Source organism: Arvicanthis niloticus, chromosome 5 (assembly GCF_011762505.2).
Source record: "Arvicanthis niloticus isolate mArvNil1 chromosome 5, mArvNil1.pat.X, whole genome shotgun sequence".
Lineage (NCBI taxonomy): Eukaryota > Metazoa > Chordata > Mammalia > Rodentia > Muridae > Arvicanthis > Arvicanthis niloticus.
In genome coordinates, this window is record NC_047662.1 from 40,996,037 (window position 1) to 41,282,722 (window position 286,686).

Consider the following 286,686-nt stretch of genomic DNA (forward strand, 5'->3'; position numbering starts at 1 on the left):
GGGGAGGGAAAGCTGTGTCTTTGCTGCATCTGCATGTGGCTGAAGACTCAAACAGAGCTTTCTAAGGCCTCTTCTCCCTCAGGCCTAGGAATCAAACGTAGAGCTTTGGCCACATGAAGTTAATTCTACATCCCAAGTCCTAGAGAACAGTGGTCCTCAACCTGCCCAGTGCTGTGACGCTGTAATACAGTTCCTTGTGTTGTCATGGCCCCCAACCATAAAGTTAATTTTGTTGCTACTCTGTAACTGTAATTTTACTACTGTTATGAATTGTAAATATTTGTACTTTCTAGTGGTCTTGGGAGACTCCTGTGAAAGGGCTGTTTGACCCCTAAAAGGTTTGAGACCCACAGGTTTCAGAACTGCTGCTTCAGAGCCTCTATGTTCTGAATGCCATGGTTCTAGGGGAATCCTATCATACCTGGCTATGGGATCTTTTCGATCATCCTATCAATGAGGACAGAGCCATCAAGACCAAATCACATACTAATCATTGGCAGTTAAGATTTTAACATAGAAATTTGGAAATAACCCACATCATTCCTCCTCTAGCTCCCTAAAACCTATGTCCTTCTCGAATGCAAAATGTATTCAGTATACCCCAATATTCCCTAAAGTCTCAAGTCATTCCATTGTCAACCCTAAACCCCAGAACCAGAGATGTGGATCAGGTCCAGAACACATCCACAGTACTGAGATCTAGTCCAAATCCAAAGTTCACATAATGCCATCAAAATCAGATATGGCACATCCCTGTAAACCCCAACACAGGAAAGCTGAAGAATTGCTCCAAGCACAAAGCCAAGCTGAACTATTTAAGGAGTACTAGGCCCAGTCAGATGCAGTGAGATCCAAGGTATTGTCCATACAGAGGTGAAGTTCTTTCCAACTATGAACTCATAAAACAAAACACCAAAATACAAAGGAATAATGGATGTAGGATATATATTGTCATTCTAAAGGGATAATAGGAGAGAAGAGAGCCTGTCATGCATATGAATATATATATGGGGGGGGAGGTGCATGTGTGCTGAGACACACATACAAAGAAAGTGGAAATGGGTCACGTTAAGTCCAAAACTACAAGACAGAGCTCTTAAGGGTTGGTTGGATCCCTTTGGCTTCTGTACTGCCTCTTAGACTCACTGGAATGCTACCCCACAGCTTGGCAGAAGGTTGCTACTGGAATGCTTTGCTTGGGACCTACGTGGCAGAGGCTGTCTGACAGGTTTCTCTGCTACTAAGCTTCTACTTCAAGCCTTGAGATTGTTAAGTTAGAGCCCATCAGTATTCGTGGTGGCTCTTGTCTGTCGATTTATAAATGGAGGCAGTCACATTCCCCCAACCCCATGCATCCTGTATGCTTTCAGAAACCAGGATGCTAACACTATCAAAGTTTCTGGTCTTTGCCCTCTGGGGAAAACAAGCCACAATGGCTTGCACTACAACTGGGCTCAGTACCAGGGTGAATGCTTAGCATGTAGCACCAATGAGGCTTTGGACTGAATCTGAGCACCAAAACCAACAAGACAGATTCCTCACCTTCATTACCCAGCACTGAGAACAGACTGGGGGATCTCCATCTCGGCGGCTTCCACAGGGGAGTCTCACCTACATTAAAGCCTTGGGAACCAGTGACCCATATTGGTTGTGCTCAAACGTTAGCATCATCAGAGCATTCAGCCCAGGTTTTCATGCAAACATAGAACACAACTACAGTTGGAGTTGCAAGAGGGACGCAAAAGAGACAGCTCTATTTTGAGTAACATAGGTCTGTCACCAGAATGTCCTAGTTATTTTATTTGATTGTCTGATCAGACCATATCTAGAGCAAGGAAGGGATAGGAGGCAGAGAAGGGAAGGAGGAGATCCCTGTGCCAACATGTAGGACTTTTTATTACTCGGTTGTTTGTAAGGGTTTTACAAAAGTATAAATAGCATATTAATATTTGTGTATATAGCAGTATTCACACATACATATAGACATATGAATATAAATTGTATAAGTTCTATATATATATACATATATATATATATATATATATATATGCATGCATACACTATTTTAAAATACCTGTAACTTAACATCATCCCTTTGTAACTAACATCATTCAAGAAATAGATCCCAAGGCTGAAGAGATGGCTCAGCGGCTAAGAATGCTGAATGTTCTTCCTGAGGACCTAGATTCAATTCCCAGCACCTGGTTCAGTTCCCAGCACCTAGTATTCCACAGTTGTCTATAACTCCAGTACCAGGGGCATCTCAAATCCACTTCTGGCCTCTGAGGACACCAGGCACACATTTGGTGCATGAACGTACATACACACAAAACTCTCATACACATAAACAAAAAATAAAAACACCTACATGGAAAAGAATAAAGTGAGAAGAAAAAGAAATGATTCTTGATTCTCAACACAATGTAAACCCAACCTACCTAACATGTAAGCCTTTCTATTCCGTTTCTCAGCTCCTCCTGCTGGCGGGTTCAATGTTCAAGTCTGTAGGGACAATCAGGTTTGTAGCAAGGGCTCCCTCTGTAGGAGACACAGCAGAAAAACAGCAGTCATTTGACAGCTTGCAGAAGCATTTCTTCCGATCTTTGCAACTTTTCGGATCTTGGTTTGTTTTTGGTTTTGCTTTTTTTGGTTTGTTTTTTTAAAAAAGCAAACCAAAAAACATAGCTAGGTGCGCAGCAGGTGCACATCTGTAATTCAGAAGCTGAGGCAGGAGCATCACCATGGGTCTGAGGCCAATCTGGGCTACATGATGAGTTGCAAGTCAGCCCAGACTACAAAGGATGAATTTCTCTATTAAAAATAAGTAACTATGAATTTTGGATTTGCTTTTGTTTTGAGATAGGTCTCACTGTGTTGCCCTGGCTGGCCTGAAACTTGATATATAGACCAGCCTGTTCGTAAACTTACAGAGCTGTGCCTGCCTTAAACTACAGAGTAGTGCCTCTGCCTGTAAGCCACTACTTCCAGCTTTTTTTTTTTAAAATATATTTTTAAAGAGAAAATTATAAATAAACTTTTTTGTCATTTTTTGGTCATAATTATTCATTAAGAACGTAATTTTATTATCAATGTGTTGTGTTACGTGCATGTGGTGTGTGTGCATGTGTGTGCAGCTGCACACTCTCACAGCATGTGTGTAGACTCAGAGAACACCCTCAGTGATGGTCCCCCCTTTACTTTGGTTGTCCCCTGTTGTTTGTCCCTACTGTGTGCTACAGGGTAGCTAGCGCACAAGTTTTTAGGGGTCTCTCCTGTCTCAGCCTCTTATCTTGCTATAGTAGCACTATGATAAGAGATAAACTCGGCCCACCGTGTCCAGCTTTTAGGACACCAGGCTCGAAAAGCAAAGTACACTTACCCACTTAGCCATTTCCCCAGCCCAAGACTATAATTATTGTAAAGTTCCAAGTCTCCTAGCCTGTAACAGTTTAGCTCTCAAGTGCTGAAAAACAAACAAACAAACAAACAAACAAAAATCAGGCAGAGACTTCCAGAAAAGCTCTGTCTGTGGGCTGTCAGCTGTCATCCAACAAAGACCCCCTGGACTTCTCTAACCAGCTCTGCCTGGAGGGAGATGAACAACACAGATTCTAAGCCCAATAGCACCTTAGTTTAGCAAAGGAGATATTGACCTCTGAGATGTCTAAATTGCTGAAGACAAAAGAGGTAAATACAGTGCTACAGCATGCCACAAAAGCAAAAGAAAATTGTAAATGTGATTGGGGCGTTTCAGGCAGACATCGTGGGGGGAGTACTATTTGCCTCTAACTAGCAAATTGAGCAGAGTCCAAAAATGGAATTCCATGAGGAGAATTATGAATGCTTGTGAGAAGCCTCCAAGAAAACAAGACAACAGTCTTATGGCCTCGGTTTCTTAAAAAACACAGAATTGTTCTTGAAATGAGTTTTCATGCTTCTCCCTGGTGTATCAGATAGGGGTACATTTACTTCAGCTGCTATTTATAAACCTCTTTGGGAAAACGTGATTTTTGCCATGTGTGTCTGTCTTGTTCGTGTGCTTGACACTTTACACAGGTGACACTCCTTAACCCTCAGTAGAAAATTGATGCTCTGAATAAAGTTGCCTATTGCATGAGACTTCGGTCTCCCTCATTTGTAGGCCCTGTTCTCCCAGGTTCATGCTGCCAACTAGAGCAATGAGCAGTAAGTGAATTAGATTTTTTTTCAAAGCAATGCAGTTTTTTTTATTGATGAAGAGTCAAGTCATATTTATCCTCAAGACTGGGGATGGATCTGAAGAGCATGTGCTTAGCACGCAGGAAGCCATGAGCTCAGTTCCCAGCACCATAAATAAAGAATACTTGTTCTCAAAGCCGAAGCAAGTCCTCTGTTTGTTCAACCTCCTTACACTCTCCCCTGAGCTATGAAATACTTTAGGATCAAGCACTGTCCCCATTTACTACTCTAGACTCAAGGCATGTGTCTCCCACATAGCCACAGGAGCTGACAAATGTCTGCTGTGAAACAGGACGTGCTGTATTTCCTCTTAACTTCCCCCAAAATAAATACAAAATATATACTACAAGGCTAGTGCGATGTCTCAGTGGGTAAGGCAGCTAAGCCCGATGATCTGAGGTTGATCCCCTGGGTCCACACAGTAAAGAGAGGTGAGTCCTATAGAAGTTGTGCTCTGAACACCATACACACCCTGTGGCACTCACACTCCCCCTCCCACACACACACAAATAAATAAATGTAACAAAGTCACTTCACAGTATAAGATGCTCACATATCAACTAATTAAAAACAGAAGTTTAAAAATGAACCTGGCATCTGGGCTTGTTGGTACACACTTTTTAAATCTCAGCTCTTTGGAAGCAGAGGCACATGAATCTCTGTGAGTTCAAGGATAACCTGCTCTACATAGTGAGTTCCAAGCCAACCAGGACTACACAGTAAAAGACAGTCTCAAAAATGAAAAATTAAAAAAAAAAAAAAAAAAGGGTTCTGGTGGGACGGGAGAGACTCTCAGTGGTTAGGAACACTCACTGATCCTCCACGGACCCAAGTCCAGCTCCCAGCACCATGTCAGGGGGCTCATAGTCACCTGTAACTCCAACTCCAGTGGAATCCAATGCCTCTGACCTCTGAAGGCACCTGCAGACACACACACACACACAGTGCCCACTTTAAAATAAGTACCTTTAAAATAGGCGTGGTAAGGGTCTGGAGATATGACTCAGTAGTTAAGAGCACTGACTGCTCTTCCAGAGGACCTGAGTTCAATTCCCAGCCATCACATGGTGGCTCACAACATCTTCTGGTGTGTCTGAAGAGAGTGACAATATCCTCATATAAATAAAATAAATATTTTTTTTAAATAGACCTGCAGAACAAGCTACTAAGAAGGCTGAGGCAGGAGCATTACAAGTTCAAAGTCTGCCTGACTAGGTTACAGGGTGAATTCAGGGACAGCATTGTCAACTTAGTGAGATCACCCCATCATGAAAAATATATTATACAAAACAAACAAACCAGGCATCGTGGTGCTTGCTTGTAACCTCAGCAATCAGGGGGCTAAAGAGGTAAGGTATTAACACAAGTTTGAGGCCAGCCTGGGCTACTGAGAAATCCTCAAAACGCAACAAATCAATCTTAAAAACTTAAAAATTGTTGTCCAAATGGCTCAATAGAAAAAGTCACTTGCCACCAATCTGCCAATCTGAATCAATCTCCAAAATTCATGGTGGAAGGAGAGAACCGACTCCCACAAGTTGGCCTGCGACCCACGCATGCGCACTGCAGCACATCCATCCCCGGTTGCACACTAATAAATAAGTGCAGTTTTAATTTTTTTTAAACAGTTGAGGATAAAGCCCAATGGTATAATGCTTGCGTAGCATGCTGAAAAAAAATTCCTTGGTCTAAATCTAAGCACCATAGCAAGGAGGGAAATGAAGAAGAGACGGGAGGAGGAGAAGGAATTGAGAAAGGGAGGTAAAGAGGGGGAAAAACCGAGTGATGGAAAATGGACACCGAAGCGTTCTCATCAAGTACACCTGTATATCGGATTAGGATCCGTTCTGCTGAAGTCATAGACAATGAATTCAGATTGGGCTAATCACTGAAAGAACCTGTTGGCAAATATAACTGAAAGTCACACAATGACATGAACCCCAGGGCTGTTCAGTCAGGATCCTCTAACACTCATCAGCTGTGCATCTCTGACCTCCTATATAAACCATGACTATGTGTTGAGACCCACACTGCCCAACTTGGGGGCCACTGTGTCCCCGCCTGAGCTGCTGCTCCTGCTCCAGTCCGCAGGTCAGGGTCTAGCAAGAGAGAGAGTGGGGATGGAAGAGACAGAAGAATGGAGACAAGACAGAGGTTCTGATCAAGTCTCAAGTCTCCTTTACTGAAAGGAAGCCCTGGGTATTTATACGCTTTGCCACGTGCCTTGTAGGGGTGGATACCAAGTGCCTTGCAGCTGGGGGCACTAAACAGCAAAACAAGATATGTGGGATAAACAAGATGTTTATCAGAGTGTGCTCAGCTGTTGTAGGCTGTTGAAAACAAGTCTCTTGTCAGGGTATATGGCCTGAGATGGCTACAAAGATGATAGCCGTTTTCTGCTAGGAGTCGGCTCCCAACAACTATGTCCTTGGACAGCCTTGCCAGTGGACATATTAGCTGCTAGCAGAAAAGAGATCTATATACTTTCTTGTTTGCAGGCCAGAGGATAAAGCAGTTTATTTCTCAAAACCAGTGGACAGAAGTCCCCAGTCTTAGGGCTGGAAAAATGACTCAGCAGTTAAGAGTGAAGACTACTCTGGCAGAGGATTGGAATTCAGTCCCTAACATCCATGTCAAGTGGCTCACAACCACCTGCAACTCCAGCTCAAGGGGGTCCTCTTCTGGCCTTCAGGCACGCACGCGCACACACACACACACCACTACCACCACCAATAATAATTTTTTAAAACCCACAAATATCAGAGCCAGGTATGGTGGTACATGCCTCCAATTCCAGGATTTGGGAAACAGAGGTAAGATGATCTCTATAAGTTTGAGGCCAGCGTGGCCAACAAAGCAAGTTCTAAGACAACTGGAACTACATAGAGAAACCCTGTGTAAAAAAAAGCCAACAACCAAAAACAGTTCCAAACCTTATCATATTAATCCTGAAACTATTTTTGTTGTTTTGTTTTGTTTTGTTTTGTTTGCTTTGCTTTGCTTTGCTTTGCTTTGCTTTGCTTTGCTTTGCTTTTCGACAAGGTATCATATAACTCAGAGTGTCCTGGAACTTGCTATGTAACCAAAGATGGCCTTGAACTCCTGGTCCTCCTGCTTCTACCTCCCAAATTCAGATCATCACCATGGCTAGCTGGATAATTTTTCTCCCAGTTAATGTAAACAAGTATTTATTTAAAGTAACTATTAATATCAGAAAAACAAGCTGGACTATAGCTCAGTGGTAGAGTGCTTGCCTAGCTTATACAAGACCCTGGGTGTAGTGTAGTACTTCACACTTGTAATCCCTGCCCTAGAGAGGCAGAGGCAGAAGGACTAAAAGTTCATGGATCTATTCAGCTACTCAGTAACTTCAAGGCCTGTAGAGAGAACCTCTTATACATGACACCTGTCAATAAAAAAGCTGAAGGCCAATAATAAGCTAAGGCAGGAATTGATGGTGGGACACTGTCGGGAAGAGAGAGGATTCTGGAAATAGCAAGAGACTAAAAAGAGACACAGGGAGAAAAGAGTAGAGAGATTCAAGTGAGACAAGGAGAGAGATGTGAGGAGAGGTAACTAACAGATTTTTCACAAAGGCCAGCCTGGCCTTGTCAGAGAGAGAGAGAGAGAGAGAGAGAGAGAGAGAGAGAGAGAGAGAGAGAGAGAGAGAGAGAGAGAGAGAGAGAGAGAAAGAGAGAGAGATCTCATAACAAGAGTACAATAAAATCCAGCATATATAATACTATACTGATTGATACTATATCATTCTAGTTTGTGTAGTTTTTTGTAGCATATTTATTTTATATATGCAGGTGTTTTGCCTACATGTATGTATGTGCATGTATGTATGTGCATACCATGAAGGTATCTGGTACCCAAGAAGTTCAGAAAAGGGTGTTGGATCTTCCTAGAGCTGAAGTTACAGAGAGTGGTGAGCCACCATGTGGGTCCTAAGAACTGAACTTTGATCCTCAGAAAGAGCATCCAGTGCTCTTAACCACTGAGCCATGGCTCCCGTAACCAGTTTGTGTGTTTTAAAGTTGATTATTATTAGTGGCACTCACATGATCAGAAACAATGTGTGAGGAGTCCATCTTCTCCTTCCCCAACATGGGTCCCAGGATCAAATTCAGGCTGTCAGGTTCCAAGGCAGGAGCCCTTGCTTGCTATATGACTAGCCCTGTGTTTGTGTTTTTTAGAAATACTACACAAAACTCACGTACATTGATTCCTTGTTTCTTACTTGCAGGGCATGATGCAACAAAATACAAAATACTGGTTAAGTGAACACTAGTTCACATCTGTAAGACAGCAACAAGAGGTTAAGTTTCAATACAAGCATTTAACTGTCCTCTAAGTAATTAGTATTACTTCTTTTTTATAAAGAGAGAGTTGCAAGATGTAGCCCTGACCAACCTGAAACTCATTCTGTACTCCAGCTGGTCTCAAACTCAGAGTTCTGCCTGCTCCTTCATTTGAGTGCTGGGATTAAAGGTGTATCCAAAAGGTCTGCCAGCTTTACATCTTTTTGTTTGTTTAAGACAGGGTTTCTCTGTGTAACCCTAGCTGTCCTGGACCTCACTTTGTAGATCTAGCTGGCTTGAACTCAACAAATGTTGAAAGGGCTATCCCCTAAAGAACAGAAACAGCATTAATACGGATGGAACCATGGTGTCTTACAGTGAGGGAATGTGTCTATAGCATCTACAGTGCGACGACTTTGTGAGAGAGAAAGGCAATGAGAGTCAGTAGGAGCCACAGTATAAAGGATTAAGTTTAACCTTTAGGTACTAGATCAGGGGTTCTCAACCTATGGGTCTTGACCCCTTTGGGGGTTTGAATGACTCTTATACAAGGCTCACCTTAAACCATAGGAAAACATATTTACATTATGACTCATAACTAGCAAAATTACAGTTATGAAGTAATAATGAAAATAATTTTATGGTCGGGGGTCACCACAGCGTGAGGAGCTGTATTACAGGACTGCAGCACTTCTAAGGTTGAGAACCACTGGCCTAGATCATGAAGAAAAAGATCAAAGAATTAGGTACAATTAAGGTTAAGAGCAAATTAAAGATGGCCATTGTGAGCGCCATGAAAAAGGCCAGGACAGCTGTGCAGGGCCATGCCGGCAGCTCACTGAACCTTCTGGAAACTGACTTGGGTTACACACTCAGGCCATAGCTACATACTGTCAGCCTCTCGGATGGAAATGGAAAACTTCAGTGGGACATCTGGTTGTTTAGTCTACTCAACATCAAAGCTGTTCTGGGGCTTTCAGATGTTTGGCTCAACAGTTTAATTCTCCTCTTCAGCTGAGGGGTCTGGGAGACACGACCACTATGATTTTTGTCAGATTTAAGCTTGAGGGGTTCTTTTTTTTTTTTCCCTCTCTTAATTATAAAAACATTTCTTGTGACAAAATAAAAGAATTCTAAAAAAAAGAAACAAAAATACTTTATCTCTCTGACACAACTGGTTTTCCTTTTACATACTTACAAGCAAACAAAGCTAACATTTGCTCACCCATGTGTTAGTGTGCTAGTCTCCTTTCCACGGCACTGATTGTTGTATTTTAATTTTAAAGCAATGCACATTCTAAAATAATTAGTGTATAATAGCACCAACTGGATGTGCTAGAGTCTAAGTTTAATATTCTGAAATGGCTGGACGGCTTTGTATCTATTTTAATTCCAGTAAAATGAATAATGGGTTTTGTTTCTTGATATTTTCCTCTAAATAATTTCTTTGAACAGCCATTTAAGAATGAAAGTATCTTTATGACTCAATAAAGATTTCTACATTCCAAAGGGATTATACTAGTGTCTATTGATATCAACAATGTATGACTTCCCACAAGAGATTTTACTACAACCTTTAGTTTTTTCAGCTCTGGAGACTGAACTGAGGGTCTTCCATGCTAGGCAAGCACCCTACTAGTGAGCTATGCTAGCCCCTTTTGTGCATTTGTTTGTCATTTGTTTGTTCAGATAGGATCATTTTCTGCAGCCCAGACTGTTCTAACCAAAGCTGGCCTCAAGCTCACAGTGTACTCCTGCCTCAGCCAAAGTACTCAGATTGCAGTTCACCACCATGTCTCATGTTTTGTTTTGGTTTTGGGTTTTTGAGACAGGGTTTCTCTGTGTAGTCCTGGCTGTCCTGGAACTCACCCTGTAGACCAGGCTGGCCTCGAACTCAGAAATCCACCTGCCTCTGCCTCCCAAGTGCTGTGAATAAAGGCATGCGCCACCACTGCCCGGCACCTCATGTTTTATATTTCATTTTGAGACAGTGTCATGCTAGACTGGCTGGCCTGGAACTCATCTTCTAGTCCAGGTAAGCCTTCAACTTTGAAACTCTTGCCACAACAACAAAATAGTGAGGTAGGGTCTGTGTGTGTGTGTGTGTGTGTGTGTGTGTGTGTGTGTGCGTGCAGATCAAGTTCCAGGACAGCCAGGGGTACACAAAGAAACCCTGTCTCAAACAAACAAATAATATTTTTTAAGGAGGAAGAAAGAAAAAGAGAGAGGGAGGGAGGAAAGAGAATCTGGAATCCCAGTATCTTGAGAGCTGGGATTACAGTCACAGGGCAGGCTACCACGACCTTATCAGCATGATTTCCATGTGTTTGTTTGTGTGTTTAAGTTGTCCCGGTAGGCTTATGCTAATGAATGCAGTGCCGGTGGAGGTCAGAAGACACCGAACCCCCTGGAACTGGAAGCTACAGGCCATTGGCAACACCAGCCATGAGTGCTGAGGTCAAAACTCCAGTCCTCTTCAAGAACATTCTGAGCTCTTAACTGCTGAGCCATCTCTTCAGTCTCAGCCCCAGGGTTTATCTTAAGTCTTATTACATATGAAAATGTTACTGTCTTAGTTAGGGTTTCTAGTGCTGAAATGGAACACTATGACCAAAAAAGCAAGTTGAGGAGGAAAGGTTTATTCGGTTTACACTTCCTTCCATACTGCTTCCATTGTCAAAGGAAGTCAGGAAAGGGACTCAAACAAGGTAGGAACCTGGAGGCAGGAGCTGATACAGAGGCCCTGGAGGGTGCTGCCTACTGGCTTGCTTTCCCTGGCTTGCTCAATCTGCTCTCTTATTGAACCCAAGACCACCAGCCCAGAAATGGTACCACCCACAATAGACTGGGCCTTCCCCATCAATCACTAATTAGGAAAATACCCTACAGCCAGATCTTATAGAGACATTTTCTCAATTGAGTTTCCTCCTTTTGAAAAACTCTAGTGTGTGTGTCAAGTTAACATAAGACAAGCCAGCAGAGTTACTTTGATATTTAAAAAAAAGATTTAATTGCTTTATGTGTATGAATGTTTTGTCTACATGTATGTCTGTGCACTACATGTATTCATGGTGCCAGCAGAAGCCAGGAGATGGCATCAGATCCCTTGGGACTGGATTACAGATGTTTGTGAGTTTCCATGTGGATGCTGGGGATTGAACTCCGGTCTTCTGGAAGAGCAGCCATGACTGAGCCATTTCTCCAGTCACTACTTGGTTTTTTTTTTTTTTTTTTTTTTTTTTTTTTGAAACAAGTTGCCAGGTTGGCCTCAAATTCTCTATGTAGCCCATGTTGGCTTTAATCCTTCTCCAGCCTAGCAAGTGCTAGGATTATAGCCAGTTCCACCATATCTAGCTAAGAAAAAGTATGTCTTCACCCTTAAAATAATTAACATTGCCTGCAGGCCCAATCAAGTATTTACTAAGCAGGTGCCAACTACTCTACAAGAGAAATATTATGGGAATATGGTATCATAAGAGGGCATGTCTGGCTTTTATTGAAAGAGATTGATCTGAGGTAAATCTTTCTCCAAGAGGGAGAGAGGCTTAACTCAGTCTCCTAAACAACTCTTCTGTAAAGTTTTCTAGGTAAATCGACTTGATGTAAGGTGTGAAGATATCAGTAAGCTTCCTTTTTTCAGGTTTGGTTTGGTTTTGAAGCTATGAAGCAAGACAAGACATATGAGATATGGGATTATAACCAGGTGCAGTGGGTTGGTTCACAGCTTGATGGGTACAAACCCAAAGTAGACATGGCCAAGACATGCAGACTGGCTTGTGTCAGCAGAGGAGAAGGAGCCTCAGTTAGAAAAATGTCTCCATGAGATCCAGCTGTAAGGCATTTTCTCACTTAGTGACCAATGGGAGAGGGCCCAGCCCATTGTGGGTGGTGCCATCCCTGGGTTGGTGGTCTTGGGTTCTATAAGAAAGCAAGCAGAGCAAGCCACAGGAAGCATAAGCCAAATAAGTGGTCCCCTTCCCCTCCCCAGCTTTTTGGTCATGGTGTTTTGTTGCAGCTTAGAAACCCTAAGACAACTCAAGAGTGGAGTGCGGGGAGACTTATTACCCATAGCCGGCAAGAGGAGCTGGCGGTTCCAAAGCAATGCTCTCCCTAACAAAGGAGGCATGGGTGCAGGCACAATGTTTTGGTGCGTTGTGTAAAGGTTATCTTTTGTGTTATCCAAATGCTGATTTCTCTGCCCTCATGTCTTGTTTCCATATGTCATTGTGATGCTTAGGTTAAGAATCTCCTGTCTCAAATTTATGTAAACAATTCTTACTATTTATTCTCTGACTTGTCAATAAATGCTGATCACCCAATGGCTGGACCAAAGAGCAAAGAGCTGTAGGGCACAGGGCAGGGCTTCCTTTGACGGGGTGGGGGGAGAGAAGAGGGGGAGAGAGAGAGGGAGAAGGAGAGGTGGAAGGAGAGGGAGAGAGAGACGAATAGAGAAACAGGGAGAAGGGAGAGGGGAAGGGAGAGGAAAAGAGAGGGAGAAGGAGGGAGAGAGAGAGAGGTGAAGGGAAAGAGGGAGAGGGAGAGAGGAGAGGGGAAGAGGAGAGGGGGAGGGGGAAGAGAGGAGAGGAGGAGGGGGAGAGAGATTGATTCAGATTGGCATGAGCAAGAGTCTGAGAAGATATCATGAACCAAAAACAAAAACAAAACAAAAAAATCTAAAGTCCAAAAAGCCAGATTAATAATAATATGCAAGTATCATAAAATGGGGCAGGGAGGGAGCCAGATTAGCATAGGGGTTATTATTATAAATCATTTAACTGCCCAGTATTGAGGTACATCTTGAAATAAATCTTGGTTTCTCTGTTGTGGCTCTTGAGAACTAGCAGAAGGTAAAGAAACACAGGTGCTGGATTAATAAACTGGTTACATTTATATTTAAACATTTTAACACATGGAGCTTTTATTCAGGAAGCCTATAGATTCATATAGGGGTTAGCCCATTTGTAAGCTTGCTTTGTTCACAGTCATGGAAGAAAATCAAGGGACAGGAGTGCCTCTGGGCATACTGTGCCTGCAGTTATAAAGTTATAGCTGTAAATAAGGGAAGACTCTGAAGACACAGCAACATTGGGTCTGACAAACCTTGTCTTGTCCTTTGTTCTATGTGGGTCAGACCCAGTTTTCTGCTCTTCCATGGACTTCTTTTAAAAATCTATTTTCTGAGACAAGGTCTTGTCATGTGGCCCTAGCTAGCTTGGAAGTCCTAGACTCCAGTGCCTCAGTCTCCAGAGTAGGTGGAACTACAAGTTGGTACCAACACCCTGATCTTCGAACACTTTAAAAAGCATCCATCTTTCAACTGCAGCTGGGAGGGGTCAGGAAAGTTAGACAGCTTCTGTGGTTAAGAGCATTTGTTGCCGGGCGGTGGTGGCACACGCCTTTAATCCCAGCACGTGGGAGGCAGAGGCAGGCGGATTTCTGAGTTCGAGGCCAGCCTGGTCTACAGAGTGAGTTCCAGGACAGCCAGGGCTACATAGAGAAACCCTGTCTCGAAAAACAAAAAAAAAAAAAAAAAAAAAAAAAAAAAAAAAAAAAAGAGCATTTGTTGCTCTTGCAGAGGATCTAGTTCCAGTTGCCAACACTGATATGGTGGTTCACAACCACTCATGACTCCAGTTTCAGAGGATCTGGTCTCTTCTGACCTCTGTGGGCACCGTGCATGCATATGGTATATGCAAGCAAAGGATTCATATACATAAATAAATCTAAAGGAATATTTAAACACAGCTGGAGTCTAGCTTTGATGTGGAAATAATGGAATTAACTATAGATGTCCCCATGTGACAAATATAAAGGCTATGAAAATGCAAAAGCATTAAAATTCTTGATGTGCATTTCTTCTACTGACCTTAGTGTATCTGATTTTTCTCTGTATCCTGGTTAGTTTTTATGTCAATTTGACACAAGCTAGCGTTATCTAGGGAGAAGACTTCCAGCTGAGGAAATATTGCCATCATATTGCCTTAGGCAAGTCTGTAAGGCATTTTCTTGGTTAATGGTTGATGTGGGAGAACCAGGCCAGTGAGGGCAAGACTACTCCTGAGCAGGTGATCCTGGGTTAAGGTATAAACAAGCAAGCTGAACAAGCCAGTAAATAGCATTCCGCTGTGGTCTCCACTGCTGTTTTAGTGCCAGGTTTCTGCCCTGCTTGAGTTCCTACCTTGCTAACCTGTAGGCCAAAGAAAACTTTTCTTCCCCAAGTTGCTTTTGGTCATGGTGTTTTATAACAGCAGTAGAAAAGCAAGCCAGGACACTCTGTGAGAACATGTAGTTGTCGACAGGATGTCTGACTTCCCAGCTGATAAAAATAAGCCTTTTGAGCCAGGCCTATGATCACAGAACTCAGGAGGCTGAGAGTTTAGACTATAGATAGTTCAAGGCCATCCTGGACTAACATAGTTCCAGATTAGCTTGGACTACAGTTTAAATTCTTGTCCCAAAGGGAGAGAGTTAATAAAGAGCCTTTATTCTAACCTCTTGAAGCAAAACAGGCAATGTTTTATCTTTCAAATTCTTATGTCCTGTAGGTTTGGGTGATGCATTCCTGTGATGATTTAAAAAGAAAAAAAAAAAAAACAGCAGCAACAACAAAACAACACAGCTCTCATCTCAGAGAGGATAAGAGGGAGTTTGTATTGTTACTGGTGTTTTTCTGGAGACAAATATGAGTGACTATGACCTGGTCATAGAAACACAAATTTAGATTATATCAAATTCCATGTTTCAATGTGGTAATATTCTCATGAAGTTTTCGTAGTAATAGAACAAAGACATAAATCAAAATATTTCAAATACATTAATGGAAGGATCGGGGAGGTATGTTAAAGCCAAACCAGAAAACCTCTGCTGTAGAACCCAGATGCTAGCCAATGATACTCTTTGCTTGTGGGTTGGTAGAAGATGGTGGTCTATGAATATAAAGTTTTTCATCCCTAAAGGGTGTTAGCTCAGACACAGAGGTGGGCAATGAATTGTTATTAAAGAAGCCAAATAGATTGTAATTGGCCTCTAGACCTGTAACATTCCAACCTGTCCATAATCACTGAGCTTTAATCAGTTACTCGGCCTTTAGAGGCTGTTTCAGTGTACAGTGCTGCTTCTTTACAAAGACTTTCATTGACACCTGTAAGCCCAACATTAAGGAGACCAAGGCAAGAACATCAAAAGTTCAAGGCCAGCCTGGGATACATATAGCAATGCTCTCTGAAAAAATGCACAATAGAAAATAGATGTTGGCTAAGAAAATAAGCATGAGCCCTGGAGTCCTTTGTAACTTGTCCTTTGCTGATCAGTGGGTTCTTCTTTCTTCCACCCTCTCAACCCCATTACCCTAATACGAGAGAAGAAAGGAAGAGAGAAAAGGAAAAAGATCCCTGAATAAAGTCAGGGGTCAGAAAGGGGGCAACATAACTACTTCCTGCTGATTAGGGTTGTCAAGTTCCTTGGGACAAGGGGCAAGTTTGATCTTTCTCATCAGGATATCTAATTTCTTCTTGTCTCTTCTTTGACCAACAACCCACCCTGCCTTTGGGTCCCTAGCATATGTATGTATGTATGTATGTATGTATGTATGTATGTATGTGTATATGTGTATATATGTGTGTGTGCATGTGTGTGTGTGTACACACACACACACACACACACACATATATATATAGTCTGAAAATTCCCAAGAATTTCAGAAACTATCTGCAGCTGGCAAAATCACAACCCTGCTAGAGCACTGTAGGGGTGATATTTAGAAAACAGCACCTGGTCTGGCTTGCTCCTGAGCGGCCGCCATGTTCCCACTGCTTCTCAGCTCTGACCAGGGCTCTGGCTACCTAGATGTGCAGGTCCTGGCACCCACAAGATGCCAACGTAGGGGATGGCTCTGCCAATTCCCCCACGCTGCATCCACAAAGATCAGCTGAACCCCAGACAATATCTGCCATCCTCTCAGTACCTGGTAGAAATGAGACTCTTAAAGCTTAATAATTATCTAAAGGATTTATATATTTAGAAACGCTCAATTAACAAGATGCCCACACAATTAGAGTTGTTACCCAATATCTAACCTTGTGATAGAAGTTGCTACCCAGGACAACTTTTGACCCATCCGTGGTTCTCCATGGTCCATAGCCTCCTCCTTCTCCTCCCCTTCCTCTCTTTCTCCCCTCTCCTTCCTCTCTTCTTCTCCCAGCTCCACCTCCTCTTCTGCCTAATCACAAAGCTCCGATGAGAATACAATGTAGCAGAGCACAAGGCAAATCGTAGCTGCTGTGGACAATCTGAAGCACCCTTGTAACCCACCCCTGGGATTAAAATGAAAACATATTCTTATAATATTTCTATGGTGTTTTTTTTGTTTGTTTGTTTGTTTTTTTTTTTTAAGAAACTAAATCTCCAGAATTTTCACTCTAGTCATTGTGTTACTTTCCTGCATGGCTGTCACCATCCTAGTTCAGGCCTCCCTGTCAAACCACTGGGTCCGGTTCTAACTGCCTTGCCTGCCTTGGGCCTCTTCCATCCCTCAGTTTCTTCTCTTCTGCATATGCACCTAACCACGTTACTTCAAGGGCTCCCTACTGCCATCTGGATCAAGTCCAGACTGCTGTCTGGCATGCAAGGTTCTCCATGACTGGGTGCCTGGTCTCCTCAGAGGTCAGAAGAGGCTATTAGAGTTCCTGAAACTGGAGTCATAAACAGTTGCTGGGAACTGAACCTATAAAGCAGACCCTCAACTGATGAACTATCTCTCCAGCCCCCAGCTTTCTCTTCTCTCTCTCTCTCCCTCTTCCCCTCCCTCTCTCTTTCTCTCTGGTTTTCAAGATAAGGTTTCTCTGTGTAACCCTGTCATCGAACTCACTTTGTAGACCAAGCTGGCCTCAAACTCAGGTATCAAATAAATCTGCCTCTGCCTCTGCCTCCTGAGCTTCTGAGAGCTGGAATTAACGGTATGTACCACCATAGCTGGAGATCTCTCTCTCTCTCTCTCTCTCTCTCTCTCTCTCTCTCTCTCTCTCCACTTTTATTCTTAACTTTTTATTGATTCTGTAAATTTCACATCATGCACCCCAATCTCACTCATCTCTCATCCCTCCATATTCACCCCTCTGCCCTTGTAACCTTCCTCCCAAAAGAAAATTTTAAAAATAGAAAAAAACCCATCTTGCCATGGAAGCTGATGTATTATGTATGATGTATTATGTATTATGGTGTGTCCCACAGTATACCCAAACAGTTTGATCCATCTGCCTATGTCTGGTTCAAGGTCTCTGGCTTCAACTACACTGTCAATACTGGATCATTACTGAGAGTCTTCTCAGATATCTTGTTGTTGTCCTGTGCCACGGAGATCCTACAGCTTTGGTTCTGGAGGACCTGTCTCTTCATGTAGCTCCAGCAGTTCATAGATGGGGAAGATGTTGGGGTAGGCCAACTCGAAGCCCTAGATCTAGGCCTGGGTGGTTACTGAGTTGGTCAGCTCACCAGCTCTCCCATGTTCATGCCCTTAGGTCTAGCACCACCAGTGAGGGGTGGCCCAGCTCTCCCAGCCTGCCCAGGCTGGAACAGAGCCAGCTTTCCTTAGCCCATGCCCTCAGTGCTAAGCCCATACCACCAGGGCCAGATCTACTATGCTGCCTAGGCAAGGTGTGGAAAGTACCATGTTGAGGCCCACACTGCCCGGCTTGGGGCCAGTGTGTCCCACCCAAGCTGCTGCTCTGGTCCACGGGTCAGGGTCCAGCAAGAGAGAGAGTGGGGATGAAGGGGAAGAGACTCAAAGAATGGAGACAAGACAGAGGTTCTGATCAAGTCTCAAGTCTCATTTATTGAAGGGAAGTTCAGGGTATTTATACGCTTTGCCACGTGCCTTGTAGGCATGGATACCATGTGCGCCTTGCAGCTGGGGGCACTAAACAGCAAAACAAGATATGTGGGATAAACAAGATATTTATCAGAGTGTGCTCAGCTGTTGTAGGCTGTTGAAAAACAAGTCTCTTGTCAGGGTATATGGCTCAAGATGGCTGCAAAGCTGATAGCCACTTTCTGCTACAAGTCGGCTCCCAACAGTACCACATACCCTACTGATATCAACATGGCCCAAGGAGGCAGATCAGACCAGGGATATCTGCATGGCCTTTGGTGATAGCATGGGTCACAGACATTGATACAGACCCCAGCTGCTGCAGGGCCAACAGGGACCTAGATATGGTCCTTGGCAGCTAGCATGGGCCAGGACCTTCCCATGGCCTCAGATGGCAGCACAAGCTATTCATAACCGGCCATTCTCACTACCCTCAAGTCTCCAGTTCTGCCTCTCTCTTTTTGTTTGTTTTGTTTTTCTAGATAGGGTTTCTCTGTATAACCCTGGCTGTCCTGGAACTCTGTAGACCAGGCTGGCCTCAAATTCAGAAATCCGCCTGCCTCTGCCTCCCAAGTGCTGGGATTAAAGGTGTGCACCACCACCGCCCGACAGTTCTGCCTCTCTTGATTGTGCACACATGGTTCTGGTTTTCTCTTCCATCTCAGGCCAGTCTGGGTGTCTTCCACTTGCCAGCTCATAAGAAGGGGCATCTGGGTATGTTCCACCCCTCTTTTCTCTTTTTAAAATTACATATATATGTTTGTTATTTTGGAGACAGGGTTTTACTCTGTAGCCCTGGCTGTCCTGGAACTAGCTATGTAGACCAGGCTGACCTTAAACTCAAGAGATCCACCTGCCTCTGCCTGGCAGGTGCTTGGACTAGTGATCTGCACCACCACACCCAGCTTTTAGTTACATTTTAATTTGTTTCTCGTGTTAGTGTGTGTGGGAACCCACAGGCCAATGCACATGTGTGAAGGTCTGAGGACAATTTGTAGGTCAACCCCTCAGTCATATGGGTCTTGAGGATCAAGCTCGGGTCGTCAGGCTAGACAGCAAGGACCTTTTAACTGATGAGCCATCTCACAAGCTCAAACATTGCGTTTTAAAAGAAGAAGAAAAGCCTGGGCACAGTGGTGGCACACGCCTTTAATCCTAGCACTTGGGAGGCAGAGACAGATGGATGTCTGAGTTCAAGGCCAGCCTGGTCTACAGGATGAGTTCTAGGACCTCCATGACTACATAGAGAAACCCTCTCTTGAAAAAACAAAAACAAGAGCTGGAGAGATGGGTCAGAGGTTAAGAGCACTCGCTGCTCTTCCATAGGTTCTGAGTTCAATTCCCAGCAACCACATAGTAGCTAACAACCATCTGTAATGAGATAAGTATGACAGATAAGTATAATGAGATAAGTATAAATAACATTGATAATAATCTTCTGGCCTGCAGGCATACATGCAGCCAGAGTGTTGTATAAATAATAAATTAATCCTTTTTAAAAAACAAAGAAAAAGAAAGAAAAAACAAAAACAAACAGAAAGAGAGACAACCCCCTAGTTTAGAAGAACTTTCCAAGCATAATTAAAGAGCCTGGTGTGCTTTAGACATATTGAATTCAGGTTCTCTTGAAGCCTGGGCTAACCTTGAACACCTTACGTAAGGAATGGTGTGAATCTTTTATCTTCCTGCTTCTATTTCACAAGTGCTCAGGTCACAACCCAAGACCAAACAGTCGTTAGTTCTAAGAGTTATGGCCCCAAAGCTTCCTCTCTATGATCACTGTTCTGAAGAAAAATTATTACCTTTATCTGGTGTGTGGGTGTGTGTGTATTGGTTGTGTGTCACAATCCATTTATGGAGATCAGAGGAAAACATGTCTTCCCTTCATTCAATCATGATGGTAGGATTAAAGGAAGACAGCTCATGGATTGTCCTGTGTGTGTCCTAATACCAAAAGTATTGTCTTTCAACAATATAGGAAAGACTGGAAAATGGGCTGTGTATGGTAAATATTAGCCATATCTTCTCATATGGTTCTGTGAGTGCAACATGTTGAATCTGACTCTAGCATTGCTGGAGTAAAGACTTCTGCAGCAACTAAGGGGTTATTTCCTTTGCATTGGACCCCAGCACACTAATGAGTGGCTTGCCCCATTACCCACAGTAAGACCCCTGCCATATTCTGCAATACCTTTGTGGAAACTAGGCCAGTGTGCACCACATGGGAAGATTTTGCCCTCAGGGCAATTTTGGGAGCTTGGAGAGTAACTTCTGAATTGCAGTTGCCTTGTTGCCCAGCTGGGCACCTTTATAACACATATAAACTGTGCATCTCAATGTGCTGGCTGGGCCTCGTCGTTACTGCTCCATTAATAAATGCAGAACAGAGCCTGTGGACAGGCACAGAGGCAATTTTCCATTTCTTCTCCCCACATCCTGCCTTTCTAATGTGTTTTGTTACTTACTGTTCAAACACTAAGCAATTCATTCTGCATCTTAAGCTTATTTCTTTGAAAGCTTCGAGGACTGTTGTTTCCTATCTTGGAATACAGAGCCCCACTTGTCAGGGACAAGTTTGACAAACAATTATAACATTCTTTCGTACCTTTATTATGCTTTTTAATTGTTTCATCACTGCACAACTCTTTTGATACCATAATCCTCGGGGAGGAGTCACACCCCTAATGATTCTGCTCTCTATCAGATAAACCGTTTTCTTTTCTCTCCATTATTTTGGTGACTATACTATCTGTAAGTTCTTAAATCCCAGTCTCTGTGGCATATGTGTTTCCTTTTCTTAATGTTTCAATGAGAGAAAGAACACATATTTCCTTTTTTTCTTCTTCTTTTTTTTTGTTTTTTGTTTGTTTGTTTGTTTGTTTGTTTGAGACAGGGTTTCTCTGTGTAGCCCTGGCTGTCCTGGAACTCACTCTGTAGACCAGGCTGGCCTCAAACTCAGAAATCCCCCTGCCTCTGCCTCCCAAGTGCTGGGATTAAAGGCGTGCGCCACCACTGCCCGGCCATATTTCCTTTTCTTAATTCTTCGAATTAATACATCCTACAGCTGAAGAGATGGCGTAGAGGTTAACCAGTTTTTCTTTCAGAGGACCCAGGTTCAATTCCCTGTACCCACTTGGCAGCTCACAATAGTTACTCCAGTTCCAGAGAATCCAGTGCCCTATTCTGGCCTCTATGGGCACCAGGCACAGATGTGGTGCACAGATATACATGCAGGCAAAATACCCATACATGTAAAATATAATAAAGTTTAAAATAAACACATCCTAAGATACTCTCATGTTCCATTCATATGTATATTAAAACAATGTCTATAGTTCATACAATTGTAGATGCTATTATCGAAGCAGAAGACACAATAGTGAAGACACAGTAGTGAACAAGTCAAAGCCTTGCCTAATTAAGTTGTAGAGTTGTGGAGCCCAGTGCCATTGGATACACTCTTACACCTAAGACCCAGGAAGATTGTAGAAGAGTGGTTGGAGAGAGCCAGATATCAGAGAATGTGCTTTGAATCTGGTTCTCCTAGGAATGTCCAAAGCTACATCAATAAAATCTCAACATGACTGCCTAAGCAAGAGTTGAACCAGGACAATAGTAGACATGCCAGAGTGGGGTGGGGTGGGACATGAGGCCTCAACCTACACAAAGAACAACAGGCACCTAAGGATTGCTGAGACTTAGAGAAATAGATTTCCCCAGGGAAGAGTACACCAACTGGTTATTCCCTAGTGAGTACGTATCCTGAAAATACACACAGGAGTAACATACAGACCGAGCAGGTTATATTTAGAAATATACGTGTATAAACATAAATACTTGTAAGAATAACTAGTGAAAATTGCCAGGTGGTGGTGGCGCACACCTTTAATCCCAGCACTTGGAAGGCAGAGGCAGGCAGATTTCTGAGTTCGAGGCCAGCCTGGTCTACAGAGGGAGTTCCAGGACAGCCAGGGCTACACAGAGAAACCCTGTCTTGAAAAAAAAAAAAAAAGAAAGAAAGAAAAAAAAGAAAATAGAGACCATGAATTAGGAAGAAAGGAAGGAGGGAATATAAGGAGGGTTTGGAGGGAGGAAAGAGAAGAGAAAAATGTAATTACAATCCCCAAAATAAGAGAAAATCTTTCGATATGGGGTTCACATTTCTTTGTTGGTGGTGATGTACTGGATATAGAAGCTTAAGCACACCAAGCAAGTGTGCTAACAGGCTACATCCTAAGTGATTCTGAAGAGATCATTAAAGTCTGCAAGGCTTCCTCTCAACAATTCTCTGAATTTTCTTGGAATTCGTTTGTCTTCTTCTGCTGTTTACTTTTCTCTTTCCTGTCTGCAGCTGTGTTCCGCTCAACCCTTGGGCCAGTTGCTAAGAACCCTCTCCTGGGAGCTCAGCATCGTCCTCATCCACACCCAGGTGAAACTGTTGGCACAGTGTTACTGATATTGCTACCTTCTCACCCGTAGTGAGTCCTCTGTAGTCCCAGATGAACCTCTTGAGTGTCTTCTTTCAGATGCCATGCATTCATACCTCAATGACATCATCCTAACCACAAACAAGTTCCTGATACAGTCATAGATGTCACAATGTTTTCAGAATTGCATCAGTGCCTTCTCAGCATCCTCCTCCATTGCAGCAATAGCCTGGGCAAAGGTCATTTTGAGCCACGAGCCTTTTTTAAAGCTACCATAACTCCTTAGATCAGAGAGAGAGGTAAGTTGGATGGAGAAAAGAAAGTTTGGTACTGGTACGAACATCATCCATAAGAGAATTTATTAGAACATTCTCAACAATAAGCAAAAAGTGTATGTGTGTGTGTGTGACTTGAACCCAGGGTCTCATACATGCTAACCGAACACGAGCTATATTTCTAACTCCCTTGTTTAGGCAGGATCTTGTGTAGCCCACGCTGGGTAGCTGAGAATGATTCCTTGTGGTTCTTTTTTCACTATCCCAAGGTGTATAACACTATAATAGGTTTGTCTTTTTGTTGTTGTTATTGTTGTTTGTTTTTGTTTTGTTTTAAGGCAGGGAAGTAGAGTTTACTGAGGTAGAAAAGCCAGAGAATGCCATAGGGAGGTGATTTGGAAGTGGATTATCCCAAATTGACTCTTATTTTGAGACAGGTTTTCAATTCTTTGGCCAGGCTAACCTCGCACTCACTCTCTCAGTACAAGCAGGGCTTTAACTTGTGATCCCTGCCTCAGCTGCTGCATAGCTAAGATCACAGGGCTGCATAGCTAAGATCAACAGGCCCGACTAATAAGCAGGCTCTTGAAAGGTGTATTACTAACAACGATACTCTCCTCCTCCTCTTCTTCCTCCTCTTCCTCCTCTTCCTCCTCCTTCTCACTGGCATAGCAATTCAGGAGAGCATCTCAGAACTGGGTCAAGATTTCTTGTGGCCCCTGATGCATATGAGCATCTTGTACTTATTGATATGCTTGGAGAGCCTGGGGTTTTCTTTAATCAGATCACAAAGACTTTCAAATTGTAGCTGCAACATGGCTCCTGAGCAAGGCTGCCATCCCATGCCTAAAAGTCCTAAAACTCAGCGCTGACTACTGTCTGTTTCCAGAATGGGAACACTTCTCCACACTGAACATTTTGATTTTCTTCCTCAATCATCTACCCCAAAACGTCCCTACTGTGTGGAGCTACCCCAAAATGTCCCTACTGTCTTCACCAACCAGCCTGAGACCCACTATTTGTTCTCTTTTTTGCTAGTTTGTTTTTGTCCTTGTTTGGCTTTTGAGGGAACAAGATCTCACACTGTATTCAGGGTTTGCCTAGAACTTACTGTATGTAACCCAGACTAACCCGTAATGTGTCTTTTGCCTCAGCCTCATGAGTACTAAGATTGTACGTGTGAATCATTAGCATCTCACTTGGCTGATTTTGTTTTAAGATAGGGTCTCATGTAGCCCAGGAAAGCCTCAAATTCACTCTGTAGCTGGGAATAACCTTGACTCCCCCCACGTCCCATGCCTGTTTTTCAAGGCAAGTTTCCAACTTCTAAGCTCGAGTGATCCCCTCTCCTCAGCTTCCTGAGGTGGGGGAATTATAGGTGCTGTGGCCTTGTCCAATTTGAATGATTCTGCCATTCTCTGTTGTCTCCCATCTCCCTCCTCTTTCTTGGCAGTACTAGGGATAGAACTTGGGTCCTAGTGCATGCTGGACAAGTGATTTGTCACTGACCTACTTTCCTAGAAAAATAATGATTGATGAATCTTCTCAACTACTCAGAGATAGCAGTGAGTTCAATATTGTAGGGGGTCAGGCTAGGTTTTTCTTTCCAATGGCAGGCTTCTTGCTTTGATGTGTTAGGCAGCAGAGAAATCCCTGAGTCAGCATGTGTAGTGTTGACATGGCACCGCAATGCCCAGGACACCAAGGTCTTCAGCCCATGGGAAATTGGCAAAGCAGCTTCCCCACGTGGGCCAGGCTCAAGAAGGGAGGCAAAGCTTTCCTCCCAGGTTCCAGTGGAAGGAAGTGACCCCTGAGCACAAAACTAGAAACTGCGGTTTCCTGATCTCTGATATTTCCAGCCTGAAACTGCTCATGTACAGAGACCTCCAACCAAGATCTCCTTCCCCCTCCCCCTGTGCTGTACCTGCGTAGCACGCTGAGGTTGGGGGGGGGGGGAGGGCTGAGGTATTAGGTACCCTCCATCAGAGGTAGCAGACTCCCACTTAAATCCAGCTTTCCTGTATATATTTGTGTCTGTTTTTCCTTTTCTCCCTCACCACCCCTAGAGTCAGGGTTCCAGAACCCAAACACAGCCACAGCTGTTGAGTTTTTGGTGTTTGAAAGGAATTCATTTCTGTGTCTGGACATCAATACCGGTCATCAGGAGTATTTCCAAGTTGTGTATAGTGGCAAACGAATGCAATTCCAGCTATTCCAGAGGCTGTACTTTGTTTATATTCAAGACAGGGTTTCACTGTGTAGCCCTGGCTATCCTGGAACTCACTCTGTAGATGGCCTTGAACAAGAGTTCTGTCTGCCCGTGCCTCATGAATGCTGAGATTAAAGGTGTTTGCCACCATCACCTGGACAAAGTAAACATAATTTTAAAAGTCTGGGGGAAAAAAAAGTCTAGGGATTTGATGGGTGTGGCAGTGGTGCACAACTTTAATCCTAGCACTTGGTAGGCAGAGGCAGATAGATGTCTAAGCTTGAAGCCAGCCTGCTCTACAGAGTGAGATCCAGAATAACCAGGGCAACATAGAGAAACCCTGTTTGGAAAAACCAGATAAGTAAATAAATAAGCAAGCAAATAGTTCAGGGATGTAGCCCAATGGTAGAGTGCTCTCCCAGTATGCATAGGACCCTATGTTTAACCCCTCGTTCTGCAAAGAAACAAGATTTTCTATAGCTAATATACAACCTTTAATTTTTTTTTCTTTTTTAACTTTGTTAATGTGTGTTAAGTCTCACTGTCTTCAGTGGTTGCCACTACCTCTTTGTTCTCCCAGGATCACAGCTGCCCTGGCAGCTGTGCTGGAACAGGACAGACTTGATTGGTGAGCAGTAGCTGTCCTTGGCTCTTCCACCCTTATAGTCCTTAGTCATTTTTAAGTGGAAGCCTTACTGTGTGAGTCTCAGCTGGCCAGGATTTCCTGAGTCTGAGCAATTCTCTGACTCAGCTTTCCCAATAGCTAGGAGTAAAGGTGTGTAGGTCGCTTGTGCATGCCCAGCTTCTTAATCAGTTTCTAGCTCAGTCACATGTTGGTTGGCAACATTTGGGATGGGTTTTGTGTGCTTAGGGGTCATTATGGACCCAAACAACAGATTAAGTCAAGCATAAGAGGTAATTATGAAATTGAGAGATGGGGTGAGCATGCATTGTATGGGGCTGTAGCTGGTGTGGCACAGGAGAGACGCCTGGTGTGTGTGTGTGTGTGTGTGTGTGTGTGTGTGTGTGTGTGTGTACTGTGGTTGATGTGGAGGTCAGAAGACAACTTGTGGGAATTGGTTTTCTTCCACCACTTGGGCTCTGGGGATCCATTTTGGTGGCAGTGGCTTACCAGCTGAAACATCTTGCCAGCCCACCTGTTTTGAATAATAAAGACTTCAGATGTGGTAGAGACTTGCTCTAAAATGGATTGAGGCCAGTCCTTTAAGCTAACTGCTGGAAGTGGAAGCCGCTGGCGCTGGCATAGGAGATCCAACCATAACCCACGTGTAGAACAAAGGAAATCTTTTGTATTTACCAACTTTAGAGGGTAGTGTTCTCTGAGTTTAGTGGAGTTATGATCTCTTGAGTTTCACAGATCAGTGAAGGACGCACAGATGGGATATAAGCCACTAGTTTAGAGAGCTAACCTATTGTCCCACCCTACCTGGAGGCTACTATACACTGGGAGTTTAGCATTTTAAGGCAGGTACTAGATAGGCTATAGGCAGCTTCTGTGATCTCACACTGAACAAGCCAAACTTCCTTTCTTAAGTACAAGTATTTTCTTCTTTTTTTCTTCCTTCCTTCCTTCCTTCCTTTCTTTCTTCCTTCCTTCTTTCTTTTTTGTTTTATTTTGTTTATTTTATTTATTGGTTTTTTCGAGACATGGTTTTTCTGTGTAGCCCTGGCTGCCCTGGAACTCAGCCTGGCTGTAGACCAAGCTGGCCTTGAACTCAGAAATCCGCCTGCCTCTGCCTCCCAAGTGCTGGGATTAAAGGCGTGCACCACCACCGCCTGGCCTATTTATTTGTTTTTTGAGACAGTATTTCTCTGTGTAGCCCTGGAACTCACTCTGTAGACCCGGCTGGCCTCAGACATCTGCCTGCCTCTGTCTCCTAAGAGGTGACCAAAGGCATGGACCAACACTGCCAGCAGTATTTTATAAAATAAGGATTTTAAAAAAAGAGAATAAATGCATAGATCCACCTATAACAGCTGTTTTGAAGTACCATGCACTGTACGTAGCCCTGCACTATACTAGAGGGACAGCAGCAAGGTAGCTGTGTTTGCACCAGCATTATCACAAATGCAGCCTTTATGTGTTCTGCTATGACCATACAATGGCTGTGACATCATGGAGGTGATAGGAATTTTTCAACCCATTATGTTCTTATGGGATTATTGTGGATCACCAAGACCAATAACCACTTACTTAAAAAAAAAAAAGTTTATTTTTAATTGTGTTTGGGTATATAAATGTGTGTGCGTGCCCATAGAGGCCAGAAGAAGGTGTTGGATCCTCTGGAGCTGGAGTTACAGGCAGTTGTGAGCTGCCTGACTTGGGGATATGGGAACTGACCTCCAGTCCTCTGCAAGGGCAGAACACGCACTTACCAAGCTATTACTCACTGACCCATCTCCCCAGCCCCAACCTACCTTTTTCTATAAAATAAGTCTTCTGCCTCAGTGGTGGTAGTGGTTCTAATACAGGGTCAATCTGTGTAGCTGACTTCTCAACATGTTAAATTTATAGCAGTTCTGTCTTCTGAGGGCTGGGATTGCAGACATGACTACTAGGCTAGCCTTCCAACTTTGTTTTTATTTTTCCATTTTTGTGTTTCCTGTTGTTTCTTCCCTTTCCCTTCCCTTCCCATCCATCCTCTTCCTTTTCTGGTGTGTGTGTGTGTGTGTGTGTGTGATGTGAGGGCTGTCTGTGAATGCCACAGTGCATTTGCTGAAGTCAGAGGATAAGTTTCAGGAGTCCATTCTTGCTTTCCATTTCACTGAGGCAGGTTCTTCCATGTCCTCTTGCTGTGCCCGTACCCCAGCTAGCTAGCCTGCCAGCTTCCTTGAGGCTATCCTGTCTCTGCCTCTCATCTCATGGTAGGACTACTGGGATTATAAATTTCAAACACTACATCTGCCTTTTACTCGGATTCTAGAACCAGAACCCGTGTTGTCAGGCTTGTGCAGTTAGCACTTTTACTCAAGCAGCCATTTCCTAGCTTCCCTCCCTCTTTTTCTGAGCTTGGTTAGCTTTACATAGCCCAGGCTTGCCTTGAATTCATGCCAGACCTGAATATCAGGATTTAGGTATGCACCACTATCCCTGGCTTCTGTTGTTTCTTTCTCACTTTTCTGTAGGTGCTTTCCCAACATCATTCTCTCTGCGGTGGTCTACAAAGTAACTAATGCCTGTCTAGAATTTCTGCCAAAGGAGAGAGTGACTAATATTTTAGTATTCTCTAATTGAAGTGGCAGTAGGCTCAAAGAAACACATCACAGTTCTCTCACCAGGCACATGGGTCTAAAAGTGTACCCTTATGAAGAAGTGAGTATATCTTTATATATCACTTATGATATATATGAAATGTATATGAACTTGTAGGAACAAGTAAGAAAAATATAGAAAAAAAAAGCCAGGTTGTGGTGGTGCACCTTAATCCCAGCACTCAGGAGGCAGAGGCAGGTGGATCTCTGTGAGTTCAAGGCCAGCCTGGTCTACAGAAAGAGTTCCAGGACAGCCAGGGCTACACAAAGAACCCTGTTTCAAAAAACAAACAAACAAAGAATAAAGACAAAGTGCTTGATGTAGGAGTTTACCTCTGCCATCCCAGCATTCGGGAGGCTAAAAGGCAAAATAATGTGGAATTCCAGGCTCTCCTGGGCTTCTCTTAATGGGACTGTCTTTGTTCTGGGAGGAGATATTGAGAAAGGGTTCTCATGTAGTCTAGACTGGCCTGGAATTCATTCTGTATCAGAAGATGATTTTGAACTCCTGGTCATCCTATGTCCACCTCCCAAGTGCTGCAATAACAGGCATGTATCACCCTGCCCAGCTAATGGTTCTGTTTTGAAACACATTGATTAGAGACAGGGTATGGTGGCACATGCCTTTAGTCCCAGCACTTTAGAAACAGACAGGCAGATCTCTGAGTTTGAGGCTAGCCTGGTCTACATAGGGAGTTCCAGAACAGCCAGAGCTACATAGTGAGATCCTGTCTCAAAAAAAAAAATTTTTTTTGTTTGATTGAATATAGCTTTTTTTGAGGCAAGATTTGTTGTTGTTATTGTTGTTGTTGTTGTTGTTGTTGGTGGTGGTGGTGGTGGTGATGGTGGTAGTGTTGGTCAGTGGTGTTAAGTAGCTCAGGGTAGCCTTGAACTGGATATCTTCCTGTGTTGGTCCTAAGTACTTGAATTACAGGCATTCAACAATACCCTTCTCTCTCTTTCTTTCACTCTTTCTTTCTTTTTGTTTGTTTTTTTTTTTTTTTTTTTTTTTTTTTTTTTTGGTTTTCAGGAGAGGGTTTCTTTGTGTAGCTTTGGCTGTTCTGGAACTTGTATTGCAGACTATACTGGCCTTGAATTCACAGAGATCTGCCTGTTTCTGCTTCCAGAGTGCTGGGATTAAAGGCGTGCCTAGTTAAGACCCCCTGCTTTTAACATAGAGTTTGCGCTCACTTTGATAGTGATTTTGTAGAATTGGGATTTAAAGGGGAAAAAAAATGTTTGGGATTTACTTATTAAACACAGTAACTCTCAAAATCCCTTCTGACCCTCACCCAAATGAGATAATCAGAGTTTCCTGATTATCAGGGGAGGGGAGATTCTAAGACTCGTTTATTTGTTGTTCCAGGTGAACCCAAGCTCTTTCAGGAAAGAGGCAGGTTTTATACCTCAGTTGCTCTGGCATAGGGCCTGACAATAATAATAAATCAGTAAATGGTGAATAAAAACAGGGATCAAAGTCAACTTCTGGCCTTCTTGATTTAAAAAATGGCTATGGAAAATACTCTCTTCTTGTTCTTTTTGCATATGCTGTTTGAGCGTTTGTTCATTCAGGCAAGGAAAGACTCTATCTACCTTAGGCAACATGCCAGGCCTTACACAGGGAAGGGACAGATAATTCAGCTTGATCAACCTGTCAGGAAAGCACGGGGACTGGGAGCTCTGAGCAGGTGACTAACCCAGACTGGAGGGGCAGAAAACGTTTCCCAAGGGAAATGAAATGGAATCCACGAAGGACTTGTAGGAATGATGGTTAGCCCGATGAGAGGTAAGATGTCAGGATAGGGTCTATCTGTGGAGATCTCAGACAGAGAGAACAGTCTTTAAGACGACTAAAAGCACTTTGGCCACCTTGAAATTTAGAATTAATGAAAGAGGGACAGTATTTTGAATAAGATTAGAGAGTTCCTTTTTCTGTTTTGTTTTGTTTTGTTTTGTTTGAGATAGGGTTTCTCTGTATAGCCTTGGCTGTCCTGGAACTCACTCTGTAGACCAGGCTGGCCTCGAACTCAGAAATCTGCCTGCCTCTGCCTCCCAAGTGCTGTTTGTTTTTTGAGACAGGATTTCTCTGTGTAGCCCTGGCTGTCCTAGAAATCAAAAAGATCCACCTCTCTCTGCCTGAGATTAAAGATTGAAGGTGTGCTGGGATTAAAGACAAACGCCACCACCCAGAGAGATAAGAGATTTCTTAAGATTATTTTGTGGGTAATATTGGGAAGCCATTGGAGGGTTCAAGGGCAGCCATATGGTTATATATGCATGCCTCAACCATTCAAAGGGTAAGGCAGGGGGACAATGATGAATACAGGGAAACTGAGAATCAACTGCAAATGTTAGTTTGAGAGGTGGGATTGGGAAGAAATAGACAATTCGATAATCTCATGTCTGTGATATTGGATGGGTAGGGCGTGCTCATTGTGAGTTTGGACTTTATTCTGAAAGGATAAAGGAGAAGGAAGCTATTTAAACTCCTCAGCTATCTGCCTGATCCATTCAGATTCGTGTTTACAGACATCACCCAGCAGACAGCGTAAACAGTCTCTGAGGACACCGCGAAGGTAAGGGCTTCAAGTCACGAGCGGGCTGCAGCCAGATTCGGTAGGGTTCGCTAGAGGTAGGTGGTTAGGAGACTGACAGCCACACAGTCGGGACCTTAAACTCAGAGCCCAGCCACGCAGCCCAACCTGGCTGGGGGCGGGGCGCGCGGCGCCCGGGGCGGGGCCGGAGCACGCACGGCGGCATGACGTAGGACTGGCCAGCCTCGTTCTGGCCACCGCCGCCGCGCTGAGGCGGAGTAGGATGAGGCCCCAGGCCGCGGCTCCGGCGTCGGCAGGGGCAACAGCAGCTGAGGCAGCAGCTGAGGCAGCCGCGACGGCCGCGCCCCCCCCTCCTGACCTGGATTAGGCCCAGCAGCCCGTGGCCGCCGCCGCCCCGCGGGGGGCGGGGTGGGGAAGCGTTCAGTCTCCCCGCCCCCGCCCCCCTCAGGTTCCAGACGCGACCCCGGCGCAGCCCGCGGCCTAGCCTCGCGCCCCCTGCCCCGGGGGCTGGCATGAGCGGCCCCTCGGTGGCGCCGGGGCGCGGGGGAGCCGCCGCCTGAGCCCCGGGCCTGCCGCCTCGGACCCCGCGGCGCCGAGCGAGCTGACCGCCGAGTGTGCGGGAGACCGGGTCACAGCTTTCTTCCTCCCCCAGATCTCAAGCATACACCCCAGCCCCGGAAGATGGGGAACTGCCTCAAATCCCCGACTTCGGATGACATCTCCCTGCTTCACGAGTCTCAGTCGGACCGGGCTAGCTTTGGCGAGGGGACGGAGCCAGATCAGGAGCCGCCGCCGCCATATCAGGTAGGGAGGGTGTGTGTCGGGCGTGCGAGAGGAGGCGGCTCAGGCCCTCTGCCCTTGGCCTCCATGGCCTAGACTAGGGGCGGGGGGCGTTGACCCCTTCAGGGCTGGCCTTGAGGGTGTCTGCTGACGGGTTCCCAAATGGAAAAGGGTCCTTCTTGGCGTCCCCTTGGGCACGGGTTGAGGACGGTCTTCTGTCCTTGAGTTCAGGAATTAAGAGTATATGATCTTATCCCCTTCGATGTCTGGTAGTTTAGCTTGTGGAGTAGAGAATGACATGATTTTCCTGCCTTTATGTCTGAGTTGTGTGATTTCCTCATCAGACTGCCAACAGGATTATGGGTTTGGGGTAGCTTGTCACCCCCTCCCCCCTTATATTTGTGTTTTCGTATATGATCCTCCCCACTCTTTTGTTAATTGGCTCTGGTAGGATGTCTTTTTACCATCTACTTGGGAGGTAGAATTCCAAGTGGCGATTTGGTCTTAGTTTCATAAAGAGTTACGTGTTTATATATACATATGTGGTAATATAAAGCTCCACCCCTGTGACACACCTTTTAAGTAAGTTGACTTAATAAAAATTTGATTATCTTGAACTTGAGAGACCTTTCAACCTGACTTGGGAAATGCCATCTGTTAAAGTCCTCTTTATCAAAGACCCCTGAATGGGTCTTTCTAAACGATACATTGAGTAAACTTCTCAGGTGGGCTTGAATACAATTCTTTAATATTTTCCTGAAGAGAGTTTAGTGTTCTAACTGCAGTCTCCCGTGATTTTATGTGGTGACATCATTATCTGGTGTAGTGTTTTCTCAATCCTGTGTAAACCAGTTTCTCATCACGTGGCAAAAAAAAGTGATCATATGAGCTGATTTTCTGACCCCCATCAGGGTCTTTTTTGCATGTTAGTCAAGTCCAATCTTTACTGTAGCCTTACAAGACGTCTCTATATTTCAAGCTTGCCAAACCAGGCTGTCTTTGCTCCAGGTGATCTTTGTGCTAAGAGCCCTTCCCCCAGGTTGCCCAGGTGAACATCTAATCCTCTTCAAGGACTCAGCTCAAGTATCTAAAGTCCTGACATTTCCCTCCCTCCCTCCCTCCCTGAATTCCTAGATATGTCCCCCATGAACCTTCTACACTTACAAGCAGTACCATACCTATAACAATTTAGTGCTGTATCTTTGTTTAGGTAGTTGTGTGTCTCACCCTTGACATATGTGTTCTCTTCCCCTTGTACAAGCTGAATTTGGGACAGTTTCCAGGTGCTTTTATACTCTAGCATCTGACTCATAGTAGATACTCAATAACCAAGATAAATGAAGAATAGAAACTCTGTCTTCAATATTTCATAAAATTTCTGTCCCATAAAAATTAAGTATTGGCTATATTTATGTGGCCCATTTCTCCCAACATATTTAAATTGCTTCAGGAGCAATCTCTAATTCTAAATGGAATATGGATATTTTATCAGTAGCAGGACTTAAACTGAGAACCCTATACATTCTAGCAAAACACTACTACAGAGCTATCACTCTGTTCTCTTTTTTTTTTTTTTTTTTTTTAAACTTACTGTTAGTGTCTCAGGAAGTCGACCCGACAGACATTCTGTCCTCCTGCCTCAGCCTCCAGAGTTCCTGGAATTAGAGGTGGTATAGACCACTGGGCCCATCTTTCAGGCTATCTTACTGTTTTCCCATCCACTGAATCGCTCCTCTAAAATGTATTTATGCAGATGGCATGAGCAAACTTTCTTTCCCAAGTCTGTGTTCCTTAGCCTCTTTCTAGGAAAGTTGGATATCTGACTTGCTGCTTTCTGTTATTCTTACCGTAATTTTAGAGTTATAGAGACTATATTTTTATCCTTTCCAAAAGGACTAGATCATAGTGATGGCTTTTGGTATTACCAGTACTTTTTTGGAATGTTATTTTTGACAATGGAAATTGTATTGCGGTTGCCTTTTCCTGAAATGAATGACCCAAATCCTGATATGCAAAATTACTATGAATTGCAAAAAAATAGTTACTTTAAAATATGAGAACATAAAAAGAAATATTTAGCCTGTCTTGGTGGCTCATCTGTCTTCTCAGTGCTTGGAAGGCTAAGTTGGGAGGCATGCTGACAGTTAGAGGTCAGTGCTACATACTGAGTTCAGTGCTGCTCTGGGCTATAGAATGAGACCCTATCTCAAGAGTTTCCGAGAAACCTGTAGAAATGATAACATCCTCCTGAAGTCTCTAATATATTACTAATATTTGTTTTCTAATAATTTCTAATTACTAATATTTGTTTTCTAATTACTAATATTTGTCCCTGAAATTACTAATATTTGTTTTGCATGATTTGAGAAACACCAGTCCGAAGTAAATGATTTATAATATTTGGGCTTTTAAAAAGAAATAGTATATAATTAACATAAAAGCTACAGTGGTATTGATTTGTTTCCTTAAAGAATAGGTGGTAGCACACACCTTTAGTTCCAGCACTCAGGAGGCAGAGGCAGGCAGATTTCTGAGTTCCGAGGCCAGCCTGACCTATAGATCAGTTCCAGGACATCAAGACTACACAGAAACAAAAAATAAAACAAAACCCATGCTGGGCATGGTACATCACCTTTCGTTGCAGCACTAGGGAGGTGGAGGAAGGGCAGAAGTGGTGGATCTTGAGTTCCAGACCAGCCAAGTTGACATATCAGGTTCCAGGCCAGCCAGGGATAAACAGTGAGACCTTGTCTCAAAAAAGAAACAAAACAAAACAAAGAATATATTCAGTTACAATATGGCTTTAAATTAAAGCCATATGGCTTAAAATTAAAGCCATATGGCTTAAAATTAAAGGAGCATATTTTTTTTTCCTTTTCTCCTGTGACAAATACTTAAAACATACTTCTTGTATTTATGTTATACAGTATACAGGTATACAAGAGCTCTGTAAAAGGAAGGTCCAGTTATTTTTACTAACAATAACCAACAGACTTTATTTGGGCTTGAAAGTAAGTCCTGGGTTGAAAGTGTCATTTAGTGGTAGAGTACATGCTTAAGATATGAGGCCCTGGATCTTACATGAGCACTAAACAAAACACCATCATTACCAGCATTTGCATGGAGCTCTTACTGTTTCTCATTTTGTTGTTGATTTCTTCTTGTATTTTTTTCTTTAAAGATCTTTGAGACAGGGTCTTACTCTGAGACTTAAGCTTCTGACTTAGCCTCAGCCTCCTGAGTGTTGAGATTACAGGTGTGAGCACCAAACCAGGTTCTGGTTGCTTTATTAATCTGATTTCACCCTTCCCTAAACCAGGTTCTCAGCATAGCAGCTAGTCATAGTGGGACCACAGTACTCCACTAAGCTCATGGGTCTATAATAGAATTTCTTACAGTATTCTCTAAATTCTACACCAGCTCTCCTCTTGGTCTCCTGACTGTTCTAAGATAGTCTAGGTCAAAAAAACCTTTGCCCTGTTTGTTCCTTTGACTGGATTACTACCTAGGTTTCACCATGAATGGATGATTGATTCCTGTACCTCCTTCAAGACTTTTTTTTGCTTCTGTCCTGGAGGTTATTTTGGATGGAGGATTATACTAGAGATCAAACACAAGGTCTCCAACATGCTAGGCAAACACTGTTACATGCCTGAAGTTGGTTTTTTTTTTTTTCATGTAGCCCACGCTGGCTTTCAACTGTCTCTATAGCTGAAGATGGCCCTAAATTCCTGATAATCAAGTACAAGCCAGGCATAGCCTAACACACCTGTAATCTTAGACTCAGGGGCTGAGGCACAAAGATTAGGGGTTCAGGGACAGCTTAGGCTGCCTGAGACTCTTGTCTCAAGGGAAAAAAAATGAGCAAACAAAAAACCACCTAAAAAGCCAATATAAGAACTGGTTTGAATTATTATTGATTAATATAATTTTATATTTTTTGTCCTACATCTTTATTGCCTGCCAAAAACAATGCATTTCAGGAAACAATGCTTGGAATCTGTATACATAAGATATTAGTGTGTTAATTTGAGGATGACACTCTGTTAAAAGAGTTTATTATTGACTAAATATACATAGATTGGTGCATCTCGATTTTATATTTATAGATTGTCCTGACTTGTATTGGTTCATCTTGCAGTTTTGATGGTATATAAGTAATGCACAATAGACTATACTCTGAATTTTGATTCCTCCCCCCCACCCCCACTAGTGAGATATCTCAGCAGATTTTTGGTTTTCCTTTGTTCTAAGACAAGGTCTTTATGTATTCAAAGCTTGCTTAGAATAAACTGTAAAGCCTTGGCTGACCTTGACCTCTTTCAGCAGCTTCCCAAGAGCTGGAATTTAGGTTTGTACCACCACAACCTGCTTTATTACTTCTGTGATGCTAGAGGTACTACCAGTCTTCAGCTCTCTTGCAGCCAGGCTATTACAATGATAATTTAAAAACTGATACCTTTGAGCTGTACTGTATTGCTTAGCTATGCTGTTGGTTGGGAAGGTAACACTAAATATTTCATCCTAAGGGTATTTTTAACTTACAGTGGGTTTATTGGGGTTAACTCCACTGTAAAGCAAGGAACATCTTTAGTTTGAAATGGTTGTTTTGGAGACAGGGTCTCATAGTGTGTAGTTCAGGCTGGCCTTGAACTAACAGATACTCCTTCCTTTGCCTTCTAGTACTAGGATTAAAGACTCATGTGCCACCTTATTTTTGAGAATAGGGTCTCTCACTGACCCTGGACCTTGCCTGACCTGGCTGCCCAAAGAGCTCCAAAGATGGACCTGTCTCTGTCTTCCCAGCACTGAGATTACAAATGTGCATTCCTGTAATGTTCGTTCCTGTGCCTGCTTTATTTAGGTTGGTACTGGTGATCCTAATTCAGGCTCTCATGATATGAATTGCTACTACAGCCCTGAATAAAGCTTTCTTTAAAGTACATTTTTGTTAAAAGGCTATTGGGATTTGTAGAGAGTGTTAAAAGTCTTTACAGCTCTTGTAGATGGACCAGCTTTGGTTTCTAGCACCTATGGGTCACAATTGCCTATAACAGTTCCAGGGTATCCAATGCCCTCTTCTGGTCTCCATAGGCTCCTGCATGTGTTTGGCACATATAAACAATTTTTGAAAAAAAAAAATCAAGTTTGCGCTATACACTTACTAAAAGTAACTTCCCTTTAAAAATCTAGACTATCAGGACTGGAGAGAATGACTCAGCAGTTAAGAGCACTTGCAGCTCCTGCAGGAGACCCAGATTCCCTTCTTACCACCCACACTGTGGCTCACAAGGGTCTCTTCTAGTCTGTTTTTTTGCACGTGTGTGGTATGCATGCATAAAATAGGTTTTGCTAAGTTGTCCTTGTTTGGTTATGTAGAACAGATAGCAGTCTAGAAGGTATGTATTACTATGCTCAGTTTCCAGATCAACTTCCTCAAGTGAGAAATATATAGTGAACATTTCAACTGTTCTCATTGTTGTGATAATACTCACTGTAATACAGCAGACCCACCATAAATATTGTAGACATTCGGGAGATGGGAAACAAGTTTAAGGCCAGAATGTATGACATCAGACCTTGTTTTAAAAAAAATCCAAATATTGACACCCAGTGAATATTTGAGTAGCATAAAAGTATGCCGTGTTTTCCAGTATTGTGATCAACTTGAGATCATCATTAATTCCTGTAACACTTAATTGATGTCTTCTTTGCCCTCTTCCTTCCACCTTGCCCCAGATCAGATTCTTTGTGGATTAATCCTTGATGGTTCTTTATGACTAATCACTGATCTCTAAGCACTCAAAGTTGTGGTTTTACTCTATGCCTTTCTAGCCTTTTGTAGCCCTGTATTTTCTTTTATATAACTTCCCATATTCCAATTAGACTGAACAATTAATGTCAGTTCTCTGGCTCTGGGGTCTCTCTCTCTCTCTCTCTCTCTCTCTCTGTGTGTGTGTGTGTGTGTGTATGTATGTATGTATGTATGTATGTATGTATAGAGGGGATCTCAATATGTAGACCAAGTACTGCTAAGAGGTACAGAAGTCCACCTGCCTCTGCTAGGATTAAAGACTTGGACTATCACTCTGTTCTGTTTTGTCTTGTTTAATAAAATTTTTGTGCCTGTGCAACTTTGGGTGCATGGCATAGGTGTGATAATCAGAGGATAGCATTGCAGGGGTCTCCTTCTACTTTCATGGATTCAAGGATAAAAACTCAGGTCCTCAGGCTTGCATGTTTGGCCCCAAGTACCATTATCTGCAAGCTGTCCCAGGCTCCTGGCTTTTATTTGTGACAGTTGTTGAAATTTCTGTGTCTGACTTTGAACTGAGTCATTAAGTGGCATTAAGGATGCATGCTCCTTTAAGAGTAGCACGGTCAATGTGACAGTTTAATTCTAGAGCTAATTATAGAGTAATATGAGGAGATGAGGCAATGAGATGAGTTACTTGATACGAAAAATCTGAACTTGATTTTCCTCAATTTTAAATAAGACTTGGTTTTTAGATCTCAAAGTTTTCATAAAATAAAAAACTTGATATAGGACAGTTTTGGTTTTTTTGGTTTTCGAGGGAGGGCAGAGTTCTCTGTAGCCCTATTGGAACTCATTTTATAGACCAAGGCTGGCCTCAAAGAGGTTCACCTACTTCTGCCTCCAGGTTGTGCTGGGATCAGAGGTATTTGAGAACATGTCCAGTAGACTTTTTGTGAGTGTATATCTGCTTGTGACAAAGTCTTAAGTAGCTCAGGCTGGCTTTGAGCTTGAAATATAGCTGGGGATAACCTCCAACTCCTGTTCATCCTGACTCCACAGCAAACACCATCATGCTCAACTTGATTCTGATTCTGGTTTTTTGTTTTTTGGGTTTTTTGGGTTTTTCTAAGACAGGGTTTCTCTGTGTAGCCCTGGCTGTCCTGGAACTCACTCTGTAGACCAGGCTGGCCTCGAACTCAGAAATCCGCCTGCCTCTGCCTCCCAAGTGCTGGGATTAAAGGCGTGCACCACCACTGCCCAGCTTGATTCTGGTTTTTATGTTTGTTTGTTTGTTTGTTTTTTAAATAAAACAAGATTTGACTGGTCCTGGCTGACCTGGAACTTGCTATATAGAACAGTCTGGCCTTAAAGAGCTGTCAACCTTTCTCTTTCCTACTGCTGGGATTAAAGGTGTGCAAACACTATACACACACAGCAGAGGGTGGGAGTGGGAGGAAGAAATGATACATTACTTGTTTCCTGAGTATGTCTCTACCAAGTAATGCCTTCAAATACAGAGTTCGAGATGATAAGTTTCTATTCTGTATTCAAAGAAATTATCAAGTAAATGAAAAGTTGCTATGCAGGTATATCTAGCTTTCTGATGTGTTGACACCTACAAATGTGTTGGACCACATACAGCTGTCCTATGGAATGTGGCCATAAGATGCTGGTTGGATATACCTGGTTTTTGGAGGTAGACACTGGTAATGATTAAATATAATATTACTAAATTATGAATTTAAATGATACTAAGGAGGCCATCTGATATATTTTAAAACAGAAAATGGGAAGCCGGGCGGTGGTGGCGCACGCCTTTAATCCCAGCACTTGGGAGGCAGAGGCAGGCAGATTTCTGAGTTCGAGGCCAGCCTGGTCTACAGAGTAAGTTCCAGGACAGCCAGGGCTACACAGAGAAACCCTGTCTCGAAAAACAAAACAAACAAACAAACAAAAAAACAAAAAAAATGGGAAAATTCTGATCTAAAAAGTCTAGAAGTTAGTTATCATGCTACTTAATTAGTAAGTATAGTATTTTCAGATTCTTTTCTTTTTTTAAAGTCATGTGGCTGTGTTGGTGCCTATGGAATCTAGAAAAGTTCAGATCCCTTATAGCTAGAATTGGTTGTGAGCAGTCTGGTGTAGGTTCTGGGAACTTAATTCTTTGTCTTTTTTTTTTTTTTTTTTAAGAGTTACTTATTTATATGAGTACACTGTAGCTGTCTTCAGATACACACCAGAAGACTGCATTTGATCCCACTATAGATGGTTGTGAGCCACTATGTGGTTGCTGGGAATTGAACTCAGGGCCTCTGGAAGAGCAGTCGATGCTCTTAGCCACTGAGCCATCTCTCTAGCCCCCAATTCTTTGTCTTCTGAAAGAGAATTATGTGTGTGCTCTTAAATGCAGAGCCATATCTTCAGTCTTACAAACATATCTTTTGATTAAATAACTAGCCTGATGTGCACTCTCAGGAGCCAGATAAGTAATTATTACTCAATTTAGAAAGTATACAGTAAAGTGTGGGAATCAAGAGAACATCCCTTCAAATATATATTTTAGAATTTTTTAAATTTCTGAATATTAAAAAGTCATATTCTTCACATATATTTGGTGTTGGTTGAGAGTCAGGTCAAAAAACTTGGAAGGAGTTGGTTCTCTCATGTAGGTCTTGAACATCAAACTCAGGTTATCATACTAGCTTCTCTCGGTGGGTTATGTGTTAGGCACCAAGAAGAAAGGAGAAGTGATACATCCCTTACTTTCAAGGAACTACCTGACATTTTAGTTAAGGTTTAGGAGGTAAGGCTAGTATGAAATTATTAGTACTAGATTGTTTAATATATAAGCTTTTTAGTAAATTTTTAAAGAATATTTTATTCTCTGTGTATAAGTGTATTGCCTGCATTCGTATGTGTGTATCACATGCATACCTGTTGGTTTCCCTGAAACTGGGGTTACAGATGTTTGTGAGCCATCTTGTGGGTACTGGGAATGGAACCAAGATCATTTACAAGAGCACAATGTGTTTTTGCTAAGCCATCTCTAGGTCTGTTTATCTTGAAGTCTGTTTAGTTGTATGATAGTGTAGAGAATCATGAATGTGCCTTTTCACTGATAAAGGCTTCCAATGAAATCTTACTTGGAACCTTACTATAAAAGTAAATAAAAAGTTGAGGTGCTGGACAGTAGTGGCGCACACCTTTAATCCCAGCACTTGGGAGGCAGAGGCAGGTGGATTTCTGAGTTCGAGGCCAGCCTGGTCTACAAAGTGAGTTCCAGGACAGCTAGGGCTATACAGAGAAACCTTGTCTTGGAAAAACACAAACAAACAAACAAACAAAAAAGTTGAGGTGCCCTGATTAGATGGGAGAGTTTACAGTTGAATTATCAGTAGAATTATCAGTAGAGACATGAATTAGAGTTCAGGGAGGTGCTGAATCATGTACAGTTAAAAAGCATACACATAAATGGAGATACAGCTCAGTTGGACTCCCATCCAGTTCTACATGTGCTAAACATGCTGCTACTATTTGGACCACTTAACTACTCTTGGTTTTGATGCATGGCATGTTTGAGGTCAGCCTAGACTAGATCAACCTGGACTACATGAGAGCCTGCCTCCAAATAAATTAAACAAACACACAAACAAGTAGGCATTTTAAAATGTTATTAATTGTTCTCCATGTAATGCTAAGAAAAAGGAAAAGCTGAGAGATTTTATTAGCTGCTCGAACATAAAGATAATTCTTTCCCTACTCTTAGCATATTTATAAATATGACCAACACTTTTATTGTTTGCTATTTTAAATAATGTGTTAAATGCATCAAATACTTATTGGCTGTTTGGTTTGTTACCTAGGATTGAATCCTTAGGCAAACACTAAGCTGGTATTGTACATTAAACATTTGAAGTATTTATTACTATAAATTTTCTTGGAAATGACTGGATTATTATTTTTTACATTTATATACTTATTTGGGAGGAGGTAGCACATGCCACAGTGCACAAGTGGAGGTCAAGATAACTTGTAGAAGTTCTCTTAACTACCATGTATGATCCAGAACTCAAAATCAAGTAGTTTAAGAATGGCTAGGCATGGTGACACATAGCTTTAATCCCAGCATTCGGTAGACCCCCGGCACTCGGTAGATGGAGCTAGGCAGATCTTAGTGAATTTCAGGGCAGTCAGGGCTATGTAGAAAGACTCTGTCTAAAATGTTTTTTTTTTTTTTTTATTAAAAATTAAAAAGTTTTAAGATACACAGAATAAAATGCCTACCTATTTTAATATATATATACACACATATATATATGTGTGTGTGTGTGTGTGTGTGTATAAAATTTCACTGTATAGCCCAAGGTGGGCTAGAAGTAAGGGAGTGTTGAGAGCCACTCTACCCCACGCTTGGGGGCCAAAATGTTGTGAACCACTCTGCCCCATGTTTGGGGGCCAAAATGTCGGGGACTGCTCTATCAGTGTTGGAACCCACACTGCCAAAAGCCTTGGGGGCTAAATTCTTAGAGCCCACACTGTCCGAAGCTGCTCCAGTCCACGGGTCAGGGTTCAGCAAGAGAGAGAGAGAGTAAGGACAGACTAGAAGAATGGAGACCAGAGTGTGATTCAGTCCCGTTTATTCTTCAGTCTCTCTTCCTAGTCCAAGTCCCAAGTCTTGAGTTCCTAATCCCTAGTTCCTAGTGCCAAGTCTCAGGTCCTAATCCCAGTTCTGAGTTGCTAGTCTCTTTCCCAGTTACTAGTCCTCTTCCAGGTTCTCTTCCAAGTCTCAAGTCTCAAGTACTCTTCCAAGTACAAGTATCTAATCCTAGTTGCCTGTCTCGAGTCTCAAGTGCCTACTCTAAGTGTCTGTCTTCTGTCTGCCTTTTATATGTCTCACTTCTAAGTCTTTAAATCACACCTTTAAGTCTCACACACCCAAGGGAAGATCCTGGGTACCTAAACCAAGATGTTATCAGAGTGTGCTCAGCTGTTGTAGGCTGTTGTAAACAAGTCTCTTGTCAGGGTATATGGCTCAAGATGGCTGCAAAGATGATAGCTGCCTTCTGTTGGCTCCCCACAGGGGAGCTTGTCTTGCCCCAGTCTTGAAAGTACTGGGATTACAGGGGTGCAGAACCATGCCTGGAAAGCCTAACTTCTTAAAAAATTACATTTCTAAAACTTGCTTCATTTAATCCTTTTGTGTTCATACATTGATAGTTCTGTTGATTAGGTTATAGCTTTCTTAAGTCATGGAATGAATCAAGTGTTGACTAGAGTTACTAGATATCTCTTGCCAGCTCACTAAATTGTTTCCTTTTTCAAGTGAATATTAAATCATTTTGTTGACTCTAATTCTTTCATTAGATCCTCTTTTTAAGTAAAATGTTTCCATAGAATAATTTTCTTGGGTGAATGGGGAGTACTTTCAGTGATACAATATACTTAATACTTAATCCTAGTGCTTTAGAAGAGGGTAGAAGGCCATCCTAAGCTTGGGCATGGCAGTGCACACCTTTAATCTGGGAGGTAGAGGCAGACTAATCTTGAGTTTTAGGCTCCCCTGGTCCACATAGCCAAGGTTATATACAGTAAGTCCCTGTATCAAAATGGGGAGGTGGTAGCTGGAGAAATGACTCAATGGTTAAGAGCATTTGCTGTTCTTTGAGAGGATCAGAATACACTTCCTAGAGTCCATGTTGGGCAGTTTTCATTATCTGCAACTCCAGCTCCAGTGGATCCACTGAGTAGTCTCAAATCACCTGTACCCACATGTATAAACCCACACATAGACATATGATAGACATATGTTGTGGTAAATATTTAATCTCTATTGGGGTTTCCCAGATAAAAGAGATACAACTTTTATATTTCTCTATAAGCCTTTAATACACTACAGCTGGGCAGATATCTACCCTCTGAGCTATTAGAATCTACTTCCCCGTTAATAACCCCGAGTTAAAACTTGCCATGTTCCACCTGGACAGCTCTTAACTCCAGCCCTCATGGCCATGTTTTCATTTTCATATTCATATAATATTCATATTATTTCAATATTCATATTCATATTCATGGTGTCTTCTCTCTCCCTCTTCTCTTCCTACCCGTGGTTGTCCTCCAGCCCCAAGCCTAGGAATCGAAACTCTACCTTCCTCTCTTCTGCCCAGCTATAGGCTATCTTTGTTCAACCAATAGTTTGAAATTAAGGAGCAAGGTCACATAGCTTCCATCACTTGATGACTTGATGTATGTGAGAATTCTCTTGGCTCTGAGGTAACCAGTACCAGTATTTAGCATTAGAGTATGCTGCAAACAGACCAAACCTCAACAGACATATATACACATAATTTGAAAAATATCTTCTTATTATAACTGAGGCTTATAGAGCAACTTGTACTTTGCATATTTGTTGCCACATTTAATGTTTACAGTTATTATTTAGGTGGTGCATTAGTGCTAGGGTGGCAAACTTCCAAGGCTTGGTGGCAAGCAGCTTTTCCTGACTGAACCATCTAACTACATCTACTACCACATTTAAGTGTTAAAAGCTTTATGAAGGTATACCACATATTTCACCTGTTTTGTTTATAATTAACTTTGTTTAGAATTGTGCAGCCATTACTACTCAATGTTAGAATAGTTTTATCACCTGAAAAAAAAACAAAACTTGCCCTACTGTCAATATGAATTTCCCTCTCTGTAAGCCCCTACCTCAACAGATTTGCTCTGTGGGGACAATTTATACAAATTTACTCAGATTAATAATGTGGTCTTTTGTGGATTGTTCTTTGTTTGGGTTTTTGTTGTGTTTTGTTTTGTTTTGTTTTGTTTTTGAGACAGGGTCTCTTGTGTTTCCCTGGCTGTCCTAGAAATTCAGAGATCCTACCTTTCCCTCTTGAGTACTAGGATTAAAGGTGTTTGCCACCACATTGGGCTCTGCTCGTATTTGTAATTGAACAGTCTCTCTCTGTGTTGTCAAGGATAGCCCAGACCTTACTCTGTAACCCAAGATAATGAAGTGGTTGCACTCCTACTGCCTTTGCTGATACATTTGCCTTTGCATTCACTATTGAGTTTTAGCTTTCCCTCCAGTTGATTGGTTGGGGTGTGTGTATGCACTGGACAGACAGAGTCTCACTGTGTAGCTCTGGCTAGCTATCCTGGAATTCATTATATAGACCAGGCTAGCTTTGTACTCAGAACTGTCTGCCTCTGCTCCCCAAGTGCTGAGATTAAAGGCATGTACCACTTACCCCAGCTTCCCTGAAATTTATAACTGTAAGACTTATCCACACTGAACCTCTAGCACTAAAATCAGTAGCAGCCCCTACCCTGGTACTTGGTCTTTGCTCTAGTAAATTCTGATTTCTTTGTATTCCAGCATCTATTTCTCTAATGGTGAAGGCCATTTTGCCTTTATGGACATCATTTTTAATGTGTTGGTTTGTTTAGCTTTTTACTTGGTGGGACTAGAGCAACAACATACAAATTCCTTATGTCAAACAGAAGCTAGACACTTTAATTTTCATAATTTGAGGGCTAGAGAGATAGATCTGCAGTTAACATTGGCTGCTCCTCCAGAGGCACTGGATTCATTTCTTCACATGGCAACTCATTGTCTGTAACTCAAGTTCTAACAGCTGCAGATCCTCATTAACATTTAAGAGGGTTTTTTTTTCATAATTTTATTAAAATCTTTGTGGTTTTTAATTTTTATTTTTCTTATTTATTTATTTATTTATTTATTTATTCTGAAATAGGGTCTCTGTTCATAGCCCTGTCTGTCCTGGAACTCTCCTTCTTCAAGTGCTGGGATTAAAGAAGAGTGTGTGCCACCATGCCCAGCTTCTGTTTTACTGTAATTTATGTGTTTTTGTTTTAAGATAGGCTCTTGCTCTGCAGTCCTGGTTTCAATACTCCAGGTGCTAGGAGATTATAACTTATGCACCACTACACTTTTTATCTTTTTTGGTTTCTCTGTAGCCCTAGCTCTACTGGAACTTTCTCTGTAGCCTCAAGAAAGTCAAGTGCTGGGATTAAAGGTGTGCATCACCACACCCTGTTTTGTCCTTTTATTTTAAAATAATTTATATGTGTGTGTGGTGGTGAGTAGTGGAAGTAAGGGTGGGCAAGTTGGCTGTGTTTCTCATCTTGTGCCATGGAACATTTTCAGTTTCCATTTGAAAATTACCACCAAGTTGTGGTGATATCCATCTGGAATCCAGGACTGAATAGGTGAAGGTAGTAGGATCAGGAGTTCTAGGCCAACTTCAGCCAGCCTGTGACTACTCTGGACTACATGCTAGTAGTCAAATCCAACCAAAAAAGGAAAAAAAACTCTTAATGTAAATGGCTAATGGACAAATGTCCTGATGTAGACAGCTTTACATTTGAGTTTCAAAGTTAGATTCTCTAGTGAACCTTTTTTCACTAGAGAATCTAACTTTGAAACTCATGTAAAAATGTAAAAAAAAAAAAAAAAAAAAAAATGTAGTTTTTACAAAGCTACATTTGTTCTGAGATTAGGATGAGAAGAGGAGAGGGGCTGGATCCAAAACCCGACTCAGCATGTTAAGCAAGAGCCCTAGCACTGGCTGAGCTACATATGTGCCTTTGAAAATGCAGGTTTGTAATTTTGATCATGATCAACTTACTTCTTCATCATTTGAGCTTTTGGAATCATTTGAGTTTTGACTAACCTAAGGTCATGTGATAATGCATTTGTATTTTCTAAAAGAGTTTTATATTGTTTGCCATAGTCTCAATAACCCAGGCTATTCTGGAACTTACTATTTGGAGCTTTACCACTGAGCTGTACCCTCAGACCCCTAAAGAGAAATCTGAAAACAAGACAAAACCCAGTTTTTCACTTTAGGACTTAAAGATGCTGACACATGGTAAACTTTGAATGGTGTAGCAGAAAAATATCAGCAGTGTAACATGTCAGCATTGAAATCTAATGCATTATTGATGTTTTTGAATTGTGTATTAGAAAACAGGAACACTGTGTAGAAGATCAGCTGATCTGAGAGAGTGTAAAAAAAATCTAACTAGTTGGGCCAGTTTAAATGACCTTGAGAAATTTAGGTTTCTGTTGAGTCGTAGGTCCCTATTTCTTTCAACTTTAATGTAAAATATTTCACTGAGATTCTAGGATATACTATTATCATTTAGTAAATTTAAAAATTTTTAATTAAAATAATTATATTCCCCCCCCCCTTAGCCCTTTCCATGTTGCCCTCCTTCTCCACCTCAAATTCTTGGCCTCTTTATTATTGTTAAACATATATACATATATAGTTGTATATATGTGTATATGTATGTGTGTATATTATATAATATATATACATGCACATACATATATATCTATATAGATATAGCTATATATCTATATATATATATGTCATGTGTAAATACAACCCTCTGAGTCTGAGTTTTGCATATATATATATATATATATATATATATATATATGTATGCACACACATACATGCCTGCACATATCACACATATTATATACAAATGTGTGTGTGTATATATATATATATATATATATATATATATATGCGCGATCTCAGGGCTGATCATTTGGAGTTGGATAACCAATTAGGGGGCCCATCCATGGAAGACATTTTTATCATCTGTCATAAGTTGCCTATGTTGAGGACGGTGAGAATTCCCCTTTCATGTTAGCATGTCTATTTAATAATTTTCAACTGATAGCAGTAATATATCCACATGTCCACATAAAAAGTGAAACTGAGCCAGGCAGTGGTGGCTCACATCTTTAATCCCAGCACTCAGTAGGCCAAGGCAGGAGGATCTTTTGAGTTGAAGACCAGCCAGAACTACATAGAGAAATACTGCCTCAACAAACAAATAACAAAACCAAATGCTCCACATACCTAAATGTAAGAGCTACATTTAGGGGGCTCGTAGGGGTGCTGTTTCATGAGAGTTTGAATATAGACTAGGCTACAGAAAACAAAACCAAACTAAAAAACAAACAGTACAACTAGAAAATGCAGTCTCCATATGACCTTGGGTAGACAGAACTTCCTTAGATCTGATGCCAGAAGTTCAAGTGACCAAAAAATAAGTTTGTCTCATCAAAATTAAAAACCTGTGCTGAGGACTGGAGGTGGGAGACTGCTTGACTGGCATGCACCAAACCCTAGGTAAGATCCCTGGGACCTTCAGCAAAAGCAAAAGAAGCAGGTACTTCAAAGAATAGGTGAAAAGATCCATAAAAGGCAAGAAAATGTTTGCAAGTCATTTCTCTAGACAATGGTATTTGGTCTACTTAAAAGGGGGTGGGGGGAGAACAAGCCTAATTTTTAAAAAAAGGACAGTTGGGAAATTAAAAGATAATCACCATTATTCACAATCAGCCAACATTTCATACCTATCAGAGTGGTTAAAATAAAATGACAGAAGTTTTGGTGATGGGGAGAACACTGGGTCTGTCACCCATTCATTCCTGGTATAAATTCAAAGAGGTGCCAGTGCTTTGGAAATTGGCAATTCTTCAAAAGCTTGTGGAGAGTTTCACTCTGAGTTTGTACCAGAGAAATGTCTAAAGCCTTGAAAATGAACTTTCAGAATTGTGTGATTTCATAATAGGCTCTAAATGGAAACAACCCAAATGTCTACCAATGACTATGCAGATTGTGGTACATCCAGAAGATGGAATAGCAAAAAACAAACAAGCAAATGCAGAAAGTTCTAATACATGCTGGAGAGTAAGTGAACTTTGAAAGCATTCTGAGTGAAAGGCCTGCCACAAAAACAGTTGGTTTTTTTGTTTGATTTTGGTTCCTCCCCCACCCCCCACTTTGAAACAGTATCTTACCCTATAGCCCCAGTTAGCCTAGAATTCACTATGCTTGAACCTTGGGCTTCTGGGTACTAGAGTGGAAGGCATGAGCCACTATGCCAGGCAAAAGATTATATAGTACAGTTCTGTCTACAGAAAATGTTCAAAATAGGCAAATCTATAAATACAGGTAATGAATGCAGGATTCTTTTTTTTTTTTTTTTTTTTTTTTTTTTTTGGTTTTGGTTTTTCAAGACAGGGTTTCTCTGTGTAGCCCTGGCTGTCCTGGAACTCACTCTACTGTAGACCAGGCTGGCCTCGAACTCAGAAATCTGCCTGCCTCTGCCTCCCAAGTGCTGGGATTAAAGCGTGTGCCACCACTGCCCGGCGCAGGATTTCTTTTAAGGGGGTCAAAATTCTCTAAAATTGACTGATTATATAATTCTATGAATATGAAAACCTACAAAATAGTATTTAATTGTGTGTGCATGGAGGGGAGATGCCTAAGTGCATTTACTTTATTTTTTGTGGAAGGGGAACTGGGGATAGGGTTGGGAGTAGGTTTCCTAAGGCCTATGTGTAGAAATTGGAGGACAGACAACATGCCGAAGTAAATTCTCTCCTTTACCATGTGTTCCCTAGATAGTCATACTGGGTTTAACAGACTTAGTGACAAGTTTCTTTACCTGTTGGGCTGTCTCTCTAACTCTGAAAAATGAATTTTAGATAAGATCTCACTGTGTATCTCTGTTCTGGAACACTCTGTAAAGATCAGGCTGGTCTTAAACTCACAGAGATTTGTCTGCTTCTGTCCCCCAGGTGCTGGGATTAAAGGTATACACACCACCATACCTGGCTACAATTAAAAAAAAAAAAAATGTCTGGGTGTGGGTATTTCACAAGAGTGCAGAGACCTACAGAGGTCAGCATCGTATTCTCCAGTGTTTCAGGCAGTTGAGATGCACCTCCCCCTCTCCACCATCCAAAATGGATACTGGGAACTATCCTTTGCATGTACTCAGAATCTTAATTGATGAGCCATTTCTATAGCTCCCTGAATTTAATAAAATGGGGCTGAGGATATGGTTCAGTTTAGAGTTCTTGTTTGCTTAACCTAACTGAAGCTTGGGGTGTGAGGATGTATTGGACCCTAATTATGTTTTTACAGAATGTGGTAGCAATGACTAATCCCAGCAACTCAAGATGTAGAAGCAGAAGGATCAGGAATCCTTGGTTACAAAACAAGCCTTAAAAAAAAATACCAGCCCACCTCTTTAGGTGTGGTGCTCTTTATCAGACATGCAGGCCACTCTGGGTTATACCATCATTAAATATAAAGTAATACATTTCAGTATCATTGATATCTAGGCTTTTATTTAGTTCTCCATGTGTCATTTGGGAACTACATATAAATGTAATCTTGTTTTGTTGGGGTTCTTCCCCCATCCTTTTATGGTCAAAATTAATGAATCATCTGAACTAGAACATACACTAAGACTAAGCTATTTCAAATCTTCCTTTTTATGGCCCTAACTGTAAGTCTGGCAAAATTTAGAGAAAATATTCCCAGTAAGAGATTGCAGCTGGAGAGGGGTTGGGGCCAACAGTGCATGTTAAGACTGTAAGGAGAAAAATCAAGAGTGAGCTCTTATTTCCTACTGGCTGAAAATATACAGCTGTTGGTGACAGGCTGCATTCTTTAGTAGTGACTTTATTTTTCCTTCACCACAAGCCAGACTTGTACTGTTTCCAGCCTTGGATATTATTTAGGCATGTCCCCCACTGCATTGTTTTAGTTTCGGAAATTGTATCATACTCCCTAACTTGAATAAACAGCTTTTGAGAGCAGGGTCTCCTTGTAACTCAGTTGTCTTATACTTGCTGGTACGCCAAGGATGATTTTGAACCTGTGATTCTCCTGCCTTTGCCTGAATTGCTGGGGTTACAGGTGTATCCTACCATGCTGGTATTGAATCCAGCTTTAATAATGAAAACACATTTACTTTTGGGATGTGGGTGGGGGCAGGAGTTGAGACAGGGTTTCTCTATGTAGGCTTGGCTGCCCTGGAATTAGAGACAGACTGGCCTCAAACTCTTGCCTCTGCTTCCCAAATGCTAGGATTAAAGGCACATTTTACATTTTCATTTGTTTCTTTCCTGGCTTATGTTAAGATTAGGGCCCAAAGTATTATTGACATTTGTCATTTTACATAGATGCTTTTTTTTTTTTTAACTATGTAACAAGGAACTAGGAATATAGTTTGACCTAGCATGTATGAGGCTATGTGTTTGGTCTCCAACACAATACATGTTATATAGTAAAAATCCATAAAATTTTAGAATTTTCCTAGTGGGTCAGAACTAAGGGGTGAATATCTAACTCATCACCATACTGTTTTCTGTTCATTGTATATTGTGTTTTCTATAATGTTGCATCTTCCTCAAGGAAGATTTTAATTTAAAATTATTTCTTTAGGGCAAATACTTTTCAATACCCTTCTATCCAAGCAGATGGGAAACTAAACAAAGTATTAAGGAAAATATTTTGAAATATATTTGCTTCTCAGGTTATGAGTTCCACATTACCTCAGAATTTGGATTTGTAGAACAAAATCTGTTTCCTATTAATGATAAATGATGATTTGATAAAACTTTTTAATCCAGTGCTTAGGAAGTGTAGACTCACATATTTTCACAATGTATCCCTGGCTAGCCTAGAACATGGTATGTAAATCAAGCTGGTCTCAAGCTAGAAGCAGTCTTCTTGTCATTACTTCCCCTGTGTTAGGATTATAGGTATGAACCATACCACCCAGCAGTATAACATGCTTTAAAAACAAACAGAAAACATATATGTCTTCTGGTCTGCTGGTGTGGAACTTTAAGGCTCAGGTATTAAGTAATATGCTAAAATTATATTTAAGTGCCAGGTCTGAAATTCTATGAAATGCATTTTTTCCATTATTCTTCTCTGTCATTAACCTAGAGAGACAAAATGGAAATTCTCAGTTGAGAAGGTTGTAGAAGAAACAGGAGTATAGTTTGATTTTGGACCCAAGTTAAATCTAAAGCAGTAAGCCAAGTATTGTCATTTAGAGAAGAAATAACTGGTTGTAATTTGTATCAGGTTTTCCCTTTTGCTTGTATTATGCCTTAGTCCAAATCATCCTTTTCATAACATGTTACAAAATTCTGGTACATGACCGATAGTTTTCAGTAATTTTCAGTAATGTGTTTTGTAATATTTGAGTTGGAATTATGTGCCTGGGGCACAGGTAATTGCTGTATTAGTCCAAATGCAATGAACTATCTTTGTATTCATAGATAGAGATGATTACAGCCAGTGGACTCAAGTAGCCAATCTCCAAGTATGTTTTGGCCTCTATCCCTACTGGTATTTTATGTGTATAAAGTCTCTTGTTGAAGGCTGGTGTTTCTGTTAATCAGCAGTTTAGATTTCTTAACTGGTTTATAATCTTTTTTGTGCTGTTTCCTTGTACATAGGAAATGATTAATTGGTAAACATTTAAGGTTTATATTGAAGTACGAGGAGGTGGTAGAAGTGAGCACCAATATTAGTCACTCCTAAAAATATACTTCCAAAACAAAACCAAAAGACTCAGTGTTGTGGCTTGAACTGAAGCTTTAATTAGATATTGAACAATGGGTAAAGATTCAGGAAATGTTTGGTAGAATAAGCTGAAATGAAACCCTGAGAAAAGTAGATGGGTCACCATACTTGTAGTTATTATTAGGTAACATTTCAGTAGACTCTTTACATACATCAGATGTCTTATACAGAGGAGCAGAGCCTTTGCTGAGGTGGTTTGCTTTTAATTCCAGCAGAGGCAGGTGGATATTCTGGTCTGCATAGTGAGCTTTTGGCTTAAAAGAAACTGGAACAAATATCATCATTTACTTTCACTATAGTTCAGTGAATCTTTGTTCTCAACTTTTTGAGTCAAGGTCTCAATATAGCTCAGGCTGGCCTCAGAGGCCTTGATCCTTCAGTCTCTCATGCATCCACATGTTGGGATTAAAGGTGTGTGAAACCACCTTTAATGTACTGACTCCAGTACATTTGTTAGTTCTGAAATGTTCTGCAGTCATAGAGTAGCAGAGTTGTGATCCTAGCTGATACATACTTATAAGCATTCATGTGTAATGTACAGCAGTAAGGATAACACTTAAAATTCCCACTTAACTTTTACAGTGACCCTCTTTAAACATAAGTTGATGCACAGATAGTAAATAACCTGGTCAAGACTTTTGGGAGACGGAGAACAATTGAGACAGGGTTTCTCTGTGTAAATCAGGCTGGCCTCTAGCTCACAGAGATCTGTCTGCCTCTGCCTCCACCTCCCAACTGCTGGGATTAAAGGCTTGTGCCACTGTCACCCAGTTTGTACATTAGTAATAGGGACAGTCTTTTTAACTGTAAACCATGAAATTTACTTACTAAATATAAAACTTGGAGAAAGTGTGTCTAAGATGAAGATGCCAACATTATCAGTTATGGTTAAAGGGTCACTCTTGTCTTTGGTCATATTAGATAAGTCATACTGTTTAAAGTCAGTGAGATATTGTCATACTGCTGCATTTATCCACCCCCCCCCCCAACTTATCTCAGAGCCCATTTTCCTTCCTTGACTAAGCAAGTTAATTTAATACACTCTAGAAAATAGGTTTTTAAAGTAATCAATTGTTTGTTGCACTTCCGTATTTAGGAACAAGTTCCCGTTCCTGTCTATCATCCAACACCTAGCCAGACTCGGCTAGCAACTCAGCTGACTGAAGAGGAACAAATTAGAATAGCTCAAAGAATAGGCCTTATACAGCATCTGCCTAAAGGAGTTTATGACCCTGGAAGAGATGGATCAGAAAAAAAGATCCGAGAGTAAGTAGTAATTTTGTGTATTTTGGAGATCTGTGTGTAGTTGCGGGGTTCTTTTTTCCTATGATACTGGAGATTGAACTTAGGACCTTGTACAATGTTCCACTAAGCTTTATTTCCAACTAGAAATGTCAAGCTTTTGGAATTTGTTTTTTTCTCATGTACTTAGGAAGCCTATGGAATTCTACATTGGAAAACCTGAGTTAAATGTAGCAATAAAGGGAATTCCTGCATTCTGACCATTATTGTTGCTAGTTGTCTATTTATGACAGTTGAGGATAGTTAAAACCATTTATCTATATAAATGTGATATTTCTGGTAGCTTTGTTTTAACAGTTTTCCAAGGAGGTTAAGCCTTTGTAAATAAATAGAAGTTAAACCTCTTAAACTCTGAGCTAACTAAAGGTCCTAGACATTTTATACACCACCACACACACACACACACACACACACACACTAGAGTTTTAGGCACAAAATGTTTACTATAGTCTTATTGAGGGGTAAAAATCTAAACTCTATAATTGTAGAGGTATAATTGAATAACTTATAATTCAGAAATACTTAGCCAGGCATGGTGGTGCACACCTTTAGTCCCAGTATTTGGGAAGTAGAGGCAGATGGATTTTTGAGGCCAGCTTGGTCTACATAGAGAAACCCTGTCTCAGGAAAAAACAAACAAACAAAAAAGCAAAAATAAAAAATCCTTTTTTAGGGTATATGGCTGTCTTATTTTTCTCATTGTAATAAAATAACTGACAAAGCTTTAACAGAGAAAGGCTTTATTCTGACTCATGAGTTCATGGAACTCATTGTGGGAAAGGCTTGGCAGCAAGACTTGCTCTTGTCTGTGTTAGTGGGTCTGTGAGGTAGCTGCTTACGTTGTGCTAACAGACAGGCAGCTGAGAACTAGACTGGAATAACAGTGTTAGTAACTTTCTGCTGTACTGACCAAACACTGTCCAAAGCTACTTGGAGAAAAAAAGGTTTACTTGGTTTACAGGTTACTGTCAGCCATCAGGGAAGCAAGAAAGGAACTGAAGTAGAGGCCAAGGAGAAACTTTGCTTCTGACTTACTCCCAACATGGTGTGTCCAACTTGCCCTTTTAGACTACCCAGGAACCACCTGCCCAGAGGTTGCATGGCTCACAGTGGTCCAGGCCCTCCCATATCAGTCATTAAAAAAAAAAAAAAAAAAAAAAAAAAAAAGCATCTGTAGACATGTATCTCCACAGCCAATCTGGAGGAATTTTCTCAGTTGTAGTTCCCTCCGAAAGCTGACCACCACAGATGGCTAGACTATAGGCTTGTAGGCTTGTCCTTCACTGGCCTATGTAAAGGTTTTTTTTACCTGCCAAATACTGTCATAGAGCCCAAGTATCCATGTACATGAGTCTATGGGCAATAGTTATAGTAACAATTTAGTGATAGTTTTTAGTGATATGAGAGATCTTTTATAACTTAAAGTAACCTTTTCAGGCCTGATGAATAATTTTATTGTCTTAATTTAATAGAGACAGCTATTCTAATTGAGAATGGCTTTACCAACAAACACAGATCAAACAGGCTTAATGTTTGTCTGTTTGAGCTGTAGCACCATTTGATTAATACTGGCACTTAAGAGCAAAGTCTGTCTAGAGCATTTGTTTAGGACCTTTGTAGAATTGGATTTCCTAAACCTGTAGAGAAGTGCAGTGGACTTGAAAGTGAGTTAATGAAGATAGTTTTAACTTGGAGAACACACAGTAGACTGGATTAGTCATTCTGTTTTGCTTTTTTCTTTTGCTCTGTTTTTGAGACAGCCTGCTTTTATGCAGTCCTGGCTGGCCTAGAACTCTATGTAGATCAAGCTGGAGTAAAACTCAGAGAGATCCACCTACTTCTGTGTCCAGAATACTTACTACCACTCCAGGCCCGGTCATTCTGTTTTTACCTGTAGTCAATGAATATTACTCCTGATTACTCTGAAAACGCAGTGCAAGGAAGCAAAGGATGTAATTTCCTACCTAAAGCATCATAGCAGATGTCTCTTGTAATGTGTAACTATTTTCAGGCACAGTATGGGTTTGATCTTTGCTGTTTAATGTAGTCTGTTTTTCTTTGCTCAGTTTAGTTGCTTTCAAGGATTATAATAAATTAACAAGAAATCAAAACAAAATAATATGTTTCAGTGCATGTTAGGAAAAAAGTTCAGTTTTCATGCTTTGCTAATGAGGTAACAGGGGAACTTTTAAAAAATGTTTTAGGTATGTGAATATTTTGCTTGTGTGTATTTAGATGAACATTATGTGAAAGTCTCAGACTTCTTCCTTGCTTCCTCAGGTGTGTGATCTGTATGATGGACTTTGTTTATGGGGACCCGATTCGATTTCTGCCGTGCATGCACATCTATCACCTGGACTGTATAGATGACTGGTTGATGAGATCCTTCACGTGCCCCTCCTGCATGGAGCCAGTTGATGCAGCACTGCTTTCGTCCTATGAGACTAACTGAGCCAGGGTCTCTCGTCTGACTTCAAGTGAACCATCAGTTGTGGTGGTTTTGATCTTTTGTCACTGAGCCCAAAGAGCCAGGGGTTAGGAATTAAGATCATGCACAAACGTTTCCTAAAAATTCCTGGATGGCTGCAGACGTTGAGGAAAGTATGTGATATTTTAGAAACTTAGGGGGAAAGTAGGTTGGATGGTATTTTTATGTAAAGCCTTGACCCAGTGTTTAAATATAATTGTTACTAGACCTTGTTCTTGCTCCAGTACATAGGAATTGTGTAAAGTGTTACAGCAACTGTACATGTTTAAATTGTGTGTGTTGAAGCTTAGGAAAAAGATAGTTGTTATTTTTCCTAAATGAAATAAGTTTCTTCTCCCACCCAAATTCTTTTCTGAAAAGTTACTGACATTTGGGTCAAGGTTTTATTAAAAGCTACATTTTATAACACTGGCACAAAAAAAAAAAGTAGTTTAAGCTTGTTTGCACAGTTCTTTTTTTCCATTGGAAATGGAATTCATTGCCTTAGGTCTTTTTAAATAGTGTATTATTATCGTTGGGGCTGGCTCTATGCTTGAAAACCAGTTTATTTATAACCTGTTGTAAGTGCTATATTCTGTTTGCAGTTAGGAAATGCAGAATTCAAAGTGATCTCCTAGCTTGTAAGCAAACTGAGATGCACTATCCCTTTTCTATTAAAAATGAGTCAATGTGTCAGGAAACAAGGCTCGCAAAGTGGATTTGATATCCCCTTCCTTGTGTGTCTTATCTTATTGTTTTGGTTGTAATATGGTGATAATTGAAAGTCAAATTGAAATTCAAATATTAATATTTCTGATTTGTTGAGCTTGAACTATGCCACCATGCTTATGTAAAAATGAAGGTGGCACCATGATGAAACTTCAATAGTTTCTCAGCTGTAACAGTTTTGATTCTCTTTCCTGTGACCTCTTTCCCTGCTGTCTGGAACCGTAGCGAAAGGATACTGCATCTCTTGTTACTGTAGTCCTGAGGTTATTGAAGTTACAGAAACACATCTAGTCTGTTTTCATAGAAAGGGATCTGTTAAGTCTTGCTGGGTGACTGACAGGAAAGGTAAATGTGTTCATGTTTTGCACACCAATGCAGCAGGATTTGTATAACCACATGATTTCATAGTTGTGATCTCAAAGGAACTTCTCCTTTACTTTTTCTTGCAATTACTGTGAGAATACTCTAAATCTCTGCACTTCTGAAGGATTACAGGTAGAAATGGTCTATCTAGTAAAGATGTACTGTTTATCCATTTAGCATGTGTTTATTGTTCCTTATGTTCTCCAGGTGATGTGTTCCTTCCACTCAGTGACATTGTAGTTAAATGATGAGCAGACGCACTCTCCACCTTACAAATGAGAAATGTTCTTTTATATTGTGTTGAGTAACACTTTTTTACATACAGAAGTTTCTTGAAGGTTCTCCATAATTGAGTTATAGAAGAAATTATGTCATAAATAGTTACTTGACATTCAGTTGAAGCATTCATACATTGTTTAGTTTCCCAGTGGATCCCATGATGGAAATACTTAAAGATGAACGTGGAAAATACTGAAATTAGATTATCAGGTTCTGTTAAATTGCTTACTTTCTGTTCATTAATTTATATCTACCCAATTATAAAGTAAATTTGGAGGAAACAGCTGAAGTTGTGCCATATTTTTAGTGATAATTCTTTTTATTCCTTATGTTTTCTAATTATACATGTGTCATCAAGTATTATAGTCAGACTTTTTCCCTAGGTTCTCAAATTTGTAAATGAACTTTTCCCAGTCTTTCATGTTGCAGTCTTTGTTAGAGTAACAACGATGACAAAACCCCCCTTCTGTCTCAGGATCGTACCGAACTGAGTGCTCTTGGCTGATTCCTATTCTTTTTAACTTTATTTTGCACATAACTATGTCCACAACCATCAGTTTTTGGTATCTGCTAAATTGTTGAAAGTTATAGCCATGAAGGGCTTAAAGTTAAGAGTTGGTTACATGTTCCCCAGATTATCTAATCTTTTTTTTTTAAAGAAACATAAAATTTTTACACACAGACACACAAAATGTTTACTGTTCTGTTTTTCTGTGTGTATGTCAGGAAAAATAAGCAGGTCACCTTAGGGGCAGCTGTTACATAATATTAAGGCCTTGGACTTTATCCCAAATCCTTTTCTTTACACATCAGTTTAAAGCTTAGGGAAGTATTTTGCTTTAAATTTCCTAAAGCAGGTGTAACATGTGGAAATGGGCAAGATTTGCTCCAGCGTGGCTATGAGATTTGAGATGTCTAGAAAGCCTAACCAAGGACAAGGAGGAAGGGGAGGCAGGTTGAACTGCTTAGATATACTTTGTTTATATTTGTGGTGGTTGGCCCAGGGGATGGCACTATTAGGAGGTGTCACCTTGTTGAAGTAGGTGTGGTCTTGTTGGAGGAATTGTGTCATTGTGGGGGTGGGCTTTTAGCTGTGTAAGAGACAGTCTTCTGTTTGCTTTTGGAATAAGATGTAGAACTCCAGCACCATGCCTGTCTGGACGCTGCCATGCTCCCACCATAATGATAATGGACTGAACCTCAGAACCTGTAAGCCAGCCCCAATTAAATGGTGTCCTTTATAAGAGTTTATAAGAGTTGCAACTTGGTCATGGTGTCTCTTCACCGCAATGGAAACCCTAAATAAGACAACATTCTTACAAAGAATCTCTTAAATTGGTAATGGAAGACTTACCCTATCTCTGTGTGTGTCTGTATATTTCATAGAACATAGGACATTGAGGTTCTTTACATTAAAAGTTCTGTCATTAGGACAAAAACTTTAAAATTTTTTATATTTTATTTATGTGTATGGATATTTTGCCTGCATGTATGTTTGTGCAACATTTGTGTTCCTGGTGCCTATGGAAGCCAGAAGAGAAGGGTGTCCAGGCCCTTGGAACTGGAGTTACAGACAGTTGAGTGGCCATGTGGGTTCTGAAAATGGCATATATATACAGTCCTCTGGGAGAGCAGCCAGTGCTGAGCCTTTCTCCAGCCACAGAAGCAAGCATTATAAAAAACAGCTTGTTGAACCAGAGCGGCCTGTGTGGTCTTGACTGAAAGTGGTAAAAAGGACAAAAGGTAAGTTTCTTAGATACACTTAGAATGATGCTATTATTATGTGCTGGGGATATGAAGCTTGGTGGTAGAGCACCTTCCTACCTCACTAGAGGCCCTGAGTTCAGCCCCAGTAACAACAACTAGCCTGGATACCTAGGTACAATCGGTATGTCTGATCCTATGAGATAGGATCTTATTCTGTAACCCAGGCTGGCCTAGTGCTCACTGTGTAGACGAGGTAACCTTATGGTAGTCCTCCTGTGTTGGCTTCCTTAGTACTGGGATTATGTAGGTATCATTTGCAGCAATCATTTTTTAGTTATTTGCTTGCATGTGCATGCAAATGTATTTTAACATTTCTTAATACATTCTTAACATATCTTAAGTTCAAACTCATTTTTAACCTTAAGTTTTGAAATTTATGAACACAAGGAGGGTTTGGGAAAGAAGCAGAGAAAAGGCAGTTTGTGGCTCCTGTTGTAACTAACACACTCTCTCAAGATGACTCTTAGGTGCTAATTTTGTTTAAAATACAGTCATTTATTATATATAATCAGGGATTGATCGCATGATAATTACCTCTCAGGTATCAAAAATGGTCCCTGAAAGAACTTTCATTCTGTTTTGTGTTAGAAGCCTAGAATGTTCAGGCACATGTCTGTAATCCCAACAATTGGGTGGTGAAAGCAAGAGTATCAGAGTCTAAGGCCATCCTCAGGTACTTCTGTGTAGGATCTGAATTTAGTAACAGACTCCTCCCTTGAGTTGCAGAGAGAGAATACATTTTTCACTTTTCATTTTACTTACGATTATTTGGGCTTGTTTCAGAAGCTAGTCTAGATTTGCATAATGGTAGAAAAGTCATGGTAGCAGCTGAAGCACACAGGAAGCAAAGAGAAACTGGAAGGTGGGGTGAGCTATAACCTAACCTACTCGTGAAATACAAGCAAGGATCTCTGGCTAGGCAGTACTGCCAGCAGGGAACCAGGTGTTGAGCTGTGTGAGCCTATGGGGGCATTTCTTTCTTTCTTTCTTTCTTTCTTTCTTTCTTTCTTTCTTTCTTTCTTTCTTCCTTCCTTCCTTCCTTCCTTCCTTCCTTTCTTTCTCCCTTCCTTCTTTCTTTCCTTCCTTCCTTCCTTCCTTCCTTCCTTCCTTCCTTCCTTTTTTTTTGGTTTGTTTTCTTTTTTTGTTTGTTTGTTTGTTTGTTTGTTTTGAGACGGGGTTTCTCTGTGTAGCTCTAGCTGTCCTAGAACTCACTCTGTAGACCAGGCTGGCCTCAAACTCAGAAATCCGCCTGCCTATGCCTCCCAAGTGCTGGGATTAAAGGTGTGGGCCACCACTGCCTGGCTATGGGGACATTTCTTACCAAACCACTACAGTCTCCAAGCCATTCGATGGACTGGCAGAGTTTGGAATAATTGGTAGATAATCCTTTCCCAAGCTACTGTAACATTTGCTTTGGTACATTGTGGTGTTTTGTTTTCCTAGCTGGTTGACAATAAGAGTGTTGGAGACTTGTTAATTATTTGTGACTGAAGTCATAGAAAAGGCTACATAGGCTTCTTGCCATGTGTCCTTTGCTGTTTTTCCATGCTGTTTTAACATTGGTACAGAAAAATCTAGATAAGACAGTTTATGACCTTTTTTTTTACTGATCCATAATGTTCTCATTAGGTCCAGTGTTCTATTAAGTCCTTTATAAAAGGAGTTTCAGAATTACCTGCACAATTTTTCACTTTATAGAGTAGTTTGCTTTTCATAACACTGAATGTCAGGCCATGATGGTTATTACTAAAAATTATCCCTCGATGTAAGTTTTGTGTGTGTTAAATACATGTGTGTATACATGAAGGTCAAAGAGCAACCTGGGCTGTTGAAGAAGAGGTTCCCATTTGGAGGATGATAACATCCTTGTACATCTTAAACTTCATTTCCTCTGGGTCTTGTTCGGCTCTAGGTCCTCAGTCTGGAACACCAGCAACTTGTATTCCTGCTGATGCCTGCTCTCTGCTCCACATTTCACACGTGTGTGTGTGTGTGTGTGTGTGTGTGTGTGTGTGTGTGTGTGTGTGTGTGTGTGTGTGTGTGTGAAATGGCTGTCTTAGGAATGCCATCTAGCCTTTTCCTCTGCCTTGTAAAGTGCAGTAAATGTAAAATGCTTTAGCCTTTTTACACTATCATGTCTTCCCTCTAGATTGCTTTGTACACTGTTTATAGCTGACTACTTCTGAACTAAACAGCACACATTTATTTTTACTCTATTGTTTACATGCTTATCTCTCTTCCTTATCAGAATAAGCCTCCACAGAAGCATGACACTTGTTTTGTAAATGAAAAGAGGAATCTGACCATGTCTGGTGGGGAAGGAGGTCTGATAAACAGTTGGAAGCTGAGCGTGGTGGCACATGTAAACCAAAGGCAGGTGGATCACTCAGTTCTAGGCCAGCCAACACTACACAAGGAGACCCAGTCTCAGAACGTACTGGGAGGCAGCAAGAAGGAACAGCAGCAAATTGATAGAATTGCTGCCTTTCTTGTGACCCAGTCTCTAGCCAGTGCTTGAGGGACTTGAGTGCGTCAGATTCATTTGGAAGACTTTAGCATGCAGCTTCTAGATCTGAGAATGTCCTTAACAAGTTCACAAATGATGCTAATAATAGTCTGCGACTTAAACTTTTGAACTTGTTGCCTAAGTGATAGATGCTGAGCCAGGCCAAATTATGTACTGACCCTGCATTTTGCAAAGTTAGAAGAACTTTGCAAAAAGTTAGAAGAAACCCTTTGTGCTGCTAGTCATAAACTGTGAAGAACAGGAGGCCTGAAGTGACTGCCATGTATCTTGTCATGTAAAGAAGCCACTTGAAGAGAATGCCTAATACAGGAGCAAAGCCAAAAACTAGTGGCCTTAATGGCAGCACTAGAGACAGCCTAATTTAATCATCATACCAAAGCCCTGCCTTCTCTAAGGAACTGCTATGATTTATTTCCATAATTTTAGTCATTGTTAATAGTATGAAGCACTTGGCAGGCATATAGAGGAGATAACATTGGAATTAGTTCTCTTTCACTTATGGATTCCAGGGATCAAACTCAGGTAGTCAGGCCTGCATGTCAAACACTGAACCATTCTGTGGGTGCCCAGGGCCTTTTTTTAAGATTCTGACCTATGGATCATTTGAGCTAGATGTGTCTGCTTGAGCAGGCATTCATAGATGTTTTAACAACTAAAATAGGGAGTGCCCAGTGCGCAAGTGGTAGTTGTATCTGTAAAACACCAGTTGAGTCTGGGATCCTCATAGGATCAGGTCTCAAAAAACAAAAATTGGTTAGTTTGTTTTTTTTTTTAAATTTTTTTTTTAAATTTTTTATGTATTTTATGTAAGTACACTGTAGCTGTCTTCAGACACCCATATAAGGGCATCAGATCTCATTATGGATAGTTATGAGCCACCATGTGGTTGCTGGGATTTGAACTCATAACCTCTGGAAGAGCAGTCAGTGCTCTTAACCACTGAGCCATCTCACCAGCCCGGTTAGTTTGTTTTTTGAAGCCCAGGATGGCTTTGTACTCCACAGCTAAAGACATAATTAACTTTCACAACTAAAGACATAATTATAATTGGAATCTGAAGAAATAGCTCAGCTATTAAGAACATGTACTAAACCTGCAGAGGACCTAAATTCCCAGCATCCATTGGACATAGTGGTACACACCTTTAACCCCAAGCACAAAGGAGGCACAGACAGGTGGCCTTGAGTTCAAGGCAAGCCTAGTCTAGTCCCAACATCCACTTCAGACAGCTCCAGGGAATCTGGTGTGTGTGTATGTATATGATCTCTGGGGATCTACTTGTCTCTGCTGCCACAGTGCTGGACTATGGCGCACTTCTCCATCTAGCTTTTTTTTCTCTCACTTTCTCTCTCTTTTTAACATGGATGTTTGGGATTGGAATTTGGGTCCTCATACTTGTCAGCAAGCAACTTTACTCACTGAGCCACCTTCTCAGCCCTACTTCTGTTAAGTGTAGGTTTTGTTTAGCTGATTTTGTTTTCTTTTGGATTTGTTGAACTTAGATGAGACCCTCTCAGTATCCCACGGTACCATTGCAGAATAGGGACCCATGTCTTATGTAGCATGTGTTAGAAATATTTTCAAAGGTGGAATTAGTGGGTACCTCTTCCATCTTTAATGATGCCACAAGAGTCAGGGTAACTCTGGCATGAAACTGATAATAAATTGGTCAACAATTTAGCATAGGATATCCTTTAGAATTCAGCTTTGGCTTCAGATATTTGAAGCATAATATTTGTGATGGAAATGGGTTTGTGATCTTCAGCAAGTTATTTAACCTGTGTTTTCACATCTTTAAAGCATTCAGTCCCTCACAGTGTTACAACTAGTTTGCTAGCAACTAGCAGATGTGAGCACTTAATTTACTAGTTTTTTTTTCCCATAGAATATAGGCTTTTCCCCCCCTTTGTTTCAATGATTTGTTGAAGCAGGGTCTCAGCCCCTCCCGACTTTGAACTCAATATATAGCATTGTAGCAAATTTCCTTTATTTTTTTTTATCTTTTTTTTTTTTTTTTTTTTTTTTTTTGAGACAGTTTCTCTCTGTAGCCCTGAGTGCTCTGGAACTCACTCTGTAGACTAGGCTGGCCTTGAACTTGGAGATGTGCTTCTGGAGTGCCCAGCATAAATTTTTAATTTTCTACCTCTACTACTCAAGCACTGAGAATATAGGTATGTGTCAGCATGTCCAGCTAGATATCTAAAATTGTGACGTGTTCCTTACTGTGAAGCAAAACAGCCTGTCCCAGTCATTTTCAAGGTGTTAGCTGTGATGTGTCTGACTGAAAGTCTGCTTATCAACTATAGTCTACTGGCAACTGTATGTCTCCAAAGAGCTCTATTTCATTAACTGACTTTATGCAATGGAAACAATTATAGTTGGTCATTTAGGAATGGATTTTCAAGTTTCCAAATGAGGTTGGTTGTGGGTTTACCTTATTGGTCAATATTGAACTTCTCCCCTGATTTTAGAGAAGCTGTGCTAACCCCAGTGGAACACCTTTTAACCTAAAAGCAGTAGCTGACAGGTATGAGATGTTCCGATTTATGATTTTAGAATCCAGCCTTCTCATTTAACTGAGTATGAGGACATCAGAAAATTATTGTTGAAGAGGCACTCTGAAAGGCTGTGTATTTGGAGTAAAACGGGAGATTGTTGGTTCTTCATCATCTTAGAATTAAAGAATTCTAAACTAATTGCTTTGTTAAATGGTCCCAGCCTGCTGAGAATTTCTGAAGGCTTCTCGAGTAATTCTTCCTGAGAATCTCTTACCTGGACCAAGCAAAGCCTTGGGTTGAGGTTGGCCTTTTGGGGGCCTCATTTTGGTGTCAGGTTGTGGCTTTTTGCTGTAAATGATTACTGTCTTGGAAACACTCCCACTCTGACTCAAGAGATAAGGAAATAGGGAAATCTGCCAAGGTGTGGGAGAGCTGATAGGGACCAGCATACATCCACCCACCCTGCAGAGCAATGAGCATGAGCTAGACTGCATAGCCAAGGGACATAGTTGCTGCTCCCCTGGTAGCTGGTCCATTGGTAGTGCAAGATTTGGACTTTCAGTGAGGATCACTTGCCCTCTGGGCTTCCCAGCTGCCACAGTCTGCCACAGGGCTGAGGTGCTATGAAAGTCTGCACTAGAGAAAAGGTGGCCTAGAATGACTTCTGACTCAGGACATGAAGGAGCCTAGGATAGGATAAGATTTAGGAACCTGTGTTCTCTTTCCAGACTATCTCAGAAGCTACAGGTGGAGTACAAGAGGCCTAATCCACTGAACTGTCATTAGCCAGACTGCAACCAAGGCAATTGAGGTAAAAATGGGCTCGTTAAATGAAGTCCAGCAGGGAATCAGCAACAGACAGTTTAAAATGGCCGCAAAAGCAGTTTTGTAAGCTTCAGTTTTACAAATCATGTGTTAGTGTCATGTGACCGGTGCTGCTTCGGCATGATGTTAGCGGCCTCAAGGGCTCACCCTCATTCAGTAGCTGCTGTGTAATCACTCCTCACCCTATCCTGCTCAAGTTGGTCTCCCCAGCATCTAGGCTTTAGAAAAAGGACATACTTGTAAAGGTCTGTAGAAAGGATTCTTTTGTCTAGTTCAGGGGGGAAAAAAAAGCAGATTTAAGTGAGAAAAGGGATCATGATAAAGTGTTTTGTTTTGGCTGACATAATTAACAGGCTGTAGGGTAGCCTCTTGTTTGTTTTGTGTTAAGGCTTACAATTGCCAGATCTTTTCCATGTATGTTTTAGTTTTAAATAAGGGTCTTAAGTACTTCATCTGGCTTCATACTCCACAAGAATGGCCTTGAACTTCTGATTCTCTTGCCTTTTTTTTTCCAGTTAGAAGACAAAAATTTATATGAAAACTTGATTTCAAATGTTAGCAACTTGATTTGTTTTATTTATTTATATTTTTTAGACCCAGTGTCTCACTGTGTAGTTCCAGTTGTCATGGAATTTGCAATGTAGAACTTTGAAGCCAAAGTCTCAGATGCTAGGAGCTCATATCCTCAAAATCTGAGGTTTGAAAAGCAGTTTGGCCTTTGATAGCATGGAGAGGGATTACTTCCAGATCAGGAAGTAAACAGATTTACAGGCAGTCTGGGGTTTTTGTTTGGGGGGGGGGGTGGGTTAGGTTTTTTTTTAACACCAACTATAATCCCATCAATGTATTTCTAAAGAAATGTAAACTGTTCATACATTCTCTTAAACATCACAGTGTAGAACAAGTACCCGTATGTGTGAAGGCTTTGGCCACACTGGTAAAAGTGCTGTCTTTGCTTCTGCACAGATACTCTTGTGCAATCCCACTGAAGCACCAGGTGGACCCCAAGGAAGGGCAGGGCAGGGGGAGGTGATCTTTTGAAATGTTTCCAGTAGCTCTTGTCCAGCTAGCTGTCTGTTCATCTTCCAGCTCGAGAGTGCTGCAGAAAGCTACAAGGACACTGATGAGACTAGAGATCTGTTGCCATCTTCTAGGGAAGATCTGGCCTGGAGTGTGGCTGCCTGGATTCGAAAATGTGTCCTTGACTCCATGGAGTAGTTCTTGTAGTTTTGCCTAAGGGGAGCAGAGGATCAGACAGGTGAAGCTGGGCTATTCTGGCAGTCCCCCATTTGAGCTATGTGAGATACTACCCTCACCCATATACAACTTTTAGGATTTTGAAGGGATTCAAGACTCAGTCGAGCCCTGCCCCCAACAGAAAGCTTATTTAATGGGGTTACTCTCTTATCACTCTTGGTCCTGTTGGGGGCTTAGGTCTTTATACCAGCTCTACAGCAGGCTTGGGGAGTGGGGGCGCATTGGAAGCTTGCTTCCTGTCTCAAGAATTCTAGCCAGTTATTTGTAAACTGAGGGAAAAGCTCTGTTGTAGCATGTCAGAACTGTGTTCCCAGAACACTGCCTTTGCCAGCAACCTCACTGTTCCCTGGGTACCTCAGTTCAAAGGGAGCACAGAGAGGAAATAGAAGGATTGACCAAGCCTTACTTGGCAGAGTCTAGGAGTTTGATGGCCTCTTCATTTCTGCCTTGCTCCATAAATAGCAGGGCCAGCTCCAGTAGGGCATTTGGAATCAAGTAATGGTCATATTTAATCTTCTTTTCACTGCAAAACAGAAGCAGACATGGCCCACCCTTCAGGTCCTCTCTACAGCCTTCTCAGAACTTCAAATCCTTACCTTAGGAAAGCTGGGATCTTCACCAGAGCCTTCTGGCATTCTTAGCTTACCTCCCTGTTTGAGTTTCAACCACTATTTCTCCAGGTTGGTCTATTAAACTGGGAAGCCTGGTCCCTATCTTGGTCTGACCCTTGCTCCATTTTGTCCTAGAAACAAACAACGCAGTCTTCCTTGCCATATCTTTTCCTGACCATCTGCCATACTGCTTATTCTTAGTCTGGCCTTTCTCTATAGTTTTAGGCAGGGAAGGTTCTCACCGTGTCACTGGCTTTTGGTGTATGTCCTGTGCCCAGGCACACCCACTTAAAAACTTTCTCCTTTCTTTTTGTCTACTGACTAAACTTCCAAATTAATTTGTGTTTATTTATTAGGACAGGTTCTTGATATATCTTGGCCTCAAACTCTTGGGAGGCAGAGGCAGAAAGAGTTCTAAGATTATAACCATGAGCTATAATCATCCAAATTGAACATCTCCCTGATAGCCTTTCCTGATACCTCTCATCCTGGCACAGAGTAGACATCAGCAAATGTATGCTGAATGAGTTGGTTGGAGGAGGAGGATAGAGAAGCCAAGCCCAGCGGGAGCAGCCAAAGGCACTTACTTGGCAAAAATGCTCCTGAAATTCTCCTCTGCCTCCTGGATTCGGCCCAGGTATTTCAGACACAGGCCTTTCAGCAATTTGACCAAGCAGTCGTCATCTGCTGAGTACTCATTCTCTGAGAATAGAGGTGTGGGGGAAGAAGGTAGGCTTGCTCACTTCTGCAACAGTTACTCAGGGAGCCCCTCTGTGGAACCCAGGACACAAGTGAATCAAGACATGATTCACCTCAGGGGACTCACATCTGAGAAGAAAAGACAGATATTGAGATAATGGCTCCAGAGTGAATTAGGATTGACTGGAGGAAGCTCAAGAGAAGGCCCTGGACAAGGAGACAGGGGACACTTGCTTAGAGAAGCTAACACTGGTCTTCTAAAAGGCTGGTTAGTAGGATAGAGGGATGAGAAGGACATATTTGGCAGAGGAACCTTGAAATCTAGAGATCTGACCTAGCCTGTCAGGGTCAGGAGCCTGAGGGTAATCACCTGGGCCCATTGCCAGCATCTCTTCAGCTTTGGTGATCACCTCGAGCATGCCATCAGTGAGTTTCGGCTGCTTCCCAATCACAGCATAGCCATTCCAGATGTACATCATTTCCTGAGAGTGGGATTAGGCCAAGTCAGTCCTAGGTCTCTGCCTCAGCAGGGCCTCCTCAGTTTTCCCATCTGTACAACAGGCAGCTCAGTTCAAAAGGTCTTGAGGCCTTTAGATCCCTCATCTTTAAGTCTCCTTCCAGTCTGTAAAGCTGTATGATTTAGGGCACCGTGGAAACAGCCTTACCAGGGATTTGTCATTAAGCTTATATATTCCATAAGGGTTTAGGGTGGCCCAACTGCCAATAGGTTTCAGCTACTTCCCTCCTGTACCTTGCATGAATACTGTCATACGCTCTCATCATCCTAACTGCTGCTCCCCTGAGGACTAAGCCATGCCCAACACTGTTCAGGGAACCCTCCCTGATCCAGATGGCAGGGCCTCCCTTATTGGAGGAAGCTACTGTTGAAGTTTCCTCTACAACAGTAGGCTCAAGAATGGCATCCTCAGCATCCAGATCAGAAAACATCCTGATCCATTTCCCTTGACTTGACTGACAGGAAATTCATTAAATCTTCATCTTCAGTAACTTAGCTTAGACTCGTATTTCCTAAACCATCAAGACCGGTAATGAACACTGAATGCAGTTTCTATAAAGCCCTAAAGATTGTTAGGGTTTTTGTTACAATGTAGATTTAGGTCAGTGTTCCTTAAGTTGCTCTGTGTTCTCAAGATAGAAACTGGCTATAACGGCTCTAGAAGAGCCAGCAGTACATAGCCTGCCTTTCCAGTGTACTCACAGATGACGTTCTACAGAAGCTGTGGGCAGTCACCTCAACCCTTCCCATAATACTCATCCCCATTTTGATAGTAGTAACTTTATTGGACATCTTAAGCTAATTTTCTTTTTGAGACAAGGTCTCTTGTGTTCAGACTGGCCTCAACCTCCCCATGTAGCCTGAGGCCCCTCTAACTTCCTCATGCTGGGATTACAGACCTGCTGCCACACTCAGTCTGTGAAATCCTTTAGAACTGGGCCAGGTGCCAAGGAAGAGCTGACTTTACAGTGGTGAGAAGGACCCTTTAAGGTTACACACTACTGAACAGGAAAGTTTATCCAACAAGCAGAGCAGAGCTTCTACTTTTCTGGACTCAGCTTAGCTGATGCCAGCTCCAGTAATCCATGGAATTAGCCTAACAGTGGCCCTGGATTTAGGCTCTGGAGCCTTACATCTCTGAATTCAGTTTTAACTCCATCTGTGTGAGCTATTCCAAGTTACTACTGACCTGCTTTAGGTCTTATACCCCCTACCATGAAGGTTTTGTTCAGAGTCAAACATAACCTGGCCTAAGACTCCAGCCCTCACTTCAGAAAAGGTTGACCTAATGAGGATGACTGTAAATAGCAATTAAAACCCGTGACAACAGAACAGTCACTGTAGGAACAAGACAGCCAGGTGACCTCTCTGCTTGGGGCTGGGGTGTTACCTAGCATCTAGGAGAGCTGTCCTTCCGTCCTTGAGGCATCTGCAGCCTGCTGGCCTGTCTCCCATCCCAGGGGAATTGTGAAACCCTTTCCAGTCCTTTCATCCACCTTCTGCCCAGGGGCTCTCTTCCTACTCACCAGAGCAGGGATTGGCAAGGAGATGGGGTTGGGGGAGAGGTAGCGCCTGGACTTCCGGATTGCAAACTTCTCTGTGGGTAGAGATTTCCCAGCAATCTTGAGCTTCAACCCTGGCACAGCCCTGAAGAAATGGGAAAGAGGTGGAGGATGCAGGTCAGTGGGAGAGAGCTCCTGTCTACCATGTCCAAGTCCCCAGCAACAAAAGAGCAGGAGCATGGGGAGAAGAGCCTCCAGCCTTTGCCTGCCTGTCTACACCTCAGCTTTCCACCCTGTATGATAAGAGAGCTTGACTCAAAAGTATTTAAAGGTGCAAGCCAGCTTGTGGTTATGGTCTCATTTCACAGTCCCTGCATGACCTGATTGCTTTCAAAAGTGGTTGAGCAAAGGTTCCAGAGCTGTTAGTGTAAGAATGTATCTAGGTATCTTCTAGGCCCACCTGCCTCCTAGTTATCTCCCCTCTACGCCCAGGCCTTCCTGGGAGGGCCCACAAAAGTCTAATCCCAATTTCACAGCCATGACCAACACCCAGAGAAAGGAGGGACTTACACAAACAGCTCAAACCCTTAATTAACTCCAGCCTCCTGAACTGTGGCCTCCTCAGCTGTTTCAAGGATAGAATAAAGTGCACACAGCTGGGCATGCCTTGACTGGAGCCTCACCCACAGCCAGCTGCCTGGCCACTGGGTGTAGCTGAGATTCAGACCCCGAGCTGTGTGGGTTCAGGAAACAACTGATGGGTGAGGCCACCCCAGATTCCTTGCTGTGTATTCATTGCAGAGCCTCTCTGGCCTCACAAGTATAGATTGTACTACCTCCTCTCAAGGTTTGTGGGAGAATTCTGTAAGCTGGGGCCACAGGTTGCTCTGTGTTTCAGCACTAACAGAGGCCTGTTAAGGAAGCTGGCCAGCCTCACCACCACGGGAGGAGAGCTGTAGACACCATCCTCCAACTCCAGGTTAACCTTTTGACTCTTCACAAAAGGCAAATAAAAAGTGATAAAGAGAATAATGAAAAGATACAGTGATGAAATAACAATGAAAAAGAATAACAAACTCTGGGGGGGGGTCGGCCCACTTGGTTCCAGGTTCTACTCCAGGGTCTTCAAATACCTTTTCCAGTTGTAAAACTAGCCTACTTGTTATTCCAATCTCAAAAGAATTGTCTAAGGTGTCCTAGCTGGGCAGAGGTTTTAATGCTGTTGGTTTGATTCAATGACTTGGATTGTGCTTCTCTGTAGCTCTAGCAAACTCCACTGATGGAGAGATCTTACTCTCTGTACCTCAGAGTCTGGTGGTTTAAAGGAAAAATGTTCCCTACAGGATTTGAACACTTGGTTGCCAGTGGGTGGTGCTGTTTTAGGGGGAGCTTTAGGAAATCTGACTGTGCTAGAGGAAGTAGGGCACTGGGGGCAAACTTTGAGAGTTCATGCTTAGCCTCCCCTACTTCTGGTTTTGCTCTCTGCTTTGCATTTGCAGTTGTCACCGTGCCCATCCCTTTACCATGCACTCCTGTTGTCATCCCTGCCATGATGGACTTGTCCTGCAACCACTGGTTTATCACAGCACCAGAAAAGTGACCAAGACAGGGTCCTTGTCTGTCCCAGTAACCAGATGAAAGAGATGAGTGCTAGAAGATTCTGACAAATATTCACAGGATTCTCACCACCAGCAGCACTGGCATGGAGTGGTGGAATAAGGGCACAGGGCATGTTGGAACAGGCAGCTTAGGGCTGGGAGTACCTATCGCATCACTACAGCTCAGATAGCCATGAGCAGAGCCCGACAGGTCTGTCCACAGTAAGCACCGTATGGGGCCCACCTGAATAACTCCACTTCATCATCCCCGAATGGCTTATAGTCTTCCTTCCCAAACATGCTGAGGTAGGCAGCCTTCATGTAGATGTAGGTGGCCTGTGGAGACAGCAGAGTGAGACGGGAGCAGCTTACCCTCTAATCACAGTGAGTGCCACATGAAATTCAACCCTTACTGTGGTTCTGTAAAGATTTATAATCACTAAGGCCCCAGGGGAGGATGCTGAAGCAAAGGAATTAAGAGGTGGGAGTTAGGTGCCTGCAAAGCAGCCTCCCCCTCCATCTTGGCCCCATCAAGAAAGACCTACACAACATGCAGGGCTGCTGAGACCGGCTGAGTATAGAGGGGTGCTACTGGGAAGCAGTGACTGCAGGTAGTCCTGCAGGATAGTGTGAAGATTCAGAGACTCAAGGGTACCCATATGAGTGGAAGTAGATAGGTAGGACATGCATGGGACACAGATGACCTGCTGTAGGGACTATATGAAGGGGGTATAGGTCCAGAACCGTGAACAGGGGACCCTTGCTGGGCTCAGTGATAGACCTGCATCACTCATTTTACACCTTCATCTCAATCCATCTTAACATGTCTGCAAGGACACCTTGCCTGCTAGATCCATAGGCCACTTGACAGGGAAAGTGGGAAGCCCTGCTTCAGCTGCAGAGTGACCTACACATGCTTAATATGCTACAAGCATATTAAGTCCCACAAGAAAGACAGGGTTAGAGGTGTTTTGCTCAGTGCTGCCCTCAAGTGGCCAGGTTTTGAAAAAGCTGCCTCCCAGGACAGCTTTGCCAAGGAAAATACCTGCCAGTGATCAAAATAGAACCGGAGAAAAAGGGATCATCAGGACATCCTGGAATATTCACCCGCACCATCCATGCTGGAGCACAGACCCTCAGGTGGCCTACCCTTCAAACATGGCCAAGCTCATCTTTGTAGGTGTGTAGTGGAATCCCTCATGGAACCTTTAACATGGTGTCAACCTTGTCCATACCTGTAGGTCTCCCCTGCCCCTGACATGAGTGCACTACATTCCAGGGACTGTACTTCCTGCCTAGCTTTGTTTTATAGATTGAATACCTGTGATATATTCTGAATGTAATACATAACAGGAATACATATGCACTAATTCAAAATCAGTTTCATAAGCAATGGGGACAGATACTACATCCCCACCCCAGGAACATCTTTCTTACTAGAACACTGTCCCCAAACAAATTCAGTTTACTTGGGTTTTTAAACTAAGAATTTAAAACTTTCCAATGAGCGTGAAATAACCAGGTCAAAAACCTTGTGATGTCTGTTAAAAAATGACTATAAAAAGTCTAACAATCAACCAATCAGCAAATGAGTTGGGATCCAGGCATAGAGAAGCACATCTGTAACTGCAGTGGCTGGGAAGTCAGGGCAAGTAGATCATGAGTTCAAATTTCTTCTTAGCTTCATTGTAAGTTTGAGGTCAGCCTGAGCTAAGTGAGACCCTACTCAAAAAAAAAAAAAAAAAAAAAAGAAAAGAAGGGGTCATCTAAATAACTCAACAGGTAAAGAAGTAGTTATACAAGGGTAACAACCTGAGTTCAATCCCAGGAACCCACAAAAGGGTAAAAAGAACAGAGTCCACACGCACAATGACATGCCCACCATAATACACAATAATTAAAATACATAAGTTTTCAAAACAGATATAGACAATATTTGGGAAAATGTTCACCATCCTTAGCCATAAGGGAAACACAAATCAAAATTACATTCAAGAAAACAGCAACAACAAACATGGTGAAGATGTGGGGAAAGAGGAACCTTAGAGCCTGCTAAGACTACACTGCGGCCAGTATAGAAATCAGTATGGATGTTCTTCACAAACATAAACATAGAGCTGTCATACAATTGAGTATGCCACTCCTCAGCGTATACCTAAGGAGTAAGCTTCAACTGCTACTGAGGCTGTACCTTCTCAGTCTATCCTGGTCTCTCACAGTGCCAAGCTTCCACTGCATTTCATGAGTCCTTCATGCCTCCAAAACCAGTACTACCTGGGTAACTTAGACGTTATCAGTTTAACAGTGTAAGGCACAATGTTGGCCGCCTCTAGCTTCTGTGTGCTGACTTCAGGGAACCGCTTCCCAGGATTCACCTCAGGGATGCTGCTCTTTTCTTAATCAGTGCTAATTTCTTAGCTCCAGCTAACCAGCATCAACTGTCCCAGTAAAGCAAAGATTTTACTTCAAAGGTTCTGATCTCTTGTTAATCATGGCTGTTTCTTCAGCCCCAGCTAACCAGAATCACAGATTCTCAACTCAAAATAGCAGACAACCCTGATAGTCTTCAAGTGACTCTCAAACTTCCTTCTAGAACGTCACAAGCTAGCCCTTCATTGTATTGCTCTCAATATTATCTTCCAAGCTTCCACAGTACAGCTCACCACACTTTAAACACTCGTTGGCTTTTCTAGCCCAAAATTCCAAAGTCCTTCCATTATTCTCCCCAAAACATGGTTAGGTCTGTCATAATAATACTCCATTATTCTGGTACCAATTTATCTTAGGGTTAGTATTGCTATGATGAAACACCATGACCAAAAGCAACTTGGGGAGGAAAGAGTTTACTTACTGTTCCATGCACAGTTCATCATCTCAAGCAGTGAGGGCAGAAACTCATGCAGGGCAGGAACCTGGAGGCAGGAGCTGATGCAGAGGTCGTGGAGGAGTGCCAATTATTGGCTTCCTCCCTATGGCTTGCTCAGCCTGCTTGCTTCTAGAACCTAGGACCACCATCCCAGGGATGTACTACCCACAGTGGTCTGGACCCTCCCACATCAATCAGTAAGAAAATGCCCCACAGTCTTGCCTGTGGCTAGATCTTGAGGCATTGTCTCAACTGAGGCTCCCTTTTCTCTAATGATGACTCTAGCCTGTGTCAAGTTGAAATAAAACTAGCCAGCACAGTCATAGTGTTAATCATGGCAACAGAAAGCAAACCAGAAATGGATGGATGGATGGATGGATGGATGGATGGATGGATGGATGGATGGATGGATGGGTGGTGGATGGATGGGTGGATGGGTGGGTGGATGGGTGGATGGGTGGATGGATGGGTGGGTGGATGGGTGGGTGGATGGATGGATGGGTGGATGGGTGGATGGGTGGATGGGTGGATGGGTGGATATAGAACTGTATAGATATAGATACATATATGTGACATGAAAGAAAGAGGAATACTTTGGAGAAAGGAAGGGAACTGGGAAAAAAGGGGCCTGAAAATAACCAAAGTACACTGTATACATATACACTGTATACATTTTCATGTATCTATGGAAATGTCACAATAAAACCAAGAATTTTGTGTGCTAACTTAAAAAAATAATTTTTAAAAGATCTTAGCATGAGATGGTGTCTCTCACCTGTAATCCTATCCATTGTTAGGCTAAGGCAGGAGAATGGCCACAAGTTTAAGGACAGCCTTAAGCTACATAATGAATGCTAGGCCTGGGCTGGAGTGAGAGTCTTAGTTTGGGTTTCTATTGTTATGGTGAAACATCATGACCAGAAGCAACCAGAGGACAAAAGGGTTTATCTCACTCAAGGTTTCTTATGAGAGTTCATCACAGAAAGCAGCAAGGGCAGGAACTCAAGCAGAGCAGGAACCTGAAGACAGGAGCTGATGAAGAGGCCATTGGAGGGGTGCTGCTTACTGCCTTAGTCATCATGGCTTATTCAGCCTGTTTTCTTATAAAACCCAGGGTGACAGCCCAGGGTGACACCACCCTCCCACATCAATCACTAATCTTTTAAAAAAAAAAAAAAAAAAAAAAATCTACAGGCTTGCCTACAACCTGATCTCACGGAGGCATTTTCTCCACTGGTTTCCTCCTCTCGGATGGCTCCATCTTATATCAAGTTGACAAAAACCAGCCAGGAAAACAAACCATCTGGGTAGTGGCTCAGTGTATAAAATGCTCGCTGTGTAAGTGTGAGAGCCTGAGTTAAGATCTTCAGCACATGCGTAAACCTAGTTTTTCTTGCAGGTGTCTGTAACCTCAGTTTGGGACTAGCAAGTGGGGTGGACTTGGAGCAGGGCAGACACAGAAAGGTCCCTAGAGTTCACTGGCAAACCCATATAGCTGATATGACAAGGTTCATATTCTGTGAAGAGACATCACCTCAAAAAAGGTAAAGAACAATAGAGGATGACCTCTGGAAGCCAGTGTCTGGCCCCCTTAACAGATCCGTGTGCCAAATACATGCTGTAGCACACAGCCAAAATGAGTTATTGGATAGGAGCGACCACATATGAAAAATAGTTAATGTGTGGTCTCATATAGTCATAAGTCCCATGATGGATCAAGGGGATAGAGACAGATGGAGATGAGTGAGCCACAGGAGGATGCCGGATAAGACTTTAAAAGCCCTATGACAGCTGGACATGGTGGCACAAGCTTTTAATCCCAGCCATTGCCCTACTCTAGATCAGAGAGAGGGGCTCCCCTCTGCAGCCCTGCAGCCCAAACAGTCCTTCAAGACACACATGGCCTACCCCTTGACTGTCCCAATGTTGTCCCTGACTGGGGAGTTTTTTCACTGGAAGCCAGCATCAAACACTGTATCTTCCGTGCTTCATGTCTCTCCAGGATGTGCCTCCAGTCTTCCCTTTGTTCCCTCTGTATCCTGGCCTAGGTTAAGGCCTGGCACCAAGAGTGCCCAGCAAGCACAAGGATACCAGGCCCTTTCTGCCCCAGTCATATATAATAAAGCCAGAGGCTCTCAGGCTGTCTATGACCTGCCCCAAACTCCTCCACAGGATCATCTGGTGGCATTTCTTCCCCACCCTTCCACAGCCCCTCTGGGCTTTTGCCTGTGAAAACACTTTCTCTCTCTGGCCTCCCTATTCCCATCCTGACAGACAACCAGGAGTCAGGCTGGAGTGTGCAGTGACTCGTGCACAGTCAAGTCATCCAGGGCCACAGGTGGACCACAACCTCTTCTGATCCAAGGCCTCTCTCCCTGGGGTCAGCTGTTAGCCCTTGAATTCCACAGATGTTTACCTCCACTGGAATAGGAACCCAGGCTGTGGCAGGTAGACAGTAACCTGTCAGCCTCCAGCAAGTGGCTTCTGGCACAGGCCCCACTTCATAACACAGCCCTCACCCAGTGGACACTGACCCCTCAGCAGGGCCCTGCGCCCGTCTGTGTGTTTCTTGCTCTGGATCCGCTTTGTATTCTCACACTCCTCTTTCCAAGACCTCCTCCTGACTCTCCTCCTGACTCCCCTCAAACATTTTGCTTCCTTAGACATACTTGAGGCCATTTGATTTTAAAAATAAAGTGTAAGCAGTGTCTTGGTGGTGCTAGGTATGTCCCATGCTTGGTGTGTCCATGTGGCTGATGGCTGCCACACTTGGATGGTGCAGAAGAAAACCACCCCTGCCACAGTAGCCAGCACATGCTAGACACGTGAGACATGTCTGTGTTCCTTGTGATAAGTAGCTATGCTGACACTCTAGAGTTGGAGGGATGTAGCTCAGGAGGCTGGGGATATGTAGCACGGACAAACAAGGCCCTGGACTCAATCCCCAGCACCAAACCCAGCTTCTCTGCTTGTCACAGCTTTTAGATCCTCCCAACCCTGAGTCCAGTTCAAACACTTGGTTCTGTTTAGATCCCAGTGGACACATCTGTGTTCAGTTAGGGGTTTGGCCCTTAGCTCTGAGGCTCCTCGGCTTATCTGGGTGACCCCTGACCCACAGTGTCAGCTCACCTTGGACCAGGAGTTCTCCTTGCTCAGCAGGTCAGCGTAGAAGTAGGCCATTTTCCACTGGCCCTTGTAGGTAAAGCACCACATCAGCTCCCAGTAGCACATGTGGTGAAACTGTTTCCAGTGCTGCTGGGCCTCGCAGCATTCTTCAAACCGCCGGACAGCCTGCGGACAACCACAGGTCAGCATAGGGAGGGCCACCCGACCCCACATCCTCTGCACCCTTTAACTCTCCAAGGCTCGATGGTCTGGAAGCCAGGGAATCTGGCTTCCTGTACTGGCTCGACACTAAAGGCTATTATTCATGATGGTTGCCTCCCATTTGGATTCTAGAGATCTGGTCACTGAATGAAAGCTTGGGGCCGAGCACACAGCAGGGGAGGACAGGAAGCACAGGCTGTTACTACTGTAATGTTCCCATCCCTGTGTGTTCATGTGACTAGATATGGGCGGAGTCAACCTCAAGTGTCTTTCCTCTGGAGCTATCCATCTTTGTTTTGAGACAGGGTACCTCACTGAGACCTGGGGTTCCCCAATTAGGCCAGGCTGGCTGGTCAACAAACCTCATGCCACTATGTCTGGCTTTTTCATGTGGGTGCTGGGGACTAAACTCAGGTCTTGTCCTTTTGTGCCAAGCAGCTTACTAACTGGGCCATCTACCCAGTGCCAGAGGGTGTTAATATACTGATATAATAATGTCTAGGCCTCCAAGAAAACACCAAAGATTCCAGTAGTTTCCATGGTTACCCACATCCAGGGATTTATCCTGAGAGGGCTGGCTGGAGACTTCCAGGACTCTACAATGTAGTCTATATTGGCAGAGTTCTCTGGACTTTGCCATGACTGTGATTTTCCCTGCCTCTAATTCAGTGGTTCTCAACCTTCCTAACGCTGTGACCTTTTAATACAGCTCCTCATGTTGTAGTGATTCCCCCAACCATAAAATTATTTTCATTGCTACTTTATAATTGTAATTTTGTTACTGTTGTGAACTGTAAATATCTAAATTTTCTGATGGTCTTAGGTGATCCCTGTGAAAGGGATGGCAACCCACAGGTTGAGAAACATTGCTCAATCCCTTTCCATGGCTTTTTCCCCTCCTACCTCACTCGCACCCCCACCCTATTCACCACATCCAGCCTAGTCACCCATGCAATGTCAGAATCCTGTATCTTCCTATCAAAAGCCTACAGTACCACCTGTCTCCTCCCAGACCACCTACAACAGAATGTGTCTCCCACCCCTCCCCCTTCATGGGCTCACCCTATCCCCAAGTATGCCTTTATATGTCTAATCTCTCGCTGGACTAGGATATCCCAAGAAAGCCTCATATCACTCACAGCATCAATATTTCCTTTGATAGCTTCAATCCGCCCAGCAAAGAACAGGAAGATGGCACCCTGCAATGATATTCGTGAGGATCCGTGTGGGTCCAATTGGTCCTGTTGGGGAGGGGGTGCCCAGCAGCAGTTGGTCTCACCTTGGGGTATCGGTTCAGGTAGGGCTTCAGCAGCTTCTCTGCCTCCTCGATGTTGACATTCCCAGTACCTGGAGGTTGCAGGGAGGTACATTGCTCCGGTTACCACTGCTGGGGCCTGTGCTCCCTCTAGCAACCTGCCAAAGCCTTCTTGGGACCTCAGTCTTTCCCTTGTGGGATGGCACAACGATTCTCCCTATCTGTAGAGTGGTAGGAGACTTAAGCTAATGTGGATACTGCCCCATCACATCACAGGCTCAATAATTTGGAGGCCATTTCTCAGTCTGCACCCAGAAGACTGGGACAGCATCTTCATACTTTCCACAAGGTGGCACAATTACCCCCATTTCACAGATGGAACACTGTGCAGAGAGGAAGTGGATGTTCAGCAGGCCAGGTTCAGGCCCCCTGACCTGGCTCAGCCCCAGTGCTGGGAGCCTGAGCAGGGTGTGCAGCCCCTCACCCAGGAACCCTCCATCTTGCATACTGGGCCTCCTACCGAGCACGAAGGTGAGGAAGGTGTGATAACACAGCAACAACATGACGCACAGTACTGCCCGGAAGCTGTGCCCGGTTGCGCCCTCCTCCAGCTGAAGCAGCCCGTAGTCCTGGGAGACAAGAAGACAGGCTAGGTGGGCACCCACGAGATGTCTGCTCTCCAGAGCCAGGGGAGGTGGTGCCAGGACTATGATTCTGAGCAAAGGACTGGCCTCGCGACCCCATGAGAGGGTCAAGAGTGCATGCAGATGGAGAGATGGAGAGGGGAGGAGGAATGGCTTGAGGAAAGTAATCCTAACCGCAAGCTGGTGCTGATGGTTCCAGGAAGCCTGGGGCCTTGAAAGGCTTGCTGGGGGAGAATGTTCCAGAACATCTCTGGGACCAGACCTAACTTGTGTGTCTAGTCTCCGTTGATCTTCCTCAGAGTTCATGCCCTTGCTCAAATACAGGCCTGGCCTGCCTCAAATCCTCCACAGCTTCTCCGCTGTGGGATATGCTCTGCCCAAGCTGCGGCTGCGGGTTAGGGCTGACCTTCCCACCTCAGCCTTACGGAGACTCCCCTACCCAATTGCCTGCTCTAGGGAGCAACCCACCAGGCCCTGGAGCCTCCAGCTGAGTGCCACAGACAGGGGGTTTCCCTGGGCCAAGGGTGGGCCTGAGGAGCCACAGAGCCTTGCTTGTGGTATGTTTTTTTCCTCTGTGTTCTGCCCTTTTGATGGTGCCCTGGGGAAGCCCCAGATCCTGGCTCACACAACTCAGCTCTCACCCACAAAGAGAAGCCACACAGGCAGCCTCTGTCTACTAAGTGCTAGTGTTAAAAGCTGTAAGCCATCATGCCTGGCTTTGTAAGGGCCTCTTAATGATTTTTTTTCATGATTAAATAAAATGGGTTTTGCATAATAACATTTCCTTTAAATAAATTTAGGTAAAAATGATGTCATTTTGGGAAAAATAACAGGTAAACCATAAACTAGTGGTCCATATGTGTCTGATATCAGAAAGGGCTACAGAGAAGACCCTCCCCCAGCATCTTCAGGACAATGTGAAGCCTCTTATTTCACAGAGAGGAAGCTCATAAGGAAAAGGGAATTGTCTAGCATCATGGGAAGAAGGGGAGGAGGCTGGGGATGACTCCTGACGTCCTGGACAGTGCCCCTTTCACCACACTGGCCCCCTCCTGAAGGTGACCTCCCTGTTCTGCTTCCTGGTTCTTCTCAAAATCTGATGCACAGAAGGGCCCCTTGCACAGCTCTCAGACGCTGTAGGGGCACCAAAAGCTGGCCCTAGATGAAAGGATTAGCTCAAGGCCTGGAAGTGAGCAGGTGACCAAGGGGAGATCAGGTTCCTAACACACGCCATGGGAAGACAATGTGGCCTCAGTTTCTGATGGGGCTACCCTCATCTCTACCCTTACGGCCAGGCGGGGAGAGATCTGTGGCCTCACAAACCCTGAGGGAAGCCTGAGGCTCAGAGGTCTGGACTGGCTCCAGGGACATACACAGAGAGAGATCTGATCCAAGACTGGCACCAGGCCATGGTCCCTCAGCCCCACCTTGTCTAGCCCAGCTCTAGCTGTGGACTGGGCAGATGGCGGGTACCCAAAGGTGGGCATTTACCTTGTTTCCTGAAAACCCGACAAACTCCAGTAGCCTCAGGATCCTAGTGGGAAGCATGGACAGGGTCTGTGGGATCAGAGGCAGTAGGTGTATAGAGGGCATCCTGGGGAAGTCAGAGGAGCCTACCCACGGCTGACCCTTTACTCTGGTGAGAGAGCAGCCTCCCCTTCCAGACTCATGCCAGCCTTGACACCGTTTCCTGGAGCAGCTCCTTCCTTCACAAGCAGGCTCGGCATCTGCATGTCTCTCTGACCCAGCCCATACTGTTCCCTCTACCTGGAACACCCTTCCCTGCCTGGAACTCCTGGCTCCTTTTCAGAGCCAACTCAAATGCTTGCTTCTCTTCCTCCCCTGGGAACCCTCTCCAGAGCCCCTGAGGAGAATCTGGATCAGTGTCCCTTGTGGGTGACAGCTGCTTTCAGCCCTGCCTCCTTCCCTTCCCCTGGTAAGCATTTTAATAGCCAGCTCTCTGGGGTGGAAACAGTCTAGTTGCCTGAGGCTGCCAATTTCTATGGCTATAATTACTCCCCTTTCAGGGGTTCAAGCTACCATGTGGGCACATGTGGACTCTCTAGAGGTGGTCACCCTCTGTGACACCCTGCTCAAACCCCTTAAGACTGGTGATATTTAAGAATCATCTCAGGGCCCCATGCCTAGTACACAGCCAGGCACAGTGGCACAAAAGGGTGACCTTGTGTGGAATAATGACATGCAGGAGATCTGCATCTGGGGCCCAAAAACTCAAGAAATAAGGGGTTCCTACTCACCAGGTTGAAGGCTCCTACGCCGAGCTTCACCCCTCCTTCAAAGTGTCTGTGGCTCTCTCCCTTAGAGTACTGCGAGGACTGGACGAGGCTATCTAGTTCCCTGTGGGAAGGGTGCTGCTTGGCCACATGCTGGAGCCAGGCTGGGACCCATCCCTCCATCTCCCTGTCAGGAACTCAGTAATGGTGGACTTAGAGTTCTGCAGACCCAGAGATGAATTCCCTCTTGTCTTCTACCACCGACAGATGCTTCTCAGCCCTAAATGACACCACACTGGCCCTCGGGGGTACAACCATACAATACACTCCTTTCTCCTCCATTGCCATCTCAGGCTGGATAATTCTTTGCTGGAGTAAAAGAGGAAACCTGTCCACAGTATAGGATGTTTAAGACATCCCTGGCCTTTACATGTGAGCAGAAGCCTCTCCCCAGTGGGATAGTCAGAGTGTGAGCCAGGACCTGGGAGATGAGGTGGAGCTAGCCTGACGCAGTGTCCTGACAGAGACAACATGTCTGAATGCCGTGAGGCACAGATGAGCCGGGCATATTTCAGGAACTGAGGGCAGTCCTCAGGGTCTGCAGCAGAGTAATGTGGAAGAGGCTGCAAAGACTGGGAGGGGAGCTCATGGGATTATCACTCAGGGCATCACTCTGCAAGAGAGGGGAGTCTGGGAGCTGGAAAGAGCTGGCCTGGGCGGGCATGTACATTGCAGTCACCCTTCTGGAGCAAGGACACTGGAGGGACCGTGGCACTTGTCTACTTGTCCCTGGACAATCCCAGCACAGGCCTTCTTTAGGTATACTGTGCAGGGGACAGTTACCCTGGAGGAGGAGGTAAAAACAGCAAGTGTTCTCAAAGTGAGATGGGAAATAAGTTCCCCCGTGTAACTTACAAGGAGGAGGGCTGGGTTTTCAGAGCTTTATTTGATTGCAGACTTATAGATAAGAGACTGCATCGCCACACTGGGTAAAAGTGGCTTTCAGCCATCAGCACAGCTTGCCCCTGGCCCAGACGGCTTGAATCAGGAACCCAGACATAGTGTGGGAATGATTCTAGCTCTTGGGGAGTGTGCATCTATGTGTATGTATATGTATCTCTGCATATGTGTCTGTGTATGTGTGTATGTATGTATTCATGTGTGTGTATCTGTGTCTATGTGTGAGTGTGTGTATGTGTGCATGTCTCTCTGTGTGTGTCCATGTCTGTGTGCACACATGCTATCCCTGTATGTTGAAAGGTCAAGGAAGACTTCATATGAAAAGTAGGATTTGGGGTCTGAAGAGATGGCTCAGCAGTTAAAAGCACTGACTGCTCTTCTAGAGGTCCTGAGTTCAATTCCCAGCAACCCTATGGTGGCTCACAACCATCTGTAATGGGATTCAATCCCCTCTTCTGGTGTGTCTGAAGACAGCAACAGTGTACTCACATACATTAAATAAATAAATAAATAAATAAATAAATAAATAAATAGTCTTTTTTTTTTTTTAAAGAGAAAGCAGGATTTGAACTGGGCCTTTACAAATGTGTAGTTCTGCTGCTGTTCCTTAAAGTCCTCTGTCTGTCTGTCTGTCTCCTGCCCACCAGCCCAGCCTGTTTGTGCCTACCTGGGTCTTCTTTTTCCCTAGCAGACAAAGGCACTCAAGAAGCCAAACACACAGTGTAGCCAGAAAACCAGGAAGACATTATTCCAGAAAATGGAAGTCCTGGAGGTACAGAAATCTATCTGAGCTCCCAGTTTTCTAGACTTGAAGCCTCTCACAATGCAGTGTGAGGGGCCGGGTAACTGACTCTGTGGTCCCAGGCTCCCAGCTCTCCGCAGGCTGTCCCCACTTACTTGTAAGTCTGGTAGCTGTTCCGAACTTTGATGCCGCCCTTGATGAAGCTCACCATGTTCTCATCCTGTGGTGGGGAGAGATGAAGAGAGCTGGGTCCAGAGCTGCTGACTGGAGACTAGAGGGTCCCACAAGGCTGTAGGCCTCCACCCTGTGCCCAGGTCTATGGTGGATGAGGTGGGAGTGGTCAGAGGTCACTCAAAGCAGTCTACCACAACTGCCTTTCTCAGGCAGACAGACACAGATATAGACACATACAAACACAGTCAACAATGTCTCCTCTGGTAGAAGGACCGTGTAGGATGAAGTGGGGTGCTCATTCTTGGAATATTGAAGCAAGTTGTTGTGACTTATTATGTGAAGTTCCAGCAGTCTCTAGTTTGTCTAGTAACCCCAGTCCTGGGTGTCCACTCACAGAAAATGAATAGGCACGGGCTGGAAGCATGTCCACAGCAACTGTGTTCATGGAGCCAAAACCCAAAAGCAACCAAGGCTCACCCATGGAAGGCTAGGTAAACTGAGGCATATTTACCTAAGAGAACATTGCCCAGACAACACAAAGACAAATGGAGAACTCAAGTCCCATGAAACTAGAAACCTTTGACACACAAAACCAACCAAATCATAACAATATGCTGTTCTGACACAAATGGGAAACACTCAGGTGGGGTAACAAGGAAGGTAACGGCTGGGACAGTGTCAGTGGGTAGAGGGATGAGTCTTGTGTTGACTCTGGCCTCCGGATGAATCAGGGTATGTAATAATACTGTATAATGAAAGTAAATAAAAGAAAATGCCATTCTTGCTTCAGTGAATACTAAACTGAGGACTAGGGTTGGTCCAGCTTCAAACATCCAAGGCCACAAAGGTTTTTAAATGAGCTAATGGTATCTACCTAGGATGCCTATGACCCACATCAACAATCAGCATGGCACGGCAATCCTAAAGGGGCCCGAGTAGCATGCAGACCTTGGCAGTAACCAACAGCTCTATAACTGGATTTAAGATCTGTACAATAAGAGGGAAACCATGTCTGGTACTGGAAACTTGGCCAACTACTTGTGCCACTGACGTCATGGGTATTGAAGACTCTACATTCATTAATTTACTAAACCAGCACAATCCCTAACAACAGTCTATAAACATTTGTCTTTATACCACAGATACGTTCAGTCTTCACCCCACATTAAGGAAGCTTCTCTTTGTAATGGACGAAGACATACATACATACACATACATACACACACATACACACATACACATACATATACACACATACACACATGCATACACACACATACACACATACATACATACATATATACATATACACACATAAATACATACATACATATACACATACATACATACACACATACATACGTACATATATACATACATACACACACACACACACACACACACACACATATATATACATGCAAAGGAGTTCTAGTAAGACTGTGCAGTGACCTGCATAGTTCCCACTGTGGTAGAGAGACCTGTCTCTGACTCGGCCAGACCCAAATTCAAATCCCAGTTCACTAAGCAGATGACCTTGGGAGTGCTCTCCTTAGGACTCTGCTTTCCTGTCCTAGTCAAGGAACAAGTGTAGCTCAGAAAGGACCTCATGTTGTGGGAGGAATACAAACAGGACATGTCCAGGAGCTAGGGAGATGGCTCAGAAGGTAAAGTGCTTGCCACACTAGCCTAAGGACAGAATTCAGATTCACAGAGTGCATTTGTAATCCCTCCCAGAGAATGGAGGCAGAGATAGAATCATCTGGAAGCTTTCTGGCCAGCTAGCCTGGAGTATACAGTTCAGCAGCAAAAATGAGAGAGACTCTGCCTCAAAAACAAAGTAGAAGAAGAGAACTTATTCCCCAAAAGTTCTCTGACTTCCACACATCCACGGCCTTTCCCCCTTCCCATCACAGGCACACACGCATGCACGCGCACGCGCACGCGCACACACACGTATCCAATTGCACACATACACACATGCACACACACACACACACACACGTATGTGCACATACACTAAAATATTTTAAAATGTGGAAGTGACGGAGGAAGATACCTAAGGTCAACTTCTGTCCTCCACACATGTATACATCGACCACACGTTTATGCAAAACAACATCTGTCATAAGCCTGGTATATTATTTGCCCCAGGTGTTTGCTGCATGAATCAAACAAAGCAGACCTGTGGCAACGCCTGTGTCCACGTGAGTCTTGACAGGAGCACAGCAGTGACCAGAAAGAAGTAGCTGGTGCATAAAGAAGAAACACGCACCCCTCCTTACCCAGCATGGCCAGGCTTCAGAGTTTGGGAATCTGAGCCTCAGGCTTTGCCACTTCTCAGGGGGCAGGTCAAGCTTGGACTTAGTGACTGATCCAGAATTCCAATGCTCTCTGTACAGGTGTGGGGTGGGCTGGGGTGAGGAGAGCTTCCTACCTGCAGGAAGGTCAGGGCCGCTCTCTGCAGTAGGCATTCTGCATAACAGACCTCTGCGTGGATTTCCTCTGCAGAAACAGAAAACAAAGCCTGGGCTTCTAGGCAGGAGACTCCAGGAAAGCCGCATTCCCTCTGGGGCATATGAAGTCACAAAGGAACATTCTAAACACCCCTGGGCCTGAGGAGCAAAGCCCTCTTCAGACTTCCAGATGCTTAGCTGGTGATGTTGGGTGGCTGGGCCTCTCCTGTTCTAACCCTTCCTCCAAAGGCCATAGGCCAGAGACACCCGTGTCCCAGGCATTCGGCCAAAGCACAGCCTCCTTGGGAACACCAGAATGAACAACTTTTCTCTCCTCCCCTTCCTGGGCCTGGAGCCACCAGTGTCCATGCTGGAGAGGACATCTTGGTTGCCACACCTTCTGTGAACTGGTCAATGGTGGGACGGTGCACCAGGTTGCTGAAAGAGTCGGACATAGAAGACTTCCTTCGGTGCCTGGAAAAGGAACAAGGCTTCCAGTGATTCCATGAGGTGGGAAGAGGGACCAGCCTAGGCCACACTTGTCTTTATGCTCATGCATGCACACATGCGCACGCACACACACTCGAGATCACATACACACATACACACACACACACACACACACACACACACACACTTTGCTACACTTTCAAATATTTGAAGGTTTGTGGGTACCTCCCACAGGGTCCCACAGACTCAGGCTCTCCCAATCCAGGGCTGGCTTGCTGGACTACTTCTTCATTTCTTCCTTCTTCACTGTGCTGGGGTTCAAACTCAGAGCACCCCATATCCTAGGCAAGTGCTGTATTAAATCACACTCCCAACCCCTAGTCCAGGGCTTTCTAATCTTTTGGCCTTGCAACCGTCTCTGGTCACCCCCTGGTCATTCACAGGCACGATCCTACCCCCACCCCCTACCCCAAGAGCCATTGCTACTATGGGATGAAGCTTTTTCTCCAGCTTGCCCGCCTCGTATTAGATGTCATGGGTGGGGCTGTATCCTACCAGGTAATGCGCCCAACAGAACTGCTGAGGCCTAATGAGCTCCCAGATCCCCAGAGCCTGGGCCAGAGTAGATGTGAGCGTGTATCCAGCGGCCAGTGACAGCATCAGTACACAGACACTCAGGAACTGTTCCCTCATTCATAGACTCCGGACTAAACTCACTCAAGCACACTCCAGGCCCTGCCACTGCATCGGCAGGACAACCCTGTGACTCATACATCATCACACCTTTTATAAATGAAGAAAGTTGAGTCCTGGTTGGGGCTTCCCCAAGACAGAGTTAAAAGGTGGCAGAGACAGAATCCATTTTCTCCCCAGTGACTGGATCACACAAGGTTCTACAGCCATGCCAACAGGGATAGCTCTCAGCACTGGAGGACACAAGTCCTCTTAAACAGCATTTAGCAACACACCAGGCACTTGGTCAAAACAAGGAGACAGACAGAAGCAAGAGCCTCACTACCCCTATCCCTGACCCCAGGGCTCTGACCTCTGACACAGCGACTGTGCTTCCTTCATCATGTTGCCAGCAAGCAGGATGTCCTGGGGGTCAAAGGTCATCATGGCCTGCATCTCCAGGATGGTGGCATACGTCAGTGAGTGATACATGCTCTCCTTGGTCCTGTGGGCCAAAGTGGGCACTGAGAACACCAGAGGTGGCTGGCAGGCTGCAGGTCACCTGACAGCTCATCCCATTTTACCTGGGGACACATTTCTAAAGTCTAACCCTTTCAAGGCATCTCAAATGACCTCATCCATGGAGGAAGGGGGAGAGAAGGGGGTAGAATAGAGAAGGCAGTGAGAGAAGCAGTCTTGCAGGTAAGAAACGCTTTGCAGATAGGTAACAAACTGCCAAACGTTTAAAAGCTAATTAAAAGCAAAAGATCTTGGTCCAGTCCAGCTCCTCCTCTTCCTGCCGAGTGACCTCAAGTGACCTCAAGTGGCCTGCCAGGTCTAAATCTCAGCCAGTCTCTCCTCATGCTGGCTGAGGCTGCTCTTGCCCACAGGAAGTGCCTGCCTCTAGCCTCTGCTCCTCCTCCAGCAGGCCAACCCCATGGCTTCAGCATCAGCCTCCTGTACCTTCTGTTACTTCTGCTTCCCCATCTCCTCTGACACCGGGCTGAACCACTCAGCACTCAAGACTGCACCCCACCCCCCCGGGGGGGGGGCAGTCAAGATGGCCCAGCAGGCAAAGGCGCTTACCACCAAGCCTGACAACCTCAGCCCTTACACTTTCCACAAGGCAGTCCCACACTTCCCTTCTCCAGGCCCTTGCCCAGGCTGCTCCCTCAGCTTGAGATGTCTTTCTCTTGCCCCACATCTTCTGACTCAGTCACCACAGGCCTCAGCCTTCAAGACACAGGGAATTCAGGCTCCTCTTTGGGAGCCACACTTCTGTGACAAGGCACAGATCACACTGAACCCATATGAGGACAAGCTTGACTCTGTCTCTCTGTCTCTCTGTCTCTCTGTCTCTCTGTCTCTCTGTCTCTCTGTCTCTCTGTCTCTCTGTCTCTCTGTCTCTCTCTCTCTCTCTGCAGACTATGGGTACCTTGGGGCAGGGCTTGAGTGTGATGCTTCTCTGTGACCTGACGTGACAGGGCTAAGTCAGGGTATCCTCAGAAAGCATTAATCTCCTGCCTCCCTGTGCCTCCACAGACCCCAGCTTCTAGACTAAAGGGTGTCCTGGGGGTACAGGAACAGCATTTATCCCACTGTGGAGAGGGGAGATGGCAATAATGGCTTGAAAACGGGACTTAGCTGTTACCCCAGCAACCGGGGAGTGATGCCACTGGCTGGCTGGCAGGGGAACAGCTTGCCTGACTGGCAGGAGCCTGACAGTTTGGTTCCCTTCCTCAAGTGCCTTTGTCAATTATTTACAAAACTCCTCAGGACCAGGGCAATGCTGGGAACATCAGAGGAGAGAGATGATGAAGTTTTATAAAGGGTTTTATTGTTAGATCATGTGACTTTAGTCATCTTCCTTTCTTGTTGAAGCAAAGCCTGTGGCTGTTACTCTTTTCCTTCTGAGTGATCCTCAGCAGTTAGGGCTTTCTGTTGGTTTGGTTTGCTTGTTTTTGAGGCAGGGTCTTGGACTTCTCCCTCTATCTCCCAAGTGCTGGGATTACAGGCATGCACCACTATACATACTAAACCAGCTATTGGTCAGGATTCCCAAGGACCAAAGGAAAGGCTGGAGGACCTCTCCTAGACCTGCCGGTTCCCAGACACCTTCCAGCCTGTGCCATGACTACTCTGTGCAGGGACGGGGCGTGAGGAAAGGATTTCCCTGCTGGTAGTGGGGTTGCTGAACTTGGACTTCAGAGTCCCTCAGACACAGGTTGGAATCTTGGCTTTGCCAGTCACCTGCTACATGACTCGGATAGGTCTCTTAGACTCTCTGAGTCTCAGGGTCCCCCTCTACAGGAAACAAATACACCAGGCATGGTGGTACACACGTTTAACTCAGTGCGTTCAGGATGCGGATAGGCAGATCTCTGTACGTTCGATTGTGGGCTACAGTGCAAGTTCCAGGACAGCCAGAGACCCCCCCCCCCAAAAAAAAAGGAAGGAAGGAAAGAAGGGAGAGAGGGAGGGAAGGAGGGAGGGAGGGAGGGAGGAAGTGGGGATGAGGGAGAGAAAAAGGATGAATACAATGTTTCTGTCCTGGAGCTTCTAGAGAGTCTGAGATGGTTCTCCCAGCTCTCTGGCCATGTCACCCTGCTCAGTAAACATGAGTCCCTCTGTCCCACCAGCATCCAGAGTCACATACTTGAGGGGCTTTCCTAACAGGACCAACAGTATCCCTCAGAACATTCCCAGCCTCTTCCCAAGGTCCCTCTAAGCCCTTCTCTCTTCTTCTGGCGAGTCCTGAGCCCCAGGACTCAGCCCTACCTGTCCAGCCACACCTGCTGGGCTGGAAGGAAGGAGCCCTGCCCAGGCAGCTGGCAGACAAAGTGGAATTTCTAGTCTGAGACCCAAGGCCTCAACCAACCCACCACCTGGAGGACTCCAACCTGGAGTAGCCTAGAATGGGAAACACAATATGCTATACTAGGAATAGCTTGGTATAGTGACCTGGTATGGTGACCCCCCCCCCAAATTCAAACACCCAGAGTTGTATGTGTAACCCCGAGTATACATGTGGCACTTGGACCCCTGAGCTGAAACCAGCTCTGTGAAAGGACACCCCTAGGAACCAGAGCAGATGTCTGGGGAGAGTGCAGGAAGAGCATCGCTGAAGCAGATGGTGGTCTCAAGGCCCCTCTTCTCCATCAGCAGCACACTAGCCCAGCTTATCAAACCCTCAGCAGCCCACCTTCCCTGCCTGGGCCTCAGCATCTGGCCTCCTCACCCTGAGCCCTCTGACCTTCTGCTGTACTCAATTAGGAACCCTAGGCCAGGCCTACACACTCCTCCAAGCTGCCATTGAACAAGGATAACCTGCAGACAGGGGATTCCTGAGCTGGGGGCCAGCCTCAGCTAAAGCCTTCATCCCACTTAGAAACAATGTTCCTCTCCTTGTCATCCCCAAGAACTGCCTGGCCCCTTGTGCTTAGCAGGTGGCCTAGTCTCTTCCTTCAGAGAAACTCTAGTTCAACAAATTCCAGAAACCCAGGCAAACTCTGCATGTTTCTACTGCCTCCCTCCCTCTTTGGGAGGAAGCCACATGAGGCTCTTCCATGCCAGGTGTCCATTCCTCCCTACATGAGACCTGGGAGAGCTCAGCAGTCAGAATGTGGCTTGCAGCACACGGTGGGCCTGGATTTAGCGCTAAGCTCTGCCACTCACAAGACATGGCCATTTATTCACCGGAAGAAACTACTGGAGCTGCCTCCGTGTTCCAGACAGCTTCTGGGGACAGAGTGCTGAGAATCATAAGCTAGCAGTACAGACTGTCATTCAGAGATGTGGCTTCCAGACCGCAGATGCAGAAGCAGGAAGGGGAATGTGGTAGCCCAGGTTAAGCACCGAAGGGACACTACCCCTTGGCTAGGATAGGATGGCCAAGCAGACCTGTGTACAATATAGAAACATAAATGACTTAGGACCCAAGCTTCTCTGAAGTGTCAATGGTTATAAATGGGGCCTGAGGGTGTGTTGTTATTGCTGCTGACCACTGCTCTGGTTCTCAATAGACGAGAGGAGGTACTTTATCTCCACCCTGAGGAGAAAATCTGACAATTTCTGTAGAGTCTTTGTCATTGGTAGGATGCAATCTTACTTCACTGGAACATTTGATAATTTTGGTTGCCTTAAGATGAGATGTAGGGAGCTCACTACTGACCTCCCAGACTGAAAAAGATAGGGAAGCAGTGTGTTCTAGAAGTGGAGCAGGCATCCTGGGTTCCAGGTGTGGTCGTATAGTCCCAGAGATGGGCAAGCTGAGACAGGAGGATCTCAAGTTTGAGGCCAGCCTGGGCTACATAGTAAGATTTTTGTCTTACTATGAAAAGTAAATAAGAAAGGGGATAACAGCTAGGGAGATGGTCAGCAGTTAAAAGCCTTTACTCTTGCAAAGGACCTAGGTTCGATTCCCAGCATCCACATGACGGTTCAGAATTTTCTTTAACTCCACTTCCAGGGGATCTGAAGCCCTCTTCTATGGGCACACACGATACATAGACATATATGCAGGCAAACACCCATACATGTAAAATACACGTGAATAAATAAAGTGAGAGGAGAAGGGGTGGGGTGAGGTGGCCTGGAAAGATAGCTCAGGAGTTAAAATTGCAGTTGCACTCTGAGTAGAAAAACTGGAGGATCCCCAGAAACCCACATAAATGCTAGGTGGGTGTGGTGACCCACCTGCAATTCTACCCCAAGAATGTGGCGACAAGGGACCCCTCAGAGCAAGCTGGGTGGCAAGACTGACCAAACCAGCAGGCTGTGGGTTGGATGTGAGACGCTGCTCCAATCAATGAGGTGGAAGAGTAATCAGGGATGATTCCAACATCAACCTTGGGCTTCTGCATGCATTTGCACACACATGCACACATACACACACACACACACACACTGACACATTTATCACACACATGCACACATACACAAAAGTAGAAAAAGAAAAGTAAAATATTAAGGCCAAAAAAAAAAAAATCCAGAGAAACAATAAGTGCTAGGAAATTAGTCCCACAATCATGGAAATGAAGAGAAATAAAGGGAAGGACTTAATGACACTCAGAGGGAAAAGGCAGAGGTGCATGTGGGGTTCAGCAAGATGGTCAAGCATGCAAGGGCACCTGCTGCCAAGCCTGATGACCTGAGTTCAAATCCCAGGATCTATACAGTAGAAGAGGAGGACTGACTCCTAAAAGCTGTCCTTAACATGTGTGCAGTGGGCACACACACGCACATGCACACACATGCATACATACAAGCACACATATGCACATACATGCACATGCACACACAAAAGCATATACACAGATATATAAAAGCATGCACACACATACAATCACACATATGCGCATTCACACACACACACACATACACACGGCAGAAATTTCCTGCCCAATGTATTTACAGTGGAACCCTGTCATTGGATTGGGAAGAGGGAGGCAGAGGGAGGAAAGAAAAATTCAGGGAGAGAGAAGAAGTGAGACAGCGGCAGATGTTACCCTCGTGCCTCTAGCAATCTCAGGTAGTCATATCAAGGTTAGATAATTGAGATAACAACTCTAATTGTGTGGACATCTTATATATTGAGTATCTGCTGATATATAAATCTATTTGGTTAATCTTAAGCATTAAGAGTCTTATTTCTATCGGGTACTGGGAATTGTGGTATCTACCTCGAGGATGGTGGTTATTGTCTAGGGTTAAGCAGAGCACTGTGGGGGTGGCAGTTGGCCCAGGGGCCATGCCTAGAGCCATGGAGTCCCCAGAGCTGACCAAGGGAGGCAGCAGCTACGTTTCATGGGTTCCAGGCCTGTGCCACTGGCCAGCCGGTGCTGCGATTAGTGCGGGAACTTAGAGCCCGCTGCCCGGTGGTTGCTGCTTTTTCTAATACCTTCTGCAACACACATGTGCGCGCACGCACACACACACACACAATTTTTTAAAAAGTAGAAAGAAGGGGGGAATGAGAAGCTTAGAGAAGGCTAACCTGGGAAGCCTGACACCTGGCCTAAGGAAAGGAAACAGAGGACTAAGGACTAATACAGCAGCTCTCCTTTTGGTTTTGGTTTTTCAAGATAGTATCTCATGTAGCCCAGGCTGGCTTGAGTTTGTTATGCAGTGGAGGATATCTCTGAAGTTCTGGACTTTCTATCTGTACCTCCCAAGTACTGGGTTAAGGATGTGCACCATCATGTCTGGGTAAGAAAGCTAAATTCTTTTCTTTTTAGAAACAATCTTTCTATGTCACCATGGCTGTCCTGGAACTCTATAGACCAGGGTGGCTTTGAACTCATGGAGATCCACCTGCTTCTGCCTCCCAAGTCCTGGAATTATAAATGTGTGCCACCATGACCAGTGAAAGCTACATTCTTACCTACTAAGAGACGAGAGTTTTAAAGTGATAAAACAGTGAATTTTGGGTTAGTGAGAGGGCTCGGCTGTACATAGGTCTGACAGCACAAGTTTAATCCCAAGATCCCACAAGGTGGCAAAAGAGACCTGAGTCCCTAGAGTTCCCTCTAACACCCCCTCCCCTCCACACACACACACTCAAATTTTAATTAAAAGTGAAGTTTATGGTATTTGGGTTATACCTCAGTTTTAAAAACTGAAAAGAGGTGGGGAGGTTAGGAAAGAAAAAGCTACAGATACATATTATTTAGAAATAGTATGTTGGGCCCGGTGGTGCATATTGAGAATCTCAGCGCTTGGGAGGTGGAGGTAAGAGTATCTCAAGTCAGAGGCTGGTCTGTCTCAAAACTGAACAAACAACTCAAGAGCAAACATTGAAGAAATGCCTAAAATTGCAGCCCTCTACTACCCAAAGGTTCAGTGAATGGTCCTAAAGGTTTACAGAAGACCCACCCCCCCACTGTCCCGCCCCGGGGATTCAATGAGACTAGGAAATCGCCAGTCCCTGTGACCGTGGAAACCACCTGGCTGTTTACGGGCTCTTGGAGGAGTGCCTGGGCAATTTGAATGAGACTTCTCAGGGGTCATAGTGACCCAAAAAGTATAATACTCTCAGGGGCTCCCCAAATCCATGTCTCTCCCTGTGTGTGCACTTGCATGTGTGCACTCTTCAAGGACTTACGCTCACCTGGGTTTGAGGTAGCTGAGTGCCTCTGAGAACTGGTTGGTAAGGAAGAGGTCCAGGGCTGTCATGCACTGGTCCAGGGCCTCATGGAGGCTGTTCACGGGAGACCTGAGGGAAGAGACAGACATGTACCTGACATTGGAGCCTTGGGCTTCTTTGGCCAGGGCAGAGCCTCACCAGCCTGGTCAACCTGACGATTGGGCCTCTGGTCTGCCCATGCTATACTGAGACACAGGGATGGTTTACAGCCACCTCTCAGGGATCTCAATGGTGGAAAGAGGGAGGGTGTCATCTGAGACTCAATGGCAGGGTGGAGGGAGAGATAAGGATGGGGAGCAAGGAAGCCATAGAGGGAACATTCTTAACATTCTTACCCTTTACAGTCGTAAAGGGAGTCCTTGTGGCCCTTCTGACCCATTTGGCTTTGCTGTCCCACTGGGGCATAGACACTGCCCAACCACTTTGTTCCTCTCTGAGTATTTCTTCTCCAAGTTCTTACTGACCTCAGGCCGACACTCTAGAACAGACACTGTCACAATGGGCCATGGAAGGCAGTGATCCTGTATGAGCATTCCAGAGCCTTCCAGACTCAAGTCACCCTCCTGATGACATCACCTACATACCTAGCCCTCTTCTAGTCCTCGAGTTCCTCAACAGCTCTTAGTATCCCACCTATGTATTTAAATTATTGTCTGTTTCCTTCCACTAAAATACAAACATCCAAAAATCAGTAGTCTTGCTTCTATCACTTCAGCGTCTCCAGCCCTGGTGTCTGGCACAAAGCAAGCTCCTAGCTAACACATGAATGAATAAACAAACAAAGGAAATCTAATGCTGGGACTTTCCTGGCTCTCAACTATCCCTTTTGAAAATGCCTCTTCTCCAGGGACCGTGTCACATGAGAGGTGGTGGGGTTTTGTTTAGTTTTTTGAAACAGACTCTTCATATCCGGCTGGCCTGGAACTCACAGAGATCCACCTGCCTCAGCACTGGGATTACAGGCATTCACCTGAAAGAAGGTTGTTACAGAAGCTTGCAATACTGCTGAGGAGAATCCTGATCCTCAAACCACGGTGAGGAGAGCGTTTTCCACTCGGCCATCAGCTCCTACACACACATACCCTGAGGCCCGTCAGCAGATCTTCCCAGGCAAACTGAGAACATTCAAAGTTTACCTCCTGTACATTCTCCCAAGTCTGCTCCCCTGCCACTTTAATGAGTAACATATCTGCACCCAGTTTCTCCAGCCAGAAGTCTGATAGTCATCTTTGACCCAGCCCTCTTACTGGGCTCCATCACCAAACATCAGTTCTGAAAACATATCTCACTCACCCGCCTCTATGCCTGTGGACCTCTGGGCCAAGCTGCTGCCATGGTAACCCAAATCTCACAGGAAACCCCCTTTCCTCTTTTGCAACCTCCTACCCAGTCTCTTAGCTGCTTTAATTCTGAATTTCATGTCCCATAAGATGCCCTCCTCCTGTCTCTCTTAGGGTCTGCATTCATTTATTGGTGGTGGTTATTTGTGTTCATGTCTGAAATAATAAAAACCATTTCCAAGTTGATAGAGAGATTCACCAAGGCAGATTTAAGCTGATGCATCCTTCAGCAACACCAGCCTTTGCAGTGGAGGAAGCTGGGATAGGTTTGTCTGGGTTTGTTTGTGTATGTGTGTGTGTATCAGTAGCATACGTGTGGAGATCTGCCAACAACCTGTGGAAGTCAGTAGTCGTCCTTCTGTGTGTCTCACAGGGATTGAACTCAGATCTCCATGCTTGGCAACAAACATCTTCACCTGCAGAGCCCTCTTGCCTACCCTTGTTTGTCTTTTAAGACAGAGACTTATTATGTAGCTATTGTGGTTTGAATGAGAAATGTCCTCTACAGGCTTCTGTATGAACATTCAGTCCCCAGCAGGCTATTGCTGATTAGGAGGTGGGGTTTCCCTAAGGGAAGTGAGCCCCTAGGAGCACACCCTGAGTGAGGCTTTCTTCTTCCCGTTTGATAGAGTAGCTGGCCTCCTATCCCTGCTGCCACTTTCCCCAGAGCAGACTGTATCCCCCAAGAACTGTAAGCCCAGAATAATCCCCCTCTTTCTTACATCACATTTGTCAGAGTTACTTTATTACAGTAACAGAAAAAGAAGCTAAGATGGGGCTGGGAGGTGGGCTCACTGGTGTAGAGCACAGGTTGCGCTTGCAGAGGCCCAAGGCTCACCAGAGCACTGCAATGGTGGCTCACAGCCATCCATAACTCCCCTTCCAGGGATAAGCCTCCCCCTTCTGACTTACTCAGGCACCAGGCACACATGCAGTGTACACACATGCATGCCGGCAAGACATTCATATAGATAAAATAAATAAATATCAGAGTGGAGAGGCTAAGACAGCAAGCCAAGCTGGCTCAAATGCTCAGCTCAGTCCTCTTGCCCCAGCCTTCCAAGAGCTGGGTTTACAAGGTGAGAACTTCCTTCAGGGATTCCCCCCCCCCCAGCATCCTCCCAGCCCTGGCACTTCCCCACACAGTCCACAGCTCCCTGCTCCCCTTTTATGGCTTTCTTTGCACTCGTTCCTCCTCAGGTGTGGGATTTGCTGGTTGCTGCGTTTTTCAGGTCGAGTGTGGTTTCCATTTCCAGGGACTCCACTGGATTCTTCTTTCAGATCTGGTTGGCTATTTTAGATGGTATTTGATTCTCTGCTTTTTGTTTCAGATTCAGCTTCAACTTCTTCACACATCTTAGACACAACTAATTATATATTATCTTAGCATGTTAGATCCTCAGAGAAAACAATTCTATTTATTGTTCCTGGTGCCTGACACTTTCGGTGGCTTGTTTCCCTATGTGCTTTATACCTTAATCGCTAACTCACATTCGAGTATTCCCAAAGGGACCTTGGGATAAGGACTCATTCCTTCAGAAAGGACCATGTTGACTTTGGCCAGGTTCCTGGGCACCACCACCCTGGGGCTGTAAAATTCATTATGTTACTTTATGGATTCAAAGGTAGTGTACATTTAAAAAAACAAAACAAAAAGCCTGAAGTTCTTGCAAGAAGATCAACTAGTATGTCATTTTTAGGGAATTCTTTCCCACCACTCCCCTAGCATTTACTGATCCTGGACCCTCCAGGGCCCCCACTTAAGGGCAGGGGAAGGAGGCTGTGTCCAGAGTCTTCACACAATTCAAGCCCCAAAGCCCACTTCCCCTGCTTGAGTGGCTGGAGCTTTCTGAGTCTGAAAGCTTCTAGTCAGCTTTCTGGTCACATTCCATCTCCCATAGCTGGGGAGGACCTACCGATGTCAAAAATTCAGGAGGTCATCATAGAGGGTGCCTGGGGTAACCCACTGAGCCTTCAGGCTTGTTAGAAACACTGATCTCTAACTCACCTCTGTCTTAATAGCTACAGATATCTTTTGAAAGCACAGATCTGACTGTGTTACTCCAAACCCATCATGGTTTCTGGTGCCTCTGAGAACAAAGACCCACTTCCTTTCCATGGTCATAAAAGGCCCAACCCAAAGCTGGCTGGCCCTCTTCTCATGAGGCCTGGCCTGTCTGTCTTCCTTTGTGTTTAGGTCCAGCCTAGCAACCAGTGTCTAACCCATTCATCTTTGTGGTCTGAATTAACCGAGAGGCAGGAAACATAGTGCCATGGGTACTCAATGACATTCTTATCTTGTACCCTTAAAATATTAGTGACATGGGGTTATACCCACTGCAGAAGAGAAAACAGGCATAGAGGTGAGGTGACTTGGACAAAAACCACAGAGCCAAGTATTGGGCTCTAACCTGGATTTCTGCCTATGAGTCTGTCAGCTCAGCCTCAAGGGATCAGCGGCTCACATCTATCAAGTGCAGAGGCAAAAGCCTGCCTCTCGTTTCTGCAGACACTCTACCCATCTCATCCTATCCTGAGTAGAGGTGATAAAGACACACAGCCTGATGGACTTGTTCCCCTGGGGCCCCAGCACCTTTTTGACTTCACCAAAGTGACTTACATGTCTACAGTGACCTCCCCTCACACCAGAGCCAGTCCTATCTCCTCTATCTCCCCTCCCACCACACCTACCAAACTCTCCATTGGTTCGCTTTCAGTCTGGGTCTGGAACAGTGTGGTCCCAGACTGGAACCTGCCCTTGAGGTGCTCAGTGTTCTGAAGCCTCCAGAGCAGGCAGAACGATGACAGCCACAGTTAACAGGGCTGTGACTGTAAAAACCATCGGGACTAAAGAGGCCCCAGCTCAGCCTGGACACTCAAGGAAGGTATCTGAGCCACATGGAACTGAACCGAACACAAGGTGGACGAAGAAGCCCCAAAAGAGACCAGAGTCCAGAGAGGGCCAGGGCTGGGAGTGCCCCAAGGTGGTTCTGAGACACTGCAGTCTGGACAGGCTGAAGACAGGCTCCAGAAAGCCTGCTGGATGGAGAGATGAGGCAGGGGCTAGCCAGGGAGCTCAGGAAGACTGGGGACATTAGCTCTATGGGACTAGCTGAGCTCTTATCTGTATTTGACAGATAAGGGTAAAGGCACTGCTGTGTGACTCCTCCCGGGGGTGGGGGTGGGGGGCTTTCTGCAGGAGCAAAGCACAGGACTTTCCCCAGGCTCCCCCACCCTAGCTGTGAAGTCGCCACAGGCTGTCCCCTGGCCACCCAGGCCTTTCTGTTCCAAGGTACCTTGTTCTGCTCAACTTACATTTTTGTGATGGTGGCCTCTGCTTTCCTTAAGGACATTAAGACACGGGTAAGAGTTGGAGATGGGCAGCCAATGAACTGGGTGGAACATGGCTGGTGACCTACATCAGGGTCTTAGGCACAGTGGAAAAGAAGTGTCACTCAGACACATCCACTCACATCCATGCACCCGTGGGAGGCCACTATTAGAAAGAAGCAAGCTGGAGGTGGGAGGGGTGCCCGGCGGCTGGAGCCACTCTGCTTCTCTTTCCCGTCTCCCTATGCCATGGGTTTGGGCTGGTACTTTGAAGTCTCATGGACAGGACTGGGGATGAGGTGACTGGGAGAACCCCAGATCCAGCTAACCTCAAGCCAGGAGACCAAAGTCATTCAGGGAGCAGACTGGAGCCAGCCCTGGATTTTAATCTCTGTTCTGTCCTTTGGGGATGGGAGACTATAGTTCAAAGAATGTAGTGTGCATCTATAGGGAGTTGTGGCTTCTGAATTGACTTTTCTAGGTTTCAAATATGTCCAAGAGGTCTCACTCAAAGCCTCCTAGTCCTGTGCCCCTTAGCCACACATGATCAGTACTAAAGAGAAAGATTTAACAGGACATGGCCTTTCAGAGTTTTGGAAGCAGACAGCCTTGGGTTGAGCTGCAGCAGTTACTTGGTCACCTGCTAGAGGTGTTTTGGTTTTGTCCTTTGAGACTGAACTGGGTCTCTTATATCTAAGGCTGGCCTGGAACTCACCATGTAACCATGGATGAGCTTAAATTTCTGATCCTTTTGCCTTCACCTCCCACTTGCTGGGATTACAGGTTATGTTCCACCATGCCCAGCTTTACCCAGGGCCCTGTGTATGCCAGACAAGCACTATGTCATCTGAGCTCCAACCCTAGCCTGAAGAAAGTTCCTCAACTTTGATAAGCCTCTATTTCCTCATCAGTACAATGGGCTTAATGGTACCTAGAGGACTGTGAGGAAAGACTGAGGTGGGGAGTGGCCAGGAGCTATCACTGGCTGTTCTTTCCAATGTTGTGCACTGCCCACCACTCTCATCACGCAGGACTAAAGTGGGAACGGAGCAAGCCAGGCTTGGAGGCCCACTCCTACAGTCCCAGCACCCAGGAAGATCTTGAATCTGAGGCCAGAAAAAGTCAACATAGTGAGATCCTGTCAAAAAGAGAGAGGGGGTGGGGGAAGGGGAGAAAGAAAGGAGGCAGGGGAAGGCTTGAGTACACACTGTAACTACCAGGGGGACCACAGAGGCACATTCTTGTGTACAAAAGACAGCCATACAGGAATACTCTGTTTGCATAGAAGGACACAGGAAACCACCCCAATGTCTAACAAGAAGGATGAGTAAATAAACAGAGTCTTTACATACGGTGGTGAAGCAGGCATCAGGGTGAGGGGGACCAGTGTGTGAGCCCAAGGACGCAAACACCTCAGAAACCCAACTTTTAGAAGAGTAAGCCACAGTACAGCGTTTGCTGTAGGTTCTGTTACAGTGGAAAATAAAAATGTAAAACAATAAACTCAAGACTCAGGCTGGCAACTATCTCTGGAGAGGGAAGGCAGCAGATAGGGGTGGGCGGTGGGTGTTCCAGAGGGTTTCACTAACATGACTTCTCTCTTAAAAGGAAGACGGAGTGTGTGGAACACAGAGTTAGTATCTGGCAACACAGGGTGGCAAGAACACAGGACTGCATTTTATTATTTACCACAGAGGCTGGAGACATTCTCAGTGGTTAGGAGTGTGTGCCGCTCTCATAGAGGTTCAGAGTCTGGTTCCCAGGACCCTCACTGATGGCTCACAACTGCCTACAATTCCAACTACAGGGGATCTGATGCCCTCTTCTGGATTCTCTCTATATACATAATTTAAAAACCAAAATGCCTTATAATCATTTACCATATTCTTCTGAAGCCTTAAAAACATTTCACTTTTTTTTTTTTTTTAAAGCTGGACATGGTGGCACATGCCTGTAGTCCCAGCTGGTGGGGGATAGAGGTGGGTCCATCAAGAGTTGGCTACACAGAGAGTGCAACAGCAGCCTGGGCTACATGAGACCCTTTCTCAGCCCACCCTGCCCCCACTGCCAAGAAATTATTGTTATATGGTAGATAAAACTTTATTAGAGTTATCCCCAGACAAGATCTGAGTGTTTGCTGAGAATAAGTATCTACAGGTGGAGGCGAGGGTTGCCTCTACTTTGGTCTTCCTCTGCTCAAATCCCACAAGGATGGCACTGACCAGAAGCAGGGGACTGGACAAATAAACCTGTGTGACCACAAAGACTGGGCCCTCGAATGCTTACAGGAACATAGGTATTCTGTTTGTACTAGAAATCTGTGCTTACTGGCCTGGGGGCTTGGAGCAGGGTTAGAGGAGCCCAGGGTTCTTCCAGGGACTCAGGCACAGATGTGGTATATAGGCAAGAGGGGAGTCTGGCTTTCAGCCAGCAAGTCTGGATTTGTGGATGGAAGCCTTGCTCCATGTCTGCCTTTTCTTCTGAAAACCACGGATCTAGTACTGAAGGGTGGTATTCTCACAGGGCTGTGGAGAAAAGTACCCAGGCAGGCTTCAGAGCTGAGCTTTCAACTCTCAGCAGGAAGAACACAGCTAGCCCAGCCTCTCTGTATTTTCCAAAGGAGGAACCAGACGTAAGGGAGGTAAAAGCCTTGACTAAAATTATACAACAGAAAATGATTAGGGAAAACTTAACAGGTGACTTCCTCCAGACCACGGTGTCCCCTAGCACGGATCTACCACTCTCTCAGACCCACACTATACTCATAGGCCCTGGGGAGGCTTCCAGCTGGCTGGTGGCTTCTCTCCTCCCTGTTCAATTTTCAGGCCTCAGGCCTTTGGCAAATATTGTCACTGGTCTGAGTCTCCAGGTAGGGCGGGCAACCCTCCCAGCTCACCTGAGCAGGATCTCTGCCCAGCAACCTCCCTGCAGCCTGAGATCCCAGCAACTGCCCCCAAGCACTGAAACTCAGGCACAGCAGAGCTGCTGATTGTCTCCAGACAATCTAGGGGGTCTGGCTGTGACTTCGGGGGTGGGGGTGGGGGGTGGGGGTAGGGCTGGCCAGGACAGCCATGTTGATAGTGACAACAGCCACCTTGACAACCTAGGTTCCTGCTACACCCAAAACCCCGGCCCGAGCACACTCAGAGCCCTTCAAATACATAAAATATCCCTAAAGGGGATGCTACCAGACAGAGGTGTGTTCAAATCTCACTTTCCACTCTTATCTCCTGGATAATCAAAGTCACTTAAGAGCTATGCCTCAGTTTCCACATCTGTAAAGAAAGGGGATTGTAACAAGGCCCACCCCACGGGTATACACTCCATGAGGAGGGAGAGAAAGTTGGGACCCAGAAGGCCTGTGACTGAGCCAGGGTCCCCAGGAGGCAGCGGGGCGCGGGCTGCAGGCTGCGCAGCGGCTGGAGCCGCAGTGCGGTCCCGGGGCTCCTCCTGGGAGGGCCCCCGGCAGCATTCGCCCCGCATGACCCACTCCCGCAGGCGGCCTCCGCCACTCACCCCGCGGGCTGGTCGCCCGGGCCGCTGGCCGTGGTCATCGCTGTGCGCGCCGGACGCCAGGCACAGCCCAGGTGCTGCGGCCGGATCCCAGCGACGCGGCGGCCAGGGAGGGGCGCGCGGGGGGGGGGGGGGCGGGGGGGCGGGGAAGGCGACGGGGCCGGGCCGGTCTCGGGCTGCCCACCCGCACAGTGGGGCCATGGCCGCGCCCGCGCTGCGCAACGCCCGCCCCTGGCGCTGGCCAGGTGAGACCCCGGCGCTCAAGGTCGGCGCGGCCCGGAGCATCGGCGCAGACACCTACCAGAGCTGCCGACACGTCCACCCACTCCTGCTGGGAAATTCTCCACCTTCCCTAGGCCACAGCTCCCAGCCCCCCGCACCTAAGTTCTCGCGGTCCAGCCGCATTGCCGGGCCATCTTAGCAGAGAAAGCCTAGCTTCTGCAGACAGGCGTGGACATTCAGTCTAACCACTTACCCAAACGGGACTAGTGTTTTGCAAGAGACCAGAAGGCGGGAAAGCAGGCGGGTTAGCACGCACCCACCGCACCGCTAGCAGGCAGCTCACAGTCGCCTTCTCAAACAATCCCTAAAATTGCCATTTTCCAGATGCGAAAACTCGAACGGTCGAGTCCATGTGACCTGTGTAGAGCCACTCCAATAAGTAGCGAGCAGGAACTACAACTTAGCCTTCCTAATTCCAAAGCTCACACTCACTCCCTTCTCCCTTTGGCCCCCTCCTCTCTCACAGTGAGTGGTCCATCCCCAGATGCCCACTTTGCACTTAGACCCGAGGTGGGTTCTGAGGAAGTCCACATGATCTTCTAGCAGAGAGAGCCCTGGCCCACTAAGAGTTAACCAGTCACTACCTCTGGGCCCCAGATGCTCTTGTGACTCATCATAACACGTGGCTGCCATTAGATTAGAGCTGTCCCTTTAGAAAGGCAAGGGACAGGAGGAGGGATTGGCCCTCAGCTCCAGGATGTCAGAAGAGGAAGCAAGAAAGAGCAGCCTGCAAATGCAGCCACAGTGGGAAGGACTTGGACCAGATCCCAGAGGAGCCAGGCAACTTGAATTTAGGAATAGGGAGAAATGTCTGGGGGGATTGCTGCTCACATCACAATAGGCCGCTTAGAAAGGCTATGAGTTGTTTGTCGTTCTTTTTAAAATTATTTTTATGTGTATTAGAGTTTTGCCTGCAGCTATGCCTGTGTAAAAGTGTCAGGTCCCCTGGAGCTGGAGTTACAGACATTGTGAACTGCCATGTAGGTGCTGGGAATTAAACCCCTGTCCTCTGGAAGAGCAACCAATGCTCTTAACTGCTGAGCCATTGCCCAGGATGTGAGTTCTTATGCTGCCCTGTGTCAGCAGAGGCCAGGCACTGCTATGTGAAAACTATCCCAGCTTTGGTAGCCTCACATATGGGCTTGAAAAGATCTCAATAGGAACCTGACCATAATGGCATGTACCAGCAACTATTATATAAGGAATCCCCACGAGGGTGAGTATGGGAGTGGGGTTGGGGTGAGGGTCTGTCTGGAGTAGATGGGAGCTGAGCCTTGAGAAGTGTGTTAATGAAGTTGGGAGCAGGTGTGCTTCATGAGAGACCAATATAAACAAGGCACAGGAGTGGGTGAGGATACACTGATGAAGGCTGGAGTTTGTGATTCTGAAGAGACCAGTTCTAGGTGATGAGGCCGAAGCCTGACAATCATGTCCCCAGTCATTTGCACACGCTGTTCCTTTTGCCTAGAACACACACCCCTTCCTGTTCACATAATTCATCCGTGTAATCAGGGATAGAGCCAGAAGCTTGGCTCTTCTCAAAAGAAAAGACAGTCGTTCACGACACTACACACTTGTTATTCAGCATTTGGGAGGTAGAGGCAGAACGCTCAGGAGTTCAAAGTCACCTTTAGCTACTCAAGGGCTTCCAGGCTAGCTAGGTTATATGAGACAGAAATGGATGGACAGACAGACACACACAGGAAGACATAAAACATGAAAAACAACACAGGGGATAGGTAGACACAACAGATTGCTAATGTAAAAAATTCAGGATCTTATTGGAGCCGCAGAAGAGGCCAGGTGGATAAGTGGTCCTGAAACACTAAGCTCCATTAGTTCTGATTGTACTTAGCCAGTCTTTATTTATTAAGAACTTTCATCAGTTCAGATGTCACCTCTCCCAGGAAGTCCCTGGCTGGGTCCTGGCCTCTCATCTCTTATCTCCAGTGAGCAGCCCTGACTCCCGTGGGTGACACTGTCCGTGTGAGATGGGGAAGGAGCAGGGAGAGCCTGTATGTGACTCTCTTGGACATCTCTCAAGGTAAAGTCAGATCATCACCGTGTCTCTGCCTGTGGATGCCTGACAGTGAACACTGGGTTCTGGGAGGTACAAGCTCCCTCTGAGGGAATCAGCTTAGCAATGGCTGGCTCATGTCAAAGGCCTCTTACAAGCCACACGTGCTGGTCAGTGCACAAAGGTAATCTTGCCCAACTTTCATTTTTAACTACTCTGTGAAGCTCAGTTTCTGCAGAGGGAAATGGAAATAGCCCTACCTACTTCCCTGTGAGCAGTGAGAATTTGTGCTCACAGGGATGGAGAGGACCTGGCATGCAGCGCAGCAGTAGTGCTGGTGCCAGGGATGGACTCTGCTCTTCTCCCCATTTTACAGATGAGAACAGTTGAGCAAAGGTCCGCAGCAGAGTCAGAACTCTTCCTCCATCACCACAGTGGTCCTCAAGCTGGAGCCAGACATCCAGTGATTCAGTGGGGTGTCCCCAAGGCCACTCCTGGTCCTCAAGAGTTCTGGTTCAGCATCACTCATCATTGCTTCCCCCTCCCAGTCCAGGTGACCCAGCTTGGGTCACGTGCTCAGTGTCATGTTGAGCCAACAACTGAGCCTGAAGATTAACTTCCCAAGTCTCAGTCCCTTCCTCACCTGCTGGGGCACCTGTTTCCTGACTTGTCATGCCCACTCTAGAGGTGTCAGGCCTGCTTTGCTTCCTCACTTCCTCCACAACCCACAAGAACACATGGCCAGGTCACTAGGCTTCTTCACTTCAGGACCACTATGCACCATTCACACTGTACTTTGGGACCACTATACACCATTCACACTGTACTTCGGGACCACTATAAACCATTCATACTGTACTTCAGGACCACTATAAACTATTCACACTATACTTCAGGACCACTATACATGGCCTGTTGTACCACATGATCTCACTGCATGGCTAGGAGAACCTCTGTGCACTGCTCTCATCTGTGCTTTCTCAGCTAGAGAGGTCTCAGAAGATACTGTGAGCAAAACTTCCTCAGAATGCCCTAGAAAGTCTGTAGTGGCACTACCTCCCATCCTACAGATGAGAAAACTGAGGTTTGGATCCTGGTCTAGTCATAGCTTAAACCCAAGACTTGATTCCTTATTTTACAGAACACATCTTTTTAAATTTTTAAATAACATAGTGTGTGCGTGCGCACGTGCGTGTGTATGTGTGTAGCATGTGGGCTCACACACTGGTGTGGAGGTCAGAGGGCAACTTTCAGAAGTTGGTTTTCTCCTTCCACCACAGAACACAGCTTCTTGACCTGTAAGCTGTCACTCCCATAAGGAGTTATATAATTATATGAGGCTTGCAACATTTTTGGCAACAATAAAAGGTTACTGAATACATAATAACCAAAAAATTAATTCAAAATCAAATCTGTCTTGAATCTAAGGTGTTTCCGGCCATGTGTACCACGTGATTTCACACACACCTTGCTGTTCTTCCGTGTGATTCGGTGTTCCTGCAGTGCACAAAAGCTTTTTACAATTATAGAAATATAATGAGTTAATCATGCAAATCAAGGTTGTGCACAGGAGGAGACTAGAGGAGGATGCCTGGTATTTTCCTCTATCAGTTTCCATCTTACGGCTTTGAGTCGCTTCTGTCATTGAACCTGGCAGCTTTAGCGGGGCTGGCTGGCTCATCCCCAGCTTTCAACACTGGAGCTACATGCAGCCATGCCTGGCTTTTTACATGGGTACTCGGGGTTCAGATTCAGGCCCAGAAGCGTACACAGCAAGCACACTTACCCACGAGCCATCTACATAGTTCCCCAAGTCAAGCCTTTCAGCACTTTCCAGCCATCACTCCCCACTTTCAAGCCAATACATCTTTGGGTTAGATTTTGTTAGTATGTGTGACTTCAAAAACTGCAGCTTCATGCTAGTGTGTGGGGACTCATGCCTGTAACCCCAGGGCTTGGAAGGCTAAACAGGAGGAATGCCTAAGTTTGAGGCAGTTCTGACCTACACAATGAGTTCTAGGCCATATGAGGCTACAGAGTAAGACCTTGTCTATAAAAAAAAAGAAAAAAAAAAAAAGGAGGCAGTCGGTGATGGTGTACACCTTTAATCTCAGCTTTTGGGAGGCAGAGGCAGGTGAGTTTGAGACCAGCCTGGTCTACAGAGTGAGTTCCAGGAGAGCCAGGGCTACACAGAGAAACCCTGTCTCAAAAACCAGAGTTAAGTGAGAGGCTGGAGAGACGGCTCAGTGGTCAAGAGGAATGGCTGCTCTCCCAGAGGACTTGGATTCAAGACCCCACCCCACAGGACAGCTCACAATTCCGTAAGCCTAGTCTTAGAGAATCTGATAACCCCTTCTGACCTCCATAGGTACCAGGCACACATGTAGTGCACATACCTACACTCACACAAAAATTCATACACATAAAATAAGTAAGTAGAAAAATAGAAAACAAAATAAGCAAGCACTTTCATCTTACTGGTGTGAAAATTTACTTTCATTCTTAATAAATGGTAAAATTATGTCACAGAACTTTTTTAAAAATAAAATTCCTTATGATTTATTATGAGTCAATGTTTGGTTTGCATACCTACTTTATAGACCTATGTAACTGGGTCACTGCATGCACAGGCTGCCACAGTGGAGAATGGGAGAAGAAAGGAAAGAGGATATTTGAAATTCAGGCCATAGGAATGGAGTGTACGTGTGTGACAAGTGATGCCCTTCCTAGAGACTGCTTAAACTAGAGTCAGCTATGCCTCTATCCCAGTAAACCTTTCTTCCATCCATAAACCTAGAACAGTATTCCAAACACTCGGGACAGTAGGACAGGGGCTTAGCATTATTTGGGCAGCCTCTTGGCTCCCATCTCCCTCAGCTGCCTCCTCTAGGCCCTGCCCTAGCATGAAATACCCCCTCCTCATTCTTCCAGGCTCTGCCATTCCGAATTTGGTCCCTGGCCCCTAACATGTTTTCCTAACATGACTGAATTGGTAACTATAAAGTAACCTCTATTTTTCTTTAAACATTTTAAATCTATTTGCAAAGAAGTAGCAAGTCCAAGCTATATACCCTGTGAGGTCAGAGGACAACTTACAGAAGTTGGTTTTCTCCATCCACCATGTGGGCCCTGTAGGAGACTGAACTCAGGTTATAGGCTTAGGCTTCTTAATGATTTAAATGTGCACAGGCCCATCAACATAGGCCCTTAAAGAGGGAATAGCAGTCATAGCTGTTTTGTGAAATTCTCTAATTAGTCCTGGTTAGCCTTAGACTTTATACACAGACCAGGCTTGCCATGAATTTTCAGTGATCATCTTGCTTCTGCTTCTCAGGTGCTAAGATCACAGGCATGAGTCACAGCTCTTGAACATTCCCCAGCAGTGACTTCCTGGGGAGATGCCTGCTCCTTGGATAGGGTTACTCCCTCCAATGTACCCTGCCCCACAAACTGCAAAACCTTGGGAATATTACTGCCTTTGTTTTCCTCACCCTCCAGCAGAGGGCAGAGCAGGGAGCTCTATAGTCCTCTGATATTTTATGTTCAAGGATTGGGACTCCTCGGGACTCCTCTGCTCCAGTCTGGTCCTCAGCTGCTGCAAAGGGTGGACCAGAGGAAGGAGCAATGGGGCAGGCGAGAGAGGCCAAGGACAGTTCTGACTGACACCAAGGAGCCAAGCTCTGGAGATCCCTGTTGAAGGCTAAAGCCTCGGCTATAGAGCAAGGGTGATCCGGGTAGACGCCTGAGCCTGCCATGTCCCAGCTAGCTTGTGGCTGCATAGGGAGTGGCTGAGAGAGCAGGCTGCACCTCTGCTCTGACACCCCAGGGTGACGGTGAGTTATTTCAGGGGTGCAATGAGGCAACAGAGGGAGGTTCTTAGAACAGAGTCTCGCCATTATTCCTTAGCTTCAGTTTCCTCACCAAACACTGGGTAGGAAAGTGAGCCCAAACACGCCTCGCCACCTCGAGAGGCTATTCAGAGAGGAAGGTGCACCCAGGAACCATGGCCAGTACCTCGGGGTCTCCCTGCTTAATGTTATATAGAGAACAGATGGCACGTGGCATGCATTTACTGGTGGGTCTCCTTGTGTGGTAGAGGCAGGAGGAGGCAGCATCTGGAGGTGGGGGCCTGGATCAGAAGGGGCCGAGGATTTGGACATCAGTTGGAGGTTTACAGTGGCAAATGAGGAAGGAAGGCATCATCTGCAGAGCTGGCAGTGTCCTTCCACTTTGTGGAGCTTTGTGCCCAGGGACAACTTTTTTAACTCTTTAAAAAATGGGTCTCTTAAGGCTGACAGCTGGCAAAGTGTTAGCCATGCAAACATAGTGCTGCATTTGATCTTCAGAACCAACATCATTGTCATCATCGTTGTCATTTTATATGCATCACTTTATATGCATGAGTTTTCTTCTTCTTTATCACCATCACCACCACCATCATCATTTTATGTGCATGAGTTTTGCCTGGCTGTATGTCTCGGAATCATGTGCATACCTGTGCCCACAGAAGCCAGAAGAGGGTGTTGGATTCCCTGGAACTGGAGTTAGAGGTGGTATAAACTGCCATATGGGTGCTGGGAATCTAACTTTGTTCTCTGAAAGAGCAGCCAGTACATGTAACAGCAGAGCCATCTCCCTAGCTCTTCAGAACCCACTTAAAAAAAAAAAAAAAAAAAAAGCCAGATGCCAAACCAACTTGAGTTCATCTCAGCACTATGAAGGGAAGAACTAAGTTCACAAACTTGTCCTCTGACTTCCAGAAGAGTGCCACCACACACATACTAAATAATAATTATCATTATGTTTACATATATAATATGCTATCATCATCATCATCATCATCGTGTACTGGGGAGGAGAGACCGGAAGATTCCTTAGACTTGCTGGCCAGCCAGCCCAGTCTACTTAGGGAGCCTAATGAGAGATCCTGCTTCAAAAGACAAGGTGGGTTCCTCCTAAGGAAAAGCACCTGAGGCTGATTTCTAGCCTCCGTGCACAGGTACGTGCATGCCTACACACACCTGAACACACATGTGCATGCACACCTGCACACATGTGCACATACCTGTGCATACACATGCACACATATGCACATACATGTGCACATGCACAGTCCCTACTGTTTCCCAACTGTGGATGCCAGGTGACCAGCAGTTTGAGGCTTCTGTTGCCTAGATTTCTCTGCCATGATTGTTGCTTTGATTTCTCTGCTATGGTGGATGGTATGCTTAACTCGTGAGCCAGAGTAAACTCCCCCCCTTGAGTTGCTTTTGTCAGAGAATGCTATCGCAACAGAGAAAGAAACTGTTTTTACAAAGGACACACAAGACAGAGGCAAGGATCATTCCGAGTTGAAGAGTGGCTTTCAGACTGCCTGTCTAGGCTTCCCAAATTCTAAAATTGTGAGAAATACATTCTGTCCTTTGAAAACCAGAAATGGAAACTGGGCAGACACAGGTGATAAAGCGAGGGCCCGAGGGAGGGCCACTTCCTAGCAATGTGGGGGATCAGAATCCTGGAATTTAAATAGCTGACATTATAAAAACTTGGGGCTTTAAATCACAAGCCTAGGGATCACCAGTGCCTCAACTTGAAGGATCCAAAACTCACGAGAAAATCTAAGCAGTGGCTTCAAGTCTCCTGCAACACTGCCCAAAGATTAGATTAGACACTTGCAGCCTAAGGCTTTGAGGCCTCCTCTGGCTCAGGCTCACACCAAGAGCATGAATTCTCTCTCTCAAGCACAACCCATACCTGGAGCTGTGGTTTGGCTGAGCTAAGAAGTCAATTTGAGGCCAGGTAAGTGGTGATGTTCGTATTAAGGTATGGCAGGCTCCAGGACAGTTCCATTCATTTCCCCAACAGTTTTGAAATTATCTAGTTCTCCTGAAGGAAATGGCTCCTCTGACCCCTGAATTTTCCAAATCTCTTCTCAAAGACAAGATCTAGGATGGGAGATTCCCTCACATTTCCACCAAGAAGGACATGCACCTGCATTTATTCAATACCAGTCACGGCCCAGTGTTGTCTACAAGCCACAGCTGGTGTCTGAAGGCATGGACATGCAGGCCACTCACAGGGAGGCATCTTCTTGGCCAGAGCCTCACTCCTCATCTTGGAGATTCTCTGGGCTGTTCTATCAAGTCTTTGTTCTTTCTGCTTAGCTTCTCTCTCCCAGCCCCTCTTTGTCCTCCTCTCTACCCCAGCATCCCTCTCCTAGGTCATCAATCCATCCTCCCTTCTGGTAACCCTGCCTCTGGTCTCTCAACACAATGATACTAGAAACACGCATGCATAGAATACTTGGGAGGCTTCCTGTTGCCCACAGGTCAGAGAACAACTGAATTCTTATTGGCAGGTCCTAGATAGGGAGAAACCCGTCTGGATCGCAGCTAGGCTTAGTTACGTCAGAGTGTCCTATCCTCCTCAGAAATTATTCCTTGTAAAATCATCAGAACCAAAATATATGGAGCCCCAATTTTTACTGGGCCCTGGGGACCCCACCCTCTTGTATGAAGGAGTAGATGGCCATGGCCATTGTTGTTAGGGTAGCATGATCACCTTTAGACAAAGTGAAAATCCTGCCTAGAGTCTTTGGGTACATACCAATCATTCTGCTTATTCTGGCCAGCCTTTTTCTGAGATCCTTAGATGTTTAATTTCTGGCCTCTTCCTGCTCCCTCAGACATACTTTGACATACTTTGGAATGAGCTGTTCTCACTCTGAAGGCTGTGAGCATGCTCCACTTTTACTGTGCATCCATCATATTACTGTGACGTTTACCCAGCACCTGTTTCTGATGTCTCTTTGTCTATGTTTGTCTATGCTGCTGTTCTGTGCTAGAGTATGGTCTCCAAGAGCAGAGGCCTCTGTGTCTGAATTCAAATTGTGGCCACAAAGCCTCATACAGTGCTTAACACGAGGCAAGAGATCCACAGAGTGTCCTGGAAGACTGACTGAGAACCATAAAAGAGAAGCAAACGTGCAAGTGCCCTGGACCTGAAAACTCAGGGCTGGCTAGAGGACTCAGCAGGTAAACTCAGCTGCAGTCAAGCTGATGACCCGAGTTCTATCCCTGGGAGCATATGGTAAAAGAAGGGAACGGACTCCCAAAAGTTGTCCTCTACCTAATCCATATGTGTACTATGGAATGTGCATGCCCACCTCCCCAATCAATAGAGGATGCAGAGAGGGGTGGGGTGAAGGGAGAGACAGAGACACAGAGACAGACAGAGACAGAGACCATGCCAGGTTTTGGTGGCTCACATCATTAATCCCAGCACTCAGGAAGCAGAGGCAGGTGGGTCTCTGACTCTCTGACTTTGGGGCCAGCCTGGTCTTCAGAGGACATTCCAGGACAGTCAGGGCTACCTAGAGAAGCCATTCTCCTCTGGGGGCAGGGGAGGTGAGGGAGAGAAACTGACTCAGATGGGATTTTTAAAGAGGAGACCTCAACTGAGTTTTATAAAGTGTCAAGGAGCAACGAGATTGTCTTCCAAGCAGACCTGAGCAACTGCAGCCCAGCTATAAGAATACTGTAAGACAGATGCCAGCAACTCAGTTTCCAGGTGATGGGCAGCCACAGGCTGTTCTGGGTTTGTTTGTTTGTTTGTTTGGAGACAGGGTCTTATGTCATATGTGTCCCAGGCCAGTTTCAATCTTAAACTCACTAGGTACTGAACCTTGAACTCCTGGTCTTCCTACATGCTAGGCAAACTATATGCCCAGCCCTCACAGAAGAGTGCTAAGGTAGAAAACTGATATTTAACTGGTTTATATTTTAGTGAGAACACTAGGCAAGCTAGGGGCTACTGCAAAGGTCTGGCAGAAACACCCTGGAGATAAAATCAGCAGGATGTGGACTAGGGAAGGGATGAGGAGGGAGGGGTCAGAGATGACTCCCAGGTTTCATGCTTGGGCAACTGGATGGATGACTGTACCATTCACTGAGATGGGGACATAGGGTGATGAACAGGTTTGGGGGTGAAGATATATTGTCAGGATTGTGGCTTGTCAAGTTAGGGGTGCTCAGGACAGCTTTGCCCTCTCCCAGGGACAGCAGTGTGGGAAACAACTGTCAGTATGAAGGCCTTGTGAGGCAGTCAGGACTGTTCCTTCAGATAGCAAACACACCTAAAGCCACCAACTCATCCAGATATGGGGGAAGTTGGGGAAGTGACACTCAGAAGAGAGCAATGACACATCCCTGCAGAGTTGTGCATTGGGGAATTTTGATACATATCTCCACTGCCCCCAACCCCACCCCCTGCCCCACAGGGCTGGGGATCAGGATCCCCTTCTCTGCGCTGTAAGCCCCCCAAGGGCCAGATCAGTGAAGCTAGCAACTTGGCTTAGGTGGAGTGGGGTTGCACCCTTTGTCCACAGATCCCACTGGCTCAGGGAGAGTGCAGGTGACAAGAGAGCACATGGGGATGCAGGAGGCTCTGAGTTGCCCTAGGGCAGCAGTTAGCCTCACTGTCCCCCTAGCCCCCACCGCCCCGGTCAGCCCCATCCTGCCCCATCCTGTACCTGTGGTCTCTTTTCCTGGATGCTGCCCTCTTCCAGGTGGTCAGGAAGGCCATGGGGGCAGGCTGGCTGGGAGGGCCCTTGTAGCTCCTCGTGGTGACAGCTGCAGCGGGCAGCAGAGACTCATAAGGACTCTCCGGAGGCAGCACCTGGCACACAGGGCGGGCCCAGCTCCTCCCAGCCTTGGCAGGCTGCCTCCCTTGCAGACATCCCTGTTGCAGGCCAGGCCTGGGGGCTAAGAGCACCTCCATTCCATCCAGAACCGATGGGATCTCAAACTGGTCGAGACCCATCTTTGGGCATAGAGAAAGACAGCTTTGTCCTGAATCACGCAGAGCAAGCACCACTTCATAAACTTCTGATTGCCAAGTCTGGGTGGGGGATGGGACAGAAGCTAATATGTCACAGGCTCTCTCTGAATAATGTGGGTCATGTGTATTTTCAGCATTTTATATTACCACGAACAAGAAGAATGGGCTTTGGCATCCGACCAGAGCAGTCCAGTAGGCAGGCACCTGTGGGTGATTATACAAGTTCAGATGAAGATAAGACACAGGAGCAGCTTGAGAGATTTTGGATCCAGGACCTCCTGGAAGCTTTCTTAGAGTGTGGAGGCCGAGAGTTTCCATTTCCTCTTGGGCTGGGTTTGCATCCTATCTGCTTGTGTAATGTATCTCTCCTGTCTAATACATTGTGGCTGATTCTTACAAGTCAGATATGCCAACCTGAGTCACATGCCTTACATTAAATCTTATCTTCAACAGACTAAATACCACATATCTCCATTTTGCAGTTGACAGAACTGAAGATCAGCAAGGTTAATTCCTGGTGACCATGTCATAGAGCTGTCTTTCTGGCCCAGGGTTCCACTCTGCCTGTGGTCTCTGGCCCTGGTTTGGCCAAGCAGCCCCACGTATATAGGTGTAGTCACTTACTTGTCTCTGCTAAGCAGAGATGACATTTCCCCCTTCCTCTGAGCACATCTCAAAGTCTGAAAATGTGCCTATCTAACCACAAAACTAGTGTGTCCAGACCTTGAAATTCCAGCTTGTGTGTACCCACAGGCTTCAGAAACCCCTGGTTTAGCTTGGCAGTGTTGGCACTGAAGACAACCAGGGCTCTGCTGGACTTAGGCAAGAAACCTCAGAATAAGAAGCCTCGTTTCCAACAGGCAGAGCCCAGTCTATTGACAAAAGACTGAAGTTCCACCCTGCCTCTGGGATCACAGCCAACACCACCTCCTCCAGGAAGCCTCCTAGGTTCTCCTCCCTGGAAGTTTCTCCCTGTCCAGAGGTCATTATTTTTGTCTATTTTCCTCAAGTATTTAAAGCTACATTTTTTAAAACTAAAAAACTTTTTTTTTTTTTTTTTTAAATATTCAACTTGTATGCATGCATTTGCATTTGGAGTTCAAAGCACGACTTTTGAGTCAGCTCTCTTTCGACCCCTGTGGGTTCTGGTGACGGAACTTAGGTGCTTTTACCCCTGAGCCATCTCAATAGCCCAACACTACATATTTTTAATAGTAGTCCACAGAATCAGTCTCATTCTTCAGATTCCCTCTTCTTCCCTCTCTTTTTCCTCCTCATGTGTGTATGTATGTACGTACGTACGTATGTACGTATGTATGTATGTATGTATGTATGATCTTTTAAGGCAGGGTCTCACTCTGTAACTTAGGCTGCCCTTGAACAATCTTCCTGCTCAGTCTCCCAAGTACTGGGGTTACATACAAGAGGCACCATGCCCAGCTCTATCCTTCAGATTTCTATCTGAGGGTACAGAGAAGCACCTCGTGTCTGTCTTTCCTGGAACTGGCACCACTGCTACACACAGTTGAGTGAATGAGGGAACCAGTACATAGTAAGTTGTTATCAGTAGCAGGCACTACAGTGAGGGTTTACACACCAGCTCTAATATGGAAAATGACTGAAGAGTTCCAGACCTGCCTGGAACAGCCACAGTCACTGCCTCTCTCCCACACCCCACCCCAGCTCAGTTGAGAAATTGAGTCAGGAGCTTGGGTTCAACCCAAAGGTTCTTAAACTTCTGGGTGTTTGCCATTTCTCAGTGTCTACTTAGAGCTATATTTGGCATAATCTGAAACTCTTCACAAGTACCAGCTCAATCCTCAGACAACTCTATAGGCTGAGTTCTTTTAGAACTCAGGGTTTTTGCCCCAAGGATTTATTGTTATGTGTAAGGGTGTTTTAGCTGCAGACACTATGTGTACCATGTTTGTGCATTGCTCACAGAGGCAGGCCATAAGAGCATGTCCAATCCCCTGGAACTGGAGTTACAGACTAGTGTGAGCTGCCGAGTGGGTGCTGTGGGTGCTGGGAACTAACCCAGAGTTCTCTGCAAGAATGACAGTTGCTCTTACCATGGAAGCATCTCCCCCCACCCCCTGCAGCTTTACTAACTGAGACAGGGGGGCCGAGAGGAGTAACTTGTTCCAATAATATATATGCCAACAAAGTGTTAGAGGCATGATACTCCCACCTGTCTGCCTGCCATGCAAGTTCTTAGGATGTACAAAGTGCTTAAGAGCCACGTTCCCAAGCTCATCTCATCTTGCATGTAATAATCCTGAGGTAGAATATAATTTTACCCCCAGCTTGCTCTAGCGCCAATGCCTAGGCTGAAACCTTGGCTTCAGGCCAGCTACTTAACCTCCCTGTCTTTGTTTTCTCATCACTAAACCTAGGACAGTAACAATACACACTACAAGAATTCTTATGCAAATGAGTAAGCACCAACAGAGCAGTTCTGGGAATAGTGTTCTGTGCACTTCAGGGATAATTTTATTCGAAGTAAGAAAATGAGGTGTTCTGTGTCAACGACTTTAAAGGAAACAGGTTTATCCCCTTTATTCAGATCAGAGCAACATGGTCTTAAAATGTATCATTACCTTCTCTATTTTCTTTTAATAATCGTGTGTGTGTGTGTGTGTGTGTGCGTGTGTGTGTGTATGTGTGTGCATGTGTGCACGCATGCAAGCTGACTTACAGTAGCCAGCTACAGGCTTGGCAGTGAGTGCCTTTACACACTGAGCCACCTTGTGACCCCCTTTTCTATCTTCTTAAAAATGGACATGGCAGCTCTTTGTATCTGCAATATAATATAAATTGAGACCTTGTATCAATCATTAATCCAACAATCCCAAGAGTAAAATGTCATTCTCACTGTGTTCAGAGAGGTCAAGAGACTTAGGAAAACAGTCAGATCAGAATTAGTTAATTGACATAGGGTCTTACAGTTGCTTAGGCTGGCTACAAGCTCCTGAACACAATCAATCCTACCTCAGCCTCTACAGTTCAGACTACAGGCATGTACTACTGTCCTTGGATTAAAACAATTTTTTATCATCATTCATTCATGCAGAATATATGTAACATTAAGCCCTGAATTTGAAATATTTTTAAAAATCAGTGGCTTTCATTTTGTGACCCAGCACATATTCAATGACACATTCTATTTCCTGAGATTTAAAATGATGCTCTTTAACACACTGAAAGATTTACATACAATGAGTCAGAAGCCAAGGTATGCAGAGTTATCCCAAAGAGACAAACAGCCACCCAACCAGCCAAACCAGGTGTTAGCTCAATAAACATATTAATCTAGAAAACCATGCCCCATGGCACAGGCAGCTGAGATCAAGGTTAGCACCAGGAAGGCAGGTCTCAGATTCAGTCTACTGTGGGCAAAGTCCAGTGACAGTGATAATGGAAAAGCGATACTGTGGTCCTTACATCAGTGAACTCGACTAATAGGTACTGCCTCTTTTACTGATGAAATCAGGTTTCTAAAGAAAGGTCCGATCTTAGAGCAGCCTAAATTCATTAAAGTGATAAATGCCACCTATGAGCAGCCTCTTGAAGAAGAAATCTTCTCAAGTACACATCAAACATCGTGTGGCTGTGGATCTACAGTTGACTACTAAATCATAAATTGAGGGTGGGGTACATCGACCTTCAATACACCTTCCAGACCACCTGGAGGCTTGTTAAGATTAGAGTTACTCTTTTCCTTTCACTAACGTCTATTTAGATGCTATAATTTGTTAATCTCAATTCTTCTGGAGTCACTCTCCTCTTAGGGCTTAGCTGTAACACTTTGGATAAACTCCTCAATTGGATAACTTCACTTAATTTTTCCCCTAAAGCAATCCCCTCAATTACCAAGGACAGCTTACACAAAAACATAAAGACAACTCATTCTTTTATCCATAAATGTAATGTATGGTTATACTGAGCTATTCAAAAACGTTTAAAACTTACTTTCTACCTCCTTTTTTATTCAGGATGTGGGGCTCATGGGATCCACCCTGGACTTGAATTCGTTATATAGCCAACAATGACCTTTAGCTCCTGGCCCTCCTGCCTCTACTTTCCTAGTCACGTCTCCCTTCAGAGCCTCAGCATTACTGGTTACTGTTCATTTCTGCTTGACTTAGTGCTTCAGACTTATAACCCAGACTGATCTTTAATTCGGAGGACTTTTCTGCGTATCTAGAATGGTAGTCTTATTAGGCATAAACCACCACCTGGCTTAAACTTGTATTTCTTTAATAAAAAGCAAGGCTGGCCCTTTCTGTCATATGTTTATGGGGTAACGTAAATAATTTACAATTGAGTTCTCCTATGTGAGCAACTCATGTAAATTAGACAAGACTATTAATTGGACAATGCTTTTATTCAAGAATTATTTTATTTTTAATTATGTGTTACAGTCATATCTCTGTAGATCAGTGTGAATGCCTGAGGAGGTCAGAAGAGGGTACTCTATCCCCAGTGCTGGAATTACAGGCAGTTGTGAGCAATCAGTGTAGGTGCTGGAAACTCAACTCTATAGTCTTCTGCAACAGCAGCGAATCCCATAACCACTGGGCATCTATCCAGGCTCTGAGAGAATCAATGCTTCCTTCCTTCTTTTTCTGCTGTCTTGAAGGAGTCTTGCTATGTGCTCTGGCTGGCCTGGTACTCTCTATGTAGATCAACCTGACCTCCAACTCAAGAGATCCATCCACCTGTGTGCTTTTTCAGTGCTGGGATTAAAGGTGCATACCACCACACTGGGTTCTGAAGAATGTTTTAAGATATTAGGTGCCATGTAGTACATTTATTCCATTAAGAGTGACTACATACATTATGCATGGTATTTCTACTCTGGTTTGTCTCTAGTAAGAATAATGAGTAGCATTAAACTCTGGAGCCACTTTCTTGGGTTCTCATTTGGGTACTTCTGAAAAATGGAGACACCTGCATTTTTCAGTTACAGCTGTGAGGACCAAGTGGATTGATATTTGCTAAACAGTGAGAATCATGATAACAAGTTTAAAAATGCCACTTATTATTTATCATGTCCCATCCCTACCATTTTCTAGAAGCTTGCTTCTCTCTCTCTCTCTCTCTCTCTCCTTCTTTCTTTTTCTTTTTTTTGGTTTTTCCAAACAGGGTTTCTCTGTTAGCCTTGGCTGTCCTGGAACTCACTTTGTAGACCAGGCTGGCCTCGAACTCAGAAATCCGCCTGCCTCTGCCTCCCAAGTGCTGGGATTAAAGGCGTGCGCCACCACCACCACCCGGCTTAGAAGCATTTTTTCATACAAAATGAAATACAGTATGTAAACTACACGAATTACCATGTTGGAATCAAGAGATCGGGTGTGTAAGCTGAAGAACACTGCTTTAACTTTCTGACTACCAGGTCCTCTATTTCCAAAAAGGGATAAAAACAGTCCCTATTTAGTCCTACGGTGAAAACTAGACAAGAAACATAAACACAGACACAAAATGCTTGGCATAGTCTAATGCAAGGCTGGGAAGAGCTCAGGGGTAAAGTGTTGGCCCAGCATGCAGCAGGCCCTGGGGTGGGGGTGTTGAACTTATTTTCTTAAAGATAACTAGTATTACAAGGGTGTCAAGCTGGGCAGGGCATTACATGCCTGTAGTTCCAACTGCTCATGAAGATGAGGCAGAAGAACTGAATTGGAGGTTAGTCCAAGATAGCAGGACCTCCATCTAAAAAAAGATTGGCCAAACTATCAAACTCATTAATGAAGTTCATGAAATCAGAGGCTAAAGAACTTTCATTTGTTGTTGTTGCTTGTTTTTAAAGAGTCTCCCTATGTAGCTCAGGCTGACTTGGGACTTGCCACAAAGACTAGGCTGGTCAGAACTTGGGACCTGTTTGCTTTTGGCTCCTGGATTAAAGGTGTGCACAACCATGTCTGACTTAAAAGGATTTTCTCAAAGTTATTTTCTCAAAGTTTTTTTTTTTTTTTTTTTCCTCAAAAATGGCAGAAAAGGGATTGGAGGTCAGGAGGTCAGGAGCACCCTAAGACTCCAAGGCTCGAGTCCTTCCTCAGTGGTTACACAGTGTCTAAGGTTCTCCCTTTATGAAGATACATTTCCCAACTTCCTTTCAAAAAACAGGACAAAATAACAAAAGGTTTGTTTATAGAATAAACATTCAACATTTATTTAGTCTATATAGTATTGTCAGAAACACTTTATACAGGATAACGTATGCTGATGGCAACTTGCCCCTCCTACCATATGCACACAATCAAGAACAGTCCAAAGCCTCAATGCAAAATGATAGATAGTACACATTTTTATTTATTAAAGTTTATTATTCTCATAATTACAACTGTAATTTATAAGTTTGAAACATGAGAAAAGGTCTAAGAAGAGAGCTCAGACGAACCTGAACAAGCATAAAGATGGTTACAGCTCTGTCTCTGCTTCAAGCGCAGGCTTTGGAGCCAGGGTCAACACCATAAGACATCACAGATGGCTCTTAAGACATTCATTCTATTCAGTCAGGCATGGAGATCTAGATATGTTTATATCATATGTACACACTTTAGTATGATATTGGCCCACTGAGCTCACACATCTTAACAAAGGATGAGAGTCTCTAGGACCCAGCTAAGTGCACAGAAGATTCGGGCACACTTACTACAAATCAAAAGTTGCCGTTTATAAGTTATAGATATTTAATATTTCCAGAGTGTTTTTTTAATTAAAAAAATTTAAAGCATTTCAAACATTTTCACTTTTCTCAGTGCAAACGAAGGTTATTCAAGTCAACTTACCTTTCTCCTGAGGAGTGAGAGGAAGGGGCAAACAGAAACACCGCCCACCACAACCCAGCTTGACCTGCTCATCACCCTTTACAGCAAACACTTAGGCCACGGATTAGTTATCACAATTAAAGCCTTGTGATTACGATTCAGCCCTTACTTCATATGGTTAACTTTTATGCTGAAATATTTACAAAAGTAGAAAAAAGTTAGCAGTGCAAGGAAAAGGATGAAGTTTGTTTTAAATCCCAGCTATCCAATAATGTGTGGAAAAGGAAAAAAAGCACCATTTCAAGATGGTCTGATTAGACACTGTGGAATTTATTTATAGGTCAGGCAGTAAATTACTCTGATTAACAACAGTTCAATACCACCTTAAAACTAGGTTATCCTAAAGAATTTTAAATAGTTTGTAGGTGCATTTTTGTTTATCTTGGTATTACAAACACTAAAGTAGTAACTCATATTTAAAAAAAAAATTACAAATTATAGTCTACTTTAAATCCATTTCAAATCCAGCTGTCTGTCTGGCCAGTCCAGCAGAAGATAGGCTTTTAACAAAAAAGCGGCTCTGATAATTTGGCAACTCAGTTTATTTTTCTCTCAATTTAAAAACTAGAAATTTTTTGGATGGGGTGGGGTGGCTTGTCAATTTTATAGGTGAGAAAAATGAAGCAAGTAAATAAAGTAATTTAAACTACAAAGATGGACAGAAAGCAAGAGGATATAACAAATGTTATTTCTTCTATTTGTATCACTGCAAATAGCTGGGTCTTCACTAAAGAAACAACACATAATGAATACCAAAGTACCTTCCAATTCTACCTTCCTAGACTCAGGACACTTATGAACTAAGGTCAGTGCAGCCGCAAAGGCAAAATGGATACAGGCTAAGTGTTCGCTTACCTTAAACAGATAGGTTGTATTTTAAGTTACAAATTTTCCTCACTAGCACTTAAAAATGAACATTTCCTTACAAATTTTATTTGTAAGAAATTGGTTTGTTTGTTTTTTAACTAGGAAACATGTAGTGAGGTATCTGTTAATCTTAAAATTCTTTAAGTCCAGAGAAAATTGTTTTAAAAACATGTTTCATATACAAGACTTTAATACTTTTATTTAGGAATTACTTGTGGCTGGAGTAATAATGGTTTAACTTAATTCATCTAGTTTTCAATAGTGGAGTTGATCTATGCAGAATATTTTACCCTGTCTCTAAACAATAACTTAACTATATTTTCTCCACAAGTACACATTAATGCACTTTAAACTGGCTACTTTGTACCGATCAGAAGAAACAGGATACTTTTTCCCTTCCCCTCCTTCATGCACTCGGCTCAGGGTGAATACTTGTGAACTTTCAGAACTCCAGTCGTTGTCATAGTAACTACAGGACAAGGGCAGCACAGCGGGGAAACTCTATCTGCTAGGTTCCAGAAGGCAGAGGATTGGTGCTCTAGCTTTACAGGGACTAGTACAAGCAGGCAAGAGCTCACTGTAAATGCACACCAGAACAGGGGTCTAGGAGAAGCTGTTTAATTAGGGTACTGCTTTTGGAAGAAAAAAATAAAAGACACATTCGAAATAGCACCCCCCCAAACAAACAAACAAACAAACTAGACTTTTGTCACATTTCTAGGAATCTCAAACCTTTTGTATCCCATGCTCATAGGTAGTTTGATGTACATGGTAAATAGCTTCAATATTCAAGAAGAGTACTGTACTGCTGACAAAGGACAGATAACTCTTCATGCTTCTGATATCTCTGACTTGCTAAGTGCTATGGCCAGTTCCAAGTCTTCTTGCTCCTGCTGATTTAGTCTGGCAAGCCTCTGTTCTTCTTCCCGCTCACTTTCCCTCTTTGCCCATTCAATCATATCTTCTTCAGAGGGATACTGCCATTTAAAAGATCAAAAGAATGACTGAATTAAAAAATAAACTAAGAGATACAAAAGACCTTTTATAAAAGAGGACTAACTACTTACTTGTTTTACCCAAAGGAATAGTGGTAATTCCTAGTTTTTCTGAAAATATATTTTACCTACTTACTGAGCTCTAGCTTACTTTACAATTGTAATGCAATCTACGGGAAGAAAAGTCTATAAAATAAAATAAAGCCTATAAAGTAAACCATTAAAAGATCACTTTAAGAAGTAGCAACTCCAGGCTTGGTGGCACATGCTTGCAGTCCTAGCACATGGGAGACTGAAGAAGGAGAACTGCAAATCAGAAGCCAATTTGGGACACAGTGATATTTTGTCTCAAAACAGGTTAAATACTTAGGATAGAATAGGATATTTAAAAACAGCAGTGGTCTAGTCTTTCAATTCAATATAAAATACGTGTTTTTGACTATACACATTTTTTTCCTCTTTCCTTCTTTCCGTTTTTGTTTTGTTTTGTTTTGTTTTTTTAGATGGACTATCACTAGGTGGCTCACGTTGGCCTCAAACTCATGATCATCCTGCCTGTGTCCTGAGTTGTGATATTACAACCATATAGGAGCATGCCTTACTGATATATCATTAAAATTATTGCCACTGGTGACAGAAAGCTGCCTTACCTGGCCTTTCAGGAAACACCAAAAGTATAAAGCAAAAATAGGCACATTTTGCTACATATAAAAACATTAGATACAGTATGTGAACTTAATTACTTTTTAACAAACATTTTGAAGATTCTGATAGCTCTTAGGAACTTTGACCCCAGTTTTATATAACTAAAATGATCCAGCTTAAGTAAAACCTTAATACTGATGATTAGATTGGAAAAAATATTTGTAACTACAACCAAATTTCAGCTTCAGTAGGAACTAGATACAAATTCTACTTGGTTTGAGTCTTGTTAAGAGGACACCCATCCAAAGGAGTGAGACAAACTGGAAGGCTTTGCAGTGTTCCTGTGACTCTTGGTGCGCTTGTCAAACCTCTCACCGTGAAAACGTCGGGCTTTATTGTGAGCCACCTTTATGCTGTACGGTACTGAGATTCTGAAGTAAAAAATAAGCAAAATGCCTCCACTACTGTTCAAGACTCATTCCAACCAGGTTTTTACTTGCAGATCCATCCATATGTAATACACTAACTGTTACAAACTGGCAGTTATTTTACATTGAGAATTACAATCTCCCAAGAAAGCCAATTCTCCATCCTTCTCTGCTTGAAACAACTCAAATTTCACCTGACATGGGCCTTGAAGATAATTCTGAGTTGTCATTTATCAGGGAGTGCTATCTTGTCCCTTTACCCTCAGGTGACGACGCCCCTGGAACCTAAGAGTACAGACTCAACAGCTGCACACAGATTCCTGCCTTCCTCTTTTCTAAGTAACCAGAATAGTAATGGGGCTAAAATAACGAATGGGAGAACCCAAATGGTGCTTGCTGTGGCTAGGGGCATTTGGCTACTCAATTGCTCATCTTCAAAGTCAAGGATAAAAGGTAATAAACAGAAATGGGCAGTGGTAATGAATGCCACTTTGCCTGAAAAAAAAAAAAAAAAAAAAAAAAAAAAAAAAACCTTGTTAGCTACTCTAAGAATTTCATTTTTAATAAGTGATGATATACACGATGCCTCTACAATGTGTTACTCCATTTCTAATTGAACAAAGGACTTCCCAGCCTATTCTCATAGTGCTTCTTCAGGTTTCTGAAAGAAGTCTTAGATCTTAAGTCTATTTCATAAAACTGAGCAGGCTACCACGGCAGAGCACAAGCTCATCATGAGTGAGTAACTGGGCTCATGGATGGATAGAAAAGAGCCACCACCGCCATCAGTCACCAAAGCTACTATGTGAATGCCGCAAGTAGACTTTTGTTTTGTATTCAAAGAACCCCTGCACTGTCTCCTCACAGAAACTGCCAACGGAGCCCTAGAAACTGCCAAAGCTTTGTACACAGGCACACATCCACAGCTACAAATATACAAGCTTCTTACTGGCATTCTACAGAGTAGGCGGTCAGCAAGCTTTTAAATCACCATCATACATAATCATTTGCCAAATAGTAACGATCAAGATTTGACTTATATTTGCATCATCAAGACTGAGAGGAAGGGTATATAAAACATTTTGTTTACAAGAACCACAATGACTAAAATCAGCTTAGCAATGAAATCATCTAAGAACCAGCAAAACAAAACCAAACAGAGGTTTTGCTTAGGGGAAGGAGAAAAGATAAATTTTAGTATGTTGATGAAATGATGCAAATTTGGAAGACTATGAAGAAATCCTTGACAACTCTTCAAATTATAAATGGAAAGATTTTCCCCCAAACAGCCCGGTCACAGTACTTACAGCACTGAAGTTAGCAAAATTGCTTGGGTCAGCCTCTTTATTGGTAGTGGCAGAAGAAGTGAATGGATCACAAAACATATCAGGTTCTTTTTCTTTGGGACTATCATTGCCTGGGAAAGGCTGAAATGGATCATTCAGTTTAAAGGGATCAGAAGAATCCAATTTGCTGATGGGTCTTTTCCCTGGATCAAAATCATTACAATTAACCAGTAGATACAGCAAACACAAGCACACAAGAACATGTTCACAGGGAGCATTTAAAAACTTCAGGTGGTGTACACAGCAAGAGCCCAGGCACTTTCTCAGACAGCTGCACCAACTGTCCTCAAAGCTTTCCCTTCCTTCTCCAAAATACATCTCAGGTGCAGCTAAATGGACAAACCCACATACAAAAAGAGGAAATGAGTCAAGAATCATAATATTGTCCAAAAATTAAGTCTTTCTCCATTTAAAGAAGCATGCTCCTAAGGAGATAATGACAAACGAGAAAAAACGATAAAGAACACACACAGTAATGGCCTCTGGTTGCAGCTTCAGCCTGACACTAGTGGCAGTAATGAGGGACTGAACTATGGCAAATCTCTTTTCTCTGGTATATTTACACAATGCCTGGTAGCATAGAACACAAGATTAATTTGACAAAACCTCATTATTTTTGCCAACTTCAAGCTGAGAATGATAACACTTAGAAGTTCATAGCCTACATGCATAGCTGCTGAAAACTAATCTTTGATCAAATAACAATATGCTGTCCTGATAATTCATCATCCATTGTTTCTATACCATTTTAAATAAAATTGTTTTATGTATTTATTCATCTTATTTATTCATTCACTTATTTGCTTTTTAAGACAGGGTTTCTCTGTGTAGCCCTGGCTGAACTGAACTCATTCTGTAGACCATACTGGTCTCAAACTCAGAAATCCACTTGCCTCTGCCTTCTGAGTGCTGGGACTGACGGTGTGTGCCACCATGCCCAGCTAAGTTCTTAAATTTTAAAGTTTTACTTAAACTGTAATACTTCTTGAAGAAAAAAAGGTGAAGTTTAAATTTCTTCAAATATGCTTTTCCTATAGTGCAGTTATACTCTTAGTCATATAATGGATTCTTTTCATTAATGTTTACAAAAGATGTTTGTATCTTTTATCTACACATGCCTTCAGAAAGTCCTGTGAAAGCATGCAAAACCTGAGTTACATCTACCATATAGCAACTAAGGCACTAAGGCTTAGACATGGGGAAGTACACATTTAAGACCACAGAGTAATGGCTCCAGTTGTAGCTTATGAAGCCCCAGGTTGGACCTCTAGCACTACTAAAAATCCAAACAAAATCCCAAAAAAAGGAAAACAAAACCAAGCCTGGGGTTAATACTAACATTTGGGAGATGTGAGTACAAAGTAGGAAGATAAGGAATTTGGTTTGAGGCAAGGCTAAGCTACATGGGATACTATCTAAACACCAAAAGGGCTGGAAATGTCATTCAGTGGTGCAAGTGTCCGCTGAGCATCTGAGACACTGTGGTTCACAAACAGACAGAATATGAATTTAAAATCCCTAATCAGTGATCTTTTCAACAAACCATTCTTTCCCTTTGCTCCTTCTACAATGATGTACACTTGAATACAGCTTTGTTATTATTGTGTATGTTGTATATGATGTGTGTGTGTGTGAACATATGTGCCACACTGTACGTGTGCTCTGTGCAGGAAGCACATGTCCCCTATTAAACCAACTCATTAGCCTTGTTTTCAGCTGCAAGACACTAAAATAGGGCATTTGGATTACAAAAGTATACTCACATGGGTGTAAAAATGTAAATAAACAAAATATTAGTTTTAAGTTATATAGACTCTGACCAACTTACTTCTAACCTATGATATACATGAGTTTCCTTTAAAAGATAAGAAAAGTCACTTAACTCATTTACGTAAGTTTTGAGCAGATATTTATACACTAGCAACTATGTGTACAATCCATAATCAAATACTATGGGAAGACTATTATGAAAAGGCACAAATGATTAGCAGTAAAAAAACAGTGATCAGTGAACTTTGGGGGCTGACATGTTACCCAATGTGCCCAACAACATTGTGTCTCTTCACAGAGCAGCTTATCAGCATTAACCATCCTCAGGGAAACTGCCTTCACAGTTACTTTATTCTGCATTAAAAACAAATCTTTCCTCAGTGTAGTACTAAATATAGCACAGACTAAACGAAACAAAATTAAAACCACAACAATTTGTTCCTAGTCTACAAAAAATTTTAAAATCAGATTTTAAAATCTGGTATGATGGTATAATACACCTTTAAACCCAGCACTCAGAGAGTGGTGTTCAAGAGTCTTGAGTTCAAGGCCAGCCTGGTCTACATAGCAAGTTCCAGGCCAGCAAAGGCTACTTTGTTTAGATTCTCTCTCAAACAAAACAAAACATCTATTATAAAGAAATGTTAAAGAGCAAGCAGTTTCCCCACCCTTGCCTTTTTTCTAAATAAAAATAAACAAAAAATTAAAGATTTAGGGAGACTTCAAGTTAGTTTTCTCTTAAGAATATTCATTTAAAAACCAGAATACAGAAAACTTCTATTCAAATGATAATCATTGGTTTCCAAAAAAACAAGACAAAATGACAACAAAGAGATTTCACCCATTCTTGTTCTAAAATGGGAATGGAAAGGGGCATGTGCCCAGCCACGAGGACAGCAGCAGCCACTGCTAAATGCCTGGCTCTTGCTTACAGCCTTCTATAGGATACACCATGATGGAAGAAAGGCCCACACAACCCTTTCTAGAGAGAGAAAAGTCATAGTTATCTAGAAAAGTCTCCAACTTGCATACCAGGGGGTGGTGGGCAGGGTCTTGTTGGTGTGCCGATCTTGGGTGGCAGTGCTGGAGGCACATCTTCACTCTTGCTGGGCGTTTCCTCTGACACAGGTTTTGGAATGACCACACTGCTGGCAGAACTTGATATGGTAGGATTAAAAGGATCTTCATTGTTGACCTTCGTTTAAAAATAAATGTTTATATAGTACGGTATACACATGGTCATAAAGTACTCAGAAGAATGGTTTAAGTATAATGCATTTTTATTTCAATCCTTAGAGAAGTAACATTTTACCCTTTACATTCACGAACAATAGGATTAGAAGTTGGTCTGTAATGAGTAGATATTCTCGCATCATTTCTTATCAAGAGCAACAGACATTAAAACAAGCACACTCTAGCATTAGGCAATACAAAGCTTCCGAGAGCCAAATGAACTGCCTGATAACGGAACAAAAAGGAAGGTCTGACTGTATGCTTGTCAGTGCCCTTAAATATAGGAAAGACAATCTTGAAAAACTGTGAAGACAACCCAAAAGTTGTTTTTTTTTTTTTTTTAAAAAGCAAATTGATCCTAGTGGAATATTAATTCTTAATGTGAATAATGAAAGATTGACTTTTCTATAACAAACTGGAATATGATTTATTTAGGCCAGTATTCATTCATATTCATTCATTCTCTCTCTCTCTCTCTCTCTCTCTCTCTCTCTCTCTCTCTCTCTCTCTCTCCTCCCTCTCCTTCTTTCTCTCTCATTTTTCAAGACAGCGTTTCTTCATATATCCCTGGCTATTCTGGGACTCACTTTGTAGACCAGGCTGGCCTCAAACTCACAAAGATCCACATGCCTCTGCCTCCTAAGTGCTGGGATTACAAGTGTGGGCCACCACCACCTAGCTAGGTCAGTATTTTTGAACATTGGCACTACTTTTTGGGATGTAATAACTACATTCAGGGCTGAGGGCAGTGGCCCTGCAGTGTGCTGCAAGATGTACTCAGTAAGTATGAACAGCATCCTCCACCTAGTTTTGAGAACCACAAATGTCTCTGGACACTGTCAAATGTTCCTTAGAGGCAGACAATTTGGCTTATCTTCAAATTCTCTCAAATCTTTTTCTCTTAGCCTAAATCAACACTACAGCTATACTGTACAATAGGTAGTAGAAACTCAGTGCCAGAGTTTACACACTTTTATGTTAGTGCAGACCCTAACAATGTCAATGGATAAAATCAAATAGTCAATATACATAGAATGAAATCAATGTTACAGCTACTGACCCAGAGAGTACACAGGGAGAAATGTAATTCAACTGGGAAAGAAATATTTACACTGACAGACAACTCTCTCACACTGAACAGACCTTTTAGAAGAAAATGTAACCACCTGTACCACTGTCTGCTTATTATAGAGATGTGATTACTTTACAGCTGATCAGTAACTTCCATGTGAAATCAACACCTGCTATGGACTGATTGTAATCAAATATCACGTTTGTGAGAGAATTCTAACAATAAGGGGGTCTGCTCATTTGATGGAATATGATGTATTGTTCTTCCTATTAATCACTGCAGATTACCTTTGATAATGTGCTGAAGTCAGCAAATCCATCTCCAAATGATTCATTTCCGAAAACAGAAGCAAAAGGGTCTGTGACTAGGAGTAAAGAAAGACACAATATTTCATGTTTTTTATGTGGTAACATTCATTCCTAAATTTGACCGATGTCTGTACAGATTGGCTATACACTGAAAATCCCATACGGTGTATTCCTTAGTATGACTCAGCTGGTAAATGGCACAATAAAGTTCTGGAACACATGTGAAACAAAACAGCTCTACAAACTACGTTTTCTTCTTGTTGTTTGTTTCAGAGGAAGTATAGCACATAACTTTGCTGTCTGCCAGCCTCTCAAGTGCCAGGACCACAGTCATTTGACAATGTATCTCTAATAATGAAATCAAGAAGTCATCAATCACACATTTCACAGATCATTCAAGTCTCTTTTCACAAACCTTAGACTAACCCAGGTATCACTAATTTCAACAAGAACTGAGTTCTTCATTCTCTATAACAATGACTATGTGCTACTTTGTTCCATAGTTATCTGTAATTAATAAGTACTTTGTAGCACAAGTGGTTTGAATTTGTCATATATGTTCTCCCTGAAAGCTAACAGTCACAGACACGGATCTAAGTTTGTGTATATTGAGGGAGGAAAGGCACACCTGCTAAAGTTTCCAGGACAGATTTGCACCTGGGACATACTTAAAATTAAAAAAAGAGTTGGCCAAGTGTGGTAGCACATACCTTTAATTCCAGCAGTAGGCAGGCAGAGGCAGGCAGGTCTCTGTGAGTTTGAGGTTAGCCTAGTCTACAGAGTGAGTTCCAGGACAGCTACAGAGCTACCCTCCTGCCTCCCCTAAAAACCCCAACCCAACCCAACAACAAAAACCAAAATTAGAAACAAAAAAAGAGACAGTTTATTTAAAAAGGGAAGCCCCTGTGAATGGGAGTGAGCTACAGAATGGCATGTGCTGAAGACAAGGGATCTTAGCTCTTTTTTAAAGATGCTTATTATTTTTTCATATATGTGTGGGTGCATTGTGTGCATATATGTATCCATACTATGTGTGTGTCTGGTGTCTGTGAAAGCAGAAGAGGGTGTCAAATTCCCTGGAACTCCAGTTAAAGATGGTTGTGAGCTGCCATGTGGGTTCTGGAAACTGAACCTGGATCCTCTGAAACAGCCAGTGTTCCTGATAGCTGAGCCATCTGTCCAGGCCCATGGCACCTTATTTTTGTCTGCTTTGCTACCAAGGAAGTAGGGCAGTGAGAGTGAAGCAGATTGGGTAAAGCGGAAGACAGACCTTTCCAGGTTGGTCACAAGTCTGATCAAGAAGAGGATACCAAAACTTCAATCATAGGAAACTGCAAATTTAACTACAGAAGATGCTTCGCATTAATACAGCATCTGGAGAGCTGCATAACTGGGGGATGCTTTCACCAGGTGTAGTGTCAGGCATTCCCTTCCCTTTCCTCTTCTGTTATTCCCGATTCACACTCTTGAGTGCACAAGGGTAACGTAAGAAAATGCCCTAGGCTCTTTTCCCTGAAGGAACTGATTATGCTATACCATGTCCTTTGTCTCTTCCCTCACAGATTTCATAAGGTGTTACAACACTTGTAGCAACACAACTGAGTTAGGCCAGAACTGAAATACTGGAAAGTATACTTTGAAAAATATTAATTGAAAAAAAAAAAAGGTATTTCTACATGACAAATATATAATTGCTAGAGTTTTTCTACAAGATACTGAGGAAATGTACCCTAGATGAGAGAAATTTTTTTTTTCCAAATCAGAGAATTAAGACTTTGACAAAACTGTCTCAAATGTTGGTTGGTATGAATGAAGTGCAGGCATGCCCAGAATCTGAAAAGATTCTGTCAGACCATGTGAGACACATGCTTGAGGCAAGTTGGCAGGCAGCACACAGAAGCCATGAGCAGCAGATCAGGCTTTCACTGTAAATATGAACTCACCAGCACCCTCTCTTCTCCCAAAATAAAGGTAATATATTGGGGGGAAAATGTATAAAAGCATACTATAAAATCATCTATAATCTTATTATCCAAAATCACTTGTGAATACTTTAGTATATAGCTTTGTCTTTTTTCTCCTGTTAAATTATTATTTTCTGTAAATGTAGAAACAATAAATCTACATTGCAGGTATATAACTTTTTATCCCCTCCTCAAGCTTAACTTACTACAGTTCTTATCAGCACCTGACCCTTATCTGCTTCCACCTGTCAATAAAAGCTCTATGGTACCAGGAACTTCGTTTTATTCCTTACTTTCTCGTCAAGGATGAGCACAAGGTCTGGTGAGTAGGAGGTGCTGGTATTTGTTGAAAGTATTGTGAACACAGGGAACAGAAGCCACATGTTTATGAAGGATCCTCAAATGGATGTAACAGTTCTTAGCATAGCCAGCTGACCAATGAGGAAGAAAGTAACAAATAAAAATTCTCCAAAAGACTGCTAGAGAGACTGCTCTTGTAGAGTTCCCAGCACCTACAGTGGGTGGCTCACAACTGCCTGTAACTCCAGCTCCAGAGGATCCAATGCTGTCCTCTGACCTCTGTGGGTATGTACACTCACATGCACATACCTAGACACAGATAAATAATTTTAAAAAATTAAAAAAAAAGTTCCCCCAAAGAGTAGCTGAAAGAGCCATCTCTCCAACTACCTAATTATTTATTTATTTATTTATGAACAGGTTTCTTCTTTTGTAGTCTAGGCTGGTGTGGAATTCACTATGTAGTTCTTATTATATAGCCCAGGCTGGCCAAGAACTTACAGCAATTCTACTTCAACCTCCTAAGAACCAGGAATAAAGTGTTATCATCATACAAAGATAATTTCAAATCATTTTGTTCTTTCTTGTATTTGTATGTCTCTGTGTGCATGTGCATGGTTTGTTTACGTTGTGTGTGGTGTGGGCACATGAATGTTCATGGCAAGGTCAGGACAGAACACTACATGTTTTCCTTCACTGCTCCCCTCCTTATTGCCTCACCATTTTGAACAGGCTAGTGAGCAGGTGAGCGCTCGGACCTGCCTGCCTCTGCTCCCCAAGTGCAGAGGCTATAGGAAGTGCAGCCATATCTAGCTTCTTATGTGAGTGCTGGGGATTGAAACCCAGGCCCTAACGCTCCCACAGCAGCAGGGCTCTTACCCACTGAACCACCTTTCTAAGCCAAAAACCACACTGTACCCAGCAAAATCTTCTTACTGGCTCTCCTGACACTGCACACAGTGCACAGAGAAACCTTTAAGAAGAATGATAAATGAGATGACAAGTGAGGAAGTAAAAGGTGATACAGCAGTATTTGTTGCTATTATTAGTATGTGTTAAGTGGGAATAACTATATGTCAATTTAAAAGTCATAATTAATAAGGGCAAAAATGTTTAGAGAAGAAAATCTTGATGAAAAGGCAGCGATTAACACTAATAAAACTGAGAACTGTCTTTACCTGAATCACTAGCTGCAACAACAACTGTCCCACCAGGAGCAAATGGGTCATTGTGCTTCCAAGTTTCTACCTAAAGAGAACAGTACAATCTATGAGAGGCAACATTTCATAGGTGAAACTTCACTGTCAAACCTAAAAAAAAAAAAAAGACTTTACAAAGTTCTGAATTAGAAAACAAACATTTGGAACAGAGTTTTTCCTTTCCTGATATAGTCTCAATGAATGGAAACATTACTCTCTGATTACTAAATATTTATCTAAAAAGTATGTGGCATATGTATAATTTAACAAGTTGAGTTTATGTGAACACTCAATCACCTCACAGGAAGGTCCCAACATTCAGTAGGCTTCATGCGTCTTTCTCCAACCACAACTCCAACCCCTCTTCTGCAGTCACTTTTGGTAGTATTGGAATTGAACCTAGAGCTCACACGTCCTAACCAAGCACTCTGCCACTGAGCTTAGCACCACCCGGGGACACAGAAAAGACCAGATAGGTGTGATAACTCTTATATCAACAACCTTTTATTTTAATAGAGAAACTATGAGATAAAAGCAAGATGATATTTGTTCTGAAAGCATAAGAAAAAGGGTAAGCACAATGGGTGAAACATCTCAGACAGGGAGAAGAAAGGAGAAATATACTATTTTCAAATTAGGAAGAGCAGACTTGACTTGAGAGCAGTGGAGAATAGAGTTAACATGAAGTAAGGGAACTCAGACTGCCATATATTTTAGAGGAATCTGGCATACGGTCTACATTATAAACTAGGTGTGGTAGTTTTGTGGAGACCACAAAGATTGAGTTATAGAGGTGTTCTTCAAAATTTATATCAGTGGAAAATACTGACTGCTGGGCAAGTAACTCTTATTAATGAATACAGTAAGGAAATAATTTAAGACTACTAAAAAAGCAAAAACAAAACAAAAAAATTACTCTTTTAAGAAAGTAAAATCTTCACATAAGACTAATAAATGACAAAAGTTATGTAAAATGCCCATCGCTTAATTGTACCTCTCTTTGTCTAGTTTACTTACAGAAATATTGCTGTCAATCTCCAAACAAAAACAAATAAAATATTTTATTGTATTCTATTTTGAGTATTTTAAAATATCCAGAATATAAATTTATTTTTATTTTATGTGTGTGAGTGTTTGGGCTGCATGTAGTAGATACATATATCTACTCTGTGTGCTGTGTGTGTTTGTGTGTGTGTGTGTGTGTGTGTGTGTCTGTCTGTCTCACATGCCATACCCGCTTGCCAGGTGCCTGTGTAGGGCAGGAGAGGGTGTCAGATCCCCTGAAACTGGAGTTACAGACAGTTGTGATCTGCCGGTGGGTGCTGGGAAGTGAACCCAGATCTGCTACCTGTTGAGTCATCTCCAGAGCCCTATCTTGGGCATAGTAAAGTAATGTGATTTTTAAAAAAAGATATATTTTTAATCATGTGTACATACGTGCATGTCTCACATGTGTCAGTACCTCAGAAATTAGAGGTAATGCATTCTCTGGAGTTGGAGTTACAGGCAGTTGTGAGTATGGGTGTTGCCTGACATGGGTATTGGAAACTGAACTTGAGTCTTTCTGGAAGAGAAATACATGTTTAACTGCTGAGTCATCTCTCCAGCTAGGATGTCATGTAGCCTGAGATATTCCCACACTTACTATGCAGCCAAGATTTGTTTTGAATCCTCTCGTCTCCACGTCTCCAGTGCTGGGATTATACCTTTTAACCACTGCATTCAATAGGGTAAGGGTTTTGAATCTAAAAAATCTAAAATGTCTTTTTTTTTTAAAGCAAGGGTATCAACATCTGCCTTGCAAAGTTGAAAATGAAGATTAGAATGGCTATACATCACAGAGGACTTTGGCTCAGTCTGTGGCTATTAGCAGAGGCTGTAGACACATACTCAAAAGAGCCTGATATTCAGTGCAAATTTATACTTTTAAAGATTAACATTCCAGGTATAACTATAAACAACATGAATGATTTCATTTTTCTAAAATATTAATGTCTCCCTTTAAGTAACTTCTATTTCTTTAATATTACAACAGATACTGATAAAAAGTTTTACTTAAGACTGGCTTTTGAACTTCCAGTCACATACTTAGTATCACCAATGGGATAAGGACAACTTCATTTTTAGACACTAAGTCATCCACTCCTCTCCAGTAGGAGATCAAAGTATGAAACACTACATTAGACAAAAACCTAGAAGGGTGGGATCCAAACAAACTTCAGATGGACCATTAAAATAACCAAAGGGAAGCGTCCATCACTATATATTCAATATATTTCCTTAGATACTTGTTCAGCGGCTGAACAGTCTTTAATCCTGCCACTCACCGATGATGTATTACTGCTGTTGCTAGATGCACTGAAAGGGTCGGTACTCGAAGTGGTAAAAGGATCAGCAGAAGTCTGCTTAAAGAAGCAATCAGATGCAAATGGATCTGAACCTTTGAAAGGATCACCACCAAATGGATCTAAAAAGAAGAAACAAAACAAAAGTTAAAAGCTGAAAACCTAATGTTACATTCTCTATTGCCTACAGGCATTATCAGTGCCTTACTTAAGACACTTTGAGGCATTCCTTATGAGCCACTGTGAGGCTGGGCTGGGTCTGCCCACCACTCAGACTCAAAGAGCCACCTTTTTTTTTTTTTTTTACTCCTCTTCGTCCCTTTCCGATACCAGCCAGAGTCCTTAAGTATGCATCTGTGGTACTCTGTGTCCTCTTACTCCTTCTAAAGCTCCCTCCCTCCCGCCCGCCCATCCTCAGTGTGGCTGCTTGTCCTCATGTGGCTGACCTCCATACCAGCTCACTTACAACCCTGCTTCTCCCTTCTCTTCTCCATCCTCTCCTCTGAGCACCTGGTGAGATTTACAGCTTGCCTGCCCTGGTGTTTTACCTTTAAACTCAATAAAATTGTCCTCTTTGAATAGACTTGATTTTCAAAAAGCAAAATCACTTTGAACTCCTACACAACTTCAAGTTCCCTTTTTATTTCAGATTCTATTCTGCTTTCAAGAAAAATAAAGCTTTTCACTTACTAAACTTTTTAGTTAGCATTTAATTTTAAGGAATCTAGTCCTAAGTGTTCTAGTACTATGCTTATAAAAGAAACAACAAAAACTTTAAAAGACATTTCCTTCTCTGAGCTCAAGGCTAATACACTGAAACACATTTGGGAAGCAAAATTAAGTAGGAAACAAGACTTCCTTTATTCTACTGAAAAATCTCAGAAAAATGATTATCTCAAATTTAATAATTTTTCAATGCTCCCAACCCATATGACCAGTCTAAAATTGTAGGAGAGCAAAATTATTTTACAGCCTTGTATTCTGTAGTAGTATATAGACTCATATTAATTCAACTTTTACTCAATATGGAAAAATTAGACCTTGTGTTTTTAGATTAAAAATTTAAATTATGCATATATGTACAAGTGTAGTCCTTGCAGAGATCAGAGGTATTGGTTCCCCTCAGCTAGAGTTACAGACAACTGTGAGTCACCCTATGGGGGTTGGTAATCAAACTTTGGTCCTCTGCAAAGAACAGCACAGTCTTAACTACTGAGCCATCTTTCTACCCCTACCACCAATGTTATGTTTAAGCAACATTTTGATTATTGCTTTTCTTTTAAAAAAGTGAGGCTTGAGTTGAAAGCATACTAGAGAACTTGCCTAGCACGCACAATGTCCTGTTTAACCCCAACACAGATACACAGACATACTCAGACAGACAGACACAATTTCTTAAGCAAATTCACAAGGCTCTAACCACTCCCTAAAAAATGCATACACACACACACACACATACACCCACACCCCTTGGCTTTAGAGCAGTTTTAAAACTAAAAAGCAGTTCATCTCCTAGAACTACCCAAGTTCTGTGTTCTCACTAAATACAATATAAGGCTATAACAGAATAGAATTAAAGTTAAGAAGAAACTTAAAAATATACTGACCAATTTTTCCAAATGGATCATCCTTGAAAGGATCACCTGTGACAAAAAAAAGTAATAAATAAATAAATAAATACTATTATTTATTGTTGTAGAAAAGGGTATTTTTTAAAACAAAAGCAAAATTAAACAATAGCAGTTTCAACAATTCTAATTCAATGCTACAATACTTTAATGCAACAATTCTATTTCAATAAAATTATGCTATTCACCTTATGTAAGATTTAAAATAATAAAAAGTAAATGTTCAACTCAATACACATCATACAAAGGCAGATTAGAGCGATGGTGGTTCGGTGGTTGGAATGAGACATGTCCCCAGTCTCTGGCCTTTGAACACCTGGTTCCCAGCTGGTGCCAACTGTTTGGGGGAGGTTTAGGAGGTTTGGCTTTGTTGGATGAAGTGTGCCATGGGAGGCAGGCTTTGAGAGCTCTAAGACTTGACTTTTAATGTTTGCTCTATGCTTCCTGTTCTGGCTGCCATGCCTGCTGCCATGCTGTCCCTGCCATTACAGCCTCTAAGCCTCTGAAACAGCCCAAATAAACTCTGACTTCTGTAAGTTGCCTTGGTCATGGTGTTTTATCACAGTAACAGGAGAGTAACTAACATAAGAACCAAATATACTTACATTTGATTGAAAGAGTTTACAGGAGAAGGGAGACACAATAGTAAAAATTTACCGACAAAATATCTACTCCTCACAAGGCTGAATAGATATTACCAACAGTACTTCATGTAATAAAGAAGGCCTGACTAAGGCAACAACCAAACAAAACCAAAAACCGCCAGAAATTTAAGAAGCCAGAGACAAACTCTCACATTTATGGCCACTTGAATTTTGAAAAGAGTATCTCGAGCAAATGACAAAGAAAGGGTGAAAGGACAGTCTTTTCAACATATGGTATTTGGGGCTGGGGATGTAGTTTACATTGGCCGAGTGCTTTCCTGGGTGGCATAAAGCCCTGAGCTCCAGCCCCAGAACCCCATATGTCTGGTGTGACAGTGTGCATCATAATCTCAGCATTCAAATGTAGAGAGAGAAAGGTCAGAAGTTCAAGGTTAGCCTTGGCTGTACAGTGAGTCTGAGGCCAGTTTAGGCTATAGAAAATCCTGTCTCCAAAAAAAAAAAAAAAAAAAAAAAAAAAAGATGTTTAGACAACAAGAAAGATTTTTACCTCATACTAAGATATAGAATTAACTAAACACTAAACTAAATCTCTAAATCTCTTTAGTTATGAAGATCTCCACCCACCCACCCACCCCGTGCATATGTGTGTATGTGTGTGTGTGTGTATGTGTGTGTATATATGCATGCAGATGCGCAAGAGGCCAGAGTACATCAGATCAGATGCCTAGAATGGAGTTACAGCGTTTGAACTGCCTGACGTAGGTGTTAGGCACCAAATCCAGGTCCTCTGGTAGTGCAGCAAGTGTTCTCAACCACTGCGCTGTCTCTCTAGCCCCAAAGCTCCAGATTTAACAGCTCCAACTATACAGTTCTTAGAAGAAAAGGCATGAATGCTCACCACGCTTATAATCAACACTCAGGAGGATGAGGCAAAAAGAAGACTGCCATTAGCTTGAGGCAGAATAACCTGTCTCAAAAAAACCACACACACATGCACACATATGCGCACGCAGAGAGAGTTAATAAAGTATTTTCAAATCATATGATAAGAGTTTTACTTGGAACACGTAAAAAGCTCTTACAAGTCAACAATAAAAAGATAAACTGGGCTGGAAAGGTGACTCAGCATTAAAAAGTGTATCCTGCTCATGCCAAGGAGCAGTTCCTAGCACCCAAATTGGGCAGCTTACAACTGTCTGCAACTCCAGCTTGAGAGGGATCCAATTCCACTGGCCTCTGTACTCATGTTCATACACCAACATACATAATTAGAAGAAAAAAAAGATAGTCTAATTGAAAAGAAGAAAAAAATGATGTGCTGCTCAACACTGACATATACGTTCTTGCTGCCTGGTCTACAGAGTGAGCTCCAGGACAGCCGAGGCTACACAGAGAAACCTTGTCTCAAAAACAAAACACACAAACAAACAAAACCCAAAAAAACAAATACACAAACAAAACCCAAAAAACAAACAAAAAAAACCCAACTAAGCAGAAAGACACACATGTTTTTGCGTGTGTCCATTCCTCCTGGGTACATACCAGGTCATAAAGTAATTCTAATTATTGGTTTAGAAACTGCCAGGCAGTTTTCCAAAGACCATTTCACATTCCCACGAGTAGTGTATTGTAGCAGGAATTTCCCTGCTGAATCTATTTTAAATATTAGTGCAGCAGAGGTCTATGATTGGACATGGAAAAGAGAGGTGGAGCTAAGAGTGGCTGAGAGAGGGGTGCAGGAGCGGGCAGAAGAAGAAGGCGAAATGGAGGTAGATGTGAACTGCATGGCCTTTGTAGCCTCAGGTAGTTATTCATATCAAAAAGTTAGGATAATTGGGATAACTTGTGTAAATTGTGTGGGCATCTTGTGTATTGAGATTTCATTGATATATAAATCTGACTGTAACTATAAGCATTAAGAGTTTTGATTTACTGGATTACTGGGTATTATGATATCTAACCACAAGGATGGTGGGTATTGCATGGGGCTAGGCCTAGCGCCATGGAAGTGGCAGAGTTGGCCTAGGGGCCAGGCCTAGAGCCGTGGAGGCCATGGAGTTGGCAGGCAGAGGCAGCAGCCATGCCAATGTCTGGGGAGGGGGAGCCTGGGCCAGAGCCACTGAGACTGCCAGCCGGTGCTGGACTTGGTGCAGGAGCACGGTGGCTGAGCCAGGAACATTTTTAATACCTCCCGCTACAGTGTATGGTAGTTCTAATTTCTATATACCTCACTGATGCTTGTTATCAGCTTTTGATTACAGCCATCCTAGTAGACGTGAAGTGGTAGCTTATTTGAGGGTCTGGTTAACGTTGTAAATCTTTCTATAAGCTTATTTATTGTTTATATATGTATTTTGGAGAAATAGTTAAATAATTATGCCCATTTTAAAATTAGGTTGGGGCTGAGGTGGGAAAAAGTGATAAACTGCTCCAAAATTAGATTATGGTGACAACTATAAAACTGTAAGTGTTCTTAATCTATGACTGAATGATTGGTCTGTACTTTTAAGGATCAAACCAAGGTATTAAGCCTGCTAGGACAGGTACTCTTCTACTGAGCACAATCTCAGCCCTATATATTTTAAGTGCTAAACTTATGTTTACTTTTTGGCACTTTACACATTTCAAAAAATTATTTTGTGCTTGTTTATTTTAGAGAGTTCAGATATTTGGGCTCATTTCCACCATGACTATTGGATAAGTTATACTTCCTGTATGTCTTAGCTTCATATCTCTTGCTTTTTGTTTGTATAAATTTTGTTTATTCATTTATTTACTTATTTTGGAGTGTAAGTGTTTTGCCTGCTTTCTATGCACCAAGTGCATGTCTGGTGCAAGTGGAAGACAGAAGAGGGCGTGAGATCCTCTGGAACTGGAGTTACAGATAGTGGTGCTGCCATGTGCATACTGGAAACGGATCTCAGGTCCTCTACAAGAGCAGCAAGCAGATTAAGCCAAGGCTTAATTGCTGAGCCATTTCTCCAGCCCCTTATTTGTTTGAAACTAGATCTCACTATGCAGCCCTGGCTGAAACAAACTATATAGACTAGACTGGCCTCAAACCTACAGGATCCTCCCATCTCTGCTTATCAAGTGCTGGAATTAACATCATACCTATGATACCAAGCTCAGTTTCACAAGTTTCACAAGATAATTCTGGAAATAAAAAATAATTCAAAAGACCATTGACACAGGATTTTTTTTTTTTTTTTTTTTTTTTGTGATAGGGTTTCTCTATGTAGCCCTGGCTGTCCTGGAACTTACTCTTGTAGACCAGGCTGGCCTTTAAATCAAGAGATCCATCTGTCTCTGCTTCCTGAGTGTTGGGATTAAAGGCATGCATCACCATGCCCAGTTAGATTTAAGTTTCTAAAATTAGAAGTATCTTAAGGAAAGAGAATCAGACATCTAATTCTATTATAGCTTCCACTGTTATTTCAGTTTTATTTTATTTTTTGAGATAATAATCTCACTGTGTGGCTCTGGCTATGTAAACTATGCTGGCTTTGAACACAAGACATCCATCTACCTACCTCTGTTTTTTGAGTACTAAAACTAAAAACTTATGTCACCATGCCCAACACCTTCTAATGATTCAAAATTACAGTGATAGCTTTTTTTTTTTTTTTTCCCCTTTCTCTTTTCTTCATTTTTAAAAAGTTTCCTGAGGCAGTTTTGTTCTGTAGCTCAGGCTAAACTCAAAATGTTGGGATTACAGAGTGTGATTCCATGCTTGGCCTGGTGTTAGTAATTTTAGTAATTATTAGCTAAGTAATGCTGATTCATGAATGTGCAATCTCTACCACTGGCTTATAATATAATCTTTCCTTTAGCGTTTACTCTGAAGAAAATTCTCTTAATCAGATAAATTTTAATTAAAAATTTAATTTTAATTAAGGTTAAATAGTAGCAAATAACCCTTATAACCCTTAGCTTTACTTGTATTGTAAAAAATACACTCTCAAAACTGAAGCCTTAATAGTTGTATAATTTATACATCAGAAAGTACTGTTTTGGATACACTTACAAAAGAAAGATACTTACTGCCAACAAAAGGATCAGACTGGAAAAAATCCAAGTTTGTATCTGCAACTGCATCTGTCAGTGAACTTGATTCTACATTAAATGGATCTTCCTAGAAATAAATTTTAATTAAAACAGATATTTTAGTAACCAAATGTTTAAAGAAAGTACTTCAAATGACTCACATTCTGATCATATACATACTTTGAAAAAATTCAGTAAATATTTTTCAGCTACAAAGATCATTTAAGACAAGAGTAACAAGAACAACTGAATGTACAATTATCTTCACCTCTTTTGAATGCTTGTCATCATCAAATCTGGGGCTAACTTTTTCATTATCAGCTGCAGTCACAATTTCGCTCTCATCAGTCACATCAGAAGGCGCTATTTCAGGACTACTTCTCACCTACCAAAGATACATATGTGAGCGTGACAGATTAAAAATCTTTTGTCTCAGGCTGGTGAGATGGCTCAGTGAGTAAAGGCATTTGCTGCTGAGCCAGACAACCTGAGTTCAATCTCCAGGACTCACTAGAGGAAGTGAAAACAAACTCCTACAAGTTTTCTTCTGACTTCCCCAAGAACACTGTGGTATGCTAATACCCACCCATAAAGATAATAAAGATTTTTGGGAAAGATTATTTTAACAACTTTTTTTTTTGAGAGAGAGTGTCTTATTGTGTAATACTGGCTGGCCTGGAACACACTATGTAAATCAGGCTGGCCTCAAACTCAGAGGTTCACCTGCCTTTACCTCTGAGTACTGGGATTTAAAGGAATTACAATACATGGCTAAAAACAAGTTTTTAACTGCGTGTGTGTGTGTGTGTGTGTGTGTGTGTGTGTGTCTGCATGTCTTAAAACTTATTTTGGTATTGGGGATCAAACTCAGGGCCCCTTGAATGATGTGCAAACTATCTGTCACTATGCTATATCGCTAGACCCTTAACACCTTTTTTCTATCCAATACTAAGTGGTCATCTCTGAACTCATACATATACAGGTAATATTACATGGACTGAACAGGTTATATTTATTTTCTCCCTCCCTTCTTCCATCTCTCTGTCTCTCTGTCTCTGTCTCTGTCTCTGTCTCTGTCTCTCTCTCTCTCTGTGTGTGTGTGTGTGTGTGTGTGTGTGTGTGTGTGTAAAACAATTAAAGAAAAAGAGGCCATGAATTTCACTAGAATGTGGGAAGGGTTAGAGGAAAAGGAAAAAAGATATACTTTATAATTTAACTTCAAAAAAGTATTAAAATAATATTTAAACTATTAAATACCTAAATACTTAAAAATAAAGTAAACTTTAAATAATGTTATTACCTAAGCCAGGTTTTCATGCTATCTCTGCAATTCTGAAGGCAGAAGCAATTGTGCAAAGGTGTTTGGGCAACACAGTGAGACCCTATCTCCAAATGTTATTATATAGAGAGGTGCTTTTGTTGTTCTGAGACACGGTCTCACTATATAGCCCAAGATGGCTTAGAACTTACAACTGTTCTCCTTAGCTTTCTGAGTGCTGGAATTAAGAGTGTATGCCAGGGCTGCAGAGAGAGCTAAACAGGTAAAGACACTGATAACTGAGTGCAATCCCTGGTCATAAGGTAAAAAGAGAGAACTGATTTCCACATGTTTTCTTCTGACTTCCATATGGACACTCTGGTATGTGTATATATGCAAAATAAACAAACAAAAATTTAAATATGCCTACCACCATGCCTACCAGAAATACTGATTTTCACCTATCTTCTATGAAAAGTAAACAAAAAACCAGGTGTGGTACCACACTCTCTTAAACCCATTAAATGGGAAATGGAGGCAGGCAGGCCAAGTGCATAAAGATGAGAAGATGGCTCCCTTGTAAAGTGCTTGGTGCACAAGCATGAAGAATTAACTGAGTTCAAGTTTAAAACACCCAAGTAAAAGCCAGGCATGGTAGTGTATAACTGTAACCCCAATGCTGGGATGGCAGAGAGTGGTATTGGAAGACAGCAAAGTTGAACTCTGGCCTCTATGTATGCTTGCGCATGTGGATGAGTGCAACCAAAGGTGAGCATACTAGTGAACCCCCTCTCCCCACAGGCAGACATATTAAGTTATAAAAGAGTTTAAAGACATCCTTAGCTATAGATTAAGTTTGAGGCTAGCCTGAGCTACACAAGAGCATATTATTTAAAACAAACTGTTATTAATTAGATTACATTTGTACATTAGTTAAAACTGAAAAGAAAGAATTTCAATTACTGGGGCTGATGGAATTACTAGAAGTTAAGAACACTAGCTGTTCTTCCAGGGAACCCAAGTTCAATTCCCAGCACCCACACAAGGCAGCTTAAACTGCCTGTTAACTCCAGCTCCAAAGCATCTGACACCCTCTTCTGGCTTCTGTGGGTACCTACACACACATACATAAATAAAAATTAAAATTTATCTTAAAATTGTATTTCCTTATATTATATACGATGTTAACAAAGCCTTGTTCTGGGGCTGGAAAGACAGCCCATTTGATAAAAGCGCCTGCTGCTCAGGTATAAGGACCTGAGTTCAGACACCCAGCATCCATGCAAAAAGCCAAGCATGGTGGCGTGTGCTTGGAGTCCCAGAGCAGGAGAGGTATAGACAAACAGATACCTGGGGCTTCTGGCCAGCCACCCTAGTCTAATTGGTAAGCCCTAGATCTCAGTCAGAGACCCTGAGGAATAACACTTTGAGGATGACCCCTGGCCTCTACATATAAGTATGTACACACTAACTTTGATCTTCATCAACCTGGAGGTGGGAGGGGGAAAGTTAATAAACACTCACTGATGACTCCTGGTGTATGGGTTCAGACTCTAGGTTGTTCTGGCCTTCAGCATGCTCGTTGAGGTTGGCAGTTTCACTGCTGCTGGTGCTGAGGCTACAGTAATCTGTAGCACCGTTTACAAGAATGCTTTGTGGGCTACTGCACCAATTTGATTGGTTGTTATGAGCTTCCAGATCCTTCATGTCCAATCTCATTTTCATCTGCCAATACAAAAGAGAAATATAAAACAATTTAATACTAGAAATATATAACACACAAATAGCTTTCCCCCAGACTTACTCAAGGATGAGTTTGCTTCCTATTAGCAGACTTCTCTAGGAATGAAGCATGACTTAAAAGTTTCAATAATCTCTTCCAGTGCGTCCTCCTACAATTTTAGCATGCATGCATTTGTTTTTGTAAGTCTTGTGAAATCTCCAAGTTAGTTATAGGAAATAACTATAGTTATAGGAGTTATAGAAAATTAAAGTATACTCTAGTATACTTTACAGTATACTACATAATATGCAATATATAGTATATATATATATATTATATACATACATATGCATATATAGTATACTATATAGTATAAGAAGTTTTAGAATCGGCCACATTCCTGTTGGAGAAGGGAGTGAAGACAGGGTAAGTCAAGCTGACGCTCTGCTCTGGTACTATTTGTAAATGGGAAAGAAGAGCCCTACACAAAGTCCAATAAACAAAGGATAAAGCTGTTTTGACCTCAACTATTCAAATGAATTCAACAGTAAGACACAAAAGGCAGAATAAATATATTATAATATAGTAAATAATAATAAACAGAAACAAGAAAACTAAATGATTTCAATGAGCAAAATTGATCTAAAAATTAGAATCCCAAGAAAAGACAAGTTGTGTTGTGTCTTAGTTATGTATGCTATGATGAAACATCATGCCGGGCAGTGGTGGCCTTTAATCCCAGCACTTGGGAGGCAGAGGCAGGCGGATCTCTGAGTTCAAGGCCAGCCTGATCTACAGAGTGAGTTCCAGGACAGCCAGGGCTACACAGAGAAATCCCGTCTCGAAAAAAACAAAACAAAAACAACAAAAAAAAAAAAAAAAAAAAAAAAAAAGGAAAAAAGAAAGAAAGAAAGATGGATGGATGGATGATAGATAGATAATAGATAGATAGATAGATAGATAGATCGATCATGACCAAAGCAACTTGGGGAGGAGAAGATTATTTGGCCTACACTTCCACATCACTGTTCATCATTAATCGAAGTCAGTATAGGAACTCAAACAGGGCAGGAACCTGGAGGCAGAAGCTGATGCAGAAGCCATGGAGGAGTGCTGCTTACTGGCTGGCTCCTCATGGTTTGCTCAGCCTGCTTTCTTTATAGCACTCAGGACCACCAGCCCAGGAGTGGCACATGGCACAATGGGCTGAGCCCTCCCCATCAATCACTAATTAAGAAAATGCCTTTCAAGCTAGACATAGTGGTATGCCTTAATCTCGGCACTTGGGAGGCAGGGGAGGGTAGATTTCTGTGAGTTCAAGGCCAGCTTGATCTACAAAGTGAGTTCCAGAATAGCCAGGACTGTTATATAAGACCCTGTCTCGAAAAACAAAACAAAAAGAAAAAAAGAAAAGAAAAATGCCCTATAGGCTTGTCCCATTTCACAGACTCATTTTCTCAATTGAAGCTTCCCGTCCCCATGACTTTAGCTTGTTTTAAGTTGACATAAAACAGCCAGCAAGGCTATTTTTTTATAAAAATAGAGAATATTTACTGAGGATTCATGTATCAGACACTATGCTAACTTACCTCATGTTTTGCCTCATTTAATCCTTATAATAGCCCTAATAAGCAGGCTTGTTATTAAATCTTCAACTTTAAAGATGAAAAATCTGATATTCAAAGGTGATTCACGTACTAAATGGCAGAGCCAGCATTCAAACCTGAACAGCTTTAACTACAAAGCCCCTACTCTCATCCACTGTGTAAATGTCCATTAGACACCAACTGCAAGCATTAAACAACTAGAGATCCTAACTAGGCAGATGAAGAAGGAGCAGATGTTAAAGGTTACACAAAGTACAAACAAGGCCCCTCTGGGCATTCTGCTTGTTTCCACTTACTGAACTCATCTCCTGCTGTGAATCTTGTAGCTGCTGCTGAAGAGGTTCCAGCTGAGCCTTTCCTGACTCCACACTTTCCTCCAATTGTGCTGTTTCTTGTTGTAGGCGACTTAGTTCCTCTCTAGCTTTCAACAGTTCTTCCTCGTAAGTGGAGATCTGAGACTCTTGACTAGTTATTTCTGCTTTCAGGGAAGAAATCTAGAAATGGAGATGAATGGGAGGAGAGGGAATTAAATGAAGAGATGTCTAGTCTAGTTGACTGGAACTTTTGAGGTATTCTTTTGGTAGCGAAAGATAACAGGGAAGGGGCTAAAAGAAACTTAGAGGCATCATCTGTGTAACATAAGTAACATCTGTGTAATCAAGAGTTGGAAAGATAATACCTTTCTAATTTCTACTACAGAGAACTATAACTCTACATAAACATCCGTCCAATTCCTTCATAAAGCAATTGCTGGCTAGATTGCCACTAATAAGTAGGGAATGGTTTTTAAAACAAAAAAATCAGGAACGAGATGGAGGTAGAGCAGGTCAGTGAGCAGCGGCCTTACCAGCTGGGCCTCCTCAGCACATTTCTTTTTGACTTCCTTGAGCTGCTCTTCCAGCTGGGCTTTCTGATCATCCAGTTCATCCAGGAGTTCCTGCACCTGCTGCTTCTGGGCCTGCAGTTTTTGTAGATTAATACTCTCCCTTTGAACTTCATCTTGAAGATCCTGAAACACAAGAAAATTCACACATTATGGACAGGTGAATTTTTAAGTCTACTTTAAGGGAAAACAAAGTCTTGTTTATTAAGTATTCTGTATTAGAGGACTGAAGCACTCAATCTTACATGCAGTCTTCACGTGACCGCTTCTGGACTTGGATCTCTAGTCTACTTACTCAGATCAGTCCTCGGATGTCTGACTGCTATGTGTCCAAACAGAGCTCACATTATTTCCTGAATCTGCTGTAACCTCAATCTTCTAGTGAAAACCATGGCATCATCTTCCACTTTTTCTTTCCACTTCCCTTCTCTCCTGTGGCAGAGCTGCCAGCAGATCCTTCCCTTCAGTGCTGGCTGAAGTCACCTTCCTCTCTCAGACAGTTGCCTTCCAAGGGGGTTATACTGCTTCCTCTCAGCTACTCTGACATGTATTTTCAGCACCCCAGCCACTTTTAGAAAGCCTTTTGTCAGCTGAATGTGGTGACACACACCTTTAATCCCAGCAGCTCCAGAGGCTGAGTCAGACATCTCTTGAGTTTGAGGCTAGCCTAGTGTGCTGACTAGTTTTATTGTCAACTTGACACATGATAAAGTCATCTGAGAGGCAGGAACCTTAATTAAGAAAATGCTTCCATAATATACACCTATATGGCATTTTCTTAATTACTGATTAATGTGGAGTTCCCAGCCTTTTGAGGGTGGTGTCATCCCTGGACTTGTGGTGTAGGTTTTATAAGAAAGGCTGAGCAAGCCAGGAGAAGCAAGCCAGTAAGCAGCACTCCTCCATGGCCTCTGCAACAGCTACTGCCTCCAGGTTCCTGCCCTGTTTGAGTTCCTGTCCTGATTTCCTTTGATAAGCAGTGCTGTGGAAGTGTAAGCTGAATAACCCTTTCCTCCCCAAATAACCCTTTCCTTGCTTTTTGGTCATGGTGTTTCATCATATCAACAAAAACCCTGAGATACCTGATCTACATAGTGACTACCAGAATAGCCAGGGTTACATGGAGACCCTGCCTCACAAAAATAAAACACCACTACCACTAATAACACACACACACACACACACAGAGAGAGAGAGAGAGAGAGAGAGAGAGAGAGAGAGAGAGAGAGAGAGAGAGATCCTGGTTAAAACCCCAGCATCAAAAACAAAAGGAACAATTCCAACTTATGCCAAATCCCATATTTTCTTACTTGTATTTAACAGTGAAAGTAGTAGTCTCGCCGGGCAATGGTGGCGCACGCCTTTAATCCCAGCACTTGGGAGGCAGAGGCAGGTGGATTTCTGAGTTTGAGGCCAGCCTGGTCTACAGAGTGAGTTCCAGGACAGCCAGGGCTACACAGAGAAACCCTGTCTCGACACCCCCCACCCCCCAAAGAAAGTAGTAGTCTCATATGGTTGGGAATAACATTTGTCAGACCTTGGGTGAGTGTAGGGAAGAAAGGTTTGAGAGTAGAGGTATATATAGCTACATAGGGGTAAAGCCTGATATTCCAGAGCACAGCAGGATAAATATAGTTCACAGCAATTAAGTGGTAAGTGACTAGGACTTTCAAAGTTACCAACACACACAAAAAAATAATGCATGCCTGAGTGATAGTTTTGCAAATTACCTGTCTGATCAGTGTACTGTATAAACAGGATGAAATGTCATACTGCATCCCAAGATATACATATAATTACCGTGTGTCAGTTAAAATTAAGAAAAACAACTTTTTTTTTGGAGAATGGGCCTCATGTAGCCCAAGCTGGCTTGACCTCAGATGCACTAAAGGATAGCTAGCCTTGGACTCTAAAAATAGTAGAATTACAGGTATACCATCACAACTGGAAAACAATGTTTTAAAAGCATGAAGCACAAAGTAAAACAAATTCTTGTGTCAAATCATATCACTTACCAAAACCTTTCAGTCTTCATCTCACTGGAAAAACCCCTCAAAGCCCCTAAGAACCTACATTATCCTGTGTGCCAACTCATGCCCAAATGCTCCTTCCTTTGCTCAGTTTACTCCAACCACACTGACTGCTATGCTGTTCCTCTCCACCCTCCAGTGCTTTACTACTTCTTCTCCTAGGCATTGAAACATTTGATCTCTTTCAAGGCTTCCCCCAACCCCCACTGTTACAGTGTCAGTTTCTGACCAATATAACCAACACCTCCTGATCCCACTCCTAATATATGAATAAGGCAGGGTTTCTCTGTGTGGTCCTGGCTGTCCTGGACCTCACTCTGTAGAACAGGCTGGCTTCCAATTTAGGTATCCACCTGCCTCTGCTTCTCCAGTACTGAGGAGGGCGCCACCCCTTTCCCTCAGGCTCCAGTTTATTTTCTATAATAGCTTTTGTGAGATAATTTACAGATACAGAGTTAATCCATTTACTTTACTTAGGGAGTTATACAATTATCACCTAAAGGCATTTCCAAACATTTCCATCAACCTCCCAAAGAAACTCTTCTTCATTTCAAGTTACCCCCTTTGCTCCTGACCTCCCTTCTTTTACTTCCCATTCTCCTCTGTCCTAGGCGAACATCAACCTATTTCTCATTTCTATAAATCTCTCTAATTTAGATAATCTACATAAATATAAATATATATTTTTCCCTTAACTGGGTTCTTTTGATTAGCATAATGCTTTCAACATTGGTATATAATTATTTTAAACCGCTTCACTGAGGTATATAGCTTATACAACACACTTAAAACCTGTCCTTTCTGAATTGAGGATTATGTTTACATAGAGGAGAAATTTTAATTGATAGTGTATTAAAGACTAGGTTGGTAACATGGTTCAGTGGATAAAGATTCTCAGGACCGCCACAGTGGAAGGAGAGACCTCCACAGGTGTACTATGGCATGAATGCATCCCACATGCACATCTAAGAGGTAGGTGCTATTACTGGTCACATATGCAGGTAAGAAAACTAAAGCACAAATGGGCAACTGAGAAACTATTCAGATCAATCCTCAGACTTTTGGTTAAGATTACTGGTTTATTTTTATCAATTTAATATTTGATATATCCTGTATATGTAATATATTAAGTGAATTAAAAAAAACACATTCTTTTTTTTAATTGTGTGTGTGCCTGTGGTTGTGTACCTGTAGGTGAAGGTACCTATGGAGGATGGAGACGCTGGAGCCCCTGGAGCTGGTATTACAGATAGTTGTACACCATCTTACGTGGCTGCTGGGAACTGAACTTAGGTCTCCAGGAAGAACATGCTCTTAACCACTGGGCAACACCTCCAGCCCCTGTTACATGCATTTCTGTACTAGAAAACAGAATAGGGGCTTCATCCATTTCTGTGCTCATGACCACGTAATCCAAAATCCTCAAAGACCAGTCTATCTCCTTTCTACACCCCCTACATATGCACAAACCCACACCCTGACACATACCAAATAGTAAAACTGGGGAAAAGAGGAATGGAATAAGAAACTGTCGGAGGGCAGACCGGGAGGGGAATAACAACTAGAATGTAAAAAAAAAAAAAAAATTAAAGAATAATAATAATAAAATAGTAAAACTGTTACTCTCCCCATTCATCCAATTTCTTTTTCCACAACTCAAACAAGAATCTAGAATTTTACATTCTCTGTTCATATCTAGTCTTTATAATCATAGATATGCTGTCTTTTAATATAAATCCAAAAAAGGACAATATTATTTACCGAGAAAGATCATATATGAAAGTGTTTAGGACATAGTTCTTATTTTTTTAAAGCTTTATAGAAAGGTGTTGGTAGTATTATCATATATCTAATTATCATTCATATATATAAAATACACCAAATGTTAATAAATATTCACTGACAGGAAAGTTTCACTATTTCTCATGCTTTACTGTATTTTATATTTAATGATTTCTTGCTTTTCATTAAGGTGTTTGGGTATGTGTAGTGTGTGTGTGTGTGGGGGGGCAGGTGTACATGTGTGTGTGTGCAGGGAAGGAGGCAACCTGTGAAAGTCAGGTCTGCCCCTAGGTATATGGGTCCTCAGGCTTTGCCTGATAAGCCATTTCTGACCCTGTATTTTATAAATTTCTTGGATCCATTTTATTTTCTACAATTAAAAGATGTCAAGTTTGACTTTCTAAAAAAATCTATTTTGTTATTTTATGTGTATGGTGTGTTTTGTCTGCATATATGTTATGTGTGTGTCTGGTGCCCAAGGAAGCTAGAAAATGGTTTCAAGTCCCCTGGAACTGCAGTTATAGACAGTTGTCAGCTGCCATGTGGTTGCTGAGAATTAAGCTTGGGTCCTCTGGAAGAGCAGCCAGTGCTCTTAACCACTAGGCCATTTCTCCAGCTCAGCCCCCCTTTAAAAATAAAAATAAAAGTATCACATCTCTGGTGATTTTATTAATTTAAATGTTTTCCTATGTTACTGATATTTTTATGTAAAAACTATCAGTAACAGGATCAATGTTCATTTCCTGTAATACACTGAACTATTTTCAAAAGTAATGTTTTCCTCTCTCCTCCAGCCAAGCAAGATGCCCAAAGGAAAAAAGGCCGAGGGGAAGAAGGTGGCCCCGGCACCGCCGTTGTCTTCAAGAAACAGGAGGCCAAAAAGGTTGTCAATCCTTTGTTCGAGAAAAGGCCCAAGAACTTCAGCATTGGGCAGGTCATCCAGCCCAAAAGAGATCTAACACGCTTCCTTAAATGGCCCCAATACATCAGGCTGCAGCAGCAAAGAGCCATCCTCTGTAAGCGGCTCAAAGTACCTCCTGCCATTAACCAGCTCACCCAGGCCCTGGACACACAAACAGCTACTCAGCTGCTTAAGCTTGCCCACAAGTACAGGCCAGAGACAAAGCAAGAGAAGAAGCAGAGGCTACTGGCCTGTGCCGAGAAGAAAGCTGCTGGCAAAGGGGACGTCCCAAGAGACCACCTGTCCTCCGAGCAGGAGCCAATACACTCACCACCTTGGTGGAGAACAAGAAGGCTCAGCTGGTGGTGATTGCCCATGATGTAGACTCCATTGATCTGGTGGTTTTCCTGCCTGCCCTGTGTTGAAAGATGGGGCTGCCCTACTGCATCAAGGGAAAGGCCAGGCTGGGGTGCCTGGTCCATAGGAAGACATGCACCACTGTTGACTTCACACAGGTTAACTCGGAAGACAGGGGTGCTCTGGCTAAGCTGGTGGAAGCTATTAGGTGTTGGGAGCCGACTTTAGTAGAAAGCGGCTAGATCAACTTTGCAGCCATCTGGAACCATATACCCTGATGAAAGACTTGGTTGGCAAAAGCCTATAACAGCTGAAGTACACTCTGATAAATATATTGTTTATCCCACATAGCTTGTTTTGCTGTTTAGTGACCTCAGCTGTATGGTGCACGTGGTAAAATGTTTTCACCTGTGGTCTCCTACTTGTGTATATAAATACCTCAGAATTCCCTTCAATAAGGGAGACTTGAGAAAATAGAAGAGACTGAATCACACCCTGTCTTGTCTCCATTCTTCGAGTCTCTTGCCCCAAGAGCCCCACTCTCTCTCTTGACCAGAGCACTTAGCACCAAAGTGTTGAGGCAAAGTGTTGAGGCAGAATGTGGGCCTCAACATTAGTGGTGCCCGAACAGGGACTCCAGTAAGCGGGATACAGTGGAAGACACCCTGCGCTGGAGAACCAGTCGACTGACGGAGCTGGCTGAATTCGGAAGTGAAACAAAGGTGATTGCATAGTAACAAAAACGGGGCAAGAAATAAGTAAATAGAAACAGATGAAAAAGGTTTTAAAGATGCAAGGAGTAAATTGCAGGCTGCTCTGAGTCAAGAGAGCCAAACAAATAAATAAAGGTTATAGTAACGAAAATGGGGCAAGAAATAAGTGAGTAAAAACAGATGAAAAAGGCTTTAAAGACGTGAGGAATAAATAGAAGGCTGCTCTAGACAGAGAGCTAAGCAGAATGATAATGTTAATTGATTTAACTTTCAAAATGGGTGTGATTCTGAGTTGTATAATTTTCTGGGTAAAAACTCAATGTAAAGGTTTTTCTGGTTACTGGCTTAAGGAAAGGCTAATTTGGAAAAAAAGGTTTTTCTATGAGTTTTCTGATGAGGTCATTAAGGTAGTAGTTATGTCTTCCAGAATTATATGGATCAGACATGACAGAGGTAGGCCTCCAGAACACTAGATTCCAGAGAATCAATCAAAATAATTATTTAGATACTAAAACTTGTTTTGAGATTTGTATATTACAGAATACACAGCCTTGGTGAATGAATCTTCTTATCACCTGCATGTTCACTGATGCCCTGGACTTCCAGCTGGATGCAGTTAAGACAGACTTCAGATGCTTATCAATTTACCCTTCCCCTCATTCCTCTTCTAAAAGTCAACGCCCATGTTCAGCTTGAAGAAGTTAATGAAGAGTCGGCGCCCCAATTCCCTGGACTTGGGGACTGAGGTGGTTAATATTAGGCTGTCTTTATCTGTATAATTGTTACTAAGCTGATGCAAAATTCAAGGATTTCATTGGTATAAATTTGTGGGTACAAGGCTTAGACCTTTCACTTCTCCAACAGGGGAAGTTGTGTGTTGCCTTAAAGAGTGTTGTTTTTATATCAACGGTTTAGGTATTAAGTCTCTTGTCTCTCGGGTTCATGCTGTTCAAACTGATGGCTTTGGTACGGCAGCAGATAACAAATGAAACCCATACAGGTCCGCTATTACAGGCTGGAAGTAGGGGGCTCTGAAACCTCTGTCATCAAGACTGATGAGGATTAACCCCTAACTTACATGCTAAGCCGGTTAGCCAATGATGGGTAAGAGAGCATATCAAGACCCTTGCCCCTAAAATAAGGGAGGCCTCACCATCTTAAGTGAGGCTGGGGTCCTTTGTTCCAACCTAGGACAGGCACGGTTTCCGTAAGTTTTCCCAGCCTTCCCTTTTGAAAAAAAAATTTAAAAAGGGGGACCTGTTGGGAGCCGACTTTAGTAGAAAGCGGCTAGATCAACTTTGCAGCCATCTGGAACCATATACCCTGATGAAAGACTTGGTTGGCAAAAGCCTATAACAGCTGAAGCACACTCTGATAAATATATTGTTTATCCCACATAGCTTGTTTTGCTGTTTAGTGACCTCAGCTGTATGGTGCACGTGGTAAAATGTTTTCACCTGTGGTCTCCTACTTGTGTATATAAATACCTCAGAATTCCCTTCAATAAGGGAGACTTGAGAAAATAGAAGAGACTGAATCACACCCTGTCTTGTCTCCATTCTTCACGTCTCTTGCCCCAAGAGCCCTTCTCTCTCTGTTGACCAGAGCACTTAGCCCCAAAAGCGTTGAGGCAGAATGTGGGCCTCAACAATTAGGACCAATTATAATGACAGATATGACAAGATCTGCTGCCACTGGGGAGGCAACATCCTGGGTCCTGACTAAGTCTGTGGCTCGCATTGCCAAGCTGGAAAAGGCAAGGGCTAAAGAACTCCCCACTAAATTGGGTTAAAAAATGTACACTATGTTTTCTGTACATAAATATAATTACAAAATTATCTTCCAAAAAACAGTATTTTTAGGGATGGAGAGATGGCTCATTGTCTAAGAGCACTGGCTGCTCTTCTAGAGGTCCCGAGTTCAATTCCCAGCAACCACATGGTGGCTCACAACCATCTGTTATGGAATCCAATGTCCTCTTCTAGTGTGTCTGAAGATAGCTACAGTGTGCTCATATAAATAAAATAAATCTTTAAAAAGTATTTTTAGTGAGACTTGATTTTAACACCAGAAAATAGGCTTCCATAAGAGGAAAGAGACTAAACAAACCAATGTAATATATATACAGTCCTGCTCTCTTTTATAAGAGCAAATACTTTCAGTTAACCTAATCCTATTGCCTTTTCTTTTTTCTTTGCTGCAATAAAAACATACCTCATAATACAAAAATAGAGGTCTTAAGGAGAAGTTTCCTGACAAAATACCTCTAGGAAATATTTAAATCTTATTCAACATCCACATAAAAATTGTGTTTCTTTATGTTTATCTCATCATGAAAGAATCATCTCTATAAAAATTCCAACAATGCCAGGCAGGTGTGGTGGCTCATGCCTCCAATCCTAGCACATTCAGGGGTGAAGAAAAATGAGTATTCTGAGTTCAAGATAAGCCTGAGCTACAGTGAGTTTTATGTCAGCAAAGTATGACCTTGTCTCAAAAGTTAAAAACAAAACAAACGATAGCTCAACAGTTAAGAGCACCTGCTGCTCTTTCAGACATAAGTTTGGTTCCCAGTACCCATATGGTGGTTGCTCACTACTGTTCAGAAATGAAAAAGTCCCAACACACTCTTCATTAGCACCAGGTATGCGCATACATATGTTCAGGTAAACACTCATAACATTTGAAAAAAATTCTTTACAAAGAAAAGCTTAAACAATGTTTAAAAATAAAACATATTTTCAATATAAATCCTCAGCAAAGGATCTTTGCTTTCAGTAAACAGACTTAAAATTAAGTCAAAATGAAAAGTGGCAACATATATGTTAATACGAATAAGAAAGAACTTTTATCACAAACTCACTGTGTCATGCAACTTCTATACTATTATCTGTATCTAGATCCACTATTTTATTGTGGCATAAAATTGCTTCTCCTGGAACTCGATGAAAGAACCAATGCCTGTCTTCCTCCCCATCCTGTAGTATTCTCTGCCTCAAGCTCTCTCTAAAAAGGGCAGTGCAGTTCTCACACTTGGGCAGGGCAGTGAGTTTCTAAAGACTACTGCTGGTGCTACCCGGCCTCTACTCTACTGGCCTTGTGGGGCTATGGACTGCAAAGGGAAGAGGGGTGACACAGTAGAGAGCAGCAGGGACAAAATGGTAAGACTGGTGTGACACAGTGCCAAAGTGTAGAGAACATCTAAGACACCTCATTCATAAATAAAGGGTTATCTGAACTGGGAATCTTGGCTTCACTAAAAGATTTTTTAAGAAAAATGTCCTATTATCTAGAAACTACTCAAAATACTGAAACTGACAAATTCATCCCACCCCTCCACACATCATAAGAAGCTAGGTAGAAATAAATACACAAAACTCTTACGGCATATTAAGAGTCTACTTACTAAGAGTCTAATCTTACTAGCCTGACTTTGATGTACTACTGAAGAAGTAACTTAACAAACCTATGAAGTATTAACAACATGAAAAGGTCTATTTCATTAAAAAACACCTCAGGGAGTAAAAATGAAAGGTCCACTGACATATGCCTGCAATTCTAGCACCTGGGAGGTGTAGGCAGGGCAATCTCAAGTTTGAGACAAGTCTGGATTAAATAGCAAATTACAACTATACTGGATTGTATAGTTGGATCCTGTCTTAAACAAACAAACAAAACACCCTTAGGAATAAGACTTGTTTTTCCAACCACAGTTACCTTTTCCTTGGGAATGGAGGCAGGCAGGGGGAGGGAAGCCAAATAAATAAAATAAAATGAAAAAAAGAATTGGGTAATTACTCTGAGTTACTAACTCTTTTTTTCAAGTTTGTTTGTTTTTTAAAGATTTTCTGTATATGACTGATTTGCCCCTGTATATACGTGCACCAATGAGTGCCCGGTGCCAACAGAGGCCAGAAGAAGGCATAGGATTTTGTGGAACTGGAGTTACAGACGGTTGTGAGCCACAATATGGGTGCTGGGAACTGAATCTATGTCCTCTCTTAGAGTAGCAAGTGCTCTTAACTACTGAGTCATCTCCTAGCCTGAGTTACTAACTTTTTCTTTTATTACATTTATTTATTTTGTGGATGTGGGTGTACACATGGCATGATGTGTAACAGAGGTCAGAGGACAACCTGCAGGAGTCAACTAAGGATGTTTGCAGGTCTAGGAGAGTGAACTTAGGCTTGGAAGCAAGTAACTACCTAATGAGCCATCTCATCATTCTGAGTTACTGGCTCTTAACTAATGAAATACAAAAATCCAGAAGCTTTCTTTTGTGTCAAGTTACTATGAACAAAGTCACATAAAAGTGGGCCTTTATAAACACCTACTATGCTTTTAATCCTCCCTGCCAGTAGGTTCTGGGTATATTCTGCCCTACTTTTAATTTCTTATGTAAGTTCAGTCTGTTTATTTTTAATTTGAACACTTTCCTTAAATATCTAACACTGTATTTTCAAATACAATGGAAGACATATATGATCCAAAGCAGAATTTCTAAGCTCAAGAAACTCATATAAGATGGAAGATGTACACATGTATCTGTGTACTTTCTTGTGCCATACAGGTCTGTAAAAGTCACAGAAGGCTTCAGATGTCTAACTAGATCACTCTCCATCGTAATCCTTTCAGATGGTCTCTCACTCAACTTGGAATTAGAATGGTGGTCAGCAAATCTCAGTGATCCTATCTCTTTTTTCTACTGTACTGTGGTTATAAGCATGTACAATAATGCCTAGATTTTTATGTGTGTACTGGAGATTCTAGCTTGGGTCTTCATGCTTGCACAGCCAGCACCGTTACCCCCTAAGACATCTCAAATATATATTTGAGATAAGTCAGTAATACAAAAGAAAAGTACTGACAGAAATAAGAAGTTTAAACTTGAAGCCATTTCTTTTCCAACAAAACCTGTTTTAGATGGACTGAGTTTCAAATGATAAACACTAAAATGGCTAAATGAAAATGTGCAACTGGCACTCAGAAAGAAGAGGCCTTAACTGCACGCAGTCATCGGTATCAGGGTGGCTGGAAGCAGGGAGAAGAAAGAAAATGTTTCAAGCTGTGAGCTCACAGACCACACAAGAAACAAAAACTAAGAAAATCAGTATTTTTGTCTAGAAAATCATCCATTTCATCTAGATTTTTCAGTTTTGTTGAGTATAGGCTTTTGTAGTAGGAGCTGATAATTTTTGAATTTCCTCAGTTTCTGTTGTTATGTCTCCATTTTCATGTCTGATTTTGTTAATTTGGATACTGTCCCTGTGCCCTCTGGTTAGTCTGGCTAAGGGTTTATCTATTTTGTTGATTTCCCAAAGAACCAGCTCCTGGTTTTGTTTATTCTTTGTACAGTTCTTTTTGTTTCTACTTGGTTGATTTCAGCCCGGAGTTTGATTATTTCCTGCCGTCTACTCCTCTTGGGTGTATTTGCTTCTTTTTGTTCTAGAGCTTTCAGGTGTGCTGTTAAGCTGCTTGTGTATAAGCTCTCCATTTTCTTTATGGAAGCACTCAGAGCTATGAGTTTTCCTCTTAACACTGCTTTCACTATGTCCCATAAGTTTGGGTATGTTGTGCCTTCATTTTCATTAAATTCTAAAAAGTTTTTAATTTATTTCTTCCCTGACCAAGTTATCATTGAGTAAGTAGTTGTTCAACTTCTACGTGTATGTGGGCTTCCTAGGGATCCATCCCATCTGCTGACATCAAAGCCAGACACTATTGCTGATGCCAAGAAGTGCTTACTGACAGGAGCCCCATATAGCTGTCCCCTGAGAGGCTACGCCAGAGCCGGACCAATATAGATGCGGATGTACACAGCCAAACATTGGACTGTGAGCGGGGACCCCAATGGGGGAGTTAGGGCAAGGACTGTAGGAGTTGTAAAGGGGTTTGCGTTTTCATAGGAAGAACAACAATATCAACCAACAAGACCCCCCCAAAGCTCCCAGAGCACACAGGGGATACCAATGACTCCAGCTGGATATGTAGCAGAGGACTGCTGTATCTGGTATCACTGGGAGGGGAGCCCCTTGGTCCTGTGGAGGCTTGATGACCAAGGATAAGAGAACGCTAGGCCATTGAGGCAGGAGTGGGTGGGTGAGTGGAGGAGCACCCTCATAGAGGCAGGGGAGGGAAGAGGGGATAGAGGGCTTGTAGAGGGAAAACTGGGAAGGGGGATAACATTTAAAATGTAAATAAATAAAATAACCAATAAAAAATGAAAAAAAAAAGAGAGAAGAAAATCAGTATTTTACTTTAAAGTAGAGGGCATGTGTAAATACAAAACCAAAAACTTGACTGGAGTGTAGCTCTGGGAGGGAACGTGCGCTTACTATGCACAAGGCCTTGAGGCCAATCTTCAGCACCAAAACAAAAACAAAACTAAGACCAACCAAAAAACTCCAGGTGGGGTTGGAAACATAGTTTGGCAGTTAAGAGCACTTACTATTCTTGCAGAGGACCTAGGCTCATTTCCTTGCACCCACATGGTGGTTCATAACTGCCCGTAACTTGCTCCAGGAACCAGATACTACCACCACCACCCCATCCCCTGCAGACACCGGGTATGCACATGGTGCACCTACATATGAGCAGGCAGAACACACATAAAATAAAAATAAGTAGATTTTAATGCTCTTGAATTTAAAACCTTTTTTCTATGCTTGAGATATGAATTTGTATTATAATTATTTACTTTATTAACTAGAAACAACAACATTCAAAAGAGACAAGGTAGGATCCTCAATGAGAGGCTACACTTCATTTCTTATTAGCATCTCCATCAGAAAGTGGAATCAGAGAGAGGGAGCGAGGTACACTTTCTTAGATGCTGCTATTTAATAACAGCTCGAGTAAATGGCCTTTTAACAGAAAAATCAGAAAAGCAAGATTGAGATCAGGCTATGGTAGTGGACTTTTGTAATCTCTAAACTTGGGAGGTGGAAGCAAGAGGATCAGGAGGCCTGGGTCACCCTCAACTACAGTGAGTTTAATGCTAGTTGGAGTTACATGAAACCCTGTTTAGGGGAAAAAAAAAAAAAAAAAAGGACTGAAAATTGGAATTACAGGGTACTCCTACTCTGGACCTTGTGACTCAATAGTAAATCAGAGCTACTTCAGTAGGTAATCAACTCCACTTCTTACCAATTTTACTAAGTCTTTTTGTACTTCAGAAAACAGGAAATAATCACAAAATGAGGTGTTTTGGTTGCATATATAAGTGATATAAATATATATATGTGTGTATGTGTGTATATATATATATATATATATATATATATACATATACACACATACACACATATATTCCAAATGATTGTGTGTGTATGTATGTATGCATGCATGTATGTATATCACCGTTCTTGGTCTAGCATCTCATTACCATTGATAATACAGAGATGACTCTACTAACCCAGAACTTTCCTTAACCTCAATGTTAATTTTCAGTGGATTTATTTTCAGCCAGCAGTGCTTGTTCTACACTAAGCAAGCTCCAAAATGCCTCACACTTAGAAGTACCCTATGCAAAAACAAGTTCAGAACTCATGTGCCAAATATATATTATGGATCTCACAAAGCTTAATGTTACTTTACTAATACCATTAATCAAGATGTGCAAGTACATTATGGAGAAATTTTAGCAGTAAAATTTACATAATTATAAGAAATCAAATATTTGAGTATATTCAAGGAACAATATAAATTTTAGCTTTCTCCTAAACTGGCTATTTAAATTTCCATCCTGTTTGTTTTTTCCTATAAATGTACTCAAATAACAAGATATTATCTATTAAAAGAACCTGTATATTTTAGAACAGCAGTTGGTTAAATCTAGAAGTTGTCTATGATTATACCAGTGATTATATTGGGACAAAAACCAAGTTTTGTATATTTCTGTCCTCTTTTCCCAACCTGTATCCAGCAATAACTACTAAAATTAAGTTTTAGTGTCTGCATTCCTCAAGAAGCTTAAAATTACACAAAACAATAAAATTCAAGCAGCTTACCAGCCTACACCCAATCTCATTAGCAGGAAGAGAAATGCTGGTAATAAATCTCCTGGCTTTCACACCACTCTTAGGAAAATTCCAATACATATAATAAACGCAGTCATCCAATCAGAGTCAACTCCCAACCACAAGGCTTTCTGGCTTCCTCAATCCTTCAGTGAATCATCTTCCTCAGTCTAGCATGGTTCTCCTCTAGCAAATGAAAGGATGGGTCTAAGAGATCCCAGTCTCTACCCATTTAACACCATCAGTAAATACAGAAAGACCTAACACCTAAGTGACACATCAGGAAATGCCCATCCAGGAGCTCTTGCTGGCAACTTGCTACCAGTGCCCGCACATCCAAACCCCATACAGCACTCAGGAAACACAACCCGGTAACATGGCCACATGAAACACTGCTGAATACTGTTTGTAATGTTTAAAACACTGTCACATTTATCAAATAAAGCCAGGGTTTTAAAATCTCTTCTATTTATAAAATAAAAACACTAATGCAACTCAGCAAAAATGAATTAAATCTCTTGATGACAAAGTTTCCAATATTTTGGCTACAAAGCATTTCATAAGATGCTATTTTAAATCTCTGTCATTTCCACCCTCCCAGTGACATGAGAAACAGTCTTTGAAAACAGCAGGTCTCCCAGCTGACAAAAATCTTATATGCATCAAAAAGCAATTTGGTTTTTGATGATCAATTTAATTTTATTGGTATAATAATATTTAAATCAAGTCATTCAAAGTTATCTTTAATGAATAATATGTATATAAATATCATTAAAATTTTCAAATTTAGAAATATGTGCCTAAAAACACTGCTTTCTCATTGCAGTATTATATTTAAGGGCCAGAATTCAGAGCAACAACCATCATTTTTAAAAAAAGATTTATGTCAAACAAATATTAGGTATTCCCTAGACCCAATATCATGCCCATCAAATAGTAAATACATTTAGCATGAAAATTCCTCCATGAGAATCTGAGCAATACATTCTACAGCCCACTTACCTGAACCTCACTTGTCCTCTGCTTAACTGTGTCTTCCTTCTCTTTAAGGTCCTGCTCCACATTGTTCTTTTCCCTAGAAGACCAGCAAACAATGCAAGAGTATCTGAGAACATCAGCTACAGCTGGTATGGCTATCCATCCTCCTAATCCTGAATCGCTTTTTAAATACATGTTGAAACATTCAATTTTTAAATGAAGGGCAGAATTTTCTACCCTCTTTAAATTATTTATGGGATAGAATCAATATAAGCTCTGGTTGTAAAGAAAAAATTGCTTCCTCACTAAAATGTGGTGAAAGGGGGATAGATTAAAAAAGGAAGAAGCAAAAACTAATCAATGGAACACTCGGGTTTCACTGATCTCACTGTTGCTATGGTGATACCATCCAATAAAAACTGCTGGTGAAGAAAAGGAGGAGTTGCATCAGCTCTGTAAGTTTAACCCTTAACTATCACTGTCCTATTAAATAAGAATGGCTGATAGAAACAGTGAACAGTATTAAGAAACAGAGCCATTTGTGTGTTAATTTTCCTTAAATATCAGTATACATCAATTTTAGAGTGCAACAACATAGAAAAATGTAAAAGATTGTTAATACAGGTAGCACACTCTATGAAATACCACATTTACCCCAAAAGGGTCCTTTGGGAGACTACCTGTGAAACCCAATAGGTCAGTATACAAAATGGTGCACATTATGTGTAAGAACAGTCTAGAGAGGTGTGATATCCTTCTCTCAACTCAAACACATAAGGCTCGCCTTTAAAATAGCATCCCAATCTCCTATGTTCTTTAAGAAAGCTGGAGTCATACGAATGAATCTAAAAAAAAAAAAAAAAAACTTTAAGATTTAAATTACAAAATAAAGCTATTTCTTTTCCTAGAACAAATTTATCTTCCCATGTTTACTAAAACCATTAGCATGTACTGCTCTTTTATTTTATACAAAATGAGAGGTAAAAAAAAATCCACAGACTTCTTCAGCAATACATAGGAGTAGGAAGAAGGTAGCAATATGGAGAGGGAAAAAAGCATTTAAGAAGCCTTCTAGCCTAGTATGACAGTTTCTGCTTACAGGGTCATTACTATGCTTCAAATAACCAACATAACTCAGTATCTAACAGAACCCAAATGTAAGCTCAGATTCCATTTAGCTGTATTATAAAGTGATAAAGTTATATTAAATATGCAAGGAAGAAACTGCATGTCTTATTTGCATATCTCATCTTGTTAAAGTGAGACTCTGAAGTACAGCACCAAATCAATGTTCTGGGTCTGTAGATACAATGATGTGAAGATTTGTATGGAGGAGAAATGCACACCAGTAAAGCTATTTGTATACTGTTACTTTTAAACACCTGAAATGGCCAAGGAACTCACTGAGTGGTTGTCAGATAGGTTGCGATGTGGATCGTGATGACATGGAGATTTTAAACAGTCCCCTTACCATTCAAATCATTGATCCAGCCTTCCTTCCACCCCCAACTCCAACCCTTATCAAATTATGTGAGAATGAAAAACAGAAAATCACAAGAGGAATAAACATCTGAAAATACAACACAAATTCTGCCAGCTCAATCTTAGAAATGTTTTTTTTTTATCCTTATGTGAGCAGATGAGTGTTTTCAGTTCTGCTGCAGTATGTTAGTGATAAGTCACAAGAAAATCTAGTGCCCTCCAAATCTCCTCCCCAGTTCCATGACCCCAAATCCTCAGAGACATTCATTCCACACAAGGTCAATGCCACTTCAGCACCGTTTCAGACAGTAGACAGCAAAGGTAGAATCGTGTATCAGAAAGCTGCAGACATGAATGTGCATCATTCAAATTCTTTCTGCTGCTCTTTTAACTCTTATTACTGGCAGCGTCTGCTCAAGCCTCTCTGCTCTGCTGTTAGCTCCCGTTACTCACAGTGCCTGTTCAGAAGACAGAATGTGCACACAGGAGAACAGAGCTGTAAGAAGGCAGTGGCTGACTTAAAGTAATGCAGACAGAAGAATGGCAGAGCAAAGGAAGCTCACTTGGTGAAAAAGATCACTAAGCTCCGGGGCTCTGAGTAGCAGGCAGTCTACGCTCGAGCAGAGTAGAGGATGCCTGGAGAGTACAAGCTACTGTGTATAATTTATGGTATTTGGGGGAAGAAACAACAGAAATACCTCTGAGCATATGTTGAAGACTAAATAAAATATGAGAACTGTTAGAAATCATTTCTTAGCTCAGAAACCAATAAAACTTAACTTCTAATTTATGTTTTATTAACCTAAGGAAAATTCTGGTCCCTTTAATAATTCCTTTGACAATATGGACAAAACTAAATACCATAACATAATATTAGCCAATGTATAAAAATTAATTTAGATTATAATATTAGAAACAACAAATTGCTAATTAGTTATCTTAAAATAGCTCTTAACCTCTAACTACACTCTTGTTTTTGGGCAATTAAAAACATTTAAACATACATTTGGATACATAAAAAATTGATTGCATATATTTCTTATATTCTTCCTTTCCTTAAAAAATATTTTTTTCTAAAGGTAATGCATAAATAATCAATATAAAACATTAAAAATGTATGTGTATTTCTATGTAAACTTTGTTGTTGTTTTTGGTTTTTGAGACAGGGTTTCCCTGTATAGCTTTGGCTGTCCTGGAACTCACTCTGTAGACCAGGCTGGCCTGGAACTCAGAAATCCGCCTGCCTCTGCCTCCCAAGTGCTGGGATTAAAGGCGTGCGCCATCACTGCCCAGAATATGTAAACTTTTATGCATGTGTATATATGTGTTCCTATGTAGATGAGCAGGAGGACGTGTGTGTGTTTTGTGTGTGGAAGTCCAAGGTAGATATCTGGGGTCTTCCTTGATCACTCTCCATCATTCATTCATATATATATATATATATGAATATATATATATATATATATATATATATATATATATATATATATATTCATATATATATATATATATGAATGAGGCCAGGTCTCTCACTTGCATCTAGAGTTTGAAGATTTGGCTAGTCTACCTAGCAGTTTTCTCAGGAGGTATTCTGTCTCTGCCTCTCTACTGAGATTACAGATAGACTACCATACCTCCCCAGACTTTACAATAGTGCTGGCTATCAAGGCCTCAACCATACATACTTGCTTGACAAGCATATTACTTGATCAGCCATCTCCTCAGCCCCCAAAGCATTCTGTTTAACATACTTAAAAACTACTCAAGGCTCTGTACCACAGTTAAAAGTGACATTCAGCTTCTCAAGCAGCCTACAATATATTATATGGATAATAAAAAAGTAATTTCCAGAAAAAGGGAAAGAAATTGTCTTAATCACCCTTTATTTAGATTACCCCTCTGCCCTATTCACTTGCACATGCGCACATCCTGAGAAAGCCACAGTGCCAATGCTACAGAGAGAGGAAGGGATAGAATACCCTGGCATTTGAAAGGCTGACTGTTTTGACTCTGTGTCCCTTATATTGGACACATCAAAGAAAGTAAGGCTCAAGGCTAGCTTTTCAGAGGCACATAGTAGACAACTGCAGAAATTAAACATGAGGTAGTCAAATGCAAGGGCAGTCAGGTCAAGAAAACCTGAGTCCACAATTTACTTCTATTTTTCCAGGCCCAGTTTATAGGGAGGATAGAGAGAACCATCTGCCTTGACTTTGATACCATGCCAATAGCATCACAGACAGGACTAAATCACTTTCCATATCCTCCCAGATACATAGTTGTCATTTTTATGAACATAGCACCCATCATTTCCTAAAACTAAAAACCATTAGAAACTAGAAAGCTTGTAAAAACAACACTGTTTTGTTGTTTTTTTGTTTCAGTCTTAGTATTTCTTGTAAAACTCCTTTAGGGCAATCTAAACTTAAAATGTAAATGCTAAGTTAACTACTAATTTCTATTACAAGTAAAGGGAAGCATTCTATTCTCATTAAATAATCTTCAGTGAGATGCCTGAGTCTTAGAGTAAGAAAAAGAACAAGATTCTAATCCAGCCCGCTACCAAAGTGTCTTTCTGACAGAGGCCACATCTTATTCTTTATATGTGAATACTAGTATCTTCACTATCTTGAGTTAGGATGGTAAAATACACATGATGGAAGATACAGGCTTTGAGTGTAAGTATCAGTCATCCTTAGTGATGATGGAATACTTTTTGAACCTGTAAAAAGGACATAGAGTTACAAGGCAAGGTTAGAAAACCATCGAAGGGCTGGCACTAGAGCTCACTGGTACAGACGCTACAGACCCTAGGACACATGTCTGAGGCAGGTGCAGTCCCCACTGAAGGAGGCAGGAAGAAAGACACATTTAAACTACTGAAAAGACAAACTGTCAAGGAAGAATTCTATACCTGCAGGCATGGCAGACACACTTGTAAACATAGCAAACATAGGAACCAGAAATAGGCAGATCTCTGTGTGTTCCAAGCAAGTTCCAGGCCAGCAAGAGTTACTAAGTTAGATCTGTCTTTTTTTTCCTAAGACTTATTTATTTTATTTATATGAGTACATTGTAGCTGTCTTCAAACACACCAGAAGAGTGCATTTGATCCCATCACAGATGGCTGTGAGCCACCATGTGGTTGCTGGGAATTGAACTCAGGACCTCTGGAAGAGTAATCAGTGTTCTTAGTCACTGAGCCATCTCTCCAGCCCCACAGATCTGTCTTTAAAACAACAACAACAAAAATCTTGTACCTGAAAAAACTGGCCTTAAACTATCTCCACATAAACAAAAACTAGTAGGGCTGTCCTATAAGAAATACTAACAAGAGTCAAATGAAAGCATGTCAGACAATAAGCTCAAAGGCATGTGATAATAAAAAGGGTTCTAGAAAGGTAAATATATGAACAAATACTAGAAATTACATTATTATAGTTTTGATTCGCAATTTCATCTTACACTTTTTGTAAGATTTAAATGATAAATGCATTAAATTTTTTGTTAATAGAAACACAATCCATAAAATTTTAATCTGTAACATCAATAAAACAACCAGAGTTTTTATAAGTGACTAAAATAGATTAGTCATATATATATAACTAATTACATAATATGACTATTACAGCCCTAACTCCTAATCATATATATAAAATAGATTAAGTTAGTAGGCTTTGTACAGCATGCATGAAGCCCTGGGTTTGGTCAACCCAGTACAGCATAAAACTGGACACCCTGGCACTCACACCTGTAATCCCAGCACTCAGGAGGTAAAGGCAGAGGTTCAGAAGTTCAAGGCCATCCTCAGGATAGCAAGTTTAAAGTCATACTGGTTTATATGAAACCCTGTCTCAAAAAGAGGTGTTGGGAGTGGGGAGCTAAATGGAGCTGGTCAGGTAAGACCATGGATAGATAATCACGGAGAGGGAGCCTGTCATTGTCAACAAGCTTGGTGTGCTGCTCTCCTTGCTTGTGGTTCTTTATGTGGCAGCAACTATCCCAAGGGGAGGAACGGAGAGTGACCCTTTCTCTGCCCCAGAGTTATAGGTCATGGTCGAAGTAACATGTCTCCTATCACAGCACACAAAGCAACTACACCTGCATTTTTTGTTTTTACAAACAACACTTATTTCCCCTAAATCTCTCTTAGCCCTACAGAACAAGTCTTACACTGACTACTCACAGGGGATGCTTTCCTTTCTACTCTTTCCTCTAACACAAAAATATACACATATACATTAAACTGTCCAATTTTAGATTACAAAGTTATGGAGATCACTGATGATAGCAGCTAATAAATGTACTTAATGTCACTTAAAGTGTACATTTAAGTTCTAGTCCCAGCTACTTAGAAGGCCAGAGCAGGAAGATTCTAAGTTCAAGGCCTTCATGAACTACATACATAGGGAGTTTTAAATCAGCCTGGGAAACTTAGCAAGATCCTGATTCAGGAAAAAACAATTTAAAAAGCTGGAGATATGGCTCTGTCCCCTTAGCTCCATTATCAGGCCCACAGCTCTGCTTGCCTTCCCGAGGAGGCCTGTGGGACCACAAGAACATTCAGGTCCACCTGGGGTAGAGCCAGCAGAGGTGATCAGCATGCTGTTCCCTGAGCTCCACTGTCAGGCCCTGTCCACCATCATCAGGAACATCCAGCCAACACCAGGGACAACCCCAGCATAAAGACACAGTCAACAAGAGCCAGGGCAATATGGCACCACCAGAGCCCAGCTGTCCTACTATAGCAAGCCCAGGACATCCTAACGCAACTGAAGAACAAGAAAATAACCTTAAATCCAATCTTATGAGGATGATAGAGGCCTTTAAACAGGGAATGAATAAATCCCTTAAAGAAATACAGCAAACTACAAAAAGCTAGAGATCTATAACTCGGTGCTGAGCACACACAAAAGACTCAGGAACAATCTCCAGTACTAAAACAAAAGACAACATGTAGAACAGTTAAAATGATAAACTTTCCGTTATATACATTAATAATTTAAAATAACATAAACAAAAAGGAAAGCAGAAGTGAGAATTTCTAGACTGACTAATATATCTGGGATGGAAGGCATGCATGGTGAGGAAAGCTGAAATGGAGCAGAAGACTTGCAGAACTGCAGCACACAGGGAATGCTGAGCAGGAGGCTTCCAGACCAGACTGAGCTGTGCATGACAGTACTAACAGTATGACTCTGCTTTCCTTTTTGGCTTGTAGGGAAGAAAGGAATATTACTCAGCCGCTGATGACAGTTACTGGAAAGACAACACAGCAGCCTGACTTGCTTATTTGGAAACTGTTAGAAGCTAAGAGTCAGATTAAGTAATAACTTTACAAAGCTGATGATAAGTTTTAGCTTTTCATTCAAACGAGTCTAAAAGAAGGTAGCTTTTTACTATGAATCGACTAAAAACTTAAAAGTTTAGGACAGACACTGATTTTTACTTAGATTTTTAATTTCTCTAAAATTAAAGTTGGGCCCCTATTTATAACCTGTTGGAAGAAATAAACATTAATTATAAAATAGTAAGATAAATGTTGTAAATATTTTAAGAATGTATGATATATATATATGGGGATACACACACACACACACAGAGTTGTGGGAGGATGGCTGTTTTTCTATTTTTAAGTTAATTTATTTTTATTTTAGGTGGTGTTTGGGTAGTGATCACATATGCGCACCACCTGTACGTGGGTTCCTGCAGAGGTAGAAGAGGGCTTCGAATATCCTGGAACTAGGTCAAGTCAAGGGTGAGCCACCTGAGCTGCTGTGACCTCAAGAGGATCTCTGCAAGAGCAAGTGCTCCCAGCCACTGCATCAGCACTCCAGATGGAGGCTGGCTGTTTTAATGAGTCCCACCCCCCCCTTGAAAAAATAAGAGAATATGTCCATGGGCATAAAGAAAACATCTGACAGAACAAATGTGGGAGCTTGGCTTCTATAAAACCAAATCACATTTAGTAGCAGGACCAAAAATTAGATCCATTTTTTTGAAGGAAAAAAAAGTTTATTTTTCAAATAAAAAGTACCTTATTTGTTATTTTTATCTAGAAGAACAAAAAGTATGGAAAGAAACATAAACCCCGAATTTGGTGTTCCTAACTATTTTATAGGGATAGTAAAGTTGTTAACCAAGATTAATTTACATTACACCTAGAAAAAAAAATCCAGCATGATACCTGGCATGCTAAATAAACTTCAGGAGCTATTATTAAGATCATTCTTTTATTTATTAATATAAAAATCATTTACTGGTTTTTCCCCCCGTTCTTGAAACAGGGTCTTATTACTATGTGTAGCCATGGCTGTCCTAGAACTCAGTATATGCACCACACTGTCTTTGAACTCACAGAGACCAACCTACTTCAGCTTTCCTAGTGCTGGGGTTAAAGGTGGATGCCACCATGCAGTTATTTACTGGGTCTCCAGAGGTGGCAAGGAAACAAACAAACTGATGACACTGGGCCCTTCTGCTGGTGGAGATTGAGAATCCCCAGATCCTAAAATTTGTTTGTTTGTTTGTTTGTTTGTTTGTTGAAACAAGGTCTCTCTACACAGCCCTTGCTGTCCTGAAACCAGGTGACTTCAACCTCTACCTGCCTCTGCTTCCCAAGCCTGCTTCCTCCAAGCCTGGCCTAGAACCTAAATTTTTTTTTTCTTTTATCTTTTTTTTTTTGGACATTTTATTTATTTACATTTCAAAAGTTATCCCCTTTCCTGGTTTCCCCTCTGGAAACCCACTATCCCATCCTCCCTCCTCCTGCTTCTATGAGGGTGCTCACCCACTTACCCACCCACTCCTGCCTCCCTGGCCTAGTCCCCTACATCGAGATTTCCCAGGACCAAGGGCCTCTCCTTCCACTGATGTCTGACAAGGAACCTAAAATAAATCTAAAAAATGTTACTGAGATGTTTTACATTCCTTTCTAATACTCTGAAACCAACACATTTTATACTAACAGTACATCTTCCCCTGGACCCGCCTATTCCAGTGGTGAGGCAGTCATTGCTGATACCTCCTAGTGTTGATGCCATGGAAGTGCTAGAAACAGATCAGATTGGATCATTTAAGCAAAAGAGCTCTACACTTGGTACTATATGCAATGATCTCTTCAAATCTAATGGTTTCTAGTAGTAACTTAATAAAACTAAATTGAAAGCATAATTTTAAAATTTTGGATTATTTTACCTAGGCTTTCTTAAGAAAATCTTACTTTGAGATAAGATCTCACTGTATAGTCCAAGCTGGCCTTGAACTTGTGATGAGCCTTAGTGTGCTGGAATTACAGGCATATGCCACTATATACCACTTGTGGAAACTCAGGCTCAGACTATACCTCAGCACTAGAAGCTTGCTCAGTTTTCAGAAGACTCTGACCTGAGCATTGTAAAAGAACACAACAAAGCTCGTGTGGATAGGTAAGACTCAGGCAGCTTCTGAGACCTGAAAACCACAAGTTAGCAGAGATTGGGGCTAAAAGATCCATTTCAGGGGTATCAATTGTTGTCATTGTTTTAAATCAGTTCTTGAATATAAACAAGGCAGAAGCCTACACATTGAGGAAAAGAATGACATGGGCATGACCATACCTACACCAATGCATTAGCCCCATGGGAAATTGGCAAATCCTTCCCAACCTATGCCACCCCTGTGAGGCTCAGAAAGATGGTAGTCTTCCTGTAGTCCCCAATATTTACTACCTTCAGACTGTTCCTACAAGATTAGCCAAACCTGCCTCCTTGTTCAACTGTACATAATGAACCTGTCCCCTTGTGTGGTTGAATGTAATGATCCTAGCTTCTATTTAATTGTTCATGATAAACGCACTGAGCTTCCTGGGTACTGTGGCTTCCCCATTCAAGAGCCCAGCCCACCCAATCCCATTTTTTTAAGTCTCTGGATATCCCTCTGTGTGTGTCTGTTCTTCAGGTAGGTCAATCTCTGGGACTGTGCAGATATAGCATGACTATCTGGCTACAATGGTCCTATTTGTCTTCATCTAGGGAAAATAATTTAGTTACTCTAAATAGTATTTATTGAGCAACTATTGAGAAAGTCTAAAAGTATGAGCTGAATATTGAGGATGATAACTAATATCCTGTACTGACTTATATTCTCAGCATCTATATAATAGTGTTTGCATTTCTATTTTACAGACAAAGAAACTAAGATAATAATAGTTAAATAAATCTGACCAAATCAGGCTAGTGAGATGGCTGACTGTATAAAGGCATTTGTGGCCTAGTGTGACAACATGAGTTTGATCTCCAGGACAAACATGGTGAAAAAAGAGAAAGACTCCTCCCACAAGTTGTCCTATGACTTCCATGAGTACACACCACCGCACAGACTAAATAAACGTGAAAAAAAAACCTGATAAAATGATGCCAGATAATCTGGAAATCTGGTAAAAGTTCTACCACTGAAATCCTGTACTGCATGGCCTTGTCTGGAATAAGAGACAGGAGCTGGAAAGGTAGTTCAGTGGGTCAAGGCACTTGCTGTCTAGCCTTCAAGTTGCCTTCTGACCTCCACCTACACTTTGTGGCATGCATGCTTGTGCACATGTACACACACCCTCATACCACCACTGAATAATTTAAAAATTGTTAAATCAAGATAAAACCTCTTTCTCTTCAGGGATGTTACAAGAATTCAACAAAAGAACTTATATAAAGTAGATGTAGCACAATACCCAGTAACTATTATAATGACCTATCTTGTTTATTGGCCTAAAACCAGGATAATAAATAGGCCTGGCAGGATGTGACTTTTGCTTCCTATGTTTTTGCTAAAAGGACAGACAAGAAGGAAGCAGAATCTAGCAGATGTCAAAATATTACCTCCTGCCTCAGCATAAATTATCATGACCACATTATACAAGTGACCAAAATAGCCTCAGTTTCTTGCACCTTTCCGACTTTAGGAACGTCTCTTAGGGGGTTGGAAAGATAATTCAATGGTTAAGAGCAAAAGCTGCTCTTGCTGAGGACTTGAGTTCCCTTCACAGTACTCACAATTGCTTGTAACTCCAGCCTCACCAGGATCCTATACCTTTGGCTACTACAGGTAACTGATTCACATGTACATAACCCACCACACACACACACACATACACACACACACACACATACACACACACACACTCTCTCACACACACACACACTTAAAAATAAAATAAATCTGAAGCAAAACAAAACCCCCACAACTTCTCTGAGGCATTTACTTCCAGAGTAAAGACTCTTCTGGAATCCATCAATACCTTTTAAGAATTGGCTGCACACAGTAGTGCATACCTTTAGCCCTAGCACTCAGGAGGCAGAGGCAGGTGAATAGCCATGAGTTTAAAGCCAGGCTGGTCTACATAGCAAGTTCTAGGCCAATTAGGGCTACATGGTGAGTTAAAATAATAAAAATAAACAGATAAAGTTTCTGGAAGTGGAAAAGGAGTAGTTAGCAACCTAAAGATTTCAAAAATAACTTAATAAGAGCTATTAAACTTGGGCCATAAAGCATGAATAGATACTTACAGTGTTAAAGGTATGTCCAGGCAAATAAAAACAGTAAAATCAGAGATAATAAATAATAAAAGAGGCAGCAGGCTGAGGTGAAAGGTAATAATAAGACCACCTTCATCATGTGGTTAGAAGAAAGGAATTGGTATAGTTTGAATGTAAACGTCCTCACAGGCTGTTAGAACTGAATACATTGTCTTTAGGTGGTATTGCTGTTTGTGAGGCTATGGGAAGTTTGGTGTGGCTGGAATAGGGTCACTAGGAGTGAGCTTTTGAAGGTTGTAGCCCATCCCCACTGCCAGTGTAGTCTCTGCTTTCTGGTCTGGCTGCTGTATGACAAGCTCTACAATATATTCCTGCTTCAGTGGATGGAGCCACTCCCACCATCCAGCTTGCTTTGCCATGACAGACTGAACCCTCTGAAACTGTGAGCCAATGTAAATCCTTCCTCCCTTCAATTACTTCTGTTGCATTTCCTCACAGTGGGAAGAAAAGTGACTAATACAACAACAAAGCAGCAATGAGAGGTTACAGCACTCTGCTTAGTGCTGAAGGTTAAAGAGCAAATGCAGTGTCTACTCTTAGGAAGGGTGATAAGAGTCACAGGAGACAGTGTAATATGGGAAGTGTCTAAGAATGGCCAGGATGACAGGGAAACTTTATGGGTTTTTTGTTGTTGTTTTTGAGACAGGGTCTCTTTGTGTAGCCCTGGCTATCCTGGAATTCTCTCTCTAGACCAGACAGGCTTTAAATTCAGAGATCCACCTGCCTCTGCCTCCTGAGTGCTCAAATTAAAGGTGTACACCTCTGAGCTCTACAGGGGGAACACCATGAAGGAAGAACACTTCATACTTCAATCAAGGAAAAAAATGGAATCCAACTAAGAAATAAGGCCAGAGAGTTACAAGGATATGATGTAGCATATCCTACATCAACTAGAATATCCCACATCAACTAGAATATCCTACATCAACTAGAATATCCCACATCAACTACAAGTCCTGGGAATCAAACACCTTCATCTCTAAATCAATGAAAGAGCAAGTGAGATGGCATAATGGGTAAGACACTTGCCACCAAGCCTGACAATCTAAGTTTGATCTTCAGGATCTACCTGCTGGGAGGAGAGCTGACTCCAGAAAGTTGTGCTATGGCCTTTACATGTGCACCACAGCACATTCTCATACATGTGCACACACAAATACATAAATAAAATAAATGGTAAAAAATAACAATAAGGATGGAATCTTCCATCAGAGAGTAACTTAGTAAAGTCACATATACTGTTTAAATTCTTTGTTTCATAGTCATACACATTCATTCTAAGGTATTGTAATAACTCAAAGGGACAGATTCTCAAGAGGAAAACTTTTGTACAGAACAAAATGTATATTCACAATAATGAGAGGCCAGGTATATAATGAAATACTTTAAAGACTTGGTGATCTAACACAAACTTTAATATTTTAACCTTAATAACTGTAGCTTTAGTATAGGTAGACAAATCTTACTATGACATGGTAAAGGTGACATCATGAAAGTCTGTCTGTGTTACAAGTCTCAGTTAAAACAGAAAATATTTTTGACAAATGTAATTTTATACACAAATGAATCGTACATTAATAAAGTGTGACTACAACCTAAAACAAGGTTTTGTAACTCCTTAGTTTTCATAAGATAATCACAAAACATTAGGTATTCTCCTCATGGAGCATTATTATTAGCTATTGTTAGTTATATTATATACATTACATTATACTAGGGCAGGATAATTCCATAGACTAGCTTAACTGCCCAAACAGAACACTTATTAGAAATGGCAACAAAAGCAAAGAGTATTTTATTTATAGTATCCTAATTCCTATTAAAATAACTACAAAGGCATTAAACAGCTGTGCAAGTAAAGAAAGCAACTTGTAGAACAATGGAGAATGTGTCTTTCTACATCAGCTTGAGACACAGAGACAAGTATTTTCCTATCTAGTTGTTTAAATGTTAACAGACATATAAGCAAGATAGAATGTTTAATGGAGCATTTATGAGCTTGTGAAAATCAAATCTAAACATTATTACAGACACAGTAACCCAATGTTTACTTATTTTGAACCAAAGTAATAAAAAGGTATAGTGTGTGTGTGTGTGTGTGTGTGTGTGTGCGTGTGTGTGTACATGCATATATGCACGGGTGTGGAAACAAGAGGCCAACAGTGGGCATCTTCTCAATCACTTCCCTAATATTTGATTCTTAAAAAAAGCATTCAGATTCCATTTACACAGAAATATGGTAACTAAATAAAGTAGCATTTATCAAAATAAGCATTAGAAATGAGGATATGTGTATTTAATACATATATATTGTACATATAATCTGTATGTGTCTGTATTGTACGTGTATGTAGCTTATAAAGTCAGCTATAATTTTTCTTTACATACCTCTGCAGGTCAACTATTTCATTGTTAAGGGTATCTAGTTCCTTAATAGCAGAGAAATCTGCAACAGGACTTGATCCAATAATGTTCTAAAAAACAAAAAATGCATAGTTATACATTACTACTATAAATGCTAGGCACTAAAGATGCTAACAGCTATACAAGGAAACAAGGTATTTCATTTTGCTACATTATTAGCACTTTTAACTCATTTAATAAAATACTTAGCACAAATATATATATATGTGTGTATATATATATACACACACACACACATATATAAACATGTATGTATTTGTAATTGTAATTATGTATGTACTTGTAAATTAAGACAGTTCCCTTACAATCTCCAGAAAGCTATTATGACCCCACACCTCAGACCCCATTGCCTTTATAATGTGATCCTAGTCTACCCAGAACTCTGCAGTAAATAAAACACATGCTAGATTAGAAATGAATTCCTCTACTGAGATGTGTTATTTATCAGCAAGAGGGATGATGACTTACTTCCATTCAGATCATCTGGCACAGAATAAGTATACAAATTTTGTTGAACCTCAGGAATTATAGTAGCGGTTGGTTTTATTCAATTCAACAAATACTAACTTTTGTAAAATGCTTTTAGTATCTACTCTACTTAACCTAAAACCTACTAACCAATTGCTCAAACATGCTCTGCAATAATATTACTATCACTACATACATAACTGTATATATGATATCTTTCTATCATATTAATGCTGTTTTGTTTTAAGAAACTTTTAATTCTCTCTTTCTCTTTCTGTGTGTGTACGTACACACTTAACTGGTAAGCCATCTCTCCAGCCCATTTTGGTTTTTTGAGGCACGGTCTCATTTACCTAGCCTGGCCTTGAACATGCTATGAAGACAATGGTGATCTTGAATTCCTAATCCTCCTGCCTCTGTCCACAAGTGCTGGGATTACATGGGGTGCTAGTGTACCCAACATTTAGTTTTCGTTTAATAAGTAATATTAAATATTAGAATTGGTTACCAAATGTTACTTCTAGACACAAAATCTAGGCTTAATCTAGATTCTGTCACTTTGTTAACTATATGCTCTTCACCAGAAAAATGGAGAAATTAATCTCTGGCCTGCCTACTTAGGTCAAATAAATGGTTTTCTTCTTTGAACTCCCACTGATGTCTTGTTTAGCTTTTGCAAGTCAGAACAAAAGGATCTTTTAAACACCTGATTTATACAAACTATTACAATCTGACTGACAAATAACAGAATCATCAGCTTTTGGAAATGGTAAATCTAAAACCTAACTGTGTGGAAGTTAAGATATATTAGTGATCTCATTAGCAAAATATAAAACTGAGTATTAATACTAATGTATGTCACCAACTTACAAGGCAGAAGAAGAAACCTGAAGGTTCCATAATATTCCATAATATTCCATTTCCTCACCCTTATAAAATCATTTAAAGTTTACTAAGCCCATCAATCAGTTCTCAAAAGTAATCTGAAAAGTAGATTATTGGGAGGTCAGTATTAACGAAGAGCTGAGGAAACAGACCAAGTGACTGCTTGCCAAAATAATTTAGAAAACACTGTGCTAAAAGTAAACTTGGTAAACAGGTCGATTAAATTTGACAAATAATTTCTTCTATGTTTTTAAATATCACACTGCCTGTTAGTATTGAATTGTTTTGACTATCAGCATTAAAACTCATCTATATGGTCTCAATTAATTAAAATTCTAATTTTATGTTGATTACAACTTTACATCAAATATACTTCTGTTGAAGGGGTAGTCGAGACAATCCTTCCCCCTACATAGCCCAGGCTATTCTTGAGCTCATTATATAGCCTTGGCTAGCCTTAAACTTACTGTTAACTTCTTGACTTAGCTTCTGGAGTGCTGAGGTTACTGGTATACACTGCCATAATGATTCTCAAAAAAAAAAAAACAAAACAAACAAACAAAAAAAAACCCCTTAACTGTTTTTACTAAACCACTGATATACAGACTCTCACTGATGCTATATTAAATTAAAAATTTTAAAGCAGATTTCTGCATGAGACAGTTATTCACTAAGTTTTAGCTTTATGTAAACTTGACCTGTGGATTAGGATAAGTCAGCCAGTCAGGCAAGTGAAAAAGATGAAAAAAATAGCACTTGATCTCACTTTCATCACCACGAGTAACTTCTATCCCTTAAATTGCTACTGAAAAGTGTTCTCTCTGAGGTGCAAGTATACCAGAAAACACATAGCTTCCACACCTCTTCTGTCACTCCAACTTTAAAAAGTGGCTCAGATTTAAGTCTTTCCTATTAAAATACCAACAGATAAAAAGATAAAGTTAAACAAATTAGTTTAACCTCAAATTAGAAGGTGGTAGCTTTATATGGCTAGAGTGGCATGCAAGCAAATACAGAAACATCCAGCTAAAATTATATACAGCATGTGAAGGGCACACACAGAAAAATGTAGCATGCCCTTCTTTAAAAATTATTTTATTCATTTATTTGATTTTGAATTATTTTTATGTATATGAGTGTTTGCTTGCCTACAAGTCTGTGCACCAAGTGTGTAGGTGGTGCTTGTAGAGACCAGAAGAGGGTTCTGGATCCCCTGGAAATGCAGTTATAGGTGGTTGTGAGATGCTGTACATATGAGCCTAGGAATCAAATCCAGATCTTCTGATAGAGCAGCTAGTGCTCTTAACTGCTAAGTCATCTCTCCACACACCCCTTTTGGTTTAATTTTTAAGCGTATGAGTGTTCTGACTATATGTATGTAAGTGTACATGTAGTGCTGGTGGAAGCCAGAAGAGGGTGTCAGCTACCCCTGGAACTGGAGTTACAGACAGTTGTGAAGGCACCATGTGAGGCTGAAAACCAAAAACCTGGATTCATAGGAAGAACAGTCCTTGCTCTTAACTGCTGAGACATCTTTCCAGCCCCACATGCACCTTTCTTACAAATGTTTTCTCTATCATTTTGCGCATTTCATAAGTCTAACTTAGTGATTTTTCATGGATTAAAGAGTCCAGGGAAAGCAAGCCACAGTGCATGCAAGGATCAAGTGACATGTTAATAAAAGCATGCTATCAACTGTTTTCATTGTTAACTTTGCTGCATTAAAAAAAACCCTCTAATTTCAAAATGCATCATGTAAATAAAACTGTACTGCTAAAAATACAACAACAAAGACAGCATAAAATAAAGCTCTAACCTTGAGAGAGGAGAGTTAAGAAACTGACAGTACAAGAAAGGCGAAAGCAGAGTGCTGCAGAATGGAAAAAACAGTCCAAACTAGAAAAACACAGAAAGGAGGAGAGCGACATTCAACAAGGATTAGTTGAAGCTACAGAAATACAGTACCTCTTTGTTTTTTGTTTTTTAAATAAATCAGATTGTAAGGAGAAAAAAATAATTTACAAGTTTTTATTTTATTTTTTGGTTAATAGATAAGACAGCAGTTATATAATACCAAAGCTAACAGTTATAAAGTATTTCCATGGATCTGGAACCAAGAGACAAGGTATGCTCTAGTGAACAGATTTCTGAGAAGTCTACTAAATTAAGCTGGGTAACAGATACAATCTCAAGTGTCTACTAGCAAACAGATTTCAATGAACAGACAAAATCGACTCAGCTCTGTTCTCTTGGAGACAGAGCTTGTAAGCATTTCAGTCATTACAGATTAAGAATACAGAAGAAAAACTCTACATAAGTGAAGTCTACAATGTTGCACGACTGAGCAACAGGTACAGAGCAGAAAGCATAAGTAAAAATAAGGACCCTTCATCCTTCTGTGCAGAATCACTTTCAGGCTCTCTACAACCCATGTCATACATCAAAAAAGCCTGCAAAAATTCACAAAGTGCCCCATCCCAAACTCATAAAGTATGGTATTTTTTTCCATATATCCAATTATCAGGACTTGGACATAGTGAATTCTATTTAGTTTACTTGGGGGGTAAAATCCAATTTTGACTTTTGCTAGGTTAAAACAAAATTGTTAACTGTTATAAAATTAATGAAAAATCAAAATATTTTATTAATATTTGAGAGAGAATATTTAATAGCACACATTTGACAGTTCCTGTTATATACAACCCTGAAAACTCACTATAGGAATACTTATATTACCAGTGAAAAGAAGATTAAAGATAGAAAGTTTGGGTGGGATGTCTTATTTTGTTTATTTGTTTGTTTGCAATGAGGTTTCCTTGTGCTGTATAGCCTTGAACTTCTGGATTCAAGAATTCTTTAGTGTCAGCCTTCCCAGGAACTGAGACTACAAGGTTCAAATGACACTTGGTTATTTAATTTTGAAAGCAACTAAATCCATCATATGTCCTTTGGAAGGTCTATTATAGACCAGGATATTATAAATGTGCTATATTAAAAAGGGGTTCTAGATAAAATAGAAAAAAATTCAAAGGAAATCGTGAATAAATGAAGATGTTCTAAAAATTCACACTGCTAATCAGAAACCCAACTAACTTCTAGCCGTTTATATATGAAATTCAGCTGTGTACTTAAGAATAAAGGGTCATTCTATGGCAAAAGCCACATATAGATGTATCCTCAATATACAGTTTTTCTTGAAAGCTATTTTGATGTAAAATTGATACTAACCAATTACTATCTCCTAGATTTTGTTTCCAAATGTGTCTTGTTTTCTGTAAGCGTGAATCATTAAGTAAAATGTAACAATTTAATTCCTCCAGCTACCATTTCAACTCTATTCATAAAATTAGACTAGGCAAGGTGCATGCCTATAATCTTCAAGAAGTGAAAGCAGGAAGGATCACAAGTTCAAGGTAATTTTCAGCTACATAATAGTGTTCAATGCAAGCCTGGGCTATATGAGACCCTGTTTCAAAAAAAAATTTTTAAAAATCTCTTCAATTTAATATAGTAAAGTACAGCTGTATAGTAAGTATACTATTCATATGAACAATGAATAGTTAAGGTTGACAAGCTACAGTTCAGATGTTAACAGAACGTATATGAGTATCACAGACACACACAAACTACCAACTCTGAGTGCCCTGTCCCTTCAACTTTGTGACTTGACACAGCACTTGTCCTTTTCTAGGGCATGCAGGTCTTCTTTGACATTATCTTACCTTTTGTAAACTGGACCTGTCTGATGGTGGAATCATCTCAGGAGTGAGAATATGAGGAGGGTCAATGCCTTTTATTAACTTCTGATTGATTAAGTGAAAAGCCAAGGCAAACTGGTCTTTTGAAAGCTTCCCACAGTCCTTTGTGTCACATAGTGACCTATACAGATAAACAAAACAGTACAATAGTGCTACAGTTATTAACTTCAAAACTCCAGAAGAAAAATATGATTGTAACTTTTTTAAAACAATCAGCTAAACTGCAAAAGACAGATGACAGCTTGTTCAAAATTTACATATATGTTATAGAGGTGAACCAATCAGATGCTGAAAAGATCACTAAGGCTCAGGAAACATCATGGAAGAGAGAGTAGAAAAAAAATGTATAAACAGGAAACTGGAGAGGGGCGCTGTGAAATGCTGTCTTCTGGATGTGAACAGGTTGCATTCGCAAACAGTTGCATTCGCAAAGCAGTTGTGGTTACCTGTAAAGCCCATCAATACTACGACATGAACAAGAGAAGGGTACATGAGGCCCCACTCTTAACAGACGCAGTTAATGGCTGCAGAGAAAAGGAAGTCATATTCCTTTAGTGAAGTAGTCACTGGTAAATTGCACATGATCCAGGAAATAATACTACACCCATGTACCTGCAAGCAACTCTAATTAAGCTCAAGAGAATAGAAAAAAGAAACAAAATGATAAAAGTTAAAAGGAGATAGTTGTAAGGAAGAGCTCCAGAGAATGGAAAGGTGGTAAGAGAGGGTAACGGAGTGTGTGAATGATCAAAATATACTATATACATGTATAAAATTGTCAAATAATGAATTTTTAAAATTTTTTAAAGAGCACATGTGGACATATTCAATTCTATGAACACATACAGCCATTCTGAAGCTATAAAATTTCTGCTTACATGCCTCTGCACTTATCCAATACAAAAAATTAAAAACCTACAACAGAGTTAAAACTAGAAACACAAGTTTTATACCCTCTTTCATGACTCAGTGTTCTTTACAAGCACTCTGTCTTTCCTCATCACCCTTTCCTGGTCTCCTAACTACATGTGATATTTACTAGTCCCAGATGTGTATCTATTTGAATATGTACATGTATATGGTACAGGCAAGGACCCACAAAGAATACACAGGATTTTTCTTTCTGAGATTAAGTAACCTCAATAATATATATCTATTTTCCTACAAAGATATTTGTACTCTGGTTTACTGCTGCTCTATTCTCTACAGAATGAAATGGGACAAACAGACCTCCATCATAAACAGATAGCAAAAATTTATATATATGTATGTATGTGTGTGTGTATATATATATGTATATATGGAATACCATTTAAAGAAAAATGTAGTTTTTGTGTGTGTGTGTGTGTGTAGGGAGAGAAGGAAGGGAGGGAAGAACAGAGAGACAGAAACAGAGACAGAGAGTCAGACAGACACACACAGACTGACTGAGAAAGTCATTGTACAGCCGGATAGGCCGTGCTCTTCGCATCTTCCAGATCCTTGGGTCCTGGGATTGCAGATGCATGTCACCAAACCCAATTTATATAACCTAGGCTCTCCTGCATGGGACCTCACCAACTGAGCTACATCCCCAGCCCTAAAGATACTACTTACTAAAGTGTTAAAATTATAGCCATCTAGATTCTCTAAAGAACTCTTAGAGCTGAGGCTGGTGTAAACTGAGTCTACACTTTAACAACCTAACAAGTATCTGACACCTTCAGATCCCTAAAGCTTCAAGCAAACAAACCATGCTTGAGGTTTAGAGGGTTGTTTGGTTGTTGGTTTTTTTTTTTAATTTCACTTTTTAATTTTTGTTTATTACACATAATTCTTTGAATTTCCTCTATAAAAATGAAACAAATAATAACTTATTCACAAAAATAGTAAAAAATACAAATGTATAAAACTAGAGTTGACACTCAACCACATATATACATTTTTAAAATTTATTGGGGGCTGGAGAGATGGCTCGGTGGTTAAGAGCTCTGACTGCTCTTCCAAAGGTCCTGAGTTCAATTCCCAGCAACCACATGGTGGCTCAACCATCTGTAATGAGATCTGTTGCCCTCTTCTAGTGTGTCTGAAGACAGTTACAGTGTACTCACATACATAAAATAAATCTTTTAAAAATTTTATTAAAATAAAGTCTTACCAAATGTGGGCTAGCAAGGCAGAAGGTAACCCTGTTTTCAGAAAGGTTTCACGGACCTCCAATCCAGACACATATCCATCCATATCCTTATCAGTTTTCAGAAAGATTTCATCATACTTAGCTTTTTCTGCAGGGGACACAACCCACTAGAATGGGGAGAGAAAGATTCTGTCAAAATGAATCCAACCTTGGAAAGAGTATACACAACAGTATCTCCAACTTGAACAAATCCACCCAAATAACCTTGATGGTGGTACACTGCTCCCCACACACCATAACCACGCAATGTAAGGGGAAGGCAACAAGTGTAAAGTCAGCTAAGACAATTACAGATGCCAAGTTAATATTTTCCTTTTAAGTAACCAATGAAGTCAAGCACAATTAAGCCTGACCTATGAATTTCCATACTAACACCAGTAACTGGGAAAACCTGTATAAAAAATAACCAGATAATCCTCAAATTTCATTTTCTATAGTTCCATGCAGCATTCTTGCCCAGAGCTGAACATGCACATGCTGTCATTAGTTGTCTTTACAACCTGACAAGAGACAGGTCAGAGGAAGTAAGAATCAATCAGAATTATTAACCTGATCTGAAGAATCTACAGATTAAAAAACAATTATGACAGGGAAAGCATGCATGTTAGCACACAGTATCTTCCATCTCCATCTTTAATCTCTGATAGATGAAGGCAAAGCCAGCAAAACATCCACAGGACCTAAGGAGCACCTGCCTCCTCTGGGGCATCATGTTATGCAGGTTTAACTAGAGGGAGTGCAACATCTTCAACTGCACCTTCTTTCTTTATCAACACATTCATGCACTTTTGTTAGAGCAATATCCTTGAACATGGATAGATTTCTACCTGGCTTAATGGTGCTTTGATAGGTGAAATGCCTACAGGTGGTAAGGAGTGGTAAGATTCCTTGGCTGCTGAAGAGGGGATCACCCACATGGAGCCTGATATACTGACCGTTTTTCTCTTAGAAGGTGGCACCAAGGCTGGAGGCAAGGACATTGGCACAGGTTCTTTCTCCAGTGCACAGTATACCAAAAACATGGCCTTAAAGATAAACAAAAATGGAGTCAAATATTGTTTTAAAATTAGTACAAAATTCACTCATTGAGTTAAGCCCTGTTCAACCACATATCATTTCCAAGATTACATGTGTGTGCGTGTATGTGTGTGTTTGTTTTTTCACTATCTTCTTGTATTAATTTTGAATGGTTAGAATGTACTACCTATCTTAAAATATTTTAATATCTAAAGCATATATATATATATATTTAAAAAGCACGCTGTCTATAGAATATCTCAGTGCAAAACATTGTAATTTCTCCACAGTAAGGACACATTTCATATACTCAGAGGATGAAGTTTTTATGGCTTTAAAAAAAAAAGAAAACTATATAATAAAAGACAAACAGACATTATCTTTAATTTGGGTGAAATCACTCAAGGTTATATGGAACCTCTAGAAGGATTTCTGTTGCAACCTAGAGTGGGTGCATTATTTCCTGATTTTCTTCCACTGAAAATCATAATTCTCTCAAAAGGAAATTTACTTTGGGCTCCTATCTTAACTCCTAAGTTTGAGTTTTATAGAGTTTTCAAATCAGTACTGAGTACTCAATACAACTGTAACCCACAATTTATATGATGCGTAATATTTTATAAATAAACTACAGCTCAGGGATGCTAACTTGCCTAAGACAATATTTTAAAGATGCCATAGGCTACTGTATACGTTAAGCCATTGGTGTCACATGCCTATAATCCCAGAACTCAGGACTGAGAGCAGAGAACTGAGTTGGAGCCCAGCCTAGGTTATATAAGAGTCTGTCTCAAAAAAAAACCTTTTTAATGTCTATATATCTATATACTTATATAGCTAGATATACATTTAGATGTTTCTATTTTATACATAATATATAAATATTATATATAAATGTATAAGGTACAAACCAAGATCTCCCTAGCTACAGCATTAACAACAGCACCTATATAATAATTTTGACTACCATACTTTTCTTTATAATTGGAAAAGCTAAATCTGATCTGTGGACCCAGATTTTAGTACACATCAGAATTTCCTGGAATTTTGGAATCAGTAAAGCTGGCACTGGGCATTTCTAAAAAGTTCTCTGGGGCTGCGTATCCAGGGATAGCCAAACCAAGCCTTTACCACAAACTGGCCAAACAATTAAGAAGTCAATGTCAGTTTGAAAACACATGAACCTTATGTCTCCAAAAACTTGAAACTCCAGAAAGAAACAATCTGTTGGGAACACCCTTTCCAACCAAATTCACAGTATATGTAGTACTAGGCTGGTACTTTGCTAACAGTGACTAGCATGTATGTCAAGGTCAGCATTCTTGTTGCAGATAAAGCCATTTCCTGGAAAAGTAGACACTAAACAAAACAAAAAAGCACTGCTTGCCATCTGCTGCCAATAGACAACACATTTTTTTCTGAAAGTTAAAAAAGTTCCTAATTTCATGTTTTTTGAAAATAGTTTCCCTGACACAACTAAAGCCAAACTTTTGTTCACCAAAATCCTAAAGATGAACAGAATTTTAGTAATGCTAGACTATGATCTTGTTTTCTTTCTATTCTGTACTCTTTCATATACAAAGACTGCAACTAAAACAAAAACAGCAACCAGATCAAATTATGTCCCCCAATCCCACGTGCCCCATTGTGTGCCTGTGTGTGTGGAGAGAAACAATAGTTCTCAAGCTGGTATATGCTGTGTGAGTACAGAAACACATAAAGACACTAAACTAAAAAAATTTAGGATACCTTTATTTAAAAATAAAATTAGGCTGGGCAGTGATGGTGATAGATTTTAGTCCCAGCATTTGGGAAGCAGAGGTAGCTGAATCTCTTGAGTTCAAGTAGTAGTCCAGCCTGGTATACAGAATAAGTTCCAGGACAGCTAGAGATCCACAGAGAAACTTTCTCTTTCTCTCTCTCTCTTTCTCTCTCTCTCTCTCTCTCTCTCTCTCTCTCTCTCTCTCTCTCTCTCTCTCTCTCAAAAAAAAAAAGTAAGTAAGTAAATAAAATCATCGCAAACAAAGCTAAACTTACACAGGGTACCAGAGAAGGAAAGGACTTAGTTCAAGATTATTACCAACTACTGCCTTTCTTTAAGTGATTTTCTCTTTGTGTTTTAAGCAATATTAACTTTAACTTTCAGTGGACATCAGATCAATATCAGGGCTTTTAAATATCCATCATTTTTATTGCACATTAATGGAGTATCTTTCCTATGTACCTAAAGTGAGAAAAAAAATGATGGCAAAACACACACATTCTCTTACTCATTAAATATATGCACTCACCTATAAACTCTAAAGACATTAATGACTACAATCTGATGGACATATTCTAAGGATAAATTTAAATGGAAACTATTTCCCAAGGCAAATGACACACACTGTAATTTAAGCAAGTAGGAAGCTTGTAAACTCAAGGCCTATCTTAGTAAGCTGTCAGGAGGTGTGGGTGTGAGAAGGCTGTCACATGACAATATTTTATATTTTAAGAACATCTAGTTACTTACAACTGCAAACTCATCTCTGTCAAGCTTTCCATCATGGTCAATATCACTCAACTCCCAAACCTTAAAAAAGAAAAGTGAGAACAATTAGTGTTCTTTATTTTATGTGCGATTCAGGGACAGAAAGAGAAAGTATACTAATGGAATATGAGAGTGTCTGAGGCTAAGTGTCTTAAAAGGAATCTGGACTTTGTCGTAGTTGTAATGGGAAGTTACTAGAAGGTTAAAGCAAGAAAATTGAATTATTCAAAGTTTAGGAATCTCACACTGACCACACCGTAGAGAAAAAGTTGGAAACAATACTAGAAAAGAGCTTTTAAAAACCAGTTTTGAAAGACGTGGTGCTGCATGCCTTTAATCCCAGATTCAGTAGGCAGATGCAGGCAGATCTGAGTTCAAGGCCAGCCTGGTATACAAAAAGAGTTCCAGGGAAGTCTGGGCTACACAGAGAAACAGTCTCAAAACAACAAACCAAAGTCTGTATTAATAGCCCAGGAATGGTAGCACAAGTATCTCTGGCAATGTGATGGCAGTCATCACCATCCCACCATGGCATCTAATATTCTGAGTGTGTAACAAGCACTGTACTAAGTACATTACATACACTATCACATTCAGTCCTTGGAACCCTATCAACTGAAATGTTTGCTCACGTTAAAGACCTGAAAACCAACACACAGTTTTCCTAAGGACTTTCCCAAAGTCACTTAAGGAAGGCAGCTGGGATTTGACCCCCTGTGGCTGTTTACACAAGGAATACACAAAGAGCTGGATATTTAAAGAAAGTGGTTATGGTTTAAAACCTGAAGAAAGAAAGGAGATAAATTACATTGAAAACAGAACAAAAGTGACAAGCAGTAGGGAGAAACCCAGATAAAATTAGTGATCAGGAATTTATTTTAGCATTTCTCAAAAGCCTGAACACAACAAAAGAGAAGGCAAATAATTACCATATGCAAATTTGAGGTTTTGGTAAAAATAAAAAACTTATTAACAAAGTCAAAGAATTAAAGTCTTAAAAACATTTAGGAAAAGTATCTAGATAGGAAAGTAGGAAATTCAAGTTAAAGTTTATGATTTCGTCAGACAAGAAACTGAAGAACAATGTGGGGAAACAGCTAAAAAGAAAGGTATGGAATTATAGATGAACACACACAAGTTGAATAAAGAAAAAATAATTTATGAAGACAACAAAATAGAACTTTAATCTTACAAGATGTAAAAGTCATGATGGTGATGATGGTTACACAGCAACATGTCACTATGCCTAACACTACTGACTAAACACCTGACACATGAACAGGGGAGTTCTTGCCATGCAAGCATGAAGGCCTGAGTTCAATTCCCAGATACACATAAAAAGGTAGGTGTCAGGAGATGACTCAGAAGTTCAGTGCACTTGTTGCTCTTGCAAAGACCCAGGTTCAGCTCCTAGCATCCAGATGGTGGCTCACAACCATCCATAATGCCATTTCCAGGGGATCCAATGGCCTCTTCTGACCTTTATGAGCACCAGACATGCACACGGTGTACATACATACATATATTCAGGCAAACCATTCATACACATAAAATAAATCATTAAAAAAAAAAAGTAGGTGTCTAGGTGTTGGTAGTGCAGGCCTGTGGGCCCAGTACCGGAGTGGCAGAGCTCCAGGATAAGGAAAACACATGTCTCAAAAACTAAACAAAACAAAAAATAAGGTAAAAAAAAATTTTTAAAAACACAACAAGGTAGACAGTTTGAGAAGAGCACACTAGCTGAGGCTTCTGTATGCAAGTACACACAGAGAAAAACAAAAACAAAACCCCTCAAAAAAGAAAGAAACTTGACAGTTTAGCAGATAAAGGAGCTTGGTAGCTTGGTGCCTGCCAAACCTGACAAACTGAGCTCTATCCCCAGGACTCACATGGTAGAAGGAATGAACAGAGTCCCTCAAATTGTCCCCTAATTTTCACAGTGGCATACTGTGGCACACACACACACACACACACACACACACACACACACACACACACTTAATTAAAATGCAATTTTAAAAAGACAGAGGAGAAATAAGGAGCCTAAGATTTAAAGGTCTTAGATCAAATTAAAGGTTCACATACATCTAGGAAAAAACCCAAAAAGCCTAGTCAGTCAGAGAACAAAATTTGTGATTTCATATTCCTTAAAACAAGATCCTTCAGTCTTCTCTCTAACTTCTCCATTGGGAAACCTTTGATCAGATCAGTGGTTAGCTGTGAGCATTGGCCTCTGAATGTGTCAGCCTCTGGCAAAGACTGAGAGCAGAAAGGGTTTGTGGCCCCATGAGGAGAGCAACAATACCAACCAATCAGAGCTCCCCAGGGTCTAAACCACCAGCCTGGGAGCACATAGGGAGGGACCCATGACTCCAGCTGTACATGAAGGAGAGAATGGCCTTGTTGAGCATAGGTGGGAGAGGAGATTCTTGGTCCCATGAAGGATGAACACCCAGTGGGGGGAATTGGAGGGTGGAGGTGGGAGTGGGGGGGTATGTGGGGGCATATCCTCATAGAAGCATGAGGAGGGGGGTTGAGATAGGAGGTTCCTGGGTGGTGGGGGAAGGGGGGAAGGGGATAAAATTTGAAATGTAAATATAATATCCAATAAAAAAACTGAAAAAAAAAAAAACCAAGACCCTATACTACATAGCATAAGATAAAAAACATAAAATACACATGGTGTGGGCTTGGAGAGATGGCAATTAAGAGCATTCCTGTTCTTCCAGAGGACTTGAATTAATTCTCTGCACCTACATGGTGGTTCATAGCTTCTTGTAGCTCCAAATCCAAGGGATCCTATACCTGGTCTGTACTCTATGGGCATCTGTACTCATATGTACACACACACACATACAAACACACACACACACACAAACACTTAAAAATAAATCTTTTTAAAAAATATAGATGGTCCTTAGAATCTGTCAAAAAATTAGATCATTCACATATACATGGAAAGATACAAATATGCTTAATGGACTTACATATATAACTAAATCTAACCTCTCATATTTTATAGGGAACAATTAAAACCAGAAATATAATGACAATAAATTAATGTTACAAATACAAAAAATTCTATACTGATACAACTTTAGTAAGATCTATACATATTAAATTAGTGTTCCTGGTAAGTATAAAATTAGAATATATAATAACTGCATCTAGTACAATACTGTAATCCTAGCACTCATGAGGCTCAGGCAAGAGGTTTATGAGTTCTAAGCCAGCCTGAGGAATTCATTAAAAATGTTTGCAAGCAAACAAACAAAAAAACAAACAAACAAACTACATTTGAGGTTTGCTATCTTACTCTTCCAAGGATTTCCACAGGCAACTTAGAGTTGAGCAACACTGGTTTCACTTTATCACCAGACAAAAATCCATCCACTGGGCTTAAGCTGTCAAAAATTGCATCATATTTGGCTTTATCTTCAGACTACAATATGAAAAAAACAGATGACAAGTTAAATAATCATGAAAAGGATTTAACTGTACATATAAGAATCAAATCCTCAACTAATAGATAAGATTTTAAGGTAACATTTTTTTTAAAACATTCTCATCAAAATATATTAAATAATTTCAAAGTGTCTCTACTAAAGACTAGTTGAAACACTATGTTTCCTTTTTCTGCTGTCAGAATCAAACCCAGAGATGGAATGCTCTGAAGAGCACCGAGTCCCCTCAAACAGACCTATAGCAACAAAGTAACACAACAGCAGTGATATTCTATCTTTCAGTTCCTTGAAAGAAAATGCTTTTTTAAATGTCAAAAATCTTTAGACATTTTTTAAATGTTTAAAAATCTTAACGGGGCTAAGGTATTACTCAAGATTTTCAATTTCAGAATTTTCCCTAACTATCTGAACATACATATGAAAAGTCCAATGCAGAACAACATATTTTGAGGGTAGGGAGAAAGGTATTTATAAGTAGGAAGCAAAGGAGATTCAAGAAACTTCCTTACCTTTACAGCCCATGGGAGCTCAGCAACTGAGGTCCCACTGGTTAGCAAAGGACTACTGGAGTCAAGCTAGGAAATAAAGACAACAATGAACTGTTCAAGTCCTCATGCTAATAATCAATGAAAAAAATGTGGTTTCTGCATTTAAATATATTTGTGTAAAATGCTGGATATCAACATTATTTTACTTTAATTAGACCTTAATCTATTGTCCACTGAAATAAAAACATTTTCATTTTGCCAAATTACTGCTACAACTAAGAATAAGATAATAGGCATCTACTTTGAACATTAAAAAAAAAAAAAAAATACTTGCCAGGCAATGGTGGCACATGCCTTTAATCCCAGCACTTGGGAGGCAGAGGCAGGTGGATTTCTGAGTTCAGACCAGCCTGGTCTACAGGGTGAGTTCCAGGACAGCCAGGGCTACACAGAGAAACCCTTTCTCACACACACACACACACACACACACAAAAAAAAAAAAAAAAGAAAGAAAGAAAGAAAGAAAGAAAGAAAAGAAAAGAAAGAAAAAAGTACAACCTTTCCCCCAGTATTAAGAAGCTCATTTAGCACTTGCACGTTCCTTGTCATGATACCTAACAGCACCACACTCAAGTTTTTATGTCTTTACATGGCTAAAGACAGGTGAATACATTTGAAAAATCCCTAGAATTATACCTTAGTATCTTTAGCTTATTAGTTTATTTTATGTATATGGTTATTTTACCTGCATATATGCTTGTGTACAACATATATGGCTAGTGCCAATGTAGACCAGAAAAATATGTTGAATTCCCAGTAACTGGAGTTACAGATAGTTGTAAGCCACCATGTGGGTGCTAAGAAGCAAACCTGAGTCCTCTGGAAGCGAGAACCCAGTGCTCCTAACTGCTAGGCCATCTCTCTAGCCCTCTGAAGTTAAAAGCCTTAATACTTCTAAAACACTAAGTTTAAAAACAGAGGGGTTGGAGACACCTCAGTGATAAAACACTTGTCCAGTAAGTGTTTTATCACTTACTGGGTTTAGCTCCAGCAGCACCAAAATTAAATTTAAAATAAAACAGCCATTAAACCTCTGAACAAGTTTGGAATGGAGCTAATAGCAATATCATATATAATTTCCCAAACAATGATAATCAAAACATTGTAAAAACACACAGATAAACAGATCAATAATTCAGAACAGAAAATCCATAAAAACGTCAACATGGATATGGAAATTTAGGTCATCACTGATGTGGCATTTGAAATTGGTATGAAAAAGATTGATTATTCAATACATTGTATTAATCCTATTCAGTAGTTATATTCAGTAGTTATCATGAAAGAATGGATTTGAATCCACTCATACCTCCAATAGGAATAATATAGAAAAATAAACAATCAGTTTTACCTTGACAATTTGTTTACATAAAACAATTTTTGTTGTGGGGGCAAATAATATAGCCCAAAAAATGACAAATGACAATTTGAAAGAGTGTAGTTGCAAATTATATGAATGGAGAGTTAACTTCCTAATTTTTAAAGACCCTCTAGAATTCAGGAAGAAAAAGAATCATTCCAGAAAAATAGTCATAGTCTAAAATTAGACATTCCCATAAGTGGAATATAAATCATTCAGTATCTTAAGAACTAATCAGCCAGGCAGTGGTGGGGCACGCCTTTAATCCCAACTGGGCAGGCAGAGGCTAGTGGATCTCTGAGTTCGAGACCAACCTGGTCTACAGAGTGAGTTCCAAGACAGCCAGGACACAGAAAAACTGTCTCAGAAGGAAAAAAAGAGAGAGAGAGAGAGAGAGAGAGAGAGAGAGAGAGAGAGAGAGAGAGAGAGAGAGAAATTAATCACTCTCACCCATAAGCTAAAAAGACAAATCTCTTTATATTTACATAACATTTGCCACCAAGCTGACAAGGACCTGTAAGTCTAATAACAGTATGCAAGCAAAAGCACAAGGAAATTGACATGCTGACCAATTGCTGGTAAAAGTGAGATCCTATATGCAAAACCACTTTCTTAAGTGCCCCAGGCATGAAACAGCTTTGGCCACCAAGCCAGGCATCAAGCTAAAATGAACAAAGGATGCCATCTGCTCTGCCCCTGACTGATATAAGAACACCAACAAATAAGTGTCTTTTTGTCTACTGCCAGGGGTTACATGGAAAAACTTTTAAGACAATCACTCTTGAGAGTTCATTTTTATATTTCTGCATATGGAAATTATAAAAACAAAATTACTATTCATTGTAGCACCTTTCCTTAAAAAATTATCTTTATGTCTATTAGCTGGAATTTATATAAATCATAGTAAATATAAACAAATACTATTAAGATACTAAATAAAATTTATGTTAACTTACAAGTATCTCTTTCAAATGTTTGTTTTAAAGGGTATAGAATCAAAAACATAAAATGCTACCATTAGAAAATTAAGAAATGTGTATTTATGTTTTCGTAAGGACATAAAACTCTGAAAGACATACAGGAAACTAGTAACAGCAGTAATTACTAAGAAATAAAACCAGGTAGCTAAGTGGTAGGAATTAAAGTAGACAAAATTAGAATGTTACTTTTTATTTTAAATCATGTGGTATAATTTTTTATGAATATAGTATGTATTCATGTATGTTTCTGTGTGGAGGCCAGAAATTGACATCAGGTGTTGTCTTTATTCACTTTCCACTTTATTTCTTGGGCAGGGCCTCCCATGTGACTCAGAGCTCACTGATCCCACTTCTTTAGCTAACCAGAATATCTTGGGGAATCCAGTCTCACTATGCCTATCCAGCTTTTATGTGGGTTTGTGTAGGAGGAGCTAGGGTGAGAGGAGTAAGGAGAAGAAGAGGAAAAGGAAGAGGAGGAGCTAGGGAGAGCAGAGATGTAGGAGCCATGGAGAGCCACGCAGGTATGGAGAGCAGTCGTGGCTAACAACTTTTATTTAGGTTAGCTAATTGGGAAACAACTCTTTGTATGGGCATATTGTTATTGAGCATTACCAAACATATAGCCTTTGATTAATATTTAAGCATTAGTCTCATTTTCTTAATGGGCCTGCATGGATGGCGAGATGGTCTGGGCACTGCCCAGCCTTGCAGAGACAGGGTGGAAGATTGGAAGAGCCATCTCCCATGCTGGTGTCTCATGGGTGGCAGGGCTGGTGTCTCTGGCTGGCTGTTTCTAGCTGTGGCGCACACGTGGCCTCTGGCCACAGAACATGGCAACTGAGCTAGGCAGAGCCGCTGCAGCTTAGATAGTCAGCTTGACCGGCGCAGTTTTAAAAATATCTCTAACAACAGGTTCAAGTGATCTGAATGCCAGCCCTCACGTTTACAGAGACAAGCACTCTATCCAATGAACCATCTCCCCATCCCTGATCTTTATAATTAAATAAATTTTACATAGAAAATAATTTCTTACAAATCTTGGTGGAGGAACAGCCAGATTTAGGCTACTCAGTGAAACTTCCAGTCCATTCTGGGCACATGCCACAAGCCGTAAAGCAACAAAGAATTCCTGACAAAGAAAAGCATAAATGTTAGGAGCTTTTTCTCCCAATCTACCTTCTTATAAGCCTACTTTATTATTTGAAAATATAAAATACAAAATATTTCACAATTATTCCACAGTATTATGTAGCAATAAATATAACAGTATATCTGTTTGAAAAACATTTGCTTTGAAATTGAGAAAAAAAAGACACATACAAAAATTTTTCTATCATCTATTATGATTAGTAAAAAAAAGTAACAGATAAAAATATTTAAATATACTGTGGCTCATGAAAAGTAGAAACTGTATAGAATATTCATACTTTAAAGAATATTCAATTTCACTAAAAAATGTTGTCTATTAACTGAGAAGCATTTGGGTGGGGGAGCCTAAAATGAAATAATAAACTAACTTATCAAAAGTCAACTCTGGAATGGGAGATATAATTTTGAAATTGAGTTCGGGAGTCAATCACTGCTAGTCCAAAAGAACTGCAGAAAACAACTGGGCAGTATCTAAAATAGTTTTAACTGCTTGACTTAAAAACATTTATAAATCTTCATCAAAAGTCCTTATACTGTAAGTCTCAACTCAAGCATACCAAGTAAAGAAATGTAAAGAAGCTGAATTTGTTTTCAGTCATTCTGAGTGTTTTATCCCAGTAGTATTTTTCCAGTTTTTCAACATCCTAAGCCTGTTGCTGACTCAATGTTTCACTATTTGTAGCCATCCCCTACTGTCACCTATTCCCTTCTTACCTACTTCTAATACTTTCTAACCATGCACGCTATCTGTTTTACTCAATACTTGCCTATTTAAATTTTTCAAGAGAGCTGGGCATGATGGCACATGCCTTTAATCCCAGCACTTGGGGGGCAGAGGCAGGCGGATTTCTGAGTTCAAGGCCAGCCTGGTCTACAGACTGAGTTCCAGGACAGTGAGGGCTATACAGAGAAACCCTGTCTCCAAAAAAAAAAAAATTTTTTTTCAAGAGATTCTCCTTGGTACTGGGAATGTAACTCGGTAGAGTACTTGTCTCATATACATGACAGACCCTTGGTTTTATCTCTAGTAAAAAACATACTCCTGGCCCACCCTCTGTGTGTGTGTGTGTGTATGTGTGTGTGTGTGTGTGTGTGTGTGTATGTGTGTGTCTTTCTGTGTGTCTGTCTCACTCTGTCTTGTTCTCTCCTTCTGACTCACTTTCTCTGTCTTATTCTCTCTCCTTTTCTCATTTACCCAAGAAGATTCTGTGTAATCAGACTTCAGCTTTCACAACTACTGCCTAAGTCATAAATAACCTCCTAGCTCCTTCTTCCTCCTTACAATCTTAGCAGCTCAGGCAAAAATGATGCTTCAGAGTTTGTCTCACCTACATCCCACTTTTCTCTCCTTTGTCTCTTCTGCTGATCTTTTGTTTGCACCACTAAGCTTTCAATGCTGGGCTTCTTCAGCTATGCTTAAAGAATCAGATCCATTTCTACAATATGGATGAGTTCTGAAGTGAAGTAATTCTCCATTAAATTCTAGCTCTGCTACCTAAAGTTGTAATGCCTTGAACAAATTAAATAAAATTCAACCCTAAAAGGAGGGCTGTCTAATAATATCTTTTTTTTTTTTTTTTTTTTTTTTTTTTTTTTTTTTTTTGAGACAGGGTTTCTCTGTGTAGCCCTGGCTGTCCTTGAACTCAGAAATCCTCCTGCCTCTGCCTCCCAAGTGCTTGGATTAAAGGCGTGCGCCACCACCGCCCGGCATTTTTTTCTTTTTCTCTTTTCTTTTTTTTTTCTTTTCTTTTTTTTTTTTGGAGACAGGGTTTCTCTGTGTAGTCCTGGCTATTCTGGAATTCACTCTGTAGACCAGGCTGGCCTCGAACTCAGAAATCCGCTTGCCTCTGCCTCCCAAGTGCTGGGATTAAAGGTGTTCGCCACCAAAGGTGTGCACCACCACCGCCCGGCCTAATAATATCTACTTTGCAATATATTAGGAGCAATGAAACAAAAACTATTCTGCAGGAAGAAAGCATCAAGAATACAAATTCTCAATACTGGTTTCTTTTCTTTCTTTCATAGGATAATTCAAACAGTATTACCTTTGGGCTGAGGAAATGGCTCAGTGGATAAAGTGCTTGCCATGCAAGAGTGAGGACTGAAGTTCAGATCTCTAGAACACACATAATAGCTGGATGCACCAGTACATATTTGTAATACCAGCATGCTATGGCTAGGTCAGAGGTAGAGAAGGGAATCTGCAGAAGCTTATGGGCTAGCTAGCCTGGCATATGCAGCTGAAATCTACAAAGAAATCCTGCCTCAATCAAGGTTGAGAGTTAAGACTAACCACCGGAGAGGTTGTCCTCTGATCTCCACGTGCACCAGGGCCTATGTAGATCTGTACTCAGACATACACATGAACATGTACACACATATACACATTAAACACACACTTAATTTTTTAAGTATACCTTTGCTATAGTTTGGATCTTAAATGTCCCCTAATACCTGCCAAGCTCATATGCTAAAGACATAGTCTTGGATGGTGTTACCAGTAGGTGAAAAACTTTAAGAGGGAGGGTCTATGTAGGTCATTGAGGGTGAGCCCTGGACAAAGACATTGGGACCCCAGCCCTTTCTCCTTCCTTTCCTTCTCAGCAGTAATGAGGTGAGCAAGCTTTTATTCACCATGCCTTTCTGCTTTGACATTCTGCTTCATCACAAACCCAAAAACAATGAAGCCAAATGATTGTGGGCTGGAAGTTTGATTAACTGTGACTCAACACACATCATTCTTCAAAATGCCAAAACAAAACATTATGAATTCAATGTAAATTCAAATTTCAATGGCAGACCCATATATCTAGCAACCTGGGTAACACAAGACAACTCAAACTCATGCAATGTCCAGGACTACTAGTAAAGAAGTTATATTATAAACTCCTAGGAGGAGCTATATCTGTCATTGTCACTTCTGCATTTATAAAGCATGGCTCTTAACAAATAGTTGCTGACTGAGTGGGCGATACCTGAGTGCCAATGTCCTCAGTGCCTTAAACTGGCCCTTTTCCCCAGAACATACAATAAGAACTACTATAATCTAATCCTGAAATCCTGGGTGTCCTTGAGGCTAAAGAGATGACTCTGCCATTGAGAGCACTGGCTGCTCCTCCAGAGGACATGGGTTCAATTCCTGGCACCCACATGGGCAGCTTACAACTGTATGTAATTCCAGTTCCAGGGGATCCAATGCTGTATCCCCTGCAGGCACCAGGCATGCATGTGGTGCAAGGACATGTACATATGTGCAGGTAAAACACCCATACACATTACACAGTTTTCATATAAATGAGGCTGGGTATTTTTAACTCTATCTAATTATTAGTTTCATCCTTTTTCTGGTTTGACCCTGTTTTAGCTATGTTCATAGGGAAAATGAGCTTTATGTAGTAGGTGCTAAGCAAGAGTATCAGGACATAGTAAACTTTCAACATGCCAAACATAAAGTATATATACATGGTATTCAATCTCTTTGGCTTTCACATTTATAGACTAGAGTGTAGTTCCATCTTGTAAACCACATTTTGGTTTACACATAAGAAGTCTTCTGATTACCTCCAAAGACTCCCTTCAAAGGTCAGGGCTGATCTATAGTAACACTTATAAAACCAATGTTTACTTATGATCTCATATATTCAAGATTTAATTAATTAATAAGATACAAAAAAACCAAAGTCTCTCTATAGGATAGATTAGATATATTAATATAGAGATACATATTTATATACTATATATAACATATCTATTAATAGATATCTATCTAATTTAATATATAAATATATAACATTTTATATAATATATAACATATATAATATACATAGATATATGCTTCAAAAAACAATGTTACCAAACTTTAGCAACCAGCTAAATGTTCAGTCATTAGATATATTTTTAATGATGGGACACATGGTCTTGAAAAACAAATTTTGAGCTTAAAAATAAAAAAAATATGCTACTTTTTCTTTCAAATTAGCCAAAAAACCAATTCACATGAATCTCTCAATCTTACTTGTTTGTTCAGAACACCTTTGCCATCTGTGTCAGCTAAATCCCAAATCTGAAATTTAGGAGGAAAACAAAATCAATCTTTATATATATTAACAAAAATAATTAATCAAGTCCCTATAATTTATAACTTTATGATCTATATAAACAGATCTAAGAATCATTAAAAATTATTCAGTGTAACTCCTTCAAAGACATGAAGGCCTAGGTTAGATGATCTGGCTTAAGAACATTAAAGGAATGAGGGAAAAATTAAACCCAAGTTCCAACTTCCAGTCAGATGCCCTTTCACTAGCCCAGGGCTTAACTTTGAGTCAAATGCTGTCTACTGAAACACACTACTCTAATTTTAATTCTTATTTAGATGAATTTTTTTCCTCATGGAGGGTTAATAAACTTTATCTGTTAATCATGAAATTATTAATATTGAATATTTTTCAAGATTTTTATTTATTATATATCAATATCATGCATAACAATTTGGCAAGAGAGCAGCTTTCTACCTCTGTTCTTTCCAATCCCTCACTCTACTTTGTACATTAAACATGGGCAGCTTTAAAAAGGAGCAAAGATATGTCCAACTGTTTCAGTGGACAACAAGATTCTTACTCTGCCCTGTCTCTTCCCAATACTGAAATGCACAATTCCTTTCTCATTTCTTCCTAGTCAAAAGTGGTATTTCTAAATGTTCTACATCACTTTAATTTTCAAACGGATAAATTATTATACCATAACACCCCCATCCTATTACTTTAACTGCTTCTATGACTCAGTTCTAACTTGTATCTCTCTTGACTGTATCCTCCTGAATTTACTTGCAGTTTCATTATGCTTCTACATATTCATACATAATCTAGTTATAATAAATATATACTACCTTTCCAAGAATCAAGTCTGGAAGCCCTGACTTTTTCAGGAATGCAGCAGCATCTAAAGCCAATACCCTTCCAGTATTTCCTGCTTCAACCTGAAAAGATAGAAACAGGAAGCAGACAATAAGACACAAAATCAAATTACCACTACTTCTCTGTCTCCCCTCCCTACCTTAAGAACTGGAACCAGAATCCTCCTGCTAATCAGGGCAAGGGCTCTGCAGAGCCTTAAAAGAATGACAGGAGTCATTCTGTAAAACATGTGACTATCCTTGTCTTATTATCCAAGTGAGAAAACAAGCTCAGGAAAAGCAAATGAGTAGTCGGAACAGCACCTAGATCTAACTCTTCATTTTTAGGGCTATTATTTAAATGCCAATAAAAGAAAAATAGACTTCCTGAGGTCTTCTGACAAACTGAAATAGCTGTTTATCTTATCTGCCTCTTCAAATAGTTTTAGATCAACTGCTTTTATATCTACACTTAGAAACTATAATATTAAAAGAAAAATCAAAGCAATATCCGCACTAAACCAAGCAGTAAGTCATGACAATGTTCGAATATTTAGTTTATCTAGTACATTAAGAGAAACACATCATTTTCATTGATGGGGACTTTCCTTTAAGACAGAATACAGTCAAAACAAACAAGAAAACAAAACAACAAAACCCCCCAAAACTCATTTTTGTAATGATTTTTCTAAATTTCTATTTATAAATATAAAAAGTAAATCTTAAAAAGTCATGGGAAAGGAAATATTATACTAGGATATCCATGAAGTAGTTGTGTTTCTAGTTTAGTTAAGTTAAAAGACTAAATTTTCTGTAAACACACGAAGTATTCTACACAGCCCAGTACCAGCAAAGAAGGGAAGGGGGCGGGGGGGGGGGGGGGGCTTCCAAAGGAAAGAACAGGCCAGATCAGGCACTCATCAAAAATAAAATATAAAAAAGAACTGCCTAATCCTTCAATTTGGGGGGAAGAAGGAAGTGCAGAAAGTATCAGGAAACATGTCTCTAGAACTCTCCAGAACTACTTTTCTTTGCCCACTTCCTGACCATGGTAGGAAATGAACATTCACACTCAGCATATCAATACACTCAAAAAAAAGCATAGATTGAATTCATTAAGTATTTGTATACTGTATCCTAATATGGAATCTTATAATCTTCCATTCTTGGAGTCATAGAAACAAATTAAGAACATTCATTTACATTCACCTACAGGCAGTTTCTACAATCCTGGTTCCTGCAAAAGGCTCTGTGCTATAAACTACAAGCTAGAAACTATGTCCTCAACAAAGTTACATAGTTTCACAAAGGATTTAAATTTCAATACTTAAAAAGAATAGACTTCTGGGCTGAGAATATAGCTTAGAGGAAGAGTACTTACCTAGCATGTATAAAGCCTTATGTTTGATTCTCAGTAGGGTAAAAGAAAAGGAATAATAAAAAGCAGACACAATGGCAGATGCCTTTTTAAAAACTATTTTATGTGTGTGGTGTTTTGCCTGCACATACATCTGTGTACCACATATGTGCTCAATACCCACAAAGGCCAGAAGAGGGTACTGGATTCCCTGGAGCTGGAGTTACAAATGGTTTTGAGCTACCATGTGGGTGCTAGAAATTGATCCCAGATCCTCTGGAAAAGAGTAACCGGTGTTGTTACCTCCTGAGCCACCTCTCCAATCCCAGCACATTCCTTTAATCCCAACACTTGAGAAGAGGCAAGAGAATTGGAAATTCAAGACACAACTCCATTACACAGTAAACTTCAAGGCTAGTCTGGGCAGCATAAAAATCATGTCTCAATAGCCAGGTGTGGTGGTTGTGCATCCCTTTAATCCCAGCGCTCCAGAGGCAGAGCAGAGGCAGACAGATCTCTGAATTTGAGGCCAGCCTGATCTACAGATTTATTTCCAGAACAGCCAGCCAGAGCTACACAGAAAAAAATCCTGTCAAAAAAACAAAAACAAAAACAAACAACAACAACAAAAACAACAAAAAAAAGGCCTCATCTCTAAAAGGAAAGAAAAAGACACCTACAGAATTTTTGACTATACTAGTAAACTGAACTAGGCCTCTGGCCTCTTTTTAGTTTGGAAGCTGATCTACTATACCAAAGCAAAAACTCCTGACACAAGATAAGCCAAAACTAATCACACAGGACTGAACAAACTGTTTACAATTTAATGGTGCTTATTGTTTGGGGTGTTATTGGGATTTTGTTTTACCTTTCAGACACTAGAGGTTGAGCTCAAGGTCTCCCATATGCAGACGCTCTACTACAATACATACATACAGCCTTCTATTAGAATTATTTGATTTTATTTTTTTTAAAGTAAGTTTTGCTATGCTGCCTAAGCTAACTCTGAACTAGCCAGCTCACGTGATCCTCCTGCCTCACGTCATTTCCCCTTTTCGCTTCTCTTCTTTTTCTGTTGTTTTGAGGGTTGGGGGGGGAGGGATCTTTAAAAATAATTTTAAAAAATGATTTCTCTGTGTATGTAATGGGGCAGGGGCATGGCATGTAGAGGTCAGAGGACAACTTTTGAGAGTCCTTTCTTTTGTCCACCATGAATCCTAAGGATCAAGCTCAGGTCAGGCTTGAACAGCAAGTACCTTCACCTAGGCAGTCATCGTAAGTCCTTTCCCCTACTCTTTTTTCATCTTCGTTTTTCTTTTTCTTTTTTTTTTTTTTTTTTTTTTTGCTTCAAAAGCCAAGGCCTCATGTAGCCCAGGCTGACCTTAAACTCCTAACACCCTCTCACCCATCTTCACTTCCCAAGGGCTGGGATCACAGGTGCCCCCATAATGCCCAAGTCTCTTTTTATACAGACAAGAGTCTCATTATGTAACCTAGCCTAGCCTTAAACTCATGATTTTCCTGTCTCAGCCTGCATCAAACTCCAATGTAACTGAAGATGACCCTGATCCTGTCTCTACCTCCCAAGTTCTGGGATCACAGTGTATACTACTATACCTGCCTAGGGAAACCTTAAGGCCGTCATTCCCCAACCCCTAGACCCACCCCCACTTCACCTCCAGTGCTTCGGACAGAAACCAAAGCTTTGTGCATAGTAAACTAGCAGTCTATCAGTAAGGTATACCCTCATATAAAAAATGTGTAGAAAAAAAGTACATTTTTTGAGCTGGAGAGAGCTCAGTGGTTAAGAGCACCGACTGCTCTTCCAGAGTTCCTGAGTTCAATTCCCAGCAACCACATGGTGGCTCACAGCCATCTGTAATGGAATCTGATGCCTGATTCAGATGTGTCTGAAGAGAGCAATGATGTACTCATTCATATACATAAAACAAATAAATAAATCTTTAGAAAATAGTACTTTTTTCTTCTTAAGCTATCTCATTACTTAATTAGTAGAATCCACTTTAGTAAACTGAAGAGAAACACTGTCCAATAGGACCTGATTTCTTTGATGCATCATTGTATCTAAACAATAATTCTTACTGAAAGACAACTTTTTATGACGATATAATCAATCACAAAGAGTCAACAATTTCTTTGGCTTTTAAAAGGAACATAATTAAAAGAATCAAGTATAAATACAAGGCCATAATTAAGAACAATTCTCTTTTATTCTGATAAGATAAGCTATCTGTAAAGAAGAGTGACTCAATGTGGAGTCAGTATCTGTGAATTTCTCCTAGAAAGATTGGGCATGGGTAGCGGGAAAGAGATGGCTCTGTCTGCCTTAGAACCTGAATATGGATGCTCTGAAAGCTATAAAGCATGAGTTTAGATCCCAGAACTCAAGTAAAAGGCTGCATATAGTGGTGACCTACAATTCTAGCAATGGTGAAATGAGATTCTGAAACAGGTGGATCCCAGGATCCCAGTTCAATGGTCAGCTGGCTTAGCATATTTGACCAAAGACACAATGAGAGATCTTGTCTCAAAAGGTGAAGGACACCTGAGTAAAGACACTTCTTTAACCTTCATATGTGTGCTTGCATGCACGCACAGAGAGAGAAAGAGAGAGGGGTGGGGGGCTCAGCAATTTAGGACAGCCTCTGCTACAGCAAATTTGAGGTCAGCTTGGGTTACAATGACACCTTGTCCCCAGCCCATCCTCCCCTGTAATCCCAGCACTGGGGAGGCCCAGGATGGGGGATCTAAAGTTTAAGGGAAATCTGTGTAAAAATTATCTCCAACACTGGCATGTTGTGGGCATTGCTGCCCCCAAAAATAACCTCAGCACTTGAGAAGTAAAGGCAGGAGGATCAGAAGTATCCTCAAATGCCAGTGGTTTGAGAGTCCAGTCTGAAATTTCATCTCAAAAAGATTAAAAAAAAAATCATAAAGTCAAATTGAGCATGATGGCATATACCTGTATTCCCAGCTACTCATGAGGATGAGGCAGGAGAATGACTTGAGCCCTCATGTCCAAGATCCTCCTGAGCAACAAGAATCTCACTCTTAAGAAGTGTGTAGGTGTATGTGCTTAAAATTAAAAATACATCAGACTCTACATATTTTTAAGAATTAGACTTAGAAGCTGCTAAGCATGATATAGTCCTAGACTTACAAGTCAAAACCAAAGGGATCTCTGTATTGGCTAATTAGTATCTGCTAAAATGAGGTAGCTCAAGCCAAACGAAACCAGTCTTTTCTATAATTATGCAAGTTTTCTGTGAAATGATTACATAGAAATGAGCAAATAAAGCTGGGCACTGGGGCACACACTTGTAATCACAGCACTTGGAAGGCAAAGGCAGAAAGTTCAAGGTCATACTCTGCTACTTAATGAGTTCAAGGCCAGCCTAGGGTGCATAAAATTGTCTCAAAAGTACTGGGGAGAGGAAAAGGGGAGAAGGAGAGACCTAGAACATCAGAACATCTGACTAGAATATGTGTGTGCTCCTGGCTAGTGTTTTAGTAAGGCTTTACACTGTGGAATGAGAAATCACAGAACTCTGCTGCAAATGATTCTTGTCCATACACATGCAAATAAATTTTCTGTTGAATATGAATCACTACAACGCATATTTTCATTTTCACTTTTAGTGCTTTTCAAGGTTGGATATCACATAGCTCTCACTGGCCTCAAATTCATTATGTAACCCAGGATTATCTTGAACTCTTGAACCTCTTGCTTCCTCCATTTAGTGCTAGGATTAACAAATATTATCATATCTTGTTTTTGGGTTTTTAATTTTATATTTGAATGTTTCCCTGAGTAATTAATTAACAAAAACCTTGATACAAGTTTTGTTTGGTTGGTTTGTTCTGCAGTACTGGGAATTAAACCTACGGTTTTTGTATATGCTGAACATGTAATCTACCAAAGAACTAAACCACGGCCCATGCTCAATGTGTGTGACAGCCATGCTTTCACTCTATAAAACTTATTTAAATAAGACGGATATAATGGCACACACACACCTATAATCTCAGCACTAGAGGCTGATGCAGGAAGATTGTGACAAGACAGACTATGCACCAGACCTAGACTATGGAGCAAGAACCAACCAACAAAACAACAAACATATGAGAGTTATTTCTACTTGGCTTACACATTAATTTGGATATTTTTATCTGAATGAATGTATCTAATATTCTATAGATTTTTTTAACACTAATATTTAAGGTCACTAAATTCTCTTTCAGTTTTTCAGACAGCTAATTGCTGGTGTCTGGTATATACCCGTAATCTCACCACTCAGGAGATTGAGATAGGATTGTGTAACTTTAATTTTTTCAAATCCTATTTTTAAGGGTAGTTCTTAATGCTTTAACCTCTTTTATTGCCCACCACTCACTAGAGGTAGTGGAAAAGAAAGGATAGGGAGTGGGGAAGTAGACCTGTTTAAAAAGGTTCTTTGGAGCAACTCCCATCTCTGTTGTCTGGAAATCAACATTTCAGTTCACAGGTAGCAGGTAGCAGGCAGCAGGAGCTCAATCCACTTGCAAACACCTCCTCACTGATACACCAGCAGTCCAGTTCCGTAGAGTCTGGTTAGCAACAGTGGTGACATTATCTAGCAGAGACAGCCAGGCCTCAGCCTCAGCTCAAGTCAGCAGGAAGGATCAGCAGGAATACTAGGAAAAGTTCTTGGCTGTGCCTCTCTCAGATCAGGGAAGATTCGAAATCCACAAGTATTGCGCAGCTAGCTGTACCAGCAAACCAAGCTTCTCTCAGTCACTCCATATAGTCCTTCAAACATCACGCCCTCCCTAAGCATGGGCATTCAATCAGCCCGAGTCCTCAGAGTCCCAACAAATGTAGCTCAACTACACAATGTAAGGCAGAACAATACATGCATGTTGTTAGCAAAGAATCTTTCATCACATGTCCTTTCACATGCTTGCTTTAGCAAAACATTCTTTCTCCTGTGTCTGCTTCAGTGAAATGTTCCTTCACAAGTCTGCCTTAGTCTTTCACCTGTGTCCACTTCAGGAAAACACTCCTTTACATGTTTGTCCCAGCAAAATACCATCCAACAAAACTGACTTCCCAAAGAACTCTTAAGTTTCCACTTCTGGATTATGTACTAAAAGGCCAGCAGAGACCACCTAGCAGGATCCTCACAAAACAAAAACAGTATCAAATACCCAAAGCTAGAGGCTAAAGCCCCAAAAGTTGAAAGCATAACACATCAAACATATCTAGTGACTGCTTATCTACATGCATATAATCAACAACTGATAGCATATTTTATGTTCAATTCAAAATACAAATAATAAAATCTTACCTGTCTATAGTATTTTTCATATACAGGATTCCCACTTGACAACTAAAATAGAAATAAATAACAATTATATTTTATTCAATTTCTTTTGATGTATTTGTCATTCATTCAAAAGATATTTGAGAAACAAAGACAAAAAGATCATTTCAGAAAGGTTGGGTTTTTGGGAGAAAGGGGTTTGTTCTTTGGGAACAAGGAGGAGAATGAGTAAACAGTCAAAGGTTACAAAGAACCAGGAAAAATAGTCTAAGGGTTTCATTCAATCATAATTCTACCCAGAAACTCAATATATAACAGAAGTCAGTTTAAAGCGCTCTTCAAAATGCCCATCCTCTACCCAAGTACCCATGGTACTTAAAAATCAATTCAAAATCTATTTCGATAAAGTAATCAATAGAAGGTAAGGGATGCAGTACAGAAGGAAAGCACTTGTCTAGCATATAAAATGGTGTAAAATTGTCACTACAATTTTACAACAACAAACAACCTGTGGTACACAAACTGGTGTGCTGATGATGATCTGATGTCATCAGACTTGAATTGCTTATTTGCAGGCAGTGCCACCCATCTCACACCCCAGTTCAAAGGGTTCCTTGTTCAGCTGATGAACATAACAGCTCATCTGCAAGGCAGCCTGAAAGTATCAATGCTCAAAAGCCCAGGTTTGCCTGAACAGGAATACAGAAGAATGTTCAGGGCAAAGAAGGGCATCTAAGAAAGCCCAAGGGTGACAGGAAAGCAGGAACTTACTTATGGAAGGAAGAAAGGAGGGTGAATCTACTTAGAAATAACATGTATATATGTATGCATTTAACAAAGCTCAACTGCATCTGTAACAGAACAGGAAGAAGCATGGACATGGTGGTCAGTACCTATGTACTATGTACCTAGTGGAGGCCAGTCTGACCTATACAGCAAGACCCTGTCTCAAACACACATACATATGCAAAGAAAAAAAAAGTTATGAACAAGGGATAACAGTATAACATTTTGTAGAAGACAATACAGAGCACCATTCATTTGCCACAGCAAACACCGTATAAGTTAAAGAAATGAGGATACACAAAGGAAAACAAAGTCAAGAGTAACTGTGTGTGTGTGTGCGCGCGTGCGTGCGTGTGCATGTATGTGTGTGTGTGTGTTTGTAAAGATAGGAAGAACATAGACAGTAACTTAGGATATAATTTTAAATGACTCAGTTAACAATCTGAATGTCCATGAAGTCAAAAAAGGAGGGTACTATTTAAGAAAGATCTGACAGTATTTACTAACGGGTGAGTGAGAAGAGCATGGGTAGAAATACACATGCACAGTGTGGAATATATACTGTGTATACATCAAGATATATTCAAGACATATTATGTGTATACCAAACATGTACACATATCCCATAGTTTCTGCTTTTCCAGAAAAAAAAACATTCTTTGATATTTACTGTTTTAGAGGACAGTTTCTCTGTGTAGCTCTGGCTGTCTTGGGACTCACAGACATCCACCTGCCTCTGCCTCCTAAGTGCTGGGATTAAAGGTGTACGTCATCAGTTTCAGAGTTCACTTTTTAGAGAAAGAAAAAAAATCAAAATACAAATTCTGGCTTTCCCACTCCAAGCACCACTATCCTTCCTAATATGCCCATGGATTGCCCAGGACAGTCTTGATTCACAGCTGGTTGTCCTAGCAGCTTATTCAGGTCATTACTCGGATTTCTCACTTTAAAAAATGAACTACTATTATTTAATTAGACTGAAATAATTAATGTAAACCCGGATGGACTTAGTATACTTTCACTGTATACTAACTCCTAGCCACAGTACATGCTAATAGAGGTTAAATACTATAACAACTTAAACAACTGACAGCATTTGAAAACAACTGATAATTCCATTTTGCTGTCTTGATTATTGACAGATTCATCAGAACACTTTTCTTTCAAAGAAAATGAACAGAGACATTGAGATGGCTCACTAGGCAAAGAGGCTTGCTGAGAAGCCTGACAACCTGAGCTCCATCCCCAAGATTCATCTGGCAGAGGAAGAGAACTGACTTCCACAAGTTGCCCTCCAACCTCCACACATGAGCCAGCACACACCCCCATCAATATATAAATTAACTTATTTTAAAATTTTTTTAAAGAAAGAAAACCAAGCAGACAACCTGAGCTCCATCCCCAAGATTCATCTGGCAGAGGAAGAGAACTGACTTCCACAAGTTGTCCTCCAACCTCCACACATGAGCCAGCACACACCCCCATCAATATATAAATTAACTTATTTTAAAATTTTTTTAAAGAAAGAAAACCAAGCAGAGACTCATTGAGAAATATGTCCCCAGACACAAGAAACATGAATAACTTCTTCTTTAATGTCCTGTAAAATAGAAGTATTTGCCAGCAGTGTTGTTAGCTGTTTGGTAGAGTGGCTAGAAAAGTGGTATGTGTGGTAACACAGAAGATCCCCTGGCTACCAGCTAGCTAGGTCAGTGGGAAAACAGGTTAGGAACAAATCAACACTATACATGGAGTTAATAGTCTGAAAATTTAGCAGTTATTTTCCTATTCTTTGTAAAGTATACTTAAAAAAATTTTGTTCTTTGGTTTGGTAACCACTGTTTTATTATCTAATATGAGTCCTTTTAGGAGCAATGCACTTTAACTTCATTTCTCCAGAAAATAGATGGGCAGATAACTTGTAGGAAACTTTCAAGGCTACTTATTATGGAAGTTTCAGGATCATGGTTAATGCTGAATGTCAACACTCACAGATGCTTTTATATATAAATAGTTGAAATGTTACAGATGATGCTACTATTGAATAAAAAAGCACTTCAATATGGCAATATAACAGGTTCATCAGATTTTAATAGCCAGAGTCTTTATAAATGTTAAAGTTGCTTTATAAATCTTGCCTAAGTGTCTTAGAGGTAAATCTTTTTAAAACTATGTCCTCCAAAACTTGGCAATATACTGTACTAAACCAGATGGAGATCCTTATTCAAGGATTGAAGTTCAATGAAAACAACATGAGACTCTACCTTAAAAAAAAAAAAATGTGGGCTGGGGAGATGACTCATTGAGGAGAGTTTCATGTGTACACAAGGACCTCAGTTCAAATCCCCAATACCCACATAAAAACCAGGCAGGACATGTGTAACTACAAGCCCAGCATTAAGGAAAGAGACAGGGATCCCAGGAGCTTGCTAGCCAACCAGCCTAGTGGAAATAGAGAGCTTCTGGTTCACTGAGATCCTATATCAAGGGAACGAGGTGGTAAACAATAGAGAAAGATACCAGACATCCTTCTCTGACCTCTGCATGCACAAAAGCACATGCACATGAATATATCACACACCCAGAACACACACAAATAAATGAAAAAAGCTCCAAAAAACCCTTAGCTTTTGAAACATAACAATTACCTATTTTATATATATATATATATATATATATATATATATATATATATATATATATATTTTTTTTTTTTTTTTTTTTTTTTTTGGTTTTTCGAGACAGGGTTTCTATGTGTAGTGTGTAGTTCTGGCTGTCCTGGAACTCACTCTGTAGACCAGGCTGGCCTTGAACTCAGAAATCCGCCTGCCTCTGCCTCCCAAGTACTGGGATTAAAGGCGTGTGCAACCACCGCCCGGCTCACCAATTTTATTAACAACTTTTGCTAAGACAGTAATTACAGGTTTCAAGAGCACAGGAGAAGTGAACAAAATGGCGAGAAGTAAAGCAGAACAAAAGTTTCATTTTGGAATTCTGTATTTTGCATTGGTTAACAGCAATAATTCCATCAAGAGTCTTTCATGTTTAACTGGGTAAATTTCTATTCTGTACTAGAAAGGAGAAAAATATAAAAGGAATACAAAATTCAGGATCTAAACTCAATAGAACATGTGAAATAATCATAAACAGAGCACTTACAATCTCCCACTTATAATCCCAGTAACAGGGAAGTTGAGGTAAGAAGACTGATCCAAATTCAAGTCTGCCTGAGCTACATAATATCAAGGCCAGCCTAGGCTACAGAGGTGAGAGCCTAGCTCAAAAAAGAAAAAAGAACTAAACGGAACTATTTTACTTATCTACCAATACAATAAAACTAGTCTGAATAGAGATATCCCCCAAATGTGTAAAATGTTAAATATTTGTAGCATCCCCTTTTTATTCTTAGAAATGTCCCAGTTTGAGTTTTAAAAACTATATGGTTACTGACCTAAAGGCAAATGTCTGTTTTGAAAAAGAAAGCAAAGATAATTAGGAGTTAATTTTACTGAATTAGCTTCCAAAGGAAAATTTTAAAATCATACATAAGAAATTCTGAGCTCCAAGAGAGGCAGTGGTGGCACACACCTTTGATCCCAGCACTTAGGAGGCAGAGACAGGCAGATCTCTATGAGTTCAAGGACAGCCAGGGCTACACAAAGAAACTATGTCTATAACCCCCCCCCCCAAAGAAACCTTTGAGCGCCTTATCAACACAATATAGACTCACTAGTTACTGCAAAAACATGTAAGAAGACAGCAATTTTTTAAGGTGATTAAAGTACACCCTGTGTTGATTACTACACTACTGTGATTACAGGCAAGAGCGGAAAAAGTCATCCAAATTGCCAAGATATTCATAGTAAAGCAAGATGAACCAACAATATTTTTATGTGCCTCAGTAAAACCAGCTCTGGTCATTGTTGCTAAACTATAAATATGATCACTTTTTAGATGTTAAAAAAGCACACATCATGAACACAAATATCCAAAAGGAATGACTAAAGTGTTCACAGAAATTGTCTCTGGAAAATAGGATTATGTATGGTTTTACAGTCTCAATAGCACTGTGCTTTCTCTGAAGATCCTTTATAACAAGAATACTTATATAGTGAGAATGAAACAAGTTTTTGATTTAGGAAAAATAAATATCTAAAAATTTAATCGTACAAAATTGCACATGAACCTTTTTAGCAATGAAGTGAAATTTCTAAAGGGAAACTTTTAAATCATAGTTGTCTACATGAAATAATCTTAAATTCTGTTGTAAATTAAAAGCATTATTCTTTATCAATTTTGAAATATATTCATAAATATAAGAGAAATTTCTTTTAAAAAGTATGTTGCAAGCCAGGCATAGAGGCAGATGGATCTTTTGAGCTAATACATACATACATACACACACACATACACACACACATAAATGTTTAAAAAGTCTTTTTTAATTAGCTAAAAATGCATCAATCAAGGAACCATATAAAACCTAAAACTTAAAAAAAAAAAAAAAATCACTCTCTTGGCCAGTTGTGATGACTCAACCCTTTAATCCCAAAACTCAGGAGTCAGAACCAGAGAGATCTTAAATTCCAGGCCAGAGAGAGTACACGGTAAACCTGTCTTTAGAAAAAAGTGTGTGTTGAAGATAAATTAAGCCCAGGATTCTTAGACTTCAAAAGTCTAAGCAGAAAAGGAATGGTGGTGCACATCTGTTAATGCTAGCTAGACCTTAGCAGCTAAGGGGGGGGGGGGGAGAGATAGAGGATCCGGAGTTGAAGATTATCCTCAGCTATAAAGCAAGTTCAAGATCAGCCTGGCCTATGGGAATCCTTGTCTTCAAAAAAAGAAAAATAACGTGACTAATGTCCACACTTGGGATGCTGAGGCAGGAAGATCACAATTTTGATGTTTTTATTCCCGATTTCAAATAATCCCCCCCCCCTTGCTTTTTTTTAAAAGATCATCTCAAACCAACAAAGTTTGTTAAATTTTTATTGTAAGGATGGGGGAGGGCAACAAGAAAAGAAGTTTTGACCACCTTAATCCATGAATACTGACACTGACAAAATTCGTGTTAAGGAAAAAAAAAAAATCAGTCATGAAAAGCAGTGGGAATATAAAAGAGAAAACTTAGCAAGCACAAAGACAAGCCAGGACATTTCAAGCAAGTGTGGCTCAAAGCAGAATCACCAGAATCAGTTTTAAACCATTCTAACGTACCAGATGGTCGAGAATCCACCCACAAGGCCATGCATAAAAGTATGCCAAGGATGGGAGTAAAGAACAGAATGTAGAGAACAGACTAAGAACAAAAGCAACACGGACTACAGAGAAGATGAAAACTAAAACATTTCAAACTTCACACTCATGTTTAATGCCAATTTACAATAAATAAAATTTAATAAACTATAAGTGGCTTTTGTAACCAAAACAATACATTTAACTTAAATCCTTCTAATCAGACTAGGCATGGTGACATGCCTATACAGTCAGCCCTCAGAAGGCTCTTACAGAGAACCCAGATTCAGTTCCCAACACTCACATGGTGGTTCACAACCATCAGTAACTTCAGTTCTAGGGAATCTGTTACCCTCATCTAACCTCCATGAACACAGGGCACACTCATACAATACACATATGTACATGTAGGCAGCAAAACTCTTAGACACATAAAACAATTTTTTTAAAAAAATAGAGATTTGGGGCTGGAGATACAGTTCAATGGCCTAGCACACATAAGTAAGACCTTGGGGTTAATATCCAGCAATGAAGGAAACAAATCTAAATCTGGCAAAAGCTCTGAGAGAAAGGCTATAAATTTTAAACATAAAAAAACCTAAATAGGCAGGGCAGTGGTGGCTCACACCTTTAATCCCAGCACTTGGGAGGCAGAGGCCAGTGGATTTCTGAGTTCGAGGCCAGCCTGGTCTACAGAGTGAGTTCCAGGACAGCCAGGGCTACACAGAGAAACCCTGTCTCGAAAAACAAACAAACAAACAAACAAAAAAAAAAAGAAGAAGAAGAAGAAATGGCATTCTCAAACAGCATTACATAGCATAAATATACCATTTGAGGGGCTGGAGAGATAGCTCAGTGTTAAGAGCACTTACTGCATTAGACCTAAGTTCAATTCCCAATATTCACATGGCAGCTCACAACTGTTCAAAACTCCAGTTCCAGGAGATCTGATGCCTTCTTGTGACCTCCACAGGCACTAGGCAAGCACATGGTACAGTTTCAAATATCACACAACCAAGTAATACACCCACAAATCTAAAAAACTTTTAAACCATTTGAGCTAATAATTACATCTACCAAAAACTAAGCCATGTAGCTACAGGCACAGGAACGTGTAAAATATTTACTAAACTGCTAGTAACAATGAAAGACTGTAAACAACAGAAATGTTCATTATTAGGTTGACTAAGTTATTTAAACTAAGATTATTCACACACAAGATTACCCTGATGTTTTAAATGTTTTAAATGAGGGTATCTATATATACTAACACAGAACTTTCTATATCAAATAAACTAAAATTAATAATAAAGTTGTAAAACAGAAGCCTATCAAAATAACTTTTAAAAGATACATTGAGAGAAAGATCATTATTGAAAATACACATGGGCACTTGTGCACACACACATACACAAAACTAGCAAGAATACCTCCCTCTGGGAAATGGACTAAAGGCCTTGAGCAGATAGTAAACTAATGTTAATTGTGTTTGTTTTTCATACCTAGATTCATGTTCCCTTTTATTTCTGATGATAATAATATGAGCCTCAGTATCTTCCAATTCAAAGTAATGATAATAGACTGGTTCATTTGGCTATTATAAAGATCAAATGAAAACACATAAAATACCTTGTAAATTATAAAGCAGAAAACAAAATTATAAACTACTCTTCAAACTGAATTCTCTAAGCCAATTATAATAATAAATATTATCATCATTTCTCAGATCAATTTCTCTAAACACAAAGATTAGACTATTTAAAATTAAATCTAGGGCTGGAAAGATGGCTCAGCGGTTAAGAGCACCGACTGCTCTTTCAGAGATCCTGAGTTCAGTTCCCAGGAACCACATGGTGCCTCACAACCATCTGTAATGGGATCCAACCCACTTCTGGTGTGTCTGAAGACAGCAACAGTATACTGAGTACTCACATACATTATATACAAAATACACATATATATATATATATTATAATTATTAAATTATAAATATTAAATTATATATGTATTATTATATATATAACATATTATAATTATTAAATTATAAATATTAAATTATATATTATATGTATTATTATACATATATATATATATATATATATATACACTCTACCAGATGTAACAATGTATGGCTAGCATGTCCAAAGCACATACTAGATTCTTAGCAACACACACAAATATAATAGAGTAAACTAAATTAACTTAACTTAAAAAAAATTTAAAAATCTAAAGAGAAGTGGGTGTGGTTCAGTGTTAGAGCACTTGTCTAGCATACACAAGGCCCTGGGTTTTATCAACAACATTTAAAAAAAAATCTAATTCTATACTAAGAGTACTGGGGATGTGACTCAGTTGGTAGTGAGGATCCTTTATGGTATAAAAACCACTGCAGTAGCACAAGATCCCAGAACTGAGGAGGAAGGAGCTTGATCAGAAGTTCAAGGTTATCCTCAGCCACATAACAAGTTCTAGGCCAACATGGAATAAATGAGACCCTGCAGGAAGATGGGGAGAGACAAAGAAGAAGAAAAGAAAGAAAGGACAAAAAGAAATCTAAGTGTGGTGCAATCTTAGAATATAGTTTTACTTTGTCATTGGTGTCAGTTTAAGTAAATTTTCAAAAGTATATAAAAAGTGCTAAGTCAGTTGCTAAGAGAAGGAATACATGGACACTATTAAAAGTGAATTAATTAAAAGCTATAATTAATGATATTATAAAATCTTAAGTGTTTTTCTTCTTCCTAATATGTTTAACTGAGATCATTTTTCTGAATTCAAAAAAAAAAAAAAAAAATCTCTGTGAGACTATTTTCCTGCCTTTGTTTCCAGAGTTACAATTTTATTAAACCCAAAACTCACAAAGAAGTTTTTACATTTCTTAGGAACACAAGTAAAATGCTCTAATGAGCATTAAAAAGAAGGCAACAGAGGACAGTGTACAAGCCTGTTACTAACATTAGCTTGTACATATAAAAATAAAGAAATGCACTTAATTAAGAGACTACAAAGCCAACTGGTCCTAATTAATTTTAACTAAAGCAGTCTTTCCCAAGTGCTGAACATGCCAAACCATTTTAAGAATGACTCCTGAGTATGCTGGGTATACTCAATATAAATAGTATAAGAGGCAAAAAAGGAAACATCGTAATAGAAACTCAAATCTGTCACATTGAGTAAAATATTCCTTTTCTTACTGTGAAAACAGGTTTGTAATTTTTAAACACTATCCTCTGTTTATTGTCATAATTGTTAAATTGAAACAATAAACTGGTATGTTTACTAACTAGTACATGTAATAGTTTTTTCAGACCCCACCTAGCCAGCCCCACATTCTGTTTTTTTTTAATGAAATTAAAAATAAACATCAAAATGACATACACCTGTAATATCAGCACATAGGAGACTGACCATCTTACAGTACAATGAGAGACCAACTCTCAAATGAATAAATATCAGAAACTGAAGTTGTGGGATACTTTCCCATCCAATTTCCAAAATTTCTGTAACAAAATTATATCAATATTAAAATTTAAAAAACAACATCAAAACTACATATGCCAGCATCTTAAAAGCTGAAGCAGGAAGACTACAAATTCCAGGTCACAACACAAGAAACCCTGTCTCAAATAAACAAAGCATTACTACACCACTTACGTACTTGGGGCCTCTGGGTTTGATTTCGGATTTTTGCTGTTTGTTTATGGTGTGAGTTTTTGTTTAAGACAGGATTTTTCCATACAACCCAGACTAACTATGAACTTGCTATATAACCAAAGATGACCTTGAAATCCTGATCATCTGTCAGTACACTCAGCATATGTACACTAACACTCTTTATTTCCTTTTTTTTTTAAGATAGGGTCTCACTATGCTTCAAAGCCTGGCCTAAAACTCACTGTGTAGCCAAGGATATCCTCAAATACATGATTCTCTAGCCTTAGCCTGCTAGAGTACTTATTGGTTTTAGGTCATACAGTCAGTTCTTTGTTTGTTTTGTTTGTTTCTAAAGTCATAATTTACAAGTACTTCTTCTGTGTTAAAGTGCTGGTTGCAAGCCTGAGGACCTGAATTTGATCCCTAGAACCACATAGTAGGAGAGAACCAATTCCCCAAAATTGAGATACACAGGCATCAAGCTTGAACACACAGAAAATAATAAAGTTGTTAAAAAGTTATTATAAAGGATAAGTCATGGCTGGGCATGGAGACACATACCTTTATTAATCCCTGTACCTAGAAGGCAGAGACAAGAGGAGGTTATCTAAGTTGGAAGCCATCCTGGTCTACACAGTAAGCTCAGGGCCAGCCAGTACTTCACAGTGAGAACCTGTCAAGCAGGGGTGTTTGTTAAACGAACACAAACTAACAAAAAAACTAGACCATGCGTTTAGATCAGTGGTAGAACACTGGACCCAACATGTACACACAAAGCACTGCACACTCTCAAAAAAAAAATCTTTATGTATTAAGATAAGAAAACTTCAGGCTGAACTGCCAAATAAGTATCTAAGATATTCATCATACCATATTTTGAAAAATGAAAAGTTCATAATGAAGTATATTAATATACTCACAACTTATCCAGGTACCAACAAAAGAATTAATATCTTAGCAAAATTTGTTAATTAAATTGGTAATTGCTATGTTTCAAAAGCTGTTTCTTTTGGAGCTTTTTAAAATGTGTGCGTGCATGCGTGTGATATTCATGTGTATGAGCATGCAGAGGTTAGAGAGGATATCTGGTAGTTTTCTCTGGGACCAAAGCTTCTTTCCCCAAGACTTCCTACCAGGCATCTTTACTCTCAACACCCAAGATCTCTGTGTGAGGCTGACCGGGCATATGAAGCAAGTCCCAGACCAGCAAGAGCTATCTATGTACTGAGATCCTGTCTCAAAATAGAAAAAAGAAATGAAGGAAACTTACTATCCAACTAAAACAAGAAAACAATATACTGAAAAACAAAGAGAACTTTAAAAAGACAATGCATCTGACATGCTATATATGTAGTACACAAGAAAATACAACGAAACAGCATTTCACTTCATACATCTTAGCTATAATCTTAGATCTCAGTCAGGAATTTGTGGTGTGTGCCTGTTATTTCAGCATCTGAAAAGCTGAGGCAATGATCTAGAACTCAAAGCCAACCTTGATAGAGTCCCAGGTAGCAACAAATTAACAAGAAACCCACCCATTAACTCACGACAAAAACTTAGATTTAGCATTTCCTACCTTATGTAAATTATTTCTATTTGTAAAATGAATTATTAAATTAACTGAAGTAATACTTCTGTCAAATAGTAAAAAGCAAAAGAAGTTACGAGTAGTATTAGCAGGTATACAGATACTAGAATAAAAATAGACAGCTGAAAAAAGTGGGGTTTTTTGTTGTTTTGTTTTTTGAGATCGCATCTCTGTACATCCTTGACTAGGCTATCCTGAAACTAACTATGTAGACCAGGCTGGCGTCAAACTAAAGAGTTCTGTCTGCTTCTGCCTCCAGTGCTGAAATTAAAGTCAGGCAAAACTTTAAAAAAAAAAAAAAAAAAAAAAAAAAAAAAAAGTTGTGCTGGTTAGTTTAATGTCAACTTGACACAAGCTATCTGAAAGGCAGGAACCTCAATAGAGAAAAATCCCCCCATAAAACCTGGCTGCAGGCAAGCCTGAATAGTATTTTCTTAATTCGTGATTGGAAGGGGTTACCCGCAGGCTGAGCAGGGGAATAAGCAGCACCCGTCCACATTCTCTGTATCTCTGGCCTCCAGGTTCCTGTCCTGTCTGAATTCCTGTCCTGACTTCCTTCATTGATGGACATTTCCTTCACTGATGTGGAAGTGTCAGCCAAATAAACATCTTCCTCCCCAACTTGCTTTAGGTCATGTTTCATCATAGCAATAGTTATCCCTTAACTAAGACAGAAATTCCTAGGCCAGACATGGTGCATGCCTTTACTCCCAGCCTTTGGGAGGCTGAAGCAGATTTAAACCAGGTCAGCCCAGGCAGCTCAGTTAGAGTTAATGAGGAAATAGCCAGTGGTAGAGTGGTGGCCTAGCATTCATAAGGCTCTGGGTTTTATATAAAGTGCTCAAAAACAAAAAGAAAGAAAACTTTACTTGTCCTTTCTATAATCTACAAAAAAAGAGCAAAAATTGGATCTTTCTCATTCAATATTTTTCCCTTTATTTTTCCTTTTCTTCCCTCCAATTTCTCCCATGTCCAGTTTCTCCCCTTAAATTCATGGCCTCATTATTATTATTATTATTATTATTATTATTATTATCATCATCATCATCATCATCATCATCATCATTCTCTCTCTTACACACACACACACACACACACAAGTAACTGTAAATACAACCTGCTGAGTTCATGTAGTATGGCTCGTACATATGTTTTTTGGGCTGATAACCTGGTATTAGATAACCAATTAGGGGTTTATCCCTGGGAAAAACTAATTCTCCCTCTCTCTGCATTCAATAGCTGCCTACAGCTCTCCATCTAGGAGGCCCGACTGTTATCTGTTTTTTATACAGAGGCTCTCTGTAGCCCCAGCTGACTTGCAACTTAACTTTGTTGCCATTCTGGCCTCACATTCACAGTAATCCTGTCTCCGATTCCCACTTGCTGGAATTAGCCTGAGCCATCATGTAGGATTTGAATTTTACTTATCAATAAGAAAAGTGAAAGCAACTGAAATGAGAAAAATAAGGTTGGGCAGCACTAAATACGGTGAGAAAACCAACACTTCATCAGGTATGATTTACAAAACAGAATGTTAGAACTGGAAAAGTTATAACGGTCAAATCCTCTATTAAAATTTAAGCTCCATGTTTTTTTTCTTTAAGCCTTAAAAATCATTATTTTGTTTGTTAGTATATTCTAAGTAGCTACACTAATTCTTGGCAGATAGTAAATGCTCAACAATATTTGTTGGATAATATTTTTAAGATTCATTTATTTTTATTTTATGTGTATGGGTGTTTTGCCTGTAAGTATATCTGCACCTCCTAAATGCTGTGCCTGCAGTGGCCAGGAGATGAGGCTGGATCCCCTGGAACTGGATTTACAGATGGTTGTTGGTTACCACAGAGGTGCTGGGAATTGAACAAGGAGAGCAGTCAGAGCTCTTAACCTCTGTAGATCAATACTTAAGGCTAAGAAAGCAGAGACCTAAAAATTTTACTCATATCTATATTATGAGACATTATTCATAACATATTTATTGGCAATGCTGAAAATGGCACTCATAATCTAGTATTCTATCATCTCTAGAAGACAAAATTTAATTTTAATCTTTAGTTAAGAGAGACTGTTTGGCAGGCATTCAAAAGGCAAGGGAAGCATAAACTAAAAACACTTTTCACATTTTTCTCTAATTTGTTGTTTTAGTTAAAATGATAAAGGCCAAAAAACTAAAAAGCCAACCCTAATGCAATGTGTTACATCTAAATGTATATATATATATATATATATATATATATATATATATATGCATGCATGCCAGGCATAGTAATGCATACCTTTAATCCCTGCACCTGGGAAGCTGAGGTAAACTGATCTCTGTTGAGTCCAGACCAGTATGGTCTACATAGGGAGTCCAGGACAACCAGGGCTAGAGACCCTGTCTCAAAAACAAACAACACACACATACACACACTGGTGGAAGGAAGGAAGGAAGGAAGGAAGGAAGGAAGGAAGGAAGGAAGGAAGAAATGAACTAACTAATCTATTACAAACATCATTACCAGCAGCAGAAACTAGCATTTAGTTAATCTTCGTACCTGTCAAAGAGCTCTTTAACAGTTTTGACATAGACACAAGAGTTATCAATCACTTTCTTCCAAAAAAAAACAGAGGGAAAGAGATGAAATTTAAAATGTCCTTTGCTGGACCCAGTGGCACACATCCATAATCCCAGCTTCTTGGGAGACTGGGTCAGAAGGATCACTTAAGTCTAAGAACCTGGACCAGAATGGCAAAATAGCCATACACTTGGAACTCTCCACATGTCTCTGCCCTAAAGACTCCCACTTGAGTATTACCATCTCTAACTCTGTGTGTTAGAAGGGTAGAAAAGAGAAACACAAGGTAACATAAATAGATCAATAATGAATGTGAAACCAGGCTACACCATTATCTGACTTAGTTCAAGCAGCTAAAATTTTTTTTAAACAAAGTTTGAGAAAGCTGGGCGGTGGTGGCGCACACCTTTAATCCCAGCACTCGGGAGGCAGAGGCAGGCGGATTTCTGAGTTCGAGGCCAGCCTGGTCTACAGAGTGAGTTCCAGGACAGCCAGGGCTACACAGAGAAACCCTGTCTCAAACCCCCCCCCCAAAAAAAAAAAAAAAAAAGTTTGAGAAACTGAGGAGATGGCTCAGTAGGTAAAAACACTGTGTAACAGAAGGAGTAGAATTCAAATCCCCAGCACGGCTAAACATGCCTATAACCCCATTACTAACCAGCAAAAACAAGCTAGCCAGCCTAACAGAAATGGCAAGCTCTCATTCAAGGCTGCAAGGCAGAAAGTGATACCAGGAAGACACCTGACATTCTCTTCTAGTCTCTTCATGCACTCCAACAGACACATGCACCTGCACACTCATGTGCATGCACCCCACACACACACACACACATACATTAAAATCAAGGACTAGAGAGATGGTTCAGCTCAAGTTAATAGTACTTGTGGCTCTTGCAAAGGACTCAGGTTCAGTCCCCAGTAGCCATATGGTGGTTTATAACCATCTATAACTCTAGTTCCAGGGGATTTGACACTCTCTTTGACTTATGTGGGCACCAGACATGTGTGTGGTATATATAATGCAGGCAAACATTCAAACACAAATAATTAATTAATTATATCTAAGAACTACAAATTTACTAAGTGTAAAGGGAAAAGATACATTAGTAAATATTAAAAAAAAAAAACTGAGTTATCCCCCAACCCTGTGCCTTTACAATATAATCTCAATGCATCGTACTATTTTAATATCAAAATATTCTAAATTGACTTATTTGAATTATCAATTTAAGTTCAAACATGAGATACTAAAGAGTAATTTCCCTTAATGACTCAGCATTTACTCTGGATGCATTTTAACACCTAAATATACAACCACAAGAGCATATGCAAATTATGAAAACGACTATAAAACTGAAAGCCTGAAGCAAATTTCCAGAGATAAATGATAGTAAACAGAAACTAAAAACACAGTTCGATCCAAGGAGAAAATAAAGTAGGCACACAACCAAGAAGCAATTCTACAGAAGTCTTCAAGGGAACAAAATCTTTAAGAAGGGGGAAAACTACCAGAATTAGCCAACAGAGTCAGAATACAAGTGCCTGCCAACAGAGATCATGTTTAAGGCAGGTCACTATCTAGACTCAGAAAGCCAACACCCAAAAGTCAATGTTTCCACTCCTCAAATTTGAGTTTCAGAAGGACCCTTCCAAACAGACTCATGACCAAGACTGGACCATCTTAAAAGTTCTTTCCTGTTAGATGCCAGTCAAAACACAATGACCCACAGGAAATAAATTTGGAAATGTAAAGTGAAGTTTATGAGGTTATTCCTGAAGACTGTAGCTCTTTTACCTGAGAGGGGGTGGGGGGGAGAGAGGGAGGGAGAGAGAGAGGAATATACACATATACATATATAGTATATATAAAACCACTTTTGCTGGGGATATGGCTCAGTTGGTACAGGGCCTGCCTAGCCAGCATGAAGCCCTCAATTTGATCCCTGGCAATAAATAAACTTAGTATAGATACAATCCACTTGGGAGACGGTGGGGGAAGGATCCAAAATCAAGGTCCTTCTTAATATTCTTGAGTACATAGTGAGTTCAAGGCCGGCCTGTTCTACTTGAGACCTGTCTCAAAATAAATAGGTAAATAAAATCTCCATCCTGGCTCCTGGGGAAAATACTTTTCTATCTCAAAGTTCTAGGAAAGAAACACCTCAAGACCTCTTTATCATAACATAGAAATAATCTACTACCCAAAACACATGCCCTACCTTATAAGAACAGGCAAATCTAGGCCAAGGAGACAAGATGCCAGGGAGCTATCACAGGGCAGGCTAATAGGCTGAGGTGGGCTCAGGCCAAGGAGTACACAACCACCAGCTCTGGAGAGGACAAACTTCTGGACAGTGAAGATGGGACTGGCAGGTGTTTGGTACCTCATCCCTCCTGGATGTCATGAGATCACTACTCTTGGTTTTACAGAAACGGAGAACTCAGGCTCCCCTAAGTGAGTGATGTTTAGATGTTTCCTATGAAAACTCGAGGAGGGGCTCTGAAGGAAAAGAAAATTAAATAATTAAAAAAAAAAAAAAAAAAAAAGAGGCAAAAGCTCAAGTGCAGCTTTTGGTAGAGATCGTCCCAGAACAAAGTTATCTCCCCGGTGGTTCCCGGCACCAAGGCGGAAAGAGGCGCCCCACCAGCAGGAGGCTGGCACTGTGACCCCTAGGAAGGCGACCAGAGACGGCCCCTCGCGGGTGGGAAAGTCTGCAAGGGGATCTGAGCAGAACTTAACCTGCCCAGGAGGCAAATGCCTGGGCAGGATGAGACTTCTGGAAGCGAGGCTAACTGGAGGGAACTGAGGGGAACTCCGCAGCCGTCGCTCCCTCGGGCCAGAGCTGAGCAAGGCGGAGAGAATCCTGCCCCGCCGAAGTCGAGCCTCATACCACCCGCGGGCGCTGCCTCGCGTGAGCCTCACGGGAGCTCACCTGGCGGCCGTCAGGCCCGTAGGAGAAACTTGCCGAGAGGGTGAGCGCTGACGGGACCAGGAGAGCGGTCCGGAGACCGGCGGCGGGGGCGGCGGCCGGGTGGGAGCCGAGCGGGGCGGAGCCGAAAGCCCGGCGACCCGGGGCGGGGGCGCGGCGGCCGCGGCTCGCGGCTCCGGCTCCGACTCGGGATGGCGCCCGCACTCCTCACACGCGCTCCCACCGAGCGGCCGGAGGACAGCCGCCGCGCCAGCGCCCCAGAGCGGGGGGGGGGGGGGAAGGCGGGGAACGCCAGCGGGTCGAGCCGGGCCGACCGGCGGGCGGCGTTACCTGTGTCAGGGAGAGCTGGGCTGCCGCAGCCATGGTGTTTCCATCATGCACGGGAGGGGAAGGAAGGACGGACGGACGGGGGCCCGGGGCGGGAAGGAGGCGGAGGGACAGGCCGTAGGCGAGGCCAGCGGCCGGGCGTCTCCCCGAACTTCGACAACTTCCCTCCTCACGCCGCCCCGCCCCGCCCCGCTCCGCCCCGCCCCGCTGGTCCCACAGGCCGTGGCGGCGCGCAAAGCCCGGCGCGGGAGTCTGAGCCTCGGAACCAGGCCCTGACCCCGGCCTCCCTGGAAAACCCGGTGCGGATAGAGCGCTGGGGCGGACGGGCGGCGGAGGCGGTGCCACAAAGACCTGAGAAGTTTAGGCAGGACACCCACAGACCTTCTATCTGGGTTGCTGTTTCTGAAAGTGAAGGAAAATATACCCATGTCCAGGTGGGTTGTGGGAACTAAAAGAGTAATGGTACTAAGTAATGATAGTAAGGGTTTAGTAGAAATAATATTTCTGATTGTATGTGATTCGCTCTGCACTAAATGCTTTTGTTTTGTTTGTTTGTTTGTTTGTTTGTTTGTTTTTAAGACAGGGTCTCTCTCTGTAGTCTTGGCTATCCTGGAGCTCACTATATAGACCAGGCTGGCCTCAAACTCACAGAGATCCACCCGCCTCTGCCTCCAGAGTGCTGGGATTAAGGGGGTGTACCGCCACTCCAGGCATAAATACTTTTTTAAAAAATTGCATAAATAGGGGATTTGAAACAGAAAGAAGTTATACAAATGAGGAAGGTGATACCTAGCCAGGCATGGTGGCACATACCTTTAATCTCTGTGAGTTCCAGGCCAGCCTGCTCTACATACTGAGTTCAAGGACACATAGAACCTGTCTGAAATAAAAAAGAAAAGGACCACCCCCTAAAAGAAAAACAAAAACAAAAAACAAAAATAAACAACTCTCTTACCTGAAGTTTAACAGCTAACTAGAAAGATGAATTACAAATCTTTCTACCTGCTATCACATTGATTAAGAAGGCATTCTAAAGTAAAAATCTTGGGAGCAAGAAGGAACTGCTTTCCTTGCCTGCTCCCTGTCCCACATAGATTGTTCAATTAAAAAAAGCAGGTGTAGGGCCACAGTGTAGTTCAGTGGTATAGTGTGTGCATAAAGCCCTGGGTCCCCTCTCAAATTCTTTCTCAGCATAAATGCCATCTCTTTATACAGAATTGTCTCTCCAAACCAGTTAGTGCTCATACTCCTTTGTCGACTGTCTTTACTGGACGTTAACAGCCTCCTAATGACTTGTTTACATAAGTCTAATGCCCCCCTCCCCAGGGCTCCTCAATGGCACGGATTTTTTTTTTAATACTTATATGTATTTTGACATCATAACATTATACTATCTGCTTAATAAAGGGCTTTGTCCTGCATATATTCAGCATGATGCACCTTACTCTTTCTCATGTTGCCACACTTAGTTGGAATAACGAACCACTTACCTGAAATTTTCATCTACAAAGGTTCAGCATCTTATTTAGGGTCACTGCTGCTGCGATGAAACATCATGATCAAAGACAACCTGGGGAAAAGGCTTTACTTCCCTCACAGCCCGAATAACAGTTCATCATCAAAGCAGTGAGGGAAGGAACTCCAACAGGGCAGCAACCTGGAGCCAGGGTCTGATGCAGAGCCATGGTGGGGTTCTGCTTACTGACTTGTTCAACCTTCCTCCTTTCCTTCCTTCTTTATTTCTTTCTTTTTTTAAGATTTTATTTATTTATTTTATATATATATGATGAATACACTGCAGCTGTCTTCAGACACAGCAGAAGAGGACATCGGATCCCATCACGGATGGTTGTGAGCCACCATGTGGTTGCTGGGAATTGAACTCAGAACCTCTGGAAGAGCAGTCGATGCTCTTAACTGCTGAGCCATCTCTCCAGCCCCTTAATTTGCTTTCTTATAGAACCCAGGACCACCAGCCCAGGCTTGGGCCTTCTCCTACCTATCACTAGTTAAAATGCCTACCGTGAGGTCTTACGGAGGTATCTTTCTCAACTGAGGTTTCCTCATAGCTAATAAATCTAATGTGTCAGGTTAATGTAAAACTAACCAGCACACTCAGTTTGTCTGTGGCCTACTTCAGAAGGTCTAGAAAGTCTTCACACCAGCTTTTAGTTACTTTGATGTGACTTTTGTTTTTAGTGTGTGTGTGTGTGTGTGTGTGTGTGTGTGTGTGTGTGTGTGTAAGTACTTGGGGAGGAGGTAGACTCTCTCCTTCTACCATGGGGGTCTCAGGGATAGAACTCAGGCTGTCAGTCTTGGCAGCCATTACTCTTATCTACTAAGTTGTTTCAAAAGCCATATCCTCTGCCTTGTTTTAAGAGTTAGTTGAAGGACTGTCTACATCTCACTAGCCTGTAAACTCTTTAAAGGAGACTGACTCACTACTGCAGTTCCCTCAGACACAGAAGTACTCAGCCTCAATATACATTAGCCTGGATTGTTCTTCCTTTCTCACTCATGGTGGTTTCCAGGACAAAACCCAATAGTGGGAACCACACATCTATCATGGGCACAGCTTTTATTGTTATAATAGGATTCCTCAATACACTGAGACAGCTGGAAAGACCCAAGATCTAGTTTGCTCCACTTCCATTTTTAGACTTTTTCCCTCACAGGCAAAAACCAGAGAGGCCTCAAGAACTCCCAACTCTACCTAAACTCCTCTGACTTGGTCCAGCCTCAAAGAGCAAGTTATACAGGTCTGATGAGTAACCACTTAGTCAGGAGTGTGTCTCCTTTGACCTCTCTTTGCCATTATTCCTTTTGACTTGACTCAAGGGAGAAGAGGAGAGACTAACCCAGTTTGAAACATCAAATATATAACCCAAATGATGTTTCCATTGTCATCTTTTACTTCACATTATAAGTTTGAACTTCTCAAAACACTCTAAAAGGAAGCAATTATCACACTCACTTCCCAAATAAGGTACTCAGCACCATGGAGGTCAAATAATTTGCCTAAGGTTACATAGCTAATAGCCAAAGCAGTTGATATATTGAAATGAACAAAACTTAAGGATCAGAATCATCAGAGTATAACCGAGGAATCACTTACTAATTATAGGACTTTAGGGGGCTGTGAAGTGATGTATGAAAAGTGTTTGAAGATGTAGATAGAAGTGTAGAAATTTGGAAATCTGAAAGTCATAAAAGTTTGTGTTTGAAGATAGCTGGAAGGAAAGGACTCTTGTAAGTCCTCCTCTGACTCTTGCAAACATACCATGGCACGTTAAGGAAATAAAAGGAACTATTACTATGGGTTTGCTTTAAGTAAAAAAATGAAACCTTGTATTTATATAGGACTCTTTTAACAATTTATGTCTTTGCTTGCAAAATCTAAAGCAACTAACTCCTACTATCTAACAGGTACCTTACCAAACTTTATTGAACTAAACATAAAATCTCAGCAATACTTATCTGTATCTTCAGTTTATCCCCACTTCACAGATAAGAACATTGAGAGGCTAGGGAAACAGCTCAATTGGTAAAGTGCAAGCACAAGAACCTGAATTTGATCCTTACCACCCATTCAGGGGGTTGAGAGGAAGCCAAGAGAGGAGACATGTACCTATAACCAATCCTATCACTGGAGAAGCAAATACAAAAAGATCCTTAGGGCTTGATTGATGGCCACCCAGTCCAGAGAAATTGGTGTACTCCAACTCAGTGAAAACCCTCCCTCAGAAATACGGTGGAGAGCAGTTAAAGAAGATAGCTACATTGACCTCTGTTCCCTAAAGCAAGAGCATTCCGGCACATAAGCAGTTTGGATCTTCATTTAAGAAAAAAAGAAAGGAAAGAAAGAAAGAAAAAAGGTCTGAGGATATAGCTAAGCTACCATACTTGCCTAGTATGCACAAGGTCCTGGATTCAATCCAAAAGAAAAAAAGGGAGGAAACAAAGGACGGGAAGATAGGGGGAAGAAATAGAAGAAGAGGGAAAAGGAACATCTAGGAAAGAAGAGCTTTAAGTTCCCAGTCCCTTCAGGAGTACCAATAATTTATAGTGGCTTCTCCACTCCTGAGTTCTGGTTTCAGTTAATAGCATGTAGCTGGAGATGAGAGCAGGTCTGTAGGGATAGCACTGATGGGTCAAACTCCCAAGACATACAACTTCTGAGACTGGGTTTTTTTAAAAGTGACATACCAAAGGCAATTTGCAAATGTGTGTCCCAGATCTCATCAAAGCACTGGGTCGCATCGTAAATCTATTTTAGGAAGACAAAATATAGTCAATGGAAGATATATTATAATATGATCTGTTGTAACAGGAATGAACTACATAAATGAGACAAAAAATATTTACTTATTTTTTAGGGCAGCTTAATGTCTCTCAGGCTCTAAGCTTTAAATTCTTAACATATACTTCTGATATAATAATAACTACTTGGTACAGGTGGTAAAAAAAAAATTAGATATCATGCATAAATGGCCTTTGAAAGAGACTGGCCTGGACTCCGTGTATGTTCAGTAACTTATATTATGCAATACCATTGTGGATGGTCACCACTTAGCTCCCTGCTTTTCAGTCAACCATCTAATTACTAAGTGAGTTTGTAGTTATAATAGTTGCAAGAAGGGGGAGGGGCTGTTCTGAACACCTGACACATGTATCCCTGTCATTAAATGGTAGGTGTTCCCTACGATATAAAATTGTATCTGATGACTATAATCTAAGTACTAAGAGCCAAAACTTGTTTTTACAACAACCTTATAAGGATTGTTTTTACCTTACTTCACAGAGAATACGTTTTCCAATTTCGTAATTCAAATTCATGAATTCTGATTCAAAACCAATTTTTTAAATAGAGTATATTATTAGCATCCTGGATAAATAGCCCCCAAGAAGACGCCATGATCTGAGATTCTGAGCATAGAAAGCTGGAGGTGGGGTGTGGGTTTGTGATAAACCTAAGCTTGGGGTGAGCCTGAAGAGGAGATCTTAAATCACAGACAACTTTGTTATCAATCAACTCCTATGCTATTCTAACTTTCCCATTCCTGAACCTGTTCTTACAGGCAATCTTTACTACTTCTGTTTCTTTGTTCCCTAAGCTTTGAAAGCAGTTGTCATATCAGCCTTTTATGAACATTGCAGTTGTGCATATGATGTCAGCATCAATAAAGCTGAGAAATGAGGAATAATTAAAACTATGAGGGGAGGCTGTGAGGAGCTCTGAAAACACAAAGAGCCAGTTTATGTGCACGATTCTTTGTGAACAGACCTTCCACATAAATGGTGCTATGCTTTAAAACAAAGTTGTACTACGATTGTAATGGTAATGTAGATAGCTCATGCTTCCAAACTGCTGGCTTCGTAAGTATAGATCATCATTGTTCAGATTCACCCAGGGCAAAAAGAATGTGTGAGACTATACAATAACGACAATTGTGCTACTCAAATAACTGTCCCTGTACCAGGGTCTAAGCCATGAAAAGGACAAACAGTAAAAGACTGTTAAGTGTCATAGACATCCAATCACAAATGGGATATCCTGTGAACAGCTGAATTTAAGACCTTGGAAAACCTAACTAGATCCATTCTCGGCTCTATAACTTATTTCCATAACTTTGGACAAGTCTGTGAGTGATAACAAGTCATGGTTGCGTCCTCTACAAACTAAGTCATACACCTACTTGATTATACTATTAGGATGACTAAGGTTACATGTAAAAGCCTGGTGCCTAGCATGCAACAGACCTTGTATTTGTTAGTATTAATGTCTTTTTTTGCCTATTGGGGAATATTCAAGGTTTGAATAACCTGAACTAGAAAATAAAATTGTTTTTAAGGGTTTCAGTGGTTTTCCAAGGCCTACTTGATGACTTTTTCTCATAAATTTTTCATCCATTTGTAATGTTTATTGAATACTCTAGAGTAAGGGAAATTATTCAGTTGTTGTTCCCAAAGTGACATTGGCTCTTAGTGTGAAAGCAACTGCAGTTTTATGCTTGCCCTATTTCCTGCCTTTCATTTCCCTCTCTTATGTAAGGTCTTAGAAACCACAAGAAATCAAAAAGAATACCCTGGGAAAGAAGATATTTGTACTCATGGCTGCAGATCCTTTCATCTACAGATTTCAAAGCTTTTTCTCTATAAGTAATTACTAGCCCTGCTCAACATGTGTGAATGCTGAGACACCATCAAATGAAGAAGCTTGGCTTCAGTCACAAGGCACGTCAGAGAACAGGCTACAAACAGAACAAAGCTGTCTAGTTTTCCAGCTTTGTGCTCTAAAGTAGGACACATGAGAATCAACACAAGCATAGAGTGTTGAGGCCAAAAGTTTGAAGAGGGCTGGAGCTGTAGCTCAGTTGGCAGAGTGCTCGCTTAGCATTCATGAAGCTCTGGGTTGGATCATAACAACTACATGAAACTGGGCATAGTGGTATATACCTATAATCACAACAATTGGGAGCGGGAGGTAGGAGGACCAGAAGTTCAAGTGCTCATCCTCACTGACATGGAGTTGAAAGTCAACCTAGGATACATTTGACCCTGTTTAGAGAGAGAGAGAGAGATAGAGAGAGAGAGAGAGAGACAGAGACAGAGACAGACAGAGACAGACAGAGACAGAGGAGAAAGAGAGGAAGGAAGAAAAGGAAGGAAGGAAGGAAGAAAAGGGAAGGAAGGAAGGAAGGAAGGAAGGAAGAAAAGGGAAGGAAGGAAGGAAAAGAAAGGCTTGAGAGTTTGAGGCATTCTGATTCAGTCAGCTTAGTCCCTTACTGTAAATCTATAATCAAATCACAAATGAGGATATTTTTCTCAGGGTTTGAAGGGAAAACTCAGTGATTGGATTTCTGTGAGCTCAGTGTCAGGTGCTTTGTAAATGATGATAATGTTGGTTCATGTAGCTGGGAAAAATGAAGGCCTCTTTCTTAAATACACATAATGAAAATAGATGGCTCTTTCAGTCTAAGCTTTTTAAGAGCCATAATCACAGTGTGTCTTAGCTAAGACCAAGACTGTATATTGAGTACCTCACACTGTTATGCAGATAGAGGGTGCTTTGTCCAGGACCCAGATTAATTTCTCCCTGGAATTCTATGCTTTCTCTCACAGCCTAAACCCAGTCTATCAGCAAGTTCTGTTGGCTAACTCCAATATGTATCCAAAGGTCTAACTTATTTTCACTGTCCATCCATATCTGGTCACTCCTCCCTCTCTTCCCAGCTACCTTCTTTCTCCTGGACCACTATTGAAGCTCCTTATCTAACAGTCCCACCCCCACTTCTGTGCTCATGTTCTCCACACTGTCATATTCTAAAAACATAATTGTGATCTTATACTTTCTCCTTTCAAAACCTACAGTGTAGAAGGAAGGGACTTGAGAGTTGGATCAGCTGCTTTTCCAGACAACCCCGTTTGGTTCCTAGCACCCACACCAGGTGGCTCCTAATCAACTGTGACTACATTTCCAAAGGATCTGACACCCTCTTCTGGCCTCAACGGTTATGTGTGGTACATTTAAATGTGCAGACAAAACATTCAAACACATAAAATAAATACATCTTTTAAAAAATACTGGGACTAGTTAAGAATACTGGCTGCTTTTCTATAGGACCCAGGTTAGATCTTGATGATCCACACAATCGTGTTTAACTCCAGTCTTAGGAGGATCTGACCCACTCTTCTGACCTCCAAAGACACTGCATGCACATGATACACAGACATACATGAAGGCAAAAAGACCCATTCACAGAAAATAATTAACACTTTTTAATAATAATAATTAATAATAATAATAATAATCAACCAGGGACTTCTCATCAACCTCTTAATCCATGACTTACCAGTGGGAGCAAGGTCTTTGGAGGTAAAGGACATATCTACAAAGAACAGAACAGCAAGTATGTTCTGGCTATGCTGAGATTTTTCTTTTCCAAGATGGGTTTTTTACGTAGCCCTGGCTGTTCTGGAACTCACTATGTAGACCTGGTTGACTTTGAACTCATAGGGATCCACCTACCTCTGCCTCTCGAGTGCTAGGGTTAAAGGTGTGTGCCACCACTGCCCAGCTGCTGAGGTTTTTGATAGAATGAAATGTAGCATATTTGGGAGAGAGAGGAACTAGCAGAGGATAAAAGGGGAACTAGAACATAAGTCAGACAGATCAGGAGTAAGCTGAGACGGGCTTAGAGAAATCAGGTCTCTAGAGATTCTCAGATAAGCAAAATCACCACTGGAAACACAAAGAATACCTACTGCCTTGTGTTGCTGGCATTTTCAATCTAGTGCATTTTAAAAGACTGATTTATCTGTCTGTCTCTGTGAATGTATGCACACATGTATGTGCTGTGTGCATAAGTTAGAAGGTGTCCTCCTCTGTCCTGTTCCACCTCGCCCTTTGAGGCAAGGTCTCTCCTGAGCCTGAGGCTTGTGATCTCTATGCTAGGATGGACACACATGATCATTCTAGCTTAAAAAAAAATAAGTAGAGTACAACTGAAGAAGACACCTAAAATCACCTCTAGTCCACACACACACACACACACACACACACACATACACACACACACAATTAGAATAAGCCAGCCCAGCTGGACATAGTAACACACAACACACATAGAATTCAACACCTGGGAGGAAGAGATGGGAAGCTGAGGAATTCAAGGCCATCCTCAGCTTATAGTGAGTTTTAGGCCAGATGGAGCCACATGAGACCCTGTCTCCCCCACTCCAAAAAAAAAAAAAAAATCAAAATAAAGCCTGGCATGGTGTCACATACACCTGTGATTCTGGCAATGGGAAGTAGAGGCACGAGAGCCAGGAGTCCAAGATTGTCTTTGGCTACACAGTTAATCCGAGGCAAGCATGAGCCACACAAGGCTCTGCCTCAAATAAACAAACAAAATAAATGAGGGAATAAATGTAATACAGCACATAAATGACATTAGTAATAAAAGTCACATATTCACAATAGATGCAAAAGTGACCTTTGACAATGTTCAATAAAAATCCCTGGAGAAAATCCGAATAAAAGTTCAGCATAATAAAGCTATAGCAGACATATATAGCCAAGACTATACAAAATGGGGGATGGGACTAAAAGCATGCCATCTAAAACCAAGAATGACACTCTTTACTTATTCCATATAGCACCTCCTGTTAGTTAAAGCAGTGCCACAAAAGGAAGAAACAGGACACCTGTTGCGGCCTGAGCTGCTCTAGCCCACGTTTGGGGGCCAAAATGTCTCGGACTGTTCTGTCAATGTTGGGACCCGCACTACCAAAAGCCTTGGGGACTAACTTGTTAGCCCACACTGCCCCAAGCAGCTTTGGTCCACGGGTCGGGGTTCAGCAAGAGAGTGAGGACAGACTCGAAGAATGGAGACCAGACAGAGTGTGATTCAAACCTTATTCTTCAGTCTCTCTTCTTCTCTCCAGGTCCCAAGTCTTGAGTTCCCAGTTCCTAGTTCCTAGTCCCTAGTGCCTCCAAGTTCCAAGTTACTTCTTCTAAGTGCCAAGTGTCTAATACCTAATAATAACTCCAAGTTTTACTCCAAGTTGTACTCTCTAATCTAATTCCTAGTTCCAAGTTGTACTGTAAGTTGTACTCTTCTGTCTGCCTCTCGCCTTTTATATGTCTCACTTCTAAACCACGCCCCCTAAGTCGAGCCTTTAAGTCATGCCCTTAGGCCTTGTCTCTAAATCTGATCTCTAAGTCACGCCCTTGAGTCTGGGCTCTAAATCACAGCTTTAAGTCTCACACACCCAAGGGAAGATCCTGGGTATCAAGCAAGATGTTATCAGAGTATGCTCAGCTGTTGTAGGCTAATGTAATCAAATCTCTTATCAGGGTATATGACTCAAGATGGCTGCAAGGATGATATCCGCCTTCTGTTGGCTCCCCACAGACACCAAGTGAAGCAGAAATAAAGTGTCCCTATTTGCAGACTACATGGCCTTATACTTAAAAGACCCTAAGGAGTCATTTTTGCCATTATATTTAATAGACATTTCAGCAAAGCTAGCAGGATAAAAAATTAACATACAAAAGTCCATGGCTTGGGCCAGTAAAATGGTTCATCTGGTAAGGTGCCTGTTACCAAGTCTGACAATCTGAGGTAAATTCCTGGACCCCTCATGTTGGGAGGAGAGAACCTATTTCTATAGTTTGTCCCCTGCACCCCCACACGCACAAATTTAAAATGTAGTATCTTTTAATTAATAGGGCTAGAGTGTAGCTCAATTGGTAGAGTGCTTGCCTGTCATACACAAAGCCCTGGCTGATTCCATCCCCAGCACTACATAAACTGTGGGCTAATTCCAGCACTCAGGAGATGGAGGCAGGAGAACTAGAAGTTTAAGGTCATCCTCAGATGGAGGCCAGCACTAGATACATAAGATCCTGTGTCAAAAAAAAAAAAAAAAAATTAACAGTAGCTGCCATGGTGTCACACACTGGTAGTCTCAGCATTTGGGAAACCTAGGTCATCTGAGCCCAGGAGTTTCAGATCAGTCTGAGTCAAACAGTAAGGTTTCATTTGAAAGTAACTTTTAAACAAAATAGGAATGATGCGGGCACACACCTACAGAGCCCTAGAACTCAGGTCAGACTGAGGAGCCTATGGAGATCCTGCCTCTTTAAAATGCAAAACAGAACTAAACTAAAAGAAAAAATGATTTGAAGATTTAAATAGATATCCAAATGGCAAAATAAATAAATAAATAAATAAATAAATAAATAAATAAATAAAACCAGACATTAAATCAGCATCATTAGGGAAGTACAAATCAAAATTGCAATGAGATACTACTTCATACCCATTAAACTAACTATATATATTTTTAAATATAAAACAATTCAGTATCTTCCTATAAAAAAGAATGATCAACATTATTTTCTTAATTCAATTTTATCAGAGCCATGAAAAAACTCAAATCCTCAGGTAAGTGAGATGACTCACTGGGGAACATTTGCTACAAAATGCTAACTTAAATCCCCTGAAGCCACTCACTGTGGAAGAGGAAAACCAACTCCTGGAAGCTGCCTTCTGACCTCTACAAACACAGACACAGACACAGACACACACACACACACCCCAAATACCTGAATAAAAAAGAGACTAGAACCCTCACACATGTTGGTGGTGAAGATGTGAAATGGTACATTTTACAAAACAGACTTTCAGTTCCTTAAATAAATTACACAGAGAATTAACATACACTCAAACAAGCACCCTACCAAGGAAGCACCTCCCTAGCCCTCAGATTATCTTGATTGTTCTGTTCCAGTACCTGAAACAATAGAACCACCAAAAAGGTACAGCATCATTTCTTACTGCTCTCAAGTTGTGGTGGCCCAGATGTCTTCTGGTTTTATAAACATAAAATATGCCTTCAATGAGCTAACAGTGTCTATATAAGACAAGCAATTGAGTTGTACTCCAGCCCTAAGTGTGTATTTTCCTTTTTGTTGTTTTTGTTTTTTTCAGGTAGGGTCTACTGTAGTCCAGACTGGCCTTGAACTTGCTATGTAGCTGAGGATGACTTTGAACCACTGATCCTCCTGCCTTTATCTCCAGAATGTCGGGATGCCATGCCTATTTAATACAAGGCTGGAGTTCAAACATGGGGCTTTGTGCTGGCTAGTTTTTGTCAACTCATACAAACCTAAGCATACCTGGGAAGAGGGAATCCCAGTTGAGGAGTTGCCTCCATCAGATTGGCCTGTAAGTCTGTGGGGAATTTTCTTTATTGCTGATTATACTGGTAGAGGGGTGGGAGAAGTCCACGGTGCTCAGTCCTATCTGTGAGCAGATGGGCTTGGGCTACATAAGAAAAGCAGAGCTGAGCAAGCCAGGGAAAAACAAGCCAGTAAGCACCTTTCCTTGGTGCTCTCTGCTTGTTTGTGCTTCAGGCCCTTGTGTTCTGGCCCTGATTTTCTTCAGTACTACATCATGACCATTACCTGAAGAAAACCCTTTCCTCCCTAAGTTGCTTTTTGGTCATAGTGTTTATCACAGCAACAGAAACCAAATAAAGACAAAAATTGGTTCTAGAGACTGAGATGTAGCTGTGACAGACCCAACCATGATGTTTTGGAGGAAGACTGTGGATGGATTTTTGGAATTTTGGGCTGGAAAATCCATTAAGTGCTCAGAGCTTTGTTGAACGTTCTGTGGGAGCTTGAAAGATAAGAATGTTGAGAGAAAAGCAGATGATGGGGACCTGCTTTGTGAAATTTCAGAGGGAAGTTTGAGTCTCCCTCAAAGACTTTATCAGGGATGTTCATGTGATATATTTCAGCTAGGCACAATGGTGGTGCAAGCCTACAATCCCAGCACTCTGGTGGCATAAGGCAGATGTGTCTCTGTGAGTTCTGGGCCAACTAAGGCTACATAGACTTAGACTGTGTCTTGGGGGGAAAGGGTAAATGAAACCTTTGCCTTAATGGGACAATAAACACTAGTTAGCTGGGGCTGGAAAATCTGTGACTAACAAGAGATAAGCATCACTGAGATAAAATCTGGAAAGTAGTTCCTCAGGGTAACACTGAAGCTCTAGTCTAGGCAGGAACTAAGCTTGCAGTCGAACTTGCAAATAATGTGTACAAGTTTCCCACGTGAAACTCACTTTGAAGCTTGAGGCAGTGATGGAAAGCAGTTGAGGCTTGGTACTGTGAGACAAGATTCAAATCTCAATGAAAGAGGCCAGAAAAGGCCACTGGTAAAGGTGCATCCTCAGTTGAAGTGGAAACTCTTGGATTGGAGTGGTCATGGAGAGAAGGTGGAACTTGACACCATGTCAGAGTCCCTGAAGAGACCAGGGAAGGCAGTTGTTGAAGTGGGTGAGATGACCCCCAAGGATAGCAGTAGGCACGGAGTGTAGCGAGTCTTAGCCTACTAGATGAGCCGTGTGGGGTAAGGGTGTTGGCAGAAGAAGTGGGGCTGCCCAAGACCTTTGAAGAAACTATTGAGTTGAGTCCCAGATGTTAGACACTGACGGTTGGATTTGGAGTCTGTTTTGATCTGATTGTGCCCAGTTTTTCCTCTTGGAATAAGAAAACATTTAACTTTTTGCTTTATTGAAAGTTAGCTAAGCAAACAAGAGAAAAGCAAGCCAAAAAGCACATTTCTTTCGTGGTCTCTGCTTCAAGTTTGTGCCTTGCACTCACAGTCGGATTTCCCTCAGTAATGGACTGTGACCGGTGGGCTCAATTAAACCCTTCCCCACCCCCCAAGTTGCTTGTGGGTGGTATTTTGTTATAGCAACAGAGAAACAAACTAGACTGCTTACTCATTGGCCCAATCCTCAACTAGAGTCTGATTTAGAGCTCAGCCCACTCGTGCATTGCATTTAAACAATGTGACCCTCAGTCATCTTTAAGTTAGAATAGGTCTTAAGTCTTTCATTATTATTCATGACACTCACAAGTTTACACTTTACTAACTCTTGTGTCTTTGAGACAGTGTTAGCTTGAACTTTCAGTTCTCCTGCCTCTATCTACCAAGTGCCTTGATTACAGGCAGCACCACCGTACCCCAAATACTTGCCCAGTCACTCTATTGCTGTTTGTCTCACGATTTTGTGTGATTAGATTGAGATTTTGTTTTGATGGGGGAGCAGTCAATTAAACTATCTAAGTGTGGTTGTTTTTGAAGTGCTATGAATGCACAACCACATCTAGGTAACAGAAATTGTATTTCTGTTTGTCATTTGACAAAATGAAACTTTGTCATTTTGTTTACCATTGCTAGGTAGCATTTTACTGTAAGATACTTTCCCCCACCCTCAGGTTTCATGTGGCCCATGCTGGCTTCAAATGCACTACATAGCCAAGGATGACCTTCAACTCTTGGCCCTCTGCCTCTATCTTCAAAGAGCTAGGGTTACAGATGTGTCTGTTGCACCATGCCTCTCTATGGCTTCTATTGCTTGTGTCTCTCTCAACACATATTTATATGTTATCATCATGTAAATATGTGAATCCCTCTTTTATTTAGTAGGTTATAATCTATCACTCTCACTGCATTTTTTATTACTTAACTTGTCCCAGTGTTGAGTAGTGAGAAATGTTTCAAGCTGCCTTTCATATCCTTTTGATATATCTTTCTCCTTCCCTCTTTCCCTCCTTCCCTCCCTTCATCCCTCCTTCTCTCCCTCCTTGCTTTCTTATATAAGTTCTCCAAGGTTCATCTTGTACTTTCACTGCCTATTTCTGGAAGTTGGCCTCAGCCATTTCTCCCAAGAACATCCTGTATGGTAGGGAATGGATATTTAGAAACCAAGATCTGGGTACCAGATATGTTCACTGCTATTGGGGTATAATTGCTTCTAGGCCCTGTTAATAAACAAATCTAAGGGGGTTGAAATAGCAATTTAATTTAGTTAACTGAGTTTAATCATGGATTCATTACTGGCACTTCTACTTCTAAGGCCCTTAGGGTCCCTTCTTTCTTTGCATCTCTCCTTTCCCACAGTGACAACTCTGGCTCCCAACATCATTGTCTTTCTTCATCTACTTAGTGCTGTAACACTCAAAATAGTTTCAGAATTGCTTCATTGATTCCATCACCAAAATAGCCCACTAAATAGGGTTCAAGATTTGTTTGCAGTTTTGCTATGTTTTTAGAATATAGATATACTAAAAGTACTTCATTTAAATATGTATATATGGGTTGGTCTTCCTTTCAAAGCTGTTGTATCAAATATTTAAATCTAGTTAAGTTTCTGTTGATACTCAGTTTCAAGACATATATACTTTTTTGACAAGATCTTACTATGTAGCCCTAGCTGGCCTGAATGTGCTATATAGATCAGGCTGGCCTTGAGCTCACAGAGAGCTGCCTGCTTCTTCTGCCTTCTGAAGGCTGGAAGTAAAGATATGTGCCACCATACCTGACATAAAATACCTATCTTTGTTGATTTAGTGTTTACTTTGAATATGTAAAAGTTAGTATTGTCTGCCAGGCGGTGGTGGTGCATGCCTTTAATCCCAGCACTTGGGAGGCAGAGGCAGGCAGATTTCTGAGTTCTAGGCCAACCTGGTCTACAGAGTGAGTTCCAGGATAGCCAGGGCTACACAGAGAAACCCTGTCTCAAAAAAAACCAAAAAAAAAAAAAAAAAAAAGTTAGTATTGTCCCCAAATTCAAATCCTTGCAAAAAGCATATAGAATGTTCCACAAATCTATGTACGTGTTACCTGTATGTAGGAGTTATGCCCATTTCCTGCGCATTGTTCCAGTTTTAACACATATACTATCTTTTGATCTGTCTCTCTCCTTCCACTATGTGAGGCCCAGGACATCCAATTTGGTAACCAGCAACTTTACACACTGAGCCAGGTCACTTTGCCTTTCCTGCTTGTTTGTTTGTTTGTTTGTTTGTTTGTTTTTAAGGGTGGGAGGATTTATTTTGACCCAAGGTTTCAGGATCTCTGTTCACTGTGGATTGGACAGTGTGGTGGAGCAAGCAGCTCACACCATAGTATGGGTCACACACAGAGAAAGTGCCTGTTAATACGAGGTTCTTACTTAGCCCCTCCCCGAAAGAACCTACTCCTCAATGATCCTATTCTTACCTCCTTGATTCCCTTGTGCATCAGCTGACTGTTCAGATTTTCCTGAAACACTTTCCATCCTTGTCTCTGATAACAGCTGCCTCTCAGTTTCCCTTTCTCACAGCATCTTCTTAGTCCTTTTTCTGTTCCCTTATCCTAAAATTTGCAATTCCTCTGGTCTCCTCAGCTTCCTTCCCTTCCCTCTGGGTTCTCTCTTCCTGCATGGTCTACACTACTTCTGTTTTTAAATGCCGATTTGTTAGTGACTTCAAAATTCATCCCTTTATCCCAGACTTTCCTGGTTTCAAAACTTAGAACCAGTGAGTTTTGACACGTACATGTATTTCTCATGGACTCTCAAGTTCAAGTGCCTTTTTCTCTGGCAGGCTTCCTCCTTGAAGTAAATGTCAGTTATTTCCCTCCTTGCTTAGCCAGAACCCTGTAAGTTGTTCCTTCATTTTTCTCAACTACAATACCCAACCTACCTGCACACATCACCAAATCATCACCAAATCATGTTCAATCAGACACTCCTGACTGCTCCCACTTCACATAATTTCAGAATACACTTCTCTATACACCTGGCCTCCCTCAGGCACTCATCCCTCCTTTCCCTTTCCCACATACTCAGTCTCTATGTAATACCTACAATGACTTTTAAAAAATAGCATGAACTTAACCAGCTCAGAGGCATAGGCCTGTATTCCCAGCACTCAGGGGGCTGAGGCAGTATTGAGGCCAGCCTTAGCCACAAAACAAGACTCTGTAACAACAATAATAATACAGGAGGCACAGGCAGGTGAATCTCTGAGCTTGAGGCCATCCTAGTCTACAGAGCAAGTTCCAGAACAGCCAGAGCTACACAGAGAGACTCTGTGGGAAGAAAGAAAGAAAGAAAGAAAGAAAGAAAGAAAGAAAGAAAGAAAGAAAGCTAGCTAGCTTATAGTCATTAGGTATCTGATATGTGCCAAAAACTGTTTTAACCACTACACACACACACACACACACCTATATGTACATGTATATGTATACACACACAAATACATAGAGAGGGAAAGATAGTGTGTGTGTGTGTGTGTGTGTGTGTGTGTGTGTGTGTGTGTAAGAGAGCCCTTTTTTGTTTTCTTTTTTGATTTCCCACAACTCCATGAAGTAAATTTCAAATGTACCTCAATTATAGAGCACAAAAAGATTAAGAAATTATTCAGGGTTACACATTCAGGGTAAACGGTGGAACTTAGAACTTGGGTTACCCAGACTGAGTTCTTGGCCTTTAAATACTTGATATTATTGTATATATGTGTACATGATGTGGGGTGGGCCCTGCTATATCGTGTATGTGTATTTGTCTGTCTGCCCCTCCCAGCTGCTTTTCTGCCAAGAGCTGCTACATGCTATCTATCTATCTATCTATCTATCTATCTATCTATCTATCTATCTATCTATCTTTCTCAAATACCCCTCTCCCTGCTCATCATGCCACTGGTTCCATCTTGTCCTTCAGACCTCACTTTAGTTTATATTCAGAGAGACCTTCTCTCCTTTACTAGTTCTTTTTTAAAAAACGGTTTTAAACTATTTATTTATTTATTTATTTATTTATTTATTTATTTGGCAGAGGGCACTCAAGTGCCACAGTTATGAGTCTGGCCGTGGAGGACAACTTTCAGGAGTTGGTTCTCTCCTTCCGAAACCTTGCAGGTTCTGAGGATGAAACTCAAAACTCAGGTCGTCCAGCCGGGTGACAAGTACCGGCTTAGCCGGCTCACCAGCCTTCCTTTGCTACTTTTTAATTAGGTCCCCTCCTAAGTAGGTTGTCGCAGTCCTGTGTTTATTTTCTTCTTAACCCTTAGCAATTTACAGTCATTTGTTTGTGTATTTGTTTTGTTTCTCTTCCCCCCACCAAAATTAAGTGCTAGGAGACACATGCTGTGTGTGAGTCACTCTTAAGTACGCAGAGGCCAACAGCATTTGCTGTTACAGAAGGAACTCTAGCATTGTTGGATAAACACACACTGTCTTTTTCCACTCTGTAGCTTCTGTTTACTCACAATTTCTGAACTCAGGCCACTTTAGTCTGTCATAGCCTCGATTCTATCTCCTGCCATGCATATCCTTACCCAACCTCTCAGTCCCTCTCTTTACATACCATTAGCCATGGCTTTTATTGCTGCTAATGGCTTCAGTCATTTCATGTTTCCGATTCAGATTACTGAGAGAGAAATATTGATTTGTCCAACTCATTTTCAAGAAGCCAGGATGCATTTGTAGGTCATTGGCAAACCCATGGGGGTGCTTGCCTGTGGGTCAGACTCCCAGTCCAAGCAGCCATGTTCTGGGATCATCTGCAGAGCACTGCTTTTCACAAGAATGAGGAGTTTGTAGGCATAGGGACTAATATTTGAGCATTAGATAAAGCAGCAACAACTTAATAACCAGGCCTTTCCTTAGGCCCATGTTCCCCAAAAGCTGAACTGTGAAGCAGAACTCAGTCCATCTCTGAGTCCATTACACTCTCTGGAAGAATAGTAAACACAAAGTGTAGCCCCACACATTTATACAGTATTTCTAAAGTACAGGATGGGCACTAACATCTGCAGGTATCCTTCCAACAACCACGGGAGGTAAAGAACATCATTTCCATTAAACAGATGCAAGAACATTAACTCAGAATAAAAGAATAATAGCACATTCCTGTAATCCCAAGATTAGGCTCAAGCTTTCTCTCTCTCTCTCTCTCTCTCTCTCTCTCTCTCTCTCTCTCACACACACACACACACACACACAGAGAGAGAGACAGAGAGAGAGACAGAGAGAGAGACAGAGAGAGGAGAGACAGACAGACAGACAAACACAGATATCACATATACAAAAGAGCCCCCACGAGATGTCAGGTCTCTCAGCCTGCTCCTACACCATATCTTGCTGCTTCCTTCTCTTCCTGTCATTTTGAGTTGTCCCAAAGGGGTTATAAGAATAAGCAGATCAGTGTACAGTGAGCTGCTTTAGAGGAGCTCAGAGGTGATGGAAGCTTCCTGGAGGCAGCACTAAAGATGGCTTCTGGGCTCTTAGCAAATGGCTTCTTAAGTAGCTGACCATCACTGGAATGTAGATCATGTGCCATTTACTCAGTTCCACATGCTCGCTAATCTCCACCTCACAGCCTCTGTGTGCAGTAGGTTACATTATAACCACACACTCAACACATAATGGACATCGGAATTTTAAAATTAAGTCATGAGGAAGAAGCTCAAGGTCTAGTAAAATGGCTGTGCTGGGATCCTAATTTATGTCCATCTGACCCTGAAGCTCACTTTTTACATTCTTACATTAGACTGCTTCCCTTCTCTCTCCTTATTGCTGAAGGTTTTACCAGGCTACCTGGCCCATCTGCATTCTCTTAGTGAACTTTGATATCTAAATCAAGTCAATTCCTTTCTTACTTTCCATTTTCATAGCTGTAAAATGAGGTTGTCTTTACAGAATCCTTGGGGGTCCTTAGAAGCTTATGTCTTATCCCTGTCCAGGAAGCCTGGCAGGGGTACACTGTCTTCAGTTTAGTCTGAATTTAAACCTTCCTATGTGAGAAGCAGCACAATTACCAACTCTAGTTGCCAATAAGAAACATGATCCCTCTTATGAGAGCTGGAAAATGTTCCTGGTCCAAACTCTGAAGATACAGGGCAGTAAGGCTGACAATAATTATTCTCCAAGGAAACAGATTAATGTGCTTTAAAATTGACAAAGAACATTTATCTTAGTTTATAAGATAGCAAAAAGGAAAGCTGTGATTTTTTTTTACTGTTTTATTGTTCAGTGTTGGTATTTTTAGATAGGATTTCATACACTCAAAGCTGGCCATGAACTTCTTCTGATCCTCCTGCTTCTGCCTCTCAAGTACTGGGATTACAGGTATGTGCCAGCACACCTAAGTAGCATATGTTTAATTAAAAAAAAAAAAATTGAACTGGGGTTGGAGAGATGGCTCAGAGGTTTATAGCGTGGACTGCTCTCCCAGAGAACCTAAGTTTGATTCCCAGCACCAACAGGGTGGCTCCCAGCTGTCTGTAACTCTAGTTTCAGGAGATACATGGCCCTCTTCTGGCCTCTAAAGGTACTAGGTATGCACGTGGTACAAAAGCATACATGCAGGCAAAATACTAATAAGCATATTTTTATAATAATCATTTTATTATTTATAAAATTTTAAATGATAAAATTTTAATTTAAAAAAAGGAAATCTGAACTTACACTTGAGCTTGAGATCTTTTCCTGGACTAAGGATTTATGTCAAAAACCAAAATGCTAAAATGGAGTTTTATGGCCTCCATTTTCCAGGCAAAGGCACTGTGACCCAGAAAATTTAACTTACTGGATATCTAAACTGAAGGTAGTGAAGGAATTGAAGCTCAGTTGTGAACCACTGGATCAAACTTCCAGCTCTAAGCAACTTGGAAAAGTTACTAACAAGTTACCTAAGTTACCTGCACTCTGACTTAAGAACTCTGGATAGAAGTCAGCCTGGGCTACAGAGGAAGGCCCTGCCTAAATAAATAAATAAATAAATAAATAAATAAAGGATGAGGAGCTATGTAGTAAGTGGGTGTGTTGGGTCTTGTGAAGCAGTACCACCAAGTATAGTGTCTTGTTGTGCCAAGTAATTTGAACTGAAGGACATTGTAAGAACCCCAGAAGCAAATCTCTCTTTGACCTTCTCCTATCTTCCTCTCTCCCATCTCTTTTCTCTTTTGAAGTTAGTCATTAAAACAAGAAGTCCAATTTCCTAAGGTGAGAAACTAGAAATTAGAAATATTAGCCTAACTTTCCCCTTCCTTCCTGTAACGGATAATTTGTCTGATAATGAGACATTAAACACCTCATCCCGCCCATACCTGAGAAGCCAAGAAGACTCTGGACAGACAGGCAGGGTCCAGCTGTCCCTCTTGACCTACTACCCTTCGTTCAGCCAACAGTTCTGCTTGATTGCCCAGTGTTCACTGAGCTGAAGTGCAAAAGTTTTCTCTCAATTTCAGACCCTCCATTTCAGAATGATCTGTCTGTCTGTCTGTCCGTCTGTTTATTTACTTATTAATGTTTTGGCACAGAGTCCAGGCTGGCTTTGGATTCCTGATCCTCCTGCTTCAATCTTTTAAATAGTATAAATCTTCAATTAAAAAAATCTTTTTCCCCCCCTCTTTTGAGCTTGTCTTTGTTACAGGGATGTCTGCCACTCTTACAACAGTAGAACTAAATGTTCTTTTTAAAGATTTATTTATTTATTTATCTGGGTGCTTTGTTTTCTTTTGATTTTGTCTTTTTAATACAGGGTCTCTCTTCATAGCCCTGGCTGCCTGGAACTCATTGTGTAGAACTGGCAGACCTCTAACTGACAGAAATCCACCTGCCTCTGCCTCCAGTGCAGGATTAAAGGCATGGGCCACCACACCTGTAAAGACTTTTAAAAAATGTATTTGTATGGATGTCCTGCCTACTTGGTTGTCTTTCCAACATGTGTCTGCAGTGCCTTTAGGGGTCAAAAAAAAAAAAAAAAAAAAAAAAGGGCATTTGATCCCCTGGAACTGGAGTGGCAAACAGTTGTGAGCTGCTATGGGGGTGCTGGGAACCACACACATTGCTGTGACATGCCCCCCAAACACAACATGCACACACATATAAAATAACAATAAATTAAAAATTAAAAACTCTCATAAAACAGTACTCAGAGAAAACATCTAAAATAACAAAATGAAATTTATAAATAAATTTCACGTAATAAATAAATGTTACATAAATAAAAATATGTTCGTATAAATCAAAAACCACATTTTTAAAGAATATATACAAACAAAAACACATTAAACAAAATTTAGTTCTCTATGTAGGAAAGGAGGAACGTCAAAAACTAAATCTCAGTGTCATTGTCAGAGACCAAAGGTGATAAAGTATTATGTACAAAGTAAACCAATCAATCAACAAAGGAGCAGAAAACCTAGAGGCAATACAATAAATACTGCACATCTGTCTCTAGATTGGGGGAAGTGAGAACACCTAGTGGAAGCAGCTATGACACCAAGCTCAGGCAAGAATCTGGATGAAGAAGCTGCTGGACCTGGGTGGGGGTGGGGAGGGTGCTCTGCTCAGATCACCTCCTCAGAGTGCAAGATCCAAGCTCAGCAGATGATGGAGGGAGGGAGGGAGGGGGGAGGGGGGGAGGGAAGGAGGGAGGGAGAAAGGGAGGACTGAGTGCCACCAAGAGGGAAGTAGAGAAAGAAGAGTAGCCTGCCCCAAGGCAGGCTGAGTCTGAGGTGGATCCAGTCTGAGGAAGCAGAAAATGTGCTGATGACAGTGAGGGAAGTCCAAAGGTTATTGAGACCTGAGAGACAAATCTGACTCAAAAGACAGACCACAGAAGCAGGGATGGGGCATGGTGACATACAGTTAGTCTCAGCAAAGGCAGGTGGATCTCTATGAGTTCCAAGCCAGGTTGGTCTACATTTTGAATCCCAGGCCAGCCAGGACTGTAACGAGAAATGTTGTCAATCAATCAATCAATCAATAAATAAATAAACGGCAGATAGGAAGTGTGAAGAGGAGACTCCTAAGGTGGTGACTGAAGGAGACTCACCACCGAGGAACCAGCTGAGCAGGTGAGTCCTCTGCAGAGAAATAGATAAGCAGATTGCTCTGACTGGCTTTGAAGGTAAAGATGAGGAAGAGATCAAGGTTCTTGCTGGTCGACTCAGAGAGAAGCAGATATCTGCTGAGTTTGCTGAACGGTTGTTTAAAAAAAACCTGAAAAGACAATGGGTGACTTGGAAGGTAAGCTGAACTGCACAGAAGGGGAGCACTTGTGTACACAAAGGATGATGGGCCAGGTTTTACTAGGCATGTATGCGGTGCAGAGCTTCTATTGCCTGCCTGCCACTCCTCCCTCTGAGTCTGACTTTTCCTGATACCTGCCAGAAGCTGACCTTGAAAGAGAGGGGTGAGCTTGGGAGGTTGCTTTCTCCCTTGCCATTTTCTTTGTCCTCTGCCCCTTCTGGCTTTCTCACCCGCTTGCTTCTGCTTCTTCCCAGAGATGCCAGCTGGGCTAGAGGCTGAGCACCTTGGGGGAGCATTTAGAGAATGCAGTCACAATACAAAATGTCTTTTTAAAGCATGGCATAGGGCTGGAGAGATGGTTCAGCAGCTATGGCACTGATGACCCCAGTCCAATTCCCAGCACTCACATGGCAGCTCACAACAATCTGTACCTCCAGTTCCAAGGGATCTGATATCCTCTACTGGGCTCTGCCTGCACCAGGCACACAAGTGGTGGACAAACATCCATGCATGGAAAATACCTATATACATAAAATAAAATGTTTATATTTAATTTAAAAAGCATTTTGTGACATATACATTTTGTAATGGCTTTGTCATTGTTTTAATTTACTGCTTGTTTTACAGCTTAGAAGCAGCAATCTAATTTCTTTCTTCTTTTTAGAAGATGTCTTTTCAGCCTAATGCACACTATCTTCTCCACAGAGGAAGAAGACAGGTATGGGCCTGTTTTACTGACAACCAAAGAGAGCCCAGGTGAAGACTCTATGTTGGGAAACCTTAATACTCTGTACAAGGCTGGGTCAAACAGGAAAGGGAATTCTAGGAAGTGTTAGCCCTGAACAAAACAAATATTGCACTGTTAAGGTCCTAGCTTTAGGCATCTTTGGACAACCTTATTGTTTATTCATTAGAAGTAACCAAATAAGGATAATGAGACTTCTGAGACTTGGCCTCAGTTCTCCCAGTGCTAGGGCCCTATGGACATTAGGTGCACACTCGGTCACTCATCCACAGCTGAGAGCAAGTTTCATGTCTCTCCCCTTTCTCACTACTTGCAGAAAGCATCATGTGCTCTTTAATGCTGAGGGGACCATTGCATGCTCTCTTGACTTCTACAGTGGAAGAGAAAATGGTTTGTGCCACAGAATTAGCTGCATTAAGCTCATCTCATCACCCTTGTCTGGGTCTGGGCTGTGGTCTCAAAAGTGACGTCTCAGTGTGCTTGGTATCAGACAGTGCCAGAGAGATCTTGAACAACTCATTATGATATTTTAAAACGATATTATTTTGAAACTGCCTTTTGTGGGTTGGTATGCCTTGGCCATCCCCCTGGATATGAAAACTCTCTACAGTCTGTGGGCTGGCAGGTGCTAATCTTTCCAAGTTTCTTTCCACACCCAATTGCCACTTAAAATTTTTTTTAATATTTATTAATTCTTAAATATGTACACTGCATGTGTGTGGAAGACAATTTACAAAAGTTGGTTCTTTCTACCATATGAAACTCATGTTTTGATGGTTAGCTCCTTTACCCATCTTACTGTCTCCTAATCTAGAATATTCTAAAATTCCAAAAACCCACCATTAGGAGCAGAGCAGTTTTTGCATGCGTGCAATTCCAGTGCTCAGGCTGAGGTATGAGGAGAGTCAAAGGCAGCCTATGTTTCATAGTAAATTCTTTGCCAGTCAGTGCAACAGGATGAGACCGTGGGAGTCTGTCTCAAATAGGGAGTAAGGTACTCAGGTATACATGTATACAAATGTCAAAGAATAAATATCCTTTTAAAAATTAAACATTTAATTTTTTTTTTTTTTTTTTTTTTTTTTTTTTTTTTTTAGAAACAAAACAAGCTGACTAGGGCCCAGCCTCCAGCGAGGAAAGGAGAACTTCCTGCCACTCTCACTGATCTTATGACTCCACTTCCTGTTATCCAGTCTCCTTGTTCTTTAACTGCAAATCTGTTCTATATTTTTCTGCATTCTTCAATACCTGGCTCAAAAGTTACTCTCTTTATGAAGTTGTCTCTGAAACCTTCAGGCATGGACAGAGTGAGTTGGTTGTTGTGTTGTATTTGTTTGTTTGTTTGTTTTTCAAGACAGGATCTTAGTCCAGGTTGGCCTTGAGGTCACTCTGTAGTTGAAGATAGATTAGGGGGCTGAAGAGATGGCTCAGTGGTTAAGAATACTGACTGCTCTTCCAGAGGTCCTGAGTTCAATTCCCAGCAACCACATGGTGGCTCACAACCATCTGCAATGGGATCTAGCACCCTCTTCTGGTGTGCATGAAGAGACTATGGTGTACTCATACATAAAATAATAAATTCTTTAAAAAAAAGAAGATAGATTAGAGTTCATTCTTTCCAACGGATATTTAGTAAACACCTTGATTTGTGTTTGTAACCCTATAGTTTATTGGTTCCTTAAATGTTGAATTTAAAGAAAACAAAAAACAAACCCCAAAGGAAATAAGGACATTTCTCCCATGTAACAGGTTACCTGCTGTCTGTATTCCACACTAATAGACTAATAGATATTCATTCAAATAGCCTGGTGAAGTAGAAGGCTAAGCTTTTCAGCCAGATGAAGTTGAGGTCAGATCCTGGCCCACCCCTTACTGACTGACCCTGAACAAGTTTCTGTGTCTGTAACATGAAGATAGCAATGATCTCTGCAGTGTAGGATTGAATAGATGCATTGTAGGCACACTGCAAATTTGTGGGAAAATACTTTCTAATCTATAAAGAACTACAAGAACGCAAGAGATAATGATGCTATGAGCCTGTAGAACAAAAAAAGATAGAAATAAGACAAGCAAACTTGCAAACAAGTAACTGTTGTTTAAACATTAGGGCAAGAGCAGCAGGCAAACAAAGTGACTTTCATGAAGTGTTTCTCCAAACATTTAAAGGACGTTCTGGTTTTGGCTTTAGGTGCTCAATAAATTCAAATAGGAAACATTGGGTACAACTGTTTGCACTGCTCAGTAAATACTAAGAAATGCATATATTTAAACAAAAGAACCCCAGTTGAAAGTAAGAACCAAGTTTATATAGAAGCTTATTACCAACAATTAATTCCATAAACACCATGATAATGATAGTAGTTTTAACTACTACATTTTTTTTTACAGTGTACTTACTTTGGGCACGTTACACACATTATTACCTCATTCAGTCCCTACAGCTACCTCATGAGATAAAATTATCATTCTCTTTCTACCAATAAGCAAATAGAGCAGGGAAGGGGAGTAGAAATATAAATCCAAAGTTTATCTAAAGAGAGTGAGTCGTTTTACTTCCCGTAATTTGCTAAGCTTGTGACCATTTCCCTAAGAAGTCTCTTGCTTCTTCCATACCCATTGTCTCTGTCGTCACAGTTCATCCTTCTGATCAAAACGGGCTTCCTTTTGATGCAAAGATGCCCTCTCGGCACTGCCTTCCTGCTTGGGCCTTTCCTCTGCTTCCTCCTCCATGTCCTCTTCAATGACCTCGTCCTCTTCATCTAGTCCCCAGATGTCCTCTTGCCTGGCTCGCTGCTTTTCCCTCTTCTTCTTGGCCTCCTCTGCCTCCTTCTGTTTCTCCATTTCCTCATACAGCTCTCTCCACTGCTGCTCCACATCCTGTTTAAAATGTGGAATTTCAAAGTTTCACAGATGATATAAACAGATAGCCCATTTTAGAAACATCTGTTGTCTTCTCATTGGCTTCAGGATTTCTAGGATGGTGTTTATTTACATATAAATTTCAGTACCTCTGGGGTAGAGAAAAATCTGGGTCTGGCTGTTGATGTAAATAAATTAGATTCAAAACTAGGCATACTGTTGTAGACCCATAATCCTAGCACTTGGGAGGTGGAGGCAGGATCAGGAGTTCAAGGTTATCCTCTGCTAGACAAAGAATTTAAGATAACCTAAGGCGTTATCTCAAAATGAAATAAAAACTAAAGTAAAATAATTTTAAAAATATAAAGTAGACTGGCAAGATGACTAAAGGTAAAAGTGCTTGACACCAAACCCAAAGACCTGAGTTTGATGCCTGGGACTCATACAGCAGAAAGAGAGAGCCAACTGCACAAGTTGTCCTCTGAGCTCTATTACTGTGGCATGTGCATGCACTCATACCTAATAATATGTAGCATTATAAAAAGTATCATAAGTAAACATAATAAAAATGTTAAGAATCAAATTATTTTAAAAATTAAATAAAATACTAATGAATTAATTCATCATCTATTATTAGATACCTATGTCATTGCCCATCATAGGCTAGACAATATTTGTGTTATTTGTATTCCTTACAATGATGCATAAGGTTACACATCCCACTTTCTATATGAGAAATCTAACAATTCTAATTTATTCATTTGTTTATTTCATTCTGGAGACTGGGTCTTGCTATATAGTCCAGAATGGCTTTGAATGCTTTCTTTTTTTCCTTTTAATTTTTTTGGAGACAAAGTCTCTCTATGGAGCCCCGGCTGTTCTGGAACTCACTACGTAGACCAAGCTGGGCTCAAACTCACAGAGATCCACCTGTTCCCGCCTTTGAAGGGCTGGGATCTAAGATGTACACCACTGTGCCCAACCCTTGAACTCTTTCTTAATCCTTCTGCCTCTGCCTCCTCCTCCCTGTTGGGACTGCAGTGGTGGACATGCCATCACGCCCAGCTCATATGGATGTTCTACATCTGCTCTCCCCAAACTGAATACAAGCCCTATCAAAATAAGAATGTCTCAATTTTAATTTGTTGCCATGTCCCCAGCAATTGCCATGGCAAACAGGCTCTTACCAAGTATCTCTCAAGGAATATATCATTTTATAGCTATCATATATTGAACTCATGCTAGGTGTTAGAAACTTAAATGGTGGTGCTACCATTATTCCCAATTGAAAGGTTAAATAAACAGACCAAGTGCATATAGCTAGTCAAGGATGGGGCCTGGATCTTGAACCTAAGCAGTTTACCTAAAAACGTTCATGTTCTAACTAATAAATAACAATAATACAACAGTATTAGAGGGCTGGGGAGTGGCTCAGTAATGGAGTGAGTGTCTAGTATGAACAAAGGTCTATGTCAGTTCTCTAGCATCACAAAATAAGGAAGATAACACTAAGGTAAAACAAGACAAAACTAGACTAAAAAGTATTCTTAAAGCTGAGCACAGGGTCAGCAAAATAGCCCAGAGGAAAAAGGCAAATGCTCCAAGCCTATTAGCTTCAGTTAGATCTGTTGGGAGACAGGCCCGGTGCCGCAGACCTGTAATCTGTAATCTCAACTACTTAAGCTGAAGACAAAGAACGCATGTTCAAAGCCAGCCTTGGCTTGGCTACAGAGTGAGTTGAAGGCCAGTCTGGGTAACTTTGTGAAGCCCTGTCTTAAAATAACAAGTAAAAAGAATTCTAGAATACAGCTCAACGCTTGTCTAACATATGTGTCCCTAGAGATACCTATGGCTCCTATGTGGGCTCTGGGAATTCGAACTCTGATCCTCAAGCCTGCACAGCAATTGTCTTATCAATGGAGCCATTTCTGCAGCTCAGTGCAGGCAGGGACAAGGTTGTGGGCTTTGTTTTTACTGTCTGTGTCTGTGCTTTGCTGGTACCTAAGTTTCCTGCTGAACACTGTCTATAAATGGAGCGTGGATTCTAGGTTCAGGCTCCAACTCAACTCAAAAGCTATGTGTGACCATGGGCAGCTTAGCTTCTGACTCTCAGTTTCCATTGAGAAATGGAATAGTATGTCTATTGCAAGGTTGCATTCAGGGCCAAGTGAGATGCTTTTTGCAAAGTGCTCAGGTTAACAAATATAGAGTTGAAAAAGATGTCCAGTGAATGTGAGTTCTCTGTTTCTCAAGGCCAAGTGACCAGAATTAGGACAATCACTGTGAGTCTTGATTTTGCAAATGGCAGAGTCAGACATCTAGAATTCATGATGAAGGAACATCTCACCTTTCTTAATCCCCAGGTCATATTTCCAACCTCTTCAGCAAACTCTTCATCATTTGTCAGAAGGAAATTGTCAAAGATGCTGCCTGATTTCACCTGTTGAAAAGTATGTGGTTATTACAGCTAGGTTCCTAGGGAGATAGAGAGATGCCTCAGTGGCTAAGAATAATTGCTGCATAAGCACAGGGCCTGAGTTGGGATCTCTAGCACTGGTGGGAAATGTGTATGGCTATGAGAGTGCCTTATAAACCCAATACTGTCTGGGGCAGAGACAGAAGGATCACTGAGGCTTGCTGGATGCCAGCCTAGCTCCAGGTTCATGAGAGGCCCTGTCTTAAGAGAACGATGCAGAGAGTGATAGAACAGGGCACTTGATGTTCTCCTCTGGCCATGGGTGTATGCACACACACCCGTAAATAACACACACTCACACACACACTCACACACACATACACACACACACCACCAAAAGGTTTTGCCTTATTTATTTGGATATTTGTGTGCCTGTGTCAGTTTATGTTCACCACATGTGTAAAGGAGAGGGTATTGAATCCCCTGAAACTAGAGTTACAAAATATTGTGAACTACCATATGGGGGCTATTAACAGAACCAGGGTCCTTTGCAAGAGCAGCGAATGTTGATAACTGCTGAGTCATCTCTACACACCCTTTCTCTTTTTCTCTTTCTTTCTCTTTCTTTCTCTTTCTTTCTTTCTTTCTTTCTTTCTTTCTTTTGTTGTTGTTTTTGTTTTGTTGTTGTTGTTGTTTTTTGAGACAGGGTTTCTCTGTATAGCCTTGGCTGTCCTGGAACTCACTCTGTAGACCAGGCTGGCCTTGAACTCAGAAATCTGCTTGCCTCTGCCTCCCAAGTGCTGGGATTAAAGGTGTGTGCCACCACTGCTTGGCCTCTATTTTCTTTAAGTATGCTATGAAACCATATCTAGTGGTGTATGCTTACAATCCCAGCATATGGGGGATATCATGTACCAGAGGCTAACTTCAAACTCTTTATGTGGTAGTACATTAAACTTTGTCTCAAAAACAAATCAGAATTTTAGTATTTGTGTCTAAAAGGTTAAATCTATGCTTTATAATAGTCTGTGTTTATTTCATGACAAAGGGATACAATAGAAAGTGTGGCAGGAATTTTTCTGTCCAATCTATTTAAATATTAGTGCAGGCCTGTGATTGAACAGGGAAAAGGGAGGCAGAGCTAGGAGTTGCAAAGAGGGGGGGGGGATGCAGGGGAGGAAGAGAAGGTGCAGGAGAGAGGTTAGAGGCAGTTCAGGCAGGATAGTGATAGTGCAAGATGTAGCTACTAGTTTCTCCTGGTTTATAGTGAATCCGGCAGGATTCACCACTGGAGAATTTAGATTTTATATGGCTTACAAGCATTCTAGTTGTTTTGCCCAGATATTGAGTTACCATTGTTTCTAAACTAAGTTTATCTAGTGTTTTTCTTCTTGAAGCAACTCAACTGGATTCAAGAGAGAAAGGTACAGCTGCAAAGCGTGGGTTTGCCTGATGTGGACCACAAAGGTTATGGGGATTTGAAGCACAGGGCTAGCATGGTAGTGACCCACCAGTGGGAACTTAGATCGCTGGGTAGAGAGACTTTGTAGCTCAGGTGCCATGTGGCCCACCAGTGCTGGGCATAGCGTGACCAGCCACTGTGGAGGTTAGCAAGGGACAAAGGCAGCAGGACCACACCAGGGCAGAGTTGGCAGCAGTATTGAAGGAACTGCCATTTGTTTTTTTTAATACTTCCTGCAACAAGAAAGGAGCACAAGACACAGACTTGAACAGACCAGCTCAGCTACATTCTAGTTTTATGATAGTAAGCAAGTTACTCAACCCTCTGAGTTACTCTCATAAGTAAATCAAGGAAACCAGGTATGATGGTTAATGCCTGTAATCCCAGGATTGGGGGGCGTGGATTAAAATAGAAGGACAAGAAGATCAGGGTCCTCTCTAACTGCATGGAGAGCTTGATATCAGCCAGGCTACCTAAGACCTTGTCTATAATGATGATGATGATAATGATGAGGGGTATGGTACACATCCTTTGATACCAACACTCAAGAGGCAGGCAGGTGGCAAGTGGAACTCTGTGAGGTTGAGGCCAGCTTGGTCTACATAGTGAGTTCCAAGCCAGCCAGGGTGACAGGGTAAAACTACCTTAAAATAGTAATAAATAACAACAATAATAAATAACAATATAAATCATGGGAAATAGTAACTCTCTCTATAGTAGTATCATGAAAATTAGAACTACTGTACCTAACACACAGAGTCTAGTGGATGTCAGTCAATAGATGATGATTATAAGTTTTCAGTTTTTAGATGTTTCAAGGAACCAAAAGTTTGCCAATTTGTGATGTTTTTATTAATTTTGCCAATATGTTGACCAAATCATTGTTAAGCTAGGTACAGTGGTGCACATTTTTAATCCCAGAATTTGGGAGGTGGGGGCAGGTTAATTTCTGTGAGTTTGAGGCCAGTCTTGTCTATATAATGAGTTCCAGGACAGCCAGAGCTACATAATGAGACTCTGTCTCAAAAAACTAAAAATAAATCATTGTTAATTTTACCCAAACAGCTGTGTGACCAAGAAAAAGTTCTGCAGTATGAGGGCTTGTGTGCCTCTTCTCTATACTGTATAAAGCTCTGTCTTACTCTTTGTGACCAAAAACTTAGATAAATTTTGCACTTTTGTTTTTAATAAGAAAGACTTTTTATTTGGCTCCCATTCCACTAACACTGCTTCCAGCAGAAAAACAAATGACAAATGAACACAGGAGAGCAGAATGTTTAGTTTGCTCCAAGTCATGTATTTTTAAGTTGGCTTATAAAATTCGCTTTTCAATTGTGAGGTGTTTTCTGACCTTTTGGATTTTTTTTTCTTTTGAGTTGTCTGCAATTTCACTTAGAAAGCTGCCCTTCTGTTGGCTTGCCCATCTTCTCACCTCCCTGTTTTCTTCAGTGACCTCTGTTCCCTCTCCACCTTACTTTAAATTCCTGAATTATGAGAATGCCTGTCCTGCTTCCTAATGCTTGGTCTTATGCTGACTTTGATCTATTCATCTCCCATCTGTGCTTACAAGTTGTTATCTGAAAAACGCAAATGGGGGGAAACACACTTCCCCTGCTGTATTCTCAGAATTAAGAGAGAAGATCGTGTGAGAAATAATTGAATTTGATTGTGAAACACAAAGTCTTAAAGATGTTTTCACAAGTTAACTCCTTGGAAATTCTTGTGCTATTCCTCTTGGATCATAAAGTGGAAAGAGCATGGCTAGAGAAACGGCAGCAGGTAAAATGTGTATCTGGACCTGAGTTTGGATCCCCAGCATCTATGCAAAACCAGGCCCAGGCCTGTAATCCCAACCCAGTGAGACAGAGACAGGAGGACTCACTGGACAGCCAGTCTGGAGAAAACAGCAAGATTCGGGTTCAGTGAGAAAACCAGTCTCAAAAAGTAAGATGGACGGAAGGTGAGGGAACCAGATGCCAATCTCTGCCTACACACAGGCTAGCGTACCAAACACACATATACTGTATACACACATACACTACGCTTACAAAAAATTAAAATAAAAATGAATATAATAAGTATTAAGCTATGAGTCAATCTACATCCTTGAGCCCTTAACAACATCTCATTAGTGAAATAGAAGGAAGGACATGGGCTTAGACCAATGGTACAGCACTTGCCTAACAAGTAAGGCCCTGGGCTTGCTCCCGGCAAGTCCTGCCCTCCTTACCTCACAGGGCTGTGGTCCAGATCACCTGATGTAAGAGTATCAATGTACTTTGCATTAGACTCATTGCAGTTTACGTTATTGTGTTACTATCCCTTCCAAGGTCATATGGAGTCCTAGATAAAAAGAATGTTTGTTCTCTGTAATCTCCCAGCTTCAGCCCTGAACTGACCCCAGAATGCAATCACTTCCAAGTAGGGGGAAAATACTGCAATGGTTTGGAGGCAACAGAATAGGAAACAGAAACTGTCAATCACTTAGGTTGGTCACAAGGACAGAGGCAGGATAAAGAAGGCAATTGGGATAGCAGAGCATCTCAGAGATGGCAGAGCATCTCTGCTGGAAACTCATGGCTAGAGGGGGCAGGTAAAGAATGATGTCTACCTCTGTGCTCAGTCACTTTGATTTTCCTATAAGATACAAGGATTCTATTTTTAACTGGATATTCTATTTAGCTGAATGAAGAGGAGTATGATCAAGGAGTCAGACCTACCTAGAAATTATAAGTAAAAAAATACCTGTGAGGATGATGGCAGCATTGTTCGGAATTTTCATGCTCGCACGCGCAAGCGCACACACGCGCGCACACACACACACACACACACACACACACGCACACACACTCCTCTGTCGACCTACATGCATTAGTATCAAGGTTTGGGGAACACTCATCTGGCAGGGTTAAATTCTTCAAGTAGGTTTGCCTGTTTAGAGAGGTTGACAGAAAAATTAGTGCCAAAACTTTTTAAGTTTTGTACTTAAACAAAAATATAGAATAAAATGTGTGCCCTAATGTGTTTAGTGGGAGAAACAGTTTAAAGACCAGTGAGATGGCTTTGAGGTAAGGATGCTTGTGGACAAGGCTGATGATCCAAGTTCACTCCCTGGAACCCACATCACAGAAAAAGAGATCTGACTTCCACAACTTGTCCTCCAACCTCCACACACAGCCCATGGCATGTGCACACACAAATCTAATTTTTAAGTAAAAGGTTTGCATGTTAATATGATTATATCTATTTACATTAGGTAGAGAGTTCTAATTTATTTAAAAGGAACAACCTAAAAAAAGAAAGAGGTAGTAATACAAATGTGCATGGCTTGTGTCCCTGTTTTTCAGATAAGTCCGGAAGGAAGGAAACATGGTGCCCCTTCCTTTTTCCTGCCCTTCTGAAACCCTGCCTGGCATCTGGTGGTGGCTTCATTCCATTTCTATATTGACCTCCCAAAGTCAGAAAACTGAGAAAGTGAGAAAAAATAAAGCAGAAAAATGAATAAAGAAACTAAGAAAGTAAAACAGAGGGGTGTTTGTACCAGAAGCTTTAGTGACTGAACAGTTAGAGTTGGAGGTGGGAGGGTCAGAAGTTCAAGGTTATCTCAGCTACATAGCAAATTGGAGGCCAGTCTATACAACAGGAGTCCTTATCACAAAATGAGACACCCAAAGGAACCATGTAAGATCAGCAAAGGCATCAAAAGTATTAGTAATACACTGGAGTAGGTCTGATGAAGAAAGAATAGCACTCGGGTCTAAGTTTTCTGCTTCCATTACCAGATGCATATCTTCAGGAAAATTGTTCAAATTTTTTGACCCTTCTTTTGAGGTATGCAGTAAAAATTAAATGAACAGACAGAGTCCTTAATACAGTGTTCATAGAAGGGACTCAGGAAAATTTGAAGCTAAATATAATTACTCCCACTTTAAAAAGGAGTTGTTTGAGGTTTAGAAAGATCAAGATTTATTCAAGTGTGTAACTGCCAGGCTGGAGCTTACTTCTTCTACTTTGTGGGAGCTCCAAGGACCACTGGTCAGGGGCTATGAGCCCAGGTGCTTTACCTGCCAAAGATCCAGGCCAAGGACACTGATGTTATGATAGTGACAAATGGTGGGGTCAGGCCTGTATTTGGGGTTGTCTATCTCTGGGTGAATCCACTCCCCCTGGTAATTGGGATTGTCAATGATCCGAGGTTTCCATTCTCCCTAAACAGAAAACCGACCAAGAGTGGTTATTATGTCAGTAATAATTTTCCATTCTAACGTTACATACTCAGAAAGCATCAATCAGCTTATAAAGAGTTGTGTACCAGCCTCTGAGAACCCTCCCTTTCTTTGAATAAAGGCATAAGACTCTTCCCAGTTCCCTTTTCCACCCACTGGGAGTGAAATGACATGGCAGGGGTCTGTTCTGGCCTGGCTCTCTCTCTGAACAGGCACATCCATGAAGTTAAGAAAATGCAACTTCTTGGAGAACATTGTCTAAATACTGTGGCACTTGAGGCTGTTCTCTTTCTCCTGTACAGTGCAGGAAACTGTGGCCAAATAAAATCCTGCTTCAGTCAACTTTATTGCTAGGCCATTTGTGGCTGATTCCTTTAGTTCTTGCTTCTGACCTGAGACCAGGAGTTGACCCTTAAAGGAAGTTCCTCTATCCTTACTACCTTGGATCCATGCAGATCCCACTCTTTGTCCTTCTAGCCTGCTTGTCAGACATCCAGTTCCTGAGTTCTAAACCGTTTCCTGTTTGCATCATGTTCCTTTAACTGGCAGCTTTTCCCAGCTCTGGAAAAGCTCCTTGCCCAAGCCTGCCTGAACCATTATAAGTGGCTCAGCCTTTTAATGCTGGCCTTACCAGCCCTCCCCACTTATAAGTAGGAAGAATCTGAGAATAGGGCTATGATGTGGCCAGCGTCCTATTCAGAGTGTAGAGGGAAAGAGCAGGGGAATGTCAGAATTTCTGCTTTGTTTTTGTTTTGTTTTGTTTTGAGACTTGGTCTTGATGTATAGCCCAGCCTGTCCTTGAACTTGCCCTCTTCCTGCCTTAACCTCCTGAGGGCTAGGATTACAAGCCCACAGGTTAGAAATTGTGTTTTACAAGTTAGATTTATAAGTTAGAATTTAAATGCATACACCTTGCTCGTGTGTGTTTTGTAAGTTAGAATTTACATCTGATGTCTCTTTATAAATTCTCATTGGAAAGAGAGGCTCGTCACCTTGTACTTGACGTTTGGTATCAGGGGCCCTTCCCACACTCCATCCATCGCCTCGTTCCAGTCATCCGGCTTCTTGGCATCTGGGTCTGGGATGAATTCAGAGTCCTCCCAGTCCTAAAACAAAATGTTCCTTCATGAAGATAGACATGATGTGGGAGGAAACTGGGGACTCAAGTACAGACAGGGGGAGCTGGCTCCCTACCTACCCTGCGCTGTTCCAGGGTATGATGGTCCAGTGCAAGAGATGGGTGTACCTTCATTCTGACTTTGAGTACTTTAAACTCACCTTGGATGGGATGGGTATTATCTTTGTCTCTGACCTCGTCCTGCCCTCAGTCATGTGAGCTGCTGCTATGGTTTGTACGTGGTTTGCTCCCACACAGTCCTTATGTTTGGTCTTGCTACCCTGAGCATGCCTGCTGGACCTGGCTTGAACTCAGACCCTCATTTTCTCATGGCGCCAACAATCCAGACACTTGACTTAATCATCTGGTTTAATCTCCTGACTATACTTTCTTCTCCCCAAGATTATCTTCCCTGATGTACTCCCTCTGACCTCGGGTTTCTTGTCTTCAGGATCCTCTATCTGTAGCCGTTCGTCCCATTTCCTTGGTTTCCTGGCGTAGGGGTCTTTTATTTTCTTGGGAGGCAAGAAGTCCCAGTCATCTTCCAGTCCTCCACTTGTCACCTTCTCGTTGTCAATTTTAACCTCATAAGTAGCATTAGGTCGAAGGATCAGTGTGTACAGGTGAGTGTCTTTATTGATCTACAAAGGGAATGGGTACTATTTCAGTCCTGCATAGGACTATTGAAGATATCACACACCCATATAGGACTATTGTAGATCTCACACGCTTGCCTGAATGTTCCTTCCCACCTATTACACACACTTTACCACATCCCTTCTCCCCTTCTTCTGGTTAACACACTGGTAGGGATTCTTGGCTCACCCTGCAGTCTCACTCTGTGGTGTCCCCTGTCCTCCAGCCCTTACCCATTTGAAGCCCTCATTATTCTCTGATTTATCTTGTTTTCTGTCTGTCCTATTAAACTGTGAGCTTCTCAGCAGTAGGGGGTCACATATGATTTCCTTTATTGTGCCTAAGCTTCCAGGCTGAGACTCGTTCCAGAAGACTCAGCACATTCAGGCCTGTGTAGAGGGCTGATCGGGAGGGCCTAGACTTCAACACAAGGTTCAATGCCCCGGATTTATGGACTTTTCTAAACTCTGTTCCTGCCTTTCTCTTGTGCTCCAGCTGTATCAGCCATCATGCTATGCCTTGAGTTCTTAAGTCTCCTTGACTTTTCTCATGCAGACTCCTCATCCAGGAATTCATCTCTCCATAAAAGTTGTCACGCAAGTTTTCTAGAGCATATTCATCTTTCAGCACAAAGGAAGACTTCTCCAGGAAGCAATTCCTATCTAAGCCTCTAGGTTGGGGAGGAGCCCCCTTCTCTGCTTCAATATCATGAAGGTAGTCACTATCCTTTGCTTGACTCTTATCTTTACTTAATTGTGAAATTTTTGTTCTGTTTTGGTAGAATCTTGGTAAATTGTCTAGGTTATCGTTGAACTTACAACCCCTTCACCTCAACCTTCAAAGTAGCTGGGATTGCAGGCACAAATAACTGTGTCAGACTTTACTGTGACTTTGGTTAATTTGAAAGCCCTGTCTGGCCAAATCTATCCCATACTCAAGGCCCGAGACAGAATTAACATTTGGTTAATAATGCCTATTAGGACTACTAACTGAACATACACCTACTATCTTCTAGCCAATCTAGATGCTTCTAACTTTACTGAGGTAAACTGACCCACTCCGTGTCATCTAAGCATAGCATTCCTGATGCCCACCCCAGTATCTAACATGGGGTAATTATGCCGTACCAAATATTGCACTATATTAACTCCCAGGGTTTTTGGTCAGCTGTTCCTTTTTGAACTCCTTACAATGTATGGCACATCTCTAGGTCTACTTAATCTGTAGAATGGAGATAATAACATTTAATTGGTAGAGTTTGATAAGAAAAATGAGATACCATGTATTAAATATTATTTTTTTATAGAGCTAGATGAGATGGCTCAGCAGTTTAGAGCACTGGCTTCTGTTCCAGAGGACCTGGGTTCAACTGTCAGCCCCCACATGACAGGTCACAATAATCTGTGCCTCTGGTATAGGTGATCTGACATCCTATTCTGATCTCTGTGGGCACCAGGCACATATGTTGTGTACATATAGCAAAATAATCATACATATAAAAATAAAGTTAAAAAAAATCTTTTGCTTTGCTCTAGGATAAGGACTAATCCACACACTCACCCTGCACTTGAGGGTCTTGTTGTTCTCATGGTATTTCCCTTGGTGATAAAGGATGACCTGTAGTCTGTTGTTGCCAAAGCCACAGATGTCCGGGCCTGGAAATTAAACCCCAGAGCATGATTTCACATCTATTTCAGGCAGTGTGCCCAGTCTGAGGCCAAGACCCAAGACAGATGCAGCCTGTGTATCACTCTGTGGTTCCAGAAAGAGACAGATGCCACACTCAAAGTCAGGATTATTTGAGAAGAATTTAATAAATGGGATTTTTTTTATAAAAGGGGAGGCAAGACTTTGAGAAGGAAAGGTTCAGCGATTCTCATGGGCAGCAGCAACAAAGGAGATGTGGGGTAAGAGAGGAGAGTCTAGAAGCAGGCACACAGGAGAGAGCAGGCTTTGAGTTGAGAGATATAACTCACTTCTCCTCTAATCTCCTGCCAGGGCTCCATGACCAAACCAACTGGAAGCCTTCTGAAGCCAGGTATCCTAGCTAGGGTTTCTATTGCTGTGATGAAACACTGTGACCAAAAAGCAAATTGGGAAGGAAAGGGGTTTATTTGGTTCCCATATTGCTGTTCATCACTAAAGGAAGTCAGGACAAAAACTCCAGGCTGGAACCTGGAGGCAGGAGTAGATGCAGAAGCCATGAAGGGCTGCTACTTAATGTCTTTTTCCACATGGCTTGCTCAGCCTGCTTTCTTATAGAACTCAGGATTACCAACACAGTGATGGCCCCACCCACAACGGGCTGGGCCCTTTCCCATTGATCACTAATTGAGAAAATGACTTACAGCTGGATCTGATAGAGACATTTTCTCAATGAGGCTCCTTCCTGTCTGATGACTCTAGCTTGTGCCAAGTTGACACACCAAACCAGCCAGTACAGCAGGGGTTTCCAGTATGTCACTAATTCTAACAAATAAGTATTGCCATCTCACTTTAGATGGTGTACTGACTGGTTTGGTGTGGCAACTTGACAAAAGCTGGAGTTATCACTGTGAAAGGAGCCTCCCTTGAGGAAATGCCTCATGAGATCCATTTTCTCAATTAGTGATCAAGGCAAGAGGGCCCATTGTGGGTGGTACCATCTCTGGGCTGATAGTCTTAGGTTCAATAATAGAGCAAGCTGAGGAGGCCAGGGGAAACAAGCCAGTAAGTAACATCCCTCCATGGCCTCTGCATCAGCTTCTGCTTCCTGACCTGCTTGAGTTCCAGTCATGACTTCCTTTGGTGATGAACAGCAATGTGGAAGTGTAAGCTGAATAAGCCCTTTCTTCCCCCAACTTGCTTCTTGGTCATGATGTTTGTGCAGGAATAGAAACCCTGACTAAGACAGATTGGGTGGCTCAGAAAAGTCAAGCAGATTGCCCAAAGATCTGGTAAGATGCCTTGTAAATATTCAAAGCCATGCTCACGTAGTAACAGAGCCTGTGACCCCTTCTGCTTTGTGACAGTCCTAGTGAGAACTATGGATCAGAGCTGGGGAGTCCAGAAAGTTCTGAGACTCTCATTACTGCTCTCATATACTCTTATTCTCATAATTCACAAAGAACTTCTCAGCCTGTCAGCTAATATCAAGTATGAAACACATTCACACACGTGCACACACACACACACCCCACAATACATATACTCGTAGCACAACACATACTCACACTCATGCACACAAGGCATTTACCCACATTGATCTTCTTCCTATTTACCATACATTTGAATTTCATGCCTGAGCTTTATACACTGTTGATTTTGCCCTGATTTTAAGCTCTCTTCCTCCTCCTATTAAAATCAAACCCACTCTTTAAAGAATAATTAATACCTCCTCCAAAAAGCCCCCAGCTGTATTAAATCAGGCTGCCTCTTATGTTCTCATAGCCGCTCCTCATCAATACTTTTCCCCAAATAACTTTATAAAGACACTCTGTATCCTTGGCTGTCTCACTAGCCAAATGAAAGACGAATTCCCTGGGACTCACTCAAGCACTCCATAGTTAACACAGGCATCCAGGAGCTCATGCTTGGTACTAGGCTTTGAGGCATATAGCCAGGCCTCCAGAAGCTCACAGCCTAGGAAGAGAGATTCCATGTAACCTTGGGGAGAATGTAGGAACAAGGAGTAAAGAGTGGGTTGGCTGGCCTAGGCCATGGCATGGGAACAGTGAATGCACAGGCCATGAACTATGGAAAGGCTGTGTGTTCAGGTGATGTGTGGACAAGGCTCACCTCAAATTCCTAGCAATCCTCCTGTTTCTGCCCCTGGATGCTGGTATGTAGCATAACACTTGATTCAATACTCTTTTCAAATTAAATTCTTATTTTTATGTTTTTTTATTATGTGTATGAGTATTTTGTCTGCATATATTTCTGTGTACCACTTATGTGCCTGGTACCAATGGAGGTCAGAAAAGAGGGGGTTGGATTCCCTTGGAACTGGAGAAGGTTGTAAGCTGCCATGTAAGTGCTGGGAATCAAACCTGGATCCTCTTGACAAGCACCCAGTGCTCTTCACTGCTGGGCCATCTCTCCAGTCTGGCTCAATACTTTTTACAAACATAGATTTCATTCTGCCTTTTAAAAAGTTATCCAGCTGCTTTAAGGAAGAAGGCATAGATAGGCTTTATATACAGACTGACTCAAATTCTGACTTTCTACTTACCCTGAGCAAATTTCTTGCCTCAATTTTCTTATCTGCAAAATGGAGATAATAACACAGGGTACAGACTGAAAAGAAAATGCAAAGATGATGCTGGAGCAGACATACTTTACACACCCTAAATGTTACTCTGCATAAGAGAAGGACTGGAAGCAGGTATGTGGGCTTGCACCTATAATCCCAACACTTGGGAAGCTGAAACAGAGAATTGCAGTGGGTTTGAAGCCGATCTGGGCTACATGGTTTGGAATGACAGAGTGAGAACTTGTGTGTGGGGAGTGTGGATTTTAAGAAAAGAGAGGGTGCAGATTTTAAAAGGGGGCAATGAAGCTGAAGAGGAGGGTTTGAAAAAGGAAGAAGACCAGGTGGAAGGAGGGGAGGAGAGAGGACAGGAGGGAAGGGGAGGAGAGGGGAGAGGAGCTAGCTGAGGCTACCAGGGAAAGGAAGTGTCTAAAGAGAATTAATGCATGTTGCATGTTAGTGCCTGCTGCCCAGCATAACCCTCTCACTGACTTTGTACAAAACCTTGGGTCTAACCCACATTCATCTGTGCTTTAGAAGTTAGGATGCTTGATGTCTGCTGATCTTTTAGTATCACATTGAAACTGGATTCAAGGTTGGTTGTGGCTAAAAGCTGGATCTCCTCAAGAAGACCTAGGTACAGATGTCACACTATGAACATTCACAAAGGCTTACAGAAGGTCACTTCCCTGACCTTGGCTGTCTTTCTCTCCGAGGCTGAGTACAGTGCCTTACTGTAGGCCTGTGCTTCTTCTTTTCTGAGAACTGGGCTGTCTCCATGTGCTACAGACTTGCTGATGTCATGTGCTTCCCCCCTCGTTGGTCTATTTATATTAACATGCGGGTTTGAGGATGTCTTCTAGTCAGGTCTCTAGAGAGGCCTACTGCATGAGGGATATGGAATGATTGAATTACAAACTGTCTGTTCCAGGTCTATACAAGTCTTTTCAACCATCACAGTGGTTCTTATACAAATCCCAAGGGGCTGAGAACAACTGCTCCCAGGGAGCTTACCAAACATGATGTAATACTGGGATTCTGAGTGCATATCCTCCTGGTTCAGTGTGGCAGGAAAGAGTTTCACATACCCACCGCCGCAATCGATGCCTTGCTCATGTTTTACTGAAAACTGAACCACCAAGGTCTCATTCTCATTGCTGAATGGCTTAAACCTGGTGGAAAGGGCATAGAACTTGGCATCTTCTGTGGTTTGGAGACCTGAGAGCAGAGAGAAAGTGCAGAGGCTTCAGGCTGAAGTTTCCCCGAAAGTACCTAGAGAGACTTACCCAAGCTCCAGTATTTCCTCACACACATGGTGTGCCAGGTGCTGTGCACAAAGCATTATAATATTTTCTCTTCTGAGCCTCTGAGCAGCCCTGAAAAAATGGACACTGTGCCTGTTTAATAAGTTAGGAGGCTGAGTCATGGGGAGGGAAAGTGGTGATCTTCGTAAGCTATGAGGCAAAGAAGAAACCTGACTGAAATTTGTAGCCACATTGATACATTCTTTCCCATCATGCTATCACTTATTTTCTGGAGAAATTTCAACATCATTCTGCAGCCTTATAAGCCAAGGCCCTGCCCGGCTGAGGCAGCAGAATAAGGTTCTGTGGTGTGTAAGGGCTACAGCAATAAGAAGCCCAGAATTAACTCAGATTATTATTAAACAGTTATTTTTAAAAAATGTTGCTATAGTTCACTTAATATTTTAATCTCTAAATAATCTCTTTTGTAAAAATCGAGTGTGTGTTACATGCATGCAGGTGTGCATGCTTCTGGATACACCTGCCAGAGGGAGATGTCAGTTGCCTTGCTTTCTCTGCCTTATTGCTTTGAGACAGGGTCTCTTACTGAACCTAGCACTAGCAGCCAGTAAGCCCAGTGATCCTCATATCCCTGCCTCAACCCCTCCCTTAGCACTAGGGTTACAGGCGTACACAGCCATTCAGCTTTTTATATGGGTCATAGGGGCTTATTTACTAATTTTACCAGCGTACAGGTGTTTTGTCTATATTAGTGTCTATGCACCACATGAATATAGTGCCTGCAGATGTCAGAAAAGGACAATGGATTCCCTAGGACTGGAGGTCACGGGTGCTGGAAACCTGGGTCCTCCATCAGATCAGCCAGTGCTCTTAACAGTCGAGTCACATCTCCAGCCTTGGTTCTAGGGATTTGAACTCAGGTCTTCACTCTTGTTCAGCAAGCACTCTTACCCAGTGTCATCTCCCAAGTCCTTAACATTTAACTCTACTACCAGATAGTTTTTTTCATTCACACATGTCTATATTCAACCCTCACAGTAACAATGAAAGCTGAGCTATACCAATTTCTTCATTTTGTTGTGAAGTCGTTGAAATGGTTTCACATGACGGAGATCACTAATGCAGTTGTTAGTACAGAGCCCCCAACCTCCAGTGAATATCAGAGCTGTCAAGGACAAAAACTTTTCTAGGCTAACCATATGAAGTAATCAAATAAAGATCCTTGCTAAGGAATTGTGATTGTGTAATCACAAATGACAGACATGTGGAAATGCCCAATAAGTAAGGGTTAAATGAAGCTGGATGTGGTGGCATACACCTATAACCCCAACCCTTGAGAGGTAGAAGCAGGGGATAGGTAGTCCAGGGCCAACTTGAGTTATACAAGACCCTGTCTTTAAAACATGCTAAATTACAAGAAGGAGCACCGGGACCTGATTCAGACAAATTTCAAGCATTTCTTGGACACCAAGCTCTGTGGTAAACATGTTCGTATCTGATACCATGCTGGGAGCTGTGTTTTGAAGGTTTTTTTTTTTTTTTTTTTTTTTTTTTTTTCTTCTCTCATGATCTCTAAGGGGCTATAAGAGCCAGGAAGGAATGAACAGATTGCCGAAGACCAAGCTTTGAGTCTCTGCCCTGCCACACCCTGCTATAAAACCAAGCCAACCTCCTTCTGTCAGTCTCACTGTTACTGCAGTGTCCTTCCTGACAACCTAGAGTCTAACGGACCTGGAGTATGGAATGCAGGAGGATGGACCAGGAAGCCAGACTGTAAGGAGATGAGGCAGTGCAGACTGCCTTTACTGCAGTGCCAAGACACAGGAGTCCCGGGGACTGCCCAGTCTCCAGTTCTCTGTCCTCTGAAAACAATTTTCCAGAAAGAATTTAAACAAGATTTTAAAATGTTCAAGCCAGCTCATAATTCTCCCCTTTAATAAATATGAAAATGAGATTCATAACAGTAGCCAGATGGAGGAAGATGGGAAATCACTCCAGGGGATGATCAATGAACTCTATTTATAGAACAAAAGCTTCCTCAGATCAAGAACCCATGCCCTCAGTCCTTGCCCTCGGAGCTCACCCTTCCTCCACAGAGTTATTTGGCTTTTACAAAAGCTCTGCCTAGTGAGAATGGCAGGTGACAGTTATCTTTGTCTAATAGCAACACTTGGAGAAATAAAAAGACATGCTCCAATTATACAGCTCATCAGTCAGGTCCTCTCCTCTCCATCACACAAAGCTGCTCTACAAAGAGCAACATTTGGGTGCTTGGCAGTACTTTCCCAGGTTTTCAGTGCAGAATGCTAGTTGTGAAAATCCTAAGAGTTTGGGGAAAACAGCACACATCGGGGATAATGAACAGAGTCCCTCGAGTCAGATCCAAAGTCAAGTCTCAGCTGTTCCCCTCAGCTGTAAAGTATAGCCTCAGGCAAATAGCAAAACCTTTGTGAGGCTCCTATAAAACTGGGAAGATAACAATAACCACCAGATGAAAATGTTAGAAAGATGAAAGACATAATATGCAAAGGGCCAGCTTAAAATATCCATTACTCAGCTATAGGATGTAATAAATTTTGTAGAGAGACTACCTTTTTTCACGTACCAATTTTTTTGTGTGTTTGATCGTGACAGGGTCTTACTCTGTAATCCAGCCTGCCCTGGAACCCATCATTTAGCCCTAACTGGCTGTAACCGGGATGCCTCAATCTCCTGAGTACAGGGGTTACAGGCATGCGCCACCATGTTCAGCTTAGCCCTCTTCATTTGTTTGTTTGTTTGTTTATCAGGTAAGAAAAATGAATTGGTATTCACGGATAAAAACAATTGAGTAAAGTCATATAATCATTACGTTCCTGAATTCTAGTATTTACCTTTATCTCTCTCTTTATCTTGATAAAATTTCCCCGACGACAGCTGGAATTTACCGTAATCTGACTGATGCTTAGATTGCACCCACCGTTTTGTCCATCCATCTGTGGAGAAAGGAGAAGAAAAAGCCAACACATTCAAATGAATTAAGTTGTTGGTGCTAATTAAGTTCTGCAGGCAGAGTGATGACAACGTAACGGGTGACTCAGAATATTCCTGAAATCCTGCTCACCACACAGTCCCTGAGACCTGTCCTGTCAGGAGGAGTCGCACAAATGCCAAGCAACCGTGCCACTTTTCTACCACCACTTCATTCGTGGGGTTAAGTCCTGAAAATTACCATGGGAGGGTGTAGTTGGAGGGCAAGAAACGATTATTCTCACAACAGTAGATGGAAAATAAGATTATGAGGACTAAGCCCTTACACACATTTATGTTTTGTGTAAAATAATAAAACCTGCTTGCTCAGGGAAGAGACTAGCAAAACATTTCATGCTTCTTAAATTAGTAATGATTATCATGAACAATCAATTTCTCCTGGCCCCTTTCTGTTGCTTAAGCTCCGTGGACTCTTGCCTTGCAGTTTTCAGATGCTGACAAATGTGTTTTGCTTTGGCACGGATGGCATGCGGACAAAGAAGCATTCTTCTGAGGAGCTGGCATTCCACCCAAACACTCAGTGCCTAATTCCTTGCCTCAGAGTTGCTGACTCCCACTTCCTGGGACCAATCATAGTTCCAGAGTCACAGAGCCATTTGGCAGCTTGAGATAGAAGAGGCCTTGCAGGAGGCCCTTCTTTAGGTTCTCAATCTCACTGCCTGATGAGTAAAGGCAATGCTTCTTCATCTTCTCAGGAAACCCTCACATCAGCACACATCCAGCAAGAACACTGGGAGCGGACCATTGTCGCTTCCTCTTACTCAGGCCCCGACTCTGATGACTGACTCAGCTACTTCTTAGGAAACCCATGGGCTTAGGCTTGCCTTCCTAATTTTTTATTTTTGTATCAGCCCAGGCTGGCTTTGAACTCCTGATCCTTACTGTGTCTTTGCTTCTTGAGTACTGAAATTACAGACAATAAATACCACTGCAGCCAACAAGCTCTCCCTCTCTCTCTCCCTCCCCTCCGCCCCGTGTTTATGCACAGGTGTGAGTGTGTGTGAGTATATGTGTGTATGTGCATGTGTGTGATTAGATATGTATGTGAGAGAGTGTATGTATGTGTGCAGGTGGTGGGATGAGTGCAGTTAGACGTGCACATTGCCTGTGTGTTTACTTACATGTGGAGGTCAGACATCACCCTCAGGTGTCTTTACTCAGATGTTAAAATGTTGCCTTTGCTTTTTGAGACAGACTTTCTCATCATAACCTGGGTCTTGCTGATTAGGCTAGACTGGGGAGCCAGCAGGCCCCCAGGGACTCTCGTGTCTCTGTCTCACAGTGCTATAATAGCAAGTATATGCCACCATACTTGACCTTTTATGTGGGTCCTGGGAATTGAACTCATGTCATCATGAAGCATGGCAAGTACTTTATCGACTGAGCAGTCTACTGTCCTCTGCCCTTTCAGTGGCAGGGCTTCACTATGCAGCCTTAGATGGCCTTAAACTCATAATGATTCTCCTGTCTCAGATTCTTGAGTTCTGGGATTACAGGCACACACTATAAGACTATACAGTGGGATACTATTTCAAAAGTGAGAGGGTGAGAGAAGGAGGGAGGGAAGAGAGAGAGAGAGAGAGAGAGAGAGAGAGAGAGAGAGAGAGAATTCCAAAATACTTTGCTATGGTATAATGCCCATTTTGAATTAACAGCACTTTAAAAAGAGCAGGTAGCCAGCAGTTAAGTGCACTTGCTGCTTTTGCAGAGAGAGGACCTGGGTTCAATTCCCAACACCCACATGGAAGCTTACAACTGCCTGTAACTCCAGTCTAGGGGATCCAATGCCCTCTCCTGTCCTCCATGGACACTGTATGCACGTGGTACAGAGATAAACACACAAAATAAAAATAAGTAAACTCCAAAAAGAAAGAAAAACAAGAGTAGGTGCAAGATCATTCTGATCTCATTTTTTCCTCCAAAGCAGGAATGACATTTCAATGTGAACAATGTCTTCTTTATACAAAAAGGAAAGTAACATTCTTACTATCAAGGACGCCAAGCTGAAGCTGAGGACATCTGTACACACAGACCTTGTTACAGTAATTTTATCATCTTAATCACCTCTGTACCCAAATTTCTTTCCTACTCTGGGCTCCTTCACCTTGCCTCAGTTTACAGCTTACTGTTGTCTAGTTCAGTGCATGTGATTGATTGTATAATTTCTTCATTTCTTGTTGAGGGTAGTAGGAGTTGTTTTCAATGGATTAATTTTTGTGTAGCCCAGACTGAGAATTACCTTGAACTTCCAATGCTCCTGCCTCAGACTCCCAGGTGCTAGAATCTCAGACGTGCACCATCCCACCTAGCTTCCCCTTGGTTCGCCATTTCTTTAGAAGGACTCCTGTGTTAATATATTTTTTTTGAGACAGGGTTTCTCTGTGTAGCCCTGGCTGTCCTGGAGCTCACTCTGTAGACCAGGCTGGCCTCAAACTCAGAAATCTGCCTGCCTCTGCCTCCCAAGTGCTGGGATTAAAGGCGTGTGCCACCACTGCCCCATGTTAATATACTTTTAAAAACTCATCTGCATTAACATTTTAAAGATACTTACATACTTAATACATGTGCTGATTAGTTTTTGTCAACTTGACACAAACTAAAATCACCTAGGAAGAAGAAACCTCAACAGAAGTATTGCTTCAATCAGATTGGCTTGTAGGCGAGTCTGTAGGGCATTTTCTTGGTTAATGACAGAGGCAAAAGAACCTAGACCACTGTAGGTGGTGCCACCCAGGGTAAGGGGTCTTGGGTTGTATAAGAAAGCAGGCTGAGCCATCTGTGGAGTATGAATCAGTAAGCAGGATTCTTCTATGGTTTCTGTTCCAGGCTCCTTTCTTGGCTTCCTCAATGATTGACGGTAACCTATCAATCAAATAAGCTCTTTCCTCCTGAAGTTGTTTTGGTTGTGGTATTTTATAGCAACAGGAAGGTTACTATTATAAGGATTAAAAAACGTATTTAATAAATATGCAGCAAGCCAGCGGTGGCGCAGCAGCTAAGGTAGCTGCCTGCAGAGGGCAAGCCCGTGCCCTTTGCTCTCTCTCTCCCGGTTCGAATCCCGCTTTCCCCATGTGAGTCTGCCCGAGTTTCATGGGAAAAAAAAAAAAAAAAAGAAAGAAAAGTCTGCCAGGCAGTGGTGGCGCATGCCTTTAATCCCAGCACTTAGGAGGCAGAGGCAGGCGGATTTCTGAGTTCGAGGTCAGCCTGGTCTACAGAGTGAGTTCCAGGACAGCCAGGGCTACACAGAGAAACCCTATCTCGAAAAACCAAAAATAAATAAACAAATAAATAAATATGCTTTGCCCCTGTTAATCTGTCTTATGCATGTTGATTGAATTCTTGGGTAAAAAAAACTGAAAAATCATAAACATAACCTAAAACCAAAAGGGATGTTGCTCAGTGCTAGAGGAATTGGTTAGCATGTACATGACCCTGGTGTGTCAAACAAACAACAAATAAGTTTTAAAACATCCAGAAAGGGAAGAGATTAAAATTCTTCTCCCCACCCCCAACACTTCCCAAAGTCTTCCTGTTTCCCTCAATGTCTCAGTGTTCAGCAGGTCCTGGTGAATGAGTTTATTACCCCTCTTAATAGGGGGGGGGGTGGGGGGTGGGGGGGGTGGGGGGGTGTTCCAGGAGAAGTCCTAGTGGCTCAGATGAAGAGGGTCCTACTCCTCTGGTCGTAGTTAAGCCACTGAAGGATAAGGATTGGTTCAAAAGGCAGATTGAAAGTCAGTATATGTTAGGCCTTCATGTGGCTTTCTAAAAACTTCACTCCATATTCACAGATGATGCTGTATCATTATTTCCACTTTGTGCTTTGTGTGCTAGCTACTTTAATGTCAGCTTGACACAACTGGGGTCACCTGAGAGGAGGGAACCTCAATTAAAAAAATATGTCCATAAGATTGGGGCTACAAGCAGACAAGCCTATAGGGCATTTTCTTAATTATGGAGGAGGGCCCAGTCCACTTGGGGGATGGGGTTACCCCCAGGCTGGTACTCCTGGGTTCTATCAGAAAGCAGGATGAGCAAGCTATATAGAGCAAGCCAGTATGCTGCACCCATCCATGGCCTCTGCAGCAGCCCCAGCCTCCAGGTTCTTGTCCTGACTTCCTTCGATGATGAACCGTGATTTGGAAGTGTAAGCCAAATAAACCCTTTGCTCCCCAAGTTGTTTTGGTGATCGTGTTGGTCACAGCAACAGTAACTCTAACTAGGACACCTAGTAAGTGTTGTACTTGAAATATAATCCTAAACCTGTCTGATTTCAAAGCTGTCTTCCCTCTGGAAGAGATGAAGAAGAGTGCTATGTAGAAAAAAATGCACCATGATAATAGCTACTAAAAAAAGATTTTAAAAAATGAATGGTATTTAAAAAAGAAAAAATAGCTACTACTTAGCAGCCATATGTCAGGCATTGTGCTGAAGGCTGTGCATGCTCTCTCTCCCTGCAATCTCATAATAGCCTCGTGATGAATGCCCTATTTTTTTCCATTAAAGATGAAGAAACAAATTCAGAATCTTGCTCAAGAGCCCAGTTTATGAGTAAGGGAACAAGCCAGGTTTGCATCCAGGTCTATGCAACAGTGGAGTCTGTACTTTTAAACCCTGGATTATATATACATGGCTTCCCTTGAAGCCATGTATGTGAAAAGCCCATTATAACATAAAAAGTGGGAACTTAATAATAGGTTAATCATGCGATGCTCTATAATTTGTGTATAATTCAAACATTGTCTATCTTTCCCGTGTTCTAGGATTACTGTGTTGCCCAATGTGTCCCGGTGCCTAACACAGAGCAAACTTCCCACGATCATTGCTGAACGAGTGAAGAGGTGCACGGTTATGCCTTTTGTCTAAGCCGTAACATTCTCAGCCTTACAACTGAAGGAATAGATTGACAAATGTTGACTGAGCCCAACAAACACATAGAAAGAATTGTACAGCTTTAGCCTTGAGCTCCATGGTAGAAGAGATTACATCAGAATTTCAAAGTCCACAATCTTAATTAGTTTTCAGGGTGAAGAGTATTGATATTAAGTCATGCCTGACATAATTTAAGTTGTATCAAAATAAGGAGCTTCTCTTGGGGCTAGAAAGACAGTCAACGGTTAAAAGCATGCGCTGCTCTTCCAGAGGACCCGTGTTCATTCTCCAGCACCCACATGGTGGTTCACGACCATCTGTAGCTTCAGTTTTAGGGAATGTGATGCCTCCTGTGACCTCTGCAGGCTCTTTCACACACATGGTACACATACATACACCGAGACACATATGAACTAAAATAAGCATTTAGAAAACAATAGCTTCTTCTTAGGAAAACAATGTCATATAGTTAACAAAGTCCTACTTAAAGCACACCATGCTTTTCTTCTTAATCTTATAGCATCTAGTATCAGAAAAGGCTTAAGCTAGAATGACTAACTGGTCATTTACTTTTACTTCTACATATTGCAGATAGGGAAACTGAGGCCCACAAAAAGAAGTGACCTATTGGTGGACACTTAGTTCAAAGTTGCAGATCTCAATAACCATTTGCAGAGCCAGGTCTTCTGCAAACATTTATTGAGCATTTGTTTTGCACCAGGCATCTGGCACACAGACAGGAATCTGACAGGTCCCCTTCAAGGACCTATGATCCTCAGGGGAGTCAGGAAGTCTGGTGGAAGAGACCTTGCAGTAAGCAACTGAGCAGTAACCAGACGAGTGAAGCATCAGAGCTGAGGACAGCACGGGCTGATGAGATTCCACAACTCAGAGGTTACTAAGCATCAGGGAGGGCTTAGGAGAAATCGAAACCGAAGAACTGAACTGGCAGGAAGGTGAGGCGTGGGTGTTCCGAACAGAAAGGTTGCACATCAAAAGACCAGAGACGGAGAGGATGGGAGGAGAGGTGGGGGAGAGGAGAGCAGTGCATTAGCTGAGGTTGAAGGCTGCTGGCTCTTTCTACCTGTTAAATCTTTCCTCTAAATTGGCCAAATATTTATCTCCAGAGAGCACTCTAACCAAAAGTAATGTGTTCAGGAGCTGACACATCTAACTGATAAATGGACACAATCTTCCCCAAACCCGGGCAGATATAGAAAGGCAAGGAGGTCAAATACCTGTAATTCCTCCCATATCCGCGCCTGCAAAAGATTGGGCTTGGGGACTCATCTCCTCCGAGCTGCAGAAATATGTTTAACGTCTTTGAGACTTGGTTTCTCATCGATAGAAAGGTATTACCTAACTCACAGAGTTTCTGGAAGAATTTGTTTAAAATAGCAGCACAGGAGTGGGCTCAATAAACTACTGGAGGTTGTATTTATGTACAAATATATCTATGTAAGAATGGTATATAACATTAGCAATAACATCGCATCAGAGTGACACATAACAGAGGCAAAGAAATATGAGTACATTTGATTTGAAGGAAAAAGTTGCTCTTTTCCCAGTGGAGACAAAAAAAAAAAAATCCATTATAAGGTTGCATAATTAGATAAAAATATACATTTGCTATATTTACTCAATACTGTTAGATTGTATTCTACAGAGAATTTTTAAGATAACCTCTCTTTCTCTCTGTGTGTACATGTGTGTCTTTCTCTCTGCTCCTTTTTCCTCTTACTCTCTCCCCTTCCCCTCCCCGAGTCTTCCTTAGTGACCCAAGCTGACCTCAAACTCATGACCCTTCTGCCCCTGCTCCCTGAGCTCTAGACTTACTGGTGTGCTCCACTGTGCCTCACTTATCTCTCCTATTAATTCTCCATGGAAGATTCTAGACACCATAGAAAATCCTGACTTTTTTTTTTTTTAAAGATTTCTTTATTTATCTATGTTTATAAGTAAGTACACTGCAACTGTCTTCAGACACACCAGAAGAGGGCATCAAATCCCATTACAGATGGTTGTGAGCCACCATGTGGTTTCTGGTAATTGAACTCAGGACCTCTGGAAGAGCAGTCAGTGCTCTTAACCTCTGAGCCATCTCTCCAACCCCAATTCTGACTTCTTATAAAGAATTCTAATAAAAATTACAATTTTTTGAGATGGAGTTTACTTTACTTTAATAGACTGGAGCTTACTAATATCTAGTCTATGCCAGCTTCAAATCTGTGGGAAATCCTCCTGCTTCAACTTTTGGAGTGCAAGGATCATTGGAGCATAGCATCATACCTGGCTTAAGATTTAAACTTTTATTTTAACCCTTTTATTTTTACATTTATTTTAAAATGGGGAGAGTAGGGAGTAGCATTTGAATACCACATGTGTAGAAATTGATTCTCTCATTCCACCATGGGGGTCCAGGGATTGAACTCAGGTCATCAGGCTTAATAGCAAGCACATTTGAGATGACCAGCAATGGTCTAAAATTTAAACTTTAATAAAGACTCAAGCCGATATTAGGCTGTAATGCGCAGAGGGGTTGTGGGTCTAATTCTGAAGCTTCTCCACAGATCTGCCCTAAGTGCTTAGCCTTCTATAGTTAACGCCTTTGCCTCTAATGATGCAGCCAGCTTCTGAGTGGGTGGGATCTGAATGGGACAATCCACTTTGAGTTGGTGTCTTCATCTCTACAAAGAGACTACACTGAAAGTCTCTCTGAAGTAAACCAGGTGTTGGTAGGGTGACTGAGGCAGGAATCAAAGCCAACCTGGACTACATTCCAAGAAACCAAAATACCAAAACAAAAGTAAACCTTGTAAAGAAAATAAGAATACAATAATGTCTATCAAACAATGGATGGATATAATTAATAAGACAATAAAAATAATTTTTAGGCTAGTGAGATGGCTCAAGGGATAAAGACACAGCCACCAGGCCTGATGGATCTGAGCTCAATTCTGGGAACAAGAGAATGAACTTCTGCAAATTGACCTCTGACTACTAGACTCTGCCATGGCATATGTATAAACCCCACATTACATACATAAATGCGTCTATAGTCCCTCCTTTCAGAGGTGTTGCTCCCAAGTAGTCATTTTATTAACTAAGCATTCCCAGTCCTGGAGCTTGTCATTGCGGATGCAGCATTTCCTAGGGGACAGATAGATAGTTAAGCTTACTAGGAAAGTGTGCAGGCTGTATGGTGGCTCCTGCCTTCAATCCCCACATTCCAGAGGCAAAGGCAGGCACACAGATCTCTGTGAGTTCAAGGCCAGCCTGGTCTATATAGTAAATTCTATGCCAGCCAGGGCTATATAATGAGACTCTATCTAAATAAACCAACCAAACAAAAGCCCCCAAAACAACAACAAAATGCCCATTAAATAATATTGTCTGATTATACTAGACTAGATACTGGATACTCACTAAATAGAGAATGCCTGGCCTGTGCTGTCCAGATGCACACCTCCAGATACCAAGAAAGTAAGTGTGAGCAAGGCGTGATTCCAGAGCCCCACTCCAGCTCTCCTGCTCTGGAGGGGCTCACTGTTTAACAGGGGCTGGGAAGGGACAAAATACTTGGCTTTTCTTATTTTCTATTGCCTGTTTTTTTTTTTCAAGATAAAATCACGTATCTTGCAACACACAGAAAGTCCAAAAGAAACAAAAACACAGTAAAGTTGATGATCTCCTCCCAGGGACGGCCGTTGTTAATATTTTTAAATTGTAATTACATACTTTTCTTTTCTCTTCCCACCCCGAAATCCCACCTGTGTAACAGTCCTTGCTCCTCTGGAAGTCATGGTCTCTTACTCTTTAGTTGTAGTTGTCATACGTTGTTAACAGTTCTACTGATATTTTTCCTGTGTTTTGGATCAAATCTGAGGTCCAAGGCCAGTACTTTATCACCGACTTAGAGCTCCAGCTCTCAGCCTTCTTTTAAAAAAAAATTTGCTTTTTTTCTATGTATACTAGGAAATATCTCTCTCCTTCACAACTCAGGTCCTCAGTTTCCCTAGCAAGCACTTTACCCACTGAGCCGTTGTCCCAGCCCTAATGTGTTTTAACTAGAGCATAACATTTGTTTTATTGAAATAGATGAACTAGAATTGTATAGCTTAATTGTGTGTGTGTGTGTGAGAGAGAGAGAGAGAGAGAGAGAGAGAGAGAGAGAGAGAGAGAGAGACATGCTGGGAATTGATTTCAGGTCATTATACATTTCAGACAAGTGATCTGATACTGAACTGTACCCTCAACATTGTTTAATGATTTTCCCCATTGGTGGAAATTGAAGGCATATAGACACATATAAACACGTATTGGGACTTAAAGAGAAAATGTTAAGGCAAATTATTCAGATGGCTGGAATTACAAATGGTAAATGATATATTAATTAATGACATATTAATCCCAAAAGTTCAGTGCACCCCACTCTCACATCCTTTAGTCTGTTTTTATTTTTCAATAAAATAATCAAATCAGAAAGACCACACAGAAGAAGGGGGGAGGTGGGGCAGCGTCGCCTCTTTTTTGGCATGTGTTTATGTCTGTATGATGTACGGAGGTGTTGTGTGTGGGTATGCATGTATTTATGTGCACACTACTTTTTGAAACAGGGTCTCTCACTGAACATAGAACTCATGAATTCAGCTAGGCTGACTGGTTAATAAGCTCCAGAGATGTGCCTGTTTCCAAACCACCCCCGCCCCTAGTTACATTGTTTCTGGGGGCCCCCAAACTCTGGTCCCATGCATACTTGCACAAGGGCCTTACTAACTGAGCAAACTGTCCAAGCCCTCTACCTTGTCCTAGGTTTGGTTTTTGTTTTTGTCAACTTGACAGAAGCTAAGCTATCTGGGAAGAGGAACCTCAACTGAGAAAATGCCTCCATAAGATTGGCCTAAAGGGAAGCCTAGGAAACATTTTCTTAACTAGGGATTGATGTGGGAGGGCCCAGCCCATTGTGGGAGGGGCCACCCCTGGGTTGTATATGAAAGGAAACTGAGCAAGCCAGGAGGAGCAAGCCAGCAAGCAACACTCCTCCACAGCCTCTGCTCCACTTCCTGCCTTGATTTCTTTCAGTGATGGACTGTGACATTTAAGTGTAAGATGAAATAAACCGTTTCCTCCCCAAGTTGCCTCTGCCTCCTGAGCACCAGGATTAAAGGCGTGTGTCACTACTGCCCAGCTGATAGCTTTTTTTTTTTCTTTTTAAAACAGAGTTCCTCCCTTCTTCCCTCAACTGACTCATTTATTTATGAGACTTAATATGTTCTGGGCGATAAAAATAATAAAATCTCTTCCTTCGTGGAATTTATATGCTGATTGAAGAGTAAGATGACAAGGTTCAAACAAAATAATGTAGAGATACAATGTGTAATAATAGCAGGGAAATTATAATTTTTATAAAGAAAATTAAGAGGTGCTAAGGTATTAGTTGAGACAGGGTTGACAGCCTCTGTGCTGAGATAGCATTTGATCAAGTGACCGGTCGAGGAGAGTGAGCACGCTCTAAATGGGCTGCAGCAGCAGAATACCACAGAGAAGGCATGTGAATGAGCTGTGCACCAGAGCACATGGTTCCCAAGCTTCCTCTCCGTTCAGTTTTCTCTGCAACCACATGGAAGTCAGGATGCTCACCCCTGTCTTATGCAAAATGACAAGTAAGTGGGCCAGGAACGTGGACCTGCCTGGCACATACAAGATGCTGGGCTTGATTCACCACAAAAACAAATTTAAAAATAAAAGAAGAAAATCAGTGAGGTTAGTAAATTACACACAGTCACCCACTGAGCAAATGGCAGAATCAGAACATGAATTCTCACACATCCAAGGCCCCACTCTTGCCTCCTCACCCCTGCAGCCTCCAGAGAGATTCTCGCCATCCGTTTGTACTTGAGCTCTGGAAAGGCCAGCTGGACCAGGTCCCTTTGGTTCGGGCATCCATCCAAGGCGATTCTTCCCCAGGCTCAGCATGTCCAAGTGTCTCTGATTCACAGATGGTCTCAATTGCTTATCAGTCGGAGGCCTGAGCAGCAGGGTGTTCCTCAGTCCTGCTGGGCTGTCCCCAGTGTGTCTATGCCAGCTGGGTACAAAGGCTCTTTGTGTAAGAACGTCTCTCCAGCCAAGTTTTCATAGACAAGTCTGAGAGCTAACAGAATTAACATTCACACGCGTACATACCTTGTGACTCCTGCATCATTCAGACCCTCATTGGAATTCTAGTTTCTTTTCCCCAGATTTTATATCTCCACAATGGTGGCAGCTGTGGTCATTAGTTTTCCCTCCATATCTGCCTGTGTTGTCAGTCTGATGGTTCTCCCATTTTCTCTGTCAACATTCCTGCCTATGGTAATGTGCCAGTCCCTGGGAAAGTTCTGGCTTTCTCCATGCTCATGTTGTTCCAGTGGTCACTGCCGTTATTGTCTGCGGCCACACGACACTTGGTAGTGTTCAACAGTGACCACAGAATGCTTTGTGAAGAAACAAGACCTGGTCTTGACAAGAATCTCTGCCACCGTGCATTGTGGAACTTTGGGGAAATGACCTTACATCTCTGGGACTCAGTTTCCCCATCTCCTCAAAGAAGGGTGCCTTCTAAAAGCTCCACACCCTCTCAGTACTATGATGTTCTATGATCTAGAATATTCTAAAGAAAAGTAGAAAGCAAGGATCTGCATCTGTATCTGCCTCCCTGAGGAATTTGCCTTAGATGACCTCTCCAGACCCTTTTGCTTTTGGCATTAAAGCATGTAAGATGTACTTTTATGAAGGTTGCCGAGCTGGAAGGCCTCTAGCTTCCTTGGCTCCTGGGGGTGGAGGCAGCAGAGGACAGCCAAAGTGGTGCAAGAAAAATGACTTTTGAGTGCCGGGCAGTGGTGGCGCACGCCTTTAATCCCAGCACTTGGGAGGCAGAGGGCAGAGGCAGGCGGATTTCTGAGTTCGAGGCCAGCCTGGTCTACAGAGTGAGTTCCAGGACAGCCAGGGATACACAGAGAAACCCTGTCTTGAAAAACAAAAACAAAAAAAAAAACAAAAAACAAAAAACAAACAAACAAAAAAAAAAAAAAACAAAAAAGAAAGAAAGAAAAGAAAAAAGAAAAATGAGTTTTAAAATACTATGGTCCTGGATTCAAATTTGCTAGTTCAGTACCCACATGGCCTCTTCTGCTTCTTGGGGCTTTGGGGAGATGAAGTACTACTTTGCAGAGGTGAACTGAGGCATGGGCAGCATCAAGCCTTACTAGAACACCACACTTAGTCATGGACACTCATGGTATCAGACACAGTGAGCCAGAGCACGGCAGGGAGCAATGCAGGAAATGAGAGGTTTGTTTATCTTTTTCCTTTCCTTTGGTGAGTTTTTTCTTTCTTTCTTTCTTTTGGTTCTCCTGTAATCCAGTTTGACCTTGAATTTGCTAAGTACATGAGACTAGCTTTGAACTCCTGCCTTATCTTCCTTCCTCTACCTACTCAGTGACGAGATTACAGATATTTTGCTTTTTATAATTATTATTTTTTATTTTTTATTTTTATTTATTTATTTATTTATTTATTTATTTTTGGTTTTTCGAGACAGGGTTTCTCTGTATAGCCCTGGCTGTCCTGGAACTCACTCTGTAGACCAGGCTGGCCTCGAACTCAGAGATCCACTTGGCTCTGCCTCCCAAGTGCTGGGATTAAAGGCATGCGCCACCACTGCCCAGCCTTATAATTAAAATCATGTTTGTTATAGAAAAAAATTAAAGGTAAAACCATCTGTCTGTTCTTTATTACATTATTACCAAAATGCAAATTATCACCATTTACATTTTGGTATATTTTCTTCTATTATTCTTCCTATGCATAGACATATATTACACAATGACAAAATATACCTTACATATAACTTTGTACATTTTTATATAACATTAGGTGTATTTAAATTATTTAGGCTAAACACTTTTTTATAATATTAAAACTTCTTATTATTCACTTATTCACTTATTTGGGTCTTTGAGGCAGCGTCTCATTTAGCCCAGACCTATCTCAAACTTGCTATGTTTCCAAGGATAACTAGAACTCTTAAGCCTTCTCTGTCCTCTTCCTAAGTGCTGGAATTACAGGCAGGCACCAATACACTCAGCTTCTCTACAGACTTAATTGAGCACTTCCAGTGTGCCAAGGGCTCAGTCAGCTGAAAGTGATGCAACATCTCTGTACCTCTCAGTGCCCTTCTGTAAGACTCTCACCGTGTACCCACTGAGCCTGTACTCAGCATTCCAAATTATCTGCCTGAGATCCTCTTCTTCCTGGCAGGATTTCCCAAAATGTAGCCAACACCTTTCTATTCTCTTTCATCTATTCTTCGGTCTCCTGGAGTCAGGCTTCCAGCCCCATCCCTCTGCTGAGCCAGCTACTGGCCTTCCTAACTGTGAAATGGAAGACACTAGCCAGATCATGCCTTTGTCTCCCAACTGCTTTTCTACACTACTGTGGTGGAGATCAAACCAGGGTGTCATACATGCTGGGCAAGTGTCCCCACCCCTGAGATATTCCCAGTCCTCCCATCTATTTCCCCTGCCCCTTTCTCTTTTATTTATATTTTATTAGTTTTGTTTTGTTTTGTTTTGTTTTGTTTTTTAGCTTGCAAATCCGAACTGCTGTTGACACTCACTGCTTAACCTTGGGGGGAAAAAAAAAATCATTCAGCCTCTCTTCCCTTAGCCCTTTTCATCATATGAAAGAGCTAAAACAAACAAATAAACAAAAAAATAAAAAACAAAACCCTGAACAATAGATGATTATATGTCCAAAAAGTTGATTAATAAAATAAAGTTACTAAAAACATAGGCACAGTAGCACACATCTATAATCCCAGTCCTTTGAAGGTAAAGGAAAGACTCAGAAATCGAAGGTCATCCTCAGCTACAGAGTGAATTGGAGGATACCATTCAAGGGCTGGAGGATGGGAAAACACGGTACACTGGAAAGTGTTAAGGTATAAAGGTTGGGGGAGGTTAATGGAGAGGAAACTCCATCTATGGATCTGGTTGAAGACTTTCTCGTGTGGTTGCTTTAGGGTCCTCCACTCTCCTGTAAGTAGCTCTCCATACTCTAGAAGCAAGCCCAATAAACTCACTCATTCCCCAGTGGAATAACACTGTAGCTTGTAGTTAGGGTCTATAAGGCTGGGACAGATGTTGTTTGTGTTTCCCTAAGTAAGGGATTATCCTATCAACCTCAACCTGGTCTCTTATAGCTGAGACCGGCCTTGAACTACATACAGATCGTTTTTCCTCCTCCTCTTCCTCCTCTTCCTCCTCTTCCTCCTCTTCCTCCTCTTCCTCCTCTTCCTCCCCTCTCCCAAGTGCTGCTGGGTTTACAGGCAAAAGTCACCACACTATTCTAAATATATTTTGAAGACAGAACCAGTTAGACTTGCTGATAGATTAGAGGGAGAAGAAGAAAATTAAGGAATTAAAGATAATTCTCAGACTTAAAAAAAAATCTGTGGGTGGATAGTTTGCTTAAGACAGAGAAGTCCAGAGGCCTGGAGGACACCTCAGCTGTGTTTTCAACAAAACTATGGATGAACTGAGCGTGTGGTTTATATATCAGTTTCTCTGAATCAAGATAGAACAAATGAGTGTCTAAATCTTCCCAGTTCTGACCACTTTAACAGAATTGGGTCCCTGTAAGCTGAGGAGAGGCTTTGGAAGAGGGAGATGACACTAGCCAACTTCTCCAAGTGCAGAACCAGTCCCTCAGCATGGCTCTCTCTGATCTCTCTCTCTTTCTCTCTCTTTTTCTCTTTTTCTCCCTGTCTCTCTGTCTGTCTCTATCTCTGTCTGTCTCTGTCTGTCTCCCTCTCCCCCTCCCCCTCCCCTTCCTCCTCCCTCTCCCTCCCCCCCCCTTATGGTATAATTACATAAGAAAAGCTTTTGACCTCAACAATTAGGCTTTGCTCCTTTTAGGGGAAGACTGTACCAAAATTTTCCTCTTTTTTTTTTTTTTTTTTATGTGTCAAAAATCCAGTCCTTTCATTCTACAGTCCTACCCTGGGGCTTCTCCCTAAGCCGGCACAGAATTTGAAGCACAGAGGGAATGGGAGAGGCACAGGGTCATAAAGTTCATAGAGAGTGAGCGATTGACACTGGCCAGACCCAGAGCCTGCCCAGGCCAGGCCGCCTGGGAGAAGGCGCTCCCTTGCAGCTGCCTCCCCTGCTGCTTTACTCTGGTCACAAGCTTGACCTCCTCTAATCATCTTGGATAAAAGCCAGTTCTTTCCTGACCCCAAGGTACATTTCAGAAACATTTATCAGTAAAACCCGTGGGCATTTCACTCCTTCCACGTTGGACAAGCAGAGCTCTGTCCCTGGGGAAGGGCCTGCAGGCCCGTGCATGTTCTCCTTGCCTCTGGCTGGAGGGATAAGGGTTTGGGTCTCAGCCAGGCCAAGCAGGGAGGTGGCCCAGGAGCTAGTGGTCAGAAGCTGTGGCCACACTGGGCTCACTGAAAGGTTAGTCAGGAAAGGGGCTACCAACCTGTCCTCTGTGAACAGGTTAAACCACAGCAAGTCAGGGGCTGGGGGTCCTTGCCAGCCACTAAACATTTTCTCCCCTGTGCTCTGATCTTTGCCTCCCCGATACTACCCCAACTCTTCACCAAAATCCCGACAGCCTCTTAGACGGCTTCCTGTCTCTAGACTCAAATCTGAGCAGTCTCACAATTTGATTTTCTTTTTCATTTTTGGAATTTTGAGACAGTATAGCCCAGGCTGGCCTAAAACTCTATGTAGCTCAGGCTGGCCTCCAACCCAGCCTCCTGAGTGCTGGGTTAAGTGATAGGTCTATGAACTGTCACATTTGCCTTTTAATTTAAGTTTTATTTTTTACCTAGATAAGGTCTTCCTATTATGTCTGGCTTGGTACTTGCTGTGTAACTCAGTGCTGGGATTAGCACATGAGCCAATACTCCCAGCTCACAACCTCTCCTTACATGTGTGTTCCACTGTTTTCCCCAAGACACAGGTTAGCCCTTGTTTCTCCTTGTTTACACTTTCACTGGCTCCCTATTGCTTCCAGCAAGAGACCAGGCTCCACAGCCTCCTGAGCTAGGTAGGCCCTCCCTCCCATCCCTCATCTCTAACCTCACCATACACTTGCCAAGTCCCCTAAGATGACACTCTAGGTCTGTCAGTCCTGATAGACTCTTGTCTGTCTGTCTGTCTGTCTGTCTGTCTGTCTGTCTAATACGAGTGTTCTGTCTTCTCCTTGAAGCCTGTTGCCCTGCCCTGTGATTAGGTCCATCCGTCCTGTCTTATGTACTATCTCTTCACATAGATACCCTCAATATGCTGTTATCATAGGTCAATGAATTGAGTCTCAGGAAGCAGAGGGGGCTTATCTACCAGGAGAAGGTTGAATGAGGTGAACTCTGAGATCCTCCAAGTACTTGAATTTTATGGAGCATGGAGTCTTGCTATTCTCACCAGAGGTGGTGGTGACACTTTTACTCTGGGTTCACTTGCTTCTGTTTTCAGAACGAAGGGATGACTGAACAACATTGAACATACCCACATGTACAGCACCATGCACATCTTGTCGTTTTTTAAACTCTCATAATAATTTTTCAACCTCTATATTCTTTTACTAGAGAAGAAATTCAAGCACAGACCCAAGGCCACATCTGGGGCTTTAAACTGTGGATCTTCTAGTTCTGATTAAGGATAAAGGGGGAAAGTTAGCCTGACCTCCTTTAGAGCTGGTGACTGAGAAGAAACAGGAGTGTCCTGTTCCAGGACAGCTTACCCCCATCTTCGAACTCCTCCCGGAAGTAGACTTGTCGTCTTTTTCCCTGTGCCCTGAAGGTGCAGGTGGTTAGCAGCAGCAGAGGCAGCAGTGATGGGCTCTTCATCTTCTCAGTCCGGCAGAGGGGTCTTGGAGAGGTGCTACCCAGTCAGGCACTTCGTGCTGTCTCTTACTTTGACCCTGGGGTTTAGGCTGAGATCACATGCTCCAGCACCTGGCCGCCTCCCATTCGTGGCCTGGGTCAGGGCAATGAAGGCTGCAGCCAATGGTTGGGGACCACGAGCTGAGATTGTTGGAGGAGCTCTGACTTCTGTGTCAAGGGAGCTACAAGGCAGGGTTCCCCAGAGTGTGGGGGAGTGGCAGGACCAGCTGAGGCTGGCCTCTAGAGACTCCTGTAAGCCTGCTCAACTGTGGAGTAGTTGAACTCAAGGTGTTCTCAACATGATTCCTTCCTTTATCCCTCCTTCCCTCCATCCACCCATTCATCCACCCATCCACTCACCTACCCACCATCCACTGGGCCAATGAAGAAACTATGATAGCAGTGTGCCTGTTTATTTGAACAAAAACATTCAAGGCCCAAGGTGCCCCCAGGAAGCACTAATCCAGGATAGGATATCAAGGACAGCGTCCTGCCAAAGGTAACGGTCTGAACAGGAGAAGAAGGAAGGGCTGGGCCAGGGCAGGAAATGAACAGGGGCAAAGGGAGGGGAAAACTTGTAAATTAATCTTGTTTCTACACAACCACTGCTATGCAGCCACCACCATTTCCCTCATTGTGAGAAAAATGAGGCCGATGGAAGGAAAAGCCACCATCATTTATGGACCACCATGCAGGGTGCTGAGCACCAAAACCAGGTCCTTAACATGCACAGTATCCTTCAACCCTCCCACAGATGCATAGCTACAGTGGTGTTGTGCTCACTCTACAGATGGACAAACTGAGGCTCTGACAGACAAGTGGCACTTCACTTCATTTATCTATTAAGTTGTAGTCACTGAAGTGCTAATGTGTGTGAGGCAGAGCTGGGCATCAAAGCCACAGGAGAACGTGGGAGTCAACCTGTGCCCACAGAGCTCACTTTTTATGGTAGCGGACAGATGATCATAAAGACATCGCAGATGGTGGTCATTGACACGGAAAGGAAAACAAGGTGATGATACAGAGAGAGGCAGGCAGGGCTGACAGGCTGCTGAGAGAAATCCTGCTTACAAGGACACTTTGTTTGCGATCAGGATGAGAAGAACCCAGGCATTGAGCTGAGGCAGGTGATCCAGACAACAGCAAGGCCAAGTCCAAAAGGCTTTTAAAACAGGGACAAGTTTGCCTCACCTCAGCATCAGAAATGTGAGCAATGTGGCTTGAGAATGGTGAGTGTAGAGGAGGGGCTGATGGGGACAGTGAGCAAAGATCTCTCAAGAGCTGGGGAGCCAAGGAGTTATCACTGGTCCACTGTGAAGCCATGGAGTGAGTGATGTCATCAGGTGCTTGCTTGAGTTGAAGGCCAGACTCTTGCTGTTTTTAATTTTATTGTCTCATTTTATGTATGTGAGTATTTTGCCTGCATGTATGTCTGTTTGCCTGGTGCTCCACGAGAGCAAAGAAGGTGCTTGATCCCCTGAAACTGGAGTCACAGACAGATGGCAGGTAATAGGAAATTAAGACCTCTGGAAAAGCAGCAAGAGGTTTTAACGGTAGAGCCATCTCTCCAGGCCCCACCCCCACCCCAGTTGGGTTTTTTTGTTTGTTTGGTTGGTTGGTTGGTTGGTTGGTTGGTTGGTTTTTTTTTTTAACTATGTAGCTAGGGATGATTTTGAACTCCTTATCCTCTTACCTCTACCTCCTGATCACTGGGATTATAAGTGTGAGCCAGCATGTCCAGTTTAAGAGTTATATGCCTATAACTTCCAGGACAGAGTCAGGTGGATCTCTGTGAGTTCCAGGCTAGCCAGGGCTACAAAGGGAGACCCTATCCAAAAGAGTCTCTGGGGCTGGAGAGATGGCTTGCAGCACAATCTGAGTTCAGATTCCTAGAATCCACGGAAAACCTGGGCTGTGCACTGAACTCTGGGCATGTGCACTCAATCACTGAAAACACACACACATACATGGAAATGAAAACAAATAAAAAAAATCACAGGTCAGGCATGAAGGAACACACTTGCAAGTCTATTTCTTATGAGACTGAAGCAGGAGAACAGGGAGTTTGAGGCTACCCTGGGATACATAGTGAACCCTACCTGCAAAGAGAACATTGATTACTATTACTGTATGCTAAGTTGGGAATGTCTAATCAATGATTAAAATGTGTTAGGCATGGTGGCACAGGCCAGTAATTCCAGCACTCATAAGGCAGAAACAGAACTTGCCGCATGTTCAAGACCAGCCCAGGGTACATAGCAAAACTGGATCCTATATTAAAAATAACACAATAGTAATGGAGACTGGAGATGTAGCTCAGTGGATAGACTGTCTAGCATGCATTTCCCTGAGTTTGATGCCTGGTACCATGTAAACTGAATGTAGTGGTATAACTGTAACCCAGAACTTGGGAAGTTGAAGCTGGAGGGAAGAAGTTCAAAGTCATCTTTGACTATGTATAAATTCTAGAATAACATGGGCTCCATGAGATCTGGTCTCAAAAAAATTAATATTTATAACCTGGAACTCAGAAAGGGTCTTGGCTACAACTAACACATTTGAGGAATATAAATGGTACTGTAGGCCAAAAAGCTAGACGAGAGAGAGGAAGAGATTGGCCAAGAACTCTTCCAAGTTCCCAGCTCTGCACAAGTCCAGGCCTGAGGACTTCAGAGCCTAAGAATTTAATCACCCTTTCAGATTGTGCCATAGTTGGGTAGAGCTGGGACATGCAGTTCCCAGGAAGATGAGGGATTCAGAGACTAAGGCAGAGGGAAATATGCAGAACCACATTGGTCTAAGCCTGGAATGCAAGCTGGATGATTCTCAGTTTGGTTCCTCAGGGCCAGAGCACTATTGGCATTTATGCAATACAGTTTCCTTCGTTGCCAGGTCTGTCCTCTACACTGTGGGATGTTTAGCTGCTTTTCTCAGCAGATGATGATTACCACTTTCCCCAACAGTTGTAACTACTAAAAATGTCTCTACACATTGCCAGATGTCGTGTGTGTGTGTGTGTGTGTGTGTGTGTGTGTGTGTTGTGGTGTGTATGCTCATGTATACAAAACTGGACTCCCACAGAGATCTGCTGTTCTTGGCACCAATGAGGTTTAGGGGTTGAAAAAGGTTGTGACATGATGTATATAATTGATGTTCTCTCAACACTAATAACATTCTTCCTTTTTAATGATCACTGTGATGTTTATAATGTATTAGCCTTAGTAAGAAATTATCAGGTCTCAATTCTGATAAGCTAGAATCACTGTATGACTGGTAACTTTCCAAAGGGCTGTTTTTTCTCTATGAGATGCTGAAGTTGACCATGGACTCAAGGACAACTCAAGGACAATGCCTGCTGTGCCCTTTTTGTTTTCATAGGTTCAGCTTCTGGCACAATGAGTGTAAACTGAATGGGTGGATTTTTAAATTATATAATATGCACAATTATACTTCTTTTTAAGATATGCTGAGATCAGAAATATGTTGGGTATCTGATATAGAATAAATGACAAGCATCTTTGTTAATAAAGTGTCTGTTTTAATATTTTGATGGAATGTCTTATGGACTGATAAAATGTGTAGACTTCATCTTCAGATCTATTTCTTTCCTTCTTTCCTCCCTCTCTTCCTCCCTCCCTTCCTCCTTCCCTTCCTCCCTCCCTTCTTCCCTTCCTACCTTCCTTCCTCCCTTTCTCCCTTCCTCCCTTCCTTCCTTTTTCCTTTTGAGCTCAGGTAGACTTCAAACTCACTATGAAAATGAAGCTGGCCTTGAATTCCTGATCGTCTGTCTCCACCTTTTGAATCTGGACTATCACACCTGGCTTCAGCTGTATTATCCATATGGGAAAAATTCGTGGTCTAGTAGCAGAATCTGTGGAGGTTTTGTCAATCCCCAATAATATACCTCTGTATCCATGCT

At 41.7% G+C, this 286,686-nt stretch overlaps 4 protein-coding genes and 1 non-coding gene across 15 annotated transcripts; 1 reads left to right on the forward strand and 4 right to left on the reverse strand.

Annotated features, from left to right (window-relative positions):
• The first annotated feature begins 31,642 nt into the window (after nt 1-31,642).
• Rnf11 (ring finger protein 11) lies at nt 31,643-57,537 on the forward strand. Its single transcript, XM_034502865.2, has 3 exons — nt 31,643-31,930; nt 53,205-53,374; nt 55,691-57,537. The coding sequence occupies exons 1-3, from the start codon at nt 31,808-31,810 to the stop codon at nt 55,860-55,862; spliced, it is 465 nt and encodes a 154-aa protein (XP_034358756.1). The 5' UTR covers nt 31,643-31,807; the 3' UTR covers nt 55,863-57,537.
• A 7,874-nt stretch (nt 57,538-65,411) lies between these two features.
• Nucleotides 65,412-113,126, reverse strand: Ttc39a (tetratricopeptide repeat domain 39A). 8 transcript variants are annotated; one of them, XM_076934470.1, is made up of 19 exons: nt 102,160-102,273; nt 93,938-94,042; nt 87,203-87,334; nt 86,105-86,181; nt 85,689-85,756; nt 83,233-83,297; nt 81,400-81,499; nt 80,633-80,698; nt 79,018-79,126; nt 78,522-78,589; nt 78,382-78,441; nt 77,045-77,206; nt 71,294-71,385; nt 69,476-69,596; nt 67,803-67,914; nt 67,321-67,435; nt 66,529-66,645; nt 66,032-66,098; nt 65,564-65,850 (listed from the first exon to the last, which is right to left on the reverse strand). In XM_076934470.1, the coding sequence occupies exons 1-19, from the start codon at nt 102,195-102,197 to the stop codon at nt 65,716-65,718; spliced, it is 1,809 nt and encodes a 602-aa protein (XP_076790585.1). In that variant the 5' UTR covers nt 102,198-102,273; the 3' UTR covers nt 65,564-65,715. The 8 variants fall into 8 exon arrangements, 7 of the variants coding, with proteins under 7 accessions (XP_076790579.1, XP_034358383.1, XP_076790580.1 ...); XR_013110519.1 differs by lacking the exon at nt 102,160-102,273 and adding an exon at nt 94,309-94,429 and having other exon boundaries at nt 65,412-66,098; nt 67,321-67,561; XM_076934464.1 differs by lacking the exon at nt 102,160-102,273 and adding an exon at nt 112,986-113,125 and having other exon boundaries at nt 65,412-66,098.
• A 6,310-nt stretch (nt 113,127-119,436) lies between these two features.
• Eps15 (epidermal growth factor receptor pathway substrate 15) lies at nt 119,437-221,812 on the reverse strand. 2 transcript variants are annotated; one of them, XM_034502172.2, is made up of 25 exons: nt 221,598-221,794; nt 204,535-204,576; nt 197,824-197,913; nt 196,951-196,998; nt 192,820-192,915; nt 189,408-189,473; nt 188,751-188,876; nt 185,417-185,476; nt 182,823-182,912; nt 181,849-181,994; nt 179,676-179,832; nt 174,565-174,650; nt 161,150-161,222; nt 146,311-146,472; nt 145,760-145,957; nt 143,658-143,858; nt 141,144-141,260; nt 140,873-140,963; nt 136,203-136,238; nt 134,578-134,717; nt 132,230-132,299; nt 128,767-128,843; nt 127,207-127,369; nt 124,366-124,547; nt 119,437-121,967 (listed from the first exon to the last, which is right to left on the reverse strand). In XM_034502172.2, the coding sequence occupies exons 1-25, from the start codon at nt 221,628-221,630 to the stop codon at nt 121,821-121,823; spliced, it is 2,697 nt and encodes an 898-aa protein (XP_034358063.1). In that variant the 5' UTR covers nt 221,631-221,794; the 3' UTR covers nt 119,437-121,820. The 2 variants fall into 2 exon arrangements, with proteins under 2 accessions (XP_034358063.1, XP_034358065.1); XM_034502174.2 differs by lacking the exon at nt 124,366-124,547 and having other exon boundaries at nt 221,598-221,812.
• LOC117709700 (small nucleolar RNA SNORA48) lies at nt 191,419-191,558 on the reverse strand. The gene has a single exon (XR_004606944.1). It is a non-coding gene; the product is annotated as a small nucleolar RNA SNORA48 (small nucleolar RNA).
• A 24,010-nt stretch (nt 221,813-245,822) lies between the features above and the next one.
• Nucleotides 245,823-282,824, reverse strand: LOC117708852 (calreticulin-like). Of its 3 annotated transcripts, none has more exons than XM_034502783.3 (9): nt 276,691-276,939; nt 265,810-265,911; nt 262,686-262,889; nt 259,004-259,098; nt 257,239-257,448; nt 256,683-256,796; nt 255,529-255,672; nt 249,934-250,026; nt 245,823-247,604 (listed from the first exon to the last, which is right to left on the reverse strand). In XM_034502783.3, the coding sequence occupies exons 1-9, from the start codon at nt 276,809-276,811 to the stop codon at nt 247,356-247,358; spliced, it is 1,332 nt and encodes a 443-aa protein (XP_034358674.1). In that variant the 5' UTR covers nt 276,812-276,939; the 3' UTR covers nt 245,823-247,355. The 3 variants fall into 3 exon arrangements, with proteins under 3 accessions (XP_034358674.1, XP_076790586.1, XP_076790587.1); XM_076934471.1 differs by lacking the exon at nt 276,691-276,939 and adding an exon at nt 282,626-282,824 and having other exon boundaries at nt 245,982-247,604; XM_076934472.1 differs by lacking the exon at nt 255,529-255,672 and having other exon boundaries at nt 245,982-247,604; nt 276,691-276,946.
• Nucleotides 282,825-286,686: the final 3,862 nt, after the last annotated feature.

Bases quoted from the DNA above. Each gene is read 5' to 3' on its own strand.
- LOC117708852 (XM_034502783.3), bottom strand. From the start codon at position 276,811: ATGCTGAGCCTGGGGAAGAATCGCCTTGGATGGATGCCCGAACCAAAG. The intron at 259,099-262,685 runs GTAAGCTCCCTG...TTTAATTTCCAG, and splicing joins CCAGTATTACATCATGTTTG to GCCCGGACATCTGTGGCTTT. The intron at 257,449-259,003 runs GTGAGTGTGTGG...TTCCCTTTGTAG, and splicing joins ACAAGACCCTCAAGTGCAGG to ATCAATAAAGACACTCACCT.
- Rnf11 (XM_034502865.2), top strand. From the start codon at position 31,808: ATGGGGAACTGCCTCAAATCCCCGACTTCGGATGACATCTCCCTGCTT. The intron at 31,931-53,204 runs GTAGGGAGGGTG...TTCCGTATTTAG, and splicing joins AGCCGCCGCCGCCATATCAG to GAACAAGTTCCCGTTCCTGT. The intron at 53,375-55,690 runs GTAAGTAGTAAT...TTGCTTCCTCAG, and splicing joins TCAGAAAAAAAGATCCGAGA to GTGTGTGATCTGTATGATGG.
- Ttc39a (XM_076934470.1), bottom strand. From the start codon at position 102,197: ATGACCACGGCCAGCGGCCCGGGCGACCAGCCCGCGGG. The intron at 80,699-81,399 runs GTGAGTAGGAAC...CTGATCCCACAG, and splicing joins GCGTAGGAGCCTTCAACCTG to ACCCTGTCCATGCTTCCCAC. The intron at 77,207-78,381 runs GTGAGTGATATG...GGTTGTCCGCAG, and splicing joins TCAAAGGAAATATTGATGCT to GCTGTCCGGCGGTTTGAAGA.
- Eps15 (XM_034502172.2), bottom strand. From the start codon at position 221,630: ATGGCTGCGGCAGCCCAGCTCTCCCTGACACAG. The intron at 196,999-197,823 runs GTAGTATATATT...CCTAAATTTCAG, and splicing joins CAGACTTGATTCTTGGAAAG to ATTTGGGATTTAGCTGACAC. The intron at 140,964-141,143 runs GTGAAGATAATT...ATTTATTTCTAG, and splicing joins ATGACAAGCATTCAAAAGAG to GAAGATCCATTTAATGTAGA.